This window comes from Somniosus microcephalus, chromosome 14 (assembly GCF_052327205.1).
Source record: "Somniosus microcephalus isolate GS21.2 chromosome 14, FLI_Smic_1.0, whole genome shotgun sequence".
NCBI lineage: Eukaryota > Metazoa > Chordata > Chondrichthyes > Squaliformes > Somniosidae > Somniosus > Somniosus microcephalus.
Window position 1 is genome coordinate 96,821,046 of NC_141000.1, and position 288,358 is coordinate 97,109,403.

The 288,358-nt window shown below is 44.5% G+C and overlaps 3 protein-coding genes and 1 pseudogene across 6 annotated transcripts; 2 read left to right on the forward strand and 2 right to left on the reverse strand.

The window, feature by feature from the left end:
• The first annotated feature begins 1,074 nt into the window (after positions 1-1,074).
• chd1l (chromodomain helicase DNA binding protein 1-like) lies at positions 1,075-157,164 on the forward strand. The gene is made up of 25 exons (XM_086007017.1): positions 1,075-1,260; positions 9,461-9,573; positions 11,769-11,875; positions 15,781-15,892; positions 16,430-16,461; positions 19,080-19,161; positions 19,329-19,491; positions 37,731-37,886; positions 70,399-70,491; positions 71,577-71,673; positions 77,556-77,629; positions 84,537-84,647; positions 87,382-87,496; positions 97,381-97,537; positions 99,930-100,098; positions 102,601-102,746; positions 105,094-105,257; positions 114,397-114,608; positions 116,277-116,375; positions 128,014-128,084; positions 136,524-136,638; positions 139,269-139,377; positions 146,303-146,513; positions 151,371-151,454; positions 156,740-157,164. Exons 1-25 carry the CDS (start codon positions 1,161-1,163, stop codon positions 156,869-156,871), a joined length of 3,024 nt encoding a protein of 1,007 aa, XP_085863143.1. The 5' UTR covers positions 1,075-1,160; the 3' UTR covers positions 156,872-157,164.
• On the reverse strand, positions 39,907-69,530 carry mapda (N6-Methyl-AMP deaminase). Of its 3 annotated transcripts, XM_086007018.1 has the most exons (11): positions 69,449-69,530; positions 65,657-65,828; positions 58,081-58,211; positions 56,648-56,708; positions 55,867-55,954; positions 48,699-48,780; positions 45,987-46,113; positions 45,307-45,387; positions 44,914-45,052; positions 43,912-44,012; positions 39,907-40,411 (listed from the first exon to the last, which is right to left on the reverse strand). In XM_086007018.1, exons 2-11 carry the CDS (start codon positions 65,702-65,704, stop codon positions 40,214-40,216), a joined length of 1,056 nt encoding a protein of 351 aa, XP_085863144.1. In that variant the 5' UTR covers positions 65,705-65,828; positions 69,449-69,530; the 3' UTR covers positions 39,907-40,213. The 3 variants fall into 3 exon arrangements, with proteins under 3 accessions (XP_085863144.1, XP_085863145.1, XP_085863146.1); XM_086007019.1 differs by lacking the exon at positions 56,648-56,708 and having other exon boundaries at positions 58,065-58,211; XM_086007020.1 differs by lacking the exons at positions 65,657-65,828; positions 69,449-69,530 and having other exon boundaries at positions 58,065-58,197.
• On the reverse strand, positions 140,712-141,848 carry LOC147107741 (uncharacterized; annotated as a pseudogene).
• A 34,946-nt stretch (positions 157,165-192,110) lies between the features above and the next one.
• LOC147107742 (uncharacterized) lies at positions 192,111-275,286 on the forward strand. Of its 2 annotated transcripts, XM_086007021.1 has the most exons (9): positions 192,113-192,511; positions 247,687-248,291; positions 254,535-254,565; positions 264,862-264,929; positions 265,273-265,370; positions 267,395-267,463; positions 267,622-267,738; positions 269,528-269,602; positions 272,747-275,286. In XM_086007021.1, the coding sequence occupies exons 1-9, from the start codon at positions 192,504-192,506 to the stop codon at positions 272,891-272,893; spliced, it is 1,218 nt and encodes a 405-aa protein (XP_085863147.1). In that variant the 5' UTR covers positions 192,113-192,503; the 3' UTR covers positions 272,894-275,286. The 2 variants fall into 2 exon arrangements, with proteins under 2 accessions (XP_085863149.1, XP_085863147.1); XM_086007023.1 differs by lacking the exons at positions 254,535-254,565; positions 264,862-264,929 and having other exon boundaries at positions 192,111-192,511.
• The last annotated feature ends 13,072 nt before the right edge of the window (positions 275,287-288,358 follow it).

Below are 288,358 nucleotides of genomic sequence, written 5' to 3' on the forward strand. Positions count from 1 at the left end.
GATCTTTGAGAAAGTTGAGAGTAGGTATGAGCTTTTAAGCCACAACCAAAAATATTTAATACATCGAACCAAGACATTGATGGGTATTGTAAGGAAAGTAAGAGTGTATCCCACAAGATAGAGGGGGGTAAAACATTTTATTTGATACTTGGAAATTCTTAAAAAGACAGGAGTTTCTATGTTTAAAATGTTGACCTGAAAAACTAGATGACCAAAACCTGAGAATACGAACATAAGAATTAGGAGCAGGAGTAGGCCATACGGCCCTGCGAGCCTGCTCTGCCATTCAATACGATCTGCCTGTTAACAGGTAAAGTGGTACTAATCCCCTTCCCACCTCCAAAGAGACGGGATCCGGCTACCCGTCTCCTGGCAAGATGGCACAGAGGCAGGTTGGGCACCTGCCCCCAAATTCTGCCATTTTCCCAGCAGTCCCGCCCCCCCAGGGCTGGCAAGATTGCGCCCATTAACTCTGTTTCTCTCTCCACAGATGCTGCCTGACCTGCTGAGTATTTCCAGCATTTTCTGTTTGTATTTCAGATTTCCAGCATCCACAGTATTTTGCTTTTGTAAGATAAGGAGAAACTGGTTTTCATCTAAAAAAAACTCTGGCAGACTAAAGAAAGAACAAGACTGGGAAACAAACAGTAAAAGATCCAGACTACTTCAGAAACAGAGACGTGCATGGGATAAACTGGAAAACACAAGAGTGACTTTCTATGCAATTCTGTTGTATTTTCAAGTTTTTTTTAAAATCCCGTTACATAGTTCCTATCTCTGATATTCTCCCCACTATGTTCTAAGAAGTTTCATCAAAGTTGCTAAAACTTTGTATTCAACAGCCTGCATTGGAGAGCGCGTGCGCGCCAGTAGTCTCCGCCCACCCGGCGGACCGCGCTTCACTCGCCCGACACGGCGGGGCGGGGCCAGGCAGGGGAGGGGCAGGGCCGGGGAGGGGTGGGGGCAGGGCCGGGGAGGGGTGGGGCCAGGCAGGGCCGGGGCCAGGCAGGGGAGCGGAGGGGCGGGGCCAGGCAGGGGCGGGGCGGGGCCAGGCAGGGAAGGGGCGGGGCGACTCCTGCTTCGCCAGAGCATTCTTTAGCTTTGGAGGACCGCCATCCTTTGAGGCTTCTCTGCTCTCCAGTTTATGCAAAGAACGAAACATGTCTCACTTTCTGCGAAACCTTCGCAACTTAATCAGCAGCCAACCGGGAGAGTTTGAGCAGATTGAGGAGGAAGATGTTAGGAGGTGGGGCCTGACAGGTCAGTGCTGTGTAACTGGGGGCGAGAGAGAGTGAAGATTGCTCAGGGGCTCCTTGCAGCCGCACTAACCCGGCTCCTAACGACACGCTGCTCAGGGACACCGCACTCCTCACAGGCCTGACTTGGTTAAATGGGCTTTTCATCGCAGTCTCTCGCTCTTTCTCTAGCCCCACCCCAAATTCAGCTATTAAACTGCTTTAACACGGCCACTCTTGCAACTAGACCTCCTTTAGCTCGATAGCAAAATACTGCAGATGCTGGAAATCCGAAATAACAACAGAAAATGCTGGATCTCCTTTAACTCATTCGGCAATTACAGTTGATGCCCTGAATATGACCACCTTCTTGCTTTATTTTTACATGCGGAAGAAGGATGTGGGTCTGGGGACCTGGAGACAGTCGATTGGTTCACGGAAGGTGCCCAATCTCTCCAATCAGACTCCAGAAGCAATTCTTACGCAGGCCAATCAGATGTTAGAAGAGGAAATTTAATTTTTTTATATAATAATATAAATGGCCGGTAGTTATAATTTTGAAATGTTAAAAAATAGCTAGTAGTAAATATGGAATTTGTCCTGAGTTGTGTTTGGAGCATGTTTCACTAGTGATGTACTGGTGGTAGTAGGAGCAATTTGAGTGGACGAATTAAGGACACAACACAAAAGTGCATTGGTACATTAAGACATATTGGCTGGAATGTCATTCTTTCCTGTGGAGTATTAGTACTTATATATGCTAAATAAGCTGAGTGACAGCAATAGGACTAAAGTAACCACAATTCAGTTTTCCCCAAATTATTTTTCCATACTGGCTTTCTTTCTTGCCTCAAATGACTTTCCGAGACCTGGTGTTTGTAGGGACAGCCTGGTACGTCGGGCTTGGCGGGACCCGAAGGAGAGCCAATTAATGTTGAATGAAATCATGGTTTCTCTCAAAATGAACTCCGCATGAAGCTGTCATACTCAACCTGTTTCATTATTGTTGTTTATGGTTTTCATTTGAACACAGATGGCAAAGTTTATGGAATAGCTTGTTTTACCCAGAGTCTGACTGGACTACAAGTGCAGCTGATAGGAAAAGGAGAACAAACATGATTACAGCAAAAGTTCTTACATTTTAAACCAAACAGTTCAGTATCAGTAAAAAAAAAAAGGCACTCTAGATCAGCCAAAGTTTTTGCTCTTAATATATCTATAAGAATGTCAAGGCATACACATTTTTTTCCCCAGCATCATTGCTGATGCTTTTATTCATTGTCAACAAATCAACAGAAGATAATGAAGTCTTCAAAACATGCAGGGCAGTCAGTCTGCTAATCGTAAGGAGATAGCAGGATGTTTCATGCAGTAGTTGACTCTAATATTCGGTTGGTCCAAATGTGGCTTATTTTCCATTTTGCAATGTCTGACGGAGATTTAACGGCCTCTTCCCCCTCGGCGTCCATGACGCCTCCTGCTGCTGCTCCTCCTCCTCCTCCTTCCACCACGTCTTCTGCCTCTTCCATAACTTCTCCTAGATTGGCTTCTTGCCATCGTGGTACTTTGGCTTCCCTCTGACTACTGTCAGCACTTGAGAAATGTTGGCATTTTATATAGTGCTTGGGTTGTAATTTTCCCCATGACACCCATTGTGATGCGTACATGTGCGTGACACCCATTGTGATGTGTACAAGTGCTTAACATGTTAACATATGCCCTTATATTGTGTTTCTGCCCATATTGATGTACACAGTGTGCATTTGCTTACATTTTGTGCCCTTTTATGGTATTGTGCATGTGTAACTTACATTTAGCTACATTTGACCCTCATCATCCCTTATTAGGTGGTGTTGTGGACGTTAAATGCGGTTATTTAAATGTCACTAATGTGGTGGTTGTGTGCAACTGTATAAAAACATACTCAACTGCAGACCCTGTTTCTCTTCTGTAGTATAGCATAAAGCAGGACCAAGGAGGTGGGCAGTTGAGTTTGAACAGGGAGACAGCTGAGGTGGTGCCAGGACTAAAACATGCCTGAGAAGTGCAGCGAAGATGGGGGCCTGAAACGAAGCAAAGGGATAAAGCAGAGCCAGGGCATAAGCCAGATGAGCAGCCCTGAACTGGAGCCAAGGCACAGCCAGGTGTTGCATGCCTGAAGTGGAGCTTAGGATGAGGGCCCAAAATGGAGTGGAATAAAGCAGAACAAATGAAGTGGAGTCAGAGGAGAGCAGGCCTCAATTATAGCCACACACTGGACCTAAAGTGGAGCTGAAAGGAAGCCACCAGAATAGCCCTGAATCAGAACCATAACCATATAAAAAGAGGCAATGATAAAACTTACAAAATAATAAAAATTATTTAAATTCTATTGAGAAAATGTGTTGCGTTTCCTTTTCTACTGGGGGAACTTTCAGGCCCCCCACTGGGCAGAAATGGGGTGACATACCACCACGTTCCTGCCGGCAGTGTGGCCAACTATCTCCCCCAAGAATCTACCGCTGAGCACCTCCCCTCCCGAGTTTCCACCCAGGGGCAGCCTGAAAATATTTTAACACTTGGGTGGCCAAATGTACCAGGATCACTCACCCGCCTGTACCAGGAGCAAAAGAGGCCAGAGCCATTTCGAGACCTGGATCTCATTTATTTGGAACCGACAAGCTGTGCCCGCCCCAAATGGCTGTTCTGATGCTGCTCGCTGGATCTGGACCAGCACAATATCAATTTACAAATGGAGGGAGAGGACTTAGTAGACATCCTTCTCCCTCCATTTCTACTCCCCATTTCCTCATCTACTAAGGGCTTACTGTCAGCTGAGACCGCAACACATTTCCTCTTCTCTTTTGCCCCTTTATATTCCCGGCTGCCTCTTCTGCCCAATTTGACGCAGGATAGCAGAGGAAAATCAGGCCCATATAATCTACAGGTTTTCAAAACCCAAGCTTCGGGTCACTTGATCATTACCTTTTTTCTCCCACTTTGGTACCTGTGTTCAAATTGAGTCCACAAAGAAAGCATCCTCTTTTAGGAAGGTATAAGTCTGGTAACCACTATTCCAATAACAGTGACTGCATAATGCCTTTTCATTAACTATTTTAAAAACCTGGCCAGCCACTTTCAATCAGATTCCTGCCCAGATATTTATCCAGGTCTCTTTTGAAGGCATTAACTGCTTTTTCTTGAGATTCTGTTCCATGTATGCAATACTCTCTGGGGAAATAAATATTATATGGAATGAAATCACATTGGCATGCTTATGAGTTGTAAAATTCCTTTGTCCACAATTTTAATGCAATTTATTTTTGTTGGGTGTTTATCTCTATTCAAACCAAAGCATTCTATTGAAATGCATTCCTATGGTAATACTGCACCTCACGGATACCTCTGATGTGAATTTGCGTGGGAGTTCTTTCGCTGGCCCGCCGTAAATTAGACAGAAGAGCTGCTGAATCCCCAGGTGTAAATGGTGTTCATGCCTCTTTGCTGGTGTTTCTGCAACTCTTCCTCCAAAGTTACGGTGGAATTTCACCCCTCTAGTGTCACTTGAGGCCTGTTATTTCTGAACCGGTGTCCTCTAGTTCTGTTAAATGGCCCGTTAGCACATACACTACATTGTTTTTGTCTCTGGTCTCTGGATATAGGCTGCCTTTATTGCCCATCCTAGCCCTGAGAAGGTGGTTGTGGGCTGCTTTCTTCAGCAGTTATTTTTACAATTAATTAAGTGATTTGCAGGGCCACGAGTTGGGCTTTCCAAATTTTTGAAGAGGACCTCACCAATGACCTATACAATGTTAGGATAGTTTCCTCTGACTTACAATGAAATGTTGAGTGAGTTGAATCCCAGTTCTTGACTAGCTTCACTGATGAGTTTCATATTGAAAAGTTTTTTTGAATTGTCAAAACCTTTTCCACTTTTGCTCATGGATGTCTCATGTTTCCTTTTCAAATGTGCAGCACCAATTTATTGCCAACCCTCAACATATTTGTTACTTGATCCATGACCCTTTGAACACTTCTCCCTTACACTTGTCACCTGGCCAAACCTTAGTGTCATCAACAAATGTTGTGGTGTATATATAACTGCTGGACGTCATGAACATCAGGGGACTTTGTCATTCTCCTGAATCCAGAGCTTTCATTGTAGGTTGAAGAGAAAATTGGGCAGTGCTGAATAAGCTCGCATTAGACTGTGTACTCAGTGTAGAATTAAATCACATAGAATTTCCAGCACAGAAACAGGCCATTTGGCTCAACTGGTCCATGCTGGTGTTTGTGCACCACACAAGCCTCCTCCCACCCTTCTTCACCTAACCCAATCTGCATATCTTTCTATTCCTTTCTCCCTCATGTACTTATCTAGCTTCGGCTTAAATGCATCTCTGCTATTAGTCTCTCAACTACTCTGATAGCAACTTCCACATTCTAACTACAGGAAACTTTCGATTTACCGGCACCTAAATAACCGGAAATCTTGGTTAACCAGCAAATTTCAGGAGTAGGTTCAGGTAACTTTTATGACTTGCCTTCCTCCATTTGCTGCTGTGCAAGGGTGTGGCTGCAGCTGTTGCAAGCGTCTCTGTAGCTTAGCAACTTGTGGCCATTGTTCTGAAGCTGTAGGGTTTGTTGCTTTATACGGAGCTCTCAGCTCCGTATCTTTTACTATAGCGTTCGGTTATCCGGAATTTTTGATGAACCGGCACCACGTCGGTCCCGTCCGTGCCGGATAAAAAAAGTTTCCTGTACACTCTGGGTAAAGAAGTTTCTCCTGAATCGTTATTGGATTTATTTATGACTATCTTATATTTATGGCCCCTAGTTTTGGACGCCTCACAAATGGAAACATCAAGTAGAAAGAGAAGGAAGTGAAATCATCCAGAGTTTCCAATGCTGATAGTAGCCAGTAAATTCTGCTGGAAAAGCTTGTTTATGGACATGCATTGAGGACAGGATTAGATTCATTTTGGGATGAGGGTTGTCCTAGGAGGAGAGATTGAGTAGATTGGGCCTATACTCGCTGGAGTTTAGAAGAATGAGAGGTGATCTCATTGAAACATATAAGATTCTGAGGAGGATTGACAGGGTAGATGCTGAGAGGTTGTTTCTCCTGGCTGGTGAGACTAGAACTAGGGGTCACAGTCTTGGGATAAGGGGTCGGCCATTTAAGACTGAGATGAGGAGGAATTTCTTCATCAGGAGGGTTGTGAATCTTTGGAATTCTCTACCTCAAAAGGCTGTGGATGCTGAGTCCTTGAGTATATTCAAGGCTGAGATAGATAGATTTTTGGACTCTAGGGGAATCAAGGGATATGCAGATCAGGTGGGAAAGTGGAGTTGAGGTCGAAGATCAGCCATGATCTTATTGAATGGTGGAGCAGGCTCGAAGGGCCGTATGGCCTACTCCTGCTCCTAATTCTTATATTCTTATATACCTGATCCAAAGTCTCTGGCAATGCAGCTCCATAATTGACTGCCAAGCGTGTGTATGCGAGCAGTATAGGGTGGCTGGCATTTTGATGATCTTCCTCCATATGGAACATGCTAACTCTGCTCAGCTCCAAGTCAGGTGTAGCACAGCCAGCTGCAGAGCACAGATATCAGGGAGGAGAGACAAGAGAAACTGGGGCTCTTTCCACTGGAGCGGGAGCAGTTAAGAAGAGATCTGATTGAGGTATTCAAAATTATGAGGGCTTGTGATGAGGTAAATCAGGAAAAACTATTTCTAATGATCAGTAGAGGGCATAAATTTAAGAACATTACCGTAAGAATGAAGGAAAAGATTGGGAGGTTTTTTTTTTGCAGCTGGCTTTTGGGACCTGCAATATTCTTTCCAAAAAGAGTATAACCTAAAGCCCTTTTAGAAAGGAAATGGATAAATCTGAAAAAGCAAACAAAAATGAAATGGCAGGGGAATGGGACTAAGTGGGTAACTCATTCAGAGAGCTGGCACAATTTCCTTCTGTGCTCGCTGACCTACATTGGCTCCCGGTCCAGCAATGCCTCAATTAAAAAATTTTCATCCTTGTTTTCACATCCCGCCATGGCCTCGCCCCTCCCTATCTCTGTAACCTCCTCCAGCCCTACAATCCTCTGAGATCTCTACGCTCCTCCAATTCTGGCCTCCTGCACATTCCTGATTTTAATCGCTCCACCATTGGCTACCGTGCCTTCAGCTGCCTAGGCCCTGAGCTCTGGAATTCCCTCCCATAACCTCTCCGCCTCACTACCTCTCTTTCCTCTTTTAAGACGCTGCTTAAAACCTCTCTGACCAAGCTTTTGGTCATCTGTCCTAATATCTCCTTATGTGGCTCGGTGTCAAATTATGTTTGATAATGCTCCTGTGAAGTGCCTTGGGATGTTTTACTACGTTAAAGGCGCTATGTAAATGCAAGTTGTTGTTACTGTAAAGTTCCATGCTTCTTTCAATTTTGTTTCTCTAGCCTCAAGAAAGACTCCCCTACTTAGTGTGACATTTCCATTTCCCTGCAGTCATTCTTGCGACCTTGCTGAGCCAGACTATAAAGTCCTAACCAGTTAGAGGCAATTTTCTGCTTTAGGCGCATGCCTCTAAGAATTGAATTGATATTTCCAAAACATAGTAAATGTAGAACCCTCATAGCCAGCAGAGGGAGGAGATGTTCTACCAATCCAACAATCTGGGCAGGGCTCAAACTAATGCCCCAGACTGAAAGAGCAATGTGCTAATCCACTGTGCAAAATAGTACCCAGCTGTTTATTTTACTTAAAATAAAGAACACATTTAGAAGGGTGAGAGGACATTATATGTGAAGAGTTATGATATACCATAATAAGTTGATGTTACTCACTTGCTGATGTTTACCACATTGCTTTACCATTTTACCAACTGTATATGTAACTATTCTATCAAACAATATATTGCATTCATCTGTAAAGTAGCACTTTACAAAAAAAATTAACTTGCGTATTTTTAATAAAGCAATAAAGTTGTGGATTTTAGATGGTTGCGTTTTCTCATCCCACTTTCGTACAATACCTTGATTTCACTCAACATTAAATATGTTAGTACACATACTATGGTATAGAGAGTGCAACATGTATGAAACTGGTCAGAGTTTTAAGCATTAACAGTTTTGAGTACTGATTATTGCACTGAAAAGCACAAATGTGTTATTTTATCATAAACTCATTGAATGTTACAGCATAGAAACACATGTTTACCTGATCAAGTCAATGCTGGTGTTTTCCTCCACATCAGCCACCTAGTCTTAATCCCACTCCCCTCTTTTAAATTTCCTCTTTTTCAAGGAACTATCTCATTTTCTTTTAAAGGAAACGATGGACTGGTTTAATAATAGTTTGTGGAACACAATTCTAAATTTTAACCATTCTAATGTGAAGACATTTTCTTCTAACCCTCCTTTAATTTTTTGTGAATTTGTGCCTCTCATTACTGTCTCATCAACCAGTGGAAACAATCTATCACTATTTACATTGTGCCTTTTTGTAATCTTGAAGACCTCTGTCAGGTTACCTCCTAACCTTCTTGTGGAAAAAAAACAACTTCTGAATCCACTCTTCAGAATTGTAACCCTTCAGCCCTAGTAACATCTTATGAATCTGTGCTGCACCTTTCAATGATGGAGTGTCCACAACTACACAGTACTCTAGCTGGAGTCTATCTCGGGTCTTGTGCAAGTTCAACATTACTTCCTTGTTCTTATATTCTGTGCGTCTAGATGCAAAACCAAGGATTTGTCTTTTTTGCAGCCTTATCTACTTGCACTGCTACCTTTAATGATCTGTGTATCTATACACTAATGTCCCTCTGCTCCTTTATTCTATTTAAAATCTTATCATTTAAGGTGCATTTAGTTTCCCTACTCTTACTTCTAAAATGTATTACTTAACACTTTTCTACATTGAAATGCATCTGCCCATCTTGCTAGCCTTATCTCCTGCAGTCCTCCAGTTTGGTATAATCAGCAAATGTTGACATTGTTCCTTAAATTCCTAAATACAGATCATTTATGTATACAGTAAATATGGGTAGCCCCAACACTGAGCAACACTCACTATACCTTACTAGTCTGAAATTCTTCCTTTTATGTTTACCTTTGCCTTCTGCCCGCCAACTTTCTCTCTACCCGTTTCCCTTAATTTCATGTGCCATCACCTTTACCATAACTCTTTTATGTGGTACCAGATCAAATGCAGGGCTTTGTTACTAGTCACATTTTTCTTTTTAGGTATAAGCCTTCGTTCATACCAACTTAGTGGCTTAAATTGGCTGGCTCAGTGCCATAGTATTCAACATGGCAGCATCCTCGCAGATGAGATGGGTCTTGGTAAAACATGTCAGGTAAGATAGCTTCTATAAAACTTTTTGTGTAATCATATCTACTCCAATAATAATAAATGGTTGATATTGCTCTTGAGACAGCTTATTGGATAATAGCAATAAATAACTGGTGTCACTTTCTAGCAATCTCATTGGCTAATTGTAATTGTGACCAGTTTGGTCACCAGGGTTTTGAAACCTACATAACTGTTTTAATTGATCTGTATTTAATTCACCTGGATCTGGATGAATGCAGAGATTTGAAAAGTTTCAGCTTATGTGACAATAGCCCTGGCTCCTCATGCTGGGCTCTGCTTTAACAAATTCAGAGAGGAATTCTGCAACCTCCCACATAGCCATGGCACCTCCTCCATTGCCATGATCGATGTTGCCAAGGCTTCCATCTCCATGGACAGCCTGGGATAATGGTACTTTCCAACTCTGGCCTCTTCCTGTGCTCAAGCCCCATTTTAAATCCTTGGCCCCAGTAATACTCCAGCATCTTTAGACTGTAATGTTGCAGACAGGGAAGGAGTTAGGCCACAGGACACACAGCTTCTACATTACAATGGAGCATATTTAAAAGGAAATGATTCTGAAATAAAATAGACAGCAGAAAAATAGTAAGACTAAAACAAAATAAACTGAAGTACCAACACAGTGCATTTGAGAATAAAATCAAGTAAGAATAAAATGGGCAAAAAAAGACACGCAAGCTCAATAGAGGGGGAGAAAAGGGAAAGAAAAAATAAAACAAAGGAGGTAGAAGCAAAAACCAGATACGAAGATAAACAAGAACATTTAGGAAATTATTGCAATAAACTCAATTTTTATAAAATCCAAAATTATTGTGAGCAATTGAATAGAAGATCCACCGCTTAAAATAAAAAAGGTTGGATACTTCCATGGGGACTGTGCCAATGATAGTTGCAGATATTTTTTTGGGGGGGGGTTAACTGGTTCTGAGAAAATAAACTACCAGCTCCTTCATGACATTTAGCAAGATATCTCAAAGCAGTTCTCTGCTTTAGTGAGTAAATGTACTGTATGTTTTAAGCTACATGTACTAATCCACACGGATGAGGAAAGCCTTGGGTTTGATTCTCTAGTTTGTACTATATTCGTGCCTCTCAAATGGGGCAGCAGCGATGCCTCAGCATCTTTGAGCTGGGGAGGGGGAAAAAATGACTCGGGTTTCTGTTCCCGATTGCTGTTATTGGGACCATGTGTGGACTCTGGCTAAAAACAGCACTGTGATAGAACCATGGTCAAATAACACTTGGGAAATCCCTCAGATGAAGAATGGACATTTCGGTGATGTACTGCAGGAAACCTTACTGAGTTACTGCCTCCAGGAGAGAACGGTTGGGAAAAGAATTTGACGGACAAAATAACAATGAGGAACACAAGTACTTTTGTGCTTTTGAACAAATTTTGTCTTCAGAATACTTGAACAAATATACATTTGAGGGTTGATCATTGCTTAATCTTTAATGGCTTACAAAGACAGCAACTGCACAGACATTTTCATTATATGAACATAAAGAATTTAACTTGTTATTTATTTATTTTCCTGAGCATTTCCAGAGCTCAGTAGTATAACAAAAAAAATCCACCCTGGAAACTAGTCACACTTTAGTACCTCAATAGTAGTTATCTTAAAAACCACAGCAAAAAAATGAAGGGAAGACTGATTAAGTATGATTGCTACAAGCTTGTGGTCAACAACAATTTGGATATATGTAGTGCCTTTAACAGTTCCAAAGCAATTCACTGAGATGTAATCAAAAAAACTGGATGCTGAGCCGAAGAAGGAGATGATCAAAAACTTTGTCAAAAAGGTAACTTTTAAAGAGGGTCTGAAACAAGCAGAGGGAATTGCAGAGACAGAGGGGTTTAGTGAATGCTAGAGCATGGGGCCTAGATGGTTGAAGGCACGACTGCCAATGGTGGGGCGTAGGGAGAGGGGATGGACAAGAGACCAGAGTCAGAGGAACGGAGAGTTTGGTGGAGGAGTTGTCGGGCTGCAAAAGCTTACAGTGATAGGGAGGGGTGTGGCCAATAAGGATTTAAACATGAGGATGAAGACTTTAAATTGGAGACGTTGGGGGACTGCAATGTAGATCAGCGAGGACAGGAATGATGGGTGAACGGGACTTGGTGCCGACTTACACTTACTGCAAATACAATGAAATTTCTGTTCCCATTTTTTTCAGTCAATATCTTTTCTTCTCTATCTGACTGAAAGACAAAAGGAGAAAGACCCTTTCTTGATCCTGTGCCCACTGTCAGTACTGAGGAATTGGACAGAAGAACTGGGAGGGTAAAAACATTTAAAATATAATATTTATACTGTTTTATGGGTTGCTCTGTCTTTCAGTTTTCTCTTAATCTCTCTCTCCCTCTGTGGTTGAGAGAGCAGTAACATATTAAAGGCATATTGAGTGGATGAAGATAATTAGCTTGCCCATATGCAAGTTAACACTATGGAGCTAATTTTGACTTTGGGTGATAAGTGTAAAAAGGGCGACACGTTATACATTTCTCCCAATTTTCATTTGCATCAACTTCAATGGAAATTAAAATCAGGAGAGATGTATAATGTGCCTCAGAGCCAATATCACCCGTTTTACACTCTCGCCCAAAGTGAAAATTGCCCTTATCCGTTTACTTGGATCACACAGTCATCCACTACTACTACTATAACTCGATGAAAACCAGTTCATTATTTGTCCAGTAAAATGTTCTCGTACATTTATAACCCTTGTCCAGTGCCAGTCTTTTGCAACCATCTTTTCCCATTACATGTTTCTTTACTGCACAGTTAAAAGTGACAACTTAACCAGATGAGAGTTCCATCCTTTGATAATGCACACAATCCTAGCATCATGTAATAACTCAAAGCTAAATATTTCCAATGTTAAATAGATTTGGTTGTGAAAACATCAATTACAACCCTTGGGTTACAATTTTCCAACATTATAGCCCGGATTTTGTGGTGGTAATGACTGCAAAACTGTCAGCGTTCGCAGTCATTACTCCTTTGAAAGTGACAGCAACTTCTGGAGTCAGCGCATGCGCAGATAAACGTGGAAGTTCAGAAGTTGCGGTCAGTCATTCCCTGCCCCTCTGCAGGTTGTACTGTGGAACTCCTCAGAGCTGGCAATCAATTCAAATCACGGTTTCTGATGAAAACTTCCCGTGACGCTGGAATATCACTGTTAAAACCCCCCACCCCCCGAAAAAGTTAAGCCTTGTTGAAGGAGGTGTAACTAGGTTTTTAACAGCGTATTGACTGCTGAACAACTGTTCTGGTCCTGAAAAACTAATTTTAAATTAGTGGAATGTCAAATTTTTCTATTAATCTGATAAGAATGGCATGATTTTTAATTTTTTTAAAGTTTGTTTGATATTTCAGCTTCTACCGTAATCCTATGTGTATGTCCCAAACTTTATTTCGCTCTCTGTAAAATTTATAAAAAGTAAATTATAATCTGTGCATTTTATTTCTTGGTTTGCTGTCTGAGAATTCTTCAATCTGATTGGCTGCTTAGCCTGCTTGATGACATCACTGTTGCTGGGTGCTGGAGATTTGCTTGATTTGGAGCCAGATTCAAATTAAGGTCGGGAGAGCTGAAATTTACGCCACAGAGATCGCTGGATCTTTGCGGGCAGCTTTCTTCGAGGTCAGCAGTGAGCGTCGTCGCTTCGCTGCTGACCACAAATTCTGGGCCATTATCTTAGCTTATAGATGTTGATAAATCACTCGGACTCAATGAAAAACAACAGAAAGGCTTTACGCTCTGGAAATCCCTCCCTAAATCTCCCCTTTCTCCTTTAAGACCATCCTGAAAACCCACTTTTTCAGTCAAGTTTTTGGTTACCTGACCTAATATCTCTTTCTTTGACACAACATTCATTTTGTCCTTATGCCTCTGTGAAGCACATTGAGATTTTCTTTCCAATGCTAAAGAGGCTATAATAAATGGAAGTTGTTGTATTTTATTGTATAATGACCCTATACTGAATGAATGTAAACATTCTATGGTTGGGAAAAAAGAGCATTCTTCAAAATAGTCCATCCTTCAGTCAGCCCACATCTGTAATTTTGGCTGACATAAGAACATAAGACGTAGGAGCAGGAGTAGGTCATTTGGCCCCTCGAGCCTGCTCTGCTATTCAATAAGATCATGGCTGATCTGATCTTGGCCTGAACTCCACTTCCCTGCCCCGCTCCCCATAACCCTTGACTCCCTTACCTTTCAAAAATCTGTCTATCTCCACCTTAAATATATTCAATGACCCAGCCTCCACAGCTCTCTGGGGAAGAGAATTCCAAAGATTCACGACCCTCTGAGAGAAGAAATTCCTCCTCATTTCAGATTTAAATGGGCGACCCCTTATTCTGAAATTATGCCCCCTAGTTCTAGATTCCCCCATGAGGGGAAACATCCTCTCTGCATCTACCCTGTCAAGCCCCTTCAGAATCTTATATGTTTCAATAAGATCCCCTCTCATTCTTCTAAACTCCAATGAGTATAGGCACAACCTGCTCAACCATTCTTCATAAGACAACCCCTTCATCTCCGTAATCAACCTTGTGAATCTTCTCTGAACTGCCTCCAATGCAAGTATATCCTTCCTTAAATAAGGAGACCAAAACTGTACGCAGTACTCTTAAATAGGGGCGTTACATTTGTGGTTTTTCAGTCCGCTGGGACCTCTCCAGAATCCAGGGAATTTTGGTAGATTACAACCAATGCATCCACTATCTCTGCAGCCAGCTTTTTTAAGACTCTAGGATGCAGGCCATCGGGTCCAGGGGACTTGTCCACCTTTAGTCTCAGTAGTTTGCCTAGTACTTTCTCTCTAGTGATAGTGATTGTTTTAAGTCTCCCACCACCCCCCCCCCCCAATAGCCCCTTGATTTTCCATTATTGGGATGCTTTTAGTGTCTTCACCATGAAGACCAATACAAAATATTTGTTCAAAGTCTCCGCATTTCCGTTTCCCATGATTAATTCCCCAGACTCATCCTCTAGGGGACCAATGTTTACTTTAGCTACTCTCTTCCTTTTTATATACCTGTAGAAGCTCTTACTGTCTGTTTTTATATTTGTTGCTAGCTTACTCTCATAAGCTATCTTTTCTCTCTTAATCATTTTTTAGTCATCCTTTGCTGGTTTTTAAAAATTTCCCAATCCCCAGAGAGCTGTGGAGGCTGGGTCATTGATCTTCGCAACATTGTATGCTTTTGTTTTCAATTTGATATCCTTTACTTCCTTAGTTAGCCATGGATGGCTCATCCTTCTCTTAGAGTCTTTCTTTCTCACTGGAATATATCTTTGCTGAGAGTTATGAAATATCTCCTTAAATGTTTGCCACTGCTTTGCTACAGTCTTACCCTGTAATATATTTTCCCTGTCCCCTTTAACCAAGTCTTCCTTCATACCTTTGTTTAAGTTCAGGACATTAGTTTGAGACCTAGCTTTCTCACCCTCAAATTGAATTTGAAATTCTACCATGCCATGATCACTCTTCCCAAGAGGATCCTTCACTTTGAGAGCATTAATTAATCCAGCCTCGTTACACATTACCAGATCGAAAATAGTCTTCTCCCTGGTTGGTTCCACAACATATTGTTCCAAGAAACCATCCTATATACACTCTCAGAACTCTTCCTCAAGTCTACCTTTGCCAATTTGCTTTGTCCAATCAATATGAAGATTAAAATTTCCCATGATTATAGCCGTACCTCTCTTACAAGCCTCTATTATTTCTTGATTTATACTTGCTTTATACTTTGGGCAATGTGCTTCTTAAAAATGTACTTCTGTATACCTTGGGAGGGCTTACTACAATATTTATCCCTCAACCAACTCCACTATAAAAAACAGATTATCTAATCATTATCACATTACTGTTTGTGGGACCTTGCTGTGCAAATTGGCTGCTGTGTTTCCTACATTAGAACAGTGACTACACTTCAAAAGTACTTGTAATGCGCTTTGGGACGTCCCGAGGTCGTGAAAAGTGCTATATAAATGCAAGTTCTTTCTTTCTCTTTCTTCTTCCTTTCTCATTGATGTGGCTTAAATGAGCAACTGGCCATACAGTGTGCCACAGACACAAACCTGCATCTTACGGAGTCTTCATGTTGGAGCTCCAGTGTGCTGTAACACCACACCACTCTTACACTAGTCAATATATAGTATTATTATTCTGCAGATTTGCTCCACGACTTTCATTGGTTGTGTATACAGGAGACAAAGATACAAGACTGGCTTTGCAACAAGACCTGAAAAATTGCAATTTCCACGTACTTCTCACCACTTATGAGGTATTAAGGATAACGGCATTGACTTGCATATAGTATATACAGTCACTACTACATTGATATTGTAATGTCTTCATATCCCAAGTAAGACATGAGTACATGCCGATCTTCCACCTATTATGGCATCTTTCATGATTGGATGTACCTGAGCGAAATATAATTTTTGTCTATACATTTTTTAATTCATTCTTTTGACTTGAAACCACAACAGCCTCTTATGTGGAATTTTGTTTGGGGGCGGGGGTGTATTTGTTTTTTAAATTTAGGAATAGTTGTTAAATAAATGAGCCAATCTGTATCATTTTAGAACAAAGGTGGATATTCCAAGGCTGCAAAATATCCTGTGGTTCAGCTTGAAATGTCTGTGATAGGAAAAGATTCAAAAATATAGGTTCTCACTCAATGATATGTCAAAAGTTTAATGCCTGGTAAATGGGCTGGACTATTGTCCATGGCCTGGATGCTTACTTGTTGCTTTTTAGATTAGATGTAAAACATTCCTAATAAGGTAATGAACCTTTTATTTGTTGTTGGGTTTAGATTTGCCTGAAAGATGCTTCTTTTCTGAGTAGGTGAGTTACTCTACAACTTAGTTGTACTATTGGAGACAAGTAACATTAATACTAAATACTTAAACAAAAAAATGTGGTTGATTTTATTAAAAGGTTTTTTGTTATCAACTTATGACATAGTAAGCTTAGTATAATTAGTTTTCAGAGAAAAATAGTATATTCAATGAAATAATATCAAAGTAAAACAGAATGTCTTGGAGTTGTGCTGAACATTACATTTATCCATGCACTTAGCATTTCCAACACTCATTTCTGCTTGTTGAGTGAAGATACTGGGCTAGATTTTCATGGAGCGTCAGGCAGGGTTTCAGGCGTGGGGGGGGGGGGAAATCCCGAATTTGGGGGTCTCGACACCATCCCGCCCAAAACCCCGCCCCACGTAAGTTTCAGGGGCGGCGGGTACCTGCCCCGCACTGGGACCCGCCGAAACCAGGCGGGAAGGGATTAGTGCCAATTACTGCCTGTTAACAGGTAGTTAACGGGCAGTTTTTAGTCTAATCCCTATTTTGAGGGGTTTCGTGTGGGTTTCCCGACGGCTCCAAACCACGCCAGGTAGAGCAGGCGGGCCGTCGGGTTGAAGGAGTTGGAGGGATCGCGATGTCGGTGCTCAGGTGAGTGATGGGTGCATGAGTGTAAAGATAAGTGTGTTTGGTGTGTCTAAAGTGTGTAAAGAACTTTTACTTACCTGTACTTACCTTAACAGCCTTTCTTCCTGTAGCCGTCGGGAGCACATCACTCAGCCGGAACTGAAAGCTGAATGGCTGCGATCTGTCAAAAGTGACAGCCTTCAGCTTTGAGTGCCGGTAAGAGTTCTAACTGAGTCTGTGCAGAATGACTCATGTTAGAACTCAGATTGTCTGTGTTTCACAGCTTCAAACAGCTGTGAAACACTGATATTTCATCTGTCAAGAACTCTTGACAGATGAAATATCAATCTGTGACGTCACCTGTTGCCGGGTGGCCCTTAATTGGCCTGCTGAGCCCGCTGGGCGGGCTCAACAAGGTCAATCAAGTGAAAATCGCGCGGATTGGCCGGACGTCGAAGTAGGCGGGTCAAAAACCCGAAAGGGGAAGTCCCGCCTTCTTCCCGACAGGTTCGGGAAAACCTACCCCACTGTGTGAGAAATGGAGCTAGTATTGTTTCAGAAAAATTTTCAAACGTGATTCACTAATAGACTGGTTTGTTGCTTCTATTGGAATACAGTCTTCTTCACTTCTCTCTGCAACATCCCATCCTAAATCGACTTTTATACCTCATTGCATTATTTTAAATTTGATTTTGTTTTTGTTATCTACATACTCTGTAACTCACTGAACTAAATGGATGAACAAAATAATCAGATGTGAAATAAGGAGGAAGAACAATTTCTACAAATCCTGCAGAGGCTTATTGACATTAATATAGGAGTTTGCAAAAGCATATTCAAAAGGTGGTCAGAGGTGCAAAGAGTCATGGAGGGGAGCATAGTTGCAGATGCAAAACATAATGGAGCAATTTTATCAGTACTTTGTAAGAGGGTAGTCAAGGAAGAAGTGAGAACCATAAAAGATGTAAATGGGGCTGAAACAAAATGTAAGTAGTTAATATTTTGATTGATTACTTCCTCCAAGTAGAATGAATGATTTTAATATAAAATAGATAGATGTCCTTTACAGGCTAAAAGGTCTCAAAACAAACAAACACCCTGGAATATATATTTTTCCTAGGGTACGGAGACAAGGGAGGAGATTAGTGAGCAATTGATGGCGATTATGAGGGTATCAGTAAACACTGGGAATGTCCAAGTAAACTGCAAATGGGCTAATAAGGGTGCCCATTTTAAAAAAGGGTGACAAAAGCAGAAGCAGGCAACTAAAGATTAGTCTTCGCACAAAGGGTGATCAATATATGGAATTGACATCCATGTAGAGTAGTGGAGGGAAAGACCCTGGAATCATTGAAGAGAAAACTAGATGCTCCAGTGGGAGGAGTGTGGGGTCTTCTGAATAGAGGGAGGAACTAAGATGGATCGAATAGCCAGATAAAATCTTGTGAAATGTGAATCTGAAACATGGCAGATAAAATAAAAAATGCTCAACAAAGTTTAGAAGAAATGCAGTGCCTGTGGAAATGAGCTACTATCAGCTTGAATGCAGAGTAATGGGGGTTGCTGAAGAGATGGAAGAAAATAACTCCCCTTAAAAAGATTCTGTCAGTACAAACAATGAAACCAAAGTGAAAAATCAAGGGGAAAATTATTTTAAAACCAATATGTTTTTAAGGCAAAAATTTGTTTCAACTATTTATTTATTGTCTGGTGGTCAGCCAACACACAGAAAGCGGTTCGTAAAAATATGATCAAAGCTTGACACCTTCAGATAGTGTGCTGGAGAAACACTCAGGCCAAGCTAAACACTATCTTCATGTGGAGCTGCTGCACAAAACCAAATTTTGTATAACTGCCCAGTGTCCAAACTGTACATTTTGTGAAATTGCACGAGTTGAAATGTCTGTTAAGTTTCTTTTAAATCTGAGAATTTATCAGAACAAATCAGTTTAAATTACACTTACTTTTCTTTCAATCTTCAACTGAGCTAAAATGTTTGCATCAGATAAAGAATGTTGCCTTGTATTCCAGATTGAGCTGGAGTGTACTGATTGTGGATGAGGCCCACAGGTTGAAGAACCAGAACTCTCTACTGCATAAGGCTCTGAAAACAGTAAGACATTTTCTACCCGTAACAGTGTCCTATACTGAGTTTTTTGTTGAGGATGTCACAACTTGGTTTCAGTAATTTTTGAATTGTACATTATGTATTGAAGTTGCAGCATCAAAATAATGTAATGGAAATGTGCTTGTCAGTAATTAATGATTGTTTATTGGTAGTTTTCAGTACAATTCACACTGCTGTTAACTGGAACACCAGCACAGAACAATCTCCACGAACTCTATTCACTGCTTAGCTTTGTGGAACCAAAGGTGTTTGCGGCAGACGAAGTGGATGAATTTGTTAAATATTACAGCAATTTGGAAGAGAATGCAGAACAAAGTAAGCACTCAGTTTGCCACTGATAAGTCCTTTAATATTACCATGTAGGAATGCCAATTTTGTTTAATTAACAACTGTTTAGTGCCCCTGACACTGATGCAGCTGAAATTGAAAGCTCAGTGGCCTGACGGATTACAGGTATGTCATATCATGTGATGTGGCAAGTAAGATCATGTTTTAAATTAAATTGACAATAGTGGCTGGTCAGTATGGGATTTTTACATTACTGATGCCCCCAGGATTGTTATCTAGAACAAGGAATTTTGCTGATCTACATTATTGCAGTGAGACTTATTTTCATATGTACCCATTACTTATGTCAGTTGAGTGGCTGTCTCCTGGCTTTGAGACCAGCCATAAGGGGCCTCCAGCAGACTGGTAGCAAATGGAGCTTTATCTTAATGGGTAGAAGTAATTAGTGATTTCTTGATTTTTCTTCCACCCAACTATATGGAGAGTACTTCATATTGAAAGCATTCCTTGCTACAGTACTATTCCCCATAGCCATTAATTACTGTTGCCTAGGTGTAACAGAGTTTGAAAAGAAAGAGCTCTAATCGCAGTTTCAACTATCTCAGTGATACGAATATACAAACAATGACGGACAGGTAAAGACCCTCTGGTCAATTGAGCCTGTCCCACAATTGCAATACCTCGTGTATCACAATATATCCTATTCACCCCACTCAAAACCATGTGATCTCCTGGGAGAGGTGAAAAACGAGATTAAAAAACCCAGGCCAATTTGGGGGGAAAAATTCTGGGAAATTCCTCTCCGACCCATCCAGACGATCGAAACTAGCCCAGGAGATCACTCTGGCCCTGAATTCCCTGCAGTACCTACCTTCTGTAAGAGGTGATCTCTGCCCCAGCCAAAAACAGGTCCAGCTCTCGCTTGAAGGAATTCAGAGAATCAGCATCCACCGCACGAGATAGCAGCCTGTTTTAGAGGTCCACTATTCTCTTGGGGGGCGGGGGGGGGGGGGGAAACACCTCCTGACATCTAACCTAGATCTGGCCTTATACAACTTAAGTTTGTAACCCCTGGTCCTGCCTAACCTATCTAATTGGAACAAACTGTCAACTGGAACACAATCTATTCCCTTCATTATCATATAAACCTCAATCAGATCCCCCCGAAGTCTACACTTCTCTAAAGCGTAGAGTCCCAACTCTTTTAGCCTATCTTGATAACTAAGATGCTTTAAGAACATAAGAAATAGGAGCAGGAGTAGGCCAATCGGTCCCTCAAGCCTGCTCCGCCATTCAATAAGATCATGGCTGATCTGATCCTAACCGCCAATCCACTATCACAGAACCATCTCCTGAATCTAACAGAATTAGACACACGAAATAGGAGCAGGATCAAGCTACACGGCCCCTGGGCCCGCTCCGCTACCCACAGGGCCATGACCGATCCGGACCTAGACTCATGTCCAAATTCCTGCCCGCTCCCCGTAACCCTTAATTCCCTTTACTTCTAGGAAACTGTCTGATGCGCTATCAATTACTCATAAAAGACCGAGAGTTAAGAGAGTAACTAAAGGCTTTTATTAACAAAAGAATGAAGGTCTGCCTCGAGTGGTCGACCGGTCCAGAATACAAAGGGCTGGGGAGCAGTCACCTTTATACTAGGACTTGTGGGAGGAGTCAGCCGAGGCATGTCCAGGCATGTACACAGTGGAATACAAACAGTGGTTTACCACATTCACCCCTTGTTTAAAATTGAGTCCGGCGGGGTGAAGTGTATTAAAAGTTAGTGTATTGGAGTCTCTCTGGAGGTCTTGTCTGCCGCTGTGATCGGCGTGGCGACGGCAGGGGTAGTGGAGCTTCCGGCGTCGAGTCCTGCGTAGGCTGTGGCACGGGCGTGTCGTCCTCGTAGATGTCGAGCGGGTCGCGGGGCCCAGGCCTGCCGTCTGCTGGGGCAGGATATCGGATCGTGGGGGGGGGTGGTAGTGAGTAGTGGGTTACTGCGGCCCCCGAGGGTGCAAGGTCTCTTATGGAGACTGTGTCCTCCCGCCCGTCCGGGTATGCAATGTAAGCATACTGGGGGTTGGCGTGGAGGAGGTCGACCCTCTCGACCAGGGGGTCCGTTTTATGGGTCCTCACGTGTCTTCTCAGTAGGACCGGCCCTGGGGACGTCAGCCATGGCGGTAGCGATGTCCCCGATGTGGACTTCCTTGGGAAGACAAACATTTTCTCATGAGGGGTGGCGTTAGTGGCAGTGCAGAGCAGTGACCGAATAGAGTGGAGCGCATCGGGGAGCACATCCTGCCAGCGGGAGGTCGGAAGGCCCCTAGACTTTAAGGCTAGCAGGGCGGCCTTCCAAACTGTCGCATTTTCTCTTTCCACCTGTCCGTTCCCCCGGGGGTTGTAACTGGTGGTCCTGCTTGTGGCAATACCCCTAGTTAGCAGGTACTGACGGAGTTCGTCGCTCATAAACGATGAGCCCCGGTCGCTATGGATATAGCTGGGGAAACCGAACAGGGTGAAGAGGTCGTTCAGACATTTAATGACCGTGGCACTGGTCATGTCCGGGCAGGGGATGGCGAACGGGAAACGGGAGTACTCATCAATAATATTGAGGAAGTACACATTGCGGTCGGAGGAGGGGAGAGGCCCTTTAAAATCAACGCTCAGGCGCTCGAAGGGGCGAGTGGCTTTTATCAGGTGGGCCCTGTCTGGTCTATAAAAGTGCGGTTTGCACTCAGCGCAGACTTGGCAGTTCCTGGTCATGGTCCTGACCTCCTCAATAGAGTAAGGCAGGTTGCGGGCCTTGATGAAGTGGAAGAACCTGGTGACCCCCGGGTGGCAGAGGTCATTGTGGAGGGCCCGCAGTCTATCGATCTGCGCGCTGGCGCAGGTGCCACGCGATAGCGCATCCGGGGGTTCATTGAGCTTCCCGGGCCGGTACAAGATCTCGTAATTGTAGGTGGAAAGTTCGATTCTCCACCTCAAGATCTTGTCGTTTTTGATTTTGCCCCTCTGCTTGTTGTTAAACATGAAAGCAACTGAACGCTGGTCAGTGAGCAGGGTAAATCGTTTTCCGGCCAGGTAGTGCCTCCAATGACGCACAGCCTCCACAATCGCCTGGGCCTCCTTCTCAACAGCGGAGTGTCTGGTCTCCGGGCCTTGGAGGGTTCGTGAAAAGAAGGCCACGGGTCTCCCCGCCTGATTGAGGGTAGCGGCCAGGGCAAAGTCGGACACGTCGCTTTCCACCTGGAAGGGGATGGATTCGTCCACTGCGTGCATGGTGGCTTTGGCAATGCCCTCCTTGATACGGTGGAAGGCTAAGCGGGCCTCTGCCGTCAAGGGAAAAGAGGTGGACTTGATCAGCGGACGGGCCTTGTCCGCATAGTAGGGGACCCACTGGGCGTAATAGGAGAAAAACCCTAGGCACCTCTTCAGGGCCTTGAGGCAGTGGGGCAGTGGGAGTTCCATAAGGGGACGCATCCGGTCGGGGTCGGGGCCGATGACTCCGTGTTCCACAACACAGCCAAGGATGGCGAGGCGGTTTGTGCGGAATATGCACTTCTCCTTGTTATATGTCAGGTTCAGGAGTTGGGCGGTGCGGAGGAATTTTTCGAGGTTTGCGTCATGGTCCTGCAAGTCACGGCCGCAGATGGTCACATTGTCCAGATATGGGAAAGTGGCCTGCAACGCATTTTGATCTACCATCCGGTCCATCTCCCTTTGGAAGACGGAGACCCCGTTGGTGACGCCAAAGGGAACCCTAAGGAAGTGGTAGAGGCGGCCGTTTGCCTCAAAGGCAGTATACTGGCGGTCCTCAGGGCGGATAGGGAGCTGGTGGTACGCTGATTTCAGGTCAATGGTCGAGAAGACGCGGTACTGCGCGATCTGGTTGACCATATCAGCTATGCGGGGGAGTGGGTAGGCGTCCAGCAGGGTGTAGCGATTTATTGTCTGGCTGTAGTCGATGACCAGGCGCTGCTTCTCGCCGGTCTTAACGACCACAACCTGGGCTCGCCAGGGGCTGGTGCTGCCCTCAATAATCCCTTCCTTCAGGAGCCGCTCCACTTCGGTTTTAATGAAAACCCTGTCCCCGGCACTGTATCGCCTGCTCTTTGTGGCGATGGGCTTACAGTCGGGGGTGAGGTTAGCAAACAGTTGGGGGGGGGTGACTCTGAGTGTGGAGAGGTTGCACCTGGTGCGCGGCGGGCAATTTGGGAGCTGCTGGCTGCGGACTGTGAGTGGGGGTAGGGGTCCACCGTACGCCATCGTAACACTTTTAAGGTGGCACTGAAAATCTAACCCCAGCAGGACGGCAGCGCAGAGGTCGGGCAGGACCAGAAGTTTAAAATGATCGTACACAGTCCCGTCTACTACGAGTGTCACCACGCAGTAACCGCTGATGTCCGCCGACTGGGACTCGGAGGCCATAGAAATCCGCTGGTGCGCAGGCAGGACTGGGAGAGAGCAACGCCGCACCGTGTCGGGGTGGATGAAGCTCTCCGTGCTCCCAGAGTCAAAAAGGCAGATTGTATCGTGACCATTTACCTTAATGTCCATTGTGGAACTGGCCAGCTGGTGCGGTCTCGCTTGGTCCAGTGTAACGGATGCCAGCGTAGGGGTCGGTGTGTCGCTGCGGGTATCAGGTGAGGCGGTGTTGGGGGCCTGCTGCGTTCCGGCTGTCGTCCAAGATGGCGGCGTCCATGATCCCCATGTGGCTGGAGGCGTCCAAAATGGCTGCTGTACCGGTGGTTCGCACATGGCCGGGGAGGCCCAAGATGGCGGCCCGCATGGCCCACACGCGGCGCTGCTGGGGTTCGGGGTGGCTTTGGCCCTGCAGACGCTAGCGTAGTGTCCCTTCTTCCCGCAGCCCGAGCAGATCGCGTTTTTCGCCGGGCAGCGCGCTCTGGGGTGTTTTGCCTGGCCACAGAAGTAGCATTTCTGGCCTTGGGGCACTGCTGTCTGGCCTTGGGACACTGCTGCGGTAGTTGGGCTGTTGCTGGGGTGTGGCTGGGGTGGCACGGCGCTATGAGGCGGTCCTACCGTGTCCCAGGCTGTCATTCCCCGCGGCGTCCACGGTGCAGAGGAGTAGGCATCCATGCCCCGGTAGGCTGCATCCAATGATAGTGCGAGTTCAGAGGCCTTGTTGAGGTCGAGGTCACTCTGCTCCAACAGTCGCTGTCGGGTGTAATTGGATCTGTGGCCCGCTACAAAAGCGTCCCGGATAAGTTCCTCTGTGTACACGGCGGCCTTTACATCCTTACAACCACAGGCCCGGCCAAGCACAGACAGTGCCTGAAGGTATTCCACGGTCGATTCCCCAGGTTGTTTACGACTCCCCAGAAGGTGCCTGGCGTACACTTCGTTCACTGGGCGCGTGTACTGGTCCTTGAGGAGCTTGATAGCGTCCGCGTACGAGGTCGCGTCTTGGATGACCGAGTACACTCAGTGGTTCACTTTGGAGGTCAGGACATCCAATTTGTCCTCGTCCGATTTGATTGCTGCGGAGGCGGTCAGGAATTTTTCGAAACACTTAAGCCAGTGAGTAAACTTGGTGGAGGAGTCCGCCTCCCGATGATCTAAGTCCAGGCATGCTGGTGTGAGGATCTTCTCCATTATAAAAATTTTGTTAATAAAATTGATGCGCTATCAATTACTCATAAAAGACCGAGAGTTAAGAGAGTAACTAAAGGCTTTTATTAACAAAAGAATGAAGGTCTGCCTCGAGTGGTCGACCGGTCCAGAATACAAAGGGCTGGGGAGCAGTCACCTTTATACTAGGACTTGTGGGAGGAGTCAGCCGAGGCATGTCCAGGCATGTACACAGTGGAATACAAACAGTGGTTTACCACACTGTCTATTTCTGTTTTAAATTTATGTAATGATGTAGCTTCCACAGCTTTCTGGGGCAGCATATTCCATGGACCTACCACCCTCTGAGTGAAGTAGTTCCTCCTTATCTCAGTTTTGAAAGAGCAGCCCCTTATTCTAAGACTATGCCCCCTAGTTCTAGTTTCACCCATCATCGGGAACATCTTCCCCGCGTCCACCCGATCCAACCCCTTCACAATCTTATATGTTTCAGTAAGATCGCCTCTCATTCTTCTGAACTCCAATGAGTAGAGTCCCAATCTACTCAACCTCTCCTCATATGTCCACCCCCTCATCCCCGGGATTAACCGAGTGAACCTTCTTTGTACTGACTCGAGAGCAAGTATGTCCTTTCTTAAGTATGGACACCAAAACTGTACGCAGTATTCCAGGTGCGGTCTCACCAATACCTTGTACAACTGAAGCATACCTCCCTATTTTTATATTCTATCCCCCTAGCAATGAAAGCCAACTTGGAATTAGTCTAGTAGCCTCCTCTGCACCCTTTCCGTAGCCTCCTCTGCACCCTTTCCAAAGCCTCAATATCACCCACCATATGAGGAGATCAAAACTGGACACAGGTGAGGCCTGACCAAGGTCTTGTACAAGGACAAAATAGTATGCCTCATCTTATAACTATGGCTACACCCCAATACCCTATTTGCTCTCGCTATTGCTTCATGGGATTGCACATGTACCTTTAGAGATGAATGCCCAAATCTCTTTCTATCTCCACCTTTGATGCTTTTCCCTGAAGGGTGTATGAATGTTGAGCACTTGCCCTGCCCACATGCATAACACAGCACTTATCCAAGTTATACATCTTTTGCCAGTCAATCTCCCAACACATTAAGATCTGCCTGAAGCAGATGAGCATCGTCTACAATCCTAACACTCGCACAGATCTTAGCCTGACATCGGTAGTGGGGAAAATGCTAGAGTCCATTATAAAAGATGTAATAGCAGAGCACTTGGAAAACAGTGACAGGATCGGACAAAGTCAACATGGATTTACAAAAGGTAAATCGTGCTTGACTAATCTACTGGAATTTTTTGAGGATGTAACTAGTAAAATAGATAAGGGAGAACTAGTGGATGTGGTGTATTTTGACTTTCAGAAGGCTTTCGATAAGGTCCCGCATAAGAGATTAGCGTGTAAAGTTAAGGCACATGGGATTGGGGGCAAGGTATTGACTTAGATAGAGAACTGGTTGGCGGACAGAAAGCAAAGAGTTGGAATAAACGGGTCTTTTTCCGAATGGCAGGCAGTGACTAGTGGGGTACCGCAGGGATCGGTCCTTGGACCCCAGCTATTCACAATATATATTAATGATCTAGACAAGGGAACTAGATGTAATATCTCCAAATTTGCAGACGACACAAAGCTGGGTGGGCGTGTGTGCTGTGAGGAGGATGCCGAGAAACTACAGGATGATTTGGACAGGTTGGGTGATTGGGCAGAAGCATGGCAGATGCAATATAACGTAGATAAATGTGAGGTTATCCATTTTGGTGGCAAAAACAGGAAGGCAGATTATTATCTGAATGGCAATAGATTGGGAAAAGGGGAAGTGCAACGAGACCTGGGTGTCCTTGTGCACCAGTCGCTGAAGTTAAGCATGCAGGTGCAGCAGGCGGTTAAGAAGGCAAATGGTATGTTGGCCTTCGTAGCGAGAGGGTTTGAGTACAGGAACAAGGATGCCTTGCTGCAGTTGTACAGGGCCTTGGTGAGACCACACCTTGAGTATTGTGTGCAGTTTTGGTCGCCTTATCTGAGGAAGGATGTTCTTGCCATGGAAGGGGTTCAGTGAAGATTCACCGGGCTGATACCTGGGATGGCAAGAATGATGTATGAGGAGAGATTGGGACGATTGGGCTTGTACTCGCTGGAGTTTAGAAGAATGAGAGGGGATCTCATTGAAACTTATAAAATTCTGACAGGACTGGACAGACTAGATGCAGGAAGGATGTTCCCGATGGTCGGGGAGTCCAGAACCAGGGGTCACAGGATAAGGGGCAGGCCATTTAGGACAGAAATGAGGAGGAATTTCTTCACCCAGAGAGTGGTGAACCTGTGGAATTCTCTACCACAGAAGGCAGTAGAGGCCAATACATTAAATATATTCAAGAAGGAGTTGGATATATTTCTTAAGGCTAAAGGGATCAAGGGGTATGGGGAGAAAGCAGGGACCGGGTACTGAATTTGGATGATCAGCTATGATCGCATTGAATGGCGGAGCAGGCTCGAGGGGCCGAATGGCCTACTCCTGCTCCTATCTTCTGTGTTTCTATGTATCATCTGCAGATTTGCAGGTCGTGCCCCCCAACACCTACATCCAGATCATTAATAAAAATAGTAAAGAGCAACGGTCCCAATACTGAGCCCTGCAGGACGACACCACTGGTGGCCGGACTCCAAACAGATCCAAATCCATCTATAACTACTTTTTAACCTGCGTCCTGCCAGCCAGTTCTCGATCCAGCTCAATATAGTACCACGAATACCAGAGGCTTCAACCTTATAGAGAAGCCTCTTGTGCAGTACCTTATTAAAGCTTTTTGGAAGTCTAAGTAGACAATGTCTACTGGGCTTCCCTCATCCACCAACTTTGTAACTTCTTCAAAAAATAGTTAGATTTGTAAGACATGACCTTTATATGAAGCCATGTTGGGTGTCCTTAATATGTCCCTCTCTATCCAAGCATTTAGATATTGCATCCCTAATAATTCCCTCAAGCATCTTACCTATTACAGGAAACTTTGTGCTATCCGGCACCGACGGGACCGAGCTGTTGCCGTTCCCTCAAAACTGCCGGACAAATCAGCGCTAATGTTGAAACAGCTTCTAAACAGTCGGCCATACCTTGCAAGCGTCTCTGTAGCTTAGCAACAGCTTCAGCGAGACCTTGCAGAGCTTGACTGTTGAGAAAAAAGCAACGAAAAGAAAAAAAAACTAACGAAACGGCTCCTGATTTTTGCCGGTGGCTCGAGCATTCCGGACAGTTAACCTCCGGATAATCCAAAGTTTCCTGTATTGTCAAACTAATGGGCCTATAGTTACCCGGATCCATCATGTCACCTTTTTTAAAGATGGGGACTACATTAGCCTCCTTCCAGTCTATGAGAACCATTCCAAAATGCAGTGAGCTATTAAAAATACAGACCAGGGGCTCGCACAGTACGTGTCCCATTTCCCTGAGGACCTGAGAAATATCATCCAGCCTGGATGCTCTATCTATTTTCAAGTTCTTAATTCTTTCTAAAACAATATGTTCATCTATGTTAATATTACTAGTTTTGTTAACATTATTAAATTCTTGAAGTTAATGCTCGACTATTAGAGTGAAGACCGATACAAAGTACTCATTTAATATTTCTGCCATACCCAGTGAATCTTTTGTAACCTGTCTTTGAACATCATTCAGTGGCCCAATAGTCTGACAGTTCACTGACTTTTCACAGAACTGAAAAAGCTTTTCCCATTACTTTAACAATTGTCTACAATCCTCTTTTCCATTAGCCTTTTAGCTGATCTAATGGCAGCCTTGTACTTAACTCTGTTTAGTTGAGTATTAAATGCCTTTAATTTATAGAAACTTTTTTGTTTACATCTTATTTGTCTTTGTACATAACAAGTCAACCACCTTGGCTTTTTCTTACCACACTCTTTTGACTTTGGGTACATATTTGTTTTCCACATTTTTTTTATCTGGTTCTTAAAAACTTTCCTTTTGTATTCTACATCGGTCTCATCACCACCCAGTAGGGTTAGCCAACTTACCCGTTCCAAATCATCTGCCATTTTAGTGAAGTTTGCTCTTCTGCAATCTGGTACGAGTTGCAGATTCTCAGTACCTTTAGTTCTAACAGCCAATTGAAACTGTATAATGTTGTGGTCACTGTTGGCCAGATGTTCCCTCGCACAGAGGTCCAGTACGAGGTTAGGCTCATTACTAAACACTAGATCTAATATCCCTAGTTACTTCATTAACATGTTGAGTTGGGAAACAGTCTTGTATATTTTTGACAAATTTTGTCTGACCTGCATCAACTTCAACCTATGGTTCATTTTCCTCCTCAATCTTTTGTCATGCAGCCAGAAGAACAGGAAGTGGTTTTAAAAACCCAATTACTCAGTTACTCCTTTATTTTTTATTTTAAAAGTGGGAGTTTGATTGAATTTTCTATATGTACTTGAATCTGGATTATAAAACACATATTACCAAGGCATCAGGGTTGTGTACCCTTGCAGAAGAGAAATTTATCAAATATAAGTGATAATCCTGCAAAGTAATTGTAAGATCAGGTGTAAAGATGTGTATTTTATTTTAATTTATTTTAATATATCGTACTGTTAGTTTTTAGTATTCTACTGTTTAGTATTTAGCACTCTAGTTTTAGTATTAGTAATTTAGTTGTTTTTAAAAAAATATTCTACTGTTTAACCGACCTGTATGGCTGCTGTTTTATGAGCTCCCCAACTGGTATTTTAATGTTGTATTTAATGTTGTATTTTAATATATCGTACTGTTAGTTTTTTAGTATTCTACTGTTTAGTATTTAGCATTCTAGTTTTAGTATTAGTAGTTTAGTTTTTTTAAAAATATTCTACTGTTTAACCGACCTGTATGGCTTATGAGGGTGGCCGCTGTTTTACGAGCTCGTCCACAACTTTCCACTTTATTTATTATTTTATTGTTATTATTAAACAATTTTGTAAGTACTGTTTCTTCACTTATCCGCTACGACCGTCAATCACTTCTGGACATAAGATCGTCCGGAGATATAGGACCTACCCCCGATTTTTCGAACTGGGATTCTGCTGCTACTACCATCTACCCTCCCACCTGCTTACCTGACTTCATTCCTGTGATCAGGAAGCGACGACGGCGCAAGCGGGGCAGACGAGCAGGTGCATTAGTGAAGCTGAAGCGACGTGAACACCACCCCCCCCTTCCGAGTATTCTCCTGGCGAATGTGCAGTCACTGGACAATAAGCTGGACGAACTCAGAGGGAGGCTCACCTTCCAGCGAGACATTAAGAACTGCAATGTCTTGATTTTTACTGAGACTTGGCTTGATCCATCGACACCAGCTTCGGCCATTCAACCAGAGGGATTCAACATTCACCGGCTAGACCGAACAAAGGACTTGGGGAAAAATAGAGGGGGTGGAGTATGCTTTATGATCAACAATTCTTGGTGTTCCAACGTGGAACTACTTACATCTTCTTGTTCACCCGATCTTGAACACCTGATGATCAAATGCCGACCCTTCTACCTCCCGAGAGAGTTCTCATCCGTGATCATTACAGCGGTGTATATTCCACCACAGGCCGACGCAAATAGGGCACTAAATGAGCTGTATGGGATCATTAGCAGGCTTGAAACTTCCCATCCGGAGGCTGCATTCATCGTGGCTGGCAATTTCAACAAAGCCAATCTGAAGAAAGTACTGCCTAAATACCATCAGCATATCACCTGCCCAACGCGAGCCAAGAACACACTAGATCACGTTTACACTCCATTCCGGGATGGATACAAGGCCCTCCCCGCCCTCCCTTCGGCAAATCAGATCACGACTCCATCCTGCTGCTACCCACCTATAGGCAGAAACTAAAACAGGAAAAGCCTGTGATGAGATCGCTACAACGCTGGTCGGATCAATCAGACGCTATGTTACAAGACTGTTTTGATTCCACTGACTGGGATATGTTTCGGAATGCCTCGGACAATGACATCAACACATATACAGATTCAGTCATTAGTTTCATAAACAAGTGCATAGACGACGTTGTTCCGAGGATTGTTGTACGAACATTTCCCAACCAGAAACCATGGGTAAATGGCAATACCCGTGCTATGCTAAAAGCACGGTCCATCGCATTCAACTCTGGGGACATGGATGAGTACAAGAAATCAAGGTACGACCTCAGAAAAACCATCAAAAATGCAAAAAGACAATACACGGACAAAGTGGAGTCACACTATCATAGCTCAGATTCGCGAAGGATGTGGAGTGGACTACAATCTATTACAGACTACAAAGGGAAACCCAACTGTGTCATGCCCAGCAATGCCTCTCTCCCGGATGAGCTTAACACTTTTTACGCCCGGTTTGAGGCCAACAACAACTGGCCTGTTACAAGGGCGCCCGCGGCTCAGGACGACCGGGTCTTCTCAATCTCCGTGGCTGACGTGAGCAAGGCTTTTAAGAGAGTGAACACCCACAAAGCACCTGGTCCAGATGGAATCCCTGGGCGTGTCCTTAGAGCATGCGCTGACCAGCTTGCTGCCGTGTTTACGGATATATTCAACCGTTCACTGTACCAGTCTGTAGTCCCCACCCCCTTCAAGATGACATCAGTTATTCCAGTCCCCCAAAAAAACAAAAGTAACCTGTTTAAACGACTACCGCCCCATAGCACTCACTTCTGTCATCATGAAGTGCTTTGAGAGGCTGGTCAAAACCCACATCAACTCGTTACTACCTGACACACTGGACCCACTCCAATTTGCCTACCGCCCAAACAGATCTAGGGATGATGCCATCGCCACTGTACTGCACACTGCCTTATCACACCTGGATAAGAGGAACACCTATGTGAGAATGTTGTTCATTGATTATAGTTCAGCATTCAATACCATTATCCCCTCCAAGCTCGTCAACAAGCTCAGTGAGCTAGGACTTAACACCTCCCTATGCAACTGGATCCTGGACTTCCTGACGGGAAGACCCCAGGTGGTGAAAATAGGCAGAAACACCTCCTCCACACTGATCCCGAACATGGGAGCTCCCCAGGGTTGTGTGCTCAGCCCCCTTCTGTACTCCCTGTTTACTCACGACTGCATGGCCACGCACAACTTCAACTCCATCATCAAGTTTGCTGATGACACGACCGTCGTAGGCCTGATCACAGATGGCGACGAGACAGGCTACAGGGAGGAGGTAAGAGCCCTAGGAGAATGGTGCAAGTACAACAACCTCTTCCTCAACATCAGCAAAACAAAGGAGATGATCGTGGATTACAGGAAGCGGCAGGGGGAGGGACACACCCCAGTCTACATCGAAGGGGCTGAGGTGGAGAGGGTCAGCAGCTTCAAATTCCTGGATGTATTCATTACGGAGGACTTAACGTGGTCCCATCACATCGACGTTGTAACCAAGAAGGCATGCCAATGCCTGTTCTTCCTCAGGAGACTGAAGAAATTTGGAATGGCCCCCCAGATTCTCACCAACTTCTACCGGTGCACCATTGAGAGTATCCTGTCCGGCTGCATCACTACCTGGTATGGCAACTGCACCGCCACAGACCGCAAGGCTCTACAGATGGTAGTGAAAGCTGCACAACACACTATAGGAATTAAACTACCTGCTGTGCAGGATATCTACCCCGAGAGGTGCCGGGGGAAGGTCCTGAGAATCATTAAAGACGCGAGTCACCCCAGCCACAACCTCTTCGCCCTGCTCCCATCCGGTAAGAGATACCGAAGCATACGGTCTCATACCAACAGGTTTCGAAACAGCTTCTACCCCCAGGCCATAAGACTCATGAACGATTAATTTATTATTATTTATTACTGTTGTTTTATTCATTATTACTGTCTTTCTATTAGTATTTCTATTAGTATTTTTATCATTGTTATGCCATATTTATTCCAATGTTGGGAGGACTCGTAAAAATCAACATTTCATTGTGCAGTACACACGTCTGCTGCATATATGACAAATAAAATAAAATTGAATTGAATTGAATTGTATTTCAGTTAAATTAGAATTCTGAAGATTAGGGTATTGACTGTTATACCAAGAGTTAGTTATCTATCTTCTATATATATATAAAAGGGTCCGTCCGTCGTTATAGAGCGTACCTACACATATGTTATATCAAAAGAAAGCTTATGATTAGGGGAGCGTCATAGGTGTATTTACTTTTTGGTCAGACAAAAATTGTTCGGACAGTGTACAAAATTCCGCTCATTAGCGGTTGACCAATCCTACCGCTCATTAGCGTTGAGTGACGTGAAGGTTGACCAATCCTACGGGGGGAGCGCGCTGCGTCACGGAGGGCCTTTCATGCCGTGTGTGGGCGGGGCCTAATCTTTCAAACTGCCATTAATTCGGCCATCTTTACCTCAGCTTTTAGTTTTATTCACATTTTAACAGCTGCCACCTTCCTATTCTATATAGCTTAATGCCAGATCATGTAGTGCAGTTGTCATCTTAGCTATGGGGTGCTTAAAAACCTGAACTTTAATACAGGGAACTAAGGAAAAGAACAAATTAATTCAGTTTTAAATAGTATTTAGGAAGTTAGAAATGAAGTGATCCATTTCAAGTATGAAGGAACTCATTTGTCTTCCAGGGAAGGTCTCCCCACCTTGTGGAGCTGGAGGCCCCAGCCGGGGACTCGGGCTTTCCCCCCCTCGGCCCGGTCCTCGGCTCAGTTTGCAGCTGTGGGCCGGGGACTCGGGCTTTTCCCCCCCCCCCCCTCGGCCCGGTCCCGGGGCTCGGCTTAGTTTGCGGCCGGGGACTCGGGCTTTCCCCGCCTCGGCCCGGTCCCGGGGCTCGGCTCCGTTTGCGGCCGCGGGCTGGGGACTCGGCCTTTCCCCCCCTCGGCCCGGTCCCGGCTCCGTTTGCAGCCGGGGACTCGGCCTTTCCCCCCCCTCGGCCCGGTCCCGGGGCTCGGCTCAGTGTCCCAGCGCCGAGAACCACGTGACACCCCACCCCGCCCATGGGGTTCACCCTACTCGGTCCGCTCTCAGTGTCCCAGCCCGGGGAGGGAGGGAGCGGGCGGGCGAAAGCGATCACGTGCTTTCTCCAACGGTTTTGTTTGATTTCAAACTCTGGCGTGCTCCCTGTTTCTCGGTCCCTGTTTCTCGCGCGCCGCCCACTCGCGCTCTTCCCGCCTCCCCCGCCCCAATGGCCGGCCGTTGGCAAACCGCCGCCATCTTTCCTGTGGCAGCTCATTGAAGCACTCTCCGCTTTGCATTTTTATTTTTGGAATTAACTGTCACTTTTCTTCTCCAGCAATAATAATGCACTTTTTTTTTAATGGCTTTCTCCTTCAAAAATCTGAAGTAGTGTCTGAAACAAGCCCAAGGTGTTTTTTTCCCCCCCTTTCATTTGAAATTTCATCCACATTTGTTCAATTTCCAAATCTGGTAGCCTTTGACACAAACATTGGCATCTCAGATGACTGGTAAGAGTGGTAGGGGGTGGTTTTGTTGTTGTTGAGAGAAACAGTGAGGTGAATTGCCAACCTCATTAGCGGTTGACCAATCAGGGGAGTGTCATAGGCGTATTTACTTTTAAAAATGTTCAAAAAACGGACTAAATCCGCTCATTAGCGGTTGACCAATCCTACCGCTCATTAGCGTTGAGTGACGTGATGGTTGACCAATCCTACGGGGGAAGCGCGGTGCGTCACGGGGGGCGTTTCATGGCATGTGTGGGCGGGGCCTGGGTTAGATACAGAGTAAAGCTCCCTCTGCATTGCCCCATCAAACACTCCCAGGGCTGCGACAGCACGGGTTAGATACCGAGTAAAGCTCCCTCTACTGTCCCATCAAACACCCGAGATACCGGGGGAGAGGGAAGCGAGCAGGTGAGCGCAAGATAACCTGCCTACCCCTTCCCCGCGGTATCAACCGCACGGCCCGAGAGCCCAGGGGAGAGGGAAGCGAGCAGGTGAGCGGCGGCGCACGGGGGCTCCAGGTCACCAAGGCCTCTCTGTCTCTCTCTCCTTCCCTCTCTCTCTCTCTCCCCTCTCTCTCTCTCTCCTTCCCTCTCTCTCTCTCTCTCTCTCCTTCCCTCTCTCTTTCCCTCTCTCTCTCTCTCTCTCCTTCCCTCTCTCTCTCTCCTTCCCTCTCTCTCTCTCTCTCCCCTTCCCCCTCTCTCTGTCTCTCTCCTTCGCTCTCTTGCTGTCTCTCTCTCCTTCCCTCCCCTCTCTCTCTCTCCTTCCCTCTCTCTCTCTCTCTCTCTCCTTCCCTCTCTCTCTCCTTCCCCCTCTCTCTCTCCTTCCCCCCTCTCTCTCCTTCCCCCTCTCTCTCCTTCCCCCTCTCTCTCCTTCCCCCTCTCTCTCCTTCCCCCTCTCTCCTTCCCCCTCTCTCCTTCCCCCTCTCTCCTTCCCCCTCTCTCCTTCCCCCTCTCTCTCCTTCCCCCTCTCTCTCCTTCCCCCTCTCTCTCCTTCCCCCTCTCTCTCCTTCCCCCTCTCTCTCTCCTTCCCCCTCTCTCTCCTTCCCCCTCTCTTTTTTCTCTCTCCTTCCCCCTCTCTTTTTTCTCTCTCCTTCCCTCTCTCTCTCCTTCCCTCTCTCTCTCCTTCCCTCTCTCTCCTTCCCTCTCTCCTTCCCTCTCTCTCTCCTTCCCTCTCTCTCTCCTTCCCTCTCTCTCTCCTTCCCTCTCTCTCTCCTTCCCTCTCTCTCTCCTTCCCTCTCTCTCTCCTTCCCTCTCTCTCTCCTTCCCTCTCTCTCTCTCTCTCCTTCCCTCTCTCTCTCTCTCTCTCTCTCCTTCCCTCTCTCTCTCTCTCCTTCCCTCTCTCTCTCTCTCTCCTTCCCTCTCTCTCTCTCCTTCCCTCTCTCCTTCCCTCTCTCTCTCCTTCCCTCTCTCTCTCCTTCCCTCTCTCTCTCCTTCCCTCTCTCTCTCCTCTCTCTCTCTCTCCTTCCCTCTCTCTCTCTCTCTCTCTCCTTCCCTCTCTCTCTCTCTCTCTCTCTCTCCTTCCCTCTCTCTCTCTCTCTCCTTCCCTCTCTCTCTCTCCTTCCCTCTCTCTCTCTCTCTCTCCTTCCCTCTCTCTCTCTCTCTCTCTCCTTCCCTCTCTCCTTCCCTCTCTCTCTCCTTCCCTCTCTCTCTCTCTCTCTCCTTCCCTCTCTCTCTCTCTCCAATTCCAATTCCAATTCCAATTAAAATGCTTTATTGGCATGAAAGTTTACAGAGAACCATATTGCCAAAGCTTACATAGCAAAAAGGTACAGTTTTCCAACATTCTGTAGGTGTCAATCGATTTGACATTTGTTGGGTACATACAATATTACTTTTAAACAATATTAATTTTAAACAGTCTTTGTACTTCATTTGGTACGTTCAATATTAATTTTAAACAGTCTTAATTTTAAACAGTCCTCAGGTTGTGACATGTTGTTACATATTTGGCCCCAAGGTATGGTCTGTCTCCTTCTCCTAGGACTAATCTCAATTTTGACAGATCATCCAATTCCTTGAAATCTGGGGTTGTTTGGCTTAGCTTGTTGAACAATATGTTTCTTGATGTGTTGAATTTTTCGCATTTTAGGAGGAAATGCATTTCTGTTTCAACCTCGCCAGCCAGACATTGATCGCATATTCTATTCTCTCTAGGCTGCCAGGATTTCTTGTATCTGCCTTTTTCAATTTCCAGTTGGTGGTCGCTTAGTCTGTACCTGGTGAGGGTCTGTCTCTGTTTTGTGTCTCTGATGGTCGTGAGGTAGTCTGCCAGTTTATATTCTCTTTTTAGGGCCCGGTAACATTCTAATCTGCTTTGGCTTTCGGTTATTTTGTTCCAATGTTCCAGGTAGGTTTCTTTGCATTTTTTAATGATTTGGTTCACTCGGATTGGTGTTTGGGCGGCTGTGTTGGTCTGGGGCTGGTCAGGGTCCGGCTGAGTACTTAGTTTCCGTAGCAGCTGACTCAGGGGACTCTTTTCTGGGTTTAGCTCTTGGGTCTGAAAGGCTTTGAAATGAAGGGTGTCTGGGGAGCTAGATTTGAGGTGATTTAGGAAGTTTAGTGCTCGTTTTTGGATGTTTATTATCAGTGGGTATCTGCCTAGTTCGGCTCTGCATGCATTTGTTGGCGTTTTCCTTTGGGTGCGAAGGATGCTTCGGCAGAATTCTGCATGTAGGGCTTCTATTGTATGTTTTTCCCATTTAGTGTAGCTTTGGTGATTTAGCGGGCCCCATACTTCACTACCGTACAGTGCAATGGGCAGGATTATGCTGTCAAATATTTTGAGCCAGATTTTGATTGGGATTTGGATGTTGTAGAATTTTCTTTTTATTGCATATAGGGCTCTTCGGGCTTTTTCTTTTAGTGCATTCACTGCTATGCTGAAGCTCCCTGATGCTGTAATAGTTAGACCAAGGTAGGTGTAGCTCATAGTGTGTCCTATAGTGGTATCACTGAGGGTAAACTCCTTCCCTCTCTCTCTCTCTCTCCTTCCCTCTCTCTCTCTCCTTCCCTCTCTCTCTCTCTCTCCCCCCCCTTCCCCCACACAGACAGACGGACAGACTCATTGATATATATAGATAAAAATTATTTCTACTTTTTTCATAGCAACATGCCCTCAAAAAACCCTCGGCACCGCCGGGCACTCCAGCTAGTATATGGTACTATTATTTTGATGGCACTATGCTTCTTCCTCTCCCTAGCTAAAGAACTGCACAGTCTGATGCAACCATTCCTCCTAAGAAGAATCAAGAGTGATGTTGCTGCTGAGCTACCGAAAAAGATGGATGTTGTTTTGTATCATGGGATGTCTGTACTGCAGAAAAAGTACTATAAAGCCATTCTGATGAAGGACTTGGGTGAGTACTAAATATCTATTTATAAACCAGCAGTTTTTTTAAATTGCTTTAGTATTAGTCCACTGTCCATCTGTAGACAGGTGCTTGTCAAATAAGTACGTATCAACTGCTTGATCAGATTTTTGTCAAACTTCGTAACTCATGTCTTTCAAATACACCAGAAACCTGCCCATCATGCTTGTGTACATATACTGATCCACTTTAGATCTGTTTAAACAATCCTTGTGCTATTTGCAAAGAAAACCAAAGCAAAAGCACCTGCCCAAACTCTTGTTTTATAACAATCATTTAAACTCTGGCCGTATTGATGTATAATTAAGTTTTAACACAGCCATTTCCGTCTGTACTGACAAGCCAGATTCACCAGTATGAAAACCACCATTGATTCCCTTGGTGGTGCTACCTCTGGTGTATTTATGATAGTAAAAGTGCATTATGTGAAAAAATGAAATATCCTGTCCATGGTTTCTTTTTAAAAAAAATTCAAATTGTAAACATTATACTCAAAATAGAAGTTATACTTTCATTTAATAGCCATCCTATTGGATTAGAGGTGAAAGGCCTACAGCAACCTTTCAATATCCTTAATGTGAATATTTTGATTGCAAAACTCATTGAGTGAGTGTACCACTAAAGAAAAAAATCACTGGTTCGATCAAGAAGGTGGCTGTTGCCCTGATCTAAAGCAGTTCAATTGAGTCGATGGTGATTTGAACCAGGTATTAATTGTAAGTTTGAAACGGCCTAAACACAGACAGGTGATCATCTTAGAAACATAGAAACAAGGAGCAGGAGTAGGCCATTCGGCCCTTCGAGCCTGCTCCGCCATTCAACGAGATCATGGCTGATTATCCAAACCCTAGCACCCGGTCCTTACACCAACAGCCATCCCACCCAAGCCCTATCCCCGTAACCCCACATATTTAATCCCCCCAAACACTAAGGGCCAATTTTTATCATGGCCAATCAACCTAACCCGCACATCTTTGGACTATGGGAGGAAACCGGAGCACCCGGAGGAAACCCACGCAAACACGGGGAGAATGTGCAAACTCCACACAGACAGTCACCCGAGGCCGGATTTGAACCCGGGTCCCTGGCGCTGTGAGGCAACAGTGCTAACCACTATGCCACCATTTTCATACCTTTTTGCTTATAGTTTGTTGAAGTAGATTACCGCTCTGACTCTTAGCTTGATCATCGAAACAGGTTCTGTTTTCCAAAAGGATTTTTAAGAGTATAAAAATGCAGCACATTTCATGTACAAGTAATTAGGTTTTGTCTGGCAGTGAAGCATGGGGACGGAACACAGCTCCATAGACAATGTGCTTGAGTTAATAAAACTCCTCCAAAGACAATATTCTTTCTGGTTGTTTGCTAAGGAATATGTGTGCTATTTCTTTCTGAAAATTATTTTTATCTGAAGGTTTGCAAGGAAGCTTTCAAAAGGATTTTATTTGGCTGGTTTGTCTAATTAACCTTTCTTGAACAAGTTCCAGACAACTTTCTTTTGGACTTATTTCAATATCTTTCACTTCATGCTGCCGTGAATAAATCTGTTTATTAGTTTAACTTGTTACAAAAAGTGTCTCGTGTGGCTGATATTATCCATCTTCTGAAGTGATGTAAAATGTAGTGCAATCCCTACATGCTACATGGTAACAATAAAAGGGTTTACTGTTCAGCCAGAGCATGGTATTCCAGATTATATCTCACAAAATCAGTTTTTGTTAATAGTGATACTATGAGCTCATTATTCAGGAGTTACAAACATTGTTGTTACTGTCTGATAAAGATGATGGTGTTATATGTAGAGGAAGGCAAAGAATGTGATGCACCTTCAGGAGCAGATATAATCCATCCAAGCTCGGATTGAAAAGCATGAAGTGCACTGGTCACCAACCTCCACAGTGGAGAAAACGGAGAGATTATTGATGTTGTTTGAAAATATTCAAATTAGATAGTTGCATTTTTATGTCTGAGGTAAAATTTCCAAGAAGCTGATTACTTTTAAACGAAGTCAATGTAAAGCAAAGAAATTGTATTACACAAAATAGATTTTTTTTCATTGTTGCACATTGTAAAACTGATCCCACAAAGGATAAGCAGGGACCTATTGCCCCCAGCAAAACCACATCTGTTATCAGTGATGTGGAAGACAAGACAACTGCTCATGTGGGAGGATCACTTATATAGTACTCAGAACTGCAGATTTGTTGATTTGCTTTCATAGGTCTCATCAGAAACAATCAAGATATATTCCAAGAGTAACCGCCAGTTAAAGGGAAATGGGGCCAAGAGCATTGTCCCTGTCACATGATCTTTTGTTAGCCTTGGCTAAATAGTCCTGGTTTCAGGTCATTCCATCGCTTTTTCAAGTCAGATTTTACACTCTCTGGAGCGAAGATGTGGTTAATACTCTGGTAAGAGAGCTCCCATATCTGAGCTTTAGAAAGGTTAAATGTTGTCTCTGCTATCTGATACTCCTGGGACAGGTTGCTAGCAAAAACACCTTTGCCATCAGTCTGGGGGAGGAGAAGAAAAAGATCAGCAACAATTAGTTTTGCAAATGTAAAAAAAACCACACATCTGGCTGATTTGATAAAAGTTGTATCTATTTAAATGATTCATTTTGTTAGCTATTAGAATAGATCAGTATAAGTGCATTTGCTCTCATTTTTCTTTCTGTTATAATCTACAGCAGCATCATAAACTGCACTGAATATAATGAGTACTGCAGATTAGTTGAAAATAGATGTTTAAATGGAGAGGGAGGCCAGGTTTATAAGAAGCAATTAAGAGGATACTTACAGGAAGTATTTGTTTCAACATTGATATTAAAGTATTTAACAGGCACATCCTGCCCATTTAATATCTCACTCATGTAGTCCCTAGTGTAAATATTTGGAACTATATTAAATTGCAACTTTCAAATATGAAACAGCATTTTATTCAGCCGACCAGATTCATGTTTTTTCCTCTCCCGTTTTGCTACGGCTGGACTCTCAACAAACAGCAGGCAGCAATGCAGCCAGGATGCAATACGGTCTTGGTGGATGCATGCTCTAACTGGGAAAACCCATGCTGGACTGAGTGGGTTCTGGAGCGCAGAGGATTATGGGTATTGTGGCCACTGTTACGGACCAATTACTGCAAGAAGTTTCATGTCAGGCAACCAATGGAGTGAGTGTGGGGGCGGGGTGAATGGAGACGAGAGGTCACTCGATGAAACATTCCCATAATACGGTTCAACCAGAGTTGGCAACCCTACCCCACAACCTTCTGACTCCAGTTAAGTGTGCTACCAACTGAGCCAAGCTGACACCCATGCAATGAAATTAGGATAATTAACTGTAGGCTATAGTGCTTCCTTGGGTGATATTTATAGGCAGTAAATTTTCTGATCTTGATCAGGTCACATGAAGGAGAGAATTGAATGACAGGGGACAGCAAGGCACTCCAGATCTATTAGTCTAGAATTATCAGTAGTCTTGTGAGCTTACATTAGTAGGAACTGAATTGAGACTGCCCTAACATTTCTATGAGGACCAGTAGAGCCATCAGGGAAAGAACATGTCATAGAGTTATAACGGCACAGGCCATTCAGCCCATCGAGTCCGTGCTGGCTCTCTGTGGAGCAATCCAGTCAGTCCCATTCCCCCGTTCTATCCCCGTAGCCCTGCAAGTTTATTTCCCTCAAGTGCCTATCCAGTCTCCCCTTGAAAACATTGAGTGTTTCCGCTTCCACCACTTCCATCGGCAGCGAATTCCAGGTCCTCACCACTCACTGCGTAAAAAAGTTTTTCCTCACGTCCCCCTTGTATCTCTTGCCCAAAACCTTAAATCTGTATCCCCTAGTCCTTGTACCATCAACTAGTGGGAACAGCCTTTCCCTGTCTAGCCTATCCAAACCCCTCATAATCTTGTACACCTCTATCAAATCACCCTGCAACCTCCTTTGCTCTAATGAAAACAAATCCAGCTTCTCCAACCTGTCCTTGTAGCTAAGATTCCCCCATCCCCAGAACCATTCTGGTAAATCTCCTCTGCACCCTCTCAAGGGCCTTCACATCCTTCCTAAAGCGTGGTGACCAGAACTGGACACAATACTCCAGTTGTGGCCTAACCAGCACTTTATGAAGGTTCAGCATAACTTCTCTACTTTTAGAAACATAGAAAATAGGAGCAGGAGTATGCCATTCGGCCCTTCAAGCCTGCTCCACCATTCAATATGATCATGGCTAATCCTCTATCTCAATACCATATTCCTGCTCTCTCCCCATACCCCTTGATGCCTTTTATGTCTAGAAATCTATCTATCTCCTTCTTAAATATATTCAGTGACTTGGCCTCCACAGCCTTCTGTGGTAGAGAATTCCACAGGTTCCCCACCCTCTGAGTGAGTATTCAAAACCTCTATTTATGAAGCCCAAGATCCCATATGCTTTGCTAACCACTCTCTCAATGTGTCCCGCCACCTTCAGTACCTACCCACATGAACTCTCAGGTCCCTCTGTCCCTGCACACTCTTTAAAACTGTGCCATTAAGTGTATATTGCCTCTCCCGGTTCCTTCTGCCAAAATGCATCACTTCACACTTCTCTGTATTAAATTCCATCTGCCACTTGTCTGCCCATTCTACTAGCCTTTCTATGTCCTGTTGCAGTCGATTGGCATCAGCCTCACTGTTTGCCACACCTCCAAGTTTGGTGTCATCGGCAAATTTAGAAATTCTACTCTGTATTCCAATATCCAGGTCATTTATATATATCAAAAAAAGCAGTGGCCCCAGCACTGACCCTTGGGGAACGCCACTGTCTACCATCCTCCAGTCTGAAAAACAGCCATTTACCACAACTCGCTGTTTTCTGTCCTTAAGCCAATTCCTTATCCAAGCTGCCACTGACTCACAATGAGCCTCAATTTTGTTAACCAGCCTTCTATGTGGTACTTTGTCAAATGCCTTCTGAAAATCCATGTAGAGAACATCCATTGCATTCCCTTCATCAATCCTCCCTGTTACTTCATCAAAAAATTCAATTAGATTAGTCAAACACTATCTGCCTTTTACAAATCCATGTTGGCTCTCCTTAATTAGCTTAAACCTCTCCAAGTGCCCGTTAATTTTTTTCCTTGATTATTGTTCCTAAAACTTTACCCACCACTAATGTTAAACTGACCGGCCTATAGTTACTAGAATTGTCCTTACACCCTTTCTTGAACAATGGAGTCACATTTGCCTCTTTCCAATCCTCTGGCACCTCCCCCGCAGCTAGGGAAGATTGGAAAATATTCAAGGGTATAAGGTGTTCAGAAAAGATAGGGAAGGAAAAAAGGGAGGTGGGGTGGCAGTGTTGATTAAGGAAGACATTGTAGTGTTGGAAAGGGAGGATGTTCTTGAGGGGACAAGGACAGAATCCATTTGGTTAGAGTTGAAGAGCAAAAAGGGTATGATCACACTATTGGGGGTATTCTACAGGCCTCCAAATTAGTGAGAGGGAGGTAGAGGAGCAAATCTGCAGGGAAATCACAGAGATATGCAAGAGCTATAGAGTGGTGATATTGGGGGACTAATTACCCAAATATCGATTGGGATAATGCTAGGTTAAAGGGAAAGGAGGGGGAGGAATTTCTGAAATGTGTTCAGGAGAATTTCCTTGACCAGTATGTTCTTGGCCCAACTAGAAAGGAGGCATTGCTGGATTTGGTGCTGGGGAATGAGGAGGGCCAGGTCGACCAAGTGTCTGTGGGAGAACACTTGGGTACGAGTGATCATCGTATGATGAGATTTAGATTAGTAATGGAGAGGAGCAAGGAACAATCTAGAGTGGAACTTCTAAACTGGAATAGGGCTAACTTCAATGGGATGCGAAAGGATCTAGCCAGAGTAAAATGGAACCAAATGTTCATTCCATTGACAGTGTGCTAACCCACTCAGTCCTCTGCAAAAGCTAAATATCAAAGTTACTTTTACATTTCAGTAATTGCACCACTATTTAGTAGCAGAAAAAGTAATTGAACTTACACAAACCACACAGGAGTGCCCACGATTGTACCAGTATTGGAAATGGTGTTGGTCATATGAAGAGACAGTCTGACCTTTGACATTTGATGTCAGGCAAAGCTCTGGAAAATAGATATAAATGGGTCAGAACAACTTGTTCTTTATTTGAATTTTGAAGAAAAAGATTTCACCCATTAGATGATCAGAGGGTTTTAAGAGGGATTTTCTCCCATTTCATTTTCTCTCTTTCAGACACTTCAGTGCAGTATTGAGGGAGTGTTGCACTGTTGGAGGGGCCATCTTTCAGACGAGACATTAAACCAAGGCCCCATCTGCCTTCTTAGGTGGACGCAAAAGATCCCATTGGTACTATTCAAAGAGCAGGTGCGTTCTCACTATATCCTGGCCAATATTTATCTCTCATCAAACATCACTAAAACAGGTTATCTGGTTGTTTATCTCATTGCTGTTTGTGGGACCTTGCCGCGTGCAAACTGGCTGCCGTGTTCCTCTACATTACAACAGTGATTAAACCTCCGAAGTACTTAATTGACTGTAAAGCACTTTAGGATATCCTGAGATTGTGAAAAGCACTATATCAATGCAAGTTCTTTCTCTTTGCATTTTCCTTTCCCTCCCAACGATTATCTCATAGCATTCCCCAGCCGTGAGTACAAGGATTGGGTTCCATGTCTCTGAATGCAGCTATTAAATTATACTGAAAATTATACAGAGAGATCCAGGTCACTCTAGAATTTTTCTTTCCTCTCATTTCCTCCAAGGGAAGAACTTTCCTTAATTGATTAATTGACACCGGGAACTCATAATTTGAAGTATCGCAAGTGCTTAATGACACCTTACATTCTGTGACATAGAATACCACAACACCAATATAACATGCTACAGGGTTTCCGAAAGAATAACTTTTACAATTGTTTTTCCTCAATAAGCTATATTCAGGATAACGATATGTAATCTTTAAAACGTTTTCATATCTAACTGGAAAAACATAAATGTCATTACCGATGGGTATTTGATTTGCGCTAATCATGTTGACCAGATATTCTGAACCTCCAACTTCTGGGTGAAGGAATGTACCGTGACCAATCCGGTCTGGAGGAAGACCAAGAAACATTTCCCATTCTTCATTTTGATGGGGAATCTTAACAAAGATGAAAAAAATAGTCTGTTACTATTTTTCAAGTGATATCACATTTTAATGCATCTACGATGAGCAAATGTTGTATTTTTATATAAAATGCTTTAGCTATGATTGGTCAGGTCAAGTTTACAATATTAATTCAACTATAATGTGCATAAATGCAGTCACAGATTAAAATTTTAAGAATAAACATGTATATTCAATTTTAGAAAAGATCAAAAATAGGTATTCCTCCCAAATTACAAACTCCTTACCTCAGCCATATGCACAGCAAGCTTAAGACCTACATTTCTAGCTGCATGAAGTGGGGCAATAAAATTCTTAGCATGTCCTACCTTAAAAAGGAAAAACAAAAATTGGTGATAAGCCCTATACTGTTCCACTGAAACCAATGCATCACTGTAAGATAAACAGTCTGAGTCACTCACATTTAGTGTGAGACTTGAGTTTTCTACAGTTTATTCCAGGCAAGATCATTTATCCATCAACTAATCTGATATTAGGCCTCTCTAAATATTGAGTGCTAATCATTTTTATTCATTTCAATTTTTTTTATGCTACTGTACAATTTGTGGACACTTTAAAATGTATATCTTAACAAATGTAGAGATATACAACATTCATACACACTTAAATAGTACTGTACAAACGTTACTCTAATCATTTACTGACCATGTAAAGTTTAAGTAACTGAAATATATGCAAAAGATACTTCATTACTAAACTGTATTGTATGTATACACACTGAAGTCTGACCACTTATACTTGAATAGTCAGTTTATGGCACCAGTTGTCTGTCTGTAAATCAATGTAAATAAACGTCTAAATAAATGAAAGTAGAACGAGCCCAAGAAAATGATTGAATAAGACAAGATTATGCACCCTGCAGTTCTGAGTTAGGGCTGACACCGCTAATTAGAAACAAATTACTCACCGCAGGATCCCCACTCAGATCCAGGCCAACTACCAGCCCATCACTGGATGTAAAGAATTCTTCTGCAAGTTTTACAGTTTCCATAGCAACAGTAGGCTCACCTCTTCTATCTATGGATAACAGAAATCTAGAAAAATAAAAATTAATATTGCTAGTTGTTATTTTTATCACATTTTTGAGATGATCAATGAAAAAAAGCAAGAAATAACTTTCATTTATATAGCACCTTTAATGACATTCAAGAGTGCTCCACAGCCAATGAAGTACTTTTGAAGTGGAGTCATTGTTGCAAGGTAGGGAAATGCAGCAGTAGACGTGCACATAGCATGGACCCACAAACAGCAATGAGATAAATGGCCAAGTAATCTGTTTTAGTTATGTTGGTTGAAGGATAAATGTTGGCTAGGATATTTTATACCCAGCTGAGAATGCAAACACGTCCTCGGATTAACATTTCATCTGAAAAAGGTCATCTCCAACAGTATTGCACTGAAGTGACAGCCTAGTGGAATTTGAACCCACAACCTTCTGCCTCGGAGGCGAGAGTGCTACCACTTCTATATCATCTTGCCATACTAGATTGGGCAGATTCCCTTAATCGCATACTCTGTGGCCCTATCCCAAATGCTTGCAGTCACAGGAACTCTCTTCCCAAATGCTCCCAGATCCTGGAAACCCCTTTGCTACTCAAATCCTAGCACCCTCCTTCCAGCCCAGCTAGAGCTCGAGACTCTACTACTCCTGTCAGACCCAGGGAAGCACTGGGCACCAGAAATGTCCTACCCACTGCTCCGAAACCCAAGCACTCCTTCTATGCTCCTAAACTCGGAGACCCACTTCCCCAGAACTTCCAAACAACGGGAGTGTTCTCCCAGTGCTGCCAGATCCCTAAACCCCCAACCACTCCCAACCTTCCAGACTCCGCAACCCCCCCGTTTTACACCACGATCACCCAACCCTCCAGAAAACTCCCTTGTGAGACCCCAGCACCCCCCATTGAATCCACTCCCAAACCCCATCTCCAATTCTCCTAAACTTTATGATGTCCTCAGTCCTGCAACGTTTCTGCAGCCCACCCCATTGCTGCCGAGGTCCAACACCCCATCCCTATTATTACCAAATCTAGAACTACACAGTGCCTGGTACCTATATGTAACCTGGCACATCATCTACATCATCTTGCTGAACATTCTTTGCTTTCAAAACAATATAAAATAAAAATTGAGTAGACCGATTAAAGCAATAAAAAATAATTTTAGTTTTAAAAAGAAAGATTTGCAATTGTATAGCACCTTTCACAACCACCAGACATCCCAAAGTGCTTTACAGCCAATGAGGTACTTTTTGAAGTGTAGTCACTGTTGTAGGAAATGTGGCAGCCAATTTGCACACAGCAAGCAATGTGATCATGACCAGATAAACTATTTTAGATATTGACTGAGGTATAAATATTGGCTAAGACACCAGGGATAACGCTCCTGCTCTTCTTCGAAATAGTGCCATAAGATCTTTATGTCCACCTGAGAGAGCAGACGGGTCCTCGGTTTAACGTTTCACCTGAAAGACAGCACTCCTGCAGTACTGCACTGTGGCGTCAGCCTAGATTTTTGTGCTCAAGTCTCGAGTGAGACTCAGGCGAGAGTACTACCAACTGAGCCATAGCTGACACTAGCGGTTTCCAATCTAAAGAAACTTCTCACAACAATATGACTCAGCGCCCGGAGCTGCCGCAGCAGCGGCTGCCCGCGGATCATCAGCGGTCCCGGCTCCCGGCCCGCAGTCCCAGGCTCCCCACTCGAGTCCCCGGCCCGCTGCCTCAATCGGCCATTGCGCATGGGCCCAGGCCAGAACAAACCAACCCCGGACCAGTCGATCCCAGGCCAGAACAAACCAACCCCGGACCAGTCGATCCCAGGCCAGAGCAAACCAAAATAACAACAGAAAATGCTGGAAAAACTCAGCAGGCCAGGCAACATCCGTGGAGAGAAATTATAGTCGACGTTTTGGGTGAACCCTTTTTCAAAACTGGAAAGGAAATGACCCGGGCCATCGGACCGTGGAGCCGGCGACGGTGAGGAGGAGGCCGCGGCGACCAGAGCATTTACATCCCGACGATGTGTTCGGCGAGTCGGGCGGAGGCAGCGCAGCGCAACGAGCAGCAGCAGCAGCCACGACGACCCGCTACAGCACGTCGGCCGGCAGCTCCTTGGCGGGAAGCTCGCAGTCCGACTGGGAGGAGGGGAGCCGGGCATGGTGGCCAGAGGTCAGATCGTGAGCGGGAGAAGCAGGCCACCACACATGGAGCCAGCAACAGTGAGGAGGAGGCCGCGGTGACGAGGAGGATGGAGCGGCTGAGGGACATCGTGCACCCACTGCCACTGGATGCCATTGAATTGACTTTCTGAACACGGCGCTGTAAGAATAGCTGACGTGTCCCTACGGGGAGTAAGCATTCCATTGTACTTGTACTAGTACTAGTTACATATGGCAAATAAAAATTGAATTGAATTGAATTGAATTACCTAACTTCAAGATGTGGCTATTTAGACCACTTCCACAGAGTGAGTACTTGAGCAGTGGCCTTAAAGGGACAGAGTAAGTTAAACACAACTCTATTTTAGCAGCTAACCGTTACAGTTGTGCTCCAAATCCCAGATTACCCATGAACAACACCACAGGAGGTCAGCATATAATGGTAAAAAGTTCACATACCTTACATCTATGTCCACACCCTCTTGTTTGCATTGTTTTATAGCTTCAAGTATAGCCTCGACGTAGGACTTTTTAGTCATTCCTGTATGAAGAAATAAAATGCTAATAGTTTTAACTAGTCGACTTAGTTATGCAAGATCAATCAACGACGGTAAGACAATATGCTCACAAGCCAGTAATTTATTCAAAATTCTGTACTTGCAACCAAGTAAACTTAGTTGGGCAAACAATCTCTCAAGTTGCAATTCTTGAGCTCAATCTTCCCTGGACTGATCCAGATTTGCATTGCATTACACTGTCTTATATACCCTACTTGTTCACAAGTTTTTTTTAATGAAAATGTCAATTTTTGGCATGTTAGCATGACATGATCTTGGTCAAATGTTACCAGATTTGCAGTTCTGAGCTACTGTTTACATGATACAATGGTTCTACTGACATGGGTGAGGCTGACTAAACCTTCAATCATCCTGTTTTCCACTTTCTTAAATAAGTTCCTTTTATCTTTCCTTCCCTGAGGTCTCCAGACCATTCTTTAATTGTTAAGGAGGTTAGTAACAGGCAGTATTATGTATGGATGTTTTCAAGGTTCAGAGCCAGATGAAATCTGCCTTTCCTCGCAAGGGCACCAGAATGATGATTTAGATAGAATCCTCTTGAGTACATTTGTGTACTGTTTCTTTATTTTACTGGAGTCTGCATTCTACATTTTAATCCTTTTCACCCATATTACCTAACAATAAGCCAATATAGAGCTCAGTTTTCCACTGGCTTGTCTCCCAATATATGACCCTCACTACTACGCTGTCTCCTTCAACTTGGCAGCCCAAGTTGCAGAATCTCCACAGTTACCATCTCACAATCAAAAAACTGTCAGGAGCAACACTGCCCCACAGAGGTATACTTATAGTACCAGTACCTGAGAACCAGCGAAACACCCTTTGGAGTTTAATCATGGTACTTATTTATAAAATGCATTATTACACTGAATCCACCAACTCTGTTGCCAGGATATGATGATCGGGACAGGGGCTTAACATGACAGCTGAGAATGCTTAAATCTAGTTATCCAGGCAAATATTTTTATTTTCTAATATTAGATCATTTAAAAAAATGTATTTATTATGCTGTCAATATTGGCCATTTCATCAGAGCAAAAGAAGAACCGGTTTCAGAAATATTATTCTGAGAACGAAAACATGGAAACAAAAAGAGAGATTGGACTCGAATCAAGTATAATTTGTACAGGTTCTGCGTCTAATTTTACTTTCCAGCATTCACTTTCAAGACCAAAAGATCAAGGTGTCCACACATTTTGTATGTTTTTCTTCTGTAAATACTATATTTATTGAAGAAATTAAATATGGGGTAATAGATGGGTGACATGCATAAAAGTAGTAATTCAATTGATGGTATAAACTACAAGAGTGGTTTACAAACATCAGTAGAACATAAAAACGTAAGAAATAGGAGCTGGAGTAGGCCATTCAAAAAGATCATGACTGATCCTCTACCTCAACTCCACCTTCCCGCACTATCCCCATATCCCTTAATTCCCAAAAATGTATCGACCTCTGTCTTGAATATACTCAACGACTGAGCATCCACAGCCCTCTGGGGTAGAGAATTCCAAATATTCACAACCCTTTGAGTGAAGAAATTTCGCCTCATCTCAGTCCTAAATGGCCGACCCGTTATTCTGAGATGGTGACCCCGTGTTATAAATTCCCCAGCCAGGGGAAACATTTTCTCAGCATTAACCGTCAAGTCCCTTATGAATTTTATATGTTTCAATTAGATCACCTCTCATTCTTCTCAACCTTGGGGAATATAGGCCTAGTCTCATTGGGCAATCCCCTCATCCCAGGAACCAGTCTAGTGAACCTTCGTTGCACTCCCTCTAAGGCAAGTATGTCTTTCCTTAGGTAAGGAGACCAGAACTGTCCACAGTACTCCAGGTGTGGCCTCGCCAATGCCCTGTATAATTGTAGTAAGTCTTATTTACTCTTATACTCTAATCCCTTTGTAACAAAAGCTAGCATACCATTTGCTTTCCTAATTGCTTGCTGTACCTGCATGTTAACTTTCTGTGATTCATGTACAAGGACACCCAGGTCCCTCCTGAGTGCAAATATTTCCCAGTCTCTCGCCATTCAAAAAATATTCTGCTTTTTTGTTTTTCTTACCAAAGTGGATAACTTCACACTTCCCCACATTATATTCCATTTGCCATGTACTTGCCCACTCAGTCAACCTGTCTGTATCTCTCTGCAGCCTCTTTGCGTCCTGCTCACAGCTTACTTTCCCACCTAACTTTGTATCATCAGCAAACTTGGATACGTTACACTCAGTCCCTTTATCCAAGTCATCAATATAGATTGTAAATAGCTGAGGCCCAAGCACTGATCCTTGCGGTACTCCGCTAGTTACAGCCTGCCAACCCGAAAAAGTCCCATTTATTCCTACTCTGTTTTCTGTCCATTAACCAATCTTCAATCCATGCTAATATATTACCCCCAATCCCATGAGTCTTAACTTTGTGTAATAACCTGTTGTGTGGAAATTTATCGAATGCTTTTATGAAAATCCAAATACATTACATCCACTGGTTCCCCCTTACCCCTTTCATAAAACCATGTTGACTCTACCTAATCATATTACGATTTTCTAAGTGCCCTGTTACCACATCCCTAATAATAGATTCTAGCATTTTGCCTACGACTGATGTCAACCTAACTGGCCTGTAGTTCCCCATTTTTTCTCTTCCTCCTTTCTTAAATAGTGGGGTTATGTTTGCTACCTTCCAATCCTTGGGGACTGTTCTAGAATCTAGAGAATTCTGGAAAATTAATACCTGTGCATCCACTATCTCTGCAGCTATCTCTTTTAAAACACGAGGATGCAGGTTGTCAGGTCCAGAGGATTTGCCGCCACTTAGTCCCATTAATTTCTCCAGTACTATGTCTGTACTTATACTGATTTCTTTAAGTTCCTCATTCTCTCTAGACCCTTGGTTCCCCATTATTTCCGGAATGTTTTTTGTATCTTCTACCGTGAAGACAGATACAAAGGGGTCGATTTTAACTCGGGTGCAGGGAATTGTCGGGTTCCCCAAATTTGGTGTTTCCCACACGAACCTAAATGGGTGTGTGAGATTGATGCAATTTTAACTCAATTGGCCAATTGATTTCCAACGTGTGGGAACCCTTGGCAAATGAGTATTTCCAGTCAGAAAGTCGCATAATATGATGTCATTATTGCTGCTGCATTTAGGGTCTGCAACAAGCCTTGCTTCTTCTGCAGGCTGCCAACCTTTTGGCATTTGCTGATACACTGAGCTGGAAGCAGAATGGCAAGAGAAAGACCGAGGTCTGCACCCCGTTTTGGTGACATTGCCCTGCAGGCTTTAGTGGAGGGAGCAAGAGCTCACAAGGAGGTGCTCTTCCCTTCATCAGGGAGGAAGATGCCTCCCCAGCAGACAAAGGCTGCGTGGCTGCAAGTGGCAGAGGAGGTCAACTCCTTATCGGCTACCCGCAGAACCTGGATACAGTGCAGGAAGAGATTTCATGACCTTCAGCACACTGGAAAAGTGAGTATGAAGTTCCCATCACTCTCAATCTGATCTCCATTGCCTCTCCTCACCAGCACTCAGCTTTAGCAATCTCTTCCTCCACATCCCACTTGATACTGACATCCATGCACCCTTACCCATTCCTTCTCTCTCTCTATGCTCACATTCACCTAACTATTTGACTATGCAGCCCTCACACTCCCTCTCACTCTGATGCTATGAAAACAACTGACAACACACAGGTAGGGCCCTTGGTCTTGCCACCTCAGTCCATCTTTGTCTCCTTCTAAGCATCTATGCTATGGATTCTCTACACTCACTCCTTCATTCTCACTCAAACTCCACTTGTCTCCCTCATTGCAGGAAAAGAGAGCTCACAATAAAAGAGAATGAGCGAGGACAGGTGGAGGGCCATCAGTAGCCCACCTCACCCCCTGGGAGGAGGCGGTCCTGGAGATCGTAGGACTGGAGGATGAGGCGCAAGTGGGGGACGGACAGACGGGTGCATCACAGCAAGCTGGTGACAGAATAGTTTTCCATCTCTCATTGACATTGCATGAGTCGCTGATAATGATTCTGAAGCTATAACAGATGGACCTATGATCATCTTACAGTAATCTGGGATGTAATGTTTAAGTTATCCACCAGATGGAGCCAAATATTAAGGGTTCACATTCACCAGTATTTAAGGTAATGGGTCATGTATTTAATGTCCTGGTACACCAGTTAATACGGTAATGTGGCATTGCATTATGGGTATGACTCCGAGGTTGATCCTCCATCTTGTGCTCGTGCAATAAGCATTGTGCCTGGCCTCCAGCTTGTAAGAGATATGTTCCTCTGCTACACCGTGTAAATAAACAGTAGGGTTTGTTCCTAATATCTCGCTTCTCTCAGTTTCTGACCTTACCACTCGGATATCACAATCTGCAATATGCAATGTGCATGTAACCTTGACCTCGCATCTCTAACTCTTTCCTTTACTCCCCCACAGGACCATCGAGAGCCCCTGTCCCCACTGTCCAGGAGGAAGAGCCGGAGCTTCCAGACTCCTCGGAGGAATCTGCAACCTCTGAGGGCGCAGCGTCAGCAGAATTCAGCACACCCAGTACCAGCGCAGACACACACACCTCGGTGGGACCTTCGGGACATAGAGTAGTGTTGTCACCTGGTGTATCACAGCTCACAAGTGAGCATCAGCAGATTGTGGAGACAGGGACAGCAGTGGAGAGTGCTAGTTGGAGGGCGCAGGACTCGGCCAGCTCGGCTCAGCTGCATGTCGACCCTCTGCCTCTGGGTCCATCCATAAGATCGGGGCTGGAACTCCAGGAACAGATGCAGGAGTCTCTGGCAGGTTTTGTCTCCAGGGTCGATGTGAGTGTGGAGTGAATGGAGGAGTCCATAGCGAACATGAGCAGAGCCTTTGTGGAGTCATTGGCGCATGAACGCATCACCATGGAAAGGATGGCAACCTCCATGGAGGAGATAAGTCGCCAGGGTATGGAAAACATGGTGAGTGTTCATAATAGAATGACATCTCTTGAGCGATGGGCATCTATTGAACCGAGAAACCAGACCTTCATGGAAATCCTTCTGAGTAGGACTGCCATTGCAGATACGGGTCCCCATGGCCCCCCTGATGTGCAGCAAGGTGCTCTCAAGCCACTTCCAAACGCTGGCCTGTGCAGCTTCAGGTGGGTGAACAGCAGCCTGGCGCTCATGTTGCTGCTGCTGTTGTTCCTGGTTCTGCTGGTGCTGTGGCTGGTGTTCGAGCTCATCTAATGCCCAGAAGGGAAGGAAATAAATGGCTCCCATGCTTCTGGTATATGCCTCCGTTGAGGAAGCGCTGAGTGAAGGTGGCGAGCGGGGTTTCCCAGGAGGTCACACTGGAGAAGTGTGTGAGGCTCCAACCTTCCACAGGTGTGGTTAAGCCTGGTAAAAGTTGCCCCAGGCCTGAAACAACAAAGTCCTGCCACCTGCAAATGATGACTGATCAAATCTCCTCTTTAATGGTTGACCTGCAGCTGATAGTCAGCAAGCCAATAGTGCTCACGCCAGGTTTCACAGGCGTGATTCCCACCAGGCGTGTTTTACATGGGAAAAGGGTTAAAAATGCAAGGGCCTGTTGAAATGGGATTATAAAGGCCAATTATTGCTGATTAAGGGCCTTAAAGACTAGTCCCGCCTCAAAGCCTGCCTCACGGCTGAGTTAAAATCGACCCCAAAGTACTTGTTTAATGTCACTGCCATTTCCTTATTGCTCATTATAATTTCTCCTGTCTCTGCCTCTAATGGGCCCACGTTTACTTTCACTAAAATAACAACAGAAAGTGCTGGAAACACTCAGCAGGTCAGGCAGCACGAGGAACGCTAAATATCTTGGAGATGTCTGTAATCCTGGGTGGATCTGGAACACGAAGGGTGGAATTTCAGTTGGAATCCACATGGAATAAGTCGGAACCAGAGACAGTTGCTGAAGAAAGAGATGTGGTGGAGACGTCTGTAATCCTGGGTGGATTACTTTCACTAATCTCTTCCTATTTACATACCTATAGAAACGTTTACAATTTGTTTTTATGTTTCTTGTTTTCAGTTACTATTGTAACTTTGGTGTCATATGTTATAATAGATATACATTCATATATAAAAATGCTTTGTGTTTTATTTAACCATTTTTCAGCAAGAAAAAAAGACTTGCATTTATATAGCGCCTTTCACGACCACCGGACGTCTCAAAGCGCTTTACAGCCAATGAAGTAATTTTAGAATGTAGTCACTGTTGTAATGTGGCAGTATGATATAGCTGAAAAGGTGATCTATAGACATAATTTGGATCAATGCAAAATGGATGAGTTTCTGTCAACAAATTGTATATTGCAATTCAGGTGTGTGAGCACCTTAAGCGCATGTCAGGAAAAGTTGTAAGACCAAATGTGGTAGATAGTCTCTCGCCGCAGTATAACTGTAGTTCAGTGCAAAGTCAAGTTTTTCAAAAGTTTAAATTTAAAATCCATTGGACTGCATGGGAGTTTTTTAAGCTTCAATGTTAGTATTTTAATTAGCAGACAACCAACAGTTGGCTGTCTCCTAAAATTTAAATTTACTTGGGATTCTCATGTTGAGATTGAAGCACTATGCACGTGTGCAAGCATGCATGCATAGAATTCCATGGGCAGACAGCAATACAGGAGCTGACATTATGGGGTAGATTTTCAACTTGCTTTGTGAATTGGCTACTCGTTATAGAAATTGCAGGATTTTAATTTCTATTCATTTCACCGTAAATGATAATCAGGTGGTTTCCAAAACGGGCTACCCATCCGCAATAGCAGTTTTACGCCCATGAAGCAAGTTAAAAATCTCCCTCAATACCTCTGTGTAACGATCCATTGTTGCTCTATACAGGTGCTAGTCTTTGAGAGGTAACTTTATCATAACAGTGCCTAATTGTGGGGTGTAGAAGTTGACGATATATGCATCATGTCAGTGGTATCACCACGGGGCTTTTTTCCTACTAAAATAAAGAGAAATATAGTATAGATTCTAATAATTGGCCTCCGCTAATTTTAAAGTATTCCTATAATCTTGTAATACTACCTGTAGTCTTCTCCTCTCGTGGTGTGCTCCGCAGCTCAATATATTTTACGCCATCAGATGCAAATTCTTTAATGACCTCTTTAGTCACCTGAAAGAAAAATATACACTTCATATTATAAACGTACTTCCTCGGGGTAATGCTGCATGCACTCACCACCTCAGTAACTTCCTTTCAGGACTGCAACTGGGTGTGTTTCGGCACCCTATTGCCATCCTTTGTGAAGAGGACATACCTCCTCTCCCACATCTGCCCCATCAGTACCTCCACCCCAACGTAACTGCAGCAAGTGGAGAAACAGCAGAATTTACATTTCTGAGGGCCACAGAACAAACTGCGACTGTTGAAAAATCACACAATTGAACAACAGAACTTGTATTTGAGGTCCACTGAAACAATAAAAATGGCCATATAATCACTTCCAGTCAGCTGGCAACACTTTTGTGAGGGTGACTGTATACTTCTCTAAGAGGTGCCTTTTAAATAGCGGAGGTCCAAAGTGGAAATCCCGCTTCCCAATTGGGTGGGATGCCTGTCAGCGATCTCAACATGTGGGCTGCCCACCAAGGTGCAAATAAGGCCACGTGATTGGGCGGCTGGAACTACCGCACAGCCCAGCGCCCGCCTCAACACCACTCCAAGGGAATATCTACCCCAATAATTAAAAAAAAAAAAAATGATTTCATGTTTGGCGGTCTGAACTAGGAAGACCAATATTTACCATCACAAATCTATTTTGGAACATCTTTCAATTCACATGGAAAAAGTGAAAATGTTGTTTACCATGAAAATGTGTTCAACGCTGTCAGTTAGTTGATGAATTACTTTAAACATCTCAAAGCATCTGTGACAGAAAAAATACAATGTAACTAAAAAATAAATGAGCAAACTTAATTTTTTTCAGCCATTTTAATTTTACTCATGGCCATGGGGTACAAGTTTAGTGTCAACGTGAAACAGATTCTGCTTCATATCAACACTGAACTTGTATAGCAGAGTTAAGATTTGATCTGACCCCGAAGTGATGTCAGGTGAGGCTCCAATTTTAGGCTGCACTTACACCAGGACTGTTCACAAGTGTGAAGGGCTTCACATCAGTTCTACAGTTGAAGATCTGTGCGTACTTCTCAACCTTGCTCGTTATTTTCTTTGATATTTCCCAAACTTAATGCGTTCTGTATTTTTTAAGGAAATAGCTAAGTATACTGAACACAAATTTAAATATCTGCACTAATTCAGATACTTTGCATGTTATCTAATCAAAATTAGGTAGCACTGCCTCAGTGTAAAAGTAAATTGTAAAGAAGCTTAATGTACCGCATTACTAAGTGATTTGACACATTAGTATATGAATTTCTTTATAGTGAATTCACAATCACAACCGAGTCATTGAGGAGAGGCATGCAATAGAAGTGAGGTATTTTCCCACAGCAAAGGAAGGAAAATCTGAGGATGAGTCAACCTGGGTGTTCTCTTGCACCTCCTAGCAGCTGGCTATAGAGCACTACTGGTGCAAGGATAGTGGCATGTAATATAAAAAGGAGCTTCCTCTGCTGTCTTAGTAGATAAATACACTGTAATATGGTACTGAGAAATATAGATCAGGAAGGTTCCACAATACTAATGCCCAGCTGTCTGGCAACTTCAAGACCAATGATGCCCCACTACCAAATAAAACAAACACCATTAAGAAAAATGTTAGTAAAATACAATGGCACTGTAGGACATAATTTTACCTATAAAAGCATTTAAGTGACCACTGACAAAACTATGCAAATTTGTATTTTAACATTTTTCTTACTGTGTTTCTCTTATTTAACGAGCACCTCAATATATTATCAAGTTTGGCTTATTCTTCTGTGTAATGAAATCTGTTTGTCTTGATCCTGTATTTCCTGTACTCATGTATATTACCCTCCCCCACACTGTGTATAGTTTCACTTCCTCTTTCCTGACTAACCTGGAAGGTTCCAGGTCTTGGCTCTTGGCTCCGCCCCTGACTTCTCTTACATAAAGATCCCAGGATCTGTATGACTCATTCCTGTGAGCCAGTCGGTGTGTTGAGATGTAGCTCTGATCTTAGTGATTAAAAGCCAACTTGTTTAAGCCTGTAACTTCTAGTTTTGTGGTTATTGAAGGCACATCATTCTGTAACTAAATTAGCTTATGCTGTTAAAACTCATTATGATCTTTAGCTCACTGTTAGAGATACACACTCTTCTAAGGTCCTTTTTTGGCCTTTTCTGATCATGGTCATGTTATGCTGAATGTTGAGGTGTGGTTTCTGCAGTATCAGCTTCTCCATTGTAGTACTGCTGATGGAGGCGTTGAGATGAGCATGGAGTTCCTAAAGGGGAAAAACAGAACGTTAGTACTTTTTTTGCAATGTTTGCTGCACTTACAAACCATGAAACAAGTCCCGTTCTAGCATAGCTCAACATTAAACAATGTACATTTAAAATGCTCATTCAATAAATATGAAATCACCGTTGACGTAATAAAACTCACTACGCACTTGGTTTGAGCATAAAGCAAGGCTTTAATCAACTTGTTTCAGAACATGAAAGTCTAGTTGTACTTCACTAGTTCCTTGTCTTACAAAATGTCCCTGGAAAGCTGGGGCCGACGCCCGAGTATTTATACTCCTTGGACGGCGCCACCAGCTGGCCGTCCAGCGTTATTTCACGTGTAGTTTCTTGATGAATGATGAGATTTATAACAACCGTCAAACAGTCATTAGTTGCTTCTCATCAATATTTAAAGCAACTGATGTCCTCCACTTTTTGCTCTTATTTTGTAGGAACTTGAAGGTTTATGGAATTGTGCCCTGCTTGGATACAGTTCCAAGGGCACCAGCAACAAAAAAAAGGAATAGACATGAAAAATGTATTATATAAATATGGATTCTAAATATGCTTTCCAACCTCCGACCCCTGCCAGAATGAATACTAAAACATTAATAAGGCTTATTGGGTTTTCTCTATTGTCAGTACACATTACTGATCTATGAACAAACAAGTGCCATATTTCAGATGTGATCTAGTTGTTAATTAACCTTCATAATTTGTACGATCTAGTTTCTGGTTAATGTTTTTCATTTCCATAATTATTCCATATGTTGAAAGTAAACCTACTATGTTTAATTTGTCTCATTTAGAAGTGGACTGTCAACAACCATATTATTGCAACAGATTTAATTTTCTTTTGAATGAAAAATGAGTCAGGTAATCAGTTGGAAACTTCAGCTGTAGACAGCTGCATTTGTTACAGGGGCCAACATGATTTGTTTTTTTAAAAAAAGGACAAGGAACATTAGAATTTTAAGCAGAGTGTAGGGCATCTCAGCCCCATTTCACTTTTTTAAAATTAGATTTGATTTGTAATTACAGTTCTATACTTATCCGTAGGATAATAAACCATTGGTCTACCCGGTTCAGCTTCATCTATGTACTTGGCCTCCCTGCTCAGCTTCAGCAGTTAGCCGCACAGAAAAGTAAAAGAAAACAAAAAGACAGCAGCAGAAGAGCCCAAACCTTGACCCAAATAGTCAAAGACTCTGTTGTGACAGTGTAATGACTTGCCCTGAGCAGTGAGTAAAGGCAGACTGACGGACAGTCACTGCAGCCCAATCAATTGAACAGGATATGGGCAGGGGTGGAGAACGACGGCAAGAGTGTACATCTTGAGGGTGCAAAAAAAGTGAGCGAGGAACAGCATGCAGAGAGGCTAAGTAAGAAGGAGAAACGCAGTAAATGTGGGAAATATAAGCAAAGGAACAAAAACTGTGAAAAGAAGCAGGAGGAGTAACCAACAGGAGAGCATAAGGCTTGGTAAACAAGGGAATACAAGAGGGAGTGTAGGGGATGAAGCTGAGGGCTGGAGAGCAAGAGCAAAAGGTGAGTCTGAGGCGAGACATTTGAGATCCACTTGCTAGCATTTGAGATCTGTTAAGTCCATGAATGATTGAGACACGGACCAGCAGGAGTGAAAACAAACAAGTCTTTACTGGTGGAAGTCAATAGCGAAACTAACAAACAGAGGCTCTCTAGCGCCTTTTATACAGGGGTGGTCACTGCCGGTACTGCAGTCTGAGACCAGTTATTCTCTTAAAGGTACATACACAACAATTCCTCCCCTTTTAGATAAACAGTACATAACATTCATTTAACAACTAAATGATAACTAATTACAATCACAATTACGGTTGCTAGATACATTGGTTAAGTTTAAGCAATTATAAGTTCAGTCTTTGAGGAGACTTCCTGATTCTGTCTGGATAACGCCTCTTTGGGGTATCAGGTTCTTCGGGCAATGTTGCGTCGGGATCAATGTCTTTGTTTGGTTCATCTGCTTCCAATATCACCGATTCTGCGGTAGCTGCAATTGGTACGTCGATTTCATTGCCAGGTGTATCAGATCGTGGTGTGGAGTTGACGTTTTCCAGTGATTCTAGAATCTGGTCAGCATGGCGTCTTACAATGCTCTCTCCAACGTCCACGGTATACATGAGAGGTCCTTGCCGTGTACAAATCGTTCCTGGCTGCCATTTCTCAGTGCGGTAGTCCCGGGCCAAAACTGGTTGACCTATCTTAAAACTCCTGGTCGGCCTTTCATTCATATTCTGAAACTGCCTGTTCTCCACATCTCTTCGGACGTTTGGCTTAACCAAATCCAAGCGGCATCGTAGTCTTCGATTGAAGAACATCATGGCTGGGGTTTGGTTGGTAACCGCACGTGTCGCATTCCGGTAGGCAAACAAGAAGTTGTCCACCTTGTGTTGTAGGGGTATATCTTCATTACACATTGCCTTGATAGCCTTCTTGAATGTTTGGACAAACCTCTCGGCCAATCCATTAGTGGCTGGATGATATGGGGCAGATGTGTAATGCTTAACGCCATTGTTCTTTAAGAACCTCCGGAACTCTTCAGACACAAACTGTGGTCCATTGTCCGAGCAAATCTGTTCAGGCAGCCCATTCCTGGCGAATATGGTTCGCAAAACTGTGATAGTTTTTTCCGTGGTGGTTGAGGACATTTTTATTACCTCTGGCCACTTTGTGCATCCACCGCAATTAAAAACATCGAGTCCATGAAGGGACCAGCAAAATCAATGTGCACCCTTTGCCATGGAGATGAGGGCCACTCCCATGGATGCAGAGGAGCTTGTGGTGGGGCGTTTTGGACCTTTTGGCATCCTGCACAGCTCTTGGTCATCTCTTCGATTTCTCTATCGATTCCCGGCCACCACACAAACGCTCTGGCTAAGTTCTTCATTTTTACCCCACCCAGATGACCCTCATGAAGCTCATTGAGCACTCTATCCGTCAACTTAGGTGGAATTACTACTCTGGATCCACACATCAAGGTTCCTCTGCACACTGACAGCTGTTCTCGGCGAGAATGCTGGCAGCAGTGGTTCGCCATGTGCTGGCCATCCCTTCACCGTTAAATCATAGACCCGTGATAGTGTTGGGTCATTCCGTGTTTCCTTTTCTATGTTTGCATTCGTCACAGGGAGACATTCGACTATGGTCGAGTGGAATAACTCCATTGGATCCACTGCAAGGTCTTCTTCTTCCACCGTCGGCAACGGTAGGCGTGACAATCCATCAGCATTTCCATGCTGTTTAGTTCCTTTGTACTCGATGTCATATTGGTGTGCCCCTAGGAAAAGGGACCATCTCTGCAGCCGTTGTGCCGTCATTATCGGTACGCCCTTCTGAGGGTTGAAAATGGAGACAAGAGGTTGATGATCGGTTAGTAGGGTAAATTTTTGACCGTGCAGATAGTGATTGAACTTCTTCACCCCCCACACTAGGCTGAGGGCCTCTCTGTCAATCTGGGCGTAGTTACGCTCGGCAGAAGTTAACGAGCGTGACGCAAAAGCTATTGGCCTCTCTAAACCATCATGGAATTTATGTGACAGTACCGCCCCAATGCCGTAGGGAGACGCATCACACGCCAGCCTGATTGGCAGTGCTGGGTTGTAGTGAGCCAATACTTCCCTTGAAGTGATTAAGTCCTTACTCTTCTGAAAAGCACGCTTACAATCATCGTTCCATTTCCATGCTACCCCCGTTCGTAGCAGGGCGTTCAGTGGGTGCAGAATTGTCGACAAATTCAGCAAAAACTTATGATAGTAATTCACCAATCCGAGGAATGACCTCAGTTGCGACACATTTTCAGGCGCTGGGGCCTTAACAACCGCTTCAATTTTGTCAGGGGACTTATGTAACCCCTCTTCATCAATCACGTGGCCACAATACGATATCTGTTTCTTAAAAAATTCGAACTTGGGGCGGTTGGCTCGCAGCCCATGTTCCCGTAGTCTAGTAAGCACCTGTTCTAGGTTGTTAAGATGTTCACTGTCATCTTCACCTGTCACAAGGATGTCGTCCAAGTAACACTGAGTCCCCGGAATCCCTTGCAGGACTTGTTCCATCGCTCTTTGCCATATCGCCGGAGCCGATGCTACTCCGAATACCAATCGATGATACTGGTAAAGACCTTTGTGAGTGTTTATCGTGAGATACTTCCTAGAGGACTCGTCAACCTCCATCTGCAAATATGCTTGTGCTAGGTCAATTTTTGTAAAACGCTTCCCTCCAGACAGTGAGGCGAAGATGTCTTCTATCCTTGGAAGAGGATATTGTACTGTGTGAAGGACAGGGTTCACCGTCACCTTGAAATCCCCACAGATGCGAATCTTCCTTGGCTCTCCGGACTTATTGGTTAACGTTTTCTTCATGACAGGAACGATGGGTGTCGCCCACTTGCTCCAGTCGACCTTAGACAACACGCCCGCCTTCTCCAGATTCTCCAGCTCTCCCTCGACGGCTGGGCGAATTGCATATGGTACCGGTCTTGCTTTGAAAAACTTGGGAACTGCATTCTCTTCTATTTTTATCGAGGCGGTTACGCCTTTAAGCGTGCCCAGTTCTTGTTGAAATACCTCTTTGGCGTTAGCTAAGATTGTTGACAATAGTCCAGGAGTGACATCTTCATATTTTTTACCATCCACCGTCATTGCATGAATGGAATGCCAATCTAAGTTTATCTTCCTGATCCATTCCCGTCCCAATAACGGTGGTCCACCATTTGGCAGTATGTAGAGATACAATTTCCGTATTTTCTTGCCGTTGTATTCGACAGGCACCCTTATTTTTCCTCTGGGGTATACTTTTTGCCCCGTATACGTCGTCAAGACGATGGATGTCTCTCTCAAGGGTATGTGTGAAAATAGCCGCTCGTAGTCTCGTCGATTCATGACGGTTAGCGCTGATCCTGTATCCAATTCCATTTTAACTTGGGACCCTGCTATCGTGAGGGTGACCCAAATGGTTCGGTGATCCTCTTTTGCGATTACATTGTGAAGTTTGAGACAGCTTAGTCTCCTGTTTCCGGATTCACTATCGCTCATCTGGTCTTCGGAACTACTGTCCATCATCTTTTGTACTTTCTTGTACGGTTCCTTAGTAGCCTTTTTGTTGTCGCTGGTCTTATTCCCAGACCTGCAAACTCGTGCAATGTGTCCAATCTTCCCGCATTGTCTGCATATTTTGTCTTTGGACCAGCAGTCCTTCTGGTCATGGTTAGTTCTGCCGCAGCGATAACATTTTGCAAATCCCCGTGTCATTTCGTGGGTGCCGTATTCCTGTGGTTTTTGTTGAATTTCTGCAGCTCCCCTGGCTGCTGCTTCATACGATACTGCCACGCTGAAAGCCTTATCTAGCGTCAGCTCTTTTTCTGAGAGTAACTTCTTCTCTGTTCCTTCACTCGAGTCCACAGACAAATTTGTCCCGTAGGGTATCTGCCAGTCCTGCTCCAAACTGGCAGTGCTTTGATAGCTTGCGTAGTTCCGTAAGATACTCAGCATTGCTCTCATCTTTGTGCTGAGTTCTCCTGTGGAATTTAAATCTTTCTGCTATCAACAGCGGTGCAGGGTTTGGGTGTTCCTGTAGGACAGCAACAATTTCGTTAAAACTCTTCGCCTTCGGTTTGGCTGGAGTAATCAGGTCCCGCAATAGGCCGTACGTTCTAGCGCCCATTAAGTTTAGCAATATCGATGCCTTTTTCCCCTCCGCTATTTCGTTTGCCTCGAAATATACCTCGACTCTTTCCACATACGTGGTCCAGTCCTCTAATGTATTATCAAAAGCAGTGATACAGCCAGTCTTCGGCATCTTGCAAATCTAAAATGGCGCCTCCCGCGCTTTGCCTTCTTCCCCGATTTAACAAAATGGCGCCTCCCGCGCTTTGCCTTCTTCCCCGCTGTTGTTAGCGCTGCTTTCCACGGTTTCTTGCGCGTTAAATATTGATTCTTTTTCTTTTATTATTTTCCCGTCGTGGAGCGGACCCTCTGGGACACTTCCCTCCCTCTTCTTAGGTCCGAACGCTGCCCGGCTTCGAAGCACCGGCCGCGCCCTGTGTGCTCCACCCTCTCTCTCTCTTTGCTTCCCGACTCGCTGCCCGGCCCCGTTGAAAAGCCACCCGATCGAACTTCAGCCCGCCGCAGCCCAGGAAGGATCAGAGCACTACCTGCCACCAGCCCGATTAGCTGGGAAACCACAGACCAAGGAACCCAGCCTGGCTCTGGACAGTCTCTCCTGCAAGTTTTCAAACCGATGATTGATGGTCGACGCCCGTTTCCCGAGTTTCTTTGGACTCTTTTTTTTTTCTTCTGGCTCCGACCTTCAACAACGTCGTCTGAGGTGCTGCCGAGTTGCAGGTAAGTTTGTTTCTTACTCGTCGCCAGTGTTAAGTCCGTGAATGATTGAGACACGGACCAGCAGGAGTGAAAACAAACAAGTCTTTACTAGTGGAAGTCAATAGCGAAACTAACAAACAGAGGCTCTCTAGCGCCTTTTATACAGGGGTGGTCACTGCCGGTACTGCAGTCTGAGACCAGTTATTCTCTTAAAGGTACATACACAACAAGATCCACTTACAGACATGGTGAGGGGGCTGAGTGTGGGAGCGTAAGAGTATGAAAGTAGCAGAGGAGGGTGGCCTAATTGTAGAGGGACTCGGTAAGAGTATGGCAGGGTGCATAAGCTGCAAACAAGCCCAATGCTGCATGAAAGCAGCTTAGATTACGGTGAAAACCTTTGAACAAGCGAGCCCCGAGAGTGACTGGAGAGAGAGAACATTCAAGGAAAGAGAGGAAGACTCTGACAACCAAGTAAATCACCATACATGTGTTGTAGGGACAGTCCATGTACCCGAGATCTGCAGGTACAAAAGTGGATGAGTCCAGGTTTGGAACAAAGGGATGAGAGAGTACTAAATTTTTATGGTGTAGCATAAATACACACGCATGATAATTTATAAAAGTAAAATGCACTTTAGTCGATGGAGAGTTCAATCAGAAGTGGAGTAAAGTAATCAAGTCCTGCCTCTGGACAATCTAAATCAAATAATTGTTGTTTAATATTACCATAGCATAGTTTTTGACACACATATATTTAGTATTACTGTAGTAGCCAACAGGGCAGGTAAGTGCACCACCACCAAGAGCTGTACAAACATGTTGCAAATCTTTATGAACGTGAGAGGTGGGGTCATTGCCCAGTATCAGCAAAACCATAATCTTAGCTACACGATACAATATTTAAAATGTTAATAGCTTCTAAACACTCCACTGCCCTAAACTTTAAAAAAAAACGTGTGGCTGACCACTGTAAAAACTACTGCTAATGAACTATTCTGAGCTGCAATTGAGAGGTTGAGTCTCGGACCTAAAATCATGCATTACTAAACTTTTCAATGTTTTAGGTTTTGTGCAACACTTACAACTTTAGGCAAAGCTTGATGAAATGGCACCGTCATTTCTGTAGTCATGATGATATTATCAGGAATGCTGCTGTAAAGAATGTTCCAGTCAGTTTTAAATATTGTTTTGTGACCACTTTCACTCCTTTTAGGTGTACCAATATCATGAGAACGGATGGCTGTTTAGTCTGATCTAAGAAACAAATTAAACAATTGCAGATGAAGGCATAGTAGTCTATTGTCTTCATACAAAATACTGCCATGAGCAATATTAATAATAAGATTTGACTAGGTCTCACAAAAGAAAAGTCCCTAAAAATCTGTATATACATTTTAAAAGCATCTAATAGCTACTTTATTTGCATTATATAGTTTTTCCATGCCATACTTGGTTGGAAAATAGGGCATTCAGTTATTATGTAGCAAGATGTCTGTTCAAAGGTGCCACAAGTACATCTTGGGTCTGAACTCAAGTCATATAACATTTTAAGTGCATTTGTGTCCAATGTTTTAAATTGAATCTTGGAAGTCTAACATCTGGTGGACAAACTCCAGTCTTTCCTCCAATGCTTAATATTAACTTTTGTTGCAGAGTTTTTCATGGGACATACATATCAAAGATGATTATATTTGTAAGAAAAAAATAGCAGTATTAATAGTATTCCAAAACAAAACTGGTCTATATACAAAAAACTTGTAATTTAAAGTTCAATAATTCAGTATAATATAACTGTTATAGATCAATAAAAAAAATATGCACATATATTGTGCCTTATCACATCTTTCAGAAATATCCTAAAACATTTGCATACCATTAATTAAATTGTGCAGTTGTTATGTGGGTAAATGCAGCAACCATTTTACACACTAGGTCCTACAAACAGCAACGAATGAAGCTCGAGGAACAGCACCTCATCTTGATTAGGCACTTTACAGCCTTCCGGACTCAACATTGAGTTCAACAATCTCAGTTCATAACCACTGCTCCCATTTTTTTCAGACAGCAGTTATTGGTAACGATTCTGCTATTGCCATGAACACCCCCTCTGGACCCATCTCTTGTTTCTTTACTTGTCCCATCACCGTCCCCTTTTGCCTTGCACCATCACCCCTTTTGTCATTTAATCTCTCCTGCCTTCCACCATATCACAGACCTTCCCTTTTGTTCTTCCCCTCCCCCCCCCCCCGCCCGCCTCGCCTCGCCTCTATACTTGCTTAAAACCTGTTCCATCTCTAACCTTTTCCAGTTCTGATGAAAGGTCATCGACCTGAAAGGTTTGACTTTGTTTCTCTTGCTACATATGCTGTTTTACGTGCTGAGTATTTTCAGTATTTTCTGTTTTTATTTTGAATGACCAGTTAATCTGATTTAAGTGGTGTTAGTTGAGGAATAAATGTTAGGCCACTGGAAGAAGTCGCTGCTCTTTCAATAGTGCCACGGGATCTCGAACAATCATCTGAACAGGCAGATGAGGATTCAGTTTAATATATTATCCAACAAGATCACCTCTGACAGTGCAACACTCTCCCAGTATTCCACCGAAGTCTAGATTATGTGCTCAAGTCCCAGCGTGATCCCACAATCTTCTGACTCAGGGAGGGCTTGCAACTAAGCAAAGCTGACACTTAACAAAACCATTTATCACTGTAGTAGTAAGAGCATAGGTTTGATCTCCTGTAGCATTGCTCACAGAGAAAAAGAAAAAGAAATTCCTGAGGGCCTTTAATTGCAAAATTACATAATATCTAAATGTAAATATATAGTTTGTTCGACCTGTGGTGGCGTTGCTCACAGAAAATTGATAGATGTGCTTGATAAGAAGAGGTTCAAATGCTGTAGTGGAGAAAGTATTACAGTATTGTAGTGGTATATTTTTGTGTGTTTTCATTAAATATTGGTTAAACATTAAAAAATGTAAAATGGAGAAACGGTAGAGAGAATTGCATAGAAGTTGAAATTAAATGAATAATATAAAATTGAGTAAGAGGATATTTTACATTGGAAAGTTTGTATAGAATTGTAAAAGTTTATGAATAAAGGAAATAAGAGTTACAATATTTGTGAAATTGTATATTACATAGAAATACATTTTAATATACTATGTGTGTATATATATATATATACTTTGTATATAGCATATATATTTGTAAATAATGTATAAGCTCAGTATAAATTGTAAGGAGTAGTTTGTGTATGGATATGATACAAAAATATATAGAATTTTATATTTGTGTGAATATCAGTTTGTGCTGGGGAAAGTTGGGTTTCTGTTACGCGCTTGACAGTGGATGTGTTATGAAGTAGGAACATTTACTTTGAGGGGATGGAGTTGTGTTGGAGTTTGTTATTGGATGTGTAACAGGCAGAAGAGGAAGGCTGGGATAGTAGGGGTTAATAAAATAAAAGATGCTAAAAAGGACAAAAGAATAGGGCTGCAGAGAGATTAGTGGTGATCAGCAGGAAAGAAGGTGGTGAGTGAGTTATAAAGTGGGAGTGGTGAAAAGTTAGGTGATGAAGGAACAGGAAAGTTTGAGATTGCAGTGAGTTTGGTAATAATGAGTAACATAATTTGGCAAAATGAGGTACGAACATGAAGAGAGTTAGAGCAGTTAATAGTATAGGGAGGGAAAAGTTATGGAAGAATGTTTTATTTCCTATATAACACTGGGGATGGGAGTCCAGAGTATGAGTTTTTGTGTGTGCAAGAATTATAGTTTTGGGAGAAGTGGAAAAGGTATGTTTGGGGCATGGGAGGATATAGGTCATAGGATATGTGAACAATGGGAGAGGTGTCCCATCGTTTGGGAGTAGTAGTTGTGATTTTTTAAAGTTATGCCTCAGTAAAGCAGGTTGGGAGGTTTTTCTATGTTAAATGTGTGGAAGTTGTTGTGGGATTTAGAAGTACTGGAGTTAGTTCCAGGGTGTAGGAGTACATAACATAAGAAATAGGAGCAGGTGTAGGCCAATCGGCCCCTCGAGCCTGCTCCGCCATTCAATAAGATCAGTACTGGGGATGGTTTGGCATGGGTGTGCTGGAGGGAGGGGCATTGAGTATTGCATGTGGGAAGTGGGAATCCCAGGATACAATAATGGTAGGGCAGTCCCAGGTACAATAATGGGAGGTGGGTTTGGCATTTGGGAACAGTGGGAAAGGGTGTGCTAGGTCTTGAAGAAATAGGGAAGTGTCAGAGAATAGGAGAGGGGTCCAAACTGATGTGGGTCAGCACAGGTTTCAAGGTATGGCAGGATTGGAAGGGGGCACAGTTGTGGGGTATGGGTGGAGATCATCCAGCTCTGGGAACAAGATTGGGTAAAAAATGAATGAATTAACATGCAATTAGGCTATGTTATATTAGCGATCTTGGGGTGTAGGAACATTGTGAAACGGGCATGGAATGCCACAATTGAGGGAGGGGGTGAAGGAGAACGTGGCCTTTGGCTGTTGTGGCACTGTCCTGTGCAGTGAGAGTGGCTCAAAGCCCAAGTGACGCCAACACCTCCCAAAAGTGTTTCTGGGCCAGGGGCCAGGAACCAGGCGGGTGCGGTATAATTTATAAATGCGGCTTGGGGCTGTTAAACGCTCATTAATTTGTACTTTAGGCCGTCGGGTTCCCCCCGCAGCAGCACTTCAAACAAGTGACGGCCCGAGGTACAAGTGATTGGACTGTGACCGCAGGTCGCCCAATCTACACCGGGAATCTGTCGGAAGAGTCAATAAAAACACAAGGTTTTTTTTTGTCCGGCCGTGGATAACATTATTAATTATTTTCTTCCGGGGGACAGACTGCAGGATGGCAATTTAAACACCTTACCCGATTCCGGAAGTCCAACGTTCACCGCTGGTGGTGACAGCGCCACCTTTCCCCTATAATGGAGCTGTACAAACAGAGCAGCTGCACTCAACCTATCCCTGCAGATTCAGTGACATTTACAACACTGTAGCAAGTATTTTATAAAATAAAGTTCTCGATCACGGCTATATTTTGTACTTTGTGAATTGTTGGTACCAGCAATGCGAGGGTATACCTATCAGGAAAGGATGAACAGGCTGGGTCTCATGTCTCTTGAAAAGAGAAGGCTGAGGGGTGACCTAATAGAGGTCTTTAAAATCATGAAAGGTTTTGATAGAGTAGATAAAGAGAGAGTGTTTCTACTTGTAGGGAAGAGCAAAACTAGAGGCCATCAATATAAGATAGTCACCAAGATATCCAATAGGGAATTCAGAAGGAACTTCTTTACCTAGAGAGTGGTGAGAATGTGGAACTCGCTACCACAGGGAGTGGTTGAAGCGAATAGTATAGATACATTTAAGGAGAGGCTAGACAAGCATATGAGGGAGAAGGGAATAGAGGGTTATGCTGATAGATTTAGATGAAGAAAAATGGGAGGATGCTCAAGTGGAGCATAAACGCAGCCATAGACTGGTTGGGCCGAATGGCCTGTTTCTATGCAGTATATCCTATGTAATTGCTGCATCCCACCACAGGCACGAATAGTGCTGAAAAGTTTTAAGTATTTAGTCAACATAGAGGAGTAGAAAATGCAAAATAATCCACAGAATAATATTGTCCAGGTTCACAAGGGATTCATTTTGAATATTCCACGAACCCACAATCACTTGTTATATTTTGATGCTCTCATAACAATGAAATATTAGCAGTTAAATGTATTTCATATAGAATTATAATGTGGAAGGAAGTTATTGTACCACATGGTTTTTGGTTGTTAGCTTGTATTATTAAAAATGTAATCTTCATTTCAGATGCATTTGAGAATGAAATGGGCAAGAAAGCTCGATTGATGAATATCTTAATCCAACTGAGAAAATGTGTTAATCATCCTTATCTTTTTGATGGTAAGTGGAGCAGTCATTCTTAAGAATATTTGAAAGAGCCATTTGGTACTCTGCTTTTTCACCTCTGGGACCTAGATTTAAATTCAGCCCAGGTACTGGTGGAAAATCCAAGCTATAAGATTATACGAGTTTGAATAGGCTAGACGGGGAAAGGCTGTTCGCACTAGTTGATGGTACATGGACTAGGGGACACAGATTTAAGGTTTTGGGCAAGAGATGCAGGGGGGATGTGAGGAAAAACTATTTTACGCAGCGAGCGGTGATGACCTGGAACTCGCTGCCGAAGGAAGTGATGGAGGCGGAGACACTCAGTGTTTTCAAGGGGAGACTGGATAGGCACTTGAGGGAAATAAACTTGCAGGGCTTTGGGGATAGAGCGGGGGAATGGGACTGACTGGATTGTTCTATAGAGAGCCGGCGTGGTCTCAATGGGCCGAATGGCCTCCTTCTGTGCTGTTATGACTCTATAAGGGTTCCGGATGAAATGATTTGGGGTAATTTTTAATGGGTAAGGCTAACTGTAAATTGATAGTCTTGCTCAGAGTGGGCTAAGCTGGTGTGGCAAAGAAAGACTGAACTGCCCAAAAGCGATTCACAACTGAATAATTACTTTAGAAGGTTGTTATGTAAGAAAATGCAGCAGCTAATTTGCACACCGCTAAGGTCACACAGATAGAACATGAGGTGAATAATTAGCTAATCTATTATTGATGGTGTAGATTGTTGAAGGAGTGTTGGCTGGGACACCAGAAAACCTCTGCTCCTCTTAGAATAGTGCTATAAAACTATAAGCTTGAGATATATTGAGCTGAACAATATAGGATAGTTTTATCCTTTAGTAAATTGAGTATACTTCATAATTTTCAAAATACATGTACTTTCTGCCTGTGGGAAAAATGTTTACTTCTCATGCTGAATGTTGTAAAGCAACGATATAGAAAACTAAGGAATTCACAAACATTTTGAAAAACAATTGAAATCTATTTTCCTATACCTGTTGCTTTCAGTTCTGAAAGAACAAATGAAAATAATGACAAGTTTGAATTCTCAGTCCTTCACTTGGCTGCTCTTGCATTTTTTTTTAGGCGTGGAACCAGAACCATTCCAGATTGGAGAGCATCTTGTGGAAGCGAGTGGTAAACTTCACTTAGTGGACAAATTACTGACATTTCTGCAACCCAGGTCTGATTATTAGATTCTAATGTGAAATCATAATATCAGTGCATTCCTTGCACTGAGATTATTTTACTCTGGTTGCTGTGTATTGAGTCAAAATTAATTATTTTTTGGTAGCGAATCAGGTTTTATATCAGTGTCTGCTTAAAGAGATGCAGAGCCACTAGATCTCAAGGGCAATTAGGGATGGGCAATAAATGCTGACCTTGCCAGTGGCGCCCAGATCCCGTGAATTAATTTAAAAAATGCTGGCTCTAGATAGGAAGAATGGAACAGTATTAGATTACCTCTTTAAGGTGATCTCAAATTCTTGCTGAAGTGCGAATATCTAAGATCAATTATTTCATTATTGAGCAAAGCCATAACCACTTTGCACTGATGCAAAACGTATAGCATAGCTGTCTTCTAAGTCATATATTCATGCATATTTTTATGACTGAGAGGTGATCTTTGGACTGGTGAAATCAGTACTTTTCTAGCCAGCTTTCTGGACTGATTTAACCAGTTCACTGGATTTGCAATATTTAAAGAATTTGGTAATCTGCCAGAATGATTTGTAATCTATGTTGCATTAGCATGCAATGGTTGTGGTCTGGTTGGTACGAATTGAGTTTTTGCCTCATAAAATTCAATCTCCTAGTTTTAACCAATCTGGGCGTTGCTGGCAAGCGCAGCCAGTATTGGAGCAACGAGTGACTGACTGCAATTTCAGGATTTACGCGTTTAATCGCGCATGTGCTACATCCTGAAGTTGCGGTCAGCTTCAGAGGGCTAATAATGGCGAACACTGTTAGTTCGCCATTATTAACCACAGCAAATTCCGGGCCAGTGTTTCAGGTTGATGACCTTTCATCAGAACTGGAAAAAGTTAGAGATATAAGTGCAGAGGCGGGGGGAGGGGAGGAAAGAACAAAAGGGAAGGTCTGTAATAGGGTGGAAGGCAGGAGAAATTAAATAACAAAAGGGATGATGGTGCAAGGTAAAAGGAAATGGTAATAGGAGAAGTAAAGAAACAAATGATGGGTCTAGAAGAGGTGTAAATGGGAATAGGAGAATCCTCAACAGCTGCCATCCGAAAAAATGGGGGCAGAGGTTATGATCTGAAATTGCTGAACTCAATGGTGAGTCCGGAAGGCTGTAAAGTGCCTAATAGAAAGATGAGGTTGTTGCGGCTGCCGCGGAACACGAATGGAGGCCGAACCGATCTGAGGAACACATGGCTTTTATTACATTCTCTTGAGAGATGGCTGCCCCAGCCTCTCTCTCTGCTAAACCTGAAAAACTGACTGAGGGCGACACCCGCGCTTTTGAGTACACACTGAGGGCGACGCCCGCTCCTTTGTCATGCCTTAAAGGCAGCATGCTTCTTAAAGGCAAGGTGCCCGATTTATTGTCCACGGACGGAAAAGTGGATTGCGCCCGTTTAGGTGGCGATCCGCCACACAGCTCCCCCCAGAATCCGCTTAGGAGGTGTGGGCGAGACGGTGCGGCGGTCTGATGGGCCGGCCGGAGCGGCTCTTGTAGGACGCCGGTGGACGTGGAACGGCCGGGCGTGGAGCAGCCGGGTGTACTGGCTTGAGGGCAGGTCGGCCGCGTGGCGGTGGACGAGCTACTGGGACCTGCTCACCGGGCTCCGAGTGTGCTGGCTTGAGTCGGTCAACCGACACTTTTTCAGTCCTGTCGCCCACTTGTAGGTCAAAAAATTTGTCCCCAGCCTGTAGCACTTTGTAGGGCCCGTCGTACGGGGGTTGAAGGGGTCCGCGGTGGGCATCGTGCCGGACGAAAACGAACCGTGCCTGTTGCAGGCTTAGCGGGACGTGTGAGGTGGATTCGCCGTGCCGGGCAATGGGCACCGGGGCGAACTGTAGCGCCGGTGAGGCGAAGTCGTGGCGTTGCTGGTCGGCTGACCGGGGTGTCGTGGCGGTGGGCAGGAACTCGCCGGGTACGCGCAGCGGCTGGCCGTACACGAGCTCTGCTGTCGATGCGTGGAGGTCTTCTTTAACCGTGGAGCGCAGGCCGAGGAGGACCCACGGGAGTCGGTCGGTCCAGGCGCCGTCCTGGAGGTTGGCTCAAAGAGATGCCTTCAAGGATCTGTGGAACTGCTCACACAGTCCGTTGGCTTGGGGGTGGTACGCTGTGGTGCGGTGAATGGTCACCCCGAGATTGCGTGCGATGGCGGTCCAGAGGTAAATTGCGGACCTCTGTCCGATGTCATGTCGGAGGGGACGCCGAACCGTGCGACCCAGGTGCTGACGAAGGCTCTGGCGATGTCGGCGGTGGTGGTAGAGGTCAGTGGAATTGCCTTGGGCCAGCGCGTGGTGCGGTCGACGATCGTCAGCAAGTGCGTGTGGCCTTGCGACGGCGGCAGTGGCCCGACAATGTCCACGTGGATGTGGTCGAATCTACGTGAAGGGACGGCGAACTCCTCGAGGGGTGCTTTCGTGTGTTGCTGCACCTTGGCCCGTTGGCAGGCTAGGCAGGAGTTGGCCCAAGTACGCACATCCTTGCGAAGGCCACGCCAGACAAAGCGGTTGGCTACCAATTTGATGGATGCGCGGGCGCCGGGGTGGGAGAGGTTGTGGAGAATCTCGAATACCCGGCGGCGCTGGGACGACGGGCCGAGGTTGAGATAGGGATATGTCGCACTTGACCGTGACTGCGGTCGGGCCGCAGGCGACGCCGGCCAGGCGTAGCCCTGGTAGGTTGGTAGGTGCGGAGAGCAGATCAGGGTCCGTGAGCTGGTCTGTTGCGAGTTGAGCGTAGTCGACTGCCAGGTGTGCGGCGTGGATGGCGGGGCGGGAGAGGCAGTCGGCTACCACGTTGTCTCGGCCGGAGACGTGTTGGATGTCCGTGGTGAACTCGGACACTGCCGCGAGCTGCCGCTGCTGCCTGGCGGACCAGGGGTCGGTTGTCTTTGCCATTGCGAATGTCAGGGGTTTGTGGTCGACAAACGCAGTGAAGGGGTGGCCCTCCAGCAAAAACCGAAAATGGCGGACCGCCAGGTACAGCGCGAGGAGCCTGCGGTCGAAGGTGCTGTACTTGACCTCCGGGGGGTGTAGTTGGCGGCTGAAGAAGGCAAGTGGTTGCCAGGCGCCGTCGACCCACTGCTCGTACACGGCGCCGACCGCGTGGTCGGAGGCGTCCGTGGTGAGCGCTACTCTGGCTTTGGACCGTGGGTGCGCGAGCAGGGTGGCGTCGGCGAACGCGGTCTTGGTGGAGTTGAAGGCGGCTGATACGTCTGCCGTCCATTCGACCGCCATCTTGCCGCTCCTGCCCCGGAGGGCTTCATACAGGGGCCTCATGAGGGACGCCGCTTTGGGGATGAAGCGGTTGTAGAAATTCACCATCCCGAGGAACTCCTGGAGTCCTTTGATGGTGGTGGGGCGGGGAAATTGCTGGACGGCCTGCACCTTGGTGGGCAGGGGAATGGCCCCAGCATGGGTGATATGGTGGCCGAGGAAGTCGATCTTGTCCAGGCCGAACTGGCACTTGGCTGGGCTGAGGATGAGCCCGTCATCGCTGAGGCGCCCGAACAGGATGCGAAGGTGTTCGAGGTGTTCCTGCTTGGAGGAACTGGCTACCAGGATGTCGTCCAGGTAGACGAACAGGAACTTCAGGTCCCAAAGGACCGAGTCCATGAGCCGTTGGAATGCCTGGGCCGCATTTTTGAGGCCGAAGGGCATCCGCAGGAACTCGAAAAGCCTGAAGGGGGTGATTACAGCCGTCTTGGGGACGTCCGCGGGGTGGACGGGGACTTGGTGGTAGCCGCGCACCAGGTCGACTTTGGAAAAGACTGAGCGGCCGGCCAGTCTAGCCGAGAAGTCCTGAATGTGCGGCACGGGGTACCGATCAGGGGTGGTGGCATCGTTGAGGCGGCGGTAATCCCCGTAGGGGCGCCAACCCCCGCCTGGTTTGGGGGCGATGTGGAGTGGGGAGGCCCAGGGACTGTTGGAGCGGCGGATGATGCCAAGCTGTTCCATAGTGGCAAACTCGGTCCGCGCGATCTCCAGTTTGGCCGGGTCCAGCCTGCGGGCGTGGGCGTACACTGGGGGGCCTGTGGTGGGGATGAAGTGTTCCACCCCGTGTTTGGCGACCTCCGCGGAGAAGGTCGGGTTGGTGAGGGCCGGGAATTCGGCCAGGAGTGCCAAGTAGTCATCCGTGGCCCGGGCGTGGCATTGTGACGCCATGTCGGCGGGTTGACGGGGGGGCCATGGCACCCAGGATGGGGGACATGGTGTTCATGTCCACAAGGCGGTGTCGAGGGATGTCTACCAGTAGGCCGTGGGCGCACAGGAAGTCTGCACCGATGAGAGGGGAGAGTACCTTGGCAGTGATGAACTCCCATCGGTAGCGGCGACCAGCGAGGTCGAGGGTGACTGTGCGGGTGCCGTACGTCCGGATGTCCGAGCCGTTAGCGGCAGCCAGCGCCTGTCCTCGTTCGCCCTTTTGGATGTCGAGGGCGGAGGCCAGGATGATGCTGTGCTGAGCTCCAGTGTCGCACAGGAACCGGCGGCCGGTTTTGTCATCCGTGACGTACAGCAGGTAGCCCGCGTGGCCCACGGCCATCGCGGGGGCTGGTACGGGGGCGGACTTGAAGGAGCAGGGAGGTGTGCACTGTTGTGCCCTGGCGCCGAACCGTGCGTGGTAGTAACAGTAGCCCGGGTTTGTGGGGCGCGAAGGCCCCGTGGCTGGGCCTTGTGGCCGGTGAGGGGCGCGCCCAGGCTGTGGCTACCAGGTCCGGAGCGACGTCGTGGCTGGAGTGAGCGGACAGCAGCTTGTCGGCCTCGTCGGCCAGGGCTTCTAGGTCCGTGAGGCCGGACGCCACGATCGCTGGGCGGATGCTGGGAGGTAGCTGGCGGATGAACAGCGTGCGGAAGAGGGACCTGGGTGGGCTCTCGTCGGTGAGTGAGAGCATGTGGGAGAGGAGGTCTGACGGTGAGGCGTCACCGAGGCCTGGAAGGTCGAGGAGGCGGCAGTTTCGCTGGTATGTCGAGGTCGTAAATTTTTTAAGGAGCGCGGCCTTAAGATGTGCATACTTGCCCTCCTCTGGTGAGTTCTGCAGCGCTATCCAGACCTTCGTGACTGTGGAGCTACCGAGTGATGCGACGAGGTAGTCATACTTCGTCCCATCTGTGGTGATGTGTCGCAGCCGGAATCGGGACTCAGCTTGGAGGAACCAGGCTTCGGGCTGGTTTTCCCAAAACTCCGGCAGTTTCACGGAAACTGCGTTCGTGTCCGCCATTGCAGTGCTCGGAATACGTTCTGAGCGTCGGGGTCACCAATGTTGCGGCTGCCGCGGAACACGAATGGAGGCCGAACCGATCTGAGGAACACATGGCTTTTATTACATTCTCTTGAGAGATGGCTGCCCCAGCCCCTCTCTCTGCTAAACCCGAAAAACTGACTGAGGGCGACACCCGCGCTTTTGAGTACACACTGAGGGCGACGCCCGCTCCTTTGTCATGCCTTAAAGGCAGCATGCTTCTTAAAGGCAAGGTGCCCGATTTATTGTCCACGGACGGAAAAGTGGATTGCGCCCGTTTAGGTGGCGATCCGCCACAAGGTGCTGTTTTTTGAGCTTACATTGAGCTTTATTGGAACAGTGTAGGATGCCAAGGACAGAGAGGTCAGAATGGGCGTGGAGCAGGGAATTAAAGTGACAAATGACCGGAAGCTCGGGGTCACGTTTACGGACTGAACGGAGGTTCATAGTATATTTATTGTCATTAGTAAGATGACCACATCCAAGATGATTCACTTTCTTACCAAAGGCGCATACATAGTGTAGACTTGTAAAGGGAGAAGGAATGAAAAAAAAACGGGAGAGGAAAAAACATCTTATAAAAAGGATATATAATTCAGTTGCAATTTTTATTTAATCATTACAGAGGTCATCGAGTGCTGCTGTTTTCTCAGATGACAAGAATGCTGGATGTCCTGCAGGACTACATGGAATATAGAGGTAAAAGCTACCAATGCTTTTATACAATGATCACATTTAAGCCAAAAAATTTTAAAAAGCAAACAGTTGCAGAATACATTTGATATTGCGGTGTATTTGTCTCAATTTCTAGTCATGTGGCATCTGGGGTCGAGGAAATGGGTTGGAGATCTCTTACCAGATCCCAGCTGAACTTACTAAGTTTTGGCCAGTCTTTTTGTTTGGTGTAAACAGAATGCGTGAGAGCAGCATTTTAATATTTAATTTGATGTTCATCAGATAGAAGTCCTGTTCGTTGCGATGTAATCTTGTTGCGTGTGTAAATAGTGGGTGTAAAAGTCAAAAACATTCAAGTCTGGTCAAGGAAGTAAGTGACTTCTCAAAGGAAAACAGATCATTTTGGTTGCTTGAACAAAAGTTACTAAAATGTTTCTTGCAATTGGTGCTTTTCTCTGCTTGAGATTTTTTTGGAGGTGGAAGAAGAGGTTGAAAGAAGGGATATGTGGGCTATGTGTTTACACCAAAAGTAGACTGCCAGCATCCACCTTTGCCCACACCGTTGTATTGTGAAGGAATAGCCATGATTCAGAAAAATACACGATAACCATGAACAGATTTCTAATATTACTCAGCAGACAGGCTGCAAACAGAAATACAGGCTTCTGAGATAAGATCAGTTGATAACAAAGTTGAAAACAAGCTTTGAAATGGGAATTAGTTAAATATACTAAAACAATGAAAGATTGAAGCAAACCATTGGTGCTTCCGAAAGGTCTACGGATTGCAACCAACACAATGAGAAGACCCAGTTTAAAGTGTGACGAGCTAACGTGTAAAACAGAAATACAAACATTAAAAGATGCATGTGCCTTTGAAAGATGACATCAAGTAAAGAAACCTGCTGGTCAAATAGTTTTATGTTAAACTTGGAAAACAAAAACCATAAGATTAAATATGCAACCAATTGAGATAGCTAGAAAACAAGTAAACACACAGTTAAAGTGGTTTTGATTTACATATTGTAAATATAATACCAACAAGAAGGCTTTGAAAATATGACTTCAATAGAGACACCAAGCAATTGCATTGTGTTTGTATTGAACTTGGAGAATAAGGGGAGTCACAATGTCTGCAAAAAACCAGTAAAGCAAATATTAAGAATTGAATGAAAGCATTTTGTAGGAATGACATCAAACAGAAACCATGGCTGTCATTGTTTTTATGATGGTTTTTGAAACACTTAAAGGTAGAGAAATAATTATGCATGCAATAGTTGAATTTATAGTAAAATAGAAAGCATTCAAAAGAGGTATCAATAAAGACAATTAGCTAACATCAGTAGAGAACATCAAAGAAGAAACCACTGCCAAAAGGGTATAAAAATAAGACCTTTTAACAGAAGGTCAGAACTCGCTGAACGGGCAAAGCATTTCTCAACTCTTCGGAGGCATCTCTGTAAGTCTTTAACTATGAGTCTCGGGAAGTCAAAGTGATTGATTTTGGTGGATGTTCTGGATTTAGAAATAAGTAAGAAATAAGAAATGTAACGAAGTAAAGATTTGAGAATAAGGATCTCTGAGAAATAAGAAATGTAAGCTAATTGTATTTTGAATTGTTAATGTTGCGACTGATTCAACAGATGTTAACTGAATAAAACTATATTTTTAAAATTGTCTCAAAGAGTAATTCTGTATAGACTCGCGAACCCACAAATTCTGTACACTCTTTTGTAAGGAGTTGCAGAATTCTGGGGGGTATTCCGGACCCTCATAATATCCAGAAGGTTACAGTCTAGTTCAACTTATTAAAAGTACTATCTGGAGGACGGTAACATCTTCAGTCGTTCCGTTCCTTTAGGGAGAGATAGCCTAAACCTTTAGACACATTTAAGCATCTTATGGAATTCGGCTATCTCTATCTTAAGTTGAAGGTGAACGTCCGGGAATACGCCTGATCTGGGATAGCCCAAAAAGGCTAGGACTGTAATTATCCCTTCAGCATTTACAGATCCAAGCTCACCTACCTGGGACTGTCTCAAGAGAGTTTGCTCAGATTGAACTCCATCAGGGAGGCAGGGATGGAGTTCTGCAACCTGGTACAGACTGACATGCAGACAACCTCCACCGCAGGAGCGGCACACTTTATCTGATCCCCAAACATATTGAAGTCTAATAAGCGAGCCTGATGTACATTTAAGGCCAAGGCCTCCATTCCAGCAGTGCACATATTCATGGCAGATTCTTCCACTCTGTAAACGACCTCTGCCACTCGGGGCTCAGTTACAGATGCCCATGGAATTACCATGTGCCCGTGATGCATTGCAGTTCTAGAAAGCAGGTTATGACTGGTTGCAATAGATGTGGCTAGTCAACACATCCATTGTTGCTGCTAGACTTCTCAGGGTGTTGTGCACAGTATCAAATTACTCCAGATGATGATGCTCCGATAGCAACCTCCTTTTATATGGGGTACAAATACCTGAACTTTGCTGCTGAAGAAGGACGTAAACTGGCTCTTTGGGTGGCAGATTGCTGCTGCTCCACGACTATCATAACATGCTCCTCCTCACTCTTGTTCTGTGATTCACCTGGTGCCACCTCCCTAAACTGATTATCTAAATCCCTTGGGGTGGATGTACCTGTGCTGATGCTTGCTTCAGGTGGAGTCAGTGACTTAGTGCTAGCTTTTTGATTTTCATAGGAATTCGGTTGTTTGTTGGGGAATGCTTGTAGTAACAGAAGAGAAACATATGTTGGAATGCTGTCTGCAAGACTCTCCTTCAAACAGTGCTCAAGTGGCAATAAATTGAGCGATATGGTATTGTGCTGGAGTGTATTCCTGTGTGAGACAGTGAGTAGTGAGTAAGTAGGGGGATGTCGAAGAAATAACACAAGATGGATGGGTACAAGCCCTGAGCTTGGGGGGAAATCTCTGGGTTCGCCCTTTCCCAGTGCCTTTCTGTTCTCGTGCTAGTGATATCCAGAGTGGCCTCTTCCAGTGCTGACCCAGGCCTGATAGTTGGCGGCGGGGGGTGGTTCTTTCCAATGTTCCTGCTAAGCTGCGCGATCATCTGCAAGGTTCTGCGCAGGCCGCTCACCGGCTTTTACATTTTAAATTTTTGCGCATGCGCGATATTTACAGAGACCGTGCAATAAAAGAAATAGGCCATGCGGAACAAAGTGCAGCTTATAGGGTACATTGATCCTTTCAATGTGAGTTTGCTCTCTCCAAGTTGTCCTGCAAGCAGAGAAGTAATGATGAGATGTTGGGAGTTTGAAGAGTGCACACCCAAGTGCCCCTCCCACATTTGTGTGTATGTAACATAGTAACTGTTTCAGGCAGGAGAAGACCTTCGGTCCATCTAGCCCACCTATCCACAGTATTCCCTTGGTGCATTTCAAAAAACCCTGAAACCCATTTTTTGACAAGAACCTGTCTACTTCCTGCTAGAAACCCATTAAGGTTTCTTGTTCCACCACCTGTGCCAGTAATCTGTTCCATGTAGTTACCACCCTTCGTGCGTAATTGATTGTGCATCATGAAGCTAGAATTTGTTGGCAGAATGTTTTCAGGGCACACCTTTAATGGTGTAAGTGTAACAAAATTTAAAAGTGAAGTGCCCTTGTTGCAATATGGCCCGATGTGCTAAACAATTTAAGGTTCTGGTTATCTTAATGCTTTCCATATAGCCACAGTCAATGTGTAACGGGTTGAGAGGAAACTCTTTGGACACACCTGCTTTACCTATCGACTTGGGTAACCTTATCTTGCTGCATTTGTTGATGCCTGGACACTTCTGTGAATCTGCCTCCTGCACTGTTTGCTATTAGTGTTTACAATGGCTGCCACTTCTTCCCTCGAGTACTGAGGAGTGTAACCCTCCTTTAGTCCATGCCTCACGGCAATAGCGCCAGTTTTGAATCTGCAAAGTATTCAATGTTTCCTTACTTTAAAATGGCCAATTTAAAATTTGCAGTTGATGCTCCATCAATTGTGCAGTAAGTTAATTTACCTTTAAATGCATGGTGCAGTCCTTTAAATTTCTGTACCGACAAGGAAAATCCTCCCCAACTGTACAAGCTCCAGCTGAAAGGCTAAAATCATGCTACAGTTTGCCCTGCATACATAGCCAGTCCCAACAGAAAGCTCAATTTAACATGCCTGTTTAAGGCAGGTGCAAATCACACACTGCTCTGTTGTTGTCAACCTCTTGTGACCATAGAGACAATTCCATCTCAGTATTCATGAAATAAAGGAATATGCTTTTTTAGGGTCCACCACTTTTTTTATTCGTTTATAGGATGTGGGCGTCACTGGCATAGCCAGCATTTATTGCCCATCCCTAATTGCCCTTGAGAAGGTGGTGGTGAGCCGCCGCCTTGAACCGCTGCAGTCCATGTGGTGAAGGTACTCCCACAGTGTTGTTAGGTAGGGAGTTCCAGGATTTTGACCCAGCGACGATGAAGGATCGGCGATATACTCCTAAGTCAGGATGGTGTGTGACTTGGAGGGGAACTTGGAGGTGCTGGTGTTCCCATGCGCCTGCTGCCCTTGTCCTTCTAGGTGGAAGAGGTCGCGGCCTTGGCGAGTTGCTGCAGCGCATCTTGTAGATGGTACACACTGCAGCCACGGTACGCTGGTGGTGGAGGAAGTGAATGTTTAAGGTGGTGAATGGGGTGCCAATCAAGCGGGCTGTTTTGTCCTGGATGGTGTCAAGCTTCTTGAGTGTTGTTGGAGCTGCACTCATCCAGGCAAGTGAAGAGTATTTCATCACACTCCTTACTTGTGCCGTGTAGATGGTGGAAAGGCTTTGGGGAGTCAGGAGGTGTGACACTCGCCGCAGAATACCCAGCCTCTGACCTGTTCTTGTTGCCACGTTATTTATGCGGCTGGTCCAGTTAAGTTTCTGGTCAATGGTGATCAGATTTCATTATAAGACTATGAATAATGCCCAACAGAAAATAAGATTTTACAAAAACTGCAAAATTTAATATCCAGTATTGTAATTTGAACTCCTGTAGACAGATCAAAAAGAATAATTTATGAGCTATTTTTATCAGTCATTTGATTCACACTTTGCATTCCACAATATTGAGATATCACTAGAAAGTTAAATTCATCAGTGTTTTATGAGCTTGCTGAGCGGCGTGAGGAGTGCTGTATTCCTATTTTGTCAAACAATTTTTGCACATTTTCAAATGAATACAACTTTTGCAAATTTTTATTAAGAACAAGTTTGATTTGCTCTCCGTAAACTAATTTTCATGAATAGTTACTCTTTTCAGGAATTCACCTTTCTATTATCGTAAATAATCCCAAAACTGATATACATGGATAAATTGAAGGTAATTTTGACTTTGGGTGATGTTGTAAAATGGCTGATATCGGATCTATTTTACCTTATCGCTAAAGGTCAAAATTACCTCCAATTTATTGTCTCTAAGTGAGGTGTTTATAAGTGGGGAAAATCTGTAAAGCACAATGTAATTCTAAAATTCACACGTGCGTTCTCATATCATCTTTTGCATTGCTATGAAGTGATTCCCGCTAACGGTGATGTGTAGATAGGATCAATAGCAGATTAAACTGATCTGTAGACCTGGCTATCTACCTCCAGCACCTGGTCTCCTGCCACCTGAATTTTCACTCTCGTTCCCCGGCCAGGCAGTGATTTCTGCCTGATTCAGGAGGGAATTGGATATAGAAATGAGGCGGGGGAGTCAAAATCTCTCCAGGTCTTGGCATGCAAGCTTGTCACTCTCCCTGACTCCTCGCACTGAACGATCCCGCCCCACGATAAAATCAGGGCCATAATCTAGGCAGTACTGAAAGAGTGCTGCATTGTTGGAAGTGCAGTTCGCCTATTCAGGTGGAAGGAGAGCTGGGTAGTTCTCCTGGTGTTCTGACGAACATTTAACCCTCAACTAACACCACCAGAACAGACTATCTGGTGATTTATCTCATTTGGTGCCACATCTGCTTACATAAAAGTCACTACACTTCAAGAAGTAATTAATTGGCTGTGAAGCACTTTGGGACTTCCTGAGGAAGAGAGAGGCACTAAAAAAATGTATTTTCCTTCAAACCCGGGAGTGACTCACTCCCATCAATAGAATATGGATGCACTACTAGTTACCAATTTGGCATCTCTTTTAGGTGATTTTCTAATGGAATGGAACGTGCTCCCAGTTCTTAGGCCATCAAATGGACTGATGGAGTTCCCAGTACCTGACGAACCCCTACGTATAAGTTATGATAGGGATTGGTAGAGGTAGTGAAGTGTTGCATTTTTTGTTTTGTATCCCAGTAGGGAATGTGCTTCATTACTAGGTTGCAAGGTTTGAGCGCTTGCTTACGGGAATTATCTTTAGCACTGAGCCTGAGGAACATATCTGATTTAAAAACCCAAAAATGTAACCGTTACTGAAATGAATGAATTACTCACGTAAAACAACTGTGCCAGGCTGCTTATAGTTTAGCCATGTCAGAAGATTGTGGGTTCAAGTCCCACTCCAGAGACATTCCAATGCAGTCCTGAGGGAGTGCTGCATTGTCAGAGATGCCGTCTTTCGGATGAGACATTAAACCGAGGCCCCGTCTGCCCTCTCAGGTGGATGTATAAGATCCCATGGCACCATTTCAAAGAAGAGCAGGGGCGTCCTCCCCGGTGTCCTAGCCAATGTTTATCTCTCAACCAATGTCTCTAAAATAAATAATCTGGTCATTATCACATTGCTGTTTGTGGGACCTTGCTGTGTGCAAGTAGCCCCAAGTTTCATGCATTACAACAGTAACTACACTTCAAAAGTACTTAATTGGCTGTAAAGTGCTTTGGGATGTCCCGAGGTCATGTAAGGCACTGTATAAAAGCAAGTCTTTCTATATTTTTGTGATTCTCACATATAACCAAAATTTTCTTTTCTTTAAGGTTACAGTTATGAACGCTTGGATGGGTCAGTACGAGGAGAGGAGCGATATCTTGCTATCAAAAACTTTAATCAACAAGATATTTTTGTTTTTCTTTTAAGCACCAGAGCAGGTTAGTAGAAACAAAAATTATATTTTGTCATACAATCAATCTGTCTATTTAGAATCATAGGCCAGAATTTTCCAGGATGTCAGCGGGCGCGATGTGTGGCGGGTCGGGTGGAAAAGTGTGTTTTTTTGACAGCGGGTCGAGAACCCACTGTCAACCCGCCGCCACGTGCCTTTCCGAATGTCTGGTCTGTCAACGCTGAGCAGACCTGATTGGCAGTGGCGGGGGACCTAATTAAAATGATTAGCATCTAGTTGCCAGATGCTTAACAGCCTTTTTTCACTTACCTTTTGTCTTTAACTTCATGACCATGGGATCCCTGCTGTGCGCAGGCCATGGCTGTCAAGCTGAGGCATGAGTTCAGTGGCCATTGCTCCAGCCAATTATTTGACAGCTTCAAATGTACAGCAAAAGCTCCCAGCTGACTGAAGCTTTTTCTCACTCCATTTCCAGCACAGATTCTGCAGGCTTTCCACTTTCCAGTCTCCAACCACTCTCACTTCATTGGAAGAACTCTCTCACCATTGACAGAATGCTTCTGTCATCTCTACTTCACCTGCCATCTATTCCATCAACATGGGTGCCCTTTATACTCTCTCACCTTGGTCCTCAGAATCCAACCACAATCAGCCCCAACATCAGCAGCACCAGGTACACCAGCAGCACCAACAACAATATTAACCTTCTCCGCAATCAACTGATGCAGGACAAAGGGCAGCACCCAACCACATTGCTGCCCGGGACACCAGGGATGGCCTCACCATGGCCAGATTTACTTCACTTGACGCTGTACACCCTGGTTGCCACATGATGCGCCAGGTTGGCACCACCCCGCGCCAGGTTGGCACCACCCCACACCAACACCATAAAGCATCCCTACAATGCCCAAGCCATTCATTTCACACTCATCACCATTGCGGGCGGTACCATTATAAGAACATAAGAACATAAGAAATAGGAGCAGGAGTAGGCCAATCGGCCCCTCGAGCCTGCTCCACCATTCAATAAGATCATGGCTGATCTGATCCTAACCTCAAATCTTCTATCACTCTCCATCCACCCGAACCCATGTGATCTCCCGGGAGAGGCGAAAAACCAGATAAAAGACCCAATGGCCAATTTGGGAGAAAAACATCTGGGAAATTCCTCTCCGACCCATCTAGGCGATCGAAATTCTTCCAGGAGATCACTCTGTCCCTATATTTTCTACATTACTTACCTTCTGTAAAGGCGATCTCCACCCCAGCCAGGAACAGGAATAAAACCATCTCCTGAAATCTAACACAGAATTAGAACACAGTAGGAGCAGAACCAGGCTACACGGCCCCTGGGCCCACTGCACTACCCACAGGGCCATGACCATTCCGAACCTTGTCTCACCATTCACTGCAACTCACTAAGCCACTTTCAAAGGTGCACACAAATCTGTCCAAGAACGCAAAGTGTTGAAAATAAAGATTTCAATGTTTGACACCACATTAACAGAAACTTTACATGAACATTGCATAAAACACCCAAGTGGCTACTCTTGTGTGTTGTTAGTTGGTATGATTGGACTAGGATGAGGGTGAGCGTGAGGGGTGGCTAGTGAGATGGGGATGTGATAACATAGATAGAGAGGGATGGGTGGAGGTGCAAGGTAAGTTGGTGTGAATAAGGATGTGCAGGAGTAGGGTAGGGAAGGCAGAGTGATGGGAATGTGATGAGTGGCACAGCAGGATGTGGTTGAGTGTGGCTTTGTACTAACGTTTCGTGATCTACTGAGATCACTGAAACGTTTGCGGCACTACACACAGATCCTCCTGACCACATCCCTGCTTGTGTCCTCCTCTGTAATGTGCAACCAGGCTGTGTTGACCTCCTGGGGAGGTCTCTTCCGTGCATGGGAAGGGAAGAGGACCTCCCTGCCTGCTGTGACACCCTCCATAAGCCCTGTACCTCTTTGCAGTGCTTGTCCGTGTTTGCAGCATCTCAATGCTGTAGAACACTGACAGTACAAATGTCAAGTCAAATGTGGCCATGGTCCCTTTAAGGAAACCGGCTGATGACGAGTCATGAAATGACATCACCAGACCCGCTTCCTCTAATTGGCCAGGATATGTGCTGGGTGGGCTTAACAAGCCCAATCAACAGAAAGTAATACACAGCGGGATGGAGCCAGCAGCGGGGTCGGGACCCGCCACCAACATTGCCCGCCATGGACCCGCCGAGGTAAGTTAAATCACAGCCATAGAATTTTATTTCACAGAAGGAGGCCTTTCAGTCCATCATGTCCGTGCTGAAAGAGTTATCCATCCCCCTACCCTTTCCTATACTCTTTTTAAAAAAAAAAAAACTCTTTTTCAAATATATATCTGATTCTTTTTTAAAAGATATTATGGATACTGCTTCCGACATGGTTTGTGATAGGACATTCCATACACTTAAAAGAAAATCTCTTAAACCTCTCTCTTTGTTCCTTTGTTGATGATTTTATAGTTATTGACTCACCAACATAGTTTTTACCTAATTGCCGTATCAAAACTCTGTCATTTTTAACCCTTCTTTTCTTAAACAGATATTTTCTTAAACTTCCTGATCGAATTAAAAGAGCCCTAGTTTCTGTATTCTCGCCTCATAACTAAAGCCTCTCATTCCCGATATATGAAATCTTTTATTCACCCGCAGTATGGCACCCTCTGCAAGGTTGAATTGTATATTTGATTCACCTGTGATCAGTTTCTATTTTTTTTAATAGGTGGAGTAGGAATGAATCTTACCGCAGCTGACACTGTCATATTTGTGGACAGTGATTTTAATCCTCAAAATGACCTCCAGGCAGCAGCAAGGGCCCACAGGATTGGCCAGAAAAAGTGAGTGAATTAATGTTCTGTAGAATCCTTGGTGCGTATTTGATGCTGAGTGTCGCATTTTCTAGGTCCTGTGTCTTTTGCAAGCTTATAAAAACGTGCAGTCATTTTTTACTTTCTGTAAAGTACTTCTTTAAAATTTGTTCTTTAATGCTCTTCCATTTGCAGATAATCATTGAGGGTTTATATCATGTATCATTGCTGTCACTTGCATTTTACAGAGCTAGTTTGTTTAGTCTTGGCGGTTTTCATTGTTGAAAGTTGTTTTATAAATATTTTATAAACAAGGCTATTGGGTGACAGGAAGAGAGTGGACATGAATTTACTCAGGCGGAGCAACTAGAAAAAGTTCGTGACCCAGATAGGCTGGTCTGAACACCCGATGATGGCAAAAAAATACTTTTAGTACTAGCCTCCTTACCGGGAGGTGTGGGGTGTGGTGGGGGGAAGGTAGGAGAATGAATGGCATGCCCCTGTCTTCCACCCCACCCAGTAGTGAATGGAGTGCCGGATTATCCTGTATTGTTGGGCTGACTCATGCCAAAGATGCACTGGTGTGTGCATTTGCCAGCTTTATGCAAATGAATGTCCTCCCACTGACCCTGCAAATTCTGGCTGGACCAGTTTTGGAAGGAGAGCATTGTGAAGTAGATATGCTGATGGCCAGGGGAATGGTTCTGCGTAATTTTGGGGAGGAGAAAACAAGTGCCACAGAATTTCCGATTGGCCCTATCCACAGAGGTGCACTTCCAGCCAGAATCAATGAACAGCAATCTGAAGCAGGAACCATGGTCAATGTGTTTCTCCTTCTCCGCTTCTCTTCTAACTTTGAGCTGCTGAGGCCAGTTGTTGTACCCTTGCTGTCACCTCTGCTGAGCCGAGCCAAGTTATTACAAGGATGGAATCCTCCTGGTCTATGGTTCAGCTACCCATTGGATAAATTTGTTAATCTAGCTGGGGAACCAACATTTGCACATTTAGAGGGCATCACTTTCATTTTTGTTTGCCTCCTCTATGTGATGTAATTACATAAATCAAACCAAAGTTTTCTCTGTGTGGAACCAGTGCCCTTTAAGGTGTTGATACACCAATGCAGATACTCACAGCAGTTTTTTGTGGCTCTGTTTGAGAAATAAATTGATCTGAGCCACCCAACAGACCCTGAAATAACAACAGAAAACGCTGGAAAAACTCAGCAGGCCAGGGCAGCATCTGTGGAGAGAGAAACCAAATTTGCTGACGATACAAAGATAGGTGGGAAAGCAAGTTGTGAGGAGGACATAGAGTATGCAAAGGGATATAGATAGGTTAAGTGAGTGAGCAAAAATTTGGCAGATGGAGTATAATGTGGGAAAAAGTGAGGTTATCCACTTTGGTAGGAAGAATAAAAAAGCAAAATATTATTTAAATGGAGAGAGACTATAGAATACTGCAGTACAGAGGGATCTGGGGGTCCTCGTACATGAAACACAAAGGGGTCGATTTTCCTGAAGCTGTCGGAAAGAAGGCGGGACTACAACTTTCGGGTTTTAGACCCGCCTACTTCGACGTCCGGCCAATCCGTGCGATTTTCCCTTGATTGACCTTGTTGAGCCTGCCCAGCAGGCTCAGCAGGCCAATTAAGGGCCACCCGGCAACAGGTGACGTCACAGACTGCAATTTCAAGAGTTCTTGACAGATGAAATATCAGTGTTTCGCAGCTGTTTGAAGCTGTGAAACACTGACAGTCTGAGTTCTAACATGAGTCCTTCTGCACAGACTCAGTTAGAACTCTCAGCAGCACTCAAAGCTGAAGGCTGTCACTTTTCACAGATCGCAGCCGTTCAGCTTTAAGTGCCGGCTGAGTGATGGGCTCCCGACGGCTACAGGAAGAAAGGCTGTAAAGGTAAGTACAGGTAAGTAAAAGTTCTTTACACACTTTAGACACACCAAACACACTTACCTTTGCACTCATGCACCCATCACTCACCTGAACACCGACATCGCGACCCCTCCAACTCCTTCAACCCAACGGCCCGCCTGCTCTAACCTGGCGTGGTTTGGAGCCGTCGGGAATCCCACACGAAACCCCTCAAAATAGGGATTAGGCTAAAAATAGGTACCCGCCGCCTCTGAAAGTTGCGTGGAGCGGGGTTTTGGGCGGGATGGTGTTGGGACCCCCGAATTCGGGATTCCCCGCCCCCCCACACGCCTGAAACCTCGCCTGACGGCTCCACGAAAACCGACCCCAAAAAGTTAGCATGCAGGTACAGCAAGTAATTAGGAGGCAAATAGAATGTTGGCCTTTATTGAAAAGACAGGCAGAATGGAAAAGGAGGGGAAGTAGCAGTGATAATAAAGGATGACATAAGGACAGTAGCGAGAAAGGATCTCGGCTCGGAAGATCAGGAAGTAGAATCAGTATGGGTGGAGGTAAGGAATAACAAAGGGCAGAAAACACTGGTAGGAGTAGTACATAGGCCCCCTAAAATTAGCTATACCATTGGACAGAATATTAATCAAGAAATAGTAGGAGCTTGCAACAAAGGTAATGCAATAATGCAGCCTATTCATATAGACTGGACAAATCAAATTGGCAAAGGTAGTCTGGAGGACGAGTTCATGGAATGCATTCGGGACAGTTTCCTAGAAAATATGTCATGGAACCAACCAGGGAACAGGCTATTTTAGATCTTGTATTGTGTAATGAGACAGGGTTAATTAGCAATCTCATAGTAAAGGATCCTCTGGGGCAGAGTGATCATAATATGATAGAATTTCACGTTAATTTTGAGAGTGACTTGCTTAAGTCTGAAACTAGAGTCTTAAACTTAAATAAAGCCAATTACATAAGTATGTAAGATTAGGATCACAGGCTCACACAGATTACCCAACAGGGCTTTAGAAGTTGTAAGGCTTTTATTAAAGAGCTACAGTTTTAAAGCATAATCAGATATTACATATGGTTTAAGCCGAGTATAATAGACATACAACCCGTGACAGTCGGAGCGATCTACCACTCTCGAATCGGAATGCCATGACCGGACAGACGAGGAGGCAGTATGGTGGTCTCGGATTGGGTGGATTCCTGCAGTCTGCTTCAGTGGTCACTTCCGTTGGGTCATCTCTCAAGCTGTTGGAAGTGTGAGGCCATCAGCCATCTCAGAGGCTAAACTTGACCAAGGTGTTAGGCCGTAGCCACCTTGGGGAAGCCTTCGCCCCTGACTGCCTGATTTCCTCTTTCGGTCGTCTATATTTATAGTTATTTTGGTGGGCTGGTAATCACCTGGTGTCAATCATTTGATCCCCATCCTATTGTCCAATTGTGAAGCGGGAAGGCAACCCTCGCCGTCCCTTTCTGCATGACTGACAAGGCCTCCCTCTTATCTTTCTGAGGAATGTTTTGTCAAGTTTCTTCAAGGGCATTTTGTGGCTTCGTGGTTCCTTGTTATCCAGCAGGTGCTATCCTCCCTGTTTCCTTGCATTTTACAATTCCCTTATCACTTCTATTTGTCTTTTGATGCTTGATATTCGACCTTGCTGGCATTTATGCTATCTTTTTCCGCTTGCCTGTTGTCAGTCTCTCGTCTAAGGATTAAAACCCATCTTTGAATCTAACAGCTATTTCTTACAGGTATGAGGGGCAAGTTGGCTAAGGTAGATTGGAAAAATAGATTAAAAGGTATGGTGGTAGATAAGCAGTGGCTAGCATTTAAAGAAATATTTCATAATTCTCAACAAAAATACATTCCATTGAGAAACAACAACTCCACAGGAAAAGTGATCCAACTGTGGCTAACTAAAGAAGTTAAGGATAGCATTAGATTGAAAGAAGAAGCTTATAATGTTGCAAAGAATAATAGTAAGCCTGAGGATTGGGAGAGTTTCAGAAACCAGCAAAGGTTGATCAAAAAATTGATAAAAAGGGAAAAAATAGAATGAGAGAAAACTAGCAAGAAATATAAAAGCAGATTGTAAGAGTTTCTACAAGTATGTAAAAAGGAAAAGAGCAGCAAAAGTAAACATTGGTCCCTTAGAGGCTGAGAGGGGAGAAATTATTATGGGGAATAAGGAAATGGCAGAAATGTTAAACAAATATTTTGTATCTGTCTTCACAGTAGAAGACACAAAAAGCATACCAAAAATAGTGCGGAACCAAGGGTCTAATGAGGGTGAGGAACTTAATGTAATTAATATAAGTAGAGAAAAAGTACTAGAGAAACTAATGGGACTAAAAGCTGACAAATCCCTGATGGCCTACATCCTAGGGTTCTAAAAGAGGTGGCTGAAGAGATAGTGGATGCATTGGTTTTGATCTTCCAAAATTCCCTAGATTCTGGAATGGTCCCAGCGGATTGGAAGGTCGCACATGTAACACCGCTATTCAAAAAAGGAGGGAGAGAAAAAACAGGGAACTACAGGCCAGTTAGCCTGACATCAATCGTCGGGAAAATGTTGGAATCCATTGTTAAGGAAGTGGTATCAAGTCACTTCGAAAATCATAACCTGATTAGGTGGAGTCAACATGGTTTTATGAAAGGGAAATCATGTTTGACAAATTTATTAGAGTTTTTTGAGGATGTAACTAGCAGGGTAGATAAAGATGAACCAGTGGATGTAGTATATTTGGATTTCCAAAAGGCATTCGATAAGGTGCCACATAAAAGGTTATTACACAAGGTTAGGGCTCATGGGGTTGGGGGTAATATAGTAGCATGGATAGAGGATTGGTTAACTGACAGAAAACAGAGAGTAGGCTAAACGGATCTTTTTCAGGTCGGCAGGCTGTAACTAGTGGGGTGCCGCAAGGATCAGTGTTGGGGCCTCAGCTATTTACCATCTATATTAATGATCTAGATGAAGGGACTGAGTGTAATGTATCCAAGTGTGCTGATGATACAAAGCTAGGTGGGACAGTAAGCTGTGAGGAGAACACAAAGGGGTCGATTTTATCTCAGGTGCGGGGAATTGGCGGTTTCCTCGAATTTAGTGATTCCCACACGATTCCAAATGGGTCTGAGATTGATACAATTTTAACTCAATTGGCCAATTGATTTCCAGCGTGTGGGAAGCCTTGGCAATTGAGTATTTCCAGTCAGAAAGTCACAAAATATGACGTCATAACTGCTGCTGCTTTTAAGGTCCACAGCAAGCCTTGCTTCCTCTGCAGGCTCCCAAACTTCACCATTAAGATGGCACAGGAGCCTGCAGGAGCAACGGCCAGCGGGAGGGCCAGATCTGCCCCCAAATTTGATGAGGCTTCACTGCAGGCATTACTGGATGGTGCTAGGGGCCCACAGGGAGGTCCTGTTCTCTTCTTCAGGGAGGAAGAGGCCTCCCAGCCAGACCAAGGCTGTGTGGCTACAGGTGGCAGGTCAAGTCAACTGCTTGGGGCTCACATGAAGAACGTGGTTACAGTGCAGGAAGAGATTGCATGACCACCTTCACACTGGAAAAGTAAGTACTGTATGATGTTTCCATCACCCTCAATCTGATCCCCATTGCCTTTCCTCACCAGCACTCAGCTTTAGCAATCTCTTCCTGCACATCCCACTAGACACTCACATCCATGCACCCTTACCCATTCCCTCTCTCTCTATGCTCACATTCACAGAACTATGCCGCCATGCAGCCCTCACACTCCCTCTCACTCTGATGCTTTGAACACAACTGACAACACAGAGGGAGGGCCCTTGGTATTGCAACCTCACTCCATCTTTGTCTCCTTCTAAGTATCTATGCTATGCAATCTCTGCACTCACTCCTTCATTCTCACTCAACCTCCACTTGTCTCCCTCATTGCAGGAAAAGAGAGCTCACAACAGGAGAGAGTGAGCCAGGACAGGAGGAGGGCCGCCCTCATTAGCCCAGCTCACCCTCTGGGAGGAAGGCGCCCTGGAGATTGCCGGGGCTGACCGAGATGTGGACATTGGGGAAGGACAGGCAGGAGCATCCCCACAAGCTGGTGACAGAATAGTTTTCCATCTCTCTCATTGGCATTGCATGAGTCGCTGATAATGATTCTGAAGCTACATCATATGGACTTATGATCATCTGCAAAATGCAATGCGCATGTAACCTTGGCATCACATCTCTAACTTTTTCCTTGACTCGCCCACAGGACCATCGAGAGCCCCCGTCCCCACTGTGCAGGAGGAAGAGCCTGAGCAGCCAGACTCCTCAAAGGAATCTGCAACCTCTGAGGGCGCAGCGTCAGCAGAAATAAGCGCACCCAGCACCAGTGCAGACACTCACACCTCGGAGGGGCCTTCGGGACATAGAGTTGTCACCTGGTGCATCACAGCTCACAAGTGAGAATCAGCAGATTGTGGAGACAGGGACAGCAGTGGAGAGTCCTCGTCGGAAGGCGCAGGACTCTGCCAGCTCGGCTCAGCTGCATGTCGACCCTCTGCCTCTGGGTCCATCCGTAAGATCAGAGGTGATGGAACTCCATGCACAGATGCAGGAGTCTCTGGCAGGTTTTGTCTCCAGGGTCGCTGCGAGTGTGGAGCGAATGGAGGAGTCCATAGTGAACATGAGCAGAGCCTTTGTGGAGTCATTGGCGCATGAACGCATCAACACTGAAAGGATGGCTATCTACGTGGAAATGATTGCTGCCTCCGTGGTAAGGCTGGCTACGGTAGAGGAGAGGAGGGCTACGGCCATGGAGGAGGTTAGTCGCCAGGGTATGGAAAACATGGTGAGTGTTAAGAATAGAATGACATCTCTTGAGGAGCGATGGGCATCTATTGAACAGAGAAACCAGACCTTCATGGAAGTCCTTCTGAGTAGGACTGCCATTGTAGATACGGGTCCCCATGGCCCCCCTGATGTGCAGCAAGCTGCTCTCAAGCCACTTGCAGGCACTGAGGGGGACCTGACCCATGAGAGGGAGGTTGGTGGCAGACCTCAAGGAAGTGGGGGCTCCTCTCCAAACGCTCACACTTCCATGCCACTGCAGAGCCCTCGGTCAGAGCCCCGCCGGAGTCCACACCCAACGGAGATAGAGGTCTCAACCCCTGCACAGCCGCAGGAGCAGCAGACTGCTGGCGAGCCCTCACAGGCTCACCATCCCAGAGGACGCCCGCCAAAGGTGTCAAGACAGGAGCAGCAGGAAAGTGAGCAAGGGGCCTCCACATCTGCTGAAGCCACAGGGGAACCACTATGTAGGAGCACGCGTAAGAGGAAAATAAAGCACAAATAGTCACAAGGGTAGTCACTTGGGTGAAATGCTGTGTATTTTGTGAAAATGCCATCAGTTGTGTGTTTTTCATAAAAATTCTGATGGCAACTTCTGCAGTTGTGGCGTGTGTCATTTTGCAAATGGGGCTGGAGGTCCTCTAATGCCAAGAGGGGAAGGGAAAAAAGGCCTCCCATGCTTCTGGTAGGTGCCTCAGTTGAGGAAGCGCTGAGTGAGGGTGGTGAGAGGGGTCTCGCAGGAGGCCACACTGGAGAAGTGTGTGAGACTCCAACCTTCCATAGGTGTGGTTAGGCCTGGTAAAAGTTGCCCCAGACCTGAGACAATAAAGTCCTGCCACCTGCAAATGATGACTGATCAAATATCCTCTTTAATGTTGGACCTGCAGCTGATAGTCAGCAAGCCAATAGTGTTCACGCCAGGTTTCACAGGCGTGATCCCCACTAGGCGCGTTTTACGTGGGAAAAGGGTTAATCAGGCAAGGGCCTGTTAAAATGGGATTATAAAGGCCAATTAGCGCTGTTCAAGGGCCCTAAAGACCAGTCCCGCCTGTTGCAGGCAGGACTGATTTGGGTCAATCAGACACACCTAGGTTAAAATGGCGTGGAGGCGGGAACCAGGCGGCGGGGGGGGGGTCCCGACCCCCAGGCTTTGCGATTTTTAACCCCCCTTACGCCTAAAAGCCCGCCTGTCGGCTGCGTTAAAATCGAGCCCAAAGAGTCTGCAAAGGGGTATAGATAGACTAAGTGAGAGGGCAGTAAGTTGACAGATGGAGAATAATGTAGGGAAATGTGAGGTTATTCACTTTGGTAGGAAGAATAGCAAAACAGAATCTTTTTGAAATGGTGAGAAACTTTCAAATGTTGGTGTTCAGAGAGATTTGGGTGTCCTTGTGCAAGAAACACAGAAAGCTAGCATGCAGGTACAGCAAGCAATAAGGAAGGCAAATGGCATGTTGGCCTTTATTGCAAGAGGGTTGGAGTGTAAGACTAAGGAAGCCTTGCTACAATTGTACAGGGTCTTGATGAGACCACACCTGGAGTACTGTACACAGTCCTGGTCTCCTTATCTAAGGAAGGATATACTTGCCTTGGAGGCGGTGCAATGAAGGTTCACTAGATTGAGTCCTGGGATGTGAGAGCTGTCCTATGATGAGAGATTGTGTAGATTGAGCCTATACTCTCTGGAGTTTAGAAGAATGAGAGGTGATCTCATTGAAACATACAAGATTCTGAAGGGGATTGACAGGGTAGATGCTGAGAGGTTGTTTCCCCTGGTTGGAGTGTCTAGAACTAGGGGGCATAGTCTCAGGGTAAGGGGTAGGCCATTTAAGACTGAGATGAGGAGGAATTCCTTCACTCAGAGGGTTGTGAAACTTTGGAATTCTCTGCCCCAGAGGGCTGTGGATGCTGAGTCTTTGAGTATGTTCAAGGCTGAGATAGATAGATTTTTGGACTCTAGGGGAATCAAGGGATATGGAGATAGGGCGGGAAAGTGGAGTTGAGGTCGATGATCAGCCATGATCTTATTGAATGGCGGAGCAGGCTCGAGGAGCCGTATGGCCTACTCCTGCTCTTATTTCTTATGTTCTTATTGCAAGGGGGATGGAGTATAAAAGTTGGGAAGTTTTACTACAACTGTGCAGAGCGTTGGTGAGACCACACCTGGAGCACTGCGTACAGTTTTGGTCTCCATATTTAAGGAGGGATATACTTGCATTGGAGGCAGTTCAGAGAAGGTTCACTAGGTTGATTCCTGAGTTGAAGGGGTTGTCTTATGAGGAATGGTTGAGCAGGTTGGGCCTATACTCATTGGAGTTTAGAAGAATGAGAGGTGATCTTATTGAAACATATAAGATTCTGAGGGGGCTTGACAGGGTAGATGCTGAGAGAATGTTTCCCTTCATAGGGGAATCTAGAACTAGGGGGCATAGTTTCAGAATAAGGGGTCGTCCATTTAAAACGCTGATGAGGAGGAAATTATTCTCTGAGGGTCGTGAATCTTTGGAATTCTCTACCCCAGAGAGCTGTGGAGGCTGGGTCAGTGAATATATTCAAGGCGGAGATAGACAGATTTTTGAAAAACAAGGTAGTCAAGGGTGATGGGGAGCGGGCAGGAAAATGGAGTTGAGGCCAAGATCAGATCAGCCATGATCTTATTGAATGGGGAGCAGGCTCGAGGGGCCGAATGGCCTACTCCTGCTCCTATTTCTTACGTTCTTAATGTATCTTCAAGCACCATGTAACCCACAACGCGGCATGTACTCATTCTGTATTTTACTATGGTGTAAAACAACATGTAATCTATTGTTCAACTCCATAACAAAACAAGGTTATACAACAAATTCCCAAGTAACACTGAGGAAGCACAGATGTGCAGAGGATTATGGGAAACGTGTGCTTTCCCATTTGTTCTGACTGATAATTAAAAAGTTATGTATTTCTGGCGACAAAATCTTGACACTGTAATTTAAAATCTTTTAATCTCACACCTGAAAAGCATTAAAGCTGAACCTGGAGATTTTCTTCAATGTTAGACTGCAGGACCAATGTCTCAGTATTGCCATTTGTATAAGCAATGATTATATACTTGGCTAAATTTAGAAAATATTCTATGACACTATACATGTTGAAGCCAGTCACTCATTTGTCAAGATGAATGGAATCCACAAAGTCCTTTTCTCCTCTAAAGTGATTTTTTTTGTATTAAGACCAATCAAAATTATTCGGCTGATTGGAAGAGACACTGTTGAAGAATTGATTTACAGTCGAGCTATGTCAAAGCTGAAGTTGACAAACACGTTGATTGAAGGTGGTCAGTTCTCTATGAAGGAGGGAGAAGAATCATCTGGAACTTTTGATATGCAGGTGAGAGTCGGCTGACAGTCATGGTCCAAATGGGCAAAGGGCTCATGGTTCTTCTGTTGCAATGGGACCTTCTATTGTCATCTTGAATAGGCACCTCCATGACCATCAGTTTGAATCGAAGACCTTGGACTAGAAATTCAGCACCTTGGCACCTGCCGTTAGTTCCTCCAGTGATGACATCACCGCCGTGTGCCGCAACCCCTTAGCGCCCTGCCATGACCCCTTACCACCCGGCGTCAAAAATTCGGCTGCGCCCCGTGAGGTTGCCGTGGGTAGTGTCGGTGTCAGCCTTGTGGGTCGCAAACCGGGCCGACCTCCGCTCGCGAGGTGGTATTTCAAAGGGAGGTGAGGCCGCGACCCGCGCTGCCATTTTCTTTTTCTGGAGGTTGGACCTCCGTGGTGTGGTCCTGGCTGCCATCGCGCAGCCCGGCACTGTGACTCGGTGCTGGGCTGCGGCAGCACTCCGCCCTGGTGGCCTAGTTGGGGACATCGGAAGCCCTGCAGAGTGTGCAGCAGCCCTCCACTTTTACTGAAGGGGAGGGGCGTTGAAATACTGCAGCGCTCCACGGAATGCTGCCTATCGCGCCCCGACATCGCCTCGGTTACCGCTCCACCAGGAAGTGGAGCGCCCAACATTGCGCTCCACTTCCTGTTCGGGACGGTAAGCCGAATTTAGTGGCCGGGGCGGTACTTCCACGCTGGGAGCTAAATGTCCGGTCTTTGGGGGCGGTAACCGAATTTCACGTGCCTTGTGTTTTCTGCAGTTGAAATTTAGTTTTGTAGAAACATGTAGAAAATGAATCGATCTGCTACGCAAAGGTCTAGTCATTTTCTAACCCTCCTTCCAGCTCTTTGGATTTTGTTACACGAGGATCAACTTTCAAGTAATTTTATTTACAAGGGGGTCCTCTTATCTCCCCCAATTTTCTCTCCCTTTATCTTCCCATCTCCTGAAGATGGTGAAGACTTGTGCTCAGTTGTTCTGCCAATGGCAGCAGCTCTCTAGTACCTGCTACTTTGCCTAATTGGCTAATCTTCATGTGTAAGCATGGACAGTGAGAGTCTGTAGGCCATCTGATCATGAGGAATGTCACAGACAAGCATGGTCTTGTCCTCGCCCATAGGGATCATTGGCTAGTGCTGTGTAGTCTGGTCTGCATGGCCAAAAAGAAACTTCACCCTGTGTTGAACCATAAATGTTCTAGCACTCTGTGCATGTCCTGGCACAAGCAGCTTGCTGCTCTGCCAAACCTAATATTTTGCACACTGTCTTCTGTATTAAATCAGCACTGGTTAGAACCATTTATTTTAACACTGTATACACTCTACTACTGTATAAATCTGTTTAAATGAATTAAGCAACTAAGAATGGAATCAATTATTAGGAGTAAACTTGAGGGTTACCTATATGATAACCTGGTAACTGATTACTAAAGGGGCAGATCCCACTGAATCAAACCCCTTGACTTTTTTGAGGTGGGATCCCAAGTGTATTATGGAAATTGTACACATGGTATAGCTAGACTTCCTACATTAAAGGAAAATAAGATTAAAGCAGTGAAGATTCCAAATTGATTGAAGGTTAAGGAAGCAGTGAGTGCTTGTTATGGGTGTAATGTCAGGGCCAGGGGAAGTGCTTAGTGAAGTGTTCCAGGTATTGGGAGCCCTACTGCTTTGCATTTATATTAACTACTCAATGCAAACCGATCAACTGATCTCTAGCGTCAAAAGACTGAGTTATGAGGAACGATTGGAGAAGCTTGGACTCCTTGAAAAGGGGCAGTTCAGAGGTGACCTTATAGAGGTGTATATAAGATACTAAACAGTAGAATAAAATAAATCTGGAGCACTACAAGTTAGACTGCGACAGTAGGACATGAGACACAGGTTCAAATTAGTGAAAGCAAATTTAGTACTAATGACAGGAAGTTCTTCACACAGAGTAATCAACACATGGGATAGTCTACCTGGTTGGATCCTGGTGGCAAAGCCCCAGAAATCATTGAAGAAACAGCTAATCCTGGGGTTGAATGCTGTAATGAGGGAGGCTGTAGGGTCTTTCCAGATGGGTAAGCTAAGATGGGCCCAATGACCTTCCATTTTTGTCCTCACCTTGTGTTATTAATAGGAAACTTACCAAGGTTTGTAATTGCTATTTAAACAGACAAATCTTCAAAGCCTTAAATAAATCAGTTGCATAAATGTTATGATTTCTTTCATAATTATATGAATGAAAAAAATGTTGAAAATACCAAGTAAAAATATGGTCAAGATTAGTTAATTTGTTTTATTTTGCTGTCTGAAAAGGTTTACTTTACATATTTAGCAGTTTAATGCTAAGTAGTGATCCATCGAGTCTCAAGAACAAATTTATTTGGCCTTTTTTCTGTAGCTAAGTGACATCCTGAAATTTGGGCTGGATAAGTTGCTATCTTCTGAAGAGAGTACCATCAAAGATGTTGATCTGGAAAATATTCTAGGGGAAACCAAAAAAGGAATGTGGGTCACTGAGGACCAACCGATGCAGACAGTGGAAGCAAATGAAGAGCTAGAGAGTACAAGTATGTGTTTGCAATTTACTACATATGTGAGCCCTAGTCAGGCTCTCTAAGGCCTTTGTCATGAATTTGAGTTTTTGCAATTCCTTCATGATTTTTTTTTTAAATTTCATTATTTTTTCTAATTTTGCCCACTGTTTTTACCTCCCTATTTGCTTTAAAGGTCAGTGAGAAATGACAGCTGTATTTCAAGCAAACGTTTATTCATACTCTTTCAATGGTTCAGCAGTTTAAGAAAATGATGAGTTAGCCATATAGATCAGAAAGTTCCCAGGTTCCTGGTTGGGAAAAGTTGAGTGATTCCAGGCAAGGCTGCAGTACAAGTACTACAATTGGCCTCAGCACCCCTGAGTTAGTGGGGGTGGGGGGGGTGGGGGGGGGGAAATCAGCCAGCGTTCCTGTTCTTGATCACTATCCAGCAACCACTGCTGAAGTGTATGCGGAGATGTTGGGTAATGACCTGTGAATTGGGCTCTGCACTGTGATGCCCTACATACAACAGTCTGCTGACTGTCACTGTCTAGGTTGACACATGACGAATGGCCACGTGTGAGATACCAGTGAGTGCCTGATGCCTATGAAGCCATACCTCAGAAAAGAGTCACCGCTTTCAGAAGAGGGATGGGAGAAAACTGTTAAGAAAATATTTTTTAAAATGATAAAATCTTATTTGAAATCTAACAGTACTGCTGGCTGACTATGCTCCTCAGCCCCCCAACCCCACCCCTGTGCACACACAAAGGCTGATGCTATATATACATGCAATTACTCAGCCTGTGCTCTGGATACTTCTGTTCTCACAGGCAGTATCTAAGCTTCAGCCCGGCAACTCATTTTGCTATACCTACTTTCTAGTATTGTGTCCCCACAGGTTAGCCCATGGACAGCTCTATGACCTTCTCTCTAGTGGCTGCCAAACGCCAACATCTCCCTGTCCACTGCAGTACTGCCAAAACCCAAGATCCCCCGCCCCATACTGCCAAAGCACAGGACGTCACTTCCAATAATGTCCAATCCCAAGATGTTCCCTTCCATTGCAGTACTGCTAAACCCCAAGATCCCTCCTTCTCCACAGTACCAGTGTATCCCTGATTCACTGTAAGCAAACAAACATTGATATATTAGCATGCATTTACAGTCTGTCATGTCATAATTCCTGAATCATACTTCAGGCGTCACACTTTTATTTAAAAAAAAAAAAAAAAAAAATTTGAACCTTTCAGAATCCTGTATTTAAGTGTCAGCCTTGGCTCAATGGTGGAACGCTTGCCTCTGAGTCAGAAGATCATGGGATCAAGCCCCACTTAAGACTTGACACTTCAAAGGCTGACACTTCAGTGCAGTACTCGGAGATTGCTGCATTGCCGGAGGTGCCGTCTTTCAGTTGGGACATTAAACCAAAGCTCCGTCTGCCCTTTCAGTTGGGTGTTCAAAGTTCCATTATTTTAGTTCTCCCAATTCCTGGCTAACATTTATCCCTCAACCAACATCACTAAAACAGATTTACTGGTGATTGCTGTTTGTGGGACCTTGCTATGCACAAATTGCCTGTCACATTTTACTACATTTACAACAGTGACTACACTTCAAAAAGTAATTCATTAGCTGTGAACTGTTTTGGGATGTCCTGAGGTCACAAGTGCTACATAATTGCAGGTTATTTCTTTACTTAGAAAAATCTGCCAGTAAAAGACACCAAACCGATCAGATATTCAAAATAACATCAAAATTCTTTCAGCAGAAGGACTCTTACCACAGTGCTGCCAAACTTCAATATTATCTCCTCATTGTTGTCAAGTCACAGGATCTCTCCCACCTTGTGCTGCAAAACCTCAAGACACCCACCACGATACTACCAAACTTCAAGATCCCCATCCATTTTTGCCAGACGCCCAGCCACCCATAGTCCTATAAAAGTTCAGTCTCCATCCCCAACCCCCCCATCCCCAGTGCTGCTAAATACTATGTACCTACTCCCAACCTGCTCCATCTTGCTTGCTATCTTGCTATTTAACCTTGACTTTTGAAGAAGGAAAGAGATTAAAATTGAGTATGCAGGTAAATTAATGTATTATAATTAAGGCCACTGATTTACAGTTTTAACAGAAAACTGAACAGAATTGCAGATTTTTATATCCAAAGCACAGTTAACAATCCCAGAAGACTATGTAATAACACGATTTGATTTATTAAATCATCACAAATTAGCGTCCTAATGAGAATACATGGCATAACATCCTTGTTACAAAACTGCATATCACTGTGAGCAACTTCAGTCGATCCACAAGTAGTCATTAAAATGTTACATTGCAACAATGATATCTTGAAAATATAAGCTTTAATCCAAGTTTTAAATTAAGCCAGTGTAATGCACAGCTAAGTTATGAAATGGGCAAAACTGAACCCGATGAGTGGGTGCAGAAAATTGTATTTTTTTGTCTTATTTTGCTAAGTGGAGTCAACCATGTTATTGTAATTTATTACCAAGGTCTTAATTCATTTTAGCACACATGTACCAATTTGAGGGGAAGGATTACTCTAAAGAGCCCAGTTCAGCAGATCAGAAAACCTTTGAGCAACTTCTGAATCTTCACAAAATGGTACTTGAAGAACCCAGTAAAGGAGGAAGATCACTCCGCACAAAGTCCAATGTAAGGCAGCTGTATCAATTCCAAGTATTTGATGCAAATTACAAATACACATTTCTTGCTGTTAGGCACTTTTTTCATAGTTAGTATCGTCTAACCTGTTAAGTACTGAATGTCCTTTGCATGACATACATGTCTTCTATCTGCTAATAGCTACAAAGTAACTTTCAGTGAATTTCTTCCTCAGCATGTTGTAACAATCACATTAGAAAGTGGCATATTTCACAATACTGTTTCTAGAGTAAACTACAAAACATTGTGTAATAATAAACAATACTTGCATTTATATTGCACTTTATCACATTTAATCATCTCAAGGTGCTTCACACAATGAACTACTTCTGAACTACAGTGACAATTGTTACATAAGCAAAGGTATCCAGCATTTTTTTCCAACATAGCCCTACAAACAGGCAGTAAAATAAATGACCGGTTAATCTGTTCTTGATGGAGGGAGGAATATTGGTCAGATACCAGGAAAACTCCCTGCTGTTCTTGGATTAATGCAATGGGATCTTTAGCTGCCATCTGAAACGGCACCGGGGATCTTGATTTTAACATTCTATCCAAAGGACAGCACTTCTAACGATGCAGCATTTGCTCAGTGCTCACTGGAGTGTCAGTCTAGATTATGAGTTCAAGTCCTGGCAAGAAATTCAAATCCATAATCTTTTGAATCAGAGATGAGAATTCTACCAATTGATCCAAGTTAACTTTGTTTTTTGAGGAGAAGATGTTACAATTCAGGCTCTCTCCTGATACTTTCTGTTCATGCTTAATACAGAAGTTAGTTTCCATGCATGAGCCTACATGAGGAATCTGACCTTATGTATAGTTACGGTATCTAGGATATAGTGTGTCAAGCGTACATAATGAGCCCTTTTTTCATTGTTATGTACAGTGTATTGGAAACGTAATGCCCATAACTTATGATCTATCCAAAACTGGTGGAAAATAACACACTAACGCTGAAATCTAGTAATTAGCATTTTTGACAGACAGAAATAACATAACAACAACAACAACTTGCATTTATATAGTGCCTTTAACACAGTAAAACATCCCAAGGTGCTTCACAGGAGTATTATAAGACAAAAAATTTGACACCGAGCCACATAAGGAGAAATTAGGGAAGGTGACCAAAAGCTTGGTCAAAGAGGTAGGTTTTAAGGAGCGTCTTAAAGGAGGAAAGAGAGGTAGCGAGGCGGAGAGGTTTAGGCAGGGAATTCCAGAACTTAGAGCCAAGGCAACAGAAGGCATGGCCACCAATAGTTGAACGATAATAATCAGGGATGTTCAAGAGGACAGAATTAGAGGAGCGCAGATATCTCGGTGGGGGGGAGGGGGGGTGTTGGAGGGTGGGTGGTGGTTGTGGGGCTGAAGGAGATTACAGAGATAGGGAGGGGTGAGGCCATGGAGGGATTTGAGAACAAGGATGAGAATTTTGAAATTGAGGCATTGCTTAACCGGGAGCCAATGTAGATCAGCGAGCACAGGGGTGATGGGTGAACGAGACTTGGTGCGAGTCAGGACATGGGCAGCTGAATTTTGGATCACCTCAAGTTTACGTAGGGTAGACTGTGGGAGGCCAGCCAGGAGTGCGTTGGAATAGTCAAGTCTAGAGGTAACAAAGGCATGGGTGAGGGTTTCAGCAGTGGATGAGCTGAGGCAGGGGCAGAGACAGGCGATGATACGGAGGTGGAAATAGGCGGTCTTAGTTATGCTGCGGATATGTGGTTGGAAGCTCATTTCAGGGTCAAATATGACACCAAGGTTGCGAACAGTGTGGATCAGCCTCAGACAGCCTCAGGGAGAGGGATGGAGTCAGTGGTTAGGGAACAGAGTTTGTGCGGGGACTGAAAACAATGGCTTCGGTCTTCCCAATATTTAATTGGAGAAAATTTCTGCTCATCCAGAACTGGATATCGGACAAGCAGTCTGACAATTTAGAGACCTTGGAGGTCTTCTGGCTGCCAAGGTCTTATGCATAATGAGTTTGGAAAATCTCAATCTAGTTAATTCAGAGAGGCCACAGGATGACAAGTGTGGGGAATGGAAAAAATGTCACTGCTGGAGTAAGGTATGTTCTTCTGAGGTTGGGGCTCAGGCATATTTTTGGGCAGAGTCGAGAGAGCTTTATTTTGCATCTGGCCACGCTATACCTGATCTGGGAGTGTTTTTGGTGCTGATGTCTCAAATGGGCAGAGTTTCATTCCCCAGCACTAAAATCTCTCTCTCACCTTGATGAGCACATACCATTTTAAAAGAAAAAAATGAATGGGGGAAAAAAAAACAGTTTTTACTGAATCAGTAATGCATAGCTATCTTATTTTGATCCTTACCTGTACAGGTTCTTCTGGCTGTCCCATTGGACCTGACCACCAGAAAAAAACGAATATTGTCACCTGAGGAACTTGAACAAAGACGTCAGAAACATCAAGAGGCAAGAGCTAAACGTGCAAAGCTACTGGAAGAAAAGAAACAAAAGCGAGAAGAGGAGGGACAAAAGAAAAAGTAAAGGCTGTTTTAAATTACTTCAATTTTTAGCTGGTTTTGGGAGGGGATTGCTCCACCAGTACATGTCGTGCTCTCATCCAGCACCACTTCTTGTACACCCAAAGGAAGCTAGTTAGGAACACAAAGACTAATTTTCTGGGCATGCAGGCATTATGATGTCATTATAGTCTCTGTTTCAATTGAGAGCATTGTAGTTAAGCAGGTTTCAATGCTGTTGACATCATGACATCAAATGCACTAAACTGGCTCTGTGGGTTTAATAGGTTATAAGTGTAATCAGTAAATCCAGCAACAGCTTGCAACACCCATGAAAAAATGTGTCCCCATTGCTGCCTGAACAACAAAAGTCAGACTATTTATATTTATGAATGCAGAGGAGGGAGAAATGCGCAATTTTCATTGGCTCCGCTCTTCTAACATGAAAAGGCTTTTCCTAGTTGAGGAATAAAGGTGACCGTCCCCGACAATAGTGTAAGGGGGATGAAATTGGACAAGGGCGGGCCGCAAAACAGGCGGTATCGCATTTGCTGACCATTATACAACACGCCTGATATTCAGCTCGATTGAAGTCAGTGGAACTGAATATCGGGCGGGGTGTATACATTAAGAAATTCATTCACAGGATGTGGGCGTCGCTGCCAAGGCCAGCATTTATTGCCCATCCCTAATTGCCCTTGAAAAGGTGGTGGTGAGCCGCCGCCTTGAACCGCTGCAGTTTATCGTAACGGACAACTGAGTGACTTGCTAGGCCATTTCAGAGGGCAGTTAAGAGTCAACCACATTGCTGTGGGTCTGGAGTCACATATAGGCCAGACCGGGTGAGGGCGGCAGATTTCCTTCCCTAAAGAATATTCGTGAACCAGATGGGTTTTTACGGCAATCCGGTAGTTTCGTGGTCACCAGTACTGATGCTAGCATTTTAGTCCAGATTTAATTAATTAACTGAATTTAAATTCCCCAGCTGCCGTGGTGAGATTTGAACTCATGGCTATGAATTTAATTCTGGAGGCGGGATGGGGGTGGGTCTGCTGGTTTCCGGGTTCTGGTCCTGCCTCCAGCTGCCTTCACCCTGCAGACATGATTTTCCCTTGATTGGTCTTGATAAGCCCGCCCTGCGGGGCTTCCCGGCCAATTAACAGGAAGCGGGTCTGATGATGTCATTTGATGACTCGTCATCAGCCGGTTTCCTTAAAGGGACCATGCACAATTTTACTTTGACAGTTGATCTGTCAGTATTTAACAGCATTGAGGTGCTGAAAACACTGACAATCACTGCACAAAGGTGAATATGCTTATGGAGGGAGTCACAGCACGCAGGGAGGTTCTTTTCCCTTCCAAGGGCGGAAGAGACCACCCCAGGACACCAACTTACCTTGAACCTCCACCCAACCCTCTCTATCTACTTTATAACTTCCCCATCTCATTAGCCACCCCTCATACTCGCCCTCATCCTACTGCAAGCATGCCAACTAACAACACACAAGGGTAGGCACTTGAGAGGTTTAGCCAATGTCCATGTGAAGTTTCTGGCAATGTGTTGTCATACAGTGTAACATCTTTTTGCAAAAGTGCTCCTTATTGGACAGATCTGAACACACATTGAGAAATGTCTTACTGAGTTCCAGTGATTGTTCAGTCATAACTCCACCCCCCCTCTATAGTGATGTGTGTGCATGGAATGGCTTGGACATTAAAGGGATGCTTCAAGGTGCTGGTGTGGGATGGTGTCAACATGGCGCATCATGTGGCAGTCGGGGTTTACAGTATCAAGTGAAGAAAATCTGGCCATGGTGATGCCATCGCTGACCTCCCGGCCAGCAATTTTGTCAGGGGCTGATGCCCTGTGTCCAGTGCAGCTTCAGGTGGGTGAGGAGGAGGTTGGCGCTCCTGGTGCTGGTGCTGCTGTTGTGGCTGTTTGTGGTGCTGCCGCAGCTGCTCTTCCTCTGAATCTGACGACCAGGATGAGAGGATGTAAATAGTTCCCATCTCGTTACTATAGATTTCAGTTAAGGCAAGAAGCTTGCAAGCGCACACTCAAAGTGGCCTGAATATTCCAATCAGGTAACACTACAGATGGGTGTCAGCTTGAACAGTCACAAGGTCAGTAGATTTGCAAAATCTTATCCCAAACCTCCAACAAAGTTGTTGTATTTGAATGTCAGCCATGTTACAGGAGCGCTTTTAAAGTGCTGCACCAATGACTACAATTCATGTCCTCGAGAAACTCGTCTCCTTGCAGCTGGCCTGTTTCTGACAAGATGGGAAACAGGAGCCAGAAGGACAAAAATGGGAAACCACTATAAAAATAGGATTAGCAAGGCAGTTAACAGGCTTTTAACTGCCTTAACTACCTGTTCCACCGGTTCCTGTCGGGTCAGTTTGGGAGCGGCTGACCCGACACTCACGAAAATCGCATGGGGGGGCGGGATGGAGGCGGATTGGGTATCTGAAGCCATTTTTTCCGATTTTCTCTACCAACCCGCCTCCTCAGGGCTATTAAAATCGAGCCCCGTGTCTCCAGATTATTAGCCCAGGTCTCTGGATTACTAGTCCAGTAACATCACCACTATGCTACCGTACCCCATAACAAGCGACCAATGCAACATCGCGGGTTTTCCATCCTCACTCATGCCTAATTTCACCCCCTAAGACTTTTATTATATGAAGAGTGCATAATCCCTTTGCTTTCCCTACCCTGAGAGAACTTTGCATTATATTTTTCATTATTTATCAATCAACTGTTGTGGCAAAGAAAAATGCTGACAGAAGTTATGTAGCAGGCTTCCATCCCACTTGCCGCAAATGTTTCTGTATTTCTTTTCAAAAAGGCAGTCATTTCCTTATGACATTGGGATGAACCAGGGATTTACAAGTAGATATCATCTACAGAGAAACTTCCATACCAATAGCAATTAGCCTCTAATTTACCTCAGGATGTGCCTAACAGTAGTTAGCCTCTAATTGACATTAGGATGTACCTATTTACAGTAAATAGATCTTGTGGTGTTAAAGTGACATGCCAGATCTACACAGCTCTATTTTAGTAGCAGAATAATATATTATGTATTATATGCCCTTATAAAATAGCATATCCTCTGATGTACCATCAGCAACATCGTAGGGGATCTACTAGGATAACATAAAAATACAGTACGAGTAGAAATGAATTACAGCCAGTAGTTCATTCCCAGGGGTTAAGATGAATAACAAACTGCTCAGATTTATAATTGCAATCTACAACAAATCCAGAAGCAGCAAACCCAATTTTTATTCAAAAGGCCAAAAATAAAGATCTTTCTTGAAAATAGTAATCAAAACAGCAGTTCTGGAATCATTAGTGGCAAGTTTCTCTGAGAGCAGTTTGCCTCTGATCTGTGCTTGCTATTATTAGAAGAAATGTGTGCGCAAAGACATCTGACTTGCATTTGCATGAAGTTTAAATTGCTGCACCTTCTTCAGGCACAGCAGGGTACCCCTCCCACTCCAAGTTCTTCTCCAGCCCGGAGGAGATGTCCTTTACCCTGGCACCGGGTAGGCAACATAGCCTTCGGGACTCACGCGCCTGGCTGCAGAGAGCAGTGTCTATCCCCCTAACTATACTGTCGCCTACTACAACCACCTTCCTTTTTACTCTCCTTGAACGGCTTCCTGTACCACAGTGCCGTGGTCAATTTGCTCGTCCTCCCCGCAGTCCCCGCACTTGTCCACAAAAGTTGCAAGAACCTCGAATCTATTGGACAAGTGCAGGGACTGAGGCTTCTGCATACTACCTCCTGGATCCCCGTACCTGCCTCACTCACAGTCACACCCTCCTGTCCCTGATCACGTGTCAATTCTAAAGTATTTAATCTAAGGGGTGTGGCTACCTCCTGGAGAAAAAGGTCCAGGTAACTTTCTCCCTCCCTGATGTCTCGCCATGTCTGCAGCTCGGACTCCAGCTCCTCAACACACAGCCGAAGTTCCTCGAGCCGTAGACACTTACCGCCATTGTAGTCGCCCTGGACAAAAATGTCCACAAGCTCCTACATATTGCAGCAACAACACATCTCCTGTTCTCCCATTATTTTATTTATTTAATTAATTAGTTTAGTGTTAATCAAATTATTTACCTCATTTAGTATATTAAATTAAATTAAATTTAGTTTTTAAAATTTAGTTAGATGTTATATGTTAACTTAAAACTTAGCCCACAGTCACTACCAATCACTTACCTGCCTCACCTGTGACGTCACACTGCCATTTTCTCTTGTTGATGTAGGTCTGCTGCTGCTTTTATCCCCGCTCTCGGGCCTCGGTCTGCTCCCATTCAGGTCTGCCACCGCTCTGCGGGAGAAGTTAGGAAAAGCAAGCACCTCCTTCTTCCACTTCACTGAACTCCCACACTTGCCAAACTCCCAGTTGTTCACTCTGGTCAGGGAGGGACAGAGCATACAAACAAAGGAGTGCACTAACAAATAGGGTCCGGGTAAGAAAAATAGGGCCATAGTACAAAAAAATGTTAAGATGTCTAAAAATGTTAAAAAGACAAATCTAAAGGCACTGCATATGAATGCATGAAGCATTCGTAATAAGTTGGACGAATTAACAGCGCAAATAGATGTAAACGGATACGATATAATTGCGATTACGGAGACATGGCTGCAGGGTGACCAAGGCTGGGAGCTGAATATCCAAGGATATTCAATATTTAGGAAGGACAGGCAAAAAGGAAAAGGAGGTGGGGTGGCGTTGTTAGTAAAGGATGAAACCAGAGCAATAGTGAGAAAGGATATTGGCTCAGAAAATCAAGATGTAGAATCAGTCTGGGTGGAGCTAAGAAGTACCAAGGGGCAGAAAACATTGGTGGGAGTTGTCTATAGGCCTCCAAACAGTAGTGGTAATGTAGGGGATGACATCAAATAGGAAATTAGAGATGCATGTAACAAGGGTACTACAATAATCATGGGTGACTTTAATCTACATATAGACTGGCCAAACCAAATTAGCAATAATACTGTGGAGGATGAATTCCTGGAGTGTGTACAAGATGGTTTTTCAGACCAGTACGTTGAGGAGCCAACTAGGGAACAGGCTAGCCTAGATTGGGTATTGAGCAATGAGAAGGGGTTAATTAATAATCTTGTTGTGTGGGATCCTTTAGGGAAGAGTGACCATAACATGTTGAATTTTTCATTAAGATGGAAAGTGAAGAAGTCCAATCTGAAACTAGGGTCCTAAATCTAAACAAAGGAAACTACGAAGGTATGAGGAGTGAGTTGGCTATGATAGATTGGGGAGCTTCATTAAAAGGCATGACGGTGGGTAGGCAATGGCTAACATTTAACAAACGAAACACAAAAGCGGCCCAACCATGGCTAACAAAATAAATTAAGGATAGTATTAGATCCAAAGAGGAGACATATAAAGTTACCAGAAAAAGTAGCAAGTCTGAGGATTGGGAGCAGTTTAGAGTTCAGCAAAAAAGGACCAAGAGATTGATTACGAGGGGAAAAATAGAGCATGAGATTAAACTTGCAAGGAACATAAAAGCGGATTGTAAAAGCTTCTACAAGTATGTAAAAAGAAAAATATTAATGAAGACAAATAAATCCCCAGGGCCTGATAATCTGCATCCCAGAGTACTAAAAGAAGTAGCCATGCAAATAGTGGATGCATTGGTTGTCATCTTCCAAAATTCTATAGATTATGGAACAGTTCCTGCAGATTGGAGGGTGGCAAATATAACCCCACTTTTTAAAAAAAGGAGGGAGAGAGAAAACAGGGAACTACAGACCAGTTAGCCTAACATCAGTAGTAGGGAACATGCTGGAGTCTATTATAAAGGATGTGATAACAGGACACTTAGAAAATATCAACGGGATTAGACAAAGTCAACATGGATTTATGAAAGGGAAATTGTGTTTGACAAACCTACTGGAGTTTTTTGAGGATGTAACTGGTAGAATAGACAAGGGAGAACCAGTGGATGTGGTGTATTTGGATTTTCAGAAGGCCTTTGATAAAGTCCCACATAAGAGGTTAGTGTGCAAAATTAAAGCACATGGGATTGGGGGTAATATACTGGCATGGATTGAAAATTGGTTAACAGACAGGAAACAGAGAGTAGGAATAAATGGGTCTTTTTCAGGGTGGCAGATGGTGACTAGTGCTTGGGCCCCAGCTATTCACAATGGGCCAGAAATTAGGATCGGGTGCTTGCCGCGCGTGCAAGCCCCCGATGTGCACTCACCCGGCGCGCCGACATCTGAAGCCTGGGCCTGCTTGGAATTCCTGTCACTGGCCCGGTTCAGATGTCGGCGCGATGTGCTTGCCTGATCCAGCGGCGTAGTTAGTGCGATGTGCCGGCTGGGATCAGGTGAGCACTGTGCAACCAATCAGGGGAGGGGAAACTTCATTCATGAGTTTGACAGTAAGAACTGTCAAACTCATGAAAAGTACAGGCGCCCAAAAGACTAGTTTAACTTTAAATAACATTTTTAAAAACATCCCAATAATTAAATAAACTATAAATAACTTTAAAAAATATTTTAAACAATTAATAAAATTTTTGAAAAAAATAATTTTTTAATAAATCGGGTCTAAAAATAAACTTACCTTACTGTAAAGTCCTTAAAAACAATGAAGCTGTGGAAAAAATGTAATAATTTTAAATAATAGACCACTTACCTTCACGAATCCAGTCCTTACGCCTCCTTTTTATATGTGTAAAAAGTTCAGGCCCTTGCATACGGGCAAACCTGTCAAAAAGAAGGAAGTTCAACGCGTGCGCGGAGAGTCCTCTGAAACCCTTGGAGGAAATGCCGGTTTCCCGCGCATGCACTGTGCATGCTGAAATCCGGCACTTCCAACGGGCCCACGCGTGAGTACACCGTCCGTACTCACGCGTTGGGACCGGAATTACTGGCCCAATATGTATCAATGATTTGGATGAGGGAACCAAATGTAATATTTTCAAGTTTGCTGACGACACGAAACTAGGTGGGATTGTGAGTTGTGAGGAGGATGCAAAAAGGCATCAAGGCGATTTAGACAAGTTGAATGAGTGGGCAAAAACATGGCAGATGCAGTATAACGTGGATAAATGTGAAGTTATCCACTTCAGTAGGAAAAACAGAAAGGCAGAGTATTATTTAAATGGTGATAGATTGGGAAATGTTGATGTACAAAGGGACCTGGGTGTCCTTGTACATCAATCACTGAAAGCAAACATGCAGGTGCAGCAAGCAGTTAGGAAGGCTTCATTGCAAGAGGATTTGAGTACAGGAGCAAGGATGTCTTACTACAGTTATACAGGGCCTTGGTGAGACCACACCTGGAGTACTGTGTGCAGTTTTGGTCTCCTTACCTAAGAAAGGATATACTTGCCATAGAGGGAGTGCAGCGAAGGTTCACCAGACTGATTCCTGGGATGGCAGGACTTTCGTATGAGGAGAGATTGGGTCGACTAGGTCTGTATTCACTAGAATTTAGAAGAATGAGAGGGGATCTCGTAGAAATGTATATAATTCTGATAGGGATGGACAGATTGGATGCAGGGAGGACGTTTCCCCTGGCTGGGGGGCCTAGAACAAGGGGTCACAGTCTCAGGATACGGGGTAGGACATTTAGGACTGAGATGAGGAGAAATTTCTTCACTCAGAGGGTGATGAACCTGTGGAATTCTCTAACACAGACAACTGTGGAGGCCAAGTCACTGAATATATTTAAGAAGGAGATAGATAGATTTCTAGACACACAAGGCATCAAGGAGTATGGGGAGAGAGCAGGATTATGGTATTGAGATAGAGGATCAGCCATGATCATATTGAATGGCGGAGCAGGCTCGAAGGGCTGAATGGCCTACTCCTGCTCCTATTTTTCTGTTTTCTATGGTATAGGCATCAGTAAAGCCATGGAGGAAGTTGTGTTCAATCTTATTCAGGAGCAAAGGAATAGCGCCCATTTTTCCTCTGCCTTGCTTCCATTTTTTAGGCGCTGTCTGGGAGCAGGAAAGAGAAAAATCGGCTTTAGCATCTTCGGCCCATTGTTCCTGCTGCTCTCAGTTTTATTCCCCTTCTTGTATTGGCAATTCTCTTCCCTCCTCTCCTGAAGGCATTGAATTCTTGAATTGTGGTTCCACTGCCTTTGATCACACTCCAGTACCTCATTGGCAATTACCTATATGTGAGTGTTGACAGGCTGTTCGATTGTGGTGCACATTACAGCCAAGTTGAATCCTGTCCCCACTAGATGTTTATATACATGGACTACCAGCAGAGATCAGTAGCTAGTGATCAGAAGCAAAATCTTTTGCTGAATTTCACCTTCCTATCCTTGCAGTGCTGTGGCCAATTGAGGTGCTTTTACCACCGTTTTGACAGAGATCAGCTAATTAGCACCGACTGGTAATCAAGCCTGGGACATTTCAAGTCTATATAGCTCAGTGACTGCTGCTTTAAACAGCTGAGTCATTGTATATCTCACTTCCTAGGATGGAAATAGTATAAAACTAACAAGTTCAAAAGATTTAACCCAAAAGAGGAATAACATGCATTTATATGTAGTGCTATTCCTGTCTTCAGGAAGTCCCAATGCGCTTTACATAAATGAATTACTTTTGAAGTATAAACACACTTGTTTTATAGGCAAACCTGGCAGCCAGTATGCGCATAGCAAGTTCCCACAAACAGTATGAGAAGAATTTGGTTTTGGTGTTGTTTGAGGATAAATGTTGGCCACCGGGAGAACTACCCTGTTCTGCTTTGAGAGGGCAGATGGGGCTTTGGTTTAATGTTTCATCCTAAAGATGGTACTGTTGACAATGAAGTGCACCTTCAGTACTGAAGCGTCAGCCTAGATTATGTTCTGATTATGGGACTTGAACTCACAACCTTCTGACTTGGGCAAGAGTTCTACCACTGATCCAAGGCTGACAGAAATACTTTACAGTCTACTCGTAACACTGTACAGTGTTTTTAAAGAAAGAACATGGATCCACATATCACTTTACCAAGTTATCAAGAGGTCCCAATCATTTCAGAGCTAATTAATTACTTTTAAAATGTGGGCATTGTTATGTTTTTTAAGGGCTTCTTAACCAATCAATATGTCTGTTTTAAATAACTATAATGCACTTTTAAACAAAAATTCTCCTCAGGATGGCTTGGTGGCAATCTTGTGGCTACAGATCTCCCTGCCTTCCAGCACTGGATAGTGAGAGCGAGGATGAATCAGAGGAAGATGAAAATGACCTCCTCGGTGATCTGGATTCTACAGATGCAGAGCAGATGTCCATTCACTATGTTCTTGGGGATGTCACTCACCCAAAAGCTGCTGACAAAGAGGATGTAATAATAGTGCACTGTGTTGGCAAGTATTAAAGAAGTCTTGTGTCTAGAATGAAAGAACCTAGTCCCGTTCACCCATCACCCTTGTGCTCGCTGACCTACATTGGCTCCCGGTCCGGCAACGCCTTAATTTTAAAATTCTCATCCATGGGTTCAAATCCCTCCATGACCTCCTCCAGCCATACAACCCTCCGAGTTCTCTGTGCGCCTCCACTTCTGGCCTTTTGTGGGTCCCCGATTTTCATCGCTGCACCATTGGTGGCCGTGCCTTCAACTGCCTAGGCCCTGAGCTCTCGAATTCCCTCCCTAAACCTCTCCACCTCGCTACCTTTCTCTCCTTAAAACGCTCCTTAAAACCTACTATCATCTGTCCTAATATCCCCTTATGTGGCTCAGTGTCAAATTTTGTTTGATAACATTCCTGTGAAGCGCCTTGGGACGTTTTACTACGTTAAAGGTGCTATATAAATGCAAGTTGTTGTCCCATATATACTCCCGCTCAATAAACTCCTGCTCAGTCAACACTATCAGGCTCCCCTTGACAGAGTAATGTTAGGTTTGTGACTTGACACCTTCATTGCACTTGGAGTCAAACCAGTAGATCCTCTGCCTTTAGACATACTGGCTCTCCTAAATCTGGTCAGGTGGATTGACCCTCTGGCCCGAATGACCTCCTTCTGCGCCGTAAATTTCTATGATTCTATGACCCTATAAGAGGCCAGCAGCATCTGCTACAGCTGATTGGACTGGTGTAGCAAAAGCAGGGATTTCTTTTCCAGTTCTGACCTACAGGAAACTTTGGTTTATCCGGAGGTTAACTGTCCAGAATGCTCGAGCCACCGGCAAAAATCAGGAGCCGTTTCGTTAGTTTTTTTTTCTTTTTGTTGCTTTTTTTTCACCAGTCAGGCTCTGCAAGGTCTCGCTGAAGCTGTTGCTAAGCTACAGAGACGCTTGCAAGGTACGGCCGACTGTTTAGAAGCTGTTAGGGTTTGTTGCCAGATACGGAGCTCAAAATCTCCGTATGTTTCAACATTAGCGCTGGTTTGTCCGGCAGTTTTGATGGGACGGCAACAGCTCGGTCCCGTCGGTGCCGGATAGCACAAAGTTTCCTGTACTTCCTTCTAAGGAAGCTGCCTGTAATTTCCTCATCATTCGGATTAATTCCTAAAAGAAGCCTGAATGACACTGCTGCTGAAACTGCTACTTTATTCACACCTGTGCAAGTAGGTTATTACCAGACCAAACAATCATCTGTTGTTCCTGAAAGCCCATGAATGTGACCAATTCGGCCCTACACGTACTGCTGCAAAGGAGTACCACAAACCTGAAGAGAAAGAATGCTATAACTCAATGAGGCAGAGCACCAGTGCAAGTTTGAGGTGGATGAAAAAGAGCAACAGCACAAACACAAAGCTGAAGAAAAGGCGAAGTAATATTGACACACTAGCCCTTTGATTACCCCACAAAGTGTTTCTGAAAATTTACGTTGCTGGATTCTCACAGCAGCACAATGTGCAGAGCGCTTATTTGTGAGTAAAATATTAAAATGAATTAATTTTAAGAGACAGAGACTGTCTCTTTATGAAACCAGTTTGGTTCAGTCCAAATGATGGCTGCTTAAGACATTGAATTTTTTGTTTCGTTTGTCTTGCACTAAACATTGTTTTCTTTCAATTTTTACTATTTCCAGACGACTCTGGAAGATGGGGAAAAGGAGGTTTGTTTTCAGCATTGGAAGCTAGATCTGATGAACCAAGAAAACAGTATGGGCAAGCAGGAAAAATGAAAGGTAAGGGAGACCAGAATTTTAACAATTTGTACTTTTCTCTTTTATTCCCTTTATTTATTTTTAAATTGCCTGCACCCTAAACCTCATTGAATCATTTTACGATATAAATGTGCAAGTTTATTGAATAAAATATCTTGAGTTTGGCATAGATTTATATTCAGGTTTGCAATGATGTTTCGCCTTACTGATTTCAACATCATAGTACCCAGCACTGGGGGTGGGGGGCGGGGAGGGATAATGGATTAATCTGTCGATTTTTTAATAACTTTAGTGCTCCATATAGCTATCTACAAATCTTGGTATTTATTTGATAAGAAAACATTAGGTAAAGCTATTACTAATGTTTGGCTCGTTAGGTAGAATGCACCTCACTATATCATTTTCAGTTCTGATCCATCAAGAAACGATAAGGACCCATGATATGCAATGGGAATTCTCTTGCAATGAGCTGCATGAATTCACGAAAAAAGGAAGACTTGCATTAATATAGCGCCTTTCATGACCTCAGGACGTCACAAAGCACCTTACAGCCAATTAAGCACTTTTGAAGTGTAGTCACTGTTGTAATGCTTTGACTCCTCAAGTTAACAAGGAATTTGGACTGTGGTGCTCAAAGATAGCCACCATATTAATATAATAAAGAGCTCCCAATTTCATTTTTTGTACTGAGCATAATGTATTTACAAGAATTATGAAAAATATTAAAATTACCTATCTTTGATATAGTATCCTTTAGTTTTTCAATTTAGTTCAAATTTCCCCAAACATTTAGCCCTTTCCTTTTCCTCGCTGTGTTTGTGTATCTTTTTTTTCTGCCTTTTGATCCCTTACCTTTTGATTCTCGGTATTCCTCTGATCTTTTTCTTTTGGTAGGATCTTCTTCATCCTTTCAATTTTGATCAACCTTCATAAGCAAAACTGCCTCCCCACCTGGCCCTAGCTATTCTGGGGGGAATTTTAACCCCAGAAACAGGTTGGTTTGGGTCGGGTGGGAGGTTAAAGAGTTTTTTAAAAAACTGGACCCGATCCCAACCTGCCCAGTTCCGGTTTTAACAGGCAGGACGGGAGGCGGACAGCGAACCCGCTCCCAGCAGGCAGGTCGCCCATTTAAATATTATAAAAAGGCTGGCATGCCTCATGGTGATCCACCATTTCTAATTTAACTGTGGGTGGACGGGATTCCCTGGCCTCGAGGAACCTGCCAGCTAAAGGGAGACGAGGACTGCTGGATCCAGAACGTAAGTGCCTTCCCATTTACCTGCTGGATCCAGCGTCCTTGCCTCATCCACCCCCTCGCGATTGAACACCCTGCCGACCCTTCCAATCTCCCCCCAAGGCCTCTGACCTCCCCCCCCAGGACGCTGCCAATGTCTCCCGATCTCTCTCCCCACCCCCCCCCCCCCAAGGCTTCCGATGTCTCCCGACCTTCCGACGTCCCCCCTTAGGCCCCGATCGCCTTTCCGGCCTTCCGACCTCCCCTCTCTAGCCCCCGATCGCCTTCCCAGCTGCTCCCCGACTGCCCCCCTCCCCCCAAACCTCCTCCGGCCCTGATCTTCCTCTGGCCCCGATCCTCCTCCGGCCCCTGACCACCCACCCCCCCGATCCTTCTCTGCCCCAATCCTCCTCCGGCCCCCAACCACACCCCCAATCCTTCTCGGGCTTCCCCCCTCCAGCCCGATCCTTCTCCAGCCCCCGACCACCTCATTGATCCTCCTCCGGCCCCCATTCCCACCCACCCCCCTCGATCCATCTCCAGCTCTGATCCTCCTTCAACCCCCGACCACACCGCCCCTCCCGATCCTTCTCCGACCTCCCCCCTCCGGCCCTTTCTCCTGGGTTTCCCGACCGCTTTCCAGTGCCCTCCCCACCCTGCTTAAAATGCTGGCCTCTCTATCACATAAAGCACTTTGAGCTTCCATTTTTGAGTGTGATTATTGTGTTGCTGCACCTCTGCTTTTGCCTCCTTTGGAAAGAACTGTGGTGTGTTTCCAGAACATTACCATTTTCTGCAGTACAGGCTTGGTAAAGACTACATTTTTGCTTGGCCACTGTCAAATTCAGGTGAGTGCAGTTCCACCCAGCTGGAGGATGGTGGAGAGGTGTTGGAGAAGCAACCATGGTGGTCAGCCATGTCAAAGGCTGCAGACAGGTTGAGAAGGACGAGGCGGGATAATTTACCACTGTCATAGTCACATAGGATGACATTTTTGACTTTGATAAGAGCTGTTTTGGCATTGTGGCAGGGGTGGAAACCTGTTGAGGGTTTCAAATATTGAGTTCCAGGAAAGATGGGCACAGATTTGGGAGGTGACAGCATATTCAAGGACTTTGGAGAGGAAAGGGAGGACAAAGAAGGAGATATTAGTAAGGGTGACCAAAAGCTTGGTCAAAGAGGTGGGTTTTCAGGAGGGTCTTAAAGCAGGAGAAGGGTGGTGGAGAGACAGATGGTTTAGGTTAGGGAATCGTAGAGCATGGGGGCTAGATGGCAAAAAGCACGGCCACCAATGGTGGAGTGAAGGGAGGGGTGCATGCACAAGAGGCCAGTTAAAGGAATGGAGTTCGGTGGTAGCAGGGTAGGGTTGTAGGAATGGAGGAGTTTACAGAGATAGGGGGAGACAAGGCAACAAAGCATTTAAACACAAGGATCAGAATTTAAATGTTTTTAGCTGTTGGGGGACCGGAAGCCAATGTAGGTTAGGAAGGACGGGGTGATGGGTCAGCAGGACTTGGTATTGAATAGGATATGGGCAGCAGTGTTTTGGATGAGTTCAATTTTATGGAGACCGGCCATTTACGGAGGCCGGCCAGAAAAGTATTGTAATAGTTGAGTCTGGAGGTGACAAAAGCATGGATGAGGGTATCAGCAGCAGAGGGGTGAGGCAGATGCAGAAGCGGAGGCAGGCAGTATTACGGAGGCGGTCTTTGTGACAGAGAGTATATGGGGTTGGAAGCTCAGCTAGGGGTCGAATAGGACGTTAAGATTGCGAATAGTCTGGTTCAGACTGACACAGTGGCCAGGCAGGGGGATGGACTCCGTGGCAAGGGTACAGAGTTTGTGGCAGTGGATGAAGTTAATGTCTTCAGTCATTTCAATGTTTAACTGGAGAAAATTGCGGCTTATCCAAGGCTGGATATTGGACAAGCAGTCTGACAACAACAACAACTTGTATATAGCGCCTTTAACGCAGTAAAACATCCCGAGGCGCTTCACAGGAGTGTTATAAAACAAAATTTGACGCGAGCCACATAGGGAGAAATTAGGGCAGATGACCAAAAGCTTGGTCAAAGAGGTAGGTTTTAAGGAGTGTCTTAAAGGAGGAAAGAGAGGTAGCGAGGCGGAGAGGTTTAGGGAGGAGATTCCAGAACTTAGGGACTGGGCAGCTGAAGGCACGGCCACCAGGGTTGAACGGTTAAAATCAGGAATTAGAGGAGCACAGCTATCTCTGGGTGGGGGTGGGGGGCGGGTTGCGGTGCTGGAGGAGATTACAGAGATAGGGAGGAGCGAGGCCATGGGGGGATTTGAAAACAAGGATGAGAATTTTAAAATCAAGGGGTTGCTTAACTGTGAGCCAATGTAGGTCAGCGAGCAAGTTTGGACACAGGCAGCTGAGTTTTGGATGACCTCAAGTTTAAGTAGTGTAGAATGTGGGCGGCCAGCCAGGAATGCATTGGAATAATCAAGTCTAGAGGTAACAAAGGCATGGATGAGGGTTTCAGCAGCAGATGAGCTGAGACAAGGACGTAGACGGGCGATGTTAGAGGTGGAAATAGACGGTCTTAGTTATGGCACGGGTATGTGGTCGGAAGCGCATTTCAGGGTCAGATATGACACCAAGGTTACGAACAGTCTGGTTCAGCCTCAGACAGATGCTGGGGAGAGGGATGGAGTCAGTGGAAAAGAGTTTGTGGCAGGGACTGAAGACAATGGCTTCAAATCTGCCATTTTCACCCCTGTTAGGGGACCGGGAGCCAATGTAAGTCAGCAAGGACAGGGGTGATGGGTCAGCAGGACTTGGTACTGAGAGTGGTGGTGAGGTAGAGCTGGGTGTCGTCAGCATACATGTGGAAACTGATGCTGTGATTACTGATGTCACCAAGGGGCAGCATGTAGATAAGAAATAGGAGGGGGCCAAGGATAGATCCTTGGGGGACACCAGAGGTAACAATGTGGGAGCGGGAAGAAAAGCCATTGCAGGTGATTCTCTGGCTGTGATTAGATAGATAAGAATGGAACCAGGCAAGTGCAATCCCACCCAGCTGGACGACGGTGGAGAGGCATTGGAGGAGGATGGAGTGGTCAACCGTGTCAAAGGCTGCAGAGAAGTCAAGAAGGACGAGGAGGGATAGTTCACCTTTGTCACAGTCACAAAGGATGTCATTTGTGACTTTGATGAGAGCCGTTTCGGTACTATGGCAGAGGCGGAAAGCTGATTGGAGGGATTCAAACGTGGAGTTTCGGGAAAGATGGGCATGGATTTGGGAGGCGACAACATATTCAAGGACTTGGGAGAGGGAAGGGAGGTTGTAGATGGGGTGGTAGTTTGCAAGGACGGAGAGGTCAAGGGTTGTTTTTTTGAGGCGAGGGGTGATGACGGCAGATTTGAAGGAGAGGGGACAGTGCCTGAGGAGAGAGAATCGTTAACAATATCAGTTAACATGGGAGCCAGAAAAGGAAGTTGAGTGGCCAGCAGTTTAGTGGGAATACGGTCGAGGGAGCAGAAAGTGGATCTCCTGGAGAAGATGAGCGCGGAGAGGTCATGAGGGGAAATCGGAGAGAAACTGGAGAAAGATGCAAGTTCAGTGCTAGGGTGGGGTGGGGGTTGGGGACGGGGATAGGGACGGGGGGTGGGGACGTGGAACCTAGAGGAAGTTTGGCCCGTGGGCTAGGGGAAGGAAGGGAAGTGGCAGAGGCAGCTGATCGGATGGTCCCAAAATTAGAGACAAAGAAGTCCATGAGCTCCTCGCACTTGTTGGAGGTGAGCGTGGAGAAGACAGGGGAGAGGGTTTTAAGAAGACGGTTAGCAGTAGAGAAAAGAAGCCGGGTGTTATCTTTGCAATCCAGAATGATTCTGACGGTATTGTAGGCAGTGTAGATGATAGCATAAAATTACAAAGGTATGTCGATAGATTAAATGAATGGGCAAAACTGTGGCAAATGAATTTCAGTGTAAGCAAATGTGAGGTCATCCACTTTGGACCTAAAAAGGATAGAACAGGGTACTTTCCAAATGGTGAAAAGCTAAAAACAGTGGAGGTCCAAAGAGACTTGGGGGGTCCAGGTACATAGATCATTAAAATGTCATGAACAGGTTTGGAAAATAATGAAAAAGGCTAATGGAATGCTGGCCTTTATATCTAGAGGACTAGAATACAAGGGGGTAGAAGTTCTGCTGCAGCTATACAAAACCCTGGTGAGACCACACCTGGAGTACTGTGAGCAGTTCTGGGCACCACACCTTAGGAAGGATATATTGGCCTTGGAGGGAGTGCAGCGTAGGTTTACCAGAATGATACCTGGACTCCAGGGGTTAAATTACGAGGAGAGAGTACACAAATTAGTGTTGCATTCCCTAGAATTTAGAAGGTTAAGGGGTGATCTGTTCGAAGTTTTCAAGTTATTAAGGGCAACAGATATGGTAGATAGAGAGAAACTATTTCTGCTGGTTAAGGAGTCTAGGACTATGGGGACATAGTCTAAAAATTGGAGACAGACCTTTCAGGAGTGAAATTAGGAAACACTTTGACACATAAAGGGTGGTAGAAGTTTGGAACTCTCTTCCGCAAACGGCAGTTGATGCTAGATCAATTGTTAATTTTAAATCTGAGATTGATAGATTTCTGTTAACCAAAAGTATTAAGGGATATGGGGCAAAGGCGGGTATATGGAGTTAGGTTGCAGATTAGCTGTGATCTCATTTCAATTTCAATTTCAATTTCAATTTCAATTTTATTCATCACATAACTAAATACAAGAAGTGAAATCTAGTCAGTGAAATGCTTTTCTCTTGACGAGCCGAGAGCACCAAGCAGCAAGAACACTGAGCTGCCTGGTACGCACGGAGCTCGCAAGGACGGCAGCCATCTTCATCGGCGCCATCACAAAAAAACACATACCGACATATACACGCATACATACTTTAAATATAAATAAAGCAGACATAAAATAAATAAAAGACAGCACATAAAATGAACAAGCAATAATGTAAAAAATGTAATTTCTGCAGTAATTACATTGATATTTCTACCCAGGCTTCTAGAATAATCTCTGGCTACAGGGTGGCCGCCCTGGGAGAGCATCGTGAGGAACTCACAACTTATAATTAAATAAATTTAATTAATTAATAAAATTAAGTAAATAAAGTGCTCCCTCGGTCTCTCTCGATGTTTCCCCTCGGTCTCTCTCGATGTTTCCCCTCGGTCTTTCTCGATGTTTCCCCTCGGTCTTTCTCGATGTTTCCCCTCGGTCTTTCTCGATGTTTCCCCTCGGTCTTTCTCGATGTTTCCCCTCGGTCTTTCTCGATGTTTCCCCTCGGTCTTTCTCGATGTTTCCCCTCGGTCTTTCTCGATGTTTCCCCTCGGTCTTTCTCGATGTTTCCCCTCGGTCTTTCTCGATGTTTCCCCTCGGTCTTTCTCGATGTTTCCCCTCGGTCTTTCTCGATGTTTCCCCTCGGTCTTTCTCGATGTTTCCCCTCGGTCTTTCTCGATGTTTCCCCTCGGTCTTTCTCGATGTTTCCCCTCGGTCTTTCTCGATGTTTCCCCTCGGTCTTTCTCGATGTTTCCCCTCGGTCTTTCTCGATGTTTCCCCTCGGTCTTTCTCGATGTTTCCCCTCGGTCTTTCTCGATGTTTCCCCTCGGTCTTTCTCGATGTTTCCCCTCGGTCTTTCTCGATGTTTCCCCTCGGTCTTTCTCGATGTTTCCCCTCGGTCTTTCTCGATGTTTCCCCTCGGTCTTTCTCGATGTTTCCCCTCGGTCTTTCTCGATGTTTCCCCTCGGTCTTTCTCGATGTTTCCCCTCGGTCTTTCTCGATGTTTCCCCTCGGTCTTTCTCGATGTTTCCCCTCGGTCTTTCTCGATGTTTCCCCTCGGTCTTTCTCGATGTTTCCCCTCGGTCTTTCTCGATGTTTCCCCTCGGTCTTTCTCGATGTTTCCCCTCGGTCTTTCTCGATGTTTCCCCTCGGTCTTTCTCGATGTTTCCCCTCGGTCTTTCTCGATGTTTCCCCTCGGTCTTTCTCGATGTTTCCCCTCGGTCTCTCTCGATGTTTCCCCTCTCTCTCTCTCTCGATGTTTCCTCTCAGTCTTTCTCGATGTTTCCTCTCGGGTTCCTCTCCAGCTCTTGCTCCTTCAAACTGTCCTCTCTCCAGCTCTCGCTCCTTCAAACTGTCCTCTCCAGCTCTCGCTCCTTCAAACTGTCCTCTCTCCAGCTCTCGCTCCTTCAAACTGTCCTCTCCAGCTCTCGCTCCTTCAAACTGTCCTCTCTCCAGCTCTCGCTCCTTCAAACTGTCCTCTCTCCAGCTCTCGCTCCTTCAAACTGTCCTCTCCAGCTCTCGCTCCTTCAAACTGCTCTCTCCAACTCTCGCTCCTTCCATATTGAATAGCGAAACAGGCTCGAGGGGCTCAATGGACTACTCCTGTTCCTATGTTCCAATACAGAGGCAGTAGAGGCTTAAAGAGACATGGTGGAGTGATAGAGCTGAGTGTCGTCAGCGAATATGTGGAACCTGACTGTACGGACTGCATTATACCAACCTCGGCGGGTCCGTGGTGGGTCCCAACCTTGCTGCCGGCTCCAGCCCGCTGTCCAAAATGATTTTCCCCTGATTGGGCTTGTTCAGCCCGCCCAGCGCGTTTGCCGGCCAATTGAAGGAAAGTGGGTCTGATGATGTCATTTGATGACGTGTCATCAGCCGGTTTCCTTAAAGGGACAGTGCGCAAATTGATTTTTAACATTTGTGCTGTCAGTGTTCTACAGCATTGAGGTGCTGCAAACACTGACCAGCACTGCACAAAGGTGCACGGCTACACCCAGGCTCTCCCTTGATTCCCTCCATATACTTATGGAGGGATTCACAGCACGCAGGGAGGTTTTCTTCCCTTCCAATGGGCAGAAGAGAACTCCCAAGAAGACCAACGCAGCCTGATTGTACATTGCATAGGAGGACACAAGCAGGGATGTCGTCAAGAGGACCAGACTGCAGTGGTGCAAACCTTTCAATGATCTCAGTAGATCACGAAACGTTACTGCAGAGCTACACTCAACCTCATCCTGCTGTGCCACTCATCACATCCCCATCATTCTGCCTTCCCTACCCTACTCCTGCACATCCTTACTCACACTAACTTGCCTTGCACCTCTACCCATCCCTCTTAATCTACATTATCATTTCCCCATCTCACTAGCCACCCCTCACACTCACCCTCATCCTAGTGCAATCATACCAACTAACAACACACAGGGGTAGCCACTTGGGTGTTTTAGCCAATGTTCATGTAAAGTTTCTGTTAATGTGGTGTCAAACATTAAAACCTTTGTTTTGAACACTTTGCGTTCTTGGACAGATGAGTGTGCACCTTTGGAAGTGGCTTAGTGAGTTGTAGTGAATGGTGAGACATAACGGTACCCCCTGCAATGGTGAGGAGTGTGAAAGGAGTGGCTTGGGCATTGTAGGGATGCTTTATGGTGTTGGTGTGGGGTGGTGCCAAGCTGGCGTATCATGTGGCAGCCAGGGTGTACAGCGTCAAGTGAAGTAAATCTGGCATGGTGAGGCCATCCCTGGTGTCCTGGGCAGTAATGTGGTTGGGTGCTGATGCCCTGTGTCCTGTGCAGCATCAGTTGATTGCGGAGAAGGTTGGTGTTGTTGCTGGTGTGCCTGGTGCTGCTGGTGTTGGGGCTGATCGTGGTGGGATTCTGAGGACCAAGGTGAGATAGTTTCAAGGGCACCGATGCTAATGGAATAGATGGCAGTTGAACTTGAGATGACAGAAGCAATCTGTCACTGGTGAGAGAGGTTGTTCCAATGAGGTGACACTAGATACAGAGTTTGCTCCAAACACTTGCAACCTGCATGAAGCTCAATCTGTCTTCCAAATGCAGTAAGCAACAGCTTCTGAGCTTGGAAAGTGAACAGCTGTGGGATAGGAGCTTTTATAGCACATTTCAAGCTGTCAAGTAATGAGTTGATTCCATGGCCATTCAACTCCCGCCCTGCTTACCTGACGTGATCCCTAAGCAGTGTGGACCCTGTGGGCGACCTGGTAAACTCTGAAGCTGAGCTGAAAATTGTTCTTATTGCTCTGTTACCAAGGTCATAATGACCTTAATTGCCTCCCCTGCCGCTGCATGTCGGGTCTGCTCAGCGCTGACAGACCCGACATTTGGGGTGGCGGCGGGTTGACAGTGGGGTTCCGACCTACTGTCAAGAAAATGTTTCTTCCCACCCGATCTGTCACCGATCCTGTCCGCTGACCCTCTGGAAAATTCCCCCCTTTGTCTCTGGATGATGTCACCAAGGGGCGAAATGTAGATGAGGAAGAGGAGGGGGCCACGGAAAACAACATACTTATTTAGTATAACTACAGTTTCCGTGTTGAATAAGGGAGGTTGCATGTTTAATTGGTTATTTTTGTATTTTACTTGATCACTTTTTGGCGATCAGGGAGAAACTTTGCAAAACTGCCTTTCAGAAAATGAAACAAGTGGGATCGGGTTAATGATAGGGTAGATTGTACATGTTCGGTGGATAAACAGGTTTGATGGACCAAATCACCTTTTCTTGTTCCAATGCTTTCTCCTGGTCTTTTACAATCCATCACAATATTAAACAGTAGACCATCGTTTAGTGCATTTAACAAGACATCAACGGGCCATAATATCTTCTGTATGATGCTTTTAAGTACAAGACTCTAACATAACAGACCTGAAGCAGCTGCTTGAAATTTTAAAGGTGTTTAAAAATACATATTGGAGGACTTCAGTGGAGCAATTGTGTTGACTTGTGAATCTATTATTTAATCGGGAAGTCTCATTAAGCACAAGAAATATGTTGCATGCAGCAAGGGAAGCTTAAATATGATCAAATAGTGCTGTGAAAAACAGTGATGAGAAAAGTGAGATTCATATACTATGTCAAAATGGCAGTGCAAAACACAACTCTAAGAATAAAACTAGCCATCAATTAATAAAATAATTAAACAATTAAATCAAGCACACTTTAATTATTAAAGACAGTGATGCAATCCTTATTTGTGTAATTTATCATTGGTATTGTTAAAACCCCCTTTTTGATTCCAAATGATTCGACGTTGACCCGTATTGGTAGCCGTGATTAAATTTTATTCAGCACAAGCAAGGATCAGTACAATTACTGTATCTTAAGCAGCAGTTTACAAGGTATAATGAAAAGTTTTACTACCCCGTTATGCCTTGGGTAGAAGTCGCGGCAGGATGTCTGTACCCTCTGGCCCATGCCCCCCGGCCCTGTCCTTTGAGTGTCTCCTAGAATTCCCAGAATTCTTCTCAAGGCTTCTACGCTTAGCCCCTGCTGGGGTCCCCTTCTTGTACCATTATTTTCAATTCAAACCTATGGGACCTAACACTGGCTTACACACAACCATCCTTTTCCCCCCATAGGCCCTCCTGGGCCACCTGACCATACACAGTTCTTTCCCTTCTGTAATTTTCCCACAGCAGTTAAATTATTTTCAAGAATTATAGTTCTGCACGTAGGCCTCTTCCCTATCTGTCTGCTTTGCGACCTAATCAGTCCAGTTCCTATGGTTGAGCAGATCCCAGCCCCAGCTGCGTCTTGTTTTTCTCAAGCCTTTACAACTCCTGCCTTTTCAAGGTCTGTAACTTTCTGCCTTTTGAATGTGCCATTGCTCAGTTATATGTACTATTTTAAAACGGAGTGACTGCTGCCAACGAACCGGAAGCTGTGCAGAAGTGTACTGCGCACTCCAACAACCGGAAGCATGATGTTTCTGCTTTTTTAAAAACGATCACACTAATGAGCTCACTCCCTTCCCAGCTTTCTGGCTTTTTCACCGTTTGTTCCCTTCCTGGCATTCCGGCTTTTTCACCAGTTCGCTCCCTTCCTGGCTTTTTCACCAGTTTGCTCCCTTCCCAGAATTTTCACCAGCTCGCTCCCTTCCCGGCTTTTTCACTGGCTCGCTCCGTTCCCGGCTTCCCGGCTTTTTTACCAGCTCGCTCCCTTCCCGGCTTCCTGGCTTTTTCACCAGCTCACTTCCTTCCCGGCTTTTTCACCAGCTCGCTCCCTTCCTGGCTTTCCAGCTTTTTCACCAGCTCGCTCCCTTCCTGACTTTCCAGCTTTTTCACCAGCTCGCTCCCTTCCCAGTTTTTATAATTTTTTTTTAACGAACCCGCTCCTGTGACGATCCGGCAGCGCGCATGCGCAGGCCGCTTCCGGTTTGTTGGCAGCAGTCGCGTCCATTTTAAAATGGTTGCAGCTAACCACTATTTTCCCATCTACCCTTCTGCTAAGCCAGTTACTTTGCCTTGTAAGCTAGTTATGATTGTCTACATATATATGCGTATAAAGAAAATAAGTGTTAATAAAAAAAATGAATAAGCAAAAAGACTATAATCTTACAGTATTTGTATTACAATTATTTTGTCATTCCAGACCTTTCTCTGGGTAGTGTTCTTTTATTTCCCATTGATGACAAGGAGTCAAGAAATACAGGACAAGACTTGGTATGTAGGAATAGATTGCTTATTCTGGATTATTTTGATAATTTATATATTCTACCTCTTTGCACAACCCAATATACTGTACTGGCCCATAATACAAGTGTAACTGACTATCATGTTGAATCTCATAAACTGGTAGGAGTAATAAGTGCATGATCAAGAATATATGCTTAAACACAGCACAATTTCAGAAAATGTAAAGTCTGACCAATAAACTAAAAGACACCTCAGATGTGAAAGTATCAAGGAAAACTATTTTTACTCTTCCTGACGATAGAGAACTTGTACTGTTCATAGAAATTTATTTTCATTTGAATGTTATTACACAGAAACAGGCCATTTGACTTATCGGACTGGATTTTCATTGAGGAGGCGGATAGGAGGCGGGACTACAACTTTCGGGGTTGTAGTCCCGCCTCCATTGAGTTCTAGCCAACCCACGCGATTTTGACTTGATTGACCTTGTTGTGCCCGCCCAGCAGGCCAATTAATGGCCACCCGGCAACAGGTGACGTCACAGATTGATATTTCATCTGTCAAGACCTTTTGACAGATGCAATATCAGCGTTTCACAGCTGTTTGAAGCTGTCAAACACTGACAATCTGTACTCCAAGTTAATTCCTTCTTCTCAGGCTGATTTAGAGATCTCTCCGGAACAGAAAGCTGAATGCTGCAATTTTTGACAGATCGCGGCCATTCTGCTTTCTGTGCTGGTGAGATGAGGGACTCCCGAGACCTGAAGGAAGGAAGGCTGTAAAGGTAAGTAAAACTTCTTTAAACACACCAAACACACTTACCTCTGCACTCATGCACCCATCACTCACCTGAACACCGGACATCTTGACCCCTCCGAGCCCTTCAGCCCGACAGCCCGCCTCGCTAACTTGGCGTGGTTTGGAGCCGTTGGGAATCCCACACTTCAAGAATGAAAATAGGGATTAGGCTAAAAACTGCCTGTTAACTACCTGTTATCAGGCAGTTAATTGACACTAATCCCCTTCCTGCCTCAGGGAGGTGGGTCCCAGTGCGGGTCGGGTACCCGCCTCCTTTGAAACTGGCATGGGGGCGGGATGGGTTCGTGCCCCTTGATTTCAGGATTTTAACCCCCCACACGCCTCCAATCCCGCCTCCACGGCCCAATGAAAATCTTGCCCATCAAGTCTGTGCTGTTATTTTTCGCCACCTAGTCCAATCCACTCTCCTGCTTACTCACCATACCCTTTAATATTCCTCTATCTCACACAAATATCTAATTCCATTTTAGAAGAATTTATGGACACTGCTTCAACAATTGTTTGTGGAAGAGAATTTTATATTTTAACCACTCTGTGTGAAGAAACTTTTTCTAACCTCCCTTAATTCATTTTGTGAATATCTTAAATTTGGGCCTCTCATTACTGTCTCACTGACCAGTTGAAACAATCTATCATCTTTTAGCTTATCATAACCCTTCGTAATCTTGAAGATCTCCATTAAGTCAACCCTTAACCTTCTCAGTTATACCAGAAAAGCCCTAACTTCTCGTGTCTGTCTTCATAACTATAGTCCTTCATCCCTGATAAACTAGTGAATCTTCACTTCATATTTTAGATTACATAAGATTACAGAGGATATACGGCACAGAAACAGGCCATTCGGCCCAACCAGTCCATGCTGGTGTTTATGCTCCACTTGAGCCACCTCCAGTCTTTCCTCATCTAACTCTATCAGAATATCCCTCTATTCCCTTCTCCCTCATATGCTTGTCTAGCCTCCCCTTAAATACATCTATACTATTCGCTTCAACCACTCCCTGTGGTAGCGAGTTCCACAGCCTCACCACTCTCTGGATAAAGAAGTTTCTTCTGAAGTCCCTATTTGATTTCTTGGTGACTATCTTATATTGATGGCCTCTAGTTTTTCCCTTCCCCACAAGTGGAAACACTCTCTATCTACTCTATTCCTTTCTCCCTCATATGCTTATCTAACCACCCCATATTGCTTTTAAGTCTTCCCTCTAAAGGAGTGCCCAAAACTTTACACAATACTCTAACTGTTGCTTATACAAGTTCAGTATTACCTCCTTGCTTTTGTATTCTATGCCTTTAGTTAAAAAAAAGCAAGGCTTCAGCTTGCCATATTTACTTACGCTGCCACTTTTAATGACCTGTGTCTGTACACCAACTTACTTCAAACAAGTATTACTTCACATTTTGCATTTACCTTCTAACATTTCGATAGCCTAAAAATGCTCGCCTGCAGTCTTCAACAGTCCTGTCACAATTTGCCATACCCCACAATTTGCTGTCATCACCAAATTTCAATATTGTTCCCTCAATTCTTGAGCCCAGATCATTTATTTATACAGTAAATAAGAGACACTTCAACCCTGTGGAACACCACTCGGTGCATCTTGCCAGTTGGAGAAACTTCCTTTTACTCCAACATTTGCTTTCCACCCTCCAGCCATTTCCAAACATGCAGCTACATCCCCCTTAATTCCATGTTACCTTTGCCATTAGTCTGTAATTGGTACCTTATAAAACATTTTTTGAAAATCTACATAAACCACATCCATTGCAATTCCTTTCCCTATCGTCTCTGTTATGTTTTCAAAGAATTCTATTTGGTTGATTAAGCACAATTTTTGAAATCTGTGCTCTGATGAACTCATGTTTCCCTCCAGTGCTATGTAATTTAATTTTGTATTGTAGACGCCAGCAGCTTATCAATAACTGAAATTAGACTGACTAGGGTTTTAAACTAAAAAAAGGGGGGGAGGGGTTAGGTGAGGGGAAATTTAGAAATCTAAAGAGAAAGGTCAAGGCAATAGAGCAGTGTAGCGATTTGGGTTAAAAATAAGCAGAGTGTGACAGGAAAGGACAGAGTTTAATGGTAGCAATGCAGCACCGAATACGGTCAAAGCAGGGAATAATGGTAAAAAATTTAAATTAAAGGCTCTTTATCTGAATGAACAAAGCATTCGTAACAAGATAGATGAACTAGTGGCACAAATAGAGATAAATGGGTTTGACCTATTAGCCATTACAGAGACATGGTTGCAAGGTGGCCAAGGTTGGGAACTAAATGTTCCAGGGTACTTGACATTTCAAAAAGACAGGCAGAATGGAAAAGGAGGGGGAGTAGCCCTGATAATAAAGGATGACATAAGGATAGTAACAAGAAAGGCACCTTATCGAATGCCTTCTGGAAATCCAAATATACTACACCATCTGGTTCCCCTTTATCCACTCTGCTCGTTACATCCTCAAAGTACACCAGTAAATTTGTCAAACACGATTTCCCTTTCATAAAACCATGTTGACTCTGCTTGATTTTATTATGATTTTCCAGATGTCCTGCTATTACTTCCTTAATAATGGATTCCAGCATTTTCCCAATGACAGATGTTAGACTAACTGGCCTATAGTTTCCTGCTTTTTGCCTCCCTCCTTTCTTGAATAGGGGCGTTACATTTGCAGTTTTCCAATCCGCTGGGACCTCTCCAGAATCCAGGGAATTTTGGTAGATTACAACCAACGCATCCACTATCTCTGCAGCCACTTCTTTTAAGACCCTAGGATGTAGGCCATCATGTCCAGGGGACTTGTCAGCCTTTAGTCCCATTAGTTTGCCTAGTACTTTTTCTCTAGTGATAGTCATTGTTTTAATTTCCTCCTTCCCTATTATCAATTATTATTGGGATGCTTTTAGTGTCTTCTACCGTGAAGACCGATACAAAATATTTGTCCAAAGTCTCTGCCATTTCCCTGTTTCCCATTATTAATTCCCCAGTCCCATCCTCTCAGGGACCAATGTTTACTTCAGCTACTCTCTTCCCTTTTATATACCTGTAGAAGCTCTTACTGTCTGTTTTTATATTTTTTGCTAGTTTACTTTCATAATCTATCTTCTCTCTATTATTTTTTTAGTCATCCTTTGCTGGTTTCTAAAAATTTCCCAATCCTCTGCCCTACCACTAATCTTCGCAACATTGTATGCCTTTTCTTTCAATTTGATACCATCCTTAGCTTCCTTAGTTAGCCACGGATGATTCACCCTTCTCGTAGAGTCTTTCTTTCTCACTGGAATAAACCTTTGCTGAGAGTTATGAAATATCTCCTTAAATGTCTGCCACTGCTCATCTACTGTCTTACCCTTTAATCTATTTTCCCAGTCTACTTTAGCCAACTCTGTCTTCATACCTTTGTAATTGCCTTTATTTAAGTTTAGGACACTAGTTTCAGACCCAAGTTTCTCACCCTCAAACTGAATTTGAAATTCCACATGTTATGATCACTCTTCCCTAGAGGATCCTTTACTATGAGATCATTAATTAATCCTGTCTCATTACACATTAGCAGATCTAAAATAGCCTTCTCCCTGGTTGGTTCCACAACATATTGTTCTAAGAAACCATCCCGAATACATTCTATGAACTCGTCCTCAAGGCTACCTTTGCCAATTTGATTTGTCCAATCTATATGAAGATTAAAATCACCCATGATTATCGCAGTACCTTTCTTACAAGCCCCTATTATTTCTTGATTTATACTCTGTCTTAAAGTGTAGCTACTGTTAGGGGGACTATATACTACTCCCACCAGTGACTTCTTTCCCTTACTATTTCTTATCTCCACCCAAACTGATTCTACATCCTGATCTTCTGAGCCAATATCATTTCTTACCACTGCACTGATCTCATCCTTTAATAACAGAGCTACCCCACCTCCTTTTCCTTTCTGCCTATCCTTCTGAAATGTCAAATACCCCATAATATTCACTTTGCAACCACGTCTCTGTAATGGCAATCTGATCATACCCATTTATTTCTATTTGTGCCGTCAAACTTTTTTACGCAGCGAGTCATGAGGACCTGGAATTCGCTGTCGATGGAAGCGGAGACACTATGGGCAGGATTTTCATTGGGCCGTGGAGTTGGGATTGGAAGCGTGGGGGGGGGGGTTAAAATCCCAAAATCAGGGGTCCCGACCCCATCCCGCCCCCAAACACGCCTCCATGCCAGTTTCAAAGGAGGCGGGTACCCGCCCCGCACTGGGACCCGCCTCCCCGAGGAGGGAAGGGATTAGTGCCAATTAACTGCCTGTTAACAGGTAGTTAACGGGCAGTTTTTAGCCTAATCCCTATTTTTAAGGTTGAAGTGTGGGATTCCCAATGGCTCCAAACCACGCCAAGTTAGAGGAGGCGGGCCGTCGGGCTGAAGGACTTGGAGAGGTCGAGATGTCCGGTGTTCAGGTGAGTGATGGGTGCATGAACATAAGAACATAAGAAATAGGAGCAGGAGTAGGCCAATCGGCCCCTCGAGCCTGCTCCACCATTCAATAAGATCATGGCTGATCTGATCCTAACCTCAAATCTTCTATCACTCTACATCCCTCCCGAACCCATGTGATCTCCTGGGAGAGGCGAAAAACCAGATAAAAAACCCAATGGCCAATTTGGGAGAAAAAAAATCTGGGAAATTCCTCTCTGACCCATCTAGGCGATCGAAACTCGTCCAGGAGATCACTGTCCCTATATTTTCTACAGTACTTACCTTCTGTAAAAGGTGATCTCCACCCCAGCCAGAAACAGGAATAGAACCATCTCCTGAAATCTAATACATAATTAGAACACAAGAAGTAGGAGCAGAACCAGGCTACACGGCCCCTGGGCCCGCTCCGTTACCCACAGGACCATGACTGTTCTGAACATAGACTCATGTTCAATTTCCTGCCCGCTCCCCGTAACCCCTAATTCCCTTTACTTCTAAGAAACTGTCTATTTCTGTTTTAAATTTATTTAATGATGTAGCTTCCACAGCTTTCTGGGGCAGCAAATTCCACAGACCTACTACCCTCTGAGTGAAGAAGTTTCTCCTCATCTCAGTTTTGAAAGAGCAGCCCCTTATTCTAAGATTATGCCCCCTAGTTCTAGTTTCACCCATCATTGGGAACATCCTCACCACATCCACCCGATCAAGCCCCTTCACAATCTTATATGTTTCAATAAGATCGCCTCTCATTCTTCTGAACTCCAATGAGTAGAGTCCCAATCTACTCAACCTCTCCTCATATGTCCACCCCCTCATCCCCGGGATTAACCGAGTGAACCTTCTTTGTACTGACTCGAGAGCAAGTATGTCTTTTCTTAAGTATGGACACCAAAACTGTATGCAGTATTCCAGGTGCGGTCTCACCAATACCTTGTACAACTGCAACAATACCTCCCTGTTTTTATATTCTATCCCCCTAGCAATAAAAGCCAACATTCCATTGGCCTTCTTGATCACTTGCTGCACTGGCATACTAACTTTTTGAGTTTCGTGCACCAGGACCTCCAGATCCCTTTGTACTACAGTATTTTCCAGCTTCTTGCCATTAAGATAATAACTTGCTCTATGATTTTTCCTGCCAAAGTGCATAACCTCACACTTTCCAGTATTGTATTCCATCTGCTAAATCTCTGCCCGCTTACTTAGCCTGTCTATGTCCCTTTGCAGGTTTTTTATGTCCTCCTCACTCACTACTTTCCTTCCCATCTTTGTATCATCTGCAAATTTTGATATGTTACATTCGGTCCCCTCCTCCAAATCATTAATATAGATTGTAAAGAGTTGGGGACCCAGCACTGACCCCTGCGGAACACCACTAGTTACTGATTGCCAGTCTGAGAACGAACCATTTATCCCAACTCTCTGCTTTCTGTTAGAGAGCCAATCCTCCACCCATGCCAGAATATTACCCCCAATCCCATGATTTTTTATCTTGAGCAATAATCTTTTGTGTGGCACCTTGTCAAATGCCTTTTGGAAGTCTAAATACACTACGTCCACTGGTTCCCCTTTATCCACCCTGTATGTTACTTCCTCAAAGAACTCAAGCAAATTTGTCAAACATGACTTCCCCTTCATAAAACCATGCTGACTTTGTCCTATTAAATTATGTTTATCCAAATGTCCTGTTACTGTCTCCTTAATAATGGACTCTAAAATTTTACCAACCACAGATGTTAGGCTAACAGGTCTATAGTTTCCAGCCTTCTGCCTACTGCCCTTTTTAAATAAGGGTGTTACATTAGCAGTTTTCCAATCTGCTGGGACCTTTGCTGAGTCCAGGGAGTTTTGGAAAATTATTACCAATGCATCCACAATCCCTACCGCCACTTCCCTCAAGACCCTAGGATGTAAGCCATCAGGTCCAGGGGATTTATCCGCCTTGAGTCCCGTTCGCTACCCACGCCCGGTTCACGGGGCCTTACTGTGCCAGCAGCGGCGCAAGTTAAGGTGGAGGTGCGGGGCGGCCGCCTGCCAGCACCTCCGTCCCCGGCCTCCTAACGCCCCCCCCCCCCCCGCGGCATTGCCAGCTGTTTCCCGAGAGCCCGGCACGTCTCCTTGGTGCGGGGCTCATTTGCCGGCACTCGCGAGCGGGGATCGCTCTGTTGCGGGCACCTCCCCCTTAACAGTGGGAGGAAGGCCTGCAGTGCCGCTGCGGCACGTTGCGCTGCGATATTCAGTTTCAGCGCCCTAAGAGGGACGCGGAGCGCCTCGAGCCTCGCCCGTGTCCCTCGAGGGGCAATGAAACTGAATATCTGACGATCGCTAAAGCCTCGAACGCTGCGCTAAATCCTGCGCTCAGGCGACTTTTGCGCCACTTTGGCGCCCCAACCCAATTTCTAGGCCTCAGTATTTGACAGCTTCAAACAGCTGTGAAACGCTGATATTTCATCTGTCAAAAGTTCTTGACACATGAAATTTCAGTCTGTGATGTCACCTGTTGCCGGGTGACCATTAATTGGCCTGCTGAGCCCGCTGGGCGGGCTCAACAAGGTCAATCAAGTTAAAATCGCGTGGATTGGCTACATCTTGATGGAGGCGGGACTACAACCCCGAAAGTTGTAGTCCCGCCTCCCACCCGACTCCTGAATGAAAATCCTGCCCTCAATGTTTTCAAGGGGAGACTGGATAGGCACTTGCGGGAAATAAACTTGCAGGGCTACGGGGATAGAGCGGGGGAATGGGACTGACTGGATTGCTCTACAGGGAGCCGGCACGGTCTCGATGGGCCGAATGGTCTCCTCCTTTGCCGTATGACTCTATGACTATGACTAAGTAACATAAACACTATCATAGCAGAAAGTTGAAGAATAGGCCAATTTCCACGTTGTTGTATATTCCCTCTCCATCTGTGACCAACAACTGAAATTGTAGTTTGGCTCTATGTTCTTTCTTACTCATGATTCTTATTTTAATCTGTGATTCACATGACATTCATTAACAACAAGAGCATATTTCTGTCCCTGGTAATGATGTCATCTACATACCTTGGTTAGACTATAACTTTATATTTCCTCTGAACAAATCATTATATTTTTACAGGTACAGGTTATTCATTTTGTGGATATTTAAATAGCTAATAATGCCCATAATCTAAATATGTATAACAAATAGAATGTTTTTCTAGTTGGCATTGATAGTTGCCCAGCAAAGAGATCGTTCCAACAATCTCTCCGGAATCAAGCTGACAGCTTTAGAAGAAGGACTGAAAAAGCTCCACAGAGCAGCCAGGAAAAGAACTGGTATGTGAATGTTAAAGTGTTAGAGTTTCACAGAAATCACAGAAACCTCACAGTACAGATAGAGGCCATTTCGGCCCATCGAGCCTGCACCGACACATATCCCTCCCAATCCCCGGAACCCCTACACCAACACATATCCCACCCTATCCCCGTAACCCCACGTATTTAATCCCCCTAACACTAAGGGTCAATTTTTATCATAGCCAATCAACCTAACCTGCACATCTTTGGACTGTGGGAGGAAACCAGAGCACCCGGAGAAAACCCACGCAAACACGGAGAGAATGTGCAAACTCCACACAGACAGTCACCCGAGGCCGGATTCGAACCCGGGTCCCTGGCGCTGTGAGGCAACAGTGCTAACCACTATGCCACCGTGCTACATTTACACTACCAATGTAGCATCGAAGCAAAATGGTTTTGCTTTGCATCGACACTTAAGTTATGTGCAAGTCTGGAGTCACAGAGTGAAGCGGAGTCTCACTCAGCTTTGCTTGCTGAGTCAGGTGGTGCCCTGACTCTGGATTTACATGAGAACTTTAGTATTGGTGTGAAGTGAAATGGCATCAACACCAACACTATGGTTGTAGTGTAAATGAAGCATAGATTTTAAAGCACAGAATCAGGCCATTCAGCACAACAGGTCTATGCGCCACACGTGTGGTTTTTATGCTCCACATGAGCCTCCTCCCGCCTTACTTTATCAGCTTAAATTTATGTTACTTGCGCTCGACTAATTAAAATATGACATTTCTATTAAGCAATCTGAAGGGCTTAGAACTCGCTAGCTATCGTTCACATGTTGTGAAGAAAGCTTATTCCCACAATGTATTACATCGCCCAGCAATTAAATACAATCCACCGGGATTGGCAGCACGGTAGCATAGTGGTTAGCACTGTTGCCTCACAGCACCAGGGACCCGGGTTCGAATCCGGCCTTGGGCGACTGTCTGTGTGGAGTTTGCACATTCTCCCCGTGTTTGCGTGGGTTTACTCCGGGTGCTCCGGTTTCCTCCCACAGTCCAAAGATGTGCAGGTTAGGTTGATTGGCTATGATAAATTGACCCTTAGTGTTAGGGGGATTAAATACGTGGGGTTACGGGGATAGGGTGGGATATGTGTTGGTGTAGGGGTTACGGGGATCGGGTGGGATATGTGTCGGTGCAGGCTCGATGGGCTTAAATGGCCTCTATCTGCATTGTGGGGTTTCTGTGATTCTGTGATTGTGCCTTAACTTTTGGCTCTAAAGACCAAAAAAGCTATTTATACATTTTTGTATTTTATAATCATATAATTTGATGCTATAAATGCCCCCTTCAAAGAGAAATTACATTATCTGTCAAATGCTTGGATTTTTTTTACTGTGTTAGAATGTAATTGAAAAGTCCTCCTTAGTTTTTAACGCATCACAATCAGTAAAGAAATAAAAGTGCTCAGAGGTTTGAATATTTTATTTAAAGTTTCCTCAATGCAAAACACAGTCTACTGCTAGTAATACAGTAATTTTTTTAATGCTTAAAGAATTTTAATTATCCAATAATTTGAATTAAGAAACATAAGTAACAGAGCAAAATGGGAGTTTAGTTTTTAAAAGTTGAAATCATTTGAATTAACTGAGGAATGAACTAATTGCTACAAATCTAAAAAGAGCATTTTGATTTTATTTAACTTAATTTAATGATGCTTACATGACTTGAATTAACTTATTTATTCTATCTTTGTATGCAAATGGCAGTGGTTAAATTTAAAACTAGTGTATATATGCACTTAAGCTGTGTTGAAATGTATTTTGTGACACCACTATGACTTTATGGCCTAGAAATTGAGTGGGCTTTGCGCCCATTTTGCGGCGCTAGAGGTCATTGCGCTGGACTTACAGCCGGTTCAGAAATTCCCTGGGGCCCTACCATCGGCGGTAGACCGGTTGCGCTGCGCCGGCACCGATGACGTCATCGGTGTGCGCAGCGTCCCGGTTGCCGTGGTGACGGGCCCCAGCGCCGAAATTGAGTTGCAGCCGCAACTAAGACTCTGGCAACCGAGTCTTACAGGAGTTTGCGCCGGCGCATTAAGGTCGCGCGGCGGCCGGCCGCTTTCCCGCCGGCCGCCTGCCCGCACCTCCCTCCCCGGACTCCTCCACCCCCCCCCCCCCCCCCCCCGCGGAACAGATGCTTCTGGGCTGCGAGCCCGGCACTTCCCCGAGGTGCCGGGCTCATTTTTGTGAAGATTTTACCGGCCAGCGGGCGGGTGCAGGCAGCTCCTCCTTAACTGAAGGAGGAGGCCTGCACTTCCCGAGCCTGCCGCACCGCATCGGGCGCCGGAATAGCGCCGCAATGCGGCAGGTAGCGCCCATTTTCAGGCGCAAACACCCTTCAGTAGCGCCGGCAGCCGTTTGGGCGCGCCGCTACTGAATTTTTGGCGCGCGCAGGGGGACTTAGCGCCGGCGCTAACTTTCCGGCGCTAAAGCCCTGGCGCGGCGCCAACTGAATTTCTAGGCCTATATCTTTTTCTACTTAATCCTCTTCAAAAAATGTTTACCATGCATTTTTATTTATTAGTATTGATATACAATTGCATGCACAATTACATTTTGACATTGTGTATTTGAATCATGTTTGATTCTTTCTTTTCAGCAAGTGTGCATCTCCCACGAATAGGGCATACAACCAAAGGATTTAACTGGTATGGCACCGAAAGACTTATTCGGAAATACCTTTCATCACGAGGGATAGCAACGTACATGTATCCTTGTGTTCTAGACAGTGATGTCTATTGCTTATTTTATAGGATAAGCTGCAGGTTTTTTAGTTTCCTGGACTAACTTTAAAAAAAAAATCTAAATGTGAGTAGAAGCTCCATCAACATAAACTTTCATGCACTGCATGTAAATTGTGCCCCTCAAAATATTACTTTTAGGTTTATATTGAATTCTTAGGGACACAAATATAATGACTGAAATTGGAATGTGGGCAAGACCTTACCATGCTTATGATATTGCTGATGTTATGCTACTAATTGAATCTGAATTTTCTGCAATTCTGTGGTTCATACTGCGTTCTTGACCTTGTTTCTAAGCCCCTGCATTAGCCTGATATCTGAAAATCATCTGCCACCTCTTTCCTGCCCACCTTGGTTTGTGGACCTTGACTTCAACACATCCAGGCTCAAGCTGTAGGGATTCCTTACCATTCAGTCTTCAACCCAGATCTAAAAGTATTTTGATACCCGTATAGATAAATAAGACTATGGTGACAGGTGAAGAGAACAGGGAGAAAATACTTCCCTGAAAACCATCAATTGTAGTTTTAAACTGATCAGCGAAGCCACTATCCAAAACAACAGAGCTACTTGAATTAAGTTCCTTGCGCCCCCCCCCCCCCCCCAACCACACCATCCCCCTTCACCAGAGGTGTGCATGATGAGGGGTGGAAAGTACCAAAGTCAGAAAATGGAGAATAATTAAACATGTAAAAATATAAAAAAGTAAATTCAAAAGGAAATGGTAATTTAAAAATGCTCTACAGAGAGCCGGCACGGACTCGATGGGCCGAATGGCCTCCTTCTGTGCCGTTATGACTCTATCTCTAGTGAGGCATTTAATCTAACCAAGGTGTTACATTTTGGGATCTTTTGACCATTTTTCCACAGAAAGGATTGAGAATAAAAGTTACTTTAAGGGTTGTATTGTAAAACATAGTTGGGGTGAAATTGGATGGCGCCTGCTTGCCGGCACGAACTGGGCACAATGGTGGAACCCTGCACCGGAATGGGTAGGCCCGAGACGCATTCGGTCTTGGGCCTCATTTAAATTTGACCGACGCGCTGCGGACGTGTGCTATATGTGCCCAGGCAGAGCACTGGTGAAGCGGATTTAAATTTCAGGCCACTGCATCGCTGGCAGCAGCCCTCAGATAAGGAGGTGATTTTTTTTCCCCCCAGAAATATACTTTATTCATAAAATTTGTCAAGATACATTACAATCCAAATATCACATTTCATATAGTAATATAGTACAATACAGTTTAAATGCAGTACATGGCACTCCATTTACAGAAAGGTTACATGTACATTTACATTCAACATTTTCTAAGACTTATAGCCCGAGGAGTTTTACACTGGTTCGAGCCCCTCGGTGTACAATGGCGGGACGGCCTTGAACTGCGGCCTTTCCCCATTGAGCCTTTGCAGCAACTGCAACGAGCTTCAGTGCGTCCCTCAGCACGTAGTCCTGGACCTTGGAGTGTGCCCGTCTGCAACATTCGGTCGTGGACAACTCCTTGCACTGGAAGACCAGCCGGTTTCGGGCAGACCAAAGGGCAGCTTTCACCGAGTTGATGGTTTTCCAGCAGCAGTTGATGTTTGTCTCGGTGTGCGTCCCTGGGGACAGTCTGTAGAGCACAGAGTCCTGTGTTACGGAACTGCTCGGGATGAACCTCGACAAAAACCACTGCATCTCTTTCCAGACCTTCTTTGCAAACGCACATTCCAGAAGGAGATGGGTGGTGGTCTCTTCCCCACCGCAGCCACCTCGAGGACAGCGTGCAATGGCGCTGAGACCCCGGGTGTGCATGAAGATCTGACGGGAAGGGCCCTTCTCACCACCAGCCAAGCTATATCTTGGTGCTTGTTTGAAAGTTCTGGCGGTGAGACATTCTGCCAAATGACTGACAGTCTGCTCGGGGAATCATCTGACAGGATCCACCATCTTCTTTTTCTGTAGGGCCTCAAGGACGTTATGTGCAGACCGCTGCTTGATTGACTTGTGGTCAAAGGTGTTTTTCTGCACAAACTTTTCTATGAAGGACAGGTGGTTCTGCACGGTCCAATCAAATGGAGCGTTCTGCGGCAGCGTGGCCAGACCCATCCTTCGCAACACCGAGAACAGATAGAACCTCAGCACGTAGTGACACTTGGTGTTTGCGTTTCGAGGGTCAATGCACAGCTTTATGCAGCCACACACAAAGGTGGCTATCAGGATGAGGGCGACGTTGGGTATGTTTTCCCCCCCCTTTATCTGGAGATTTGTACATTGTGTCCCTGCAGACACAGTTCATTTTCGATCTCCAGATAAAGTGGAAGATGGCTTGGGTGACCGTTGCGACGCAGGAGCTGGGTATGGGCCAGACCTGCACCACGTACAGCAACAGCGAGAGCACCTCGCGCCTGATGACCAGGTTCTTGCCCGCAGTCGAGAGGGAGTGTCGCTCCCACATTCCCAGTTTTTGTCTCACCTTGGCGATACGCTCCGGCCCCTCCGAACCATATTCCCAGCACCTTCAGGTAGTCTGACCTGACGGTAAAGGGGACAAAGGATCGGCTGGCCCAGTTGCCAAAGAACATGGCCTCGCTTTTGCTGCGATTTACTCTGGCCTCCGAGGCCAGTTCAAACTGGTCGCAGATGCACATCAATCTGCGGACCGACAGCGGATCCGAGCAAAAGATGGCGACGTCGTCCATGTACAGGGAGGTCTTAATCTGAGCGTCTCCGCTGCCTGGGATCGTCACCCCTCTTATGCCCATATCCTTCCCGATGGACTTGGCAAAAGGTTCGATACAACACACAAACAAGACAGTGGAGAGAGGATAGCCTTGCCTGACTCCAGATTTGATCGGAAAGCTTTCCGATTCCCACCTGTTGATTAGAACTCTGCTACTGATGACTATGTAGAGCAGTTGGATCCAATTGTGGATTCCGCCCCCCCCCCCCCCCCCCCCCCCCCAAAACCCCATTTTGGAGAGCACGTCCATCATGAACGTGTGCGATACTCTGTCAAAGGACTTCTCCTGGTCCAACATGATTAAGCAGGTGTCCACACTCCTGTCCCGCGCGTAGGCGATCGTATCCCTGAGTAGCGCGAGGCTATCAGAGATCTTCCTGTCGGGTACGGCGCAGGTCTGATCTGGGTGGATCACCACCTCCAGAGCAGACCTGACCCAATTGGCGATGACCTTGGACAGCAGTGAAATGGGCCGCTAATTTCTGATCTCTTCCCTCTCCCCCTTCTGCTTGTAGATGAGGGTGATGATGCCTTTCCTCATGGATTCTGACATGCTGCTGGCCAGAAGCATATCCCCGTACACTTCCAGCAGGTCTGGGCCGATCCAGTCCCACAGAGCCGAACACAAGTCAACCGGTAAGCTGTCGCTTCCGGAAGTTTTACTCGTCTCGAAGGACTGGACGGCCTTTGTCAGCTCATCCAGAGTTAGCGGGTGATCCAGACTCTCCCGCTTGCTGTCGTCTAAAACCTCCGAGATAGATGACAGGAAAGATTGCGAGGTCGCGCTGTCTGTGGGCTTCACGTTGTACAGCCTGGCATAAAAGGATTTGCTGATCCTTAGTATGTCAGGCTGCGAGGACGTCATAGAGACATCTTCTTCCTTCAGGCTGTTGATGACAGAGCTCCCTGTGTACCTTTTGGAATAAGACATGCGAGCACATCTCATCCTGTGCCACGGCGCGAACTTGGACTGGATCTTGGAGGACTCTGAGGCTTGCTGGCTCTTCACCTCTTGGGGTTCCTCTCCGACATCGACCCCCATCGACTGCAGCAGGAGCAGATTCTGCATGCTTTTCTGGAGTCGGGACATTTCCCTCTGTCTCTCTCTCACCTTCTGAACACCTTTGAGGATCAAGAAACTCTTGATGTTCGCCTTGATTGTTTCCCACCAGTGCGTCGGGGAATCAAAGAGGGGGTTCACGGTTCTCCAACCTTTGTATTCCCTTTTGAGTTCCTCAATGTTTTCTGGGGTCAGCAGCTTCCATATCCCCCTGCCAACTTTCTGGTCTTCCTGTGGGTGACAGTTGGCCTGTGGGTGACAGTTGGCCAGTAGGAGGCAGTGGTTAGAGAAGACCACTTTGTGTCACTATTCACTCCAAGTGACAAAGCCACTTCCAAGGTTTGATGCAAAAATGGACAAGACCCGAAAGTGGTGCACAGAAAACCATTTATGTATGTCATCAAAATAACTGAAACTTACTACTAACATATTTTGGTACACCCATGTGCATAACATCTACTTTTGTGTCATTTTTCTTTTCTGAGTGCTTCTACGAGGTGCAACCCCTGTGGCTTCAGCAGAGGTAGTTGCAGGTTGCTCATTTCCCAGCTGCAACTCGTCAGACACTTTTGGCGGACGTCCTCAGGGCTTTGGCGCCTGTGAGGGCCCCGCCAAAGTCTGCTCCTCCTGTGTCTGTGCAGGGGCAGACTCGGCCATCAGGATCCGAGGAAGCATGTGGGGCTCTGACTGAGGGGGAGGCAACGGGGGAGAGGTAGGAGTGCTTTGAGAAGAGCCCCCACTTCCATGTCCCCTCTCACCATCATCCCTCTCATGGGCCACCCGCACTTCCCTGCTAGCAAGGAGCTGGCGAGCACCTTGCTGCACAGCAGTGGGGTGATGAAGGCCCAAGTCTACATTTACATCCCTCCTTGAGAGGAGGTCTATGAGCGCCTGCCATCTGTTGTCCACAGCTAGCATGTGCTCATGTGAGTGGTGCATTTGCTGCTCCATGCAGGTGCCCATCCTTTCCATGGAAGAGCACATCGTCGCCATCGCCTGCGACATGGTGGTGCTCATGTTGGAGATGGACTCCTCCAATCTTTGAACATCTGCAGGCATCATGGCTGCAAATGATGCCAGAGCCTCATGCAATTGTTACTGCCCCTCCAAGATCACCCTTTTTCTCGATGGCCCCGAGGCTCAGCGTCTGCATGCAGCTGAGCACAGCTTAGAGCATCCTGTGCCCTCCGGCAAGAAGTCTCCTCTGCTGTCCCTGTTAACACCACCTGCTCTTGCTCACTTGTGAATTGTGAGACACCAGGTGACAACACTACTCTATGGTGCAAAGGACCCACTGAGGTGCACGTATCTGCGCTGGTGCTGGCTGCGCTTGGGGCTGCTGATGCTGCACCCTCAGAGGCTGGAGGTTCCTCTAAGGAGTTGCCTTCCTCCTCCGGCTAGACAGTGGGGGGGTGGTGGGGGGCAGTAGATGGACCTGTGGGTGAGTAAATAGATGAATTAGAAGTGTTATAATAAGAATGGGTAACGTTACCATTATGCACATGATGACATTTCACTGGCTGCTTACAGCAGTCACCATATGAGTGACTGTTGTATGCCATGTAGCTTTATGAGATGTGATTCTGTCACCAGGTTGCTGGGAAGTCCCCCTCTCTCTGTCTCCCATTTCCAGCATCTCTCGAGCTTACGAGATTGCCAGAGCCCCCTCCTCTGCTGCTGTTAGGTGTGCGAAGACTGGAGGGCCACCTCTGGTTCTCTCCCTCTCTCTGTTGTGGGCTCTTTTCTCCTGCAAGGAGGGAAAGAAGAGAAGTTTGAGCGAGAGTGATGGAATGAGTATAAGGAATGGATGGGCTACATCTGTAGAGGGTGACTATGAGGGAGTTGGGTGACAATACCAAATGGCCTCCTTCTGTGGTGTTACTTGCTATGATTGCATTAGGGTGAGTGTGAGGGGTGGTTTGTCAGATGGGGATGCGAGTATGTACATAGAGAGAGAGGGATGGGTGGACCTGGAAGGTATGTTGGTGTGAGGAATGATGTGCAGAAGTAGGCTTGGGCAGGCAGAGTGATGGGGATGTGGTGAGTGTGGCTTTGTACTCATTTTTCCTGACCTCATTAGATAATTGAATATCTTCCTGCACTGGATCCTAGTCCTCCTCATGACCTCCCTGCTGCTGACCTCCTCTGCTATTTCCAGCCAGGCCCTTTTGGTCTCTTGGGGAGGTCTCTTGCGCCCATCTGCTGGGAAGAGGACCTCCCTGCATGCTCGTACTGCCTCAACCAGAATATACAGTGAGGCATCTATAAAGTGGGGTGCAGCCCTCTGCCTTTGCATATTCGTATTTTTCACTTTGTTCAATAACTCCAACCTTTCCAATGCTCCTTCCACCCTCCTTTACCAACCTTCAAACGAGTTGTGTGCAAGGCTGCTTTAAATATGGGTGCTGGAAATGAGTCATCGATTACATCATCAGACCCGCACCCTATAATAGGGTTGGGGAACACATATGTCTGGTTTAATTGGGACCATTACGCTAAAGTCGCTCTGAAGAATGGGCTGATCAAGACATCGTGTTCTCGACCCGCTACGCAGCCCATACTGACCCGACTCAGAAGTAAAAATTCTGGCCTTAGTGTGGATTTCTTAGTAACTTGATTTGGAGCCCCTTAAACATGGTGATAGGTTTCCTTGCATGCCAAACACCTAGCTGACCAAAAAATAAATTCTTAGAGAGCCAGTCAATATGTACCTTTTTAGCCATCAGTTTCAGGAGATGTAGGGAACAGGTAATACAGCTGCCTGCCTCTCCGCTACGAATGGAGCATGTGAAAAGAAGGCATAGACAGGGAGAAGGAAGAAAAACAAACTTGAGAGTCACATATTTAGAGATATTTAAATATATACAGTTGACTTACCATTTGATTAGATGTTGATGTTTTGTTTTCTTTGTACACACAAAAGAAGAAGTCAATCTTGTCCATTCATTGAGCCTTCCAGACTCTTAACTGAGTGCTCTTTGTGATTTGATAGAGCATGTGGTAACTTTTCGGTTAAGATGCTTTTAATGAACTCTGTATTTATGGTCTCCTTTATTAAACAACCTAATTTAACTTTTCCAAAGATTCATTCCTTTACAAAATATACCAGCTACTACTTCAAAAGACATAATTCCTCCGTATCTGCTTCTGGATCCTCAGTCTCTTCAGCAAAGGAGGATAAAACAAGCAGAAATAGAACAGAGGGCGGTGCTGCAGAACAATCAGCAGAAAGTTCAGCCATTCTACCAGATTTCATGTCTGGAGTGAGTGTTTACTTCTTCAATGTATCAGAAAAGAAGAAGCTAAGCCGTTATTTGATTACATATCTTTTTTCTTTAGATGGGGTGAGTAGTCTGATATATTGTGGTCATTCTCTCTCAACTATATTTTTTAGGTTTCAAAATAATGGCAGTCAGCATTGCTGAAGTAACCATTTGCCAATAGTTAAGTTGTGCATTTTCAATTTCATTGAGTTAGCCTTATGGATTAATGGTGAACAATCCCAATTGTGACTGAATTATAATTTACATTTTAATCCTGTACTGAGAATTTAGAATGGGATTACAACATGGGATTTTATTTTTGTATATACATTTTGAAATCTTAGGGGGAAAAATTCAGTTGGTTACCGCCTCCCGTTAGCGCCTCCGGGGGGGGGGCACTAACGGGGCGCTTGGAACCTAATGCCTGAGCGCGGTGATTTTAGCGGCGCTCGCGAAATTGACCAGTTGTTTTGCGGTGGTGCTAAACACTACTGCCACGATCTCCTGCGTCCGCAGATCGTGACATCAGTCGAACATGCAACGCCTCGGTAGCACCCTGGACCGGATATTGAGTCGCGCCCCCTGCGTTAGCGCCTGCCGCTAGGAACGACAGATAGAGGGGAACGTTTTCTAGTTGGGAAGGGGCTGGGGATCACTATTTAAAGGCGGGCGATTCCTGCCTTTTCTTGTCGGCAAAATTTTTGGTACACGCAGGTTGAGAGGGTGAGAGACGTCTGGAAAGATTTAACGCTGTCCTAATGAGTTTTGGCCCTCAGCACCACTTTTGAGGTTTCTAAGTGCCAAGTTCTTTCCCTGGGCCTATCCATTAATACTTCCAACACAGTTGCTTTAGAGGTCTCTCCAGGCCGATATTCAAGGCTGCAATGAGCAGGGAGTGGCTGGCCAGCAAGATGGTCCCTCCCCTTTAAGAACTGGATGGCACCAGTCTGTCTGGCTTCCATGGTAATTGGCATCGCCTGAGCTTCGGTAGTGTTCTGAGGTAGCGCCTCGCTCCCCGATGTTAGCGCCTTAAGAGAGGTGTGTAGCGCCTGAGGCAAATTTTGCACGCTGAGGCAATAATTAGCGCCGGGTGTTAAACTTTGCACCCGGCCGACATTAGCACCCCAAAATGGACGATACCCAATTTTTCCCCCTTAGTGTTTTGCTAATTTATTCTATGATTTTGTTATCCCAATGTACTTGATTTGAATTTACTTTGCAGTCAGTTTGAACATCCTCCTTGAATTAGAGCATAAATGGAGGCAAGGGAGCGTTATTGGAGAACAAATAAAATGTAGTGTAGAGCTTCCTCTACATTACTCAAGAAATATGCCTAAACCCTGTTGTATTGGAGAAATCAACATGATGTCTGACGTAAGAAAACTACAGGAAACTTTGTGCTATCTGGCACCCACGGGACCGAGCTGCTGCCGTTGCCTCAAAACTGCCGTACTCTCCAGCGTTAATGTTGAGAGATACGGAGATTCTTATCTCCGTATTTGACAACAAACACTGTTGCTTAGCAACAGCTTCTAAAGACTCGGGTGTGGCCTGCAAGCTCTGCAGCTGAAGCTGTTGCTATAGCTACAGACCTTGCACAGCTTGACTGTTCAAACAAAGCAAAAAAAAACAAACAAAAAGAATAAAAAACGGCTGCTGATTTTTGCCGGTGGCTCCAGATTACCGGATAGCTCACCACCGGATAGCACAAAGTTTCCTGTACTAAGCACTTGGTCTAAGCGTTAAACAAAGCTTTAATCAACTGTTTTACAACATGGAGGTCTAGTTGTGTCCATCACTAGTTCCTGTTAAGAATGTCCTGCGCAAGCTGGGCCCGTGCCCGAGTATTTATACTCTCCCTGGACAACGCCACCCGCAGGCCGCTCAGTATTATTTCATAAGTCTTTCTTTCATGAATGACTGATTCATGTCAATGTCTATATTTTCCCATGCTGTGTCTTTTCTCAGTGAAGTACTTCCAATTAGAAGCCATTTTGGTGTTTTGGACTTGTGTCCACTCAGAACACAGTAAGAATGCTGAAATGAATAGAGCCTATTTTTGGACTTTGGCTTCAAATGGATTTTAAACAGGTTTATGCTGGCAATTGTTTATAGTTACAACAGTGTTCCATTTCAGTGAGTCTCAACTTAAGAGCAGGCGTAAGTTGAGCCGTCCAAAAGCAGAGGTCAGTAATAATCACATCACCATTAATCATTTCAAGAAGCTGCAGCAAAGAAGCCCTTGAGCTCGAAGTAACTGGATGCTAATGCCACTACTAAGGCTTATTGGAAAAGGACAAACTAACCAGAAAAAAATTCAAGGAAGTCCAGGTTCATGAACTTAAATTATATCCTGTGGTGAAGAAGACCATGAGACAAGCGGCTCTAAATTTGTCTTTGCGGTCTCTGTCCTTCCCCCACCAGAACCAGGATGGAGAATCAGAATTTGAACCCAATCTCAAATACAGTTGGTATGCCATTTCTAGAAATGGATGTGGTCTTGTGTTTCCCTCTGTGGACACATCAGACTTTTCTTTTTCCCACTTAGACTGATCCATTCTGCTCAAAAGAGTTGGAACATATGATTTTTTTAGATTTTCAATTACTAGCTAATGGTATGACCACTCTCAGACAACCATGTTGTGCCAAAGTATAGGCACTTTGTGCTGTAGACCCATACCAACTAGGAACTAGATTAATATTGCCTCAGATCATTTCACATTGGGATCCTTATAGCCATAAATCAATTTAGGTTGAAGAAGGGAACAACAACATGCATTTATATAGCTAGCTTTAAAGTAAAACAATGTCCCATGGCACTCCACAGAGGCATAAGAAAAAACGACCCTGAGCCAAAAAGGAGAGATTGGGAAGGGTGAACAAAAGCGTAGTCATAGCTTTCATAGACTTAACTAAAGCTTTTGACACCGTCCACCACCAGACTTTATGGCATATCTTGTCTAAGCTTGGTTGCCCCGATAAATTCATCTTAGTTCTGAGGCTGCTACATGACAACATGCCCGCAGCAGTTCTCAGCAGCAGCGGTTCTATTTCAGAGCCCTTTACAGTTGAGACAGGAGTAAAACAGGGCTGCATCATTGCTCCAACCCTTTTTGCAGTGTTCATCTCAGTTACCCTCCATCTCATCGGCAATGATCTGCCCACCGGAATTCAAATCCTTTACCGTACTGATGGCCGACTTTTCAATCTCAACAGGCTTAAGGCCAAGAGCAAAGTCTCCATCACTACCATTATGGAGTTACAGTATGCAGATGATAACGCCATCACAGCTCTTTCCGAGCATGATCTACAAAACACCTTGAATGCTTTTTCCAGAGCTTACAAACTTCTGGGCCTCACCATGAATATAAAGAAAACCCAGGTGCTCCACCAGCCATTACCTAATCAGCTTGCAACTCCTCCCTCTATAAAGATTGATAATAACACCCTTGAAAATGTCAACACCTTTCCATATCTTGGTAGCCATTTATCCTCCAAAGCTGACATTGATTCTGAAATCCATCACCGCCTGAGTTGTGCAAGTGCAGCCTTTTCTAAACTGAGGAGGAGAGTCTTTGAAAATCATGACCTCCAAGTCCAAACTAAAATTCTTGTATACAAAGCCATCGTCCTTCCCACCCTTTTATATGGAGCTGAAACCTGGACTACGTACAGTAGACATCTCAAAGCCTTAGAGCAATACCACCAACGCTCTCTACGCAAAATCTTGAGGGTCAGCTGGGAGGACAAGCGTACCAACTGGAGTATACTTGAAGAGGCCAATATCTACAGCATCACTACGCTCATCATGCAGCATCAACTCCGATGGATTGGACATGTCATTCGCATGTCAGACTCACGTCTCCCAAAACAGGTTCTGTACTCCCAGTTGAAGGAAGGGCAGAGGTCTCCTGGTGGTCAAAAGAAGCATTACAAAGATAACATCAAAGTAATCCTTAAAAAGTTCCATATCGATATTAATAACTGGGAGGAAATCGCACTGGACAGAGACAATTGGAGAAAATGCATCCACAACGGTGCCGCACTACATGAAAAGAATCTCCAGCATGCCGCTGAGGATAAACGCCAGCGCCGTAAGGAGAGACAACAACTTAAGAAGAGCCATACTCCAGTCACTACCAATAGTCTTACATGCCCACACTGTAGTAGAGTCTGTGGATCTCGGATTGGCCTCCACAGCCACCTGAAGACCCACAAGTAGATGACTGATGAAGGACATAACATACTCGAATTCAAGTGGTTGCCGATGATGATGAGTCAAAGAGGTGGTTTTTAAGAAGAGTCCTAAAGGAGCAGAGGGAGATGAAGAAACAGAGAGGGCTTTGTGGAGAGAATTCCAGGAATGGGACAAGGCGGCTGATGGGGGATTGGAGATGGTGGCCAGGATAGTGCGGACAGATGGGTTAACGTTTGTTTTTTGAGTGGGGGGGGGGTATGATGATCGTGTTTTTGAAAGGTTGGGGAACAATGACTGAAAAGAAGAAACTATTTATAATATCAGCTAAAATAGGATCCTGGAAGGGAAGTTGGATGATTAGCAGTTTAGTGGGAATGGGATCAAGGGAGTCCAAGGTAGATCTCATAGATGAGACGAGCTCCGAGCAGGCAGAGGGAGAACATGGGGGTTCAAGGCTAGGGCAGGGATGGAACGGGGGGCATTTTGGCTTACTGGGCAAGAAGAAGGGGACAATTGGCAACTGAACAATTGGTTTCCATCTTGGAGATGAGGAAATCCATGAACTTTTCACATTTGTTAGAGAGAATATTGTGGGTACCAATTCTTATTTCATAAGGTGCTGACTACATTCTTTTCAATTGTGAATTTATTGCACATTCAATTGTGAATTACTGTGATTTTCTTTCTGTGGTGATTACTTTCCTTAATGAGAATGCACTTATAATGGTAACGTGGATCAGAATGTCTGTGCTGAAACCACTCATATTGTGGCACAAGTGGATGATTCCAGCCAAGTGCAGGTAAACAATATCAGTTTATAGTAAATTTTCCCTTTATTTTCATTTATATTTTCAATTTTCCTTGTAGTCACTATCCCACAATTGCATGTTACTTCATACTGTTCCTAAAACAAACTATTTGCATTTCTACAATGCTCCAAATGTACAGGAAGATGTCTTGAAGTGATTTCCATTGAGGAGGGAAAAACACTAGACATTGAGCAGGAGGGAAAAATGGAAAATAAGGGAAGATTAAGGAGGGGTGCCCAAGATATGGTTAAAGAGAATGGTTTTGAGAAGGTTTTTGAAAGCAACAAGGGAAGTGACAAGGTGAAGGTAACTAGGAAAGGATAAGCAGCCACCAATGATGGCGGGTAAGGAATCTAGTCCAGTATTTGAGGATTGCTGGGTGTGTTTGAGCACATAGGGCTGAAGGAGGCCACTGAGACAGGCTGGGGCGAGGCCACAGAGGAATTTGAAAGCAAAGACTAGAATTTTGAAGTCAACCTGCTAGGTCATGGGAAGCCAGTAAAGCTCGAAGAGGACAAGAATGATGGGAGTTTGTGTGGGTGAGGATATGGGCTGAATGAGTTTTAACAAGAGGAGGGTTGAAACAGGGGAGGTCAGCTAGAAGACTGAGCTAGAAGAGCATTAAAGAAGGATAAGCTTGACTTGAGGAAGACATGGACCAGGATTTCAGTTGTGGTGAGTGAGGAGTAGGGCCTGAGGCAGGCAGTAAGGTGGAGGTGCAAGAAAGTGCTTTTATTAACAGAGCAGATGGTGGAAAAATCTTGGGGTCGAGCAGTATGCCAAGATCTTGCATCTCCTGTCTTCGCCTCAGGTAGTAGCCAAGGAGGTTGTTGAAGTCAAGGCCAGAGTTATGTAGTTGCTGGCAGGTGATGAAAATGATGGGATAGCAAAATACTGCGGATGCTGGAAATCCGAAGTAACAACAGAAAACACTGGAAAAACTCAGCAGGCCAGGCAACATCCGTGGAGAGAGAAACAGAGTTAATGTTTCAGGTCGAAGACCCTTCGTCAGAACTGGAAAAAGTCCTGACGAAGGGTCATCGACCTGAAACGTTAACTCTGTTTCTCTCTCCACGGATGTTTCCAGCATTTTCTGTTGTTATGATAAAAATGATGGGTTCAGTTTTGACTGGAGTAAATTTTGACACATCCAGGTCTTGATGTTATACAGGCAGCTGGAGAGTATTGTGTTTGGATCAATGAAGCAGGCAGAAAGGTTGTCAGCATATATTTCATGGGACACTGACACCAGTACTGGGACAGAAAGAAGCTGTACCATTGGGCCGGCTGGGACCATGGTCCTAGCGGAAATGATAACTAGGGCTGTAAATAAGACTTTAAACTAATAACATGGGGAGAGGGAACTGCTAGAAATTACAGAAACCTAACAATAAAAGAATCAGGATAAGAGAGTAAAGGACACACTAAAGGCAGGAATAAGGATAACATGAATGGCCAGAGATCGGATAAAGTCATAGCGTGTAAAGGCAAAATCACTACTAAAAACAAAGAGAGAGGAATAATAAATAAAAGCAATTTAAACTGCTAGCACAGCAATGTATGTAGTATTCAAAACAAAATGGATGAACTGAAGGGATTAATTTGTAGAGAGGATCCGGATATAGTAGGGATGACTGAAACATGGCTGCATAGAGAACAGAACTGGCAACGAAATATTGCAGGATATAACACATTTAGGAAGGAAGATGGGGAAGTGGTGTAGCTGTACTAGTTAACGATAACACAATGGCAGTAGAAAAAAAGGATGTAACTAGCAGTAAGATATGGATCCATATGGATTGAGTTAAAAGATAAGATGGAATCCATTACCCGAATAGGGGTATAATATAGACCACAAAATAGTGGAAGGGAATTGGAGGAGGAAATATGTAGGCAAAATCTACAAGGTGAGCAGCAGGCATAGAATAATAATCATGGGAGATTTCAACTGCCCCCAAATAAACTGGCAGGAAAAAGTAGTGAAAGTAGAAAAGAGAATCGAGTTTTTATAGTGTATACTGGACTCTTTTTCTCACTCAGTATGTAAGAAGTCCAACAAGAAAAGAATCACTGCTGGATCTTGTAATGGGTAATGAATCAGAACAGATAGGAGAAGTAAGAGTAGGAGAGCATCTTAGTATAGTAGTAGTGATCACAACATAGTAAGATTCAAAATTAGAATTGAGAGTGACATAAGTAGGACAAGACTAAGGTAATAGATTGGAAAAGAGCAAATTATGAAGAACTGAGAGTGGAACTAAAGAAGGTAAACTGAGAAAATCTTGAAAAACAAAGAGACAGAAATACAGTGGGAAATCTTTAAAAGGATAATCAATAGAGTTCAAGAGAAATGTATTCCACTAAAAGCCAAAAACAAGCAAGCAACTATGAATCTGAAGAAAAAGACATATAAAGCAGTATTTAGATACCGAAGGAGAGGAGGACAAAAGGGAATACGAGGAACTTGGGAGAGAAGTTTTTAATAAAAGCATCAGGAAGGCAAAGAGAAATTACAAAACCAAATTATCAAGGAATATAAAAAGAAATAATAGTGTTATATAGACACATAAATAACACAAGGAAAATTAAAGTAGGGATAGGGCCACTAAAGGATGAGCAAGATAAACTCACAGGTAATGGCAGAGAAATGGCAAAAGTATTGAATAACTACTTCACCTCAGTTTTTACTAAAGAAGATAACAAAATAGGCTCTTCACCAGAGGATGAGCTTAAAAAGAATATTAACACAGTTGGGATAGAAAGGGAGAAAATAATTGACAAACTAGCTAAACCAAAAGAGGATAAAACCCCAGGCCTGGATGATATGCATTCACGCATGCACAAGGAAACTAGGGAGGAGATAGCAAAGGCACTAGTTTATGGAAGTTCCATAGAAGAGGGGATGGTGCCAGAGGACTGGCAGACAGCTAATGTTGCTCCTAGATACAAAAAGGGAGATAGAACAAAACCTAGGAACCATAGACCAGTCAGCTTAAAGTCAATGATAGGAAAGATACTGGAATCTATACTAAAAGAAGCGATAGAAGAGCATCTAGAGACAGCAAATAGAATAAAAAAGTCAGCATGGATTCCGAAAGGCTGAGTCATGCTTAACTAACCTGATAGAATTCATTGAAGAGGTAATAGAAAGAATAGACAAGGGTAATGTAGTAGATGTCATATACTTAGATTTTCAAAAGCCCTTTGATAAGGTACCACACAGTAGGCTCATGACAAAGGTTAGGACATGTGGAGTCAGGGGACAAATAGCTGAATGGATAGCAAATTGGCTAAAAGATAGAAAGCAGAGAGTAAAGGGTAGTTATTCAGATTGGAGGAAGGTAGAAAGCGGTGTTCCATAAGATCAGTGCTGGGACCACGGTTATTTATAATTTACATTAATGATTTGGCTTGGGAACAAGTAACTCGCTGGAGTTTAGAAGAATGAGAGGGGATCTCATTGAAACTTAGAAAATTCTGACAGGACTGGACAGACTAGATGCAGGAAGGATGTTCCCAATGGTCGGGGAGTCCAGAACCACGGGTCACAGCCTAAGGATAAAGGGTATGCCATTTAGGACAGAAATTAGGAGGAATTTCTTCACCCAGAGAGTGGTGAACCTGTGGAATTCTCTACCACAGAAGGCAGTAGAGGCCAATTCATTAAATATATTCAAGAAGGAGTTGGATATATTTCTTAAGGCTAAAGGGATCAAGGGGTATGGGAGAAAGCAGGGACCGGGTACTGAATTTGGATGATCAGCCATGATCGCATTGAATGGCGGAGCAGGCTTGAGGGGCCGAATGGCCTACTCTTGCTCCTATCTTTTATGTCTAATATCAAAATTTGCAGATGATACCAAACTGGGGGATATAGCTGACACTGAGGAAGAATGCAATACAATACAAGATGACATTAGAAAACTTGCAGACTGGGCAGTTAATTGCCAAATTAATTTTAACATAGATAACTGTGAGGTGATGCACATTGGTAGGAAACATAGAAACATCACTTACACCTTAGAAAAAAAGAAACTGAATGGGGTAAAAGAGCAAAGGGATCTTAGGGATACAGGTAAACAAATCAGTAAAAGAAGCATCACAGGTCAACAAAGCAATTAAAACTGATAAAGCCCTGGGATTTATTTCTAAAGGTATAGAATTCAAAAGTAGTGAAGTTATGTTAACCTTGTATGGGACCTTGGTCAGACCACACTTAGAAAACTGTGCACAGTTCTGGTCTCCATACTATAAAAAGGACATAGAAACACTGGAGATAGTGCAAAAAAGATTTATAAGGATGGTACCAGAACTGAGAGATTACAGCTATCGGGAAAGATTGAACAGGTTGGGGCTTTTTTCTTTAGAAAATGTAGATGACTTAGAGGTGACCTGATAGAGGTCTTTAAAATTATGAATGAGTTGGACAGGGTAGATGTGGAGAGAATGTTTCCACTTGTGGGAGAATCCAAAACTAGGGGCTATAAATACAATGGTTACTAATAAATCCAATAGGAAATAAAGAGACATTTCTTTACTCAGAGAGTGGTTAGAATGTGGAACTCGCTACCACAGGAAGTGGTTGAGGCAAATAGCTTTCAAAAGGAAACTAGAATAGTACATGAGAGAAAAGGGAATAGAAAGATATGGTGAAAGGCTGAGATGAGGCAGATGGAATGGGAGGAGACATGTGTGGGGTATAAATACGAGCACAGACCAGTTGGGCCGAATGGCCTGTTTCTGTGCTGTATGTAATAGCCCCATGCTTCCAGATAATATTGCCAAGGGGTAGCATGTAAATGGTGAAGGAAAATGGACCAAGGATGAACTTTTGGGGTATACTGGAGATGACCGTGTGGGCAGAGGAGAAACATTGGAGACATGTATCAGTTGTAATCCCTGTATTGAAACAGGAATGTGCAGGACAGGGAGAAACCAGTGACACATGGGTAGGCTGCAGATTAGAGACATTTGAGGAGGATGGAGTGGTCAAAGGTGGCAAAGAGGTCAAAGAGGCTGGGGAGGGGGTGCGGGGTGGCTGGGAAGAAAGAAACATAGTAAGTAAGCTATGGTCACAGTTATACAGACGTTGTTTGTGACTGAACAGTATAGTCCTAGTACTGTGGGTGGGGCAGAAGCTAGATTGGAGGGTCTCTTAACAAGGATTGGTGAAAGGTGGAAGTGCAATTGTGCAGCTTCATACTTCCATTCTTTTGTAAGTAATGAGTGATAGTGTAACAGAATCTCACTGATCATATTGTGTGCCCTGGCTCTAGGAGTTGCGAAGCTGCCTACAGGAGAATCCCACAGCAGTCGTAGTCCAAGCTCGATGGCTGGAAGTTTGTTTCTCAAAACAGCAGAAGGTTGACACATTTTTGTACGAAATAAAACTAAATGACTCTCAGTGAAGTTGACATATGCAAAGATCATTCAGATAGCACCCTGAAGATGCCATGCAAATATGCAAATAGCATAAATGGGTAATCAATAGATGTGGGCTTGGGTTAAGTACAATACGATATCCTTATCTGCTGTTATCATTTTACCAAAAAATTATGAATGTATTTCAGTTTTATTGTTTGAGTTTTTTTGCATTATGAAATTTGCTTTTACACTGAAGTATGCAAATTCCACTTGTTTGTCAGTTTCTTATTATGTTTTATTGGGGTTTAGAATTAAATTTGAATTGAAAAAAACTCAACTGGTATTTTTACAGATGCTTCCCCAATTGGGGGTATGATAGCCTGGTGGTTATGGTACTGGACTAGCAACCAAGAGGCTGCGAGTTCAAATTCCACCATAGCAAATTTTGAAATCTGAATTCATAAAATTCAATTTGTGGGCTGGCACCAGGAAAATGACTGCAAAAGCTGCTGGATTCATAAAAACTAATATCCTTCAGGAGGAACATGCCGCCTACACTTGACTCCAGTCCCACTGGCTCACTTTGAGGAAATAGGAATGGGCAAATAAAAGAAATGTACTCATCCAAAATCTGCTGTTTTTATATTTATTTATCATAGAAAAAGGATGAATTGACACATTTGACTGTAAATGAATCAGATACAGTGGCCGGGGAAGGGAATGGAATCGGTGGCAAGGGTACAGAGTTTGTTGCGTGGGCCAAAAATGATGGTTTCAATGTTCAACTGGAAGAATCTGCACCTCATCCAAAGCAGGATGTTGGACAAGCAATCTGACAATACAGGGGAGTCGAGAGAGACGATGGAGTGATAGAGCTGGATGTCATCAGCTAAAACTGACCCGATATCTGTGGATGATGTCGCAAGGGGCAATGTGTAGATGAGGAAGAGGAAAGGACCAAGGATAGATCCTTGGGGGTCCCTGGAGTTAACACTGTGGGTGCAGGAAGAGAAGCCATTCTTGGAGATGCTCTGGCTAAGATTGCATATGTTAAGAGTGGAACCAAGTGAGTGCAATCCCACTGAGCTGGACAATGAGGGTGAGGCATTGGAGGAGAATGATGCAATTGATTGTGTCAACAACTACAGAGGATAACTGGAATGGACTGGCCAACATAGCTGATAACATCAGTATTTTTAAGAGGGAGTTAGGCATTTGTTGCGAAAATTGAGGGACACAACTGATGAAATGAGCATTCAATTTTTGAACTTTGGGACTGACGAGATGGATCCAGCCCTGTACATTTCTATGTTCCAATACTTATTGCTGCTAATGTGCTGAAATACATATATATGTTTTGATTAATTAAAAATATATATATATATCTAACAAAAATTGCAGTATAAAAATACAATGCTGATGTATGTGGAGGCATCCTGCAGTAGTACTGTTGATACAGTTAGCTATCATCTAATTGGGAAAGTCAATAGGAACATTGATACTATGGGTATCCGGTGACAATCACCTATATTTTTGTATCATATCCTTAAACACCTACCATGTGGCACCTCTCGGTTCTTCTGACCAGCGAAGTCAGCAGTGAGATGTGTTAGAGCAATGAACCATTAACAGTAAAAAAAAAAAATTTAAAAAAACTGGATACAAAACTGTTTACAGTAAAATGATGAGAGGGTAAAACACAGTTTTCAAGCCAGACCAGGACATAAAAATGAGGAGCAGGCCTAAAGTAGTTTCTTTTAATATAAGATTACAGTTTCCTTCAAAGAATTAGATTACAGTAAGTCATTTGCTAGTCTTCCTCATTCCTGAAAGCTCCACTTACAATAGAAAGTACCCACATGCCTTCTGTCGGTGTCTTAGCCTGTGCCAGCTTATCAGCGTTTTACAAGAAAAAATAGCCTATTTTCACTGGTTGATACGGACACCCTGGAATCAATCAGATTGGTTGGATGGTGAGCCTGAAGGCTATTGGAAGCAACCAGTCAAACATTACTTTCTCCCACTTCATTTATAAATAAATTGAGGTAAAAATGTTCTCATAACAGCTGATGATTTTTGGGAGCTGTAATTACAGGTATGTTTAGCATCTGTCCTGAAAAAGTTATATGTAACATGTAAGCTGCTAAAATTCAACTTTTAGGAAATTTAATTTTCCTCAATAGAGCTTTCTGGAAATGTTAACTCTGTTTCTCTCCACAGATGCTGCCTGACATGCTGAGCGTTTTCCAGCATTTTCTGCTTTTATTTCAGGTTAAGCATTTGTCTGCTATTATCAGATGTGTCTGCACAACTACTTTTATTTTCACTTTCATATTTAAAAAGCCACTCTGGGAGAAATTATTTTTGGCTTGAAATGCAGAAGTAAAGTGAGTTCTAAAACGTCAGAAAATCCACCAAATGAAGTGTCAAAATCAAAATTTTCTGAGGAAGCCCCAAGGCAAATAAATCTCATGCCTTCAACACTTGCATTTCCCTTCAGTAAGTTCTAACTCCACTGCAGCTGCAAACTGCAATAGATTTTTTTTCCTCTTGTAATAAAAGTGATGGACTTTTGGGTATATCTGCAGCGTAAATTATGATAAACCCATCCCCACTGAACTATCAGTCTAGCCTATCATCTCCATTCATCATAAGGTCTTTATTTAGGACTGTTTTGGTCTGTCAGCTTTGTGACCTATTTTGAAGCAGTCAGTCATCTTTTGCCAGTTTTCTAGGTTGGCATGTATGAAATTATAAGCAAAATAATCCAAAGACTGGTGGTGAGTCCCTGAGAGCTAACATCTTCAAAGCCACATAGGAGTACTGCTGCTGTTAAATAAAGATATGTAAATGACCTGAGTTGGTTCAGGCAGCTGACCTACAGATGGCTCTGTGAGGAACCTTGCACATTGCCCTAAGAAATGGCCTCACGCCCCACCAATCCATGATGGTCGCCTGGGAAAAGATTACATGGCAGTTGAATACAGAATAAGTGCAAGCTGCGTAAACAGGTTTGTGTTTCTGTGGAATGTTTAGAAACAGTGGGGTAAAAATTAATTATGGCCCATTTTCGGGCGCATAACTGACCTGCACACCCGAGGCAGGAGGCTTGAAGCTCACCAGAAATTGGACATTGGTCTCGTAATAATAGGGGCGAGCTGCTGTCACCTGTCATACTTCCAGAGACGGCTTGCCCATGTAGCAGACTTGAATTTGAGACGCCTGCTTCGCCAGCAGTGGTCCTCGGGTAAGTGCTGGGGGAAGGAGAACAAAGGCACCAGTCTCTACCCCAGTGTCTTTCTGATTGAAGGTCTGTGCCAATTTCACATTTCTCAAGTTTACCAGTCCTGTACAGGTATGCTGATATATTTATCTGGAAAGCACAGGCAGCTCAGGTTAGACCAGTTTTAGGGACAACAATATTCCTGCCTGGTATTTGTGTTAAACAAGACGTTACCTAATAATATTTTTTTTTATGTGAAGTATCTTAGCTATGTCTAAAATGTAAAAGTAAAAAATAATTGAGATGAAGCGAACAAAGGAATGGGAGTAGGCCATTCAGCCCCTTGAGCCTGTTCCACCATTCAGTTAGATCATGGCTGATTTACCCACCTTGGCTCAATATTCCTTGATACCCTTACCAAACAAAAATCTAACGATCTCAGTCTTGAAAATTTCAATTAACTCAGCATCCACAGCCATTTGGAGGAGAGAGATCCAGATTTTCACTATCCTATGCTTTCTGATTTCAGTACTAAATAGTCTAACTCTAATTTTAAGATTCTGCTCTTGTTCTGGATTCCTCCACCAGATTAAATAGTTTTCCTTTAATCATACTTTAATCATTTTAAACACCTCGATTAGATCATCCCTCAACCTTCTCAATAAACTCATTGAATACAACTCAAGTGTATGCAGTCTTTTAAGCCCTGGTTCCATTCTGATGAATCTGCGCTGTACTCACGCCAAGGCCAATATATCATTCCTGAGGTTCAGTGCCCAAAATTGAATGCAGTATCCCAGATGGGGTTTGACCAAAGCTCTGTACAACTAAAGCATCAGTTACTCACTTTTGAATTCCAACCTGCTTGAGATAAAGGCCAGCATTCTATTAACTTTTTTAAATTACTGTTTGTTCCTGTGCACTCGGTTTTAGTGATTTGTGTACACTGATACCTAAATCCGCTCCTGCACAGTTCATAATTTCTCACCGTTAAAATCTTCCGATTGTCTTCAGATGTCAATCAGAATCTGGCATAAATCTGTATATATATGATATATATACCTATCAATTCGTCCAATGAAAAGCGACGAGTTAAGAAAGTAACTATAGGTTTTTATTGACTAAATAACAGAGCCCACCCTCGTGGGTGATCGGATCCAAGAAGGAGGAATACCAGCCAGTCGACCACCTTTATACCCGGGCAGGTAGGTGGAGCCATGGGCGGAGTCGGCAGTGGTCAGCCCAGGTATAGCAGCGTGACAAGAGGCGACCTCGTACAGTGATACAACAATGTGAACAGTGATAACTATAGGGAAACGATCTAACAGTGATAACTATAGTGTAACGATAGTGAACGGTAAAAGTGGTTACACAATATACACATCTAAATACAATTTGGCTTGAACGCTCGTCTATTTCAGGCAATGGGCCCTTTTCATATACAATCCTACGATGTACATAGGACCCCGATTGCAATTTTTGGAGACAACTGGGTGGAGCTGTACCGTGCACACTCCACCAAGTATTATCCAGCGGTACAGCTGAAGAGGGCCAGATCAGTTTAAAGTTATTTTTATGGGGCCAGCAGGAGCAGAATAGTTTAAACAACCCAAATCATAGAAACTTACAGCACAGGAGGAGGCCATTCGGCCCGTCGTGCCCACGCTGGCTCTTTGAAAGAGCAGTCATGCTTAGTCTCATAACTCCGCTTTTTGTCCGTAGCCCTGTAAGTTCCTCACCCACAAGTACCTGTTCAACTCCCTTTTAAAATTATTTATGGAATCCACCACCTTTTCAGGTAGCGCGTTCCAGATCCCGACAACTCTCTGAGTGAAAAAATTTCTCCTCATCTCCCCTCTAGATCTTTTGCCAATGATTTTAAATCTATGACCACTGGTTATTGACCCACTCGCCAGAGGTAACAGCTTTTATCTACTCTATCAAAACCCCTTATCGTCTTGAAAACCTCTATTAGGTCACCTCTTAACCTTCTCTATTCTAAGGAGAACAACTTTACCAACCGTTCCTCATAACTGAAGTCTCTCATCGCTGGTAACATCCTGGTAAACCTCCTCTGTACCCTTTCTAATGCCATTACATCTTTCCCGAAGTGTGGTGCCCAGAATTGTCTACAATACTCCAGCTGAGGCCTAACCAGTGATTCATAAAGTTTGAGCATGACCTCTTTGCTTTTATATTCTATGTCTCTATTTATAAACCCAAGTAACCCATATGCTTTTTTAACCACCTTATCAACTTGCTCTGCCACCTTTAAGGATTTGTGTATATGAACACCAAGGTTTCTCTGCTCATCTACACTTTTCAAAATCGTGCCATTTATACTATACTTTCTTTTCGTATTAGTCCTCCCAAAGTGCTTCACTTCATACTTCTCTGCATTGAACTCCATCTGCCATGCTTCTGCCGATTTAACCATCCTGTCTATGTCATCCTGAAGTCTACAACTATTCTCATCACTATCGACGATGTTGAAAGTTTCATATCATCTACAAACTTTATAATGCTGGTCCCTACACCCGGGTGTAGGTTGTTTATAAAAATTAAAAAGAGTAATGGACCCAAAATTGACCTTTGGGGTACACCACTGCAAACCACATCCTAGTCTGAAAAACATTCATTCACCACCATCCTCTGCTTCCTGTCACTGAGTCAATTCCAAATCCATACCGCTACTTTTCCCTTAATTCCATCGGCTTCTGTCTTCTTAACAAGCCTCCTGTGTGGCACTTTGTCAAATGCTTTCCGAAAGTCCATATATATACATCTACTGCACTACCATGAGCAACCATCTCAAACCATTCTCAAACAATTCAATCATCAAAGAATTCAATCAAGTTAGTCAGACACGATTTGCCTTTAGCATGACTGCTGCATATTGGGCATTGACCTGCATGATTTGCTGCCTATGGTCGCACACCAGCTGGATGTTGAGGGAGTGGAATCCCTTTTGAAACATAGAAACATAGAAGATAGGAGCAGGAGTAGGCCATTTGGCCCTTCGAGCCTGCTCCGCCATTCAATGAGATCATGGCTGATCATCCAAATTCAGTACCCAGTCCCTGCCTTCTCCCCATATCCCTTGATCCCTTTAGCCTTAAGAAATATATCCAACTCTTTCTTGAATATACTTAATGAACTGCCCTCTGTGGCAGAGAATTCCACAGGTTCACCACTCTCTGGGTGAAGAAATTCCTCCTCATTTCAGTCCTAAATGGCTTACCCCTTATCCTTAGACTATGACCCCTGGTTCTGGACTCCCCAGCCATCAGAAACATCCTTCCTGCATCTAGTCTGTCCAGGCCTGACAGAATTTTATAGGTTTCGATGAGATCCCCTCTCAATCTTCTAAACTCCAGTGAGTATAAGCCCAATCGACACAATCTCTCCTCATACGTCATTCCTGCCATCCCAGGTATCAGCCTGGTGAATCTTCGCTGCACTCCTTCCATGGCAAGAACGTCCTTCCTCAGGTAAGGCGACCAAAACTGCACACAATACTCAAGGTGTGGTCTCACCAAGGCCCTGTACAACTGCAGCAAGACATCCTTGTTCTTGTACTCGAACCCTCTTGCTACGAAGGCCAACATACCATTTGCCTTCTTAACCGCCTGCTGCACCTGCATGCTTACCTTCAGCGACTGGTGCACAAGAACACCCAGGTCTCTTTGCACTTCCCCTTCTCCCAATCTATTGCCATTCAAATAATAATCTGCCTTCCTGTTTTTGCCACCAAAGTGGATAACCTCACATTTATCCACATTATAGTGCATTTGCCATGTTTCTGCCCAATCACCCAACCGGTCCAAATCGTGCTGGAGTTTCACGACATCCTCCTCACAGCATACCCTCCCACCCAGCTTTGTGTTGTCTGCAAATTTGGAGATATTACATCCAATTCCCTCGTCCAGATCATTAATATATATTGTGAACAGCTGGGGTCCTAGGACCGATCCTTGCGGTACCCCACTAGTCACTGCCTGCCACTCGGAAAATGACCCGTTTATTCCAACTCTTTGCTTTCTGTCTGCCAACCAGTTCTCTATCCAAGTCAATACCTTGCCCCCAATCCCATGTGCCTTAATTTTGCACGCTAATCTCTTATGCGGGACCTTATCGAAAGCCTTCTGAAAGTCCAAATACACCACATCCACTGGTTCTCCCTTATCTATTTTACCAGTTACATCCTCAAAAAATTCCAGTAGATTAGTCAAGCATGATTTACCTTTTGTAAATCCATGTTGACTTTGTCCGATCCAGTCATTGCTTTCCAAGTGCTCTGCTATTACATCTTTTATAATGGACTCTAGCATTTCCCCACTACCGATGTCAAGCTTACCGGTCTATAATTCCCCGCCTTTTCTCTACCACCTTTTTTGAATAGTGGGGTAACATTAGCTACCCACCAATCCATGGGTACCGTTCCAGAGTCTATCGAGTTCTGGAAGATGATCAGCAATGCATCTACTATTTCTAGGGCCACTTCCTTAAGTACCCTGGGATGTAGATTATCAGGCCCTGGGGATTTATCGGCCTTCAGTCCCATCAATTTTCCTAACACCATTTCCCTACAAATACTGATTTCTTTCAGTTCCACCCTTTCATCAGACCCTTTGTTCCCCGGCATCTCTGGGAGGTTATTTGTGTCCTCCTTTCTGAAGACAGAACCAAAATATGTATTTAGTTGGTCTGCCATTTCTTTGTTCCCCATTATAAATTCCCCCGATTCTGACTGCAAGGGACCTATGCTTGACTTCACCAATCTTTTTCTCTTCACATATCTATAAAGCTTTTACAGTCAGTTTTTATGTTCTCTGCAAGCTTACTCTCATATTCTATTTTCCCTTTCTTAATTAATCCCTTTGTCCTCCTTTGTTGAATCCTAAACTGCTCCCAATCCTCAGGATTATTGCTTTTTCTGGCCAATTTATATGCCCTCTCCTTGGACCTTATGCTATCCCTAATTTCCCTTGTTAGCCACGGTTGGGTCACCTTTTTTGTTTTATTTTTATGCCAAACTGGGATGAACAAATTCTGTAGTTCATCCATTCGGTCTTTGAATGTTTGCCATTGCCTATCCACCGTCAACCCTTTGAGTGCCATTCCCCAATCAATCCTACCCAACTCGCTCCTCAGACCATCATAGTTTCCCTTATTTAAATTGAGGACCCTAGTCTCCGAGTCAACTACTTCATTCTCCATCTTAATGAAGAATTCGATCATATTATGATCGCTCCGACCCAAGGGGCCTCGTACAACAAGATTGCTAATGAATCCTTTCTCGTTACACAATACCCAGTCCAAGATGGCCTGATCTCTGGTTGGTTCCTCGACATATTGGTCCAGGAAACCATCCCGTAAACACTCCAGGAATTCCTCCTCCACAGTATTGTTACTCATTTGGTTGGCCCAATCTATATGTAGATTAAAGTCACCCATGATGACTGCTGTGCCCTTATTGCATGCTTCTTTAATTTCTCTTTTAATGCCATCCCCAACCTCTGCCTTACTGTTTGGAGGTCTATAAACCACTCCCACTAACGTTTTTTTCCTCTTAGTATTTCTCAATTCTACCCATACAGATTCCACCTCATCAGAGCTAATATCCTTCATTACAATTGTGTTAATCCCTTCTTTAACCAGTAATGCTACCCCACCTCCCTTTCCTTTTTGCCTATCTTTCCTGAATATCGAATACCCCTGGATGTTGAGTTCCCAGTCCTGGCCTTCCTTGAGCCATGTTTCCGTAATCCCAACCAAATCGTATTTGTTTACTTCTATTTGCGCAGCCAATTCATCCACCTTATTACAAATGCTCCTCGCATTAAGACACAAAGCCTTCAGGCTTGTTTTTTTAACGCTCTTAGACCTATTAGAATTATTATTTACTGTGGCCATGTTTGATTTAAACCGTTAATTTCTCTGACTGCCACTTTTGTTTTTCTCCTTCCTATCTTTTGCTTTTATCCTTGTTTCCCTTTCCTCTGTCTCCCTGCTCAGGTTCCCAACCCCCTGCCATTTTAGTTTAAACCCTCCCCCACAGCACTAGCAAACACTTCCCCTAGGACATTGGCTCCGGTATATGGCAGAGTTGACATGCAGTGCCCGCAAAGCGATGTGCGTGCAGTCAATGGCACCCTGCACCATGGGAAGCCTGCAATCCTCATGAAGCCGCGTGCTCGCTCTTCTTGCTGCTCTCTGGCAAGAGAGAATGAAATGTAGTCAGCTCTCTTGAATAGAAAGCCTCAGTTACCTCCCTTATGCAACAGTGGAGGGCAAACTGCAAGATGTTGCAAATATCTGCAGCTTCAGCCTGGAAGGAACCCAACGCATAAAAGTTCATAGCCACGGTCACATTCACGGTCACTTGCGATGCGGTCCTTGCCTGCTCTGAGGTTGCAGTTGTGGCTGCAGCAGGTGGCAGATTTCAGTGAGGACGTCCTTGCTGAAGCGCAGACATCTCATACATTGTTCCTCACCGAGGTGCAGGTAGGAAAATTGCTCCCCAACACCCTGGGCGGATATGGCCTCCTGCTGAGAGCCCTTCACACCCTCCTCCTCCTCCCTGTTCCAGCAGCTTGTCTTGCTCTACATGGCCTCTGTTCATTCTCCAAATCATGCTGTATTCGAAGGTGAATTCATACTAGTGCACCCATGTCTGTCAGCAAGTGGTTTGTGCAGAAGCCTTGAAGTCAGGAAAAAGTCCTTCAGCACCAGCCACGCCACACTCTGCAGACTTTTGCAACTTGAAACAACTATGGAAAGCACTTGCAGAATCATACCAATAGCCAGAAGAAATCAACCAGCAACTAACCTGTAAGTATTTGATGATCCCTTTAAAAAGCGCTGGTGGGAGGGGGGGGGGGTAGGGGTGCCCTCCTGCTGCTGAACACGTGTTCAGCTGTGTGAGCTTAAGCGAGGTCATTAGCTGGAGCGTTGAGCTCCAGAAATGGCAGCGCCAGAGTTAAAAGTTAAATCAGTGTTGCATGCTGATTGATGTCATGCTCTGCCTACTCTGCATACTACCGGCGGATGCACATTGCACACGCGCTAGCATCCTCGCCTAATTGGAGGCGGTATCAGCGGCAGCAGTACTTAAAACAGCAGGACACCAGGCAGCGTGGACCTAATTGGAGGCTGTATCATCAGCGGTGGCGGTATTTAAAACAGCAGGTGACCAGGTAGCGCGGACCTAATTGGTGGTGGTATCAGCGGCGGCAGTACTTAAAACAATGGGAGACCAGGTAGCGCGGACCTAATTGGAGGCTGTATCATCAGCAGCAGCAGCAGTGGTATTTAAAACAGCGGGAGACAAGGCAGCGCGGACCTAATTGGAGGCGGTATCATCAGCGGTGGCGGTATTTAAAACAGCGGGAGACCAGGCAGCGTGGACCTAATTGGAGGCTGTATCATCAGCGGTGGCAGTATTTAAAACAGCGGGTGACCAGGTAGCGCAGACCTAATTGGAGGCGGTATCAGCAATGGCCGAACCTTCGACGATTTCCAAAAAATCAAGGAGTGATGTCACAGGACAGCAGGTAGGTGACTGTTGAACCTAGGACAGCGGTTTAAACTAGGTGCAGGAAACTACAAAATACTGTATTAAATTTATAGCTTAACTAGTTAAACTAATTAATATAACGATAATAATCATTGAATAAAGACTTTAACTAATTAAATAAATAAAATAAGGCTAGACTAAGATATGGCAGGGCAGGTTGTGTGTCTGGATTGCAGTATGTGGGAGTTTGTGGACAGCAAGACTATCCCAAGCAAACACGTCTGCAGGAGATGTCTCCATCTCGACACGGTGCTGGTACGGCAGGACAAAGTGGAGAAGTTCACCACTCCTTTTAATGCCACACCGCACAAAGTTTTGAGTAAAACAGGGAGTCAAGTAGTAGTGGAATCTCCAGAAGGAGCACGCTACTCGAGAAACACTACGTTTGTGAAGAAATACAGAACCAATGGACCAAAGGAGACACTCCATGAGCAGAAGGAAACACAAGGGACTGAGGACAGTATAGTAGACCCTGACACACATACCACTGTGACACAGGCAATACCCACTGACACCAACATGTCAGATATACCCAATACAGCCAGACCTCAAAGGGTTAAAAGAAAACCCCAAAGACTGTCTGATTATGTCACAACATAAACTGTGTGAGAACTGCATGGGTGGTGTTAAATGTTTAAACCTGGGAATTATTTAGTTGTGTGGTAAGACACAAGTTTGTAAAAAGTTTATAAACAAAATAAGTTGTAGAAACATAGAAGATAGGAGCAGGAGTAGGCCATTCGGCCCTTCGAGCCTGCTCCGCCATTCAATGAGATCATGGCTGATCATCCAAATTCAGTACCCTGTCCCTGCCTTCTCCCTATATCCCTTGATCCCTTTAGCCTTAAGAAATATATCCAACTCTTTTTTGAATATATTTAATGAACTGGCCTCCACCGCCCTCTGTGGCAGAGAATTCCACAGGTTCACCACTCTCTGGGTGAAGAAATTCCTCCTCATTTCAGTCCTAAATGGCTTACCCCTTATCCTTAGACTATGACCCCTGGTTCTGGACTCCCCGGCCATCATAAACATCCTTCCTGCATGTAGTCTGTCCAGGCCTGACAGAATTTTATAGGTTTTGATGAGATCCCCTCTCAATCGTCTAAACTCCAGTGAGTATAAGCCCAATCGACACAATCTCTCCTCATACGTCATTCCTGCCATCCCAGGTATCAGCCTGGTGAATCTTCGCTGTACTCCTTCCATGGCAAGAATGTCCTTCCTCAGGTAAGGCGACCAAAACTGCACACAATACTCAAGGTGCGGTCTCACCAAGGCCCTGTACAACTGTAGCAAGGCATCCTTGTTCCTGTACTCGAACCCTCTTGCTACGAAGGCCAACATACCATTTGCCTTCTTAACCGCCTGCTGCACCTGCATGCTTACCTTCAGCGACTGGTGCACAAGAACACCCAGGTCTCTTTGCACTTCCCCTTCTCCCAGTCTATTGCCATTCAAATAATAATCTGCCTTCCTGTTTTTGCCACCAAAGTGGATAACCTCACATGCAGTGTTATTGTAAGCAACTGTTTGTAAACTGCAAGTTTGTTTCCAAGGAAAAGGGGGATGTCGTGTTTTGATTGCGAGTTTGACACCAGTCCATACGGTAATGTAATGTGCGAGTTTAACACCAGTTAATACGGTAATGTAATGTGCATTGCATTATGGGAATTACCCGGGAAAGCTGGAGTCAGCCATTTTACCAATAAAGTAAAGATGACAGTTAGAAGCCTGTCTGCCTGACTCTGATTTAATTCGACGTATCTACATGCTTGATTGAACGCATTAAAGCATAGATACAACATGTCGCTGGGTCAAATTCCTGGAACTCCCTCCCTAACAGCACTGTGGGAGTACCTTCACCACACGGACTGCAGCAGCTCAAGAAGGCGGCTCACCACCACCTTCTCAAGAGCAAGTAGGGATGGGCAATAAATGCTGGCCTTGCCAGCGACGCCCACATCCCCATAAACTAATTTTAAAAAAACCCAGCAAGTTTCAATCTGCATCACCCTTAGGCATTCATCAGATTGATTGACAGCTTTTGTACTGAAAGGTGAGTCACTGCAAGTTTATTTAATGCGTCACCTATACATTGTCAGTTGATCATTATACTTACTAATTGACAAAATGTAAACCAGTTAATCAACTTACAGGTGCACTTACATTTAAAGTGGCAATTCACATCCTGCTCTGTAGAAGGCTGCTGATATTCAGGCTGTTCACACAACTTCACCTCACTACAATATATCAGGCATTAATTTATTTGATGTAATATCTCTGAATTCTGTCATCACAGAAGTAGTAAATTTTAAATTCTGATGCATGAGCCTGAATTTTAACTCGCGGCGCATTCAGGGCGGGCTGTGAAGGAATAAGCCATATAACCGATTCAGAAAAATACACTATCTTATGAAAGAATTCTGGCCTTATTAAAACATGACAAACTGGGTTTGGAAATTTAGAAACCTAACAATGAAATAGCCGTGAAAGCATTCTGGCTATTGAGATAAGACAGTTGTTGACCCTGAATAAATAACCTTATTGAAACAGAAGGTGAAGGGCTCCGACAGGCTGAACTTTTGGGAACGAAACAATGGTTCATCCTGGATAAGGTGTTCTAATTTACACTTCGTAAAGAAGCACATAAGATAAGGAACATCTGCCCTCGTAAAGATGACATAAAGTAAGGAACACCTGCCGTCACACCATTTTTATATGGTAAACTTAGAACCGACCAGGAGGCAAGCAACCTTAGATCTGGTCCTGTGTAATGAGACAGGATTAATTAAACATGTCCTAGTAAAGGATCCCCTTGGAATGAGTGACCATAACATGGTTGAATTCCATATTCAATTAGAGGGTGAGAAGGTTGGATCTCAAACAAGCATGCTAAGCTTGAATAAAGGAGACTATGAAGGGATAAGAGCGGAATTGAGTAGAATGGATTGGGAAAATAGATTAAAGGGTAAGATGATACATGATCAGTGGTGTACATTTAAGGAGTTATTTTACAACTTCCAAAAAAAATATATTCCACTGAGAAGAAAAGGGTGTAAAAGAAAAGACAGCCATCCGTGGCTAAGTAAAGAAATTAAGGATAGTATTCGACTAAAAACAAGGGCATATAAGGTAGCCAAATCTAGTGGGAGAATAGAGGATTGGGAAAACTTTAAAAGACAGCAAAAAATAACAAAAAGATTGATTAAGAAAGGGAAGATAGATTATGAAAGTAAATTAGCAAAAAATATAAAAACAGATAGTAAGAGTTTTTATAGTTATATAAAAAGAAAAAGGGTGGCTAAAGTAAATGTTGGTCCCTTAGAGGATGAGACCGGGAAATTAATGGTGGGAAATATGGAGATGGCAAAAACACTGAATGAATATTTTGTATCAGTCTTTACAGTAGAAGACACTAAGAATATCCCAACACTGGACAAACAGGGGGCTATAGGGGGGGAGGAGCTAAACACGATCAAAATCACTAAGGAAGTGGTATTCGGTAAAATAATGGGACTCAAGGCGGATAAATCACCTGGACCTGATGGCTTATATCCTAGGGTCTTGAGGGAAGTGACGGTAGGGATTGTGGATGCATTGGTAATAATTTTCCAAAACTCCCTGGACTCAGCAAAGGTCCCGGCAGACTGGAAAACTGCTAATGTAACACCCTTAGTTAAAAAGGGCAGTAGACAGAAGGCTGGAAACTATAGATCGGTTAGCCTAACATCTGTGGTAGGTAAAATATTGGAGTCCATTATTAAGGAGACAGTAACAGGACATTTGGATAATCATAATTTAATAGGACAAAGTCAGCATGGTTTTATGAAGGGGAAGTCATGTTTGACAAATTTGCTGGAGTTCTTTGAGGAAGTAACATATAGGGTGGATAAAGGGGAACAAGTGGATGTATGTATTTAGACTTCCAAAAGGCATTTGACAAGGTGCCACACAAAAGATTATTGCTTAAGATAAAAAATCACAGGATTGGGGGTAATATTCTGGCATGGATAGAGGATTGGCTATCTAACAGAAGGCAGAGAGTTGGGATAAATGGTTCATTCTCAGACTGGCAATCAGTAGCTAGTGGTGTTCTGCAGGGGTCAGTGCTGGGTCCCCAACTCTTTACAATCTATATTAACGATTTGGAGGAGGGGACCGAGTGTAACATATCAAAGTTTGCAGATGATACTAAGATGGGAGGGAAAGTAGTGAGTGAGGAGGACATAAAAAACCTGCAAGGGGACATAGACAGGCTAAGTAAGTGGGCAGAGATTTGGCAGATGGAATACAATACTGGAAAGTGTGAGGTTATGCACTTTGGCAGGAAAAATCGTAGAGCAAGCTATTATCTTAATGGCAAGAAACTGGAAGGTACTGAAGTACAAAGAGATCTGGGGGTCCTGGTGCACGAAACTCAAAAGGTTAGTATGTAGGTGCAGCAAGTGATTAAGAAGACCAATGGAATGTTGGCTTTCATTGCTAGGGGGATAGAATATAAAAATAGGGAGGTATTGCTTCAGTTGTACAAGGTATTGGTGAGACCGCACCTGGAATACTGCATACAGTTTTGGTGTCCATACTTAAGAAAAGACATACTTGCTCTCGAGTCAGTACAAAGAAGGTTCACTCGGTTAATCCCGGGGATGAGGGGATGGACATATGAGGAGAGGTTGAGTAGATTGGGACTCTACTCATTGGAGTTCAGAAGAATGAGTGGCGATCTTATTGAAACATATAAGATTGTGAAGGGGTTGGATCGGGTGGATGCGGGGAGGATGTTTCCGATGGTGGGTGAAACTAGAACTCGGGGGCATAGGCTTAGAATAAGGGGCTGCTCTTTCAAAACTGAGATGAGGAGGAACTACTTCACTCAGAGGGTGGTAGGTCCATGGAATATGTTGCCCCAAAAAGCTGTAGAAGCTACATCATTACATAAATTTAAAACAGAAATAGACAGTTTCCTAGAAGTAAAGGGAATTAAGGGTTACGGGGAGCGGGCAGGAATTTGGACATGAGTCTAGGTTCGGATCGGTCATGGCCCTGTGGGTAGTGGAGCGGGCCCAGGGGCCGTGTAGCCTGATCCTGCTCCTATTTCGTGTATCTAATTCTGTTAGATTCAGGAGATGGTTCTGTGATAGTAGATTGGCGGTTAGGATCAGATCAGCCATGATCTTATTGAATGGCGGAGCAGGCTCGAGGGGCTGATTGGCCTACTCCTGCTCCTATTTGTTATGTTCTTATGTTCTTATGAGACATGATTCTGGCTGAGGTGGCCGTAAGAGTTGCATCAGCAGAAAACCTTAAAGGAAATACCACTGGAAAAAGTATAAATATTGAACACTCAAATGGGATATCAGGCTCGCTTTAATCGGGCAAAGCGATTCTCGGCTTCAGAGGCGGCTCTGTAGTCTCCAATTCTTTGTACCTTGGGGATCAAAGGTATTTGATATTGGTGGATATCCTGTAGAACACTTTAAGAACTGTAATACTGTAGTGAAGTTAAGATTTAAAAGTAAGATTCTCTGATAATAAGATCGTATGTTTTCTCTTTATGGAACTGTTAATGTTGCGATTGATTCACCAACTATAAATTGCATGTCGGTTCTTTAATAAATCTGTATATTTTTAGAATTGTCTCACATAAGACTTCTGTATCAAAAGCTCACAAACTCAATTTCTGTGTATTCTTTGGTGAAGAGTTACAGTTCTGGGGGAGTTTTCCGGACCCTCATAATATCCGGAACGTTACAGTCTAGCTAAACTTATTAAAAGTGTTATCTGGAGGATGGTAACATTCTCGGGTTGTTCCTTTCCTTTAGGGAGAGATAGTCCAGACCTTTAGACCGAATTAAGCTTCTTTAGGATTCGGCTACCTCAAACTTTAGTTGAAAGTGAACACCTGAGAAATAAGCCTGATCCGAGGTAGCCCTAAAAGGGTCTAGAACTAGTAAATATCCCTTCAGGGCGAGACTCTCCCACAGACTCCTCAGCTTGAGGCCCAAGCCTTTTTAACTCCGGGCCTCATTTTAGTAGTTCAGATCTGTCTCCCACCTGAAACAGGTGTGAGTGACTTCTTGACCATCGGGAATTGTGCTGGGTTCCAGACGCTGATGGGACCCAATGGAAGGGTCCACAGCAAGGCAAGGCAGGCAGGAGCAGGATCCAGGCTGATCGCATCTAGGGGGTGGGGGGAGGTTAGGGCAGAGGAGGCCCATGGTTTCCTTGTTGGACCAGGAGGCGCAGGTTTAAAATCAGGGCTTTAGAGTCAATAATTAACTAATACCTTGTTCTCCAGTGCCTCCCCCAAGTACCATCATGAGTTTCTCCTGAGATATCCTCCCTCCTTTCTTCCCTCAGCTTCTGAACAGCCACTCCTCATCCTTGGGTGATTTTAATCTCCATCTCAATTCGCCTTGCTCTGCTCTTGATTTCACTGTCCTCCCTGAAACTCTCCCTCCATATATACTCTTCTACCCATATTCACGGCCTCTCCCTCAACCTTGCCATCTCGCATGACCTTTCTACTCCCATGGTCTAAATTACAGACAAAGCCATGTCTGACTGCTTCCTTGTATCTCTCACAACACACCTCCCCTTACCTTCTTCCAACCCCACTTCCTCCTGCACTGCCCCATGAAAAAAACTCTCCTCCAAGTCACATATAATTGCACTTTCAAGCTGTCAACTGCCTGGCTTTTGGCTTTCCATTCACCATGATACTTCTACAACTGTTGGTCTGCTCACCTTTCACCTTTGCCCTTGCTCTCAGTAAAACCATGGCAATATCATCTGCAGACATGGGATCGCTTCTACTTGTACAATGACGACACCCAGCTCTACCTCTTCACCTCGTTCGACCTCATCACTGTCTCTGTGCTGTCAGACTGCTTGTCTAACATCCAGTCTTGGATGAGCTGCAGTTTCCTTCATTGCCACAATTTCCTTATGGCAACACTCATGTATGCTAGGAACCACCTCCATCACAAACCAAGACTACCAGCTACCGTGAGTATTATGCAGATACAGTTGTATAAAACCAAGTTGCGCTGTCTGTAACTCAATTTGGGCACTGATCAGGGCCCTAGAATTCTGCGACACATCCAGCCCAATTTCTGCAGCAATTCCAACCAAATTCTGATAAGAAAATGGCGATTCTGCAGCAGGTCTATCCTCTTTTTGTCGTATGTTACAAAGCAATTTTTATTGAAAAAATACAGCATAAAAACAAACTTCACTGATAATTACAATCAAACATTAACTGCATCATTATTGCAAGCAAGTATTCATAGATTTAAAAAATGTTTAAGCATAAATTTTAACTTAAAAAACTGGCCACATCTATAAAAATGATCAATATAATTCTATTTAAACACAAACAAATTAAATAAATATAAATTAGATTCCATATAAAATCCCACTAAACAGAGCATTAAACCATTTACCAAATGAAACCATTCAACAATGGCAACTTGCACTTCTGTACTTCGAGTCTACAGCACAGAAACAGGCCATTCTGTCCAATTGGTCTATGCTGTGTTTATGCACCACACAAACCTCCTCCCACCCCTCTTCATCTAACCTTATCAGCATATCCTTCTATTCCTTCCTCCCTCATGTGCATAGCTAGCTTCACTTATGCTATTTGCCTCAACTGCTCCTTGTAGTAGCACGTTCCACCATTCTTACCACTAAGGAGGTGGTACTCGGTAAAATAATGGGACTTAAGGCGGATAAATCCCCCGGACCTGATGGCCTACATCCTAGGGTCTTGAGAGAAGTAGCGGTAGGGATTGTGGATGCATTGGTGATTATTTTCCAAAACTCCCTGGACTCAGGAAAGGTCCCGGCAGATTGGAAAACTGCTAATGTAACACCCTTATTTAAGAAGGGAAGTAGACAAAAAGCTGGAAACTATAGACCAGTTAGCCTAACATCTGTGGTTGGTAAAATGTTGGAGTCCATTATTAAGGAAACAGTAACAGAGCATTTGGATAAACATAATTTAATAGGACAGAGTCAGCATGGTTTTATGACGGGGAAGTCATGTTTGACAAATTTGCTCGAATTCTTTGAGGACGTAACATACAGGGTGGATAAAGGGGAACCAGTGGATGTAGTGTATTTGGACTTCCAAAAGGCATTTGACAAGGTGCCACACAAAAGATTACTGATCAAGATAAAAAATCACGGGATTGGGGGTAATATACTGGCATGGGTGGAAGATTGGCTATCTAACAGAAAACAAAGAGTTGGGATAAATGGTTCGTTCTCGGGCTGGCAATCAGTAACTAGTGGTGTTCCGCAGGGGTCCGTGCTGGGACCGCAACTCTTTACAATCTATATTAATGATTTGGAGGAAGGGACCGAGTGCAACATATCCAAGTTTGCCGACGATACAAAGATGGGAGGGAAAGCAGTGAGTGAGGAGGACATAAAAAACCTGCAAAAGGACATAGACAGGCTAAGTGAGTGGGCAGAGATTTGGCAGATGGAATATAATATTGGAAAGTGTGAGGTTATGCACTTTGGCAGAAAAAAATCAAAGAGCAAGTTATTATCTAAATGGAGAGAAACTGCAAAGTGCTACAGTACAAAGGGATCTGGGGGTCCTGGTGCATGAAACACAGAAGGTTAGTATGCAGGTGCAGCAGGTGATCAGGAAGGCCAATGAAATCTTGGCTTTTATTGCAAGGGGGATGGAGTATAAAAACAGGGAAGTCTTGCTGCAGTTATACAGGGTATTGGTGAGGCCACACCTGGAATACTGCGTGCAGTTTTGGTTTCCATATTTAAGAAAAGATATACTTGCTCTTGAGGCGGTTCAAAGAAGGTTCACTCGGTTGATTCCGGAGATGAGGGGGTTGACGTATGAGGAAAGGTTGAGTAGGTTGGGCCTCTGCTCATTGGAGTTCAGAAGAATGAGAGACGATCTTATCAAAACATATAAGATTGTGAGGGGGATTGATTGGGTGGATGCGGTGAGGATGTTTCCACTGATGGGTGAGACTAGAACTAGGGGGCATAATCTTAGAATAAGGGGCTGCCCTTTCAAAACTGAGATGAGGAGAAACTTCTTCACTCAGAGGGTAGTAAATCTATGGAATTTGCTACCCCAGAGAGCTGGGAAACTGCAACATTAAATAGATTTAAAACGGAGATAGACAGTTTCCTAGCAGATAAGGGAATTAGGGGTTACGGGGAGAGGGCAGGGAAGTGGACGTGAGTCTAGGTTCGGATCAGCCATGATCCTATTGAATGGCGGAGCAGGCCCGAGGGGCCGTATGGCCTACTCCTGCTCCTACTTCTTATGATCTTATAAAGAAGTTTCTCCTGAATTCCCTATTGGATTTATTAGTAACTATCTTATACTATTTTTGGTCTCTCCCACAAGTGGAAACATTTTCTCCTCGTCTACCCTATGAAACCCTTTCATTATCTTAAAGACCTCCATCAGGTCACCCTGAGCCTCTCTTTTCTAGAGAAAAGAGCCACAGCCTGTTCAGTCTTTCCTGATAATTATAACTTCTCTTTTCTGGTATCATCCTTGTGAATCCTTTTTGCACCTTCGCCAATTCCTCTATATTCTTTTTATAATATGGAGACCAGAACTGTGCAGAGTACTCCAAGTGTGGTCCAACCAAGGTTCAATACAACTTTAACATGACTTCCCTGCTTTTCAATTCTATCCCTCAAGAAAGTACCCCGGTACTTGGTTTGCTTTCATTATGGCCTTATTAACCTTGTGCTGCTACTTTTAGTGATTTGTGCATCTGTATCCCTAGATTCCTTTGCTCCTCAGCCCCATTTAATCTCTTATTATCCAAGCAGTATGTGGCCTCCTTATTCTTCCTACCAAAATGCACCACCTCACACTTATCTACATTGAAATCAATTTGCCGATTAAACACCCATTCTACAAGTTTATTAATGTTTTCCTGTAATTTGTCGCAGTTCTCCTCTGTATTAACTACACCCCTCAATTTGGTGCCATGCACAAATTTAAAAATTGTACTTCCGATTCCGGAGTCTAAATCGTTGATGTAAATTGTGAACAACAGTGGTTCCTGCACCGATCCCTGTAGAACACCACTTCCCTAGTCTCTTTTTTCTGTTTTGTAGTCAGTTTGCGAACCATTCTGCTACCATATGACTCCACATGCTCTGACCTTAGTCATGACTCTACTATACGGTATCTTATTGAAGGCCTTTTGAAAATCCAAATATATTACATCTTCCTTTAATGTAAAGAAAGATCCGAAGTTACTTCCCGGCATAAGGAAAATGGGTGCCGAGGCATGAGGAGAAGTGACTGAAAGCATGGTCAAAGAGATCAGTCTTGGAGGTTTTTAAAGTTTCAATAAGTTGTAGGAATGCAAAGAGGTTCATGGACGGAGTTCCAAAGGATAGAACTGACAGTGTGTCATCCATGGTGGGACAAAGAAGGATGGATGCACAAAAGGTTGGAGTCAGAAGACTCTGCAGTTGGGCAGATTGCAGAGATAGATTGGGGCAAGGCAATGGAGAGATTTATAGATGAGGACAAGGATTTTGAATTTATTGTGTTGAGGATGTGACGCCACCGACAATGGATGAGAAGCATTGGAGAAGAATGTTGTGGTCAACTGTATTGAATGATATGTAAAACTTGAGGAAGAGGCAGGATAATGCACTGCGGCCAATGATAACAGATGTCACTTTTGGCTTAGGCTAGCTGCGCGAAGGCTGGTAGCTGAATTGGAACAATTCAAACAGGGAGTCTCCAAAGAGATAGCGATGGGCGGTGACCTATGTTTCTGTGGAAGCCCCGCGCACCGGCTTTACAAAGGAAATAACCGCGCATGCGCGAAAAATTGATTGGACCGTGCAGCCAGTTAAAGGGCCAATGCACCCAAAAAAATTACAGGGAACATTGGTGGTGGCAACATTTTCATAGACATTTGAGAGAAAGGGAAGGTTAGAGATGGGCTGTAGTTGAAGAGGACAGATAAGTTGAGGGTGGATTTTTTGAAGAGGGGTGATGATGGGGGTTTTGACGGGGAGATGGAGAGTACTTGAGGAAAATGAACTAGTGACGATGTCAGCCAACATAGGGGCTAGGAAGGGGAGTTGAGTGGTCAAGAAGATAGTGTAACATTTGCATATTGAATTATCATTGGCCCGCAGGCATCTGTAAGGAATACCTATTATTCACATGTGATCACATGCTGAGTTGTCATTGGCCTGCAGGCATCTGTCAGGACTGCTATTGTTCTTGAAGACCCAAGCTAGGGGTCCTAACGCCATCTTTTCCCCACTACTGTTATGAGTAAGATCACAGACCTGATGCTTCATAAAAGAGTTTAATCTGTAATACTCCGTTGTCCTGCAATTTATTAGTTTTGTACAATGTGTGCAAAACAAGACATGGTGTCAGAACAGGGATTGAAAATGGACATCGTTGGAGCTCCCTTCCCTCGAATGGATTGGGAATCTTTGAACTTACATAGAGAATGGCGCAAGTTCGAGCAACACATGGAGTTAATGTTCTCAGGTCCATTGAAAAGCAAAGGGGAGGAAGAAAGATGCAGCTACCTACTCCTGTGGATCGGAGAAAAAGGGAGAGACATTTTTAACACATGGTCTCTCACCGTGGATGAAGCAAAGGTACTGAAAAGTTATTTTGACTTTTTTGAATCATATGTGATGCCCAAGACAAATACGATATTTGCTAGGTACAAGTTTCAGGAGAAAGTACAAGGAGCTAGTGAGTCATTTGAACAGTTCGTGACTGAGTTAAAACTGCTGGTAAATGACTGTGAAAATGCAGAAGATAAAGATGAGATGGTCAGAGACTGCATCGTGTTTGGAATACATTCAGCTAAAGTGAGAGAGAAACTTTTGAATGTTGGGTCCGAGCTAACGCTGGACAAAGCTATGGACATAGCTAGATCGCACGAGATAGCCCAAGCACAGTTGAAAACCATAACCGGTGCCACGAACAGCTCGCGTGAACAGACAGTGCACACAGTTAATAGACACACACCAAAGGACACCACCCAGAGAGCATGTTTCAGAACAGAAAGAACAGAGAGAGTTCTAAAAATGGGCGACACAGACATAAAATGCTTCAAAAACTGTGGATAATGTGGAAACCAGATGCATGGGTGTGTGGTAAACCACTGTTTGTATTCCACTGTGTACATGCCTGGACATGCCTCGGCTGACTCCTCCCACAAGTCCTAGTATAAAGGTGACTGCTCCCCAGCCCTTTGTATTTCTGGACCGGTCGACCACTCGAGGCAGACCTTCATTCTTTTGTTAATAAAAGCCTTTAGTTACTCTCTTAACTCTCAGTCTTTTATGAGTAATTGATAGCGCATCAATTTTATTAACAAAATTTTTATAATGGAGAAGATCCTCACACCAGCATGCCTGGACTTAGATCATCGGGAGGCGGACTCATCCACCAAGTTTACTCACTGGCTTAAGTGTTTCGAAAAATTCCTGACCGCCTCCGCAGCAATCAAATCGGACGAGGACAAATTGGATGTCCTGACCTCCAAAGTGAACCACTGAGTGTACTCGGTCATCCAAGACGCGACCTCGTACGCGGACGCTATCAAGCTCCTCAAGGACCAGTACACGCGCCCAGTGAACGAAGTGTACGCCAGGCACCTTCTGGGGAGTCGTAAACAACAACCTGGGGAATCGACCGTGGAATACCTTCAGGCACTGTCTGTGCTTGGCCGGGCCTGTGGTTGTAAGGATGTAAAGGCCGCCGTGTACACAGAGGAACTTATCCGGGACGCTTTTGTAGCGGGCCACAGATCCAATTACACCCGACAGCGACTGTTGGAGCAGAGTGACCTCGACCTCAACAAGGCCTCTGAACTCGCACTATCATTGGATGCAGCCTACCGGGGCATGGATGCCTACTCCTCTGCACCGTGGACGCCGCGGGGAATGACAGCCTGGGACACGGTAGGACCGCCTCATAGCGCCGTGCCACCCCAGCCACACCCCAGCAACGGCCCAGCTACCGCAGCAGTGTCCCAAGGCCAGACAGCAGTGCCCCATGGCCAGAAATGCTACTTCTGTGGCCAGGCAAAACACCCCAGAGCGCGCTGCCCGGCGAAAAACGCGATCTGCTCGGGCTGCGGGAAGAAGGGACACTACGCTAACGTCTGCAGGGCCAAAGCCACCCCGAACCCCAGCAGCGCCGCGTGTGGGCCATGCGGGCCGCCATCTTGGGCCTCCCCGGCCATGTGCGAACCACCGGTACAGCAGCCATTTTGGACGCCTCCAGCCACATGGGGATCATGGACGCCGCCATCTTGGATGACAGCCGGAACGCAGCAGGCCCCCAACACCGCCTCATCTGATACCCGCAGCGACACACCGACCCCTACGCTGGCATCCGTTACACTGGACCAAGCGAGACCGCACCAGCTGGCCAGTTCCACAATGGACATTAAGGTAAATGGCCACGATATAATCTGCCTTTTTGACTCTGGGAGCACGGAGAGCTTCATCCACCCCGACACGGTGCGGCGTTGCTCTCTCCCAGTCCTGCCTGCGCACCAGCGGATTTCTATGGCCTACGAGTCCCAGTCGGCGGACATCGGCGGCTACTGCGTAGTGACACTCGTAGTAGACGGGACCGTGTACGATCATTTTAAACTTCTGGTCCTGCCCGACCTCTGCGCTGCCGTCCTGCTGGGGTTAGATTTTCAGTGCCACCTTAAAAGTGTTACGATGGCGTACGGTGGACCCCTACCCCCACTCACAGTCCGCAGCCAGCAGCTCCCAAATTGCCCGCCGCGCACCAGGTGCAACCTCTCCACACTCAGAGTCACCCCCCCCCCACTGTTTGCTAACCTCACCCCCGACTGTAAGCCCATCGCCACAAAGAGCAGGCGATACAGTGCCGGGGACAGGGTTTTCATTAAAACCGAAGTGGAGCGGCTCCTGAAGGAAGGGATTATTGAGGGCAGCACCAGCCCCTGGCGAGCCCAGGTTGTGGTCGTTAAGACCGGCGAGAAGCAGCGCCTGGTCATCGACTACAGCCAGACAATAAATCGCTACACCCTGCTGGACGCCTACCCACTCCCCCGCATAGCTGATATGGTCAACCAGATAGCGCAATACCGCGTCTTCTCGACCATTGACCTGAAATCAGCGTACCACCAGCTCCCTATCCGCCCTGAGGACCGCCAGTATACTGCCTTTGAGGCAAACGGCCGCCTCTACCACTTCCTTAGGGTTCCCTTTGGCGTCACCAACGGGGTCTCCGTCTTCCAAAGGGAGATGGACCGGATGGTAGATCAAAATGCGTTGCAGGCCACTTTCCCATATCTGGACAATGTGACCATCTGCGGCCATGACTTGCAGGACCATGACGCAAACCTCGAAAAATTCCTCCGCACCGCCCAACTCCTGAACCTGACATATAACAAGGAGAAGTGCATATTCCGCACAAACCACCTCGCCATCCTTGGCTGTGTTGTGGAACACGGAGTCATCGGCCCCGACCCCGACCGGATGCGTCCCCTTATGGAACTCCCACTGCCTCAAGGCCCTGAAGAGGTGCCTAGGGTTTTTCTCCTATTATGCCCAGTGGGTCCCCTACTATGCGGACAAGGCCCATCCGCTGATCAAGTCCACCTCTTTTCCCTTGACGGCAGAGACCCGCTTAGCCTTCCACCGTATCAAGGAAGACAATTGCCAAAGCCACCATGCACGCAGTGGACGAATCCATCCCCTTCCAGGTGGAAAGCGACGCGTCCGACTTTGCCCTGGCCACTACCCTCAATCAGGCGGGGAGACCCGTGGCCTTCTTTTCACGAACCCTCCAAGGCCCGGAGACCAGACACTCCGCTGTTGAGAAGGAGGCCCAGGCGATTGTGGAGGCTGTGCATCATTGGAGGCACTACCTGGCCGGAAAACGATTTACCCTGCTCACTGACCAACGTTCAGTTGCTTTCATGTTTAACAACAAGCAGAGGGGCAAAATCAAAAATGACAAGATGTTGAGGTGGAGAATCGAACTTTCCACCTATAATTACGAGATCTTGTACCGGCCCGGGAAGCTCAATGAACCCCCGGATGTGCTATCACGTGGCACCTGCGCCAGCGCGCAGATCGATAGACTGCGGGCCCTCCACAATGACCTCTGCCACCCGGGGGTCACCAGGTTCTTCCACTTCATCAAGGCCCGCAACCTGCCTTACTCTATTGAGGAGGTCAGGACCATGACCAGGAACTGCCAAGTCTGCGCTGAGTGCAAACCGCACTTTTATAGACCAGACAGGGCCCACCTGATAAAAGCCACTCGCCCCTTCGAGCGCCTGAGCGTTGATTTTAAAGGGCCTCTCCCCTCCTCCGACCGCAATGTGTACTTCCTCAATATTATTGATGAGTACTCCCGTTTCCCATTCACCATCCCCTGCCCGGACATGACCAGTGCCACGGTCATTAAATGTCTGAACGACCTCTTCACCCTGTTCGGTTTCCCCAGCTATATCCATAGCGACCGGGGCTCATCGTTTATGAGCGACGAACTCCGTCAGTACCTGCTAACTAGGGGTATTGCCACAAACAGGACCACCAGTTACAACCCCCGGGGGAACGGACAGGTGGAAAGAGAAAATGCGACAGTTTGGAAGGCCGCCCTGCTAGCCTTAAAGTCTAGGGGCCTTCCAACCTCCCGCTGGCAGGATGTGCTCCCCGATGCGCTCCACTCTATTCGGTCACTGCTCTGCACTGCCACTAACGCCACCCCTCATGAGAAAATATTTGTCTTCCCAAGGAAGTCCACATCGGGGACATCGCTACCGCCATGGCTGACGTCCCCAGGGCCGGTCCTACTGAGAAGGCACGTGAGGACCCATAAAACGGACCCCCTGGTCGAGAGGGTCGACCTCCTCCACGCCAACCCCCAGTATGCTTACATTGCATACCCGGACGGGCGGGAGGACACAGTCTCCATAAGAGACCTTGCACCCTCGGGGGCCGCAGTAACCCACTACTCACTACCACCCCCCCCCACGATCCGATATCCAGCCCCAGCAGACGGCAGGCCTGGGCCCCGCGACCCGCTCGACATCTACGAGGACGACACGCCTGTGCCACAGCCCACGCAGGACTCGACGCCGGAAGCTCCACTACCCCTGCCATCGCCACGCCGATCACAGCGGCAGACAAGACCTCCGGAGAGACTCCAATACACTAACTTTTAATACACTTCACCCCGCCGGACTCAATTTTAAACAAGGGGTGAATGTGGTAAACCACTGTTTGTACTCCACTGTGTACATGCCTGGACATGCCTCGGCTGACTCCTCCCACAAGTCCTAGTATAAAGGTGACGGCTCCCCAGCCCTTTGTATTTCTGGACCGGTCGACCACTCGAGGCAGACCTTCATTCTCTTGTTAATAAAAGCCTTTAGTTACTCTCTTAACTCTCAGTCTTTTATGAGTAATTGATAGCGCATCAATGGGGAAAAGGAGTACTGCCCTGCCAAAGGAAGACAATGTGCTAAATGTGGTAAACGGAACCACTTTGCTAAAGTCTGAAGGACTGTTTTTGGAAAAGCAGTACACACAGTGAATGACAACCAAATGCCAGATAGAGAGCCAAATGCAGAGGAACTGTTTATTGAATCTGTGTCACAGAAAAAACAGATTTCAGAGACTGAGCAAGCCTTTGCTGATATTGAGATAGGAAAACAGGGCAAAGAGCTTAAGTTTAAACTAAACACTGGAGCTCAGGTTAATGTAATTCCTCTGAGTGAGTATCACAGCTTGAAGGATGAGTGTGAGCTACAGCCCACCTCACACAGACTGACCAGCTATGGGGGTGAGCAGCTCATTGTAAAAGGCTCATGCGTGATGAAATGCAAGTACAAAGAAAGCGACATGATGTTGGACTTTTACATAGTTGACACTCGAGCACCTCCAGTGCTAGGTCTAAAGGCATGTTTAGACATGGACCTCATCAAGCTAGTGCTATCATTGACAGCACCAGTTGAGAAGCAGACAGTCATGGAGGAGTTTGCTGACGTTTTCAAAGGAATCGGACTATTCCCAGGTGAATGCACTATTCACCTTGACCCAGCAGCAACCCCTGTGGTTTGCCCACTGAGAAAGATACCCCTTGCTCTATGTAGTCACCTGAAGGAGGAGCTGCAGAGCATGGATTATACAGAAATCATCGTCCAGGAATCAGAACCGACAGAGTGGGTCAACGCGTTAGTAGTGGTTGAGAAACCACGTTTCTGTCTCGACCCCAGAGATTTGAACAAGGCTATCAAACGCCCTTACTACCCTCTACCAACGCTAGATGACATCACACCCAAGCTAGTGGGAGCACGTTACTTCAGTGCAATGGATGCACGATCAGGATACTGGACTATCAAGCTCACGGAAGAGTCATCTAAGCTAACGTTCAACACGCCATTTGGACGCTACCGATTTCTGCGTTTACCATTTAGTCTTATCTCAGCTCAGGATGAATTCCAGCAGAAGATCGACGAAACCTATGAAGGCCTCGATGGAGTCGTCGCAATCGTAGATGACATCCTCATCTATGGCAGGAATAGAGAGGAACATGACAGGAACCTCTGTGCAATGCTACAAAGATCACGGGAGAAAGGTATCCGGCTCAACCCCGAGAAAAGCATAATCGGATCCACCGAGATCAGTTATTTCGGGCATCGCCTCACAAGTGATGACATTAAGCGGGATCCAGAGAAAATCTCCGCCATCAAGAAGATGGAGCCGCCGAAGAACTGTGCAAAGCTAGAGACAGTACTAGGCATGGTTAACTACTTAGCCAAGTTTGCCCTGAGCCTCTCCGAAATCAACGCACCCATGCGTCAGTTACTCAAACAATCTAATGAGTTCCTGTGGGACAAACAACATGACACAACATTTCAGAAAATGAAAGACCTAATCACCAGAGAACCAGGACCAGTTCTTGCCTACTTCGACCCCAACAAAGAGCTCAGACTACAAGTGGACACGTCAAAGTACGGACTAGGCGCAGTATTACTGCAAGAAGGAAAGCTCATCGGCTACGCTTCCAGGTATCTCTCAGACAGTGAAATCAACTATGCTCAAATCGAGAAGGAGCTATATGCAATTCTGTTTGGATGTAAGCATTTCCACCAGTACGTCTATGGCTGACAAGTCATTGTGGAATCCGACCACAAGCCCCTCGAGTCAATCATGAGGAAACCACTAGCCGCAGCCCCACCAAGGCTACAGAGAATGATCCTTCAGCTACAGAAGTACGACTTCACAATTATTCACCGTCCAGGCAAAGACATTCCTGTCGCAGACACGCTCTCCAGAAAGGCTCTTAGCTACCAGGACAGCAGCCTCAGTGAAGGCATGGATGTGCAGGTGCACATGGTGTACAACAGCTTACCTGTGAGTGACTCAAAACTGAAGGAGATCCAAGCAGGAACAGAGAAAGATGCACAACTCACACTGCTGAGCAAAGTCATACATGAAGGATGGCCTGAGGAAAGGAGGAAATGCCCTCAGAGCATATCTGAATTCTGGAACTGTCACAAATCAACAGAATCATTTTCAAAGGGGAGAAAATCATCATTCCTACCAGTCTCAGAGAAGAGATGTTGACAAAAATTCATGCTGGACATATGGGCATGGAAAAATGCAAACAAAGAGCATGTGACATTATGTTTTGGCCTGGAATGTGCAAACACATTGAGGACATTGTCGGAAAATGTTCCATTTGTCTAGAACGCCGCCCATCAAATGTCAAAGGGCCCATGATACCTCACCGTATCCCAGACAGGCCCTGGCAGGTTGCGGCAACGGATCTGTTCACATGGAACAACGAGGACTACATAGTGACTGTTGATTACTACAGCAGATTTTTTGAACTGGACAAGCTTCACAGCACCACATCAGCAGCTGTGATCCACAAGCTAAAGGCAGCCTTTGCCAGGCATGGCATGGTAGAGACTTTAGTCTCAGACAATGGCCCCCAATAAAAATCAAAAGAGTTCGAGTCGTTTGCCAAGGCATGGGATTTCACACATGTCACATCAAGCCCACATTACCCTCAAATAATGGCCTTGCTGAAAAAACTGTCCAGATTGCAAAAACACTCATGGACAAAGCCAAAGCGGACAAAAGAGACCCCTACATCAGTCTCCTTGAGTACCGCAACACTCCGGTTGACAACTTCAAGTCAGCAGCACAGCTGTTGATGAGCCACAGACTTCGCTCAATCCTTCCAAGCACCAACCAGCAGCTGCAGCCAGAGGTCGTCAGCAGCAAGCAAGCGCATGCAAAACGAGTACAGAGACAGCAACACCAAAAAAGATATTATGACAGGTCAGCTAGACTACTGCCGCCGCTGCACAATGGAGAATCCGTCAGAATCCAGGAGTATGACTACTGGAAGCCAGCAGTCATCATCCAGCCAGCTGACACTGAGCGATCGTATCACATCCGCACCCCAGAAGGACAGGTGTACCGCCGCAATCGCAGGCACCTTCTGAACACCAAGGAACAACACCGTCATTCCAATGAGAGGATCAGTTCAACAGAGTGTGATGAACAGAGCAATACACAAAACACATCATACTTACCTGAACCTGAACCTGAACCTGAATTGTTGACCGATTCAGGAGCATGCTCAGTTTCATACCACACAAGGTCGGGACGAGAGGTCAAGCCTAGAGTTATCCTTGACTTACGGAAGAACATAAGAACATAAGAAATAGGAGCAGGAGTAGGCCAATCGGCCCCTCGAGCCTGCTCCGCCATTCAATAAGATCATGGCTGATCTGATCCTAACCGCCAATCTACTATCACAGAACCATCTCCTGAATCTAACAGAATTAGACACACGAAATAGGAGCAGGATCAGGCTACACGGCCCCTGGGCCCACTCCACTACCCACAGGGCCATGTCCGATCCGAACCTGGACTCATGTCCAAATTCCTGCCCGCTCCCCGTAACCCTTAATTCCCTTTACTTCTAGGAAACTGTCTATTTCTGTTTTAAATTTATGTAATGATGTAGCTTCTACAGCTTTTTGGGGCAGCATATTCCATGGACCTACCACCCTCTGAGTGAAGTAGTTCCTCCTCATCTCAGTTTTGAAAGAGCAGCCCCTTATTCTAAGACTATGCCCCCTAGTTCTAGTTTCACCCATCATCGGGAACATCTTCCCCGCATCCACCCGACTTGTGAACTGTCAAAGGGTGTAGGCGGATCGCTGCCTTAAAAAAAAACTGTACATCGTTATTGAAACGTTGCGATGTTTTCAGCGCAAGTTAAATGCTGAGTTTACTTATATGTTTATGCTACCGAGAACATTAGGTAGAAGAAAGGTTTAAAAGTAATGCATAACATTTTACTTTTAAAAGAAAGGGGATGTAATATTTGCATATTGAATTATCATTGGCCCGCAGGCATCTGTAAGGAATACCTATTATAGAAACATAGAAACATAGAAGATAGGAGCAGGAGTAGGCCATTCGGCCCTTCGAGCCTGCTCCGCCATTCAAAGAGATCATGGCTGATCATTCAAATTCAGTACCCTGTCCCTGCCTTCTCCCCATATCCCTTGATCCCTTTAGCCTTAAGAAATATATCCAACTCTTTCTTGAATATACTTAATGAACTGGCCTCCACCGCCCTCTGTGGCAGAGAATTCCACAGGTTCACCACTCTCTGGGTGAAGAAATTCCTCCTCATTTCAGTCCTAAATGGCTTACCCCTTATCCTTAGACTATGACCCCTGGTTCTGGACTCCCCAGCCATCAGAAACATCCTTCCTGCATCTAGTCTGTCCAGGCCTGACAGAATTTTATAGGTTTCGATGAGATCCCCTCTCAATCTTCTAAACTCCAGTGAGTATAAGCCCAATCGACACAATCTCTCCTCATACGTCATTCCTGCCATCCCAGGTATCAGCCTGGTGAATCTTCGCTGCACTCCTTCCATGGCAAGAATGTCCTTCCTCAGATAAGGCAACCAAAACTGCACACAATACTCAAGGTGCGGTCTCACCAAGGCCCTGTACAACTGTAGCAAGACATCCTTGTTCCTGTACTCAAACCCTCTTGCTACGAAGGCCAACATACCATTTGCCTTCTTAACCGCCTGCTGCACCTGCATGCTTACCTTCAGCGACTGGTGCACAAGAACACCCAGGTCTCTTTGCACTTCCCCTTCTCCCAATCTATTGCCATTCAAATAATAAAGTGCCTTCCTGTTTTTGCCACCAAAGTGGATAACCTCACATTTATCCACATTATAGTGCATTTGCCATGTTTCTGCCCAATCACCTAACCTGTCCAAATCGTACTGGAGTTTCATGACATCCTCCTCGCAGCATACCCTCCCACCCAGCTTTGTGTCGTCTGCAAATTTGGAGATATTACATCCAATTCCCTCGTCCAGATCATTAATATATATTGTGAACAGCTGGGGTCCTAGGACCGATCCTTGCGGTACCCCACTAGTCACTGCCTGCCACTCGGAAAATGACCCGTTTATTCCAACTCTTTGCTTTCTGTCCGCCAACCAGTTCTCTATCCAAGTCAATACCTTGCCCCCAATCCCATGTGCCTTAATTTTGCACGCTAATCTCTTATGCGGGACCTTATCGAAAGCCTTCTGAAAGTCCAAATACACCACATCCACTGGTTCTCCCTTATCTATTTTACCAGTTACATCCTCAAAAAATTCCAGTAGATTAGTCAAGCATGATTTACCTTTTGTAAATCCATGTTGACTTTGTTCAATCCTGTCACTGCTTTCCAAGTGCTCTGCTATTACATCTTTTATAATGGACTCTAGCATTTTCCCCACTACCGATGTCAGGCTTACCGGTCTATAATTCCCCGCTTTTTCTCTGCCACCTTTTTTGAATAGTGGGGTAACATTAGCTACCCTCCAATCCATGGGTACTGTTCCAGAATCTATCGAGTTCTGGAAGATGATCAGCAATGCATCTACTATTTCTAGGGCCACTTCCTTAAGTACCCTGGGATGTAGATTATCAGGCCCTGGGGATTTATCGGCCTTCAGTCCCATCAATTTTCCTAACACCATTTCCCTACAAATACTGATTTCTTTCAGTTCCACCCTTTCATCAGACCCTATGTTCCCCGGTATTTCTGGGAGGTTATTTGTGTCCTCCTTTGTGAAGACGGAACCAAAATATGTATTTAGTTGGTCTGCCATTTCTTTGTTCCCCATTATAATTATATTCACATGTGATCACATGTTGAGTTGTCATTGGCCTGCAGGCATCTGTTAGGACTGCTATTGTTCTTGAAGACTCAGGCTAGGGGTCCTAACGCCATCTTTTCCCCACTGTACTGTTATGAGTAAGATCACAGACCTGATGCTTCATAAAAGAGTTTAAACTGTAATACTCCGTTGTCCTGCAATTTATTAGTTTTGTACAAAGTGTGCAAAACAAGACAGATAGGTCTCATGAGCAAGATAAGCTTGGAGAGTGCAGGGAAGGGGTTATGCCTGAGAAATTACGGAAATGTTGGACTAGAGTGGGTGGGAGACTGATAGGAGGTTGAAGGCTGGAAGCTGGTGGGAGGAAGGGGAGGCAATGGCAGAGACAACTGCATGGATAGTGTCAATCATGGAGATGAAGAAATCCATGAGCTACTTACACTTGGTGGTTGACGTGAGAGTGGGGAAGAGGGGATTAAGATGGCAGTTGTTCATGGAAAATAAGAGCCTGTAGTTGTTGTTGCCCTCCAGGATGATCCTATAGTAATATGTGGTCTTGGTTGACAATGAACCATGGTAATGCTAGACAGGGTCAAGTCTGATCTGGGTGACTTATGATTAGTGCATTGTGCGCCAATTATACTCAAATTTGCACGCCCTGACGAAGGGATTAAAGATGGAAGCTATATTGGAGGAGCGACAGGAATGGAAGACAATGATTAATTTACTAGCAACAAGGGCGTCAAAGAGAAAGGCAAGGGAGTAAAACAAGTTCATAGTAGCAAAAGTGCTGTGACATTTAGAGTGCTATAATTGAGAGAGATGTGAATTTATGAGAGGGCGGGGGTGGGGGGGATGTTATTCAATGGGCAGATGCTGAGAATAGTGGGATTGGAGGAGAGTATGAGGATAGGAGTAGTCAAAAGTTGTCCTATCAGTGATCAAGATCTCAGATACAGAGAGACAATGAGGTGGCTGCAGTGTGTACCATCTACAAGATGCACTGCAGCAACTCGCCAAAGCTTCTTCGGCAGCCTCTCCCAAACACGCGACCTCTTCCACCTAGAAAGACAAGGGCAGCAGGCGCATGGGAAAACCAGCACTTCCAAGTTCCCCTCCAATCACACTCCATCCTGACTTAGAAATATATCGGCCGTTCCTTCATTGTCGCTGGGTCAAAATCCTGGAACTCCCTCCCTAACAGCACTGTGGGAGCACATTCACCACGGGGACTGAAGTGGTTCAAGAAGGCAGCTCACCACCACCTTCTCAAGGGCAATTAGGGATAGGCAATAAATGCTGGCCTTGCCAGTGACGCCCACATCCCATAAAACCGAATTTAAAAAAAGATGACTCGAGTGAGGTGGTGTCTAAGGAAATAGGTGGGGAAATGTATATGAGGGGTGAGATTGAGGAAAGATGGGAAGGTGATGAAGTCAGAAAAGAAGGGGCTAGGGAAGTTGAGTTGTCGATTGAAATCATGGAGGTACAGGGGCTGACAGAAGAGAAAGGGGAACGATACTTCTTGGTAAGGAAGTCGACATGGGGGTTGGCAAGTGATAAACAATCAGGAACCACATGGAGCCAATAAGCCACCCAAAAAACTCATTATTAGCAGCAGAGCAAAAGCAGCAAGAAAGTGATCTCAAAAATGTAGAAGTACTAGTTTATGCAAAGCTCGCACTAAAGTCCTCCTAAGGAGTGACATTGTGTTTGGGATTTTTGGCTGCACTTCAATCCCACGCTCCTGATCTTTGGTCACCCAGTGCGGAGGGGAGCGGGCAGATCGGGGGACCTCCTAGTAGGACTGCTCCTAGCCCTGGCCAAAGTGGCCATCCACTGGTCCAGGCAGTGGGAGGTCGAGGGGGTCGTTCGGCCCAACTGCCTGCCTCTCTTCCGCAGCCACGTTCGTGCCCGGGTGGCCATGGAGATGGAGCACGCGGCGTCTGCTGGCACGCTCGAGGCCTTCCGCGACTGGTAGGCGCCGCGGGGACTGGAGTGCATTATCACCACCGGGAACCAAATTTTAATTTAAGTTGTTAAGTTTTATTTTAATGTTTAATTAGTTAGTTTATTTGGTTTAGGGTGCATCCAGAAGAGTTCACTGTGTTTGGAGGTGCATTACATAACCAAGAGTAGTTTTTTTTAAGTTTGCCAAGATGGCTGATTGATTGGTAGGTATCACGTGAAATTCTCGCACCTGAACGGAAGTAGATTTCAGACTGCCAAGTTGTGCTTTTTTAATATATATCTATAGTGGGTGAGGAAAGATTATTCTGTAGTTGTGGGATCGTGCAGGACGTGGGTCTCGTGTATAATAAAAATAATAAAGTATTTGGAGTTGTACAAAATGAGATTGGAATATACAAGAGTTTGGTTTCCTACTTAAAAGTATTGAGACCGTGCAACAAATGAATACGGGACCTCCCCTTCCCTCCCCAATCAAGAAGCTTTGGTTTGCTGACATCAGGTTGCCTTGTTCCGCCCCACTTTAACGTGTGGCAATGTATCTGCTGAGACTTGCGTAGAAAATTAATGGCTGCATAAGCAACGCCCCTACAATACGCATTTAGAAGAAGAAAATATATGTGTTAGTTGCTAAAAACATTTTTGTTTACATGAAAATCCTCGACTAGCATCATAAGGATGTTGAGGTAAGATGAAAGTGGACGGCTTTATTCTCTTAGTTTTACTTCTGGTTTGTACTAGTTGGTATTTTTGTTTTTCTCGGTGCAAAGTTCTATAACTTTCTTTCCCGGAGAAGTTTGCCTCAAATGAAAAAAAATGATTCTATAAACGTTCATTTTCTTTTTCGATATGTATTCTTGTGGTAAAGTAGACAGTCTTAAGAGCTTTCTTTACATGTGAGTTTTAATTTCCTCGACAGATTTGTTGCGCTCAACTGTTCGAACTTCCGTTCAGCTAGCAATAAAAAAAAACCACAGATTGCTCTTTCTTGCAATTTGTACATTGTAATTTTAGTTTTTGTAACTAAGCAAGATGACTTGTGTTACATTTCTCTGTCGACCCCTCCCAGCTCTTAACCTTTTTGCTTTAGTTGTCACAGTATTATTACTTTAACTGGTGCTGAGATCCTTGGTATTCAAAGAAGCTTTTAGCAGGTTATTTTCACATTGCTGACAAAGTAGATAGAATGTAAGGGGAAACATGTTAATTCATGAAAAATCTACACTTTTAATCTGTAGATAACAAATTTAATATGCAGTTTAATAATCCATTATTTTAGATGGTTCCCCAGCATAGGAGTTAAATAAATTCCGAATGAATGTGTGAATATTTAAAGTTTTAGCATAATTATTTTTGACAATATAAGGGAAAATTGATTATTTTTAAGCAATACAATATATAACATTTTAAACATGTAAACAAGAATTTGTACCATCTTGGCAGGAACTTCCATCTACTGAATTCAGTTCATAGTCCTAAGTACAGTATTACAATGGATGGCATTTCTGTACTTGTCCTGCAAGTCAATCCTTTACTGTTTTTATGTTTTAAATATGTTGGCTCGAGGCAGGGTGGGAATGGAGCTTTCTGTTGAACTCTCATTGCTGTTGGAGGAATACATTCCATAGCCCTGTTTCCATTTGTGATGTCACTGGAGGGAAACAGTAATGTCACGGCAAGGGAAGCTTTATGAAAAAAGTAAAAGCTTGTTCCTGAGCTGCCTCTGACTAGCAGTTCAAAACTACCCTGAAAGGCAACAATTGCTGACAAGATGCAAGGATCTGTACAGATGTAAGAAAATGGGCACTTTGGGTAAATTCAGTTTCTTCTCATGCATATACTAATTCAGTAATTTTTTAAACAAATGTTAAAAGCTTATTTTGTTTATAAAAGATTCATAGCTGTCTTGGCTTAATTAGTAAATGCACCTCTTGAGTGTGAGACTGAACTGCACAAATCCAAGTTTGATCCTTGATCTGTGCAGAGATAGCTGACTCCAACCAGGAGGTACAATAATTGGGCATAGTGCCTCTGTTAATCAGGAGGAGAGTTCACTCCTGATTTGCTATCCAGTGACTGGAAAGTGAGTCTGTATGGATGTTCCAGGTGAAGGCAGAATCGGGCTCTGCTATAGTGTCACCACAATTGAATAGCCAACCGACACTTCCTGGGGAAGGTACTGGAGGTACACTTTTTTTTCTCTTTCTTTCTCTGCAAGGCATCATAGACGATTCTCTGACCAAGACGTGCAAACTGATAATATAGATTTCAATAAACACTTATAGGAAATGTAATCCATCTTCAACTAACCCATTCTACGGCTTCTAATGTTGATTTATATGCTTCTGGCATTAATACTAAAGTCACTCTGGGCAAGATTCTGAAGCTTACTTTTTTAATTAGTCGCGCTCAAGTTTTTTTGCTCAGAAGTCTTGAACTGTGCACCTTGGGGCCAATGACAATTTTATTTTGAGTTCTACAGATGAGTGAAAATTGTAGCAAATACCTTGTTTTAATTTCTTGAAGTGGGTGGGGGGGATGAATTAGAAATTTCTGATGCCTCCCCTAAATTAATTTTTGATTTGATGGCTGACATGTAGCATTCGGAAGCTAAGTTTAAAAAAAGGTTCATGCAAAGCCATACATAGAATGGCACAGCTATCTGTGAATTGAGAAATCAGTAACCGCTATGAATTTTTAGGCATAATATCAACTACAATTGTGCTAAATTGAGGCTTGATGCAATTTTTATTCCCAAGAGCTGCCTTTCTGTCATCCTCGCTTCCCCCCCATCCCCACATTGATTTAGTTGAGATCAAAAACTCTTGTAAGAAATCAGTGGGTGTCAATCCATGTACGAACACTTTGTTTGCACCAATACATTAGCATTGCTTAGTAACTAATCTTTCCAGTGCTCACTTGTTTCACAGTATGTTTAAATGAAAATTGCTAGTAGTGAAGAAGCATCTACCTAATTCACAGCTGGGCTGCAATGAAATTCTTAAGTAAGCATTAGATGTTTGTAGAGGGAAGAGCATAATTGCAATAACTTGCTGGACAGCAACTAGTAAATTACAAGATGTCAGTCCAGCAAAGGGCTTCAGTAACATGGTGAAGATGAAGTTTTATTTATATTTCTTAGGATTTTTGCCTCAAATTCGCAAGTCATCTTCGACTGTTCTTCCTAGGCCTCCGTGATTCTGCAGTCGTGGAACTGGCCACAGAATTGCTGTCCCACTGTGTAATCGGGCTTTCATTGGTGTTCACTTACCTTTTCGTAAAAAAAAATTAAAACAAATTGCTTCTGGTTTTAGAATGTCACATATTTCCAATCAGACTTAAATTATAGCAAAAGGTGATGGAAAAATTATAAGAAGGTCTTCCCCTGAAAGCAAAGTCCCTGCTCTTCCAGAAACAGTTTTCAGCACTTTAATGTGAACTCTGGATAACTTTTACATATGGAAGAATTTGTTGCTGCTTTTACTGCACTTTAAAGGTCATTTGTCTGGTAACTTAGTGATTTCATGTGTTTTGTTGGTTTATACATAGAATAACATTCATCCCAGCCATTCCATGTCGGGTGTTTAGAACTATTTGATCGCATGGAGGTTAATCACATTTGCGTGCCAGGGTCTCGTATCCCTTCAACTCCTTTTTCATCATCCACCTAGCCAATTTAATCTTGAATGCTGGCTTAGTTTCTGCTTCAGTAATTAACCCTGGAAGTGAATTCCACAGCCTGTCAAGTCTGTGTGAAGAACCTTCTCCTGCCCTCTGTTCTAAATCTCTTGCATTTATCTTGTATCTATGGGTTCTTGTTCTTAAAACCTTAATTACTGTAAAAAGTGTGCTTCTATCTACCCTGTCCCATCCTTTCATAATTGTATATTGCTGTGTAATTTGCATTGATCTAATTGAAAAAAGACCCAATTTTTCAAGTCTTTTTTCGTATTTCTATTTCCTCATACCAGCCAGCATCCTGGTGAACCTGTGTTGTGCCCCCTCTAACATCTTAATGTCTTTCCTTCAGTGTAGAGCCCAATACTACACACAGTACTCTAACTGAGGTCTTATTAAGGTTTTATATAGGCTTATTATTACCTTTTTGGCTTTTAATATATATCTCTTGATAGCAAGCCTATGATATTTTTTGATATATATATGACTTGGGTTTACAGGGCATAATTTCAAAGTTTGCAGATGACACGAAACTCGGAAATGTAGCTAACAGTGAGGAGGAAAGTAATAGACTTCAGGAGGACATGGGCAGACAGACACATGGCAGATGAAATTTAACACAGCAAAGTGTGAATTGGTTTATTCAGGTAGGAAGAATGAGGAGAAACAATATAAACTAAATGGTACAATATTAAAATGAGTGCAGGAACAGACACCTGGGGGTGTATGTGCACAAATCTTTGAAGGTGGCAGGACAAGTTGAGAAGGCTGTTAAAAAGGCATATGGAATCCTTGGCTTTATAAACAGATTCAATAATAACTTTCAAAAGGGAATTGGATAAATACTTGAAGGGGAAAAATTTGCAGAGTTATGTGGAAAGAGGAGGGGAGTAGGACTAGTTGGATAGCTCTTTCAAAGAACCAGCACAGACACAATGGGCTGAATGGCCTCCTGTATCATTCTATGATTCTATTAGCTTTTATTTTTAACAGCATTATCAATCTGAGGTGCTACCTTTAATGTTCTGTGGACCTGTACATTCAAGTTCCTTTGCTGTTCCACAGCACCAAGCCTACTTCCATTCTGAGTACAATTACTGCTGATTTTAAAAAACCAAAATGCAGCACCTCATCCTTGCATTAAATTCCATCTGCCACCTTTTAGCCTATTTTCCCCCTCTTCTCAATGGCCCGTATTTTCCGGGCGGAGGCCTGCGATCTGGAAAAATCTGCGCCCTTACCAGGGGGCTCCTGGGACGCACACGCTTCCGCTCCTGAGCCTCTCCAAACTTGAAGTGCGCAGGGCCCACGTATCCCAGGGCCGCATGTAGTTCGCAGCGTTACTGGGATCACGTGGGCCATGGGGAGCCAATCACAGAAGGCCTGTCAAATATATGAATGGAGATCACCCCAAAAACAGTCAAACATTAAATAAATTTTAAAAATCACATTTTTAAAATGACTTGAAATTACAATAAATTAAGTATTTTAAACAAATGTTACGGGGCTAAAAATAAACTTAATTTTTTTTAAAGTATTTTTAAATGATAAATCAGTGAAAATGTTTTTTTATTTTTTTAAAACTTTTTTTCAACTCTTACCCTGGATTGAAAGGGTTTTCTGCAGGCAGAGGGTCTCCAAAAAGCAGAACTATCCGCCCGCAGACGCCCTTCTCCAGGGCAGCCGGAGGATCTGTCAAGACCATTCTTGACAGATCGGAAATGCCGGTTTTCAGCGCATGCGCTATGCATGCCTGAAACCAGCATTTCCGATGTCCTACGGGTGGGTACACAGCCCGTACCCACCCATAGGGATCGGAATATCTGGGCCAATATCTCTTTGCAGTTTCCTGTGATCTTCTAAAGAATTAACTATATATCCTGTTTTGGTATCATCTGAAAATGCTGACCCCATTTTGCCCTAGGCCTACATTCAAGTCATTGATGTATGCAGTGAACAGAAGTAGCCCCATAACTGAACCCTGAGGGATATCGTTGCCCACTTCAGGCCACTCTGAAATGCTGTCCTTAACTCCTAATCTTTGTTCCTCGCAGTCAATGTTTAATGTAGGAGAAGGTTTAATGCTATGCTTAATAGGTCTTCACATTGAATCTAATTTATTTTTTCCCCTATGTAAGGAAATTTATATTTCAATTTTTTTCTTTTGTATAAAAGTAGCCAAGTTTTATATTGAAATTTCTGCTTGCATTTATTAAAGCTATTCGTATTTGGTACAATGATTCAGTTGAAGTTTAATTGTAATTGGAGCTGGTTTATTTTTTGATTTAGTTTTTCAATAAAAATTGCTAGATTACTTGCTATAGGAAGTGGTTTCCTGCCATAAAATCTACAGAATTTGGTTGAGGTGTCACAGAAATTCTCGAGGCCCTGTATGTCGGGGAAAAATGATTTTGATCACTTAAGTTGAACCAATGTTTAGATCACTTGATGTCTCTAACTTCCTACAACCCTCTGAGAACTCTGCCATCTTCCAATTCTGGCCTCTTGTGCATTCCGAATTTCTTCACCCCACCATTGGCGGCCGTGCCTTAAGCTGTCTAGGTCCTGAGCTCTGGAATTCCCTCCTGGGACCTTGCTGCCTCTGCACCTCTCTTCCTTTTTAAGATGCTCCTTAAAACATACCTCTTTGATCAAGCTTTTGGTCACTTGTCCTAATGTCTCCTTTGGCTCAGTGTCAATTTTTGTCTGGTTACGCACCTGCGAAACATCTTGGGACATTCTGCAATGTTAAAGGTGCTATATACATGCAAGTTGGTGTTCCCTTGATTGAAAGAACACGTGACAAATGATGCAATGTCACTTTCATGATGGATGATGCAGAAGACTTTTATTAGTGAATAATATACAAAAATATTTCCTATGTTATTATGTGCAAGTGCATCCTTGAAGGGAAAGAAAAAAGGCTTAATGCAGATAGTGTTAGGATGATTTGGCATCTTGTGATATAAACTTCATTGTTGCCTCGATATAATTTATTATGTTACATTCAAGTTTGTCAAGTGCCACTGTGGTCAGACAGAATTAGCTGGCTTGCACATAAGTAATCAGTAGACAATTGAGCAGATAGATTCAAGAGGCTTTACCGTGTTATCATTCTAATGAAGCAGGACGTTGTTTGTAGTACCAGCATTTAATTTCTATATTAATGGAGATGATGGTCATTGGATTCAATTCTGAATTACAGTTCGATGGAGTACAACTTTTATATTAAAAAAAACCTGTTACACCAGGTTTAAAAGTTAGATGTACATTGTCAAGAAACCAACAATGCAATTTATTGGTATCTAAGTTAATTAACTTCAGAGTTAATAGTATATCCATAGGTGTAACCATCATTATTGTTCCCTATATACCTAAACAGACAAGTGCCAGAGAAATGTTTTTCTTTTAGTTTTAGGTGTCCCTCCCTTTTAAATGCATATTGCATCATAAGTTGGTATGTTTGCTCATAAGTGTACAGTCGGTGGAAATTATTTAAGTGCATTACTCCACATATAGCTTAGTGTTGAGTTATTCTCAGCAAAGTTCTTGATGCCTCTCAACAGGACTCAATATTGAGGCTAGGAACAAACACCAAGCCCAGTTGTTGACAGGTTTGTATTCTATAGAATGGGCACAAACCATATCTCTGAACATATTGGAATTAAAACTATACTTTATACTTGTAAATTTATTTGTGGCTGTTTATAACATAGTTACATGCAAAGCTTTGAGTATGAGAGTGTATATTTTGGCCATGAAATCCATTCACTGGCTTTTTCGCAAAGTAATTTCAGCTGTAGTCAGTTGTTAAGTACAGATAGTTATGTGCTGCAGAAGAAGTAAATATTGGCCCAGAAATTCGGGTCCCAACGCGTGAGCACACACTGGGTACTCACGCGTGGACCCAATGGAAGTGCCGGTTCCTTGCATGCGCGGGAAACCGGCACTTCCGATCCTCTGAACGAAGGGGTTCAGAGGTCAAACGCGTGTGCGCGGGAGTCTGCGCATGCGCTTTGAACTTACGTTTTTTTTTACAGGTTTTTCCGTGAGGGTAAGTTTAGATTTTAGAAATGTAAAAACTAGGCCTAAGGACTGCATTTTAAAAGGTAAGTGGTCAATTAATTAAAATTAAAACATTTTTTCCACAGGTTTGTTATTTTTAAATACTTTAAAGCAAGGTAAGTTTATTTTTAGCCCTTTTTTTATAAAATTATTTTTTTCAAAAATTTAAGTTATTGTTTAAAGTAGTTATTTAATGTAATTTATAGTTTATTTAAAAAGTGTGATTTTAAAAAAAAATAAATAAAAAATAAATAAATTTATTTGAAGGTTAACTACTGTTTTGGGCCCTCAGCATTCATAAGTTTTGACAGGTCTTTCTGTCTCAATCTTATGAATGGGCTTTTCCCTCCTCCGATTGGCTGCCCATGGCTCACGTGATCCCAGGGGACGCCCCTGGGACACGCCAGCACAGCACGCCGGCCTCTGGGCCAGGCACCGGAGAGCCCAGGCCCAGAGCTCAACTGCCGGCGCAGGCCCAGAGCTCAACTGCCGGCGCGCTAGGTAAGTGTAGGTCGGGGGCTTGCACCCGCGGGTAGCCCCCGACCCGAATTTCTGGGCCAAAGTACTTTATAATGCAGTCCAAGTCTCGTGCAGTAATGTTAATCCAAAGCTCTGCATAAACTTATCCTGCTTGATCTAAAGTGAATGTTTTTGAAGTTAATGCTGTAGACTATTTGATGACACACAATTTATTTCACCAGACATCTTCTCTAGTCTATATCATTTTGCTCTGTATCTTGGGGTGTTCCCAAGCATTGAGGCTTATTTGTGCAACAGAATTTCAGAGCGCCAAATAAGGAACAAAGAAAAGATGATGTAAAAATTCTATATTTTTTGTGGGATTCCAGATGTGTTTCTAATTAGATGCTTAATCCTTCAGTGAGTGAGGGCACACTATATTGTAAAATGGGATATTGCAGGTTCTTCTGCACTGTGAAAGTGTTTTGTTCTCTCCATTCAGAGAACGGAGGAAATGGACCGAGAATTTCTTGGAACCTTTTGGGGTTACTCTGACGTAAGAGCAGCATTGTGCATTTGTTTTTCATCCCAAAGAAATTTGTGGGTAACTGATTTACGCTGGTTTTATGTATGAATTTCCACAATTGTTAGTGCCACTTCTGAGAGACGTCCGCCAACACACTCCTACTCATTCACATGCAGACAGAGCTTTGTAAAAGTTTCATGAATTTACGGGAGTAATGTGCTGGCATAGATTTATGCACAAAAGTATAGAGACAGCACGGCCAAAAGTCACCTGATTACTAAGATTTCTAGAGTTTGGTCGTGATTTTCTTCAAATTTTTTTTTTTTTTTTTTAAATTTCTTGCTGAGACCTGCACTATAGTTAACCAAAGTACTATCAGTCTTGGTACACTTGACACCTGCCCCCCTCCCCAGTGTTCAGAAGGTTTAAGCAGCTGGAATGACCTTCCCATTGCAGAAATCCCTGTTCCGCAAAATAATGCGCAGTAAAGGCAAGCGGCTCTGAGAAGGAGACAGCAGCCACTTGCTATTACCCCTATTGGTGGCACTGCATGTGGCACTTCTGATTAGGCACTTTACAGCCTCCGGACTCAACATAGAGTTCAACAATTTCAGATCATAACCTCGGCCCCTATTACATTTTTGCTTATATTTTATCCACATCTTTGTTTTGGCCCTTTTCCCCCCTCCCTTTTTTCTCTCCCACATGGCAGCTGTCTCCCATTCTGCCAGAACATTTCACACCTAATCTAGAGCCGTCTTTTGTCTCCACTAGTCCTATCACCATCTCGTCTGGTTTTGAATACCTCTTAATGTCTCTCCACTTCTTTTGTTCTCTCCCAGCCCTGCCTTTCAATCTATTTCATTTCCTTTCCAGTTTTGAAAAAGGGTTAAACCCGCAACGTTGACTCTATTTTCTCTCTACGGATGTTGCCTGGCCTGCTGAGTTTTTCCAGCATTTTCTGCTGTTGTTATAGTCTATTTATCCCTGGTTAAGCTCCGTATCTCATCACCCACAATATGGGAATGCAGTGATTTTTTTTTCTAAATCTTCAATTAAATGCATTGAAATGACAGCCCTGCTTAATTTAACTTGAATCTTGCAGTTCTGAGGAAGTTGATCATGACATGCAGTCAAACTCATTCACTGAACTTCATTGTCCTGATGTGCTGTAAAACATGCCATTTCAGCAAAGCATACAGATCCCTTTTCAAGCACTCAATTTCAATTTCAATTTCAATTTTATTGGTCACATAACTAAATACAAGAAGTGTAATCTAGTCAGTGAAATGTTTTTTTTCTTGACGAGCCGAGAACACCAAGCAGCAAGAACACTTAGCTGCCTGGTACACACGGAGCTTGCAAGGACGGCAGCCATCTTCATCGGCGCCATCACAAAAAAACACATACCAACATATACACGCATACATACTTTAAATATAAATAAAGCAGACATAAAATAAATAAAAGACATAAAAAGACAGCACATAAAATGAACAAGCAATAATGTAAAAAAAAGTAATTTCTACAGTAATTACATTGATATTTCTACCCAGGCTTCTAGAATAATCTCTGGTTACAGGGTGGCCGCACTGAGAGAGCATCGTGAGGAACTCACAACTTATAATTAAATAAAATTAATTAATTAATTAAATTAAATAAAGTGCCCCCTCAGGCTTTCTCGATGTTTCCATCTTGGTCTCTCTCGATGTTTTTTCTCTCGCTCTCGCTCGCTCGCTCTCTCTCTCGCGCTGTTTCCTCTCAGTTTCTTCCACACACCTGGCCTGCACGTTACCCCTGGCTGTCCAACTTGGCGTCCTGGTAACCGGGTTCTGCTCCAGCTCTCATCCTTCAAACTGTCACTCCAGCTCTCGACCTTCAAACTCAAGCTGCTGTTTTGATATGTTCACCCATATCCCCCCTCTAACAGCTGTAAAACTTTGCTGTGTAATTGGTGGGCATTTACCTCAACCCTGTGCCAGCAATGAGGGTAATAGTCGCAGCGGATGATCTGTCACGATGACGGATCGCAAGTTCGGGATTTAGCGCATGCGCGAGATTGCAAATTCTGCCCCGCTATGTTTACCTATCCAGGGAACTGATGGGACTTGCTGTAGGAACCATTATGTGGAACTTTAATCAGCAGATAACTGGCTAAGAAAACAAAGTTTAGTTACAAATGTTACATTTTCAGTGTTTGTCGTCAGAAAGCAAATGATAGGTATTTACAGACTGTTACATTTCACACTTTCAGTTTTGTATTCATTTAGACTTGCTTCCTCTGACCTGATAAACCAAACAACTATGGTAAAGGAAGGGGAAAGCATTAATTGTCCTGAATTTTTATGGGTATGAACTGTCTGCCTTGATTGGAAGCTGGACTGTAAACCTCCTAATTGATCCAAGCAGCAGGGTTTTGCAAGTATTTCCCTTTTTATTTCTCAATTGGGGTATTAAAGTAACTTTACTGTAATGAGGTTTGTTAACATTGGTGCTAGATTCTCCTCATTCTCAGTAACTGAGTAATACTAAAATTCCCACAGAGAAGCAAGGCTTGGAATGATTAAGGTGTGGAGATGCCGGAGTTGGACTGGGGTGGACAAATGTAAGAAGTCACACGACACCAGGTTATAGTCCAACAGCTTTATTTGAAATCACAAGCTTTCGGAGCGCTGCTCCTTCTTCAGGTGAAGTGGAGAAATGCATAAAGACACAGCTTATATAGTCAGAGAATCATGTCAGATGTTTACAGGTAACCTTTCCAACTGCCATTTATCACACCTCGGCAGAGAGATAATCACAGCAGTCAAAGGTGTGAATGGTGTCCAAACAGGTCAGTCAGGGAAACATTACATCAAAGAACAATGAGGTGGGGTCACAAGGGGTCAAATATTGCAGATGCTGGGGTCTGTATGAAAAACAAAAAAACAGACAAAAAACATTTTTTTTGGCTGGAAATCACAGCAGGTCCGGCCGCATCTGTGTAGAGAGAACAAGCCAATGTCGACTCGAGTCTGGATGACCCTGCGTCAGGTGGGGTTACATGTAGCGTGACATGAACCCAAGATCTCGGTTGAGGCCGTCCTCATGGGTGCGGAACTTGGCTATCAGTTTCTGCTCGACGATTTTGCGTTGTCGTGTGTCTCGAAGGCCACCTTGGAGAATGCTTACCCGAAGATCGGAGGCTGAATGTCCTTGACTGCTGAAGTGTTCCCCGACTGGGAGGGAACACTCCTGCCTGGTGATTGTTGCGCGGTGTCCGTTCATCCGTTGTCGCAGTGTCTGCACGGTCTCGCCGATGTACCATGCTCCGGGGCATCCTTTCCTGCAACGTATGAGGTAGACAACGTTGGCTGAGTCACATGAGTATGTACCATGTACCTGGTGGGTGGTGTCCTCACGTGTGATGATGGTATCTGTGTTGATGATCTGGCATGTCTTGCAGAGGTTGCTGTGGCAGGGTTGTGTGGTGTCGTGGTCGCTGTTCTCCTGAAAGCTGGGTAATTTGCTGCGAACGATGGTCTGTTTGAGGTTAGGCGGCTGTTTGAAAGCGAGTAGTGGAGGCGTGGGGATGGCCTTAGCGAGGTGTTCGTCATCGATGACATGTTGAAGGCTGCGAAGAACATGGCGTAGTTTCTCCGCTCCGGGGAAGTACTGGACGACGAAGGGTACTCTGTTGGTTGTGTCCTGTGTTTGTCTTCTGAGGAGGTCTATGCGATTTTTCGCTGTGGCCCGTCGGAACTGTCGATCGACGAGTCGAGCGTCATATCCCGTTCTTACAAGGGCGTCTTTCAGTGTCTGTAGGTGTCCATCGTGTTCCTCCTCGTCTGAGCAGATCCTGTGTATTCGCAGGGCTTGTCCATAGGGGATGGCTTCTTTAACGTGGTTAGGGTGGAAGCTGGAGAAGTGAAGCATCGTGAGGTTGTCCGTGGGCTTGCGGTAGAGTGAAGTGCTGAGGTGTCCGTCTTTGATGGAGATTCGTGTGTCCAGGAATGAGACTGATTCTGAGGAGTAGTCCATGGTGAGTTTGATGGTGGGATGGAACTTGTTGATGTTATCGTGTAGTCTTTTCAGTGATTCTTCGCCGTGGGTCCATAGGAAGAAAATGTCGTCGATGTATCTGGTGTATAGCGTTGGTTGGAGATCCTGTGCAGCGAAGAAGTCTTGCTCGGACTTGTGCATGAAGATGTTTGCGTATTGGGGTGCGAATTTGGTCCCCATGGCTGTTCCGTGTGTTTGGGTAAAGAACTGGTTGTCGAAGGTGAAGACATTGTGGTCAAGGATGAAGCGGATGAGTTGTAGGATGGCGTCTGGAGATTGGCTGTTGTTGGTGTGGAGTACTGAGGCTGTCGCAGCGATGCCGTCATCGTGGGGGATACTGGTGTAGAGTGCCGAGACGTCCATCGTGGCGAGGAGTGTTCCTGGTTCAACTGGTCCGTGGGTGCTGAGCTTCTGTAAGAAGTCTGTAGTGTCGCGACAGAAGCTGGGGGTTCCCTGTACGATGGAATGATTAAGATGTACCTGGATCCAAACGATTAGTGAATGATCGAGAGACTCAGTTTTCTCTCTACCTGTAAAGCCACTAGACTGCTGATGGAGTTTGATCTGCTCGTTCATTCACTGTTACTGGCTTATCCCTTGAAATACTAACTGGATATTTTTTGTAATATTTGTAATTAAATCTTTTACAACGCACACCTACAATGATCCCAAGCAGCAGAGCATTCTACATGTGCAAAATAAAACTTCTTATTACTGCCCTCCAACCCCATGGCGGACAGAGGCAGGCACAGGATTAATTGAAGGTATGCTGATTTAACCATTTCAGGAGGAATAAGAGTGATTTGATGTCATTGATATAAAACCACAGAACAGTTTCAATGGAGGGTCACGCTCAAAAATTATTTTAGTTATTTAGATAATCCGATAATCTGTTTAAACATTTGTTAACGCAGGCTAGAAATTACTTTGTGATTTGCTCAACATCCTCGTGTTAAATTCCTTTTGCTATTTTAGGAGGGGTTAACCTATTTAAAATAAATTAGAATAGAAGACACAAAAAAGTCATTCAAATGCAGCTCCAGCTTTAAGCATTTGTATCTTGCAGTATTACTGTTCTGGCCCAATCTACATCTCCCTTTTTTATTGAATGTGTTCCCTGATGCACACAGGTAAAGTAGTTGTGCCCATATCAAATGTTTATTCCCCCCCCCCCCCCCAAACCAAGTGTGCTAGTGCTATGCATGGTGGGGTCAGTTGGCCTGTTTGCAGAAAAATGATTAATAAAATATTAAATGTTGAACTTTAATTTACAAAAACTTAAAAGGATTTGAAGTATTGTTGGATGTAATAATTATTTGAGAAAATATTTGCAACATTAAAAGGCAATGGCACAGTGCCTTAAAACTGGATATCTGGCCTGCATTCGAAATCTTTAAAAAAAATCAGTATTTTTAAATGTATATGTACACACACTTTTTCGATCCTATGCACTTATACATTTGTCAATTCTATATGTTGCCCATTCTTGGTGTCAGATGTCAAAGTTACACTTAAGAGCATCTTGCAGTGGGTCAAACTCTGTGTTCCAGCCAATGCATCTGCTTAAAGACAGTGAGCAGACGAGACAGTCTGAGAAAAAGATAATGTAAGTTAAAGTAGTTTCATTTTTTCAGTGATGCTTGGGAACAGTTTTGCTTTATGTCCCAACAGCAGCATTTAGCCTAAAGTTGCATTATATAAAACGATTGTGTTGTATGATATAAAGCTCCTATCATTTATAAAAATGTTTTCACTAGCTCACCATGAGGAATATCACAGGAAATTTTCCATATTTTATAAAAGCTTTTGCAGGAACATAGCAAAAATCTTCTAGGAATTGGGGTATAAACCATAAAACACAGCCCATTGACATTAATGATTTTATGCTGGGATGGGGAAAGCAGAAACAAACAAAAAATAATAAGCCCTTGGGGTTTCGTCGCATCCGCAGCTGCAAAATGGATAAATATTAAGGATTTGTATCTACTTGGGGCTGCTTTGAAACTACTCAAACTCGTTTCACAGAGCCCTTGTTGTCATCCGCAAGCGTCTAAACCCATGAAGGTTGAAATGGATTGGCTTCACACTTGAGTCAGTGTTGAATAGATTTTTTTTATATAACTACATTTGATCAATTTTTAAAAGGCAATCAAAATTTTGATCACATCAATTAGTACAGCAAATTTCAAAATCTATTTTTATTTCTACATATTGTGCTAAAATGAAAGAAATTGGGTCGAGGGACTGAATAGTTTTTGTGTAAATTACCTTTTTTATGGCAAATGTATAAATCTAAAAATATTCTACTGAGACATTTGGCAAAATTTTAATGTCATAACTCCCATGCGCCAGAGGAAATTCTGTTTGGATATTCATAAGAACATAAGAATTAGGAGTAGGCCAATTGGCCCCTCGAGCCTGCTCCGCCATTCAATAATATCATGGCTAATCTTTGACCTTAACTTCACTTTCCCGTCCGATCCTCATGACCCTTGATTTCTACTAGAGTCCAAAAATCTATCTATCTCAGCCTTGAATATACCCAATGACTCGGCATCCACAACCCTTTGGGGTAGAGAATTTCAAAGAATCACAACCCTCTAAGTGAAGAAATTCCTCCTCATCTCCGTCTTAAAAGGCCAACCCCTTATCCTGAGACTATGCCCCCTAGTTCTGGACTCTCCAGCCAGGGGAAACAATCTCAGCATCTACCCGGTCAATCCCCCTCAGAATCTTGTATGTTTCAATGAGATCACCTCTCATTCTTCTAAACTCCAGAGTGTATAGGCCCAATCTACCCAAATCTATTCCATCCACTGGGATTTGCTGAGTATTTATTTAATCTTCTTCCTTTTCTTCAGAGCCTTTTATGCTGGAATAACATTAGTTGAGGGAATTTTATTGTGGCTTATGGTCATTCCCCACTTCTCACATTATGGCTGCAGAATCCTCAGTGGCAAATAACGAGATTTAGGACATACCTAGTGCTAGGTACTTGCTCTACTTTTATCATCATCAAAGACCCTACCCACCCCAGCCACGGTTTGTTCGCCCCCCTGCCATCTGGGAGACGCTACAGATGCATTCGCACTCGTACGATCAGATTTAGGAACAGCTTCTTTCCCAGGGCTGTCATCCTACTGAACTCTACAAATAAACTCTAAAGCCTGCACATCTGCCAATGCACTTTATTACGTTTATATGTTTATGTATTACAAGCCAAATGAATGTTGAATGTTAAATGTCTTAATCAAAATGTACACTCTCGGGAGCCGCAAGCCTACATTTCGTTGTACTGCACTTGTGCACTAACAATGACAATAAAGTTGATTATTATTATTATTACATATAGTCAACTTAGTACTGAATCCACTCCAGTTTTGATATGAATCACCATAGATTAGAGATGTATTTATATTGGAACATTCTTGCATTGTGAAATTGATCATCTGGTGAAACTAGAAAAACTACAAAATTAACTACTCTGGGTAGGCATTGCTATTGCTTAAAGAAAATTCATGCTAACATTGGAGGTATGCTATAATCCACCAGCATAATAAGGAAGATAATTTACTTCATGAAGAAATGGGAAGGATATGTGAGGAAACAGGAATGTTAGTCAGAGTTGGTAGATGTAATGCAGGACTGTTTGTTGACCTAGCGTGTCCAGGAAGCCATGAGAACCAATGCTTATTTTGATCTGTTATTTGTAATTTTTTTTTTAAAACCTCAACCTTAAGTCATAGCATTGTTGGGGTACAGCGACCACAAAATAATAGATTTTTAACATGATATGGGAGTCAGAAGTAGCTAACACCAAGAGCCAAGTGCATATTTTTAAAAGGGTTAATTTCCATGAAATAAGGAACAACTAAGACAAATACAATATTGTTCAATGCAATATATACATTGTTCAACAGTATTTCAGCAGAAGCCAAATGGCGTACAACAGAGGTAAGAGAGACGCACAGCTGAGGCTAAGCATAACAGTAAATCATTCTTTCAGTACCACAATAGCAAGAGGTGATGAGAGTTGAAACCTGTAAAAGATGCAAACAGGCTTGAAACCGAGGATGAACCCAAAATAGTAAATATTGTGAATCACTGCTTGTCTTAAACATGAGCAATATACCCTCTCTAAACAAAGGGATCCCAAGTAAAATCAGTGACTTTGTTACAAATGAGATGTAAGGCCTAGGCAGGCTAATAAATCCCCAGGGATACATGGGACCTGAAATTGCGGTCGGAGGCTTCCTGCGGGCGAAATGCCTCCGAACTGCAAGTAAAATCTGTACTTGCCTGATGGCCCCAGACCTACGAAGACTCGTCTGCGTAAAGGCCCACGTATCCCAGGACGCAGGCGGTTCGTAAGCGTCCCTGGGATCACGTGGGCCAGCCGAACCAATCAAAAAGGGGGATTCTATTTACGTACGGAATCCCCATAAGCATAATCGGATATCCCTAAAATACATTTTCACACAACCTAAATAAAAATAAATCATCATGTTTAATTAAATTGTTTTAATTTTTAAACATTTAAAACAAATTTAATATTTTGAAAAATAAATGTAAACAATCTTTAAAGGGGCCAAAAATAACCTAAACTAACTTTTTTTTAAAGGTTTTTGGATGTTTAAATCATTTAAATTTTATTTTGATTAAACCCTTACGCTGGTAAAAGAAGGCCCCGTGCTTCCTTTTACCAGGCGTAAGGGTTTTGTGGGCATTCGTTGGGCAATAGTTAGGAAAATAATGGCCAATAGGAACCCTGTGCCAGCGAATGTCCATTTCCTTCGGATTCGTACGATCTGTCAAGCTGAAACTTGACATCGCAAGTTCCGGGTTTCTGGGAGGACTGAACGAGGTACATCAGAACTTGGTGCTGGAACCAACTGTTTCTAGATTACATAAATAACCTGGATTCTAGAAACTCAAAAGTGGTAACATTTGTAGATGATATCAAACTAGGAGGGCTAGTGGAATTGGAAGAGACAACTTGGAAAATACAAAATGAGTTGGGCAAGATATGTGTGAGCAGAACAATGACAAATGAAATTTAATGCAATTAAATGTTAACTGCTATACATAAAAAGAAAAAAAAATAGACAACACATGTACATATGAATGGTACGATAGCAAAATACTGCAGATGCTGGAAATCCGAAATAACAACAGAAAATGCTGGAAAAACTAAGCAGGAGAGAAATAGTGGAGAGAGAAATGGCCAACGTTTCAGGTCGAAACCCTTCGTCAGGACTGAAAAAACACAGGAAATTAAACAGATTAAAAGGCCAGTTTGGGGGCTGGGAAATGGGGATGAAAGAACAAAAGAGAAGTGAAGAGACATTAAGAGGTATTCAAAATGAGACGAGATGGTGATAGGACTAGTAAAGAGACAAAAGACGGCTCTAGATTAGGTGTGAAATGCGCTGGCAGAATGAGACACAGCTGCCATGTGGGAGTCTTGAATGGTGTTGGAATAGCAAGGATGAAGCTGAAAGAGACCAAAGAGTTTCCATAGATTTGATGCTAAACATTTCTAACTGATGCAGAGCATCATTCAATAAAGCCAGTGAGATTTTGTACTACGTAGCCAAAACAGTATATAAATATAAATCAGAGGAGGTAATGATCAAACTTTTTATAGTGCTCAAGTCAGACTGCACCTTGACTACTGCAATCATTTCTGGTCTCCCAATAAACAAGAGAGCTATTCAAGTGCTGGGAGCACTTGAGGGTCAGCTGGGAGGACAAGCGTACCAACTGGAGTATACTTGAAGAGGCCAATATCTACAGCATCACTACGCTCATCATGCAGCATCAACTCCGATGGATTGGACATGTCATTCGCATGTCAGACTCGCGTCTCCTAAAACAGGTTCTGTACTCCCAGTTGAAGGAAGGGCAGAGGTCTCCTGCTGGTCAAAAGAAGCGTTACAAAGATAACATCAAAGTAATCCTTAAAAAGTTCCATATCGATATTAATAACTGGGAGGAAATCGCACTGGACCGAGACAATTGGAGAAAATGCATCCACAACGGTGCCGCACTACATGAAAAGAATCTCCAGCGTGCCGCTGAGGATAAACGCCAGCGCCGTAAGGAGAGACAACAACTTAAGAAGAGCCATACTCCAGTCACTACCAATAGTCTTACATGCCCACACTGTAGTAGAGTCTGTGGATCTCGGATTGGCCTCCACAGCCACCTGAAGACCCACAAGTAGATGACTGATGAAGGACATACCATACTCGAATTCGAGTGGTCGCCGATGCATGGTGGCCCCCAGTGTTGGGGCTGAGTTACAAGAAAAGATTGAAGAAACTCTGGCTCTTGGTCTGGATAGGAGGTGATCTTCTGGAGGTATATAAGATCACTGTTTCGAAAAAGTCAACCCAGAATATTGCTTTAATTTAAACTGCAGGAGTAGAAATAGGGGACACAGGTTCAAACCGGAGAAGGGTGCTTTTAGGACTGATACCAGGATTTTTTAATTTTATACGTTTCTTCCTGTGACTCACTCTGACCCTGTTTTTATGATTGTCCATGTTCCTCTTTCTTCCTTTTGAAAATAATTCAATGTTCTTATGAAGTTAGGGTGTCCAAAACATTCAAATATGGTCTCTCCAATGATCTGTATCAGCTTGGAATTACTTATTTAAAATGCCCTTGAGATATATGCCTGGATATATGATCAGCCTTGTTAATAGATTGACTGGATAGTTACAAAAAAGGCTTCTTATAGAAATAACAGGAAATATGTGCAGTTAATCACGTGCATACAGTTCTTGGGCAATGGTTTGTTTTCGGTTGAAGTTAGATGTTGACTTTTAACAGAACTAATTGATGTTTGAATATTGTTTGAGATTCAAACGCTGACTGAGGGATTACTAATATTTTGATATCAATTTTGCTAAGAATGGGGAAAAATGCAAGTATACTCAACCCTGATGTACAATTAGAAGCTGTTATTATGAAAAGGAGAACCACGTGTTTGTGGGAAGGGTAATGATTGTGGTTGTATTTCCTGTCAGAACCTAAGGAGTGAATAACAAAAAATTGACTTAAATTTGTAAGCTTCATGTTCCTGAAAGTGACTGCTGTAAAAACACCAACAATGTTCACAACAGATAGCCCTAGCAAGAAGATTAATAGGTAGGTTTGACATAGATTAGAGAAAATAACTGCAACAACATGGGCATGTTTTTTTAAAAAGTTGTTGGGTACCTTTTTATTCTGCATTCATTATATTTTGTATTATGCCACAGTATTGAGATCCGTCGTAGTACTGGCAAGGTGTAATGTTGCGGTAGATATGTTAAGACCAAAATTTCCTTCTGTTTGAACACATGAGCTTGTAGAGTTTGAATGTGTTTTTTTCTTTTTGCTGTGGTTAACATCTGTAGTGTGCACATTGTATACTTTTGCACTGGCATTCATTCACTTTACCCTAGTTTCTGTCTCTTTTGGGCGTGAAAAACAGGAGGTCAACACTAAGTACATATTACTTGGAACAAAAAAGGCCCTTTGACCTACAGTATTAAGCATGCTTGTTTTGCAGTCCATACATAACTCACTCACATTTATCGGCTCTCTTCTCCCTGTACTTTCTCTTTCTCCCTCCTTTCTAATGTGTAATTGCTGCAAAAAGTTTGGAATCTTGCATAGGTTAATGTGAGGAACAAAATATCTCGTGGCCTGCAATCGTGTGCACTTTTATTCAGAATATGATTCTCCTCTAACATAATGACAAAACTGTTATCACCAGCTCAAATAATTTGTATGAATAATTTGCATCAATTAGGGAAAGTAATTCCAGATTTTCCTCTAATCCATACACTATAACGAATAACTGAAGTTTGTTCTAAGGTAGTTACAGGGTGGAGATGATAGACGAAACAGCAAAATTCAAGTGGTTTGTCCATGTTACTCGAGATTTACTACTGCTTGTCATGTATTCTCTTCTCAGGCAGTCCCTCAGAACCGAGAATGACTTGCTTCCACATTAAAAATGAGTTTGCAGGTGACTGATGAGTCCAATGCAGGACCTACAGTCTCTGTCACAGGTGGGGCAGACGGTGGTTGAAGGGGCGGGTGGGTGGGCTGCTTGGGTTGACGTGCGCTCCTTGCGCTGCCTGCGCTTGGCTTCCGCTTGCTCCTGGCGAAGAGACTCGGTGTTCGGCGCCTTCCCGGGTGCTTCTCCTCTTTGTGCGGTCTTGGGCCTGGGATTCCCAGGTGATGATGGGGATGTTACACTTTTTCAAGGAGGCTTTGAGGGTGTCCTTGAAGTGTTTCCTCTGCCCACCTGGGGCTCTCTTGCCATGCTGGAGCTCCGAGTAGAGTGCTTGTTTTGGGAGTCTCGTATCGGGCATGCGGACAATGTGACCCGTCCATCGGAGCTGATTGAACGTGGTCAAAGCTTCGATGCTGAGGATGTTGGCCTGAGCAAGAACACTGACGTTGGTGCGCCTATCCTGCCAATGGATTTGCAGGATCTTGCGGAGGCAGTGTTGATGGTACCTCGCCAGTGCTTTGCGGTGCCTGCTGTACATGGTCCAGGTCTCTGAGGCATTCAGCAGGGCGGGTATCACTGCTGCTCTGTAAACCATGAGCTTAGTGCCGGGTTTGAGGTCCTGGTCTTCAAACACTCTCTTCCTCAGGCGACCGAAGGCTGCACTGGCACACTGAAGACGGTGTTGGACTTCGTCATCGACGTCTGCCCTTGTTGACAGTAGGCTCCTGAGGTATGGAAAGTGGTCCACGTTGTCCAAGGCCTTGTCGTGGATTTTGATAATCGGGGGGTAGTACTGTGTGGCGGGGGCAGGTTGGTAGAGGACCTTTGTCTTCCGGATGTTTAGTGTAAGGCCCATGCTCTCGTACGCTTCGGTGAAGGTGTTGATGATGGTTTGGAGTTCGATCTCCAAGTGAGCGCAGACACAAGCGTCGTCTGCATACTGTAATTCGACGACAGAGGATGGGACGACCTTGGATCTGGACTGGAGGCGATGGAGGTTGAACAGTTTCCCGTTTGTTCTGTAAATTAGCTCCACTCCAGTGGGGAGCTTACTGAGGGTGAGATGGAGCATTGCAGCAAGGAAGATCGAGAAGAGCGTTGGTGCGATGTCGCAGCCTTGTTTGACCCCGGTTCGTATGTGAATTGGGTCTGTGGTGGAACCGTTGGTCAGGATCACGGCTTGCATGTTGTCGTGAAGTAGGCGGAGGATAGTGACAAACTTTTGAGAGCAGCCGAATTTGAGGAGGACACTCCATAATCCCTCATGGTTGACAGTGTTGAAGGCCTTTGTGAGATCAAAGGCGGCCATGTACAGCGGTTGGTGCTGTTCCCTGCATTTCTCTTGTAATTGACGTGCGGTGAAGATCATGTCCATTGTGCCCCTTAGTGGGCGGAATCCGCATTGTGACTCTGGGAGGAGCTCTTCGGCCACTGGGAGAAGGCAATTGAGGAGGATTCTTGCGATGACTTTCCCTGTGGCAGATAGCAGGGAAACTCCTCTGTAATTACCGCAATCAGACTTGTCACCTTTCTTGAAGATGGTCACAATTACGGCGTCTCTGCGATATCCTGGCATGCTCTCCTCCTTCCAGATAAGAGAAATGAGTTCATGAATTTGTGCCAGTAGTGCTTCTCTGCCATGTAATCTAATCCTGTGTTGTCGTGGATGTATTCAAATGACAGTTTAAGCAAAAACAAAATGCATTTTGGCTTTCTGACAAAATATTTACCTACACATACGTAGTTTAGCTGAAGGGGATGCAGCTCAAATTCACAATGACCTCGATTAGAATTTTCATTTCTCAGACTATAAATGAAGGTATGTTGCATGTTTCATGTTTCCATGTATATCTTGATGTATAATTTTTTTTCCAGAATGTAATGCTAGAGACATGGGATGTGAACATAATTCTACAAATACAGCATGCAGCCTTGATGAATTATTTTTACGGTTAAAAAAAGTTGTAAGTTGCACAGGCGTCATTTTATTTTGTTTCAAACCTTTTTTTATAGACCTTGCTGCCTGATGGACTGGCAGGGTATGGCTTTCCTCTTCAATTTCAGTCCATGTATCTCCCCAGTCAACACAGCTTAGATCAGGAACTAAGCAAAGCAGGACTGGATTCTATACCTGTTCCCAGTAACTGCGGTAACGTTCAATTGCACATGGCTGTGCAATGGTTATTTGGAACTAAAATTTCTTTGAGCGTGGGCTTGAGAAGTGTGAGCAATTCCAATCAGTACTTAGTTTGACTAATGTTGCTTGCTGTTTGAATTGTTCATCCTTGCCACCCTATAAAACTAGCAAATGCTGACCCAACAGCTTCGACAAAGCTGACACTGCACCCCCCCCCCCCCACAAAAAATCGACATCTCAAGTAGTTAAAATTTGTGACTCAGTTGCTAGGTATATAAAAATTCCACTAGCATCGGGGGGGAAAATGAAACCTAAGTACACGAAAGACAGTTGGGGAAATCCAAATACTGTACTGAATACACAAAATTGGTGATGCACTTGTTGGGGTGGGGTTCCAGAAGTAGGTTCCCCATGAACATAATGCATAATTTTTAATGTAAAAATTTGCTAATTTCAAATTTTAAGCTTTGAAAATCTACTAATTGTAAAGTGTAATCTTTTTTAAAAAAAGGAACTACAAAGTGACATTTGGTTATTCAACAGACCGACCACTTCTTTAAAGGTTATCTCGCGTCATCCTTCAATATCACTCTTTCAATCTCTACACTAATATGGACGGCAATAAATGTAAAGCTGCAGTAAGATCTTCTGATGACCGAATGATGACCTGGCTTTCTTGAGTTTCAATTTTATTGACCCAGAAATAAAACCAAGCAGAATTTTTAAAAATAACAAATTAAAAGCAACCATTGGTACTGTGGCTCTTGCTGGTTCAGCCATAATTATGATGTCTTGATGCACATTTCCCATGTAAAGTCGCAATATGCATTTTCACCCGTGTGCACTACCATTTTAGAAGTAAGATGCCTCCAATTCTGTAATGGTTGGAATTTAGGTCAAGTTTATGGAAATGTTAGCCGCTCCAACTCCTTCAAATAGTAAAAACCCAAATATGTCCATCTTTACCACGTGAACATCCTTATTAGCTTCAGAACTACAACCAATCAAATTGCCACTAATGGTGTAGAGGACAAATTCTTGGAATGCATGCGAGATGGTTTCCTGGATCAGTATGTGGAGGAACCAACCAGGGAACAGGCTATTCTGGATCTGGTACTGAGTAATGAGAAAGGGCTAATCAATAATCTTGTGGTAAAGGGGCCTTTAGGGACAAATGACCATAATATGATTGAATTTTATATTAAGTTTGAGAGTGATGTAATCCAATCTGAAACTAAAGTCTTCAATCTAAACAGAGGAAACTACAAGGGTATGAGGGACAAGTTGGTCATGGTAGATTGGGAGACTACACTAAAAGGTATGAAGGTGGACATACAATGGTTAACATTCAAGGAAATAATGCATAATTTGCAACAAACATATATTCCTCTCGAGCATAAAAACCCAAAAGGAAAAGTGATCCAACCATGGCTAACAAAAGAAATTATAGCTAGTATTAAGTCAAAGGAGGAAGCTTATAAAGTTGCTAGAAAAAGCGGTCAGCCTGAGGATTGGGATCTTTTTAGAAATCAGCAAAGGGGGACCAAGAAATTGATAAAGAAAGGGAAAATGGAATATGAACACAAACTAGCAAAATATAAAAACGGATTGTAAAAGCTTCTATAGATATGTGAAAAGGAAAAGACTGGTGAAGGTACATGTAGGTCCTTTACAGTCAAAGATGGGAGAACTTATAATGGGGAATGAGGAAATGGCAGGGAAATTAAATAAATACTTTGTTTCTGTCTTCATGGAGGAAGACACACAAAATCCTCCCAGAAATACGAGACAACCAAGGGTGTGGCAAGAATGAGGAATTTAAAGAAATTATTATTAGTAAAAAAACAGTACTAGCAAAATTAATGGGACTAAAAGTCGATAAATCCCAAGGACCGGATGACCTACATCCTAGGGTTTTGAAAGAGGTGGCCATTGGGATAGTGGACGCATTGGTTGTCATCTTCCCAAATTCTATAGATTCTGGAATGGTTCCTGCAGATTGGAGGATAGCAAATGTAACCCTGCTATTTAAGAAAGGAGGGAGAGAGAAAACGGGGAACTACAGACCTGTTCGCCTCACATCAGTAGTTGGGAAAATGCTGGAATCTATTATAAAGGATGCAATAACTGGGCACTTAGAAATGGGCAGAGTCAACATGGATTTATGAAAGGGAAATCCTGTTTGACAAACCTACTGGAATTCTTTGCGGATGTAACTAGTGGAGTAGACAAAGGGGAACCGGTAGATGTGGTGTATCTGGGTTTTCAGAAGGCCTTCGATAAGGCCCCACACGAGAGGCTGGTGAACAAAATTAGGGCACGTGGAATTTCGGGTAATATACTAGCATGGATTGAGAATTTGGTAACAGACACAAAACAAAGAGTAGGGATAAACGGGTCTTTTTCAGGATGGCAGGCTGTGACTAGTGGGGTACTGCAAGGATCGGTGTTTGGGCCCCAGCTATTCACAATCTATATCAATGATTTGGAAGAGGGGACTAAATGTAACATTTCCAAATTTGCTGATGATCTAAAGCTAGTTGGCAGTGTTAGTTGTGAAGAGGCTTCAAGGGGTTCTCGACAGGCTCAGTGAGTGGGCGAGAACATGGCAGATGGAATATAATGTGGATAAATGTGAAGTTATCCACTTTGGTAGAAAAAATAAAGGCAGCGTATTTCCTAAGTGGTGAAAGGTTGGGGAATGCAGATGCTCAAAGGGACCTGGGTGTCCTTTTACATGAGTTACTCAAAGTGAATGTGCAGGTGCAGCAAGCCATTAGGAAGGCAAATGGTATGCTGGCCTTCATTACAAGAAGATTTGAGTACAGGAGTGAAGAAGTCTTACTCCAATTATATAGGGCCTTGGTGAGACCACACCTGGTCTCCTTACCTAAAGAAGGATATACTTGCCATAGAGAGAGTGCAACGAAGATTCACGAGATTAATTCTTGGGATGGCGGGACTGTCTTATGAGAAGAGATTGAGTAAACTAAGCCTGTATTCTCTTGAATTCAGAAGAATGAGAGGGGATCTCATTGAAGCATATAAAATTATTACAGGGCTTGATAGGGTGAATGCTGGGAGAATGTTTCCCTTGGTGGGGAAGTCTAGAACCAGGGGCCACAGCCTCAGGATAAAGGGTAGGCCATTCAGGACTGAGATGAAAAGAAATTTCTTCAGAGGGTGGTGAATCTTTGGAATTCTCTACCCGAGGGCTGTGGAAGCTCAGTCATTGGGTATATTCAAAACAGAAGTCGATAGATTTGTGACTAGTAAAGGCATCAAGGGATATGGCGATAGGGCCCGTGAATGGAGTTGAGGCAGATCAATCAGCCATGATCTCATTGAATGGCGGAGCAGGCTCGAAGGGCCGAATGGCCTACTCCTGCTCCTATTTCTTATGTTCAAAGAAAGCAGAATAATGTAACTGGATTTGCTTCAAATCGTGTCTCCAGTTCTGAACATTTTTGGTGGTCTACAAGCTTTGAGTAGAAAGGGCAATCGCTGGTGCCTCATATCTTATTAATCCATAGCACAGTAAGTTGGTACAACCTCAATCACTATTGGGTACTTTTTGATTTGTAATAAAAAGAAATCTGCCTATGCATTGTGCTCGGATTTATCTGTGGCAGGGACCAAGTGTATCTTCTGATTACGCAACTGGTTTTGCGCATGTCGGCAACAGATGCACAAAGTTTCATGTGTACACAAGTTGTGCGTGCAGAGCTCTGGGTTTGTGCAAGTGTATTCTGGGTAGGTTTGCCAATTTTGGTTGGAAGCATTCCTGGAGGTTTGATCACACGCTGTTCCAACTACGGGATGTCTGGTCACATGACGCCTGTGAATGTTCTTGCATTTGCCGTATAAAAGTTGGGTGCCCTGTAGTTGAGTATTTTTGCTTGTGGTTTTGTGCCAGCAGCTGTTAACGCAGGAAGTTCCGAGAACCAGGAGGCCACCTCCAAGCAGGCGTAGAAGGGAAACGAGGGTGGGAGGAGGGGCAACCGAAGAGGGAGGGGTGCATTCGCAGGGGGAAATCAAAGGTGGGAGGAATGTTGATTACAGCAGTAAGTAATAACTCCCTGAAATTGCATGGTTAACTAACAGTAACCCTCAAGGTTCCCCTTATAACCAACTGTGATACAATAACAGTCTATCTGTAATGGGTAATAATAGGTGTAACGGCCCAAATCCTACCTGTAACTAGAATCATAGAAAGTTACAGCACGGAAGGAGGCCATTTTGGCCCATCGTGTCCGCCCCGGCCAACAAAGCGCTATCCAGCCTAATCCCACTTCCCAGCTCTTGGTCTGTAGCCCGGCAGGTTACAGCATCCCCAAGTGCACATCCAAGTACTTTTTAAATGTGGTTAGGGTTCCTGTCTCTGCAACCCTTTCAGGCAGTGAGTTCCAGACTCCCACAACCCTCTGGGTGAAGAAATTTCTCCTCAAATCCCCTCTAAACCTTCCACCAATTACTTTAAATCTGTGCCCCCTGGTTTTTGACCCCTTTGTTAAGGGAAATAAGTCCTCTATATCCACTTTATCTATGTCCCTCATAATTTTATACACCTCTAAGGTCTCCCCTCAGCCTCCTCTTTTCAAAGGAAAATAGATCCAGACTATCCAGTCTTTCTTCATAGCTAAGATTCTCTACTCCCAGCAACATCCTTGTAAATCTCCTCTGTACCCTCTCTCTAGTGCAATCACATTTAGCAGTAGTAATCCTATAATTCACTAATATTCACCCTGTAACTACAGCCAGAACCTCCCTGCACTTCAGAAGGTTCCCAGTCAATGCCACTTTAACAACCCCCATCTCCTTCCCTGTCTCCTTGGACTAAGGTTCTGTGTGATGGGGACAACTCTATGTACTGGGAGCCTTAGTCGGAGCCATTCTGTACTTGGACTTTGCATGTCAAAACTGGCCGGCGCAGATCGACCTGAACTAAACTCTGAGATCGCACAAAAGGGCTCAAGGGCACATCGTCCTCGGCTCGGCACCATCGTTTCTAAGCCACTCCCTGGGCCTGGACTCAATAAAGGAGAATTTTCATAGAATGATAGAAATTACAGCACAGTTGGAGGCCATTTGGCCCTTGCACCGGTGCCAGTGCTGTCATTCTGTCCTGTAACCCCATTTCCCCCCCGCCCCCCGATACTTATCCCATTACCTTTTAAATGATGGGGTCGATGTAGAGAAGATATTTTGACTTGTGGGCGAGACCAGAACTAGGGGCCATAAATATAAGATAGTCACTAATAAATCCAATAGATGATTCAGGAGAAATTCTTTACCCAGAGAGTGGTTAGAATGTGGAACTCGCTACCATAAGGAGTAGTTGAGGTGAATAGCATAGATGCATTTAAGGGGAAGCTGGATAAGCACATGAGGGAGAGGGGAATAGAAGGATATGTTGATGGGGTTAAAAGAAGGGTGGGAGGAGGCTCGAGTACAGCATAAACCGGCATGGACCTGTTGGGCCGAATGGCCTGTTTCTGTGCTGTAAATACTTTGTAATGTTCTCATCTCTGCCTCAATAGCCAATTGTGGTGAAGTATCCCATGGTCTAACGGCCCTCAGTGCAAAAACATTCCTTCTCCCTTAGTTATTCCAGCGAGAATCCTAGGTCGATGTTCTCTCCCCATTCCCCAGTCTGAGCCTTAGTAATTGATGGTTAAACAACGTTGTGTAATTAGAAACCTTTGGACAGGGTCTTGTGAATGGAATTTGGGGTTTAGAGATTACTATTAAAACTTAAATTGATTTTATTTTGAAGTTTAGTATTATGGATTTTTGTTCGCTATTTTCTTTTTTGGGGGGGGAAAGAGCATATTTAGAGCAATCTGTACATTCTCAATTTTTAAAGGTGATGGGATTAATGTTTTTGCTAAGGCTTGTCTTCAGCATTCTCTTAAGGACCTTTGGTTCAGTATTGCCCAACCATCCGTTTTCAAAATTTGGCACAGTGAGGCAATTGTATAAGGTATTTGTAACGATGAATTCAATCTTGGGTCACCGTCATTTAAAAAAAAATGAAACTTTAACTATGTGTATGTGATTCTAGAATGAGACAAGTGACCAGTTTCCGTGAATAGGCATTCACATTGTGATAGATGAGGGTGGTGAGATCAGCTGCTGCCTACCTAGTCTGTTCCCACTCTTACTGTAAGGGATTGGCACGTAACGAAAGGGAACAAAGTCTTCCGTAAGTTGCAACAGAAAAAAAATTACCCTTGAAATACATGGCCGAGTGCAAACTTGGAACTCGGCAGATATGTCATAACCTGCTTGTGTTATCCTTTGAGCTCCTTCAGTTTTGTTGTTGTTTGTTGCACCATGGTAAAATAAATGCACTGGCGTGTAGCCTTTGTTTATGCCTGCAGTTCTTTTCCACTTTTTGTTTCTTATTGGAACTGTGCCAAAAACAGCAATTTAGAGTGAATACCTGACAAATAAATAGGTTCTTAAGTGAGTGTGCCAGTCCTTTTCTTATGACTCCTCACATTTTTTTGCAGATTGATTAAGTGGCTAGTCTATTGTGGCCTCCCAAATACTGTAGTTAGAATTTAATTGGAGCAGTAGGCTGCTTCTTGCCACCAGTGATCTAACATGCTGAGGCAAAGTACTGCTCTGATTTTAGTGCCAGCTGTTCAGTCAGTTGAAATGTACCAAAACGGACTGAAGCAAAGTAAAAAATGACAAGGTGACTGAACATATCCTTACTTAACCACTGTTCAGCCTTTGACAGGGTTGACTTCACCTCACCATCCTCCTCCAATGACTCCTCCATTGTTCAGCTCAGTGGGACTGTCCTTGCTTAGTTTCACTCTTATCCAAGCGTAACCAGGAAATCACCAGCTTTGGCTTCTGGATGGTGTCGACACTGCTACTTCCGAGTCCCTCAAGGATCTATCCTTGGTCCCTTTCTCTTCCTCATCTACTTGCTGCCCCTTGGCGACATCATCCACTGACATGAGGTCAGCTTCCACGCCCTGCTCTACCCCTCGGAACTCCTTCACTCACGATGATGTCAGACTGTTTGTCCGATGTCTAGTCTTAGATCAGCAGGAATTTCCTTCAACTCCAAAGCCATTGTCTTCAGTTCCTACCCAATCTCAGTACCCTCGCCACTGATGAGATCTCCCTCCCCGGCCACTTTCAGGCTTAAACAGACTGCTTCAGTAACTTCAGTGTCCAACCCCAATTTGAGGTTCCAATCCCATATTCTCTCTATAACAAAGACCACTTACTTCCATGTCCGTAACATTGTTTGCTTACATCCCTACCTCAGTCCATCTTCTGCTGAATCCCTGATCCATCACCTCCAGACTCAACAATTCTAATGCTGTCCTACACTGCAGATTATGTTGTTAAGGAGCACTGTGTAGATGAGAAAGAGGCCAAGGACAGATTCTTGAGACTCCAGAGAACGGTTTGGGGGCAGGAGGAGAAGCCACTGTTTAGGGTACTCTGGCTATGTTCAGATAGATGAGTGAAACTAAGCGTGGGTAATCCAGGTGAACTGGACAATGGAGAAAATGTGTTGGAGCAGGATGGTGTGGTTGACGGGGTCGAAGGCTGCAGAGAGGATAAGGAGAGATAATGCATCAGTCAGAGGATATAATTTGTGACATTAGTTTGAGCTATTTCAGTGCTGGGGCAGAACCTTAATTGGAGATATTCAACCGTCTAGTTGCACCCAAATCCGTGCCCATCTTACTTGCAACAACACGCTGAAGAACTTTCAAGATGAAATGGAGGTCAGAAATGGGGCAATAATTTGCAAGGACAGAACGATGAAGGATTTTGTTTGCGTGATGATAATCGGTTTGAAAGCGAAGTGGACAGTACCTGAGGGGTCCATTTAAGATGTCAGTAGGCGCGAGACTCCGGATGGGAAGTTGGGTGCCCAGCAGTTCTGTGAGAATGGGGTCAAGGGTTGAGAGATGAGTCTCATGGACTAGATGTGCTTGGCGAGGGCATGAGGGGAGAGAAACTGGACAAAGATGTGGATTCTGGGCTCAGGCGGGGGGTCATAAGGGGGGAGGTTTAGCTTGGTGGCTAAGTGGAGGCAGCTGAACAGATGGTCTCAATCTTAGTGACAGTCCATAAGATCCTTGTGCTGGTTGGAGGTGAGGGTGGAGGGGGCAGGGGAGAATGGTTTAAGGGTTGGTTGGTAGTGAAAAGAGGCTGGGGGTTATTTCTGGTCTCCTAGAGTACTGGGAAGTTTTAGCAGAGGAGAATGTGAATTGAATAAGCTTATAAATCATCTTCTGTGGTGTTGGTCTTGGGTAGTGAGGTGGCTGGCTGCAGAGTTGGGCGCTCAGGCAGAAACGATTGTTGTGCAGTCAGGTCAGGAGCAAGTGGGGAGGCTTAGGTTAGCCAGGAGAAGTGAGGCTGCAGATTCTGGTCAAGCTGAAAGCAGGAAGACTAAGCACCGAAGTTGTGTTGTCGAGCTTCTGGGTCTGAAGGTCGGTATACTTTGCAGCAATAAAACAATGAGTCATCAGAGGAGGTGAGTCTGTGGATTCTGCCTTTAGATTGCAATGTGACTGAGGCAGTTAGATTAGGCCAGCAAAGTAAAGAGAAAATCTACGTAGATTTATTGTCATTCGTACAAAATTGTTAGTACAATTAAAGAGAAATTTAAATTGGAGAGAAAGGAGAATTTAATGATTTCATGGCCTTGACAGAAATTTGGCTGAAGGTTTTTAATTCGTTTATGGGATGTGGGTGTCGCTGGCAAGACCAGCATTTATTGCCCATCCCTAGTTGCCCTCGAAGGTGGTGGTGAGCCACCGCCTTGAACCACTGCAGTCAGTGTGGTGAAGGTACTCCCACAGTGCTGTTAGGTAGGAAGTTCCAGGATTTTGACCCAGTGACGATGAAGGATCGGCAATATACTTCTAAGTCAGGATTTTGTGTGACTTGGAGGGGAGCTTGGAGGTGGTGGTGGTGGTGTTCCCATGCGCCTGCTGCCCTTGTCCTTCCAGGTGGAAGAGGTCGTGGGTTTGGGAGGTGCTGCAGAAGAAACCTTGGCGAGTTGTTGCAGTGCATCTTGTAGATGGTACACACTGCAGCCATGGTACGCCGGTGGTAGAGGGAGTGAATGTTTAAGGTGGTGGATGGGGTGCCAATCAAGCGGGCTGCTTTGTCCTGGATGCTGTTGAGCTTCTTGTGTTATTGGAGCTGCACTCATCCAGGCAATTGGAGAGTATTCCATCACACTCCTTACTTGTGTACATGGCCTCCTCTGATCTCACAAAGGCCTGCAATACTGTCAACTGTGAGGGATTATGGAGTAGTGTCCTCAAATTCGGCTGCCCTCAAAAGTTTGTCACTATCCTCCGCCTGCTTCACGACGACATGCAAGCCGTGATCCTCACCAACGGTTCCACCACAGACCCAATTCACATACGGACCGGGGTCAAGCAAGGCCGTGTCATCGCACCAACGTACTTCTCGATCTTTCTTGCTGCAATGTGCTATCTAAGCCTCAATAAGCTCCCCGCTGGAGTGGAGCTAATTTACAGAACAAACAGGAAACTGTTCAACCTCCGTCGCCTCCAGCCCAGATCCAAGGTTGGCCCATCCTCTGTTGTCGAATTACAGTATGCAGACGACGCTTGCGTCTATGCTCACTCGGAGGTTGAACTCCAAACCATCGTCACACCTTCACCGTGCGTATGAGAGCATAGGCCTTACACTAAACATCCGTAAGACAAAGGGCCTCTACCAACTTGCTCCCCGATTATCAAAATCCACGACAAGGCCTTGGACAACGTGGATCACTTTCCATACCTCTGGAGCCTACTATCAACAAGGGCAGACATAGACGACAAAGTCAACACCGCCTTCAGTGTGCCAGTGCAGCCTTTGGTCGCCTGAGGAAGAGTGTGTTTGAAGACCAGGACCTTGAACCCGGCACTAAGCTCATGGTCTACAGAGCAGCAGTGATGCCCGCCCTGCTGTATGCCTCAGACGTGGACCATGTACAGCAGGCACCTCAAAGCACTGGAGAGGTACCACCAACGCTGCCTCCGCAAAATCCTGCAAATCCATTGGCAGGATAGGCGCACCAACGTCAGTGTTCTCGCTCAGCCCAGCATCGAAGCTTTGACCACGCTCGATCAGCTCCGATGGACAGGCCACATCGTCCGCATGCCCGATATGAGACTCCCAAAATAAGTGCTCTACTCGGAGCTCCAACATGGCAAGAGAGCCCCAGGTGGGCAGAGGAACGCTTCAAGGACACCCTCAAAGCCTCCTTGGAAAAAGTGTAACATCCCCACTGACACCTGGGAATCCCTGGCCCAAGACCACACAAAGTGGAGGAGAAGCATTCGTGAAGGCGCCGAACACCTAGAGTCTCTTCGCCGGGAGCAAGCGAAAGCCGAGCGCACGTCAACCCAAGCACCCCACCCACCCACCCCTTCAACCACTGTCTGCTCCACCTGTGACAGAGACTGTAGGTCCCGCTTTGAACTCATCAGTCACCTGGGAACTCATTTTTAAAGTGGAAGCAAGTCATCCTCGGTTCCGAGGGACTGCCTAAGAAGAGCCTTGTAGATGATGGAAAGGCTTTGGGGAATTGGGAGGTGAGACACTTGCCGCAGAATACCTAGCCCTCTGATCTGCTCTTGTAGCCACAGTATTTATGTGGCTGGTCCAGTTAAGTTTCTGGCCAATGATGACCCCCAGGATGTTGTTGGTGGGGGATTTGGCGATGGTAATGCCGTTGAATGTCAAGGGGTGGTGGTTAGACTCGCTTGTTAGAGATAGTCCTTGCCTGGCACTTGAGTGGCGCGAATGTTACCTGTCACTTATCAGCCCAGCCTGAATGTCATCCAAGTCTTCTTGCAAGCGGGCATGGACTGCTTCATTATCTGAGGAGTTGTGAATGGCGCTGAACCATTGTGTAGTCATCAGCGAACATTCCCATTTCGGACCTTCTGTTGGAGGGAAGGTCATTGATGACGCAGCTGAAGATGATTGGGCCTAGGATCTGCCCTGAGGAACTCCTGCAGCGATGTCCTGGGGTTGTGATGATTGACTTTCAACCACCGCAACCATCTTCCTTTGTGTTAGGTATGAGTCCAGCCAGTGGAGAGTTTTCCCCCCGATTCCCATTGACTTCAGTTTTACTAAGACTCCTTGATGCCACACTCGGTCAAATGCTGCCTTGATGTCCAGGGCAATCACACTCGCCTCACCTCTGGAATTTGGCTCCTTTGTCCGTGTTTGAACCAAGGCTGTAATGAGGTCGGGAGCCGAGTGGTTTTGGCAGAACCCAAACTAGGCATCAGTGAGCAAGTTATTGGTGAGTAAGTGCCGCTTGATAGCACTGTCGACGACACCTTCCATCACTTTGCTGATGATTGAGAGTAGACTCGTAGGGTGGTAATTGGCTGGATTGGATTTGTCCTGCTTTTTGTGGACCGGACATACCTGGGCAGTTATCAACATTGTCGGATAGATGCCAGTGTTGCAGCTGTACTGGAACAGCTTGGCTAGAGGCACGGCTAGTTCTGGAGCACAAGTCTTCTGCACGATAGCCGGGATGATGTTGGGGCCCATAGCCTTTGCTGTATCTAGTGCGCTCAGCTGTTTCTTAATATCACGTGGAGTGAATCGAATTGTCTGAAGACTGGCTTCTGTGATGGTGGGGACCTCAGGAGGCCGATTTGGATCATCCACTCTGCACTTATGGCTGAAGATGGTTGCAAACGCTTCAGCCTTGTCTTTTGCACTCGCATGCTGGGCTCCACCATCATTGAGGATGGGGATCTTCATGGAACCTCCTCCTTCCGTTACTTGTTTAATGGTCCACCACCATTCACGACTGGATGTGGCAGGACTGCAGAGCTTTGATCTGATCTGTTGATTGTGGGATCGCTTTGCTCTGTCTATAGCATGCTGCTTCTGCTTTGTAGCATGCAGGTAGTCCTGTGTTGTAGCTTCCCCAGGTTGGCACCTCATTTTTAGGTATGCCTGGTGCTGCTCCTGGCATGCTCTTCTACACTCCTTATTGATCCAGGGTTGGTCCCCTGGCTTGATGGTAATGGTAGAGTGAGGGATATGCCGGGCCATGAGGTTACAGATTGTGGTGGAATACAATTCTGCTGCCGCTGATGGCCCACCGTGCCTCATGGATGCCCAGTTTTGAGCTGCTGGTTATGTTATGAATCTGTCCTATTTAGCACAGTGGTAGTGCCACACAACACGATGGAGGGTGTCCTCAGTGTGAAGACGGGACTTTGTTTCCACAATGACTGTGCGGTGGTCACTGCTACCAATGCTGTCATGGACAGATGCATCTGCGACAGGTAGATTGGTGAGGACGAGGTCAAGTAGGTTTTTCCCTCGTGTTGGTTATCTCGCCACCTGTCGCAGGCTGAGACTGGCAGTTAGGTCCTTCAGGACTCGGCCAGCTCGGTCAGTAGTGGTGCTACCGAGCCACTTGGGTGATGACACCTTACCCCTAAATGAAGCCTCCCCACCTGGCTATACTTTCCACCACTTGCGCTGCCCAGACCACCGCAGTTGCGGTGTGGCTCTCCTCACCAAATCACACCTTGGTCTGTCCCCCTACTCCTCTGCATTTTCTCCTCCTTTGAGCATCTCGCCTTATTCGACCCAGCTCACCTCATTTAAAATTCTCGTTCTCTACCGCCCACCCAAGTACCATAAAATTTTATTACCGAGATATCTTCACTACTTTCCTGCCTCAGCCTCTGCACAGAGTGACTTCTCATCCTCGTGATTTCAACCTCCATCTCAATTCATCATGCTCTCTCTCCTGAGTTCACTACCTTTTCTATTCTCCCTTAATCTCTCCCTCCATGTAAATGCCCCAACCCATATTCACGGCCACACCCTCAACCTTGCCATCTCTTGTGGCTTTGCTACTCCCATCGTGTCAATCGCAGATAAGCCCATCTCTGACCACTTTTTTGTATCACTCTCCACCCACATTCTCCTTCCGCCCCACTGCCAACCCTACTTCCTTCTGTATCCCCCCCATGGAAAAAACTCTCTTCCCAACTCGCTTGCAACTGCACTTAGAAAATCCCAACTGTCCAACCTTTGGCCTTCCATTCACCATGACATGTCTGCAGGTACTGATCTCCATCACACCCTCATCGCCACCTTGGATGTCTTAGAATCATAGAATGGTTACAGCACAGAAGTCGGCCGTTCGGGCTCTCTGCAAGAGCACTTCAGCTAGTCCCACTCCCCCGCCCTTTCCTCGTAGCCCTGCAAATTTTTTTCCTTCAGTTACTTATCCAATTCCCTTTTGAAAGCCATGATTGAATCTGCCTCCACCACCCTCTCAGGCAGTGAATTCCAGATCCGAACCACTCGCAGCGTAAGAAAGTTTTTCCTCACGTCGCCTTTGGTTCTTCTGCCAATCACCTTAAATCTGTGTCCTCTGGTTCTTGACCCTTCCGCCAATGGGAACAGTTTCTCTCTACCTACTCTGTCCCGACCCCTCATAGAGATGTTCAAAATTATCAAATCTCCTCTCAACCTTCTCTGCTCTAAGGAGAACAACCCCAGCTTCTCCAGTCTGTCCACATTACTGAAGTCCCTCATCCCGGGAACCATTCTTGTAAATCTTTTCTGCACCCTCTCTTAGGGCCTTCATGTCCTTCCTAAAGTGCGGAGCCCAGAATTGGACACACTACTCCAGTTGAGGCCGAACCAGTATTTTATAAAGGTTCATCAGAACTTCCTTGCTTTTGTACTCTATGCTTCTATTTATGAAGCCCAGGATCCCGTATGCATTTTTAACCGCTTTCTCAACCTGCCTTGCCACCTTCAACGATTTGTTCATCTACCACGCGTCCGCCCATTCCACCAGCCTGTCTCTGTCTTGAAGCTTAGCACTATCCTACTCACTGTTCAGTGTACTTCCAAGTTTTGTGCCATCTGAAAATTTTGAAATTGTGCCCTGTACACCCAAGTCATTAATAATATATATCAAGAAAAGCAGTGATCCTAGTACTGATTCCTGGGGAACCCACTGTATACCTTCCTCCAGTCTGAAACACAACCGTTCACTACTACTGCTATGTTTCCTGTCACTTAGCTAATTTCGTATCCATGCTGCCACTGTCCCTTTTATTCCATGGACTTCAACTGTTCTGGAAAGCTTATTACGTGGCACTTTGTCAAATGCCTTTTAGAAGTTAATGTATACAACAACATCAACCACATTGCCCTCATCAACCCTCTCTGTTGCCTCATCAAAAAAACTCAATCAAGTTAGTTAAATATGATTTGCCTTTAACAAATCCGTGCTGACTTTCCTTAATTAGTTCATACTTGTCCACGTGACTGTTAATTTTGTCCCGGATTATCGCTTCTAAAAGTTTCTCCACTACAGAGGTTAAACTGACTGGCCTGTAGTTGCTGGGTTTATTCTTGCACCCTTTTTTGAACAAGGGTGTAACATTTGCAATTCTCTAGTCCTCTGGCACTGCCACCATATCTAAGGAGGATTGGAAGATTATGGCCAGTACCTCCGCCTTAGTCCCTATTAAAGCCATTACTCTCTCTCACCCTGGCCGTTCCCCTGAGTATGGCCCTCATTTTCACTACCTTAAGTCCAAGGGAGGCAGATATGGTGGACAACTGGATTAGCCGTTCACCACCAGATCTGGCTGGACCACAAAAAGCATTATTGGGTCTGGCTCTCATCTGCCAAAACTGCTCAATATTCAAGGATTATTCTGGAATGAAAAGATAACACCCGGCTTCTTTTCTCTACTGCAAACCATCTTCTTATCCCCTCGCCCCGGTCTCTTCCACCCTCGCCTCCAACAAGTGAGATGAGCTCATGGACTTCTTTGTCTCTAAGAATAAGACCATCCGATCAGCTGCTTCTGCCACTTCGCTTCCTTTCCCTATCCCACCGGGCCAACCTTCCTCTAAGGTTACCCCCTGCCCTAGCCCTGAACTCTCATCTTTCTCCAGTTTCTCTCTGATCTCCCCTCAGAGCTCTCCGTGCTCATCTTGTCCACGTGACCCACTTCCTGCTCCCTCGACCCTATTTCCACTTACCTGCTGACCACCCAGCTTCCTTTTCTGGCTCCCATGTTAGCGGATATTAATGGTTCTCGCTCCTCAGGTACTGTCCCCCTCTCTAAATCTGCCGTCATCACCCCCTCCTCAAAAAACCAACCCTTGACCCCTCCGTCCTTGCAAACTGCTGCCCCATCTCCAACCTCCCTTTCCTTTCGAGTCCTTGAACGTGTTGTCACCTCCCAAATCCATGCCCATCTTTCCCGGAACTCCATGTCTGAATCCCTCCAATCGGGTTTCCACCCCTACCGCAGTACCAAAATGGCTCTTCTCCAAGTCGCAAGTGACAAAGGTAAACTATCCCTCCTCGTCCTTCTCAACCTGTCTGCAGCTTTTGCCATGGTTGACCACTCCATCCTCCTCCAACGCCTCTCCACTGTTGTCCAGCTGGATGGGTTTGCACTCACCTGGTTCCATTCTTATCTATCTAATTGTAGCCAAAGAATCACTTTCAACAGCTTCTCTCCCCACTCCCACATCATTACCTCTGCTGTCCCTCAAGGATCTATCCTTGGTCCCCTCCTATTTCTGATTTACATGATTCCCCTCGGCGACAACATCCGAAAACACAGCTTCAGTTTCCACATATACACTGATGATACCCAGTTCTACCTCACCACCACTTCTCTCAACCCCTCCACGGTCTCTAAATTGTCAGACTGCTTGTCCGACATCAGTACTGGATGAGCAGAAATTTCCTCCAATTAAATTTTGGGAAGACCGAAGCCATTGTCTTTGGTCCCAACTGTTCCCTAGCCACTGACTCCATTCTTCTACCTAGCATCTGTCCTGAGGCTGAACCAGATTGTTCGCAACCATGGTGTCATATTTGACCCTGAAATGAGTTTCCGACCACACATCCGCACCATAACTAATACCTCCTACAGGTAGACTACCCTTTATCCGAACTTCCGAAAACCGAAACCCTCTAAAAACCGAAGGTTTTTTCGTTCAGCGTAAGTCGTGCGCACGACTTACGCTGAACGAAAAAACCTTCGGTTTTTAGAGGGGTTCGGATAAAGGGTAAGTCGTGCGCACGACCCCCCGCGGACCCCGACCCCCGCCGACTTACGCTGAGCGTCAGCGTAAGTCGTGCGCACGACCCCCCCGCCGACCCACCATCCGAAATTTTCCGAAAACCGAAACACGGCTGGTCCCGAGGTTTTCGGATAAAGGATAGTCTACCTGTATTTCCACCTGCATAGCCTCACCTGTCTCGCTCCTGCATCCGCTCATCTGCTGGTGAAACCCTCATCCATGCCTTTATTATTGTAGACTTGACAATTCCAACGCACTCCTAGCTGCCCTCTTGCATTCTACCCTATGTAAACTTGAGGTCATCCAAAACTTGGCTGTCGGTGTCCTAACTTGCACCAAGTCCCGTTCACCCATCACGACTGTGCTCGCTGACCTATATTAGCTCCTGGTTAAGCAATGCCTCTTTTAAAACTAATTGTCATCCTTGTTTTCAAATCCCTCCATGGCCTCGCCCCTCCCTATCTCTGTAATCTCCTCCAGCCCCACAACCCTCCGAGATATCTGCGCTCCTCTAATTCTGGCCTCTTGAGCAACCCTGATTTTAATCGCTCAACCATTGGTGGCCCTGCCTTCAGCTGCCTAGGCCCTAAACTTTGGAATTCCCTCCCTAAACCTCTCTGCCCCTCTACCTCTTTTTCCTCTTAAGACGCTCCTTAAAACCTACCTCTTTGACCAAGCTTTTGGTCATAGAATCATAGAACTTGATAGCACAGAAGGAGGCCTTTTGACCCATTGTGTCCGTGCTGGCCGAAAAAGAGCTATCCAGCCTAATCCCACTTTCCAGCTCTTGGTCCGTAACCTTGTAAGTTACGGCACTCCAAGTGCATATCCAAGTACTTTTTAAATGTGATGAGTGTTTCTGCCTCTACCACCCTTTCAGGCAGAGTTCCAGGCCCCCACCATCCTCTGGGTGTAAAAGTTCTCAACTCCCCTCTAATCCTTCTACCAATGAGTTTGAAGCTATGCTCCCGGGTTATTGACCCCTCTGCTAAGGGAAATAGGTGCTTCCTACCCACTCTATCTAGGCCCCTCATAATTAAGCCTCCTCTGTTCCAAAGAAAACAATCCCAGCCTATCCAATCTTTTCTCATAACTAAAATTCTCCAGCCCTGGCAACATCCTCGTAAATCTCCTCTCTACCCTCTCAAGTGCAATCACATCTTTACTGTAATGTGGTGACCAGAACAGTACGCAGTACTCTAGCTGTGGCCTAACTAATGTTTTATACAGTTCAAGCATAACTTCCCTTTTCTTATATTCTATGCCTCGGCTAATAAAGGAAACTATCCCGTATCCCTTCTTAACCACTTTATCTACCTGTCCTGCTACCTTCAAGGATCTGTGGACATGCACTCCAACGTCCCTCTGTCCCTCTACACTTCTCAGTATTCTACCATTTATTGTGTATTTCCTTGCCTTGTTGGCCCTCCCCAAATGCATTACCTCACACTTCTCCAGATTGAATTCCATTTGCCACTTTTCTACCCACCTGACCAATCCATTGATATCTTCTTGCAGTCTACCGCTTTCTTCCTCACTATCAACCACACAACCAGTTTTTGTGTCATCTGCAAATGTCTTAATCGTGCTCCCTACACTTAAGTCATTTGCCCTAATATCTCTCTGACTTTGTGTCAAATTTTGTTTTATAATACGCCTGTGAAGCACCTTGGGACTACGATAAAGGCGCTATATAAATACAAGTTGTTTTGTTAATTTTCTTATAACTGAATATCTAAGTTTGGCAGCGTTATAGAATGCAGATTGGTTCAAAATAGTTTTAAACAAGAGTATCTAGAAATATTCTAACAAATATACATTCCTTTAAGGCACAAAAACCCCACCGGAAAAGTGGTCCAACTGTGGCTAACGAGAAGTTAAAGATTGTATTAGATCAAAGGAAGAGATTTATAATGCTGCCAAAAAGAGTAGTAAGCCTGAAGATTTTAGAATTCAGCAAAAGAGGACCAAGAAATTGATAAAGAAAGGGAAAATAGAATATGAGAGTAAATTAGCGAGAGACATAAAACAGACTGTAAAAGCTTCTATAGGTATGTAAAAAGGAAAAGCTTAGGTAAATGTGGGTCCCTTACAGGCTGAGACAGGAGAAATTATAATGAGGAATAAGGAAATGGCAGAGAAATTAAACAAATACTTTGGGCTGGATTTTGTCAGCCTCGAGGAGGCGGGACTGCCGGTAAATTTGCAGGATTTGGGGGAGGCTGGCAAACCCGCCCCCAACCCGCCTCCGTGCCCTTTTTTACCAGGAGGCGGGAAGCCATCCTGCCCCGGGTCCTGTCTCCTTGAGGCGGGAAAGGGATTAAATCCTATTAACTACCAGTTAACAGGCAGAAAAAAGGATTATCCCTATTTTTAGCGCTGAAGTGCAGGCTTCCTGACCTCGGAGAATCCCGCCAGGGTGCAGGAGACGAGAAGGAGGTCTGCGGGGGTCGGAGGGGTCTGAAAGTGAGATGTAGAAGTGTGGTGGGTGCAAGTGTGGAGTGGTAAGTATGTAAGGTGAGTGTTAAGTGTTATAAAATGTTCACTTACCTTTGTTTCTGCCTACCGCCTTCAGCCGCTGTGGATCTGGAGTCCCGACATAGTCATTGTAGATTTCACAGACTGGCTGTTGGATCCTCCGAACCAAAAGCCAGGTCATTTCTGCAAAGTTGAAAGTTTTGATGAGTTCTGAACACACTGACTCATCAAACTACACAGAATGTCAGTGTTTTGACAGCTTCACAGAGCTATCAAACGCTGACATTTCTTCTTTCAAGAAATCTTGACAGATGACACATCAAACGTTGACGTGCTCTCAGTGACTTCCCCTAATTGGCCTGCTGAGCCCGCTGGGCGGCCTTAACAAGGTCAATCAGGGGAAAATCCCGCTGGTTGGCCAGAAGCTGATGGAGGCGGGATTGAAAGCCGGCAAGCAGCAGTTCCGCCTCCAAAAGCTTCCCATTGACAAAATGCAGCCCTTTGTGTTTGTCTTCACGGAAGAAGAGGCAAAAAACTTCCTGGAGATAGTGGAGAACCAAGAGTCTAGCAAGAACGAGGAACTGAAAGAAATTAGTATTAGTAAAAAAGAAGTACTGGAGAAATTAATGAGACTGAAAGCTGATAAATCTCCTGGACCTGATGGCCTACATCCTAGGATTTTGAAAGAGTTGGCTAGAGATAGTGGATGCATTGGTTGTCACTTTCCAAAATTCCATAGATTCTAGAACGGTTCCCGCAGATTGGAAGGTAGCAAATGTAACCTCACTATTTAAGAAAGGAGGGAGAGAGAAAGCAGGGAACTACAGACCAGTTAGCCTGACATCAGTAGTAGGGAAAATGCTAGAATCTATTATTAAGGACATGGTAACAGGGCGTTTAGAAAATAATAATAGGATTAGGCAGAATCAACACTGATTTATGAAAGGGAAATCGTGTTTGACAAATCCTTTTTGAGGTTGTAGCTAACAGAATAGATAAGGGGGAAATCAGTGAATGTGGTGTATTGGATTTTCAGAAGGCATTTGATATGGTGCCACACAGAGGTTATTGAACAAAATTAGGGCTCATGGGATCGGGGGTAATATACTAGCATGGATTGAGGATTGGTTAACGGACAGAAAACAGAGAGTTGGAATAAACTGGTCATTTTCGGTTTGGCAGGCTGTAACTAGTGGGGTACTGCAAGGATCAGTGCTTGGGCCTCAGCTATTCGCAATCTACATCGATGATTTGGATGAGGGGACCAAATGTAATATATCCAAGTTTGTTGATACAAAGCTGGGTGGGAATCTAAGTTGTGAGGAGGATGCAAGGAGGCTTCAAGGGTGTATATACAGGCTAAGTGATTGGGCAAGAACATGGCAAATGGAATATAATGTGGAGAAATGTGAAGTTATCCACTTTGGTAGGAAAAATAGAAAAGCAGAGTATTTTTTAAATGGTGAGAGGTTGGGAAATGTTGGTGTTCAGAGGGACCTGGGTGTCCTTGTACACAAATCACTGAAAGTTAACATGCAGGTACAGCAAGCAATTAGGAAAGCAAATGGTCTGTTGGCCTTTATTACAAGAGGATTTGAGTATAGGAGTAAAGACGTCTTGCTGCAATTATATAGGGCCCTGGTGAGACCACACCTGGAGTATTGTGTACAATTTTGGTCTCCTTACCTAAGGAAGGATATGCTTGCCATCGAGGGAGTGCAACGAAGGTTCACCAGACTGGTTCCTGGGATTGTGGGGGGGATTGTCCTATGAGGACAGATTGAGTAGACTAGGCCTATATTCTCGAGTTTAGAAGAATGAGAGGTGATCTCATTGAAACATACAACATTGTTGCAGGGCTTGACGGTAAATGCAGGGAGGATGTTTCCCCTGGCTGGGATGTCTAGAACCAGGGGCACCGTCTCAGAATAAAGGGTCGACCATTTAGGACTGAGATGAGAAATATCTTCACTCCGAGGGTGGTGAATCTTTGGAATTCTCTACCCCAGAGGGCTGTGGAGGCACAGTCGTTGGAGTATATTCAAGACGGAGATCGATAAATTTTTGAATATTAAGGGAATTGAGGGATATGGGGATAGTTCAGGAAAGTGGAGATGAGGTAGAAGATCAGCCATGATCATCTTGAATGGCAGAGCAGGCTCGAAGGGCCAAATGGCCTACTCCTCCTATTTCTTATGTTCTTCTACTTTATATAGCTACTGATTCATATTCATCTACAATGCATACCTCAAATTAAGTACAAATTGTTTTTCAATAATGTCAAAATCAGTCTTTCTGCGAGATGTCATTAAACATCAGTAGAATGGTGCACATGATTTGCCAGTGCAGCAACTGACATGAAATGAATAATGTACACTGCCCAACCATTGTAGCTTTCTATATGATTACTGCACACTTTACTGGACAACTGAATAGAACCCCATCATTAAATTTTGCACATTTATGATCAGTTTGATTACTGCCTTATGAACATTGAGTCTTATTTTCAAAAAATGTTTCAGCGCTTTGATTTACAAGTTTGAATCACGAGAATGGGGAGAAGTTTTTGATGACATTTCAGTTACGTAGCTTGTCATGGGAACATGGAAACATTTAAGTAGAAGTCATGGTGATATTTGATTTCACACATAAGGAAGGTTGGTGCTTTAATTCCAAAGAATAAAGTTTAATTTTAAAGTTTAAATGAGGCATTTTGATTCAGCAAGGGGATAATAAAAGGTTCCTGAGTAGAACGGTAAAGATTTCCAATTGGGAAAGGCAAAATGCAGGTGAGGATCATTAAATCATTGACCGTGAAGTAAATAATAGAAAAGCAAACTGTATTTGACACTGAGTAGGAGGAACTTTACTTCTCACTCAGGCCTTTTCTGTACTTACCAGTATGTCGAAAGATGTAACATACTGGACTCATCAACTGCAATCTATCCTCTTCCTGAATTCCAAATAACTTATTTTTGTAGTATTATAAATAAAATCAACTCTCATCTTTTAGTAGAGGATGCATGTTACAAGGCTGCTTTCACTTTCATAGTACTTGGGTAGAAATGTAAGTGAAATACTGTAGTGGGTCTGAATCAAATGGGAATGCTTTACAAAGGTGAAAATTGAATATGATGGCACAGCACATGCTTTATGGGAATCCGGTTTATGCTCGTTTTCTCCACATACCTCTGATCTGGTACTAGATGTTGAGCAGAGACCAGAAATGCCCGCACAGAAAGAGTCTCCTTAGCCTGCTCCTGCACACTTGCTAGTTTCAGAATGACATTTAGTGGTTCAACACAGTCAGCTGCCAAAACAGGAAGTGGTGAAATAAAGAAGCAGAAAATGTATGTGATGAAATATTCCATTCATCACTGCCTGTGACTGTGGTCAGTTTCAGTGTCATTTCCCTTCCCCCAGTCCTCATTGTATTGTTTATTGGAATGTGCTGTGTGTAGGGCTCCGCCCATACCTGGCCCCTTTTGTAAGCTAGCTCAGTCTGGCCTCAGTCTCCAGAAGGAAGATACCTCTCTCTCTTACGTGTTACTTTCTAAGTTAATAAAAGCCTTGTTTTGTTTCGCTAACATCGAGTCCCGGAATTATTGAGGCACATCAATTTTATTAACTTATTTTTCAACACTATGGATCAACTCCTGAAACCCGAACGTTTGGATTTGGATCAACATGCTCCGGACGCATCAGAACGCTTCGGACACTGGTTTGAGTGTATGGAATTCTTCCTGGACAATTCCGCAGCCGTCAAAGACGCTACGGACGCTGCGAGGATGAGACTCGGAATTCTGCGGAATTGGGTAAGCCACCGGGTTTACCCCCTCATCCAAGACGCCGATACGTACCTGGCCACCTGCGACATCTTAAAGGCGCATTACCAGCAGCCTACGAATGAGGTGTATGCTAGGCATCTGCTCGCTACTCGCGCACAGCGACCTGGGGAATCGGTGGAGGAGTTCCTAAGCACCCTGAAAATGCTTGGCAAAGACTGCAAGTGCCGAGATGTAAAAGCCGCAGTGTACACTGACGAGCTTGTTCGCGATGCCTTTATCACAGGCCTCAGCTCCACTTACATCCGGCAAAGACTGCTGGAAAAAACGGGGTTGGACCTGAAACAGGCTGCGGACACCGCGCGATCCCTGGATGTGGCCCAGAGAAACTCGGACGCCTACTCTTCAGCCCGCGCCGTCCACGCTGCCACGTGTGCACCGAGGGCGCCGCCATCTTGGAAGGCATCTTCCCAGCCCGACACCGGCGGGGCCCCGCTCTCCCCCCAGAAGCCCTACGACAGCCGCGACGTGTCAGGGACCCAACTGCTACTTCTGCGGGCAGCCAAAACACACCAGAAACCTGTGCCCGGCGAAAGGCACCACCTGCTTTAAGTGCGGTAAGAAGGGGCACTTCGGGAAGGTGTGCAGAGGGAACCCCGCCGGAAAACCAACCGCCGGAAAACCCGCCTGCGCCGTGGGAGCGGCCATCTTGGACACCATCTTGCCCGACCTCGTGGGGTCCGCCATCTTATGAGCAGACAGCGTGGACGCCATCTTGTATCGATCAGGGCCCTACAGTGGCATCGGTCACAGTGGACCAGACCAGGCCGCACCCGCTATCCAAATCAATGGTGGACATCGAGGTAAATGGGTGCCGGGTTAAATGTTTAATTGACAGTGGAAGCACGGAGAGTTTTATCCACCCTGAACTGGCACAGCAACTCTCCCTAAAGGTGGTCCCTGCTCAGGGTACCATCTCTATGGCTGATAAAACCCAGACATCGACCATTCTGGGTTACTGCACGGTACAATTGGGCGTTAACGGAACTGTATACGATAATTTTGAAGTATTAATCATGAAGAACCTATGTGCGAGCGTGTTCTTGGGCCTGGATTTCCAGTGCAACCACCAAAGCATCACGCTCAAGTACGGTGGGTCCCAGCCGCCCCTCAGTGTGCGGTCTGGCTACCCTGAAGGTAAAGCCGCCTTCGCTATTCGCGAACCTTACCCCTAACTGCCGGCCAATAACGACCAAAAGCAGGAGGTACAGCTGGGAGGACAGGCGGTTTATCGCGACCGAGGTAGACAGGCTCCTGAAAGAGCGCATTATTGAACACAGCAACAGCCCGTGGCGCGCCCAAGTGGTAGTGGTAAGGGGTAGCGAGAAGAAACGGATGGTGATCGACTATAGTCAAACGATCAACAGGTACACCCAACTAGACGCCTACCCGCTACCCCGCATATCAGAAATGGTGAACCAAATCGCCCAATACCGGGTGTTCTCCACCATCGACCTCAAGTCAGCGTACCACCAGCTCCCCATCAGACCAGAGGACCGCCCGTACACCGCCTTCGAGGCGAACGGACGCCTCTACCAATTCCTCAGAGTCCCCTTTGGGGTGACGAATGGGGTCTCGGTTTTTGAGAGGGAGATGGACCGCATGGTCGATGACCACCACTTGCAGGCAACCTTCCCCTACCTCGACAACGTCACCATCTGCGGCCACAATCAGCAGGATCACGACTCGAACCTCGAGAGGTTCCTGGAAACCGCACAAAAACTCAACCTCCCCTACAACGAGGACAAGTGCGTTTTCAACACCACGCGCCTCTGCATACTAGGCAGCGTGGTGGAGAATGGGGAAATCTGACCAGACCCCGACCGATTGCGCCCCCTACGGGAGCTGCCCCTGCCCAACACTCCCAAAGCCCTGAAAAGGTGCCTGGGGTTATTTTCTTATTATTCCCAATGGGTCCCCAACTACTCCGACAAAGCTCGCCCCCTCTTGAAAGCATCCTCTTTCCCGCTCTCTGCTGAGGCCCACGCCACCTTCAAAAGCATTAAGCAGGATATTGAGCGGGCCACGCTACAGGCAGTGGACGAGAACACTCCATTTCAAGTGGAAAGTGATGCGTCTGACTTCGCCTTGGCGGCCACCCTCAACCAGGCGGGGCGGCCCGTAGCTTTCTTCTCGAGGACCCTCCAAGGGCCCGAGATCAGACACTCCTCCGTGGAAAAGGAGGCCCAAGCCATCGTGGAGGCAGTGCGCCACTGGCGCCACTACCTAGCCGGCAAACGCTTCACCCTACTTACCGACCAACGGTCGGTAGCGTTTATGTTCAATAATAAACAGAGGGGGAAGATTAAAAATGATAAGATTCTTAGGTGGCGGATCGAGCTCTCCACCTTCGAGTACGACATCATTTACCGGCCAGGGGCCCTTAACGAATCCCCTGACGCCCTCTCACGAGGGATGTGTGCCAGCGCCACCGGGGATCGGCTACAGACCCTCCACAACGACCTCTGCCACCCAGGGGTCACGCGGCTGTTCCACTTCATAAAGTCCCGTAACTTACCCTACTCGATTGAGGAAGTTCGGTCTCTGACCAGGAACTGCCGCACTTGCGCTGAGTGCAAGCCTCGGTTCTACCGCCCAGATAGAGCCCACTTAATCAAAGCTACACGGCCCTTTGAGCGGCTCAGCTTAGATTTCAAGGGCCCCCTCCCGTCCGTCGACCGCAATGTTTACTTCCTGAACATTGTGGACGAATACTCCCGGTTCCCATTCGCCTTCCCCTGCCCAGACATGACCAGCGCCACGGTCATTAAATGCCTCAACAGCCTGTTCTGCCTATTCGGTATGCCGAGCTACATCCATACGGATAGGGGGGCGTCCTTCATGAGTGAAGAGCTACGCCAGTACATGCTGTCCAAGGGGATCGCCACGAGCCGTACCACCAGCTACAACCCCCGGGGTAACGGCCAAGTGGAGCGAGAGAACGGGACAGTATGGAAAGCAGTCACTCTAGCTCTAAGGACCAAGGGCCTCCCTATCTCCCGCTGGCAGGAAGTCCTCTCGGATGTGCTCCATTCGATACGGTCGCTATTGTGTACGGCCACTAATGCCACGCCTCATGAATGAATGTTTGTCTTTCCCCGGAAATCCACCTCTGGCGTATCCATGCCGTCATGGCTCTCCACCCCAGGTCCGGTACTCGTGCGAAGGCATGTGAGGGGCCACAAGACGGACCCTCTCGTGGAGCCAGTACACCTACTCCACGCCAACCCCCAATACGCATATGTCCGGCACGCCGACGGAAGGGAGGACACCGTGTCCATAAAAGACGTCGCCCCAGCCGGCATCGACAACAACCACGGCAATAGCAGCAACAACGATCACAGCAACTCTTACCCACCCACTACTCTTTCATCACCCCCGGAAGAACATCGACCAACGGCACCCCCACCAACTACCCCTTCAACAACCCTGGCGGCACCCCCGGCAGAGACCCAGGAGACTACCGGGGACACCCAGCCGACACCCGCGGCACCACAACAGCCACGTCGGTCGCAGAGGACTATCAAACCCCCGAACAGACTAAATCTATAGAAGGGGTGAATGTGATGAAATATTCCATTCATCACTGCCTGTGACTGTGGTCGGTTTCAGTGTCATTTCCCTTCCCCCCCCCCCCCCCCAGTCCTCATTGTATTGTTTATTGGAATGTGCTGTGTGTGTAGGGCTCCGCCCATACCTGGCCCCTTTTGTAAGCTAGCTCAGTCTGGCCTCAGTCTCCAGAAGGAAGATACCTCTCTCTCTTACGTGTTACTTTCTAAGTTAATAAAAGCCTTGTTTTGTTTCGCTAACATCGAGTCCCGGAATTATTGAGGCATATCAATGTATTTCTAAATGAAAATGCAAACAGAATTCCCCGCCCTTCACTCTCCCCCGCCCACCCCCCCCCCCTTCCCAAGTTTACATAGCACATAGGTTTTAGGCATTTTAATATCAATTAGCTAACCTTTTATAGTAAACAGGTTTTCCGCCGCGCTTCTGGTGAAGTTAACGCGATGGAGAGGGAGTAGCTCGAGGAATTTCCTGGCTTGTATTTACTATGCTTAGATTTGCTGCCTATGTACCAACATTTTGCATAAGACGCCCAACAGACAGTGAAAATGCCAGTAGCTGGGTGATGACTAATTTATTGCCCTATCCATTGGCAGGTATGTGGTAAACTATTGCCACCTCTGGGTGGCGCTGTGTATGGAGGCATGCCTCAGCTGACTCCACCCACCACTGTGTGGGTTTCGTTCAGACTTGTTCAGTCACTCACGAAGAAGCATGGTCTCTTCTTAGCTAATAAAAGCCTTATTCATCTCTTCTTTCGACTCATCATCTCTTCTTCGACTCATCACCTTTTATGAAGTAATTGATAAGCGTATCAATTTTATTAGCTAAAAGTTAAATGGCGACACCTGAGGAGCAACAACAGCAACGGATACAGCAGACATTGCTGAGAGCCCTCAGACCACCACGCCTGGACCTCGACCCTCAAGATGTGGGTGCATCAGCCAAGTTTGAACACTGGCTGAGCTGCTTTGAATCCTTCCTCGCAATCTCACAGGTTACAGAGGAGGATCACAAACTGAAAATTTTGACCGCCCAGGTGAGCCATCAAGTATATATGCTAATCCGGGACTCTAATACGTACGTGGCGGCCCTCGAGCTACTAAAAGGGCAATATACGCGCCCAGTGAACACAATTTACGCCCGACACCTCTTGGGATCCTGCAGGCAGCAACCGGGAGAATCGGTAGGGGCATTTGCACGGGCGCTACTGGCACTCTGCAGAGACTGCGATTGTAAAGCGGTAACGGCTGTGGAGCACGCGCAGGGACTCGCCTGTGATGCCTTCGTCAGGGGCCTCCAGTCAGACCACACCCGGCAGAGACTGCTAGAAAGCAAGGAACCCGACCTGAAGACGGCCATTGCCCTTGCGCTCTCGTTAGAGGAGGCCCACCGAAACCTCGAGGCATACCCCCGTAACGGCGCCGAGACATGGCAATCGAAACCGTGGGACACGGGACCGCCGCCCCCGGCACCAACCGCTGCAGCGACCCAACCGAGACAGCAGCCTCCGGTAAGAACTGCTTCGATGCCCAGTAACCAGGCCCAAAAATGCTATTTCTGTGGCCAGTTAAAACATCCCAGAGCGCACTGCCCAGCTAAGACAGCTACCTGCTCGGGCTGCGGGAAGAAAGGCCATTACGCTAACGCCTGCAAGGGGAAGCCAGCCAGCAGCGCAGCGTGCGGGCCGTGGGAGCAGCCATCTTATCCGCCATTTTGTGTACCCCCGGCCGCATGGCATCCGCCGCCATCGTATCCAACGCACTCAACCGCCATTTCGTCACCGGAACCGACCACCGTCTCGGCGGATGACTATAGTGACTCACTAAGCCACATACTGGCCTCCGTGACGCTGGATCAAGGCCACCCTCACCATCTATCCAGCTCCATGATGGATATCGCGGTAAACGGCCGCGCCACCAGTTGCCTGATCGACAGCGGGAGCACAGAGAGTTTCGTCCACCCCGACACGGTACGTAGCCACTCCCTCACGATTCTGCCAACGCACCATCGCATTTCTATGGCGTCCAAGTCCCAGTCAATGGACATCAGCGGCTACTGTGTGGTGACCCTGTCAGTAGGGGGCACTGAATATCAAAAATTTAAACTGCTAGTCCTGCCCCGTCTTTGCGCTGCCGTCCTGCTAGGGTTGGATTTTCAGTGCCACCTTAAGAGTGTCACACTAGCATACGGTGGACCCCTCCCCCCACTCACAGTCTGCAACCAACAACTTTTAAATCGCCCGCTGCAAACCACCTGCAGCCTTTCCACATTAAAAGTCCCCCCCCCTCCCCTGTTCGCTAACCTCACCCGCGACTGTAAACCCATCGCTACCAAAAGCAGGCGGTACAGTGCCGGGGACAGAGCTTTTATCAGCTCTGAGGTGGAGCGGCTCTTGAAGGAGGGCATTATCGAAGGTAGCACTAGCCCCTGGCGAGCCCAGGTTGTAGTCGTTAAAACCACTGCAAAACGCCGCATGGTAATCGACTACAGCCAAACCATAAACCGGTACACCCAGCTGGACGCGTACCCCCTCCCTCGCATATCTGATATGGTCAATCAGATTGCGCAATACAAAGTATTCTCCACCATCGACCTTAAGTCAGCGTACCACCAGCTGCCCATCCGCCATGAGGACCGCCAGTATACTGCCTTCGAGGCAAACGGCCGCCTCTACCACTTCCTTAGGGTCCCCTTCGGCGTCACCAACGGGGTTTCGGTCTTCCAAAGGGAGATGGACCGAATGGTTGACCAGAACGCGCTGCGGGCAACCTTCCCCTATTTGGATAACGTCACCATCTGCGGCCACGACCAGCAGGACCACGACGTTAATCTAGCAAATTTCCTCCGTACGGCCCAACGGCTGAACCTAACGTACAATAAGGAAAAATGTATGTTTCACACCAAGCGCCTGGCCATCCTCGGCTGCGTGGTGGAGAACGGAGTCATCGGGCCCGACCCCGACAGAATGCGCCCCCTAATGGAGCTACCCCTTCCCCACTGCCAAAAAGCACTGAAGAGATGCCTGGGGTTTTTCTCCTACTACGCCCAGTGGGTGCCCCTCTATGCAGACAAAGCCAGGCCCCTCATCAAAGCCACCTCCTTCCCCCTGACACCAGAGGCGTGTGCAGCCTTCACTCTTATCAAGAACGATATCGCGAAGGCCGCAATGCACGCGGTGGATGAGTCCATCCCCTTCCAAGTGGAGAGCGATGCCTCCGACTTCGCCCTAGCCGCGACCCTTAACCAGGCGGGCAGACCCGTGGCCTTTTTCTCAAGGACCCTCCAGGGCCCCGAGACGAGACACTCCTCCGTCGAAAAGGAGGCCCAGGCTATTGTAGAAGCGGTGCGTCACTGGAGGCATTACCTGGCCGGGAAACGATTTACCCTGCTCACTGACCAGCGTTCAGTAGCTTTTATGTTTAATAATAAGCAGAGGGGTAAAATCAAGAACGACAAGATCTTGAGGTGGAGAATCGAACTCTCCACCTACAATTATGATATCTTGTATCGGCCAGGGAAACTCAATGAGCCCCCAGATGCCCTATCACGTGGTACATGCGCCAACGCGCAGAGTGATAGGCTGCAGTCCCTCCACAATGACCTCTGCCACCCGGGGGTCACCAGGTTTTTCCATTTTATCAAATCCCGTAACCTGCCCTACTCCATCGAGGAGGTCAGGACCATGACCAAGAGCTGCCAAATCTGCGCCGAGTGCAAACCGCACTTCTATAGGCCGGACAGAGCAAGCCTGATCAAGGCCACCCGCCCCTTCGAACGCCTGAGCGTCGATTTTAAAGGGCCCCTCCCCTCCGCTGACCGCAATGTGTACTTCCTCAACATAGTTGATGAGTACTCCCGTTTCCCCTTTGCCATCCCTTGCCCAGACATGACCAGTACCACGGTCATCAAGTGTCTGAATGACATCTTCGCTCTGTTCGGGTTCCCCAGCTATATACATAGCGACAGGGGCTCATCGTTCATGAGCGACGAACTTCGGCAGTACCTGCTAACAAGAGGTATCGCCACGAGCAGGACCACCAGTTACAACCCCCGGGGGAACGGCCAGGTGGAAAGGGAGAACGCGACGGTTTGGAAGGCAGTCCTCTTAGCACTAAAATCTAAGGGCCTTCCGACCTCCCGCTGGCAGGAGGTCCTCCCTGCAGCGCTTCACTCCATTCGGTCACTGCTTTGTACTGCCACTAATGCGACCCCTCATGAGAAAATGTTCGTTTTCCCCCGGAAGTCTACATCGGGAACCTCGCTACCGGCATGGTTGACTTCTCCTGGGCCCGTCCTACTGCGGAGGCACGTGAGGACGCATAAAACGGACCCCCTGGTCGAGCGGGTGCACCTCCTACACGCCAACCCCCAGTATGCCTGGGTGACATACCCAGACGGGCGGGAGGACACAGTCTCCATACGAGATCTCGCACCCTCGGGTACCCCTGAATTACCACCGTTATCCCCCTTACCACCGTTATCCCCCTTACCACTGTTATCCCCCACCACCCCTCCCAACCCAACCCCTGCAGACGGCATGCCAAAGCCCCAGGAATCTTCGCCAACCACCCAGACACCAGACCCGACGTCGGATGCTGCAACACCACCGCCGCCACCACGACGATCAGGACGTCAGACAAGGCCTCCTGATAGACTTAACTTGTAGTACCCTTCACCCCGCCGGACTTCACATTAAACAAGGGGTGAATGTGGTAAACCACTGTATTGTATATTGCCACCTCTGGGTGGCGCTGTGTATGGAGGCATGCCTCAGCTGACTCCACCCACCACTGTGTGGGTTTCGTTCAGACTTGTTCAGTCACTCACGAAGAAGCATGGTCTCTTCTTAGCTAATAAAAGCCTTATTCATCTCTTCTTTCGACTCATCATCTCTTCTTCGACTCATCACCTTTTATGAAGTAATTGATAAGCGTATCAAGGTATCTCCTGAATTGTAGCAGTTCCACTTTGTCTAAAAGCTTATAAAACCTTGTTGACCTTCAATTATGGAGATAAATATTATGCTCTGCTGCTGTGTATTGTATGGCTCGATTACAGTAACCCAATTTAATACAGGCTACAATGCATCTTCTGTACAACTAAGTCTACATAGCCCATTTGAATACATTTTGAAAAATCACTGTGTATGATCAATTAGTTAACAGCAGTGACTCATTATTTTTTGGTGCAAGAAAGAACAGAAGCAACAAAGATGAATATTATGCCTTCCACCAGCGGATAATATGGCCTTTGAATTACAAAAAAGCTCTCAAATTTGAAGTCAAAGTTTTAGAATTTCAAGCAGCAGTGTTCAGTGTAACTAGATTTAGATCAATTGAGAAGTAGCCAATTTGGTTGTTGGTGGACTAAGTTGCTTGGCCACAGAGTGACTCATCTGCTGATCTAGATAGATCTCTCTGTTGGCAATGCCTGTTTGATCTTGCACCGGACAACCTAGTTCTTGTATCATGGAGCAGGAGGCTGGTCCTTGATGGCTCAGTTTTTTTTAAGTACTGAAAATTCATTAATTCTTCAGATTAGGTTTATGTCTTCAATAAAAATAATCCCTGAATCCAAAAATTGAATTCTTCAAATTTTCAGTGAAATCTAAATCATACCACAAACTCACTGGAGAGGCTCAAGTTTGGAATATGAAAAATAAACACATTTTTCTGCTCATTATGGTAAACTAGTTTAATTCAGACCAAGTGGGTGTATTTGAGCAAGACAAGTACATATTAACAACCGCCTCTTATACTGCCGCATATAGATATTTCCACATTTAAAGTGGATGAGCTTGCTGCTTTCAAACTGTGAAGACTGGTTGGCCCACAATTACCGCTAAGGTTGGTTTGACAGGATATTTCCAGAAATGGGTTGCAACAGAACAACAATTTTTCACGCTGAACACTGAATATTGCATCAAGATGTGCTCTGATGATAAGGTCATAAGGTGTAACAGGACCTCTGTTTACGACCAGCATATATATCTCCTAATCTCTGCCATGCCTGTGTAAACTAAATTACCTCTGTGTCCAAACTCGTGCATTTTGGCTGCCAATCTAGAACTGAGACCAATACTTCTATAGCCCCTCTTGGGCCTCTCTTCTGTATCCCTCTCTTCTAATCATCCAGTCATGCCAACTTTTATTTCCCTGCTCTTGAATACTATACTGTCCTTATCTCTACCCTAACCCATCACACTCTTCTGCCTTCCTCTTCTGCCACCATTCCAGGTTTGAATCTCTCTTGGCTATCCCCCTGTGTCTCCCTTACCATTCTCTAAAGACTCATCAAGTGACCAAGCACTGTCTCCTAACGGGCAGCAATCCAAACTGTCCCATCCTCCTCTTCTGATCTTCCCACCCAGCATGCTCACTGCAGCTCACCTCACCACCCTACCCACCACTTCTACAATGGACTCTACCAGCAAACATTGCCCTCCAGAATGTCCATTCACTCATGAATAAGGCTCTTCCCTGCTGCAACCTTATTGTGGATGATTGCATTGGCATCATGGCTTTGACAGCTGGCGGTACCTTTTATTTGGTCTCTCTTCCCCCTACTCCTCTGGTACTTTCTCCTTCAAGCACACTTTGTTCAACTCCTCCTTGCCTTTCCTTTAAAATCTTTGTTGTTCATCACTCCCACCAAGCCCACCCTGAGTTTCTCACCAAGATATCCTCCTCCTTGTTTCTGCGGACTTCAAAACTGTTGAACTCACTCCCTCAGTCTTCCTTTTCTCATAATCTTTAGGCTTTTAAAACCCAGGTTTGGCATCACTTCATGATTTACTTTTTGTTTCAATTTGTTTTCCTACACTATAGAGCTTGGGTCTTAATCTACATGTTGCAATTAAAAAATAAAGTTCCAATTGCATGTGAATGAGATGCACTATAATTTTTTTTAAATGCCCACAGGTACATCAATCCTTCACGAGCATATGTTCAACCATCACAGAACAGACCAGAGGAAAATGATGAAACAGATGGCGAGAGTTCTCTTTTAAAATCTCAGATCAAATCGTTTGACTTTGTATCCACTCCAGTGCCAAGGAATTTCTGCTCCAGCGATGGAGAATTCTCAAATTATTCCGGACCGTTCTCACAGCCCCCATCGCATTCTGAGGAGCATTTAACTAAAGATGTTGACTCTTTCCATGCTGCTGCTGCTGCTGCATTTCACCATATGAATAAGCATTGTAGCTCCCCTGCAGGACAAGCTGCCAAGTGTGGGGAAAGTTATACTTTCGAATCTGCTGACAACTGGTTGTCAAATACTGGCATGACTGATTTATCGCCGAATCGGAGCTTTAGATCATACTCACCAGTCTCATCACATGACACACTTGGACTATTGCACCTTGAACCTGGGTTTCCTTTGCAGTCTTCTCCACTTCAACCACCTAATCATTTTCTGCCACAGAAGCCTTATCGACCCAGGGTTACAATATATGTTCCCGAACCTGGCCATTTTCCTCCGACACCGCCTGGCAGAGTCGACCACAACCCTCATTGGACACCAGGTTAACTAATGCTTTTTCCTTTCTCTTCAATGTGTTGAGGTTGAGGGATTTGAATTACGTGATTAAAAGTGTATTATGCACCAATGAAAAGGGCTTTATCTTTATTATTTTATTTTATTAGTCACAGGATGACAACCGCAATAGCTGTGCAGAGTGGAAGTGAGCTGTAGAAGCTGGAGTGACAGAGCAATGTACAGCAAATAATTCAAAGCCTCCAACATTTATTTAGCACCTTTTCATATCCACAGAACATCCCAAAGCACTCAATTATTTTTGAAGTGTAGTCACTGTTTCGTAGGCAAACACAGCAGCCAAATTGCATAGCAAGTTCCCACAAACAGCAATAAGATAAATGACCAAATAATCTGTTTTTTGTTGTTGGTTGATCAGGGTACCAGGAGAACTCTTCTGTTATGGGATCTTTTACACACACCTCTGTAGGCAGGCAGAACCTTGGTTTAATTTAATGCTCCATCCGAAAGACAGCACTTGTACCATGTGATGCTCCCTGATTACTTCACTGAAGCATCAGCCTATAATATGTGCTTCATCTGAGTTTTGAACCAATAACCTCAGACTCTGAGGCAAGAGTGAGCCAAATTGTTCACCCTAAGTCTGTCTGTCCGTCCACACGTTTCCGTATCTTTCCAGTGAATGTATACTCCCATTCCTTGTTTTTCCTCCCAAAATGTGTAACCTTGCATTTATCCACATTAAATTGCATCTGCTACCTGTTTGCCCATTCCGCTAACATGTGTCTCTGAATTCATTTGCAGTGCTCCTTGCTGTTTGCTTGAACTCCTACTTTTGTCTTGTCAGGAAATTTCAGGATTGTGTTCTCTAAATCCAAGTGTGTGTGTGTATCAATGAAACCTGAAATACACCACTTCTAACCCAAGCAACACATTTATTCTAACTTTGTTTTTTGTTTGTCAACCAATGTTCTATCCATGCTGCTACAATTCCTCTTGTGCCAAACACCTGAATTTTCTAACGAGCCTCTGAGATGCCTGATCGAATACCTGTTTACATCATCTACTGCATTACCTTTCTATTCAATTGGAACTTTTAGTCAAACACTACTTGCCTTTAACAAATCCATGCCAGCTGGTATTACAAAGTATTTACAGCACAGAAACAGGCCACTTGGCCCAACAGGTCCATGTACCCAGAGTTTACACTCCACACGAGCCTCCTCCCACCCTTCTTCATCTAACTCCATCAACATATCCTTTTCTTCCTCCTGTGCTTATCTATACTAATCGCCTCAACCAGTCCTTGTGGTAGCGAGTTCCAATCTCTGGGTAAAGAAGTTTCTTCTGAATTCCCTATTGGATTTATTAGTGACTATCTTATATTTATAGACCCTAATTCTGGTCTTGCTGGCAAGTGGAAACATCTTCTCTATGTCTACCCTATCAAACACTACCATTTAAAAAACCTCCATCAGGTTACCCCTCAGCCTTGTCTTTTTTTCCCTAGAGAAAAGATTCCCAGCCTGTTCAATCTTTCCTGATAGGTATAACCTCTCAGTTCTGATATCATTCTAGTAAATCTTCTTTTGCACCTTTTCCAGTGCTTCTATATCCTTTTTATAATATGGAGACCAGCACTGTTCACAGTACTCCAAATGTGGTCTAACCAAGATTCTATACAAGTTTAATGTAACTTCTCTTTTCAATTCTATCCCTCTAGAAATGGACCCCAGTGCTTTTTTTTTATGGCCTTATTAACCTGCATCACTACTTTGTGATTTGTAGATCTTTGTTCCTCTACCCCATTTAGACATTTATTTTCCGAGGAGTGTGTGGCCACCTTATTCTTCCTACCAAAATGTACTCCCTCACACTTATCTAATATTGAAGTTCATTTGCCAATTACACACCCATTCTGTAAGTTTATTAACGTCTTCCTGTATTTTGTCGCAGTCCTCAGTATTAACTACACCCCCCAATTTGGTGTCATCCGCAAATTTTGAAATTGTACTTTGATTCCTGAGTCCAAATCGTTTGTGTAAATGGTGACCAACAGTGGTCCCAGCGAACACCACTACCCACCATTTGCCAATCTGAGTAACTACCTTTATTTAACCCCTACTCTGTTTTCTGTTTTGTAGCCAGTTTGCTTTCCATTCTGCCCCTTTTCCCCTGACTCCATATGTTCTGACCTTGGTCATGAGTCCATATGCTTTATCTTATCAAAGATTTTTTGGAAATCCAAATATATTGTGTTAACTGCATTACTCTTATCTACCCTTTCTGTTACTTAAAGAATTCAATAAGGTTGGTCAAGCATGACCTTCCCTTTTGGAATCCATGCTGACTACTCTTATACTTTCAGTTGCTAGATATTTTTCTATTATATCTTTTAATAAAGATTCCATTATCTTTCCTACCACTGATGTTAAACTGATTGATCGATAGTTCCCTGGACTTGTTCTATTTCCCTCCACCAGTCCTCTGGCACTATTTGCTTTTTTAATGAATTTATATGTGTGTGTATGTATGTGTTTTTTTATATATTTATATATGAAATCGTGCCTCTACCATCTCTTTCCTAACTTTTAATATGCGCAAATGCAATCCATCCGGACCAGGGGTTTTATCCTCTCTAAGTTTGATAAGTTCATCATTTATCTCTTCTTCCCCCCCCCCCCCCCCCCCTTTCATGGGTTTTATATCCTTTTTGATCTTTTCTAATGTCATGTCCATCATGTTATTCCCTCGGTAAATACCGAGGCAAGGCAATTATTTAATTCTGCCATTTCGCCATCATTAGCTGTGAGTTTATCATGTGTATCCCTTAGTGGCCCTATTCCTATCCTGATATTTCTTTTATTTGTGCCTGTAGAATACTTTACTATTTTTATATTCCTTGATAATTTAATTTTGTAGTTTTTCTGTCATTGATTAACCCATGTATTTATAAATGCTTACTAATTTTAGTGGGCCGCATAAGTGTGCATTGAAGCCTTGGAGGCCACAAGTTTAAATCCTTTTCGTATTAATCAGCATATCTCTTGAGTTGTTGATACCAGCATCTTGTATATCCATTGATGTGACAACAGTGCTAAGAACAACCCTGTCAAAGCCTTCGGGTTTACAAAGTTTAAGCAAAACATCAAACCAGTAAATGAGAAACACAAACCTAAATAGTTTGGTGTGCCGGGGCTTTGCGGATCAGTGCCTAGCCTCATACTTGCCCATATTAAACTCCGTCTGTCATAGTTTTGCACACTCACTTAATCAATATAGGAACAGTAGTAGGTCATTCAGTCCCTCGAGCCTGTTCTGCCATTCAGTTAGATAATGGCTAATCTGTAACTCCGCTCCCTCTATCTGCCTTGGTTCCATAACCCTTAACACCTTTGCCTAACAAAAATCTATCAATCTCAGTTTTGAAATTTTCAGTTGACCTAGACTTGACAGTTTTTTGGGAGGAGAGAGTTCCAGATTTCCGCTAGTGTGAAGAACTGTTTGCTGACATCACTCCAGAACGGCCTAGCTCTAATTCTAAGGTTATGCCCCCTTGTTCTGGACTCATCCAGCAGAGGAAATAGTTTCTCTGTATCTACCCTATCAGATCATTTAGTCATGAACACTTCAATTAGATCACCCTTCAGTCTTCTATATTCAAGGGAATACAAGCCTAGTCTGTGCAACCTGTCCTCATAATTTAACCCTTTTAACTCTGGTGGTATTCTGGTGAATCTGCGCTGCACTCCTTCCAACACCAATATATCCTCCTTGATGCGGTACCCAGAACTGAATACAGTACTCCAGATGGGGTCTAACCAGGGCTCTGTATAGCTGGAGCGCAACTTCCACCCCTTTATATTTCCAGCTCCCTTGAGATAAAGGCCAATATTCCATTAGCCTTTTAAATTATATTTAGTACCTGTCCACTATCCCTTTGTAACTTCCTGCTCCCATCTGTACTACTTACTGTTCCTCCTAATTTAGTATAATCTGCAAACTTGGATATACAAAACTCCGTTCGTTCATCCAAGTCATTAATAAATATAGTGAAAAGTTGAGGCCCCAGAACAGATCCTTGAATAACACCACTTGTCACGTCCTGCCAATCTGAATACATACCCTTTATCCCCACTCTGTCTCTTACCTTCCTACCAATTTGAAACCCATGTCAAAAGGCTATATATTTTTGCCAATAATCTTGTGTAGAACCTTACTGAATACTATCTGGAAGTCCATATAGATAACATCCATAGACATTCCATTGTCCACCTTATTAGTGACCTCATCAAATATTTCAACTAAATTAGTCAGACTAGTACAGCATAGAAGGCCGCCATTCTTCCCATCGAGTCTGCGCCGACTCTTTCGAAGAACAATCCAGTTAGTGCCACTCCCCTCTTTCCCCATATCCCTGCAATTTTCTCTCATTCAAGTTTTTGTCGAATTCACTTTTGAAAGCTACTATTGAATCTGTTTCCACCACCCTGTCAGGCAGTGCACTCCAAATCCTGACCGCTTATTGCATAAAAAGATTTTTCCTCCTGTCACTTCTGGTTCTTTAATCAATCTCCTTAAATCTGTGCCCTCTCGTTATCGAGCCTTCAGCCATTGGAAACGGTTTCTCTTTACTTTATCTAAACCCTTCATGATTTTAAATACCTCTGTCAAATCTCCTCTTGGCCTTCTCTGCTCTAAGGGTACCCTCTCATTTTACTCTATTTACTCATTTAATAAATCAGCTATTACCTTGTTATCTATTACTGTATCGCCTGTCTTTAATGGGTCCACATCCCTTAGCCATTTGATCAGTATATTTATACAAAACTTTTACTATTCATCCCTTGATAATCAGCCCAGCAGGAAATCAGTAGCCCAGAGCACTAAGCAAAATAGGTTTAGCTGAGTGATAATTTCCTGAATACAAGGTGCCTGTCACTATTTCTTTTCCAAAAATTATCTTTAGGTTCTGTCCTGAGCTAGTGCATCTTTTCACCGCCACTATTACTTTGATGTGTACTTTAAAAAAAACATTTTTTTAATTGTATGTTAGAGCAGCAGTGAGAATATAGTAATGAAAATTATTTGACCTTCATTTGGGCATGTTCTACATTTATAAGACTGCAGTTATCCAAAGATATTCCCATGTAGACGAATAGTTACGTTGCAACCAAACAGCACTGTGGGAGTACCTTCACCACACGGACTGCAGCGGTTCAAGAAGGCGGCTCACCAGCACCAAGGGCAATTGGGGATGGGCAATAAATGCTGGCCTTGCCAGCGACGTCCACATCCCATTAAAAACTAATAAAAAAAAATAAAAAAAATACCATCTTGCCACCCTTTACTCATACTAATAAGTGACATTTTTGGTATATAACTAATATGAAATGTAATTTAGAAAGTATCATCTGATCATGACTTTTTCAAAACAACATTTGTGTCATTATGCATCTTTGAGAGAGCGGGAGATTGAGAGATTAGTTTTTGGGGCTGCATTCTTTTAGGAACATGGGAACCTAGGAACAATGGTAGGCCATTTAGCCCCTCGAGCCAGTTCCACCATTTAATGAGGTCAATGCTGATCTTTGACCTAACTCCATATACCTGCCTTTACCTCATATGCCTAAACAAAAATCTATCAATCAGATTTAAAATTAACAATTGATCTAGCATCAATTGCCATTTGCGGAAGAGAGTTCCAAACTTCTACCACCCTTTGTGTGTGTGTGTAGAAGTGTTTTTTTTAAAAAAGATGCTCTGATGGAATGAATTAGCTTCCATCTCTCAGACCTGGTTTCAGATGGAATGAAAGTCTGCTCTCTGCTTTAACAGCCCTGAAATTGACACTACATTCGGTCTTAAAGGCAGGCGCTCTTAAGTTGGGATGTACATGGTTCAAGTATAGTAGAGAGAGCTTTACTCTGTCTGGCTGAGGTATAGGTGAATGTGTGAAACTTGAAATGTAGTTGTCACTTTTGATACTGTACACATTTCAAGATAAAATTGTCATAGATTTAGATTTCTACCAAAGCTTCTGTCACATTGGGACGCAAGGCTGGAAGGCAAAATGTTTTTTCCGATTGGAGGGGCGGGGAGTGGTGCCCCAGTAGCAGTGCCAGAGTCCTGCAGATGCGTGTGTTGGAAGTGCGGACAGAAACAAAGCTATCTTAATCTTCTGAACTGCATTATATAGTAGATGGCTTATTACAACTATTTTGCAATATACTACAGTTTACTTTGTGTAACCTCTAGCATTTCATTACAGGTTTCATTCCTGGAAATGTTTCTTCTCAGAGGTAGGAATTTGAAGTCTTTCCTCACTTTCTATTTCTCTTTTAGGGGAAAAGCCATTAGTGTCTTTTAAATTTGGTCTGGTGGCAGCATTACTATTTAGATCAGGCTTTTTTGTGTGACCTTTGGAAAGATCGGTTTATCTGGTTTAATTTTTTAATTGCTACGTACAGGAAGTAGACATAAGCAATGAGAATCAGAAGAATATGTGGGTTGTCAGAATCAGAAGAATATGTGGGTTGTCATAATCAGTAATTGTAGTTCAATAAATTTGAGTGGGAGAATTATTTTGTAGGTGAAATGGAGTGCATCAGAACTAATACTGAGCAACTTTAATTGTTAAAATTACGCATTTGGAAGAAAAACAATCTGGTTAATGTTTTTTGTGATGAGCATTTAATAGGCAGCAGTGGATATTTCACAATACTATGTTGCATGGCATTTTTGTTCAAAAAAGCTTACTTTTGGTGGATTCTTTTGTGTCATAGCTGATCAAGGAGGTAGATGAGTCAAAAGACCTGCTCCCACCTCTGCTAACACAACACTCTCAATATTGCGTAGGCAATGCGTGAGTGGCTCAGGATGATTATCCCTCTTTGAAGAGCTTAGCTTCTGTTAAGCATGCCCCCATGATGGTATAACTGAGATCAGAACCTTGCTTTATTAGGAAATCCTGGGAACATGCTTCACTATCCTTGGTACAGTGCATTGGAGCTCTGGAGCAAGGATGCCTTGCTGCAGTTGTACAGGGCCTTGGTGAGACCACACCTTGAGTATTGTGTGCAGTTTTGGTCGCCTTATCTGAGGAAAGATGTTCTTGCCATGGAGGGAGTGCAGCGAAGATTCACCAGACTGATACCTGGGATGGCAGGAATGACTTATGAGGAGAGATTGGGCTTATATTTGCTGGAGTTTAGAAGAATGAGAGGGGATCTCATTGAAACTTATAAAATTCTAACAGGACTAGATGCAGGAAGGATGTTCCCGATGGCGGGGGAGTCCAGAACCAGGGGTCACAGTCTAAAGATAAGGGGTAAGCCATTTAGGACCGAGATGAGGAATTTCTTCACTTTGGTGAACCTGTGGAATTCTCTACCACAAAAGGCAGTTGAGGCTAATTCATTAAATATATTCAAGAAGTAGTTAAGATATATTTCTTAAGGCTAAAGGGATCAAGGGATATGGGGGAAAAAGCAGGGACAGGGTACTGAATTTGGATGATCAGCCATGATCTCATTAAATGGCGGAGCAGGCTCGAGGGGCCGAATGGACTACTCCTGCTCCTATCTTCTATGTTTCTATGATCCATTGACCTCTGAAGTGGGAAAGTAAGCTGAGAGAAGGACACAAAGGGATATGAGTTTGATATGTGATTGGACAAGAAAGTGGGAGATGGAGTATAATGAGGAGAAATGTGAAATTGTCCACTTTGGTAGGAAGAATAGAAAAGCAGAATATTTTTTAAAAAGGTGAGAGTCTAGTAAATGTTGGAATTCAGAGGGATTTGGGTGTCCTTGTACGCGAATCACCAAGTTAGCATGTTGGTACAGCAAGCAATTCATAGAATCATAAAATGGTTACAGCACGGAAGAAGGCCACTTGGCCTGTCGAGCCCGTGCCGGCCCCTTGCAAGAGCACTTCAGCTTGTCCCACTCCCTCGCCCTTTCCTCGTAGCCCTACAAATTGTTTTCTTTCAGATACTTATCCAACTCCCTTTTGAAAGCCGTGATTTGAGTCTGCCTCCACCACCCTTTCAGGCAGTGCATTCCAGATCCTAACCAGTCGCTACGTAAAAAAGCTTTTCCTCATGTCGCCTTTGGTTCTTTTGCCAATCACCTTAAATTTGTGTCCTCTGGTTCTCAACCCTTCTGCTAATGGGAACAGTTTCTCTCTCTCTACTCTGTCCAGACCCCTCATGATTTGATAGAGGTGTTCAAAATCTCCTCTTAATCTTCACGGCTCTAAGGAGAACAAACCCAGCTTCTCCAGTCTATCCATGTAACTGAATTCCCTCATCCCAGAATCATTCTCCTAAATCTTTTCTGCACCTTCTCTAAGGCCATCACATCCTTCCTAAAGTGTGGTGCCCAGGATTGGACACAATACTTTAGTTGAGGCCGAACCAATGTTTTATACAGGTTCATCATCATTTCCACGCTATTGTACTCTCTACCTCTATTCAAGAAGCCCAGGATCCCATAAGCTTTTTTTAACAGCTTTCTCAACCTGCCCTGCCACTTTCAACGTTTTGTGCACATATACCCCTAGGTCTCTCAGTTCATGCACCCCCTTTAGGATTGTACCCTTTAGTTTATATTTCCTCTCATTCTTTCTACCAAAATGTATCACTTTGCACTTTCCTGAGTTAAATTTCATCTGTCACGTGCCTATTCCACTAGTCTGTTTGTGTCTTCTTGAAGTCTATCACTATTCTCCTCACTGTTCACTATACTTCCAAGTTTTGTGTCATTTGCAAATTTTGAAATTGTGCCCTGTACATCCAAGTCATTAATGTATATCAAGAAAAGCAGTGGTCCTAGAACTGACCCCTGGGGAACCCCACTCTATACCTTCCTCCAGTCTGAAAAAACAACCATTCACCACTACTCTGTTTTCTGTCACTTAGCCAGTTTCGTATCCATGCTGACACTATCCCTTTTATTCCATGGGCTTCAACTTTGCTGGCAAGCCTATTATGTGGCACTTTGTCTAATGCCTTTTAGAAGTCCATGTACATCACGTCAACTGCATTGCCCTCATTAACCCTCTGTTACCTCATCAAAAAAACTCAATCAAGTTGGCTAAACACGATTAGGAAAGCAACTGGTACTGGTAGCCTTTATTGCAAAGTGGTTGCAGTATAAGAGTAAGGAAGTCTTGTTGCAATTATATAGGGCTTTGGTGTGACCACACCTGGAGTACTGTGTACCGTTTTGGTCTCCTTACCTAAGGAAGGATGTACTTGCGTTGGAGGGGATGCAACAAGGGTTCACTCGATTGGTTCTTGGGATGAGAGGGCTGTCCTATGAGATTGAGTTGAATGGGCCTATATTCTCTGGAGTTTAGAAGAATGAGTGGTGATCTCTGCAACATATATAATTCTTAGAGGGCTTGACAGGGTAGATGCCGAGACGCTGTTTCCCCTGGCTGGAGAGTCTAGAATTAGGGGTCATAGTCTCGGGATAAGGGGTCGGCCATTTAGGACTGAGATGAGGAGAAATTTCTTCACTTAGGGTTGTGAATCTTTGGAATTCTCTACCCCAGAGGGCTGTGGATGCTCAGTCGTTGAGTATAAGATCGATAGATTTTCGGGTGCTAAGGGAATCGAGGGATAGGGCGGGAAAGTGGAGTTGATCTAGAAGATCAGCCATAATCTTATTGAATGGCGGAGCAGGCTTGAGGGGCCGTATGGCCTACTCCTGCTCCTATTCCTTATGTAAGATTGACTTGACAAATACGCTGTACACTGCAGGAGGATATTGTTATACAGTAGCCTGAATGGAAAAACCTTTGAAGCAGTCTCAACATTTTAATCAGAAATATAACAAAAGTTTGGGAAAATTTACAATAAATTTCAGTAAATAGCAAACTGATTAGCATTTTTTTATGTCTAGAATAAAATGAGGCCTTCAAAATTGTAGAATTACAAGAAAATCTTTGTTTAACAGAATTGACTCCCTTTAATGATGAACTGTATGGAAGTAATGTTGGCTTAACGCAATTGTGTGACCTAAACTAAGAATTTGAGTTAAAACAAATGGCTAAGTTATATTCTGGTCAAAAGAGAAAGCACATTTCAGATATTTCCCCAATGGTGGTTTGAGGTACTTAATACACTATATCTAAGCCATCGACGCAATATTCCTTTTATCTAAAGAAATGCTGCAGGATCCTTTTGAGGTATCTACATTTTTTTGCCACACTGAGTGGTCTCTGGGAGGAGTTGCCATCTTCTTGCTGTGTCAGAGTTAGAGCATAGTATTAAATCCGTGTGTTAATGGAGACATGGAATGCAGGAGTTGGTTTAACAAGTCTTTACTGAATGGAGACAATCTGGAAACTGAAACTACAGAAGCCTGCCAGGGCCTTTTATACAGGGATGGTCACTGCCGGTACTGCAGTCTGAGACCAGTTATTCCCTTAAAGGGACATACACAACAATTCCTCCCCTTTTAGATAAACAGTACATAACATTCATTTAACAACTAAATAATAACTAATTACAATTACGGTTGCTAGATACATTAGTTGAAGTTAAACAATTATAAGTTCAGTCTTTGAGGAGGCTTCCTGATTCTGTCTGGATAATGCCTCTTTGGGATATCAGGTTCTTCTGGCAAGGTTGAGTCGGGATCAATGTCGTTGTTTGGTTTGTCTGCTTCCAATATCACCGATTCTGCGGTAGATGCAATTGATACTTCGGTTTCATCGCCAGGTGTATCAGATTGTGGTGTGGAGTTGAGGTTTTCCAGTGACTCTAGAATCTGGTCAGCATGGCGTCTTACAATGCTTTCTCCAACGTCCATGGTATACATTAGAGGTCCTTGCTGTGTACAGATCGTTCCTGGCTGCCATTTCTCTGTGCGGTAGTCCTGGGCCAAAACTGGTTGACCTATCTTAAAACTCCTGGTCGGCCTTTCATTCATATTCTGAAACTGCCTGTTCTCCACATCTCTTCTGATGTTTGGCTTAACCAAATCCAAGCGGCATCGTAGTCTTCGATTGAAGAACATCATGGCTGGAGTTTGGTTGGTAACCGCATGTGTCGCATTCCGGTAGGCAAACAAGAAGTTATCCACCTTGTGTTGTAGGGGTATATCTTCATTACACATTGCCTTTATAGCCTTCTTGAATGTTTGAACAAACCTCTCGGCCAATCCATTAGTGGCTGGATGATATGGGGCGGATGTGTAATGCTTAACACCATTGTTCTTTAAGAACCTCCGGAACTCTTGACACAAACTGTGGTCCATTGTCAGAGCAAATCTGTTCAGGCAGCCCATTCCTGGCGAATATGGTTCGTAAGACTGTGATAGTTTTTTCTGTGGTGGTTGAGGACATTTTTATTACCTCTGGCCAGTTTGAATGTGCATCCACCGCAATTAAAAACATCGAGTCCATAAATGGACCAGCAAAATCAATGTGCACCCTTTGCCATGGAGATGAGGGCCACTCCCATGGATGTAGAGGGGCTTGTGGTGGGGCGTTTTGGACCTTCTGGCATCCTGTACAGCTCTTGGTCATCTCTTCGATTTCTCTATCGATTCCCGGCCACCACACAAACGCTCTGGCTAAGTTCTTCATTTTTACCCCTCCCAGATGACCCTCATGAAGCTTATTGAGCACTCTATCCTTCTATTTGGGTGGAATTACTACTCTGGATCTACACATCAAGGTTCCTCTGCACACTGACAGCTGTTCTCTTCTCGGCGAGAATGCTGGCAGCAGTGGTTCGCCATGTGCTGGCCATCCCTTCACCGTTAATTCATAGACCCAGGAGAGTGTCGGGTCATTTCGTGTTTCCTTTTCTATGTTTGCATTCGTCACAGGGAGACATTCGACAATAGTCGAGTGGAATAACTCCACTGGATCTACTGCCAGTAGTTCTTCCACCGTCGGCAACGGTAGGCGCGACAATCCATCAGCATTCCCATGCTGTTTAGTTCCTTTGTACTCGATGTCATATTGGTGTGCCCCTAGGAAACGGGACCACCTCTGTAGCTGTTGTGCCGTCATTATCGGTACGCCCTTCTGAGGGTTGAAAATGGAGACAAGAGGTTGATGATCAGTTAGTAGAGTAAATTTCTGACCGTGCAGGTAGTGATTGAACTTCTTCACTCCCCACACCAGGCTGAGGGTCTCTGTCAATCTGGGCGTAGTTACGCTCGGCTGAAGTTAACGAGCGTGACGCAAAAGCTATCGGCCTCTCAGAACCATCAAGGAATTTATGTGACAGTACCGCCCCAATGCCGTAGGGAGACTCATCACACGCCAGTCTTATCGGTAGTGATGGGTTGTAGTGAGCCAATACTTTTCTTGAAGTGATTAGGTCCTTACTCTTCTGAAAGGCCCGCTTACATTCATTGCTCTATTTCCATGCTACTCCCGTTCGTAGTAGGGCGTTCAGTGGATGCAGAATCGTGGACAAATTCGGCAAAAACTTATGGTAGTAATTCACCAATCCGAGGAATTACCTCAGTTGTGACACATTTTCAGGCGCTGGAGCCTTAACTACCGCTTCAATTTTGTCAGGGGACTTATGCAACCCCTGTTCATCAATCACGTGGCCACAATACGATATCTGTTTCTTAAAAAACTCGCACTTGGGGCGATTGGCTCGTAGCCCATGTTCACGTAGTCTAGTGAGCACCTACTCTAGGTTGGCAAGGTGTTCACTGTCATCTTCACCTGTCACTAGGATGTCGTCCAAGTAACACTGCGTCCTCGGAATCCCTTGCAGGACTTGTTCCATCGCTCTTTGCCATATCGCCGGAGCTGAGGCTACTCCGAATACCAGTCGATTATACTGGTAAAGACCTTTGTGAGTGTTTATCGTGAGATACTTCCTAGAGGATTCTTCAACCTCCATCTGCAAATATGCTTGCGCTAGGTCAATTTTTGTAAAACGCTTCCCTCCGGATAGTGAGGCGAAGATATCTTCTATCCTTGGAAGAGGATATTGTACTGTGTGAAGGACTGGGTTCACAGTCACCTTGAAGTCCCCACAGATGCGAACCTTCCTTGGCTCCTCAGACTTATTGTTTAACGTTTTCTTCATGACAGGAACGATGGGTGTCGCCCACTCGCTCCAGTCTACCTTAAATAACACGCCTGCATTCTCCAGCTCTGCCTCGACGGCTGGGCGAATTGCATATGGTACCGGTCTTGCTTTGAAAAACTTGGGAATTGCATTCTCCTCTATTTTTATCGAGGCAGTTACGCCTTTAAGAGTGCCCAGTTCTTGTTGAAATACCTCTTTGGCGTCAGCTAAGATTGTTGACAATCGTCCAGGAGTGACGTCGTCCTCCTTTTTACCAGCCACCGTCAGTGCCTGAATGGAGTGCCAGTCTAAACTTATCTTTCTGATCCATTCACGTCCCAATAACGGTGGTCCACCATCTTGCAGAATGTAGAGATACAATTTCCGTATTTTCTTGCCGTTGTATTCGACAGGCACCCTTATTTTTCCTCTGGGGTATACTTTTTGCCCCGTATACGTCCTCAAGACAATGGATGTCTCTCTCAAGGGTATGTGAGAGAATAGCCGCTCGTAGTCTCGTCGATTCATGACGGTTAGAGCTGATCCTGTATCCAATTCCATTTTGACTTGAGACCCTGCTATCGTGAGGGTGACCCAAATGGTTCGGTGATCCTCTGTTGCGATTACGTTGTGAAATTTGAGACAGCTTAGTCTCTTGTCCCCGGATTCACTATCGCTCATCTGGTCTTCGGAACTACTGTCCGTCATCTTTTGTACTTTCCTGTACGGTTCCTTAGTAGCCTTTTTATTGTCGTTGGTCTTCTTCCCAGACCTGTAAACTCGTGCAATGTGTCCCATCTTTCCGCATTGCCTGCATATTTTGTCCTTGGACCAGCAGTCCTTCTGGTCATGGTTAGTTCTGCCGCAGCGATAACATTTTGCAAATCCCCGTGTCATTTCGTGGTGCCATATTCCGGTGGCTTTTGTTGTATTTCCGCAGCTCCCCTTGCTGCTGCTTCGTATGATACTGCCACGCTGAAAGCCTTATGTAGCGTCAGCTCTTTCTCTGAGAGTAACCTCTTCTGGGTTCCTTCACTCCGGAGTCCACAGACAAATTTGCCCTGCAAGGTATCTGCCAGTCCTGCTCCGAACTGGCAGTGCTTTGATAGCTTGCGTAGTTCCGTAAGGTAATCAGCATTGCTCTCATTTTTATGCTGATTTCTCCTGTGGCATTTAAATCTTTCTGCTATCAGCAGCGGTGTATGATTTAGGTGTTCCTGTAGGATAGCAACAATTTCGTTAAAACTCTTCGCCTTCGGTTTGGCTGGAGTAATCCGGTCCCGCAATAGGCCGTACGTTCTTGCGCCCATTAAATTTAGCAATACCGATGCCTTTTTTCCCTCGGCTATTTTGTTTGCCTCGCAATATACCTCGACTCTTTCCACATACGTGGTCCAGTCTTCTATTGCATTATCGAAGGCAGTGATATTGCCAGTCTTTGGCATCTTGAAAATCTAAGATGGCGTCTCCCGCGCTTTTCCTTCGTCCCCGATGGATCAAAATGGCGCCTCCCGTGCTTTTCCTTCTTCCCCGCTGAGTTAAGATGGCGCCTCCTGCCGCTGCTGTCAACGCCGCTCTCCGCGGTATTTTTATTTTTAACCGTTCCCGTCGTGGAGTGGACCCTCTGGGACACTTCTGTCCCTCTTAGGTCCGAACGCTGCCCGGCTCTGAAGTACCAGCCGCGCCCTGTGTGCTCCACCCTCTCTCTCTCTCTCTCTCTCTCTCTCTCTCTTTGCTTCCGGACTCGCTGCCCGGCCCCGTTGCAGAGCCACCCGATCGAGCTCTAGCCCGCCGCAGCCCAGGAAGGATCAGTGCACTACCTGCCACCAGCCCGATTAGCTGGGAAACCACAGACTGGGGAACCAAGCCTGGCTCTTGACAGTCTCCCCTGCAAGTTTTCAATCCGATGATTTGGAGGGCGGTTGCCCACGGTCAACGCCTGTTTCTCGAGTTTCTTTGGATTATTTTTTTTTTTCTTTTCTGGCTTCGACCTTCAATAATGTCGTCTAAGGTGCTGCCGAGTTGCAGGTAAGTTCGTTTCTTACTCGTCGCCAGTATTAAATCCGTGTGTTAATGGAGACATGGAATGCAGGAGTTGGTTTAACAAGTCTTTACTGAATGGAGACAATCTGGAAACTGAAACAACAGAAGCCTGCCAGGGCCTTTTATACAGGGATGGTCACTGCCGGTACTGCAGTCTGAGACCAGTTATTCCCTTAAAGGGACATACACAACACATAGAAACCTGTTATGTCATTGACTTGGACTCTCTGACCTCACTCCACTCCAAATTATGTGAGCTGAGGCTTAGCAAAGGAACCCAATATTTCTTCTGCCCAGCCTTGAGAGTGCTAAAATGGTGGTGTCTCCAGTTAGGATGACTGCCATCTCAGTGAGTTGAAATGTTTTCTTCATTTAATTTTAAAATAAAGATTGAGGCTTGTATTTTTCAAACAAATACTGGGAAACTAAACACATGTTTATAATGTTGACTATTTAATGACCACACCTTTTATAGACATCATACCTTGCTTAACAACAACAATTTGCATTAATATAGTGCCTTTAACGTAGTAAAATGTCCCAAGGTGCATTATCAAAAAACATTTGACACCGAGCTACATGAGATATTAGGAGAAATGAGAGAGGTTTTAAGGGGCATTTTAAAGGAGGCGAGAGAGATAGAGGCGGAGAGGTTTTGGGAGGGAATTCCAGAGCTTAGTGCCGAGGCAACTGAAAGCACGGCTGCCAATGGTGGAGTCAGGCCTGGGGCAGTGGCAGGAGAGTAGGAAGGCCAAGGAGTGCTGAAGGGTTGGGGTAGGGATTTGGGAGGGGAGAAATGAAAGGAGGCATGACTACAGGAGAGAGGGCTCTAGGATGGGTAAAAAGAAAGGAAAAAAGGGGGAAATAGGAGTGATGGGCTCAGGTCTGGAGCGGCAACCAAAACGCGCGCACGAATGGGCACAAGGAAACTCAAGTTACATAGCAAGATTAGGATAGATATGTCCTGGTAATAAACAGGGAATAGAGAGGAGACAATAGGAGGGAGTCCATAGTAAAAGTCGCGGTCCTGTGGTGGGATAAAGCTGACTTAGATAGGATGGAGTCAACTTGGACCATTAACGAACTGATGTCCAGGTTTGGAGACAGATGTGGAAGGCGAGTGAGTCCAAAAGCTCTTTTGAAGGGTAGAGTGTCGGATGACGCACAGCTGGAGGTATTTCCGTGGGAATGAAGATCAAAGAGGTGTGCAGATTTGATCGCTGGGCAATGGAAGCCATGTAGATCCTCTGCCAGTTGTCTGATTTGTGTGCAAATTAGTTATTTTGAATGTGTAGGACCACTTCATTTCATGCAAAATTTTAGAATATGAATTCTTTGATAAATATCATGGGGCCAGATTTCCATTTGATTGTCAGCATTGCTAATGTTTAGTAGCCAGGTCAATTTGCTTGATGTGGGAAGCTACAAATGTGATTTTCATATCCAGAATAAATTATTTAATCCGACCATTCTAATTTCATATCCCATATGTTTTCAGGGCTGTTGCTCCGACAGATCCAGTAAATACAAATGTGCCATTCAGCCTCCCACTTCCTCGTGAACAGAGTATGTATCAATAGTGTCTTTATCTGAAGAATGGTTGGCCTTTATTATATTTTGTGAACTTTGTGTTTCTAACTTGGAAATGATATTTAGATCAAACTGTATCAGATGCACAAAGAGCTAAGATGACCATTGGAGCTATGTCAATGAAATAATCACAATTTTCTCTTGTAATGCAAAGATAAATATTTTTACATGGAAGGTTAACTTTACTTTCAAATGTTCCTTGGTCTTGTTTTTGATCCATATTGAAGTTCCAGGTTGCTTTTCTAGGTTTGAAGTATCTGATTTCCTAAACACCAATCAGTGTTGAGTTAATAAAATGAAATGTTTTAATTTTTACCAGGAAAAGTCTTTGTGACTTATGCTACAGATAATGACCGGCATGTTGAAGAGGTCATCAAGTTTGTTGCTTTGTTGATCAGAAATGGATTTGAAACCCAGGTTGGTTGTAACACTTGTCTCCCTCTTGCATTTCTGCACTCGGTACTTGCCCTTGATCTCTGGAGATTGGAGGTGGAGGGCACTGGGAATCAAGCATATAGGAACAAGACAAAATTATTCTACATCTCGTGCTGTTGAGCAGGAATTATGTAGCCAGTTGGATTACTTAATCAGAAACTTTGGTGGCCTACCAAAAGTCTCCGAGTTGGGAGAATCACTGCTTCTGTTCCATTTTTACACATCTACGATCTCTACAGAGTTAAACATTAAATGTTTTTATGAGAGATTTTCAGGCATGTTTTTGTTATATGCTTGCTATATGTTGCAACTTTTCTTTTGATGAAATGAGGAACTTTGCTCTCTAATGTTTGAAGATTTACTAGACAACTAATATTTTGGTACCCTGGAAATTTAAAAAAAGTTTATATACAGTTAGTGTGAGTGGTCAGAAATTCATGGTTGATCTCTCATTGTGTCAATAGGTATTTATTTGGTGCTAGTATTGTATATTTTTACTAGTATGTTTATACTAATATAAATATGTATCCAGCTTTCAAATTAGAATTGATAGACTTTTAAACAGCTTTGATATCTGCCAAGCAGATTTATTGACTAGATAGAATTTGGTTTCATACTGAATAAAATGAAATGTCTAACAAATTGTGTATTAAGAGAAAAGAGTTTTGCTTTTGTAGAAAAAGAATGTCAAGTCCTGTAAATGTTGAATTTTAAACTTCATTTAAATTTTTTTGTTTAACACTTAGTTTTGAAAAATATTTACTAGTTTGAATCAGTGTTGGTTACAGCACAGAAGGAGGCCATTTGGCCCGTTGAGCCCATGGATGCTCTCTGCAAGAGCACTTCAGCTAGTCCCACTCCCCTGCCCTTGTAGCCCTGCAAACTTTTTTCCTTCAAGGTACTTATCCAATTCCTTTTTGTAAGCCATGATTGAATCTGCCTCCGCCACCCTCTCAGGCAGTGCATCACTGATCCTAACCATTCACTGCGTAAGAATGTTTTTCCTCCTGTCGCCTTTGGTTCTTCTGCCAATCACCTTAAATCTGTGTCCTCTGGTTCTTGACCCTTCCGTCAATGGGAACAGTTTCTCTGTCTAGACCCCTCATAATTTTGAGCACCTCTATCAAATCTCCTCTCAACCTTCTCTGCTCTAAGGAGAACACCCCCAGCTTCTCCAACCTATTCACGTAACTGAAGTCCTTCACCCCTGGAACCATTCTTGTAAATCTTTCCTGCACCCTCTCTAAGGCCGTCACATCCTTCCTAAAGTGCAGTGCCCAGAATTGGACACGATACTCCAGTTGAGGTCGAACCAGTGTTTTATAAAGGTTCTTCATAATTTCCTTGCTTTTGTACTCTATGCCTCCTATTTATGAAGCCCAGGATCCCATATGCTTTTTTAACCACTTTCTCAGCCTGCCCCATCACCTTCAACGATTTGTTCATATATACCCCCAGGTCTCTGTGCATGTAACCACTTTAGAATTGTACCCTTTAGTTTGTATTGCCTTTCCTCGTTCTTCCTCCAGAATGTAACACTTCGCACTTTTCTACGCTAAATTTCATCTGCCACGCGTCCGCCTATTCCACCAGCCTGTCTGTCCTCTTGACCTCTGGCTGTTCACCCTCTCTTTTTCCCCCCCCCCCCCCCCCCCCTCAATGTTCTGCAGCCGCTCAGTGACATACTTGAACCTGGCACCTGGGAGGCAACGTACCATCATGAAAATAGTAGTCTAGACTCCGAGTTCAGATTCAGCCAGGTGACATGATGTAGCATTCAACAGAGTCTTCTGAGTTTGAGCCCTAGCACAAATCTGGTGTCATAGGAATTGAGGGAACAATATTAAAATGTGCCCAAGTCTAGGAAGACAGAGACAATTTTTATTTTCATTTTTGTCAGGAGCAGTCTCTTGGGAGATTAACTAGCGTGTGTGTAATTAAAAAATTTTGAACAACCAAAGCCATACTTCCAAATAATTGTTTTAAGACCATCTGTTCCTTTTTAGATTGATATGTTTGAGCAGCATTTCAGAAGTATAAACAAGATTGACTGGATGGAAAGATACATCAATGATGTAAGTTGGCCTCTATTTAAAATTACGCACTCAATGTTTGAACAAAGATATGTGATGCACTTGTACAGTAGGTTAACGGTTTGTGTATTGAGTGAATGATATCACTTTTGTGTTTTATCACTCTTAATAATGGCTTCATTTTTTCTATGCATATATAGAAAGGATACCTGATCATTATCGTTATCAGCCCTAAATACTATGAAGCTGTTACATCTCAGAACTTTGATATCAAAAATGATGAACATTCTTTGAATACAGTCTTCATCTACAAACAGGTAAGATGTAGTCAGTGAATTGTAATGACCGCTTCATTTGCTTTTCGTTTTTTTTGGATCACGAATTTATCCCTTAGTATAATTTCCAAAAACCTTTTTCTCAGTTATAGATAACTCATCCTGGGCAAATGGTGGTACTACTCCTCTTTCCTTCCTAAAGCGCGCACAATTCTGCAGGCTCATTCCACACTTTTTTTATTCTTCCTTACCCATGTTTCAGTTATTCTTGTGTTGTTTAATGATCCCTCTTTACCACCACTTCCAACTGACCCATTTACTCACATTCCTATAAACAGATTTAGGTTAACCTTTATTATCCCGAGTCTACCATAGGAACAGAAGTATGCCATTCAGCCTCACAAGCCTGTTCTGGCATTCAATAAGATCATGACTGATCTGTACCCCCCCCCCCCCCCCCACTCCATTTACCTGCCTTTGTTCAATATCTCTTCATACCCTTATCTATCAAAAATCTATCGGATTGCAATCTTGAATATTTTAATTGACCCAGCATCCATAGCCTTTTGGGGGAGCAAGGTCCAGATTTCCAGTACCCTTTTGTATGGAAAAAATGCTTCCTGACTTCATTCCTAAATGACCTAGCTCTAATGTTAAGATTATGTCCTCTTGCTCTGGATTCCCCACCAGAGGAAATAATTTCCCAGAATTTACCCTATCAATCTCTTTATCATTTTAAACACCATTATTACAGGACCCCTCAACCTTCTAAACTCAAAGGAATATAAGTTTAGGGTAAGTTTACAAGACTACAAGCTTATGTAACCTGTCTTCATAATTTAACCCTTTAAGCCCTGGTATCATTCTGGTGAATCTGCGCTGTACCCCTTCCAAGGCCAATCTATCTTTCCTGAAGTTTGGTGCCCAAAACTGAATGCAGTACTCCAGATGAGATCTGACAATTAAAGCCTCTACAACTAAAGTATCACTTGATTGCAATAGTTGAAAAATAATTGAATTGATTGCTTTTCCCCTTCTCCCCATGCTCTTCCTCTCCTGAAGGCAGTGTTCACATTCTAGATATGGTTACAAGTAGTTTGCTCAGCTTGCCATTGTTCATTGTAAGCCAGGACAGTCTGTATCAGAGGTCTATTTGGATGCCCTAAATAACCAACCATGTCCTCAAACAACTTTTACTCACGAGAACTTGTAGCAGAAGTCACCAGATATGAATCAAGAGCAGAAGCCCTGGTTAAAATGTTTTCCCCTTCTTGCCCCACTCTCATTCTTCATCAACAATCACTGTTGCCAGTTAGGGTGTCCTCACCATGGCCCAGTTGAGGTTAGCTAACGCCTTAAAAAAAAATAAGGATGGTTGTCAAATTAATGTAGTTTTCTAAGACGTCAAATGAAAAACTTGCACTCATTCATGATTCCAGTTTGACATCATTTTGTTCAAATTTAGGAGTTCTTGACTATTAGTTTCTTTCCCATATCTTCAGGGGTGGGGGGGGTGGGGGGGGGCGAAGGAGAACAAAAAGTGAGATTCCATCGCGGGTTAGAGGTATGTTTTTGATGGGGTGCTGTTGGGGGTGAGGGGAGGTAGGTGAATTTTCACAACAATCACACTTTAGAATGCTGCACATTAGTTGCTAATTAAGTAACTGATGAGTTCTAAATTCTGAAGACAGTAATGGATTTGCAGGCACTCAAATCTTCTATTTATACATTATCTTCTAATGCTAAATGCTGAGAGAAATTTTCATTTCTGACATGTTCTTAAAAATAGTTTGATGTGTTTGATGAGCTTCTACTCGTTATTTTATTGCAGCTCCAAAATGAATTTATTCAGAATGGTAGCAAGAATTTCAGATTTGTTCCGATTATTTTCCCAGGAGCCTACATGGTAAGCAAAACTATTGGGCGGGGAGGGAAAACTTTGGGATGTGGGATATGTTGGGATCGTAAGAGAAGTGTACCTTGATGCCGTGTAATCGAAGGGGAAAAAGAACAATTAAAAGACACATGCAGTACAACATTTCTGAATTAAGGGAAGTAAAAGAATTACCAAGTTGCAGTTTGATGGATTGAAATATAAAAGTTCACAAATTGTCAGTGCCACAGAGGTTGATTGACAGTAATTAACGCTTATTACGGTGTTAAAAGGGTTCATAGACTGAAATGGACAAGACTTCACTTTCAGTGGCGAATTTAGTTCGTATCTACCGCACAAATACAGCAACTTCATGTTGTTCAATGCCTTTCAACCCTGGGCCAGACAGTGAGATGCTGTTTTCACGAAGTTAACAGCACCTCAAGGGGCCAAATGGCCTACTCATGCTCCTATTTCTTATCTCTGACAGCAGCTTTTGAATTTCCAAGTTTAATCACGCATCTGCCCTCGCCTGAAGTTGCTGTGGCGCTTGTGCATAATTAACTGAGTTATTGGGAAGACCATTGATGAAGCACCTGAAGGTACAACAGAAAATGCTGGAAAAACTCAGCAGGCCAGGCAACATCCGTGGAGAGAAAATAGAGTCGACGTCCTCTTAATGTCTCTTCACTTCTTTTGTTCTCTCGCAGCCCTGCCTTTTGACCTATTTCATTTCCTTTCCAGTTTTGAAAAAGGGTTCACCCGAAACGTCGACACTCTTCTCTCCATGGATGTTGCCTGGCCTGCTGAGTTTTTCCAGCATTTTCTGTTGTTATTTTGGATTTCCAGCATCTGCGGTATTTTGCTAAAGCACCTGAAGGTGGTTGGTTCAACAATGCTGCCCTGATTGGCTTCCAATAACCCCATCCATCTATCTCTGTCAAGTGTGACTCCAGCTACTGGAGGGTTTTCCCATTGACCTCAGTTTGGCTGGGACTCCTTGACTCCATACTCGATCAAATGCCTTTATGTCGAGGACAGCTATTCTCCCTTTTTCCTCCAGCATTCATCTCACATTTGTGTCTGGATCAAGGCTCTGACGAGATTAGGAGCCACGGAGCAGCGGCGAATGGGTGCTGCTTCATAGCAGTATTGATGAAATTTTCAATCACTTTGCTGATTAGGAGACGGCTGATCGGGTGGTAATTGGCTGGAAGCTGTTGTACAGCTATTATTGGTGACTCGATTCTAAGAATGTTAAACGTAGCAGATTAAAGAATATAGAACTGCAACAGGATATAGAAAATTAAGACTTATTTTTCAAAATTTAATTCACACTGCAGTAATTTTGAAGAAACATTTTAAATGAGTACAGCTTAATACGCCCAACTGCTAGTGTATTTGTGCTTTATCATCCACTGAAGATCATCATATCATCTGTATTTTCACTGTTTTACAAACTTAGTAATTTAGAACTTTATCATTTTGATTTTCTAATATGCTTCTGTTTGTTTGCTGTGCTGTTTCCGCTGATACGTGGCGTTACAGGAAAGTGGTTGGAGATGGCCTTGCCTGTGATCGAGAACATGGGAATAGCTTGGCTGAGTAAGACCGCAAGGTTGAGGGAGCAGCTTTGAATATGGGTAGAAGAGTTTATATGAAGGGAGGGCAGTGAAATCAGAGGAGAGGGCAAGGTGACTTGGGATAGAGATTGAAATTACTGAGGATCAGGAGTCGCTCAGTGCAGAACCCGAGGGAGGAAAGGAAGGAGGATATCTCGGTGAGACAATCATGGTGGGGCTTGGAGGGATAGAGAATGACATTTTAAAGGAGAGGTGACCAGAGTGGAATAAGGTGAGGTGCTCAAAGGAGCAGCAGGTGCCAGAGGAGCAGTCGGGCCATAATGCCACCATGGCGGTGTGGCCAGTCGTCTGGTGGAAAGGCTTCAGTAAGTGATAGGATGTCGTCAACTGTGAGCAAAATTTTATTCAAAGCCAGGATGTTCATCCAATCATTCAAAATAAGGTCGTTGATGGCAAAGACCCTCTGCGAGTAAATTGACATTCTGGAGGGAAATGCGGAGGGGGCAGTGATTGTTGATCTGCTGGCAGAGTCCAAGGAAGCGGTGGTGGGTGGAGTGAGCAGGACATTAAGGAGGTTAGCCCCTAGCGGGTGCACTGGAGATTGGTCAGTTAGAGTTGCTTCTCATAAGGAGACCGTCATGAGTGCCTTGATGGGCTTTTCAGAGAATGTGAACAAGCACAGAGGGTAGCTGTGGGTTTATTCAAGGAGGATTAAAGCCTGGTACAGCGGCAGGCGAGTGGGAAGGCAGAAAAGTAGTGATGGGTTGGGGTAGAGATTGCGGAGCAAAGTACCCAAGAGGGGAGAAATGGGAAGATGGTGTGACTGGGTGACAGGAAGGGGAGAGGACAGGAGAGAAGGGGCCAAGAGGGGAAAAAGAGATAGAAGTAATTGGCGTACATCTGGAGCAGAAGCCAAAATGCATATGTGAATGGATACAGAGAGAAGTCCAGTTACATAGGCATGGCAGAGATTAGAAGAGACATGTCCTGGTTGTAAATGGAGGAAAGGGAGATGACATAAGAAAGCTCAAAGTTCAAATTTGAAGTTCAATGTTGGATGAACTTGACTTGAGGACAGTTTAGAGTCAGCTTGGAGCATTGACAAGCCAATGTACTGGTTTAAGGACAGGTGTGGAGAGAGAATGAATCTAAGCTGTTCAAGGGGCAGAGTATCAGTGGGCGCACTACAGGAGATTTTCAGTGGGAACAGAGGGCCGAGGAGAGACGACCATGTGCTTGCAGAGGTTGATTCTGTAGTCCAATCTGAAAAGTGATTATTCCAAGTTAGAAATGCACAAGCTTACACTTTGTATTTGTGTATTTCCATTGAAATTTATACACACCATTCTAAATCAGTTGGGCAAACCCAGATAGAATCCAGTTGCAGTTCTTCTAACTATAATTCGGAGAAGGGATGAAGTACAGAGATGTAATTATGAGGGCTGAATAAACCATAGTGAATGATCATCTAGTTGTAATGAAGGACATGGCCATTTTTATTAACAGCTGGCACTTTGGTTAACAGATTACAAACCCTAATGGGACGTTAATTTAAAAATTGATTTGATAATTCTCGCTGTTTTTATTTGTTCAGAGACACGTTCCCTCATGGCTTCAAAATACACACGTCTACAGTTGGCCGCTGCAAAACCAAGATATTCTACGACGACTGATGCGCCTGGAAAAGTACAACCCTCCTCCAGTTGGTGAACTCCCTACCATCATTCAGAAATCTATATAGTCTAGCTTGATCTTGCTGTAATAATATCACAAAATACACTTTTGCTAGTTAAGTGCCATACATTATCTATGTTGGTACTTGGGTTTTGTAAGTACTGCGGCCAAGGATAACCAGTTTTCAGAGGGGTCTGGGAACCCTGATTTTGATGGGCAACTCACTTTCTTCAAAATGTTTCAAATGTCTGGAATAGTCAAAAAAAAAGTTAATTGAAAAAAGATGAAATTGTGGCCACAAGAAATGAGATTTTGCTTTGCTTGCCTTGTATCGGGCCTGTTTGGTGTAATTGTGATTTGCCTGCTATATGAGGTGGATGATAAAACCGGTAGCGTTTCTCAAACATTAACCTGACACCTTGTTTAGGAGGTCAGTTTTCATGCTGACGCTCATCGCCTCTCCTCTTTCCAGCCATGTTTGCTGCTGCAGTCTGTGCTGTCAGTGCAAACTATAATCCGACACTAATGATGAGGGATTAAGTAGCCAAGGTAATCGCACTTCGTCAAAGTGCCAACAGTTGGTTGAACAGCTGAGTCTGCCCAGAATAGCCGGAGTGTTTAATACGGTACAGCCAGTGCCTTTGTCATTGATATCTATGGGAATGGAAAATGGCTAACGTTAATTGCCAGGTATAAATGGCTGGTAGCAGTAACCGGTGGTAAATGTGGTGGGAGCTGGAATTTCTTATGGTCACAACGTTTTCTCAACTGTGTTGTGATTTTGTCACCTTTGGCCAAACGTGATGGCGGAACAGGATATTGCTGTGTGAAAACCATAAATCTATTTTTTTTTTTTAAAAAACACTCTTGCTGTTTTTTTCACATGAAAGGCAAGTATCCTGCAAAAAGCTACAAAAACCAAAAGAAAAAATTGAGGTATTAAATAAAACCATTATTATAGTAAAACTACATTGAAAATGATTTATTTTAAATGTGGATAAAACAGTAATTTCCAGAACAATGTGATCTTGCTATATTTTGCCTGTCTAATTACAGGTCGTGCTTTATTTACAGTTTGTGTTTTTATGTATTCACATTCTATCCATCCTTTACTCCCTTTGTTACGGCATAAGTACACAAAGTATAAATAATGTACACCTATAAAGGGATATAATACAAGATACAAATTCCATTTCTATAGTGGATATACCCATTTTAAATTTTGAAAAGTCGGTACTGACTCCTTAATCACTAACACAGTGGGCTGTCCCACTGTCTGAACAGACAATTGATGCACTTTGTGTTGTACTGAGCCATGAAGACCAGGATGATCGCACAGCCAAACTGGATGTGGGATGAGTTGGCTGATCTCGGCCTGAGTGGCAGTGGGGACACAACAACTCCTGTCATGGGGTGGGGGGGAGGCGGCGACGGTGCAAACTGGTTATGGCTTCATCTCCTGAGTCTTATTCAGTAACACCTGTTGGAAAGTGCATGTTTGGCTATTGAATGAGGACCGGCTTGAGCTTTGGTTCTCGTGCCATGTTGTTGAATAATCCACCAACACTCGTGGTCTATATTCACATGAAAAATGACCACCTGAATGAGGTACCAACGGGCTGCCAATTGTTGTGGAACTGTACCCTAGCATGAGTCATTGCATTCATGGAGGTAGAGGAGGGGAGGGAGGGAGGAGTAGTGTCACCAACACCACTTGCAACCCAGTGTCAACTCCTCTGCTGTGATGGACATATAATCTAGTTTGCATGTACAGGAGCAAATTGCTGTAGAGCAGCTACACAAAATCCAATGTCTAAATTGTTACTTTTTCCCCAATGTGCATTAAACATAAATACAGAACCATTTTAAAATAAGTATTGTTGGTACTGGTTGTTTTAGGACCCTTTTTTCTGTTTGTACCTACCAGACAGTGATTGGCAAAAGTATTATTTTATTGTGATGTCATGGAGTGTGTTCTCACTGCTGAATGGAGTCCAAAAATCAGGAAGAGTCATCAAGCTCCCTTCAAAGACCACCCGGCAACCAGCTTAGAATAGCATTATCTGAACTCCGGAAGCATGTTTTCTACTGTACTGTGTTGCCCACAATTGACGCTTGGCCTGCAAGGAAAAGAATTGAGCAGATTCATACTCTTGCTAATAAAAGTTCTTCGGTAAACATCCGTCGACAACATTTTGTAGTTGTGGTTTCGTATCAAGTGGTCTTGTTTTCTTTAACCCAGGATTTGATGGAATCAGATTGCACACTATAAAATAGCCATGGGATGTGTTACTGTAATTAATGCAGCTTTGTTTATGCAGTGGAATTTAATGTCAGGAGTTCAACTCTTGATAACTATTTGTGCTCCAAAATCAGACAATTTACAGTCATGTTATGCAAAACTGTTGTAATTTTTTTTAATGTACTGGGTTGAATAAATCTAGCTATTACCAAGCAGAATATATTAGTGATGTTTCTGACTCAGCATAATTTTTAAAAAATCAGTCTTTGGCATGTGGGCATCACTGGCAAGGTGGTGGTGGGCCTTTTTCTTGAACCTCTGCAGCCCAGGTTGTGAAGGTACTCCCACCATGCTATTGGGTAGGGAGTTCCAAAATTTTGACTTGATGATATACATGTCCAAGTCATGATGGTGTGTGCTGTGGAGGGAGAACTTGGACATAATGGTGTATCCATGCATCTCCTGCCCTTCTAGATGGTGGAGGTAGCGGTTTTGGCAGGTGCTGCCGACGAAGCCTTGGCATTTGGCTACATTGCATCCTGTAGAGAGTGCATGTAGCAATCATGGTACTCTGACGGTGGAAGGAGTGGATGGTTAAGCTAGTGTCTGGGGTGCCATTCAAGTGGACTGCTTTGTCCTGGATGGTGTCAAGCTTCTTGAGTGATGTTGCAGCTGCACCTATCCAGGCAAATGGAGAGTATTGCATCACACTCCTTGTGCCTTGTAGGTGGCGGATAGGCATTGGGGAGTCAGTAGGTGAGCCGCATGCTACAGAACACCCAGCAACTGAACTGCTCTAGTAGCCATGGCACTTATGTGGCTGGTCCATTTGAATTTCTGATCAGTGTTGATGGGGTACTCAGCGATGATACCATTATCAAGAGGATGTGTTAGGCTTTCTCATGGGAGATGACTATTGCCTGTCATTTGTGTGGCGTGAATGTTACCATTTATCAGCCCAAGCTTGGATGTTGTCCCAGTCTTGCTGCATGGGAGCATAGACTGCTTCATTATCTGAGGAATTTAATGGAGCTGAACACTGCAATCATCAGTGAACAGCCCCACTGAAGGGCAGGTCATTGATGAAGCAGCTGAAGATAGTTAGGCCTAGGACGCTGCCCTGAGGAACTCTCTCAGCGATGTCCTGGGGCTGAGATTATTGACCTCCAACAAACACAACCATCTTGTGCTAGGTACGAATCCAGCCTCTGGAGAGGTTTTTCCCCTTGATCCCCATTAACTTCACTTACTCTGGCTTGTTGGTGCCACATTCAGTAGAATGCTGCTTTGATGTCAAGGGCAGTCACTCTCGCCTCACCTGGAGTTTGGTTCTGAAGCCAAGTGGTCCTGGTGAAACCCAAACTGAACATCTGTGAGCAGGTTATTGGTGAGTAAGTGCTACTTGATAGCACTCTTGACCACTGCATCATCACTTGGCTGATGATTGGGAGTAAGCTGATGGGGTGGTAATTGGCTGGGTTGGCTTTTTCCAGCATTTTGTGGACAGGATATATCTAGGCAATTTTCCACATTGGTTGATGCTAGTTGTGGCTGTACTGGAACAGCTTAGCTCAGGGCGGGTAGTGGTGTTCCATAAGGATCAGCGCTGGGCCCACTGCTGTTCACAATTTACATTAACAATTTAGACTTGGGAATCAAAAACACAATTTCTAAATTTGTGGATGACACCAAATTGGGGGGATAGTCAATACTGAGGAGAACTGCAACAAGTTACAAGAGAACATTAATAACCTGGCAGAATGGGCATATAAGTGGCAAATGAAGTTTAACACCGATAAATGTGAGATTACATTTTGGTAGGAAGAATAGGGAGGTCACGACTTGGAGGGTCGGAGTCTAGGTGGGGTAGAGGAACAAAGGGATCTCGGAGTACAAATACACAAATCACTTAAAGTTACGATACAGGTTAGCAAGGCCATAAAAAAAGCAAACCAAGCACTAGGGTTTATTTCTAGAGGGATAGAATTGAAAAGTAGGGAAGTTATACTACGCCTGTATTGAACCTTGGTTAGACCACACTTGGAGCACTGTGTACAGTTCTGCCTGCCATATTATAAAAAGGATATAGAGGCACTGGAGAGGGTGCAGAGAAGATTTACAAGGATGATACCAGAAATGCGAAGGTATACATACCGGGAAAGGATGAACAGGCTGGGTCTCTTTTCTCTTGAAAAAAGAAAGCTGAGGGGTGACCTAATAGAGGTCTTTAAAATTATGAAAGGTTTAAATAGAGTGGATACAGAGAGAATGTTTCCACGTCTGGGGAAGAGCATAAATGGCGGCCATCAAAATAAGATAGTTACCAAGAAATCCAATAGAGAATTCAGAAGAAACTTCACCCAAAGAGTGGTGAGAATGTGGAACTCGCTAAGACATGGAGTGGTTGAAGCGAATAGTATAAATGCAATTAAGGGGAGGCTAGACAAGCATATGAGGGGAAAAGGGAATTGAGGGTGAGGAAAGACTGGCGATGGCTCGTGGAGCATAAACAGCGGCATAGGCTGGTTGGGCCGAATGGCCCATTTCTGTGCCATCTGTCCTACGTAATGTAAAGGACATGGCTACATCTGTGGCACAGGTCTTCCGCACTAGAGCGGAATGTTGTTGGGGCCTGTAGCCTTTGCTGTGTCCCATGCATTCATCCATTTCTTGATGTCGAGTGGAGTGAATCAAATTAGCTGAAGACTGGCATCTGCGATGCTGTGGCTGTCTGGAGGAGGCCGAGATGGATCATCCACTTGGCACTTCTGGATGAACATGGTTACAACCATAAGAAATAAGAGCAGGAATAGGCCATACGGCCCCTCAAGCCTGCTCTGCCATTCAGTAAGATCATGGCTGATCATTGGCATCAACTCCACTTTCCCGCCTGATCTCCATATCCCTTGATTCCAAAAATCTATCTATCTCAGCCTTGAATATACTCAAAGACTCAGCATTCACAGCCCTCTGGGGCAGAGAATTCCAAAGATTCACAACCCTCAGTGAAGAAATTCCTCCTCATCTCAGTCTTAAACCCCTTATCCTGAGACTATGCCCCCTAGTTCTAGACACTCCAGCCAGGGGAAACAACCTCTCAGCATCTACCCTGTCAATCCCCTTCAGAATCTTGTATGTTTCAAGGAGATCACCTCTCATTCTTCTAAACTCCAGAGAGTATAGGCCCATGCTACACAATCTCTCATCATAGGACAGCCCTCTCGTCCCAGGAATCTAGTGAACCTTCGTTGCACCGCCTCCAAGGCAAGTATATCCTTCCTTAGATAAGGAGATCAAAACTGTGCCCAGTACTCCAGGTGTGGTCTCACCAAGGCCCTGTACAATAGCAAGACTTCCTTACTCTTTTACTCCAACCCCCTTGCAATAAAGGCCAACATGCAATTTGCCTTCCTTATTGCTTGTTATACCTGCATGCTAGCTTTCTGTTTCTTGCACGAGGACATGCAAATCTTTCTGAACACCAACATTTGAAAGTTTCTCACCATTTAAAAATTATTGACCCAGAAATTCCAGTCGGAGGCTTCCCGCGGGCGTAAGCCCCCGACATGCACAAACGAACTGCGCCGACTGTAATGCTCTGGGCCGGCACAGAATTCCGTTGATGTGCCTCCTCAAACTGCCGGCGTGCAGGGCCCGCGTATCCCAGGGGCGCAGCTAGTTCGCAGCGTCCCTGGGATCACGTGGGCCATGGGGAGCCAATTGGAGCAGGGAATCTCCATTCATAGATTTGACAGGAAGACCTGTCAAATCTATGAATAGAGATCACCCTCAAAACCTAAGTAAAACTTCAAATAAATAAAAAAAAGTTTTAAAAATGACTAAATTACATAAATTAACTTTTGAACAAAAATTTAAATTTTTGAAAAAAATAATTAATGTTTTTAACGGGGCTAAAAATAAACTTGCCTTTCTTTAAAGTATTTTAAAATGATAAATAAGTGGGAAAAAATTATTTTACTTTCTTCACCTCTTACCTTGTTAAAAGCAGGTCTTGCGCCTGCTTTTCCAGGCGCAGTTGCTACCGACTTACCCGGACTGCATCAATTGTGAAAAAAACAGAAGTTCCAGGCATACACGCTGCCTCTCCGGTGCAGGCCTACGAACCCCTTTCTTCAGAGAACAGAAGTTCCGGTTTCCAGCGCATGCGCAGAGCATTAGTGAAACCGGCACTTCCGTTGGCCCTACGGGTGAGTACACACCCGTAGGGAACGGAATTTATGGGCCATTCTGTTTTTTTATTCTTCCTACCAAAGTGAATAACCTCACATTTCCCTACATTATTCTCCATCTGTCACCTTACTGCCCACTCACTTAGTCTGTCTATTTCCCTTTGCAGACTCTTTGGGCTGGATTTTCATTCAGAAGTCGGGAAGGAGGCGGGACTACAACTTTCAGGTTGTAGTCCCGCCTCCATCGAGATGTGGCCAATCCACGCGATTTTCACTTGATTGACCTTGTTGAGCCCACCCAGCGGGCTCAGCAGGCCAATTAAGGGCCACCCGGCCACAGGTGATGTCACAGACTGAAATTTCATCTGTCAAGACATGTTCACAGAATCACAAAAACCCCACCGTGCAGATAGAGGCCATTTCGGCCCATTGAGCCTGCACGGACACACATTCCACCCGATCCCCGTAACCCCACGTATTTAATCCCCCTAACACTAAGGATCAATTTTTCATAGCCAATCAACCTAACCCGCACATCTTTGGACTGTGGGAGGAAACCGGAGCACCCGGAGGAAACCCACGCAAACACGGGGAGAATGTGCAAACTCCACACAGTCACCCGAGGCCGGATTCGAACCCGGGTCCCTGGCGCTGTGAGGCAACAGTGCTAACCACTATGCCACCGTGCTGTGATGAAATATCCGTGTTTCCCAGCTGTTTGAAGCTGTCAAACACTGACAGTCTTCTAACCTGAGTCCTTCTACGCAGACTCGGTTAGAAATCTCGCCGGCACTGAAAGCTGCAGGCTGTCACTTTTGACAGATCGCAGCCATTCTGCTTTCTGTGCCGGCTGAATGATGGACTCCCGAAACCTAGAGGAAGGAAGGCTGTAAAGGTAAGTACAGGTAATTTAAACAACTTTACACACTTTAGACACACCAAACACACTTACCTTTGCACTCATGCACCCATCACTCACCTGAACACCGACATCCCGACCCCTCCAAGTCCTTCGGCCCGATGACTCTAACTTGGCGTGGTTTGGAGCCGTCGGGAATCCCACACGACAACCTTCAAAATAGGGATTAGGCTAAAAACTGCCTGTTAACTACCTGTTAACAGGCAGTTAATTGGCACTAATCCCTTCCCGCCTCGGGTCGGCGGGTCCCAGTGCGGGGCGGGTACCCGCCTCTTTTGAAACTTACATGGAGGCGGGATGGTGTCGGGACCCCCGAATTCAGGTTTTTAACCCCCCGCACGCCTAAAAGGCCGCCTCACGGCACGCTGAAAATCGACCCCTTTGTGTTCTCCTCACAGCTTACTGTCCCACCTAGCTTTGTATCAACAACAAACTTGGATACATTACACTCGGTCCCTTCATCTAGGTCATTAATATAGATTGTAAATAGCTGAGGCCCCAACACTGATCCTTGCAGCACCCAACTAGTTACAGCCTGCCAACCTGAAAAAGATCCATTTACCCCTACTCTCTGTTTTCTGTCAGTTAACCAATCCTCTATCCATGCTACTATATTACCCCCAACCCCATGAGCCCTAATCTTGTGTAATAACCTTTTATGTGGCACCTTATCGAATGCCTTTTGGAAATCCAAATATACTACATCCACTGGTTCATCTTTATCTACCCTGCTAGTTACATCCTCAAAAAACTCTAATAAATTTGTCAAACACGACTTCCCTTTCATAAAACCATGTTGACTCTGCCTAATCATGTTATGATTTTCTAAGTGCCCTGATACCACTTCCTTAATGATGGATTCCAGCATTTTCCCAATGACTGATGTCAGGCTAACTGGCTTGTAGTTCCTTGTTTTTCTTTTCCTCCTTTCTTGAATAGCGGTGTTACATTTGCGACCTTCCAATCCGCTGAGACCATTCTAGAATCTAGGGAATTTTGGGAGATCAAAACCAATGCATTCACTATCTCTTCAGCCACCTCTTTTAGAACACTAGGATGTAGGCTGTCAGGTCCAGGGGATTTGTCGGCTTTTAGTCCCAATATTTTCTCTAGTACTTTTTCTCTACTTATATTAATTACGTTAAGTTCCTCACCCTCATTAGACCCTTGGTTCCCCACCATTTTTGGTATGCTTCTTGTGTCTTCTACTATGAAGACAGATACAAAATATTTGTTTAATGTTTCTACCATTTCCTTATTCCGCATAATAATTTCTCCTGTCTCAGCCTCTAAGGAACCAATGTTTACTTTTGCTACTCTCTTCCTTTTTACATACTTATAGAAGCTCTTACAATCTGCTTTTATATTTCTTGCTAGTTTTCTCTCGTTCTATTTTTTCCCTTTCTTTCAAATTTTTGGTCAACCTTTGGTTTCTGAAACTCTCCCAATCCTCAGGCTTACTATTATTCTTTGCAACATTATAAGCTGCTTCTTTCAGTCTAATGCTATCCTTAACTTCTTTAGTTAGCCACGGTTGGATCACTTTTGCTGTGGAGTTTTTGTTTCTCAATGGAATGTATTTTTGTTGAGAATTATGAAATATTTCTGTAAATGCTTATCTACCACCATACCTTTTAATCTATTTTTCCAATCTACCTTAGCCAACTCGCCCCTCATACCTATGTAATTGGCTTTATTTAAGTTTAAGACTCTAGTTTCGGACTTAGGCAAGTCACTCTCAAAATTAACGTGAAATTCTATCACTCTGCCCCAGGGATCCTTTACTATGAGATTGCTAATTAATACAAAAAGAAAATACTGCAAATGCTGGAAATGTGAAATAAAAACAGAAAATGCTGGAGATACTCAGCAGGTCAGGCAGCATCTGTGAAGAAAGAAACAGAGTTAACGTTTCAGGTCGATGAACTTTCGTCAGAACTGGAAAAAAGCAGGAAATGGAACAGATTTTTAAGCAAGGGTAGGGGCTGGGAAATGGGGGAGGGGATGAAAGAACAAAAGGGGGAAGGTCTGTGATAGGATAGAAGGTAGGAGAAGTTAAGAGATATTAAGAGATATTCAAGGCAAAAGGAGATGGTAATGGGACAGGTTAAGAAACAAAGGATGGCTCCAGATGAAGTGTAAATTGCGCTGGCAGAATGAAAGACAGATGCCATGTGGGAGATAAGAACAGAAGGCACAAACAAAAAGTGTGGATAAGAAATATATATATGATAGGGGCCAGGTTATGATCTGAAATTGTTGAGCTCTATGTTGAGTCCAGAAGGCTGTAAAGTGCCTAAGCGAAAGATGAGGTGCTGTTCCTCGAGCTTACGCTGAACTTCCGTGGAACAATGCAAGATGCCGAGGACGGTGAGATCTGAGTGGGACTGGAGCGGAGAATTAAAGTGACAGGCGACCGGAAGCTCGGGGTCCCCCTTACGGACTGATTGCTAATTAACCCTGTCTCATTACACAATACAAAACCTAAAATAGACTCTTCCCTGGTTGGTTCCATGACATATTATTCTCGGAAACTGTCCCAAATGCATTCCATGAACTCGTCCTCCAGTCTACCTGTGCCAATTTGATTTGTCCAGTCAATATGACGATTAAAGTCCCCCAAGATTATTGCATTACCTTTGTTGCAAGCTCCTACTATTTCTTGATTAATATTCTGTCCAATGGTATAGCTACTGTTTGGGGGCCTACATACTACTCCTACCAATGTTTTCTGCCCCTTGTTATTCCTTACCTCCACCCATTTATTTCTATTTGTGCCACTAGTTCGTCTATCTTGTTATGAATGCTTCATGCATTCAGATAAAGAGCCTTTAATTTAAATTTTTTACCATTATTCCCTGCTTTGATCTTATTCTCTGTTGCACTGCTGATATTAAACTCTCGGTTCCTTCCTGTCACACTGCTTATATTTACCCAAATCGCTACACTGCTCTATTGCCTTGACCTTTCTCTTTAGATTTCTAAATTTCCCTTCACCTGACCCCTCCCCCCTTTTTTTAGTTTGACGCCCTATCTACAGTACTAGTTATTTGATTCACCAGGACGCTGGTCCTATCCCGGTTTAAGTGGAGCCCGTCTTTCCCTTGTACTGGTGCCAGTGCCCCATAAATTGAAACCCCTTTGTCCCACACCACTCTTTGATCCATGCATTTAACTCTGATCTGCTTGACCCTATGCCAATTTGCGCGTGGCTCAGGTAGTAATCCAGAGATTATTACCCTTGTGGTTCTGCTTATTAATTTAGACTGTAGCTCCTCAAACTCCCTCAGCAGAACCTCATTCTTAGTTCTATCTATGTCGTTGGTTCCTACATGGACCACGACAACTGGATCTTTCCCCTCCCACTCCAAGTTCTTATCCAGCTGCGAGGAGATATCCTAAACCCTGGCACCGGGCAGGCAACATAGCTTTTGGGACTCTCTTTTGTGGATGCCCCTGACTATACTGTCCCCTACTACTACCACATTCCTTCCTTCTCCCCCCACTTGGATGGCCCCCTGTACCACAGTGCCGTGGTCAGTTTGCCCATCCTCCCTGCAGTCCTTTTCCTCATCCATACAGGTAGAAAGTACCTTGTACCTGTTGGACAAGGTCCAGGGCTGAGGCTCCTCCATCACTACACCCTGGGTCCTCATACCTTCCTGACACAGTCACACTCTCCTGTCCCTGACCACTGACGAACTCTAAAGTACTACTTAACCTAAAAGGTGTGACTGCCTCCTGGAGCAAAGTGTCCAGTTAACTCTCCCCCTCCCTGATGCATCGCAATGTCTGCAGCTCGTACTCCAGCTCAACAATTCTGAGCCGAAGTTCATCGAGTTGCAAACACTTGCTGCAGATGCGGTTGCTCGGGATCGCGATGCTCTCCACAAACTCCCACATGCTGCAGTTACGACACACCACCTGCCCTGCCATCTCTAACCTTGTTTTATTTATTAATTAATTAGTTAAAGATTTTATTCAATCGATGTTTTAGGTTTATTGTTTGATTATTTTATTTAAAGTTATTAATTTAATAAGTACTAGCAAGTTAATTTAACCCCCTTCCCTAACTTAGAGAGCAAAAAAGAGCTGTAATACTCACCAACCAATCATCTACCTGCTCTCCTGTGACATCACTCTTTGATGTTTTTTAATCGGCGCCTCGCGCTGCCGCTGCTTTAATTCAGCTCCGCTCTCGGGCCGCTCTTTATCCTCTCGCTGCTGCCGCAGCCTTGCCTTTTATACTCATGCTGGGCCCTGCCATTGTTGAGGATGGGGATGTTCATAGAGCCTCCTCTCCTTTCCACCTCCCTGCCCCTCCGTTGCTTAATTGCCCATCATTCACGACAGGATGTGACAGGTTTGCAGATCTGATCTGTTGGTTGTGGCATTGCTTTGCTCTGAAGCCTATTCCTTTTGCTGTTTAGCTTGTGTGTAGGCCAGTGTTGTAGCCTCACCAGATTGGCACCTCATTTTCAGGTCCCAAGGTTCAGCAGTATTATCAAACAAAGATAATAAAGAGAGCGGGAGCAGAGCAGAGCGGCTGTTTAAAAAGAGCGAACCTGGAGCAGCGCCGACCGACCTGGGAGGGTAAGAAGTAGAAAGATTTAAAGTGTGACGTCACAGGAAGCGTGACATCACAGGAAAGCAGGGAAGTAATTGGTTGGTCAGTATTTCTTTTTCTTGAGCATTGGTTTAAATTAAAAGCTGGGTTTAAAAACTAAACATTCAAAATTTAAACACTTAATTAATTAAATACATTAGAGATGGCAGGGCAGGTGATGTGTTACTGCTGCAACATGTGGGAGCTGGTGGACACCATTGAGGTCCACGGCGACCACATTTGCAGTAAGTGTTGGTTGCTCGAGGAACTTTGGCTCCATGTTGATGAGCTGGAATCTGAGCTTCAAACACTGCGACACATCAGGGAGGGGGAGAGTTACCTGGACGCTGTGTTTCAGGAGGCAGTCACACCCTTTAGATTAATTAATTGAAATTTGGTCCGTGGTCAGGGACAGCAGGGTGTGACTACAAGCGAGGCAGGTAGGGGGACCCAGGAGGTAGTGGTGGAGGAGCCTCAGCCCTTGTTTTTGTCCAACAGTTACAAGGTTTTTACTCTCTGTGTGGGTGAGAGTAGGGATTGCAGTGAGGATGAGCAAACTGACCACAGCACCATGGTACAGGAAGCCATTCAGGTGGGGGGAGCAAAAAGAAATGTGGTAGTGGTAGGGGACAGTATAGTTAGGGGGATAGACACTGTTCTCTGCAGCCAAGAGTGTGAGTCCCAAAGGCTGTGTTGCTTGCCCGGTGCCAGGGTAAAGGACATCTCCCCTGGGCTGGAGAGGAACTTGGAGTGGGAGGGGAAAGATCCAGTTGTCGTGGTCCATGTAGGTACCAACGACATAGGTAGGACAAAGAAAGAGGTTTTGCTGAGGGAGTATGAGCAGCTAGGGGCTAAATTATAAAGCAGAACCACAAAGGTAATAATCTCTGGATTACTACCTGAGCCACGTACAAATTGGCATAGGGTAAATAAGATCAGAGAGATGAACGAGTGGCTCAGAGATTGTTGTGGGAGAAATGGGTTTCAATTCTTGGGGCACTGGCACCAGTACTGGGGTAAGAGGGAGTTGTTCCGTCAGGTCGGGCTTGATCTGAACCAGGCTGGGACCAGTGTCCTGGCGAATCAAATAACTAGGGTTGTAGATTGGGCTTTAAACTAAATAGTGGGGGGGAGGGATACGCTGAGTGGAAATTAAAAAAGTCAAAGAAAAATGAGAAGATAAAAGTGCAGGGTAGCGATAGGGGTAATGATAACCAGAGTGTGACAGGAAGGGACAGAGCGTATACACATAAGAATGCATCAGAAAGAGGGGTCAGAGTAGGGAAAAATGGTAAAAAGACAAGATTAAAAGCTTTATATCTGAACGCACACAGCATGTGTAACAAGATAGATGAGTTGACAGCACAAATAGAAATGAATGGGTATGATCTGATAGCCATTACAGAGACGTGGTTGCAAGGTGACCAAGGCTGGGAACTGAATGTTCAGTGTATTTGCCATTTCGTAAGGATAGACAGAAAGGAAAGTGAGGTTTGTAGCTGTTAGTAAGGGATGAGATCAGTGCAGTAGTGAGAAATTATATTGGCTCAGAAGATCAAGACGTAGAATCAGTTTGGGTGGAGATAAGAAATAAGGGTAAGAAGTCACTGGTGGGAGTGGTCTACAGGCCCCCAAACAGTAGCCACACTGTAGGACCGAATATAAATCAAGAAATAATAGAGGCTTGTAAGAAAGTTACTGCTATAATCATGGGAGATTTTAATCTTCATATTGATTGGACAAAGCAAATTGGCAAAGGTAGACTTGAGGAAGAGCTCTGAGAGTGTATATAGGATGGTTTCTTGGAACAATATGTTGTGGAACCAACCAGTGAGCAGACTATTTTAGATCTGGTAATGTGTAACGAGGCTGGATTAATTAATGGCCTCGAAGTGAAGGATCCTCTTGGGAAGAGTGATCATAGCATGGTAGAATTTCAAATTCAGTTTGAGGGTGAGAAAGCTAGGTCTCAAACTAGTGTCCTGAAATTAAATAAAGGTAATTACAAAGATATGAAGGCAGACTTGGTTGAAGTGGACAGGGAAAATATATTACAGGGTAAGATTGTAGTAAAGCAGTGGCAAACATTTAAGGAGATATTTCATAACTCTCAGCAAAGATATATTCCAGTGAGAAAGAAAGACTCTAAGAGAAGGATGAGCCATCCGTGGCTAACTAAGGAAGTAAAGGATGGTATCAAATTGAAAACAAAGGCATACAATGTTGCGAAGAATAGTGGAAGGCCACAGGATTGGGAAATTTTTAAAAACCAGCAAAGGACGACTAAAAAAATGATAAAGAGAGAGAAAAGAGCTTATGAGAGTAAGTTAACAAGAAATATAAAAACAGACAGTAAGAGCTTCTACAGGTATATAAAAAGGAAGAGAGTAGCTAAAGTAAACGTTGGTCCCCTAGAGGATGAGTCCGGGGAATTAATAATGGGAAACAGGGAAATGTTGGAGACTTTGAACAAATATTTTGTATCGGTCTTCACGGTAGAAGACACTAAAAGCATCCCAATAATGGATAATCAAGGGGTTATTGGGGTGGGAATTTAAAACAATCACCAAGAAGTACAAGGCAAACTAATGGGACTAAAGGTGGACAAGTCCCCTGGACCCGATGGCCTGCATCCTAGAGTCTTAAAAGAGGTGGCTGCAGAGATAGTGGATGCATTGGTTGTAATCTACCAAAATTCCCTGGATTCTGGAGAGGTCTCAGTGGACTGGAAAACCGCAAATGTAACGCCCCTATTTAAGAAAGGAGGGAGACAGAAAGCAGACAACTATAGACCAGTTAGCCTAACATCTGTCATTGGGAAGATGCTGGAGTCCATCATTAAGGAAGTGGTAGCAGGACATTTAGAAAATCATAATATATTCAAGCAGAGTCAGCATGGCTTTATGAACGGGAAATCATGTTTGACAAATTTGCTGGAGTTCTTTGAGGATGTAACGAGCAGGGTGGATAAAGGGGATCCAGGAGATGTAGGGTATTTGGATTTCCAGAAGGCATTCGATAAGGTGCCACATAAAAGGTTACATAGAAACATAGAAGATAGGAGCAGAAATAGGCCATTCGGCCCCTCGAGCCTGCTCCACCATTCAATGAGATCATGGCTGATCATTCAAATTCAGTACCCTGTCCCTGCCTTCTCCCCATAGCCCTTGATCCCTTTAGCTTTAAGAAATAAATTATTGCACAAGAGATCACGGGGTTGGGGGTAATATATTAGCATGGATAGAGGATTGGCTAACTAACAGAAAACAGAGAGTCGGGATAAATGTGTCATTTTCAGGTTGGCAAACTGTAACTAGTGGGGTACCGCAGGGATCAGTGCTAGGGCCTCAACTATTTATAATCTATATTAATGACTTGGATGAAAGGACCAAGTGTAATGTAGCCAAATTTGCTGATGATACAAAGATAGGTGGGAAAGCAAATTGTGTGGAGGACGCAAAGAATCTCCAAAGGGATATAGATAGGCTAAGTGAGTGGGAAAAAATCTGGCAAATGGAGTATAATGTGGGAAAATGCGAGGTTATCCACTTTGGTAGGAAAAATAAAAATGCAAA

Coding starts and splice junctions, on each gene's coding strand:
- chd1l (XM_086007017.1), top strand. CDS start 1,161: ATGTCTCACTTTCTGCGAAACCTTCGCAACTTAATCAGCAGCCAACCG. Junction 77,630..84,536: donor GGACTACATGGAATATAGAG/GTAAAAGCTACC, acceptor CTTTTCTTTAAG/GTTACAGTTATGAACGCTTG. Junction 102,747..105,093: donor CACTCCGCACAAAGTCCAAT/GTAAGGCAGCTG, acceptor TTACCTGTACAG/GTTCTTCTGGCTGTCCCATT.
- mapda (XM_086007018.1), bottom strand. CDS start 65,704: ATGACTACAGAAATGACGGTGCCATTTCATCAAGCTTTGCCTAAAGTT. Junction 56,709..58,080: donor CAAAAAAGGACCTTAGAAGA/GTGTGTATCTCT, acceptor TTTCTGTCACAG/ATGCTTTGAGATGTTTAAAG. Junction 45,053..45,306: donor TTGCTGTGCATATGGCTGAG/GTAAGGAGTTTG, acceptor ATCTTTGTTAAG/ATTCCCCATCAAAATGAAGA.
- LOC147107742 (XM_086007021.1), top strand. Junction 254,566..264,861: donor GGAAATGTTTCTTCTCAGAG/GTAGGAATTTGA, acceptor ATATGTTTTCAG/GGCTGTTGCTCCGACAGATC. Junction 267,464..267,621: donor TGGAAAGATACATCAATGAT/GTAAGTTGGCCT, acceptor ATGCATATATAG/AAAGGATACCTGATCATTAT.